At 39.8% G+C, this 252,294-nt stretch overlaps 1 protein-coding gene across 1 annotated transcript; it reads left to right on the top strand.

Moving 5' to 3' along the window:
• Positions 1–28,006: 28,006 nt before the first annotated feature.
• Positions 28,007–236,124, top strand: PHEX (phosphate regulating endopeptidase X-linked). The gene is made up of 22 exons (XM_057718360.1): positions 28,007–28,332; positions 33,846–33,914; positions 39,476–39,637; positions 72,873–72,959; positions 74,019–74,245; positions 81,330–81,398; positions 83,912–84,028; positions 86,784–86,867; positions 87,499–87,644; positions 94,017–94,110; positions 96,239–96,367; positions 120,617–120,718; positions 156,049–156,126; positions 165,469–165,572; positions 180,011–180,069; positions 203,518–203,572; positions 210,632–210,699; positions 212,836–212,966; positions 227,102–227,167; positions 228,197–228,301; positions 232,762–232,838; positions 235,598–236,124. The coding sequence occupies exons 1-22, from the start codon at positions 28,215–28,217 to the stop codon at positions 235,698–235,700; spliced, it is 2,250 nt and encodes a 749-aa protein (XP_057574343.1). The 5' UTR covers positions 28,007–28,214; the 3' UTR covers positions 235,701–236,124.
• Positions 236,125–252,294: the final 16,170 nt, after the last annotated feature.

Here is a 252,294-nt window from a genome sequence, read left to right as displayed (position 1 = left end):
TGATGAATTTCATGACACACAGGTCCTGCCAAGAGCTGAGAGTTGGGAATGAGATGGATCGGGTTGGACCAGGCCACGGAAGACATATTCAGGAGAGACTAAGGGATGTGGTATGGGAGGAAGAAGGGAATGGAAAGAAATTTTTTATTTTGGGTGATAATGGTGCATTCTGAGCACAATTGTTTCTTTGTAAGTAGTGAAAGAATGTCTGTTTTTGAACATCTTTGTAACAGTTAAAAGCACACAAACTGAACTCTTGATAACTACTTTTGCTGCATTTTAAGAAAATGTTATAAGATCTAAGCACTTTACATTACTTTAATGGCTGCAGTGTTATTTACTGTTTGTCATCTCCTTTATAATCTAAAATAGAGTATACTGTAATATATAGCTGCTGTTTAATTAAAGACAAGACAAATGTGGCTGTAGTTTAGATTCTGTTCAACACATCAGCAGATATCAAGAATCCATTTATTAAAAAAAGAAATGCTGCCTTTTCCTGAAAATGTGATTGGATATTTTAAAGACTTCATTAATGGTCATCTGACGGGCTGGAGGAAGGCTGGGTTGACAGTGTTTCTACTGCGCAAAAGAAAAATGTGCTGCTCCTTTCTGTGCAGTTGAATAGACGCCTTCTTGCTTAACTATTGCTGACATACGAGTTTGCATTTGTCTCAATGAATTGATCAGTTTCATTCTGTTCCCATGACTCCTGGGATAGGGAGAAGAGTGTGTGTGTGTGCGCGTGTGTGTGTGTGTGAGATGTGATATGATATGATGTATCATTGGCCTGTGCCCAAGACTCTAGAGCAGCATTACTCAAAGTGTGGTCCTTCAAACAGCTCTTTGTGTTCTAAGCACATAGTTTTGTTTGCTTTAGCTGAAGTTTTTTGTTCCCAGCAAGACTTCCTCAGTGACCAAAGCAGTATGTTGGTCTCCACCGCAGGGCAGTCTTGGAAGAGCACTGTGAGTAGCCCTGTTCTCAGGGCCAGTTGGGCAGCATTAGTTGATTCGAGCTGCTACATGGCCTTGAGATAACACTTAACCTTCTTCTGTATCACCCTGTTGCTGAGCGTCTTTGTATCACGTAGTTTTTCATGGGGCCGTGCTTTGGGTTAATACACAACTTTCCTTTACATTCTCTTGCTCAGTCTTAAAATAGCTTTGTGAATTGTGAGTATCAGTGAGTAGGCCAGTAGTCAAAATTTGAAATGTGCCTGGGGTCCCATGGCTGGTAACAATCTGAATTTAGCTTCCAGCATTCTGAATTTGTTGTCGGAAAGCTCACATCAGGGGTTTTTAACCTTTTTGGTACCGTGGACTTCAGCGGCCTGGTGAAACCTGTGAGCCCCTCCTCAGAAACATGTTTTGTTATACATAAAGTAGATAGGATTACAAGGAAACAGGTTACAATGATTTTCAAAGACATCTGATTTAACATTTGTGCTTTAATAACTTGTTACATAGGTAGATCTAGTTGTGGGTCAAATATTGTAATTTTGAAGCATAATGAGCATAAATAGATCTGTAGCAACTGAAATGTGCTAAGAACGCACCTGACTTCTCTTGTTGACAAAGTCATAGGTACTGTCAGTGCTAACATGGGTTGTCACCTATGCTCATGCTTAAAAGAAATGCTAGATTTCAGTTAGAGGTTAGTGAAAATAAAGATAGAAAGGTTTTCCCATCCACGTTTAGAGCCACAGAGAATTCTGTCCATAGATGCCAGGTTAAGAACCCCTGACCCACAGTTTTTGCTTCCATCGTTTCATTGGGTTTAGGTGGCGGGGAAGGGTAGCTGGGTCCCTTCACCCTGCTGTCACAACCTCAAATCGATACTGGCAGATCATTTCTCCTCGGCCAGAACCATTTAAAATCTCAATTACCTAGTGCAGTCATTCCACTGATTTCTGCTTTACTCAGTATTTCAAAAATGAGAAATAGAACACGGGCAAGAAATAGCCCAGTGCTTTTGGAAGGCTATTTGAATACTCTTGGATGTGATTTCCCTGGGAAATCAGATGATAAATGTGACTGGACAGGTATGCTTATCTCCAGTATCTGGGGTTCCCAGTGATGCCCTGGCCGGTTCATTAATGCAGACGGAATCCCCGGGCAACAACCGGTCACGTGGTGGTCATTTCAATTAATGATTGCTTTCAGATGAAGTATTAGGGAACAGGTCCCTCTCTGCAACTTTCCAGGGAAGGTAACAGAATAAATGAGTCAGGGGCTCCCCTGGGTAAAGCAAGCTTAACAAGCCAGATCTGTTTTGATAGGAGCCTGCAATATCCAGAGGGAGGACTGAGGGGTTGCCCCACCCCGTGGCCTAGAGATGAAGGCCAAAGATTGTAAAGATGGGCACGGGCAGTTCTCTGTAGATGTGGCTTTGACACGAGTTGACTTATTAGAGATCATTCCTGGTTCTGCCTATTAGGAAATCCTTCGTTTTAGGGCGAAAACAGTCTTACATAATGGTTAATGATTATGTTGGTAACTTACGTTCTCAGTAAGTGATTCTGACAGCTCTAAGTTCATTGCAGAGGGATGGAAATGCGTCTTGAGTGACATTCCTTGTCCTCTACTTTCTAGACACCTTTGCCTTTGCCTGCTTTCGGTTGTCTGAGTTAATTTTGATACATGAAATTACCCCTCTGTCCTTCCTCCCAGGGCCAAGGGGGAGCTTCTGTCAACATATCCTGCACCTTCATTGCGTGGTCCCTTCACACTCAGTGTTTCTGTTTTTTCTCCTCAGTCTTATCTATTGTCCACATACATATAAATGTTTAATGTCTGAAGAAATGGTGGTAGTCCTGGTGGGAGAGAACACACCTGAGTGTGGTTTCTGACTCTGCCGAGTTACAGCTGGAGGCATTTAACTGAAGTGCAGTGGGGGCAGGGGACGCAAGGCCTTCAGCCCAAGTCCAGTTGACAGGTGGCTAGAAAATAAGCTCCAAAGGCCGTCAGCAGGTGCCTCTTGCCTCATGCTTTGTGCACATAATTAAAGTGCACTGTAAAAGGGAACTCTTAAAACTGCATTTTCCAAGTGGAACATAGAAGAAAAGACTGGTGTGAAGAAGCTAGACAGGGTTGGGCATGTTTAAGAAGAAAAGCAGCCTGTGACGAGGAAGGGAGAGGTCCCTGCACCTTCGCGCGGAGCAGGAATGTCCAGGCTGCTCTAGCAGGGTGTAGTGACAGTGTGGGTGACATTGCTCTGCTGGTGGAGGGTCCTTTCACCGGGGCTTGTGGCTTTTGGGTTCCTTCTGGGAAAGAAGACTTGCAGAGGAGCAGAAACTCAGGAAGGTGTAGCGCTCTCAGACCTGAAAACCGGAACGACGCCTAGGATCTGCGGCCATTTGGGTGTGAGCCATTGCTGTGAGTCTCTCTTTCTTGTTTGTTTGCTCTCCACCGTCAACTCTGTCACTCTTGAATGTCTCTGCCCTTGGTGACTCCGTACCCATTGCATGGAATTCTTACACCAGGCCTCCGCTTTGCTCCAAGTCAGCCTACGGGGGACTGTGGCTCGGGTTTCGGTGCCAGTCTGTGGAGGCCAGGCAGCAAAGCCACGAGACTGATCCTGGCTGCTTGTGCTTAGTTTGAGCCTGACCCTTGGCTCCCACTGGATAAATCCAGAAGGGTTTGTGCCCTAAAGTAATTAAGCAGAATAATAAATTATAAACCATCAGAAAAAATTGGAAGTCATGAGGGTGTATAGAAAATAAATATACAAATATACCATGCGTCATAGATGAGGCACTTGCTATAGAAAGCTGAGTGTCAGCCCGTTAAGGGGGAGGGAGTGCTGGAGGTGAAAACACCATTGTGATTAGTTGAAAACCTAATTACCACAGTTAAGACTGAATTAAGCAAGAATCATCCCCTGATGTAAAATCTGGGGGGAAATTTTGACAAGGAGCGTATTTATGTGGCTTTAAAGTGTTTCCCACAGACTGCTTATGAGTTGTGTATCAGTTTCCTATTACCCCTTGAACAAATCACTGACAACTTAGTTCCTTAAAATAGCACAAACGTATCAGGTCAGAAGTCTGAAATGAGTCTTACAGGGCTCAGATCTGGGCATTGGCAGGGCTGGTTCCCTCTGGAGGCTGTAGAGGACAATCCTCCCTTTTCTAGTTTCTAGAGGCCACCTGCATTCTTTGGCTTCTGGGCCCTTCAGTCTCAAAGTCAGCAGCACAGCAGCGTCACATCTACTTCCGTTGTCACATGGCCATCTCTTTGTGACTCCTGCTGCATCCCTGTGGTAAGGCCCTGTTGGGATTACATTGGGCCCATCTGCATGATCCGCAATACTCTTCCCCAATTCAAGCTCAACCACAGCTGCAAAGTCCCTTTTGCACATAAGGTAACGTATAAATTTCTTGGATTACGATGTTGACACCCATAGGGGGTCATTCTTCAGGTTACCACACACTGCTAGAGAAAATGACTTTTCAGCGGAGAAACTGAACAACACTTTGGGTGATCAAAATCAACAAGGGGCAGGTGGACATCACCACCTATGCAGCATTAGGCTAAGAATGCGTTACCTGACTAATCATGAGAAAACATTAGATCTCAAATGAGAAATGTTCTGTTTTCAGAAGGCCCATATTCTTTAAAGGTATCAATGTCAAAAAAAAAAAAAAAAGGCTGTGAAAAGGTTTCCAGATTAAAGGAGGCTAAAGAAACAAGGCAACTAAATGCAATATTTGACCTGACACTGGATCCTGTATTGGAGGAAAAATCCTATAAAGGGCATTATTGCATCAATTGAAAAATTGTATACGAATGGTAGTTTTGATAAAGTATTCTATCAGTATTAAACTGACAAGTTCTGATTGCAACTTTCCTCTAAGTTTGAAATTATTTCCAAGTAAAACATTAAACATTAAGGAAAAAAAAAGGAATTCTCTCGACACAGTTGGTCTTCTGTCTGCCTGAGTGACATGACTGCAAGATATTTGGACGCAGAATCAGAAACCTAAGAGAAATGAGGCTCAAGGGGCCTGTGTAGCACCCAAATAAACATGTGCTGCTTTTTAAAAAATTAATTTATTTTATTGGCTGTGTTGGGTCTTTTTTTGCTGTGCGTGGGCTTTCTTTTAGTTGCAGTGAGAGGGGGCTACTCTTCATTGTGGTGCACAGGCTACTCTTCATTGTGGTGGGCAGGCTCTTCACCACGGTGGCTTCTCTTGTTGCGGAGCATGGGCTCTAGGCACGTGGGCTTCAGTAGCTGCAGCACATGGGCTCAATAGTTGTGGCTCACGGGCTCTAAAGTGCAGACTCAATAGTTGTGGCGCACGTGCTTAATTGCTCCGCAGCATGTGGGATCTTCCTGGAGCAGGGATTGAACCCGTGTCCCCTGCATTGGCAGGCGGGTTCTTAACCACTGTGCCACCTAGGAAGCCCAACATGTGCTGCTTTTAAGATCTAGCACAGGAAGTGGTAAAATGTGATGTTCCGTGAGGCAGCAGAAGCTCTAGTGGCTAAATTATGTCTTTGAGGCTTTCTGACTACTACACAAAGAAGAAACTGTACCTGCGAGGGCTCTCGCAGGTGATCATGGAGACCGAGGGGAGCAGAGCTGTGCCTGGGGTGTGTGCTGCAGTAGAGCTAAATGCAGACACCAGCAAGACTCAGAGGAGGGCGGCCAGTGGGCACCCTGTCCGCACTTGGGTTCTTGGGGTTCCTACTGTCTTAGAGACAAAAGCCCCCGGCAAAGATCTTGCTTCAAAGACCCCACTGTTTCTTTGCTGTTAGATGTTTGTTCCTGAGCTTCTGCTAAGACACTGCAGGGCATGAGGGTTTTACTTTTTTTTCTTTCCCCGTGTATGTGGCAGAAGAGGAATGGAGAGCGAGAGTAGGACTGAAGCCTTTTTTTTTTTTTTTTTACTTAAGGCAAAAAGCCCCGTTTTTTATTTTACTTTATTTACTTTTAATTTTTTTGGCCCTGTTTTTAAAATTTTTAAATTTGAAAATATGGTCACATTAAAAAGCTATTCAGGGAAATCCCTGGCAGTCCAGTGGTTAGGACCTCGTGCTTCCATTGCAGGGGGCACAGTTCCTATCCCTGGGCGGGGAAAAAAAAATCCCACAAGCCACGTGACCAAAAAGGAAAAAAAAAAAAGCTATTCAATTACGAGAACACTGATTGAGGACTTTAAAAGGTTCAGCTGGAACTGTAGTTGCCCTGCTATTTAGAAACAGGAATAGAAAAATGAGGGCAGTGCTTCGCAAACTGGACTGTGGGTGAGTACCTGAGGATCTCCTTAAAATAACAGTTTGGTTCTGGAGGTCTGGGGCAGGGCCCAGGAACGTGCATTTCTCACAGTCCAATCAGCTGATGCTGCTGGTCTGTGGACCACACTCTACCAAACTAGAGTGCTGGTAAGTGGAAAATCAGGTGGGTGGCCTGGCAGAAAAACTCTCAGAAAGCTGTGTGAACCACTGCTGATTCAAAATATTTTAAATTTCAACATTGTTACATGTGGCCTCCAAAGCAATAGATGTTGCCACAGTAGTTGCTAAAATGAGTTCCTGTTTGATTTCCAAGGGTTAGGAATGTTCTCATGGACTGTGTTAAAAAGGCAATTGGATAAACCATTAATCTGGGGCTGGAGTTTAACCTCCCAGTACTCCCCAAAGGGCATTTACACCCCCAGCATTTGAAAAATTACAAAACTGGTGGTGGATGGAGGCCAATTAGTGGAAACTTTGAAGCAATGATCAGTGCAGATAATTTCAAGTTCTCTCTGCAGTTTTGAAAGGATGTGGAGACCCTGTTCAGTATGCAGACATTGCCCTGACAGCTAAGGTTCTAAACACAAGCATAAGGGATTATATTTTTTATTCAACTAAACATGCAACTGACTGAAGCCTGTATTGTGTTTTGATTTCATGGGTTTAGGGTAAATTTGTTTATTTCTGTGGAGAGTAAAACCAGAACAAATTTTAATTCGTGCTTGGGTCTTTTGCAAGTTTATTCAAAATACAACGAAGAATAAGGGGAAGGATTAGAGGTTACACGATTCAGTCCTGACGTTGTTCTAGAACAGCTTTCAGGAGCACTTATTGGCCACTTTTGCCACAGCCTCCGTGGAGGGAGTCCTAGAAGACAATGTTTGGGATGTATTCAGGGCAATGTGTGGAGGAAAGAACATGTGGGCATCCTCTTAAGCAACAAAGAAAAATAAGCAGGAAACACCAGCCCAAAGCAACAGGGTACTATGAGGGCTGCTAGAGATAGAAGCATGAAGGAGTAAGTGTAGACTAAATAAGGTGAAGGCTATAAAGAAAGCACACGTGTTTCAGGTAAGGGATGAGTAGGGATGGAGGTGATTTACTGCAAGTGCTTTATAAAGCGCAAACCTTTACAAGAAGATAGCAAAACCTAATACAGTTGACCCTTGAATAATGTGGGGGCTAGTGGCGCTGATCCCCCACACAGCTGAAAACCCAAGTATGACTTTACAGTCAGCCCTCGGTATCTGCAGTTCTGCATCCTCAGATTCAACCAACCCTGGTGTAGTACTGTAGTATTTACCATTGAAAAATCTGCGTATAAGTGGGCCCATGCAGTTGAAAGGTGTTGTTCAAGGGTCAGCTGTACTATTTATCTCTTCTACAGCTCTACAAAAAGATAAACTGTTAGATTTTGCATTAACCAAAAGGCCATCAGGCCCTTCCAATCTTTTTTTTTTAATTGGAATATAATTGCATTACACTTTTGTACCAGTTTTTGAGGTACACCAAGTTCAATCATCTGTTTTTATACACATATCCCCATATTCCCTCCCTCTCTTGACTCCCCCCCACCCTCCCCGTCCCCGTCCTCTAAGGCATCATCCATCCTCGAGTTGAACTCCCTTTGTCATACAGCAACTTCCCACTGGCTATTTTACAGTTGGTAGTATATATATGTCTATGCTACTCTCTCGCTTCATCTCAGCTTCCCCTTCACCCCCCGCCCCCTCCCAAACCTCGAGTTCTCCAGTCCATTCTCTGCATCTGCGTCCTTGTTCTTGTCACTGAGTTCATCAGTACCATTTTTAGATTCTGTATATATGAGTTAGCATACAATATTTGTCTTTCTCTTTCTGACTTACTTCACTCTGTATGACAGACTCTAGGTCTATCCACCTCATTACATATAGCTCCATCTCATTCCTTCTTGTAGCTGAGTAATATTCCATTGTGTATATATGCCACATCTTTATCCATTCATTTGCTGATGGGCATTTAGGTTGCTTCCATGTCCTGGCTATTGTAAATAGTGCTGCAATAAACATGATGGTACATGTTTCTTTTGGGATTATGGTTTTCTCTGGGTACATGCCCAGTAGTGGCATTACTGGATCATATGGAAGTTCTATTTGTAGTTTTTTAAGGAACCTCCAAACTGTTTTCCATAGTGGCTGTACCAACTTACAGTCCCACCAACAGTGCAGGAGAGTTCCCTTTTCTCCACACCCTCTTCAACATTTGTTGTTTCCAGATTTTGTGATGATGGCCATTCTGATGGGTGTGAGGTGATCCCTCATTGTGGCTTTGACTTGCATTTCTCTGATGATTCGTGATGTTGAACATCTTTTCATGTGTTTGTTGGCCTTCTGTATGTCTTCTTTGGAGAAATGTCTATTTAGGTCTTCTGCCCATTTGTGGATTGGGTTATTTGCTTTCTTAGTATTAAGCTGCATGAGCCGCTTGTATATTTTGGAGGTTAATCCTTTGTCCTTTGTTTCGTTGGCAACTATTTTTTCCCATTCTGAGGGTTGCCTTTTAGTCTTGTTTATGGTTTCTTTCGCTGTGCAAAAGCTTTTAAGTTTCATGAGGTCCCATGTGTTTATTCTTGATTTTATTTCCATGATTCTAGGAGGTGGGTCAAAAAGGATCTTGCTTTGATGGATGTCATAGAGTGTTCTGCCTATGTTTTCCTCTAGGAGTTTTATAGTGTCTGGCCTTACATGTAGGTCTTTAATCCATTTGGAGTTTATTTTTGTGTATGGTGTTAGGAATTGTTCTAATTTCATTCTTTGACATGTAGCTGTCCAATTTTCCCAGCACCACTTATTGAAGAGGCTGTCTTTTTTCCATTGTATATTCATGCCTCCTTTGTCAAAGATAAGGTGCCCATATGTGTTTGGGCTTACCTGTGAATTCTCTATTCTATTCCACTGATCTTCCTTTCTAATTCTGTGCCATTACCATACTGTCTTGATCACTATGACCTTGTAGTATAGTTTGAAGTCAGGAAGCCTGATTCCACCAACTCCATTTTTCCTTCTCAAGATTGCTTTGGCTATTCGGGGTCGTTTGCATTTCCATACAAATCGTAAGATTTCTTGCTCTAGTTCTGTGAAAAATGCCATTGGTCATTTGATCGGGATTGCATTGAATCTGTAAATTGCTTTGGGTAGTACAGTCATTTTCACGATGTTGATTCTTCCAATCCAGGAACATGGTATGTCCCTCCATCTGTTTGTGTCGTCTTTGATTTCTTTCATCAATGTCTTAAAGTTTTCTGCATACAGATCTTTTGCCTCCTTAGGCAGGTTTATTCCTAGGTATTTTATTCTTTTGGTTGCAATGGTGAATGGGAGAGTTTCCTTAATTTCTCTTTCTGCTCTTCCGTTGTTCGTGTATAGGAATGCAAGAGATTTCTGTGCATTAATTTTGTATCCTGCTATTTTACTAAACTCATCCATTAGTGATAGCAGTTTTCTGGTAGAGTCTTTAGGGTTTTCTATATATAATATCATGTCATCTGCAAAGAGTGACAATTTTACTTCTTCTTTTCCAGTTTGGATTCCTTTGATTTCTTTTTCTTCTCTGATTGCTATGGCTAAAACTTCCAAAACTATGTTGAATAATAGTGGTGAGAGTGGACACCCTTGTCTTGTTCCTGTTCTTAGAGGGAATTCTTTCAGTTTTTCCCCATTGAGAACGATGTTGGCTTTTGGTTTTTCATATATGGCTTTTATTATGTTGAGGTAATTTCCTTCTATGCCCATTTTCTGGAGACCTTTTATCATAAATGGATGTTGAACTTTGTCAAAAGCTTTTTCTGCATCTATTGAGATGATCATATGGTTTTTATCCTTCAATGTGTTGATATGATGTATCACGTTGATTTGCATATATTGAAGAATCCTTGCATCCCAGGGATAAACCCCACTTGATCATGTTGTATGATTTTTTTAATGCCTTCCAATCTTATTTCTCCCCCACCAGAAAGATATGGATGAGTTGTGTCCCTCCAGACTATGTTGAAGTCCTAACCTCCAATACCTATGAATGTGACCTTATTTGGAAATAGGGTCTTTGCAGATGATCAAGTTAAGATGAGGTCATTAGGATGGGCCCTTATCCAATGACTGGTATCCTTATAAAAAGGGGAAATTTGGATGAAGAAACACATATGATATGAAAAGACAGGGAGAACATCATTCTACAAGCCAAGGAATGCCTAAGGAGAAAAGCATGGAACTGATTCCACCACACAGCCCTCAGAAGGAACCAACCCTGCCAATACCTTGATTTCTTTTCTTTTTTTAAATTGAAGTACACTTGCTGTACAATCTTATATGTTACAGGTGTACAATATAGTGATTCACAATTTTTAAAGGTTATGCTCCATTTATAGTTATTATAATATATTGGCTATATTCCTCATGTTGTACAGTATATCTTTTTTTATATAAATTTACTTTATTGGCTGTTGGGTCTTTTTTGCTGTGTGCGGGCTTTTAGTTGCGGTGAGCGGGGGCTACTCTTCGTTGTGGTGCACGGGCTCCTCATTGCCGTGGCTTCTCTTGTTGCGGAGCACAGGCTCTAGGCGCGTGGGCTTCAGTAGTGGCAGCACATGGGCTCAATAGTTGTGGCGCACGGGCTTAGTTGCTCCACGGCATGTGGGATCTTCCTGGAGCAGGGATCAAACCCGTGTCCCCTGCACTGGCAGGAGGATTCTTAACCACTGTACAACCTAGGGAGCCCTGTACAGCATATCCTTAAAGCTTACTTTATACCTGTTTGTAGCTCTTACTCCCCTCCCCCTGCCTTGCCCCTCTCCCATCCCTCTCCCCGCTGGTAACCACTAGTTTGTTCTCCATATCTGAGTCAGTTTCTGTTTTGTTATATACATTCATTTGTTGTCTGTTTCTTTTTTTATTATTATATTCACTAGTTTTATTTTTTAGATTCTAGATATAAGTGATATATAGTTATTGTCTTTCTCTGTCTGACTTATTTGGCTTAGCATAAAGCCCTCCAAGTCCATCTACATTGCTGCAAATGGCAAAGTTTCCTTCTTTCTTATGGCTGAGTAATATTCCATTGTATATATGTACCACATCTTCTTATCGATTTATCTGTTGAGGGACACAGGTTGCTTCCATATCTTGGCAATTGTATATAGTGCTGCTATAATATTGGGGTGCATGTATCTTTTTGAATTAGTGTTTTTATTTTTTTGGATATATAGCCGGGAGTGGAATTGCTGGATCGTATGGTAATTCTATTTTTAGTTTTTTGAGGAACCTCTATACTGTTTTCCACAGGGGCTGCACAAATTTACATTCCCACCAACAGTGTACAAGGGTTCCCTTTTCTCCACATGCTCACTAACATTTGTTATTTCTGACACCTTGTTTTCTTTTTTTAAAAATTTTATTGAAGTATAGTTGATTTATTATGTGTTAATTTCTTCTGTACAGCAAAGTGACTCAGTTATACATATGCATATTTTTTCATATTCTTTTCCATTATGGTTTGTCACAGAATATTGAGAACAATTCCCTGTGCTATACAGTATGATCTTGTTGTTTATCCTATATATGATACTTTGCCTCTGCTAATCCCAAGCTCCGAGTCCTGCCCTCCCCTACCCACCCCCCCACCCCCCACCCCCCAGCAACCACAAGTCTGCTCTCTATATCTGTGAGTCTGTTTTTGTTTTGTAGATAGGTTGATTTGTATCATATTTCAGATTCCACATATGTGATATCATATGATATTTGTCTTTCTCTGTCTGACTTACTTCACTTAGTGTGATAATCTCTAGGTCCATCCATGTTACTGCAAATGGCATTATTTCATTTTTTTATGGGTGATTAGTATTCCGTTGTGTCTATATACCACACCTTCTTTATCCATTCCTCTGTCGATAGACATTTAGATTGCTTCCATGTCTTGGCTATTGTGAATAGTGCCTTTATGAACATAAGGGTGCATGTATCTTTTTGAATTATGGTTTTGTCTCAGTATATGCCCAGGAGTGGGATGGGATTGCTGGATCATATGGCAACTCTATTTTTAGTTTTTTGAGGAACCCCCATACTGTTTTCTATAGTTGCTGCACCAATCTGACACCTTGATTTCTGACTTCTGGCCTCTAGAAATGTGAGATAAAACATTTCTCTTGTTTAAATCACCCAGTTTGTGGTACTTTGTTACATTAGCCCTGGGAAAGTATTACAGATGGTCTTCAAAATAGTTGGCAGAAGGAGGAGGGTTTATGTATTAGTCAGCTATTACTGCAGTAATACTGCATAACAAGCAAACTTGAAATTTTGACAGCTTATATACAGCAGCGTTGATTTCTCTCTCACCCATCTATGGTTGGCTGGGATTCAGCTGATCCAGGCTGGGCTCTGCTCTAAGCTGTTAAGTTGGGTCAAGGTCTGCTTCACATGTCTCTTCTCCTTGGACCGGTGGCTACTTGAGACATGTTCTCCTGGTGAAAGATGGGAGTGCAGGAGGGCAAGCACCATGACGTGGGCATATTTTTAGCCTCTGTCTTTGCCATGTCTGTCACTGTCCCATTGGTCAAAGCACATTGCATGGCCAAGCCCAAGGCTGAGAGGCAAAGAAGTATGCTCTGTCAGCCACGAAGCTATGGCAGGATGTGGATGCCAGGAGAGTGAAGAACTGAGGACAGTAATATAGTCTACCACATTTGACTTCAGAATTTAATGTAAAACCCAAGGAGTGCCTTATGCCTCCTGTTCAGAATTCATGGTGTTTAAGGAAAGAAGAAAATGTCTTGAGAGAGAGCACAGATTATTCCCCTTAACTCTGACAAATGTGTGAAGACTGAATCTTATAGCCCTGTATAGCACTTTGAGTGAAGCAGTCAAGAGATGACCTCTTATTAGCAAAGAGATACTAACGTCTTTGAAGCAAATAACCAACAGCACTAATAGGCACCTCATATGTAAAATAATACTGTGAATTTCACATCCTGCATTGGTATGAGATGTCAAAGTCTGTGGCTTCCTGAAAGGAACATTGTTCTGGAAACTTAGGAAAGGTGCCATTTAGAGAACATACTCTCCTGGTAATTAGGGAGCCTGAAACACAACAGTGTATTGTCTTTTCTCCTTGGACATGGAAGTCAAGAGTTACAAGTATTCTTCCTTCTCTCCACTCCTTGCTTTTATAGTAGTATCAAGACTGGCTTGAGAAGCCATCCTAATTTTGCAGACATGAAGTCAGTGGTGCTTCACACATGCTCAGTGATGGTGCAATGTACTCATCACATGGAGGACAAGCCATGCCAGCTCCCGAAAGTACTATTTACCCACGGGAGGCAGGGTGTAAAAGTGGGCCCAGGCCACTGGATTCACATCCTGGCTCTGGCATTTCCTGGCTCTGGGACATTGGCCCTCTGTACATCTGTAAAATAGGGATAATAACGTCTCCTTTGTCTTATTCTGTTTGTGCTGCTGTAATAATACCATAGACTGGGTGGCTTATAAACAACAGATATTTATTTCTCATACTTCTAGAGTCTGGGAAGTCCAAGGTGTTGCACCAGCAGATTTGGCATCTGGTGAAGACCCACTTCCTTATTGATGGCTGTCTTCTTTCTGTGCCCTCACGTGGCAGATGGGTCATGGGAGCTCTTGGGAGTCTGTCTTTCTTTTTTTTTTTTTTGGCTGCATTGGGTCTTCATTGCTGCGCACAGGCTTTCTCTAGTTGTGGCGAGTGGAGGCTAGCTACTCTTCATTGTGGGGCTTCTCAGTGCCGTGGCTAATCTTGTTGTGGAGCATGGGCTCTAGGCACACGGGCTTCAGTAGTTGCAGCATGTGGGCTCAGTAGTTGTGGTGCACGGGCCAAGTTGCTCTGTGGCATGTGGGATCTTCCTGGACCATGGATCGAACCTGTGTCCCCTGCATTGGCAGGCGGATTCTTAACCACTGCGCTACCAGGGAAGTCCCTAGAGTCTCTTTTATGAGGGCACTAATCCTATTCATGTGGGCTTTACCCTTGTGACCTAGTCAACTGCCAAGGGCATCACCTCCTAATACCATCTCATTGGGGGTTAAGATTTTAACATATGAACTTGGAGAACACGTAAACATTCAATCTGTAGCAACCTTCCTCTGGATCATTATGGAGATCAAACGAAAGAATCTATGCTTAGAGTGGTGCCTGGCACAGACTAAGTGCTCAAATGTTAGCTTTTATTATTTACCAGCATGTATCAGGTTTCAAAAATGAGTTATACAAAATCAGAATTTATACTAATACTGCCTAACTGCCCGCTATGTTAAGCTGCTGCTGCTTTTAAAAGAAATCAGGTGATGGAACATTCCCACCTTTGCTTCTCCAGCCTTCAACTTTATTAGATGTTGCCAAATTGCTTTCCAAACTGGGGTACAAATTTACACACTTATGATCAGGGCATGAGAGTTGAACTCGTTCCATTGCCAACACTTGGCATCATTAGACTTTTAAGTTTTTGTCAGTCTGGAGGTGTGAAATGGTAATTTATTGTGGTTTAAATTTTCATTCATCTGATTATGAATGAGGTTGGGCACATTATAAGTTAATTGGCCAGCCAATGTTCCTCTTTGGAAAAATGCCTGTCCTCTCTCCATTGGATATTGGGTTTTTATTTTCTTATTGATCTATTGTGTTTACATCTTTGGGATAATAATCTTGTGTTGCTTATATTGTTACAAGTATCTACTCCAATTTGCCCTTGTCAAATCTTTTTAAGATGCCCTTTGTTTTAATTACATTTTATAATCATCAGGAGACTAGCTTTGGCTATGCTTGGTCTTTTTATTTCTTAATGGTATTTTCTGATGCACATGAGTTTTTTATTTGAGTGTAGTCAAATTTGTCTGTCTGTTTCCTGTATGGTTTCTGTTTAGTGTGTGTGTGTATGTGTGTGTGTGTGTGTGTGTGTTTTAAGAAACATTTCCCCAACCTGATTTTCTCATGTGTGTGTGTGTATATATATATATGTATATATATTTCAGTATTTTAAACTTTTGGTTTTCATAATTAGATCTTTCATTTAGCTGACATTCCCCACCCCCTTTTTTGGTAGGATGTGAGGAGGGTTTTTGTTTTTGTTTTATGTTTGTGGAATGCTATGAATTGTGAGGCTATTTTTTTCCATTGTGATCACCACTTGTCCCAATACCCTTGATTAAACTGTCTATTCATTCCCCAATGATATGAAATGCATTTGTTGTCCTACATTAAGTTATTCATTTATTCATGGGCCTGTTTCTGGGTCCAACAGCTTTTTTGGACTTTGAGAAAGTGATAGTTGGTGGGGCTATGCCAGAAATGTACTTTAAAAAGATATGCAGATGGCTGCAGAATGCCAGTGGATTGTATTTCATCTAGAATATTACAAAAGGAAAAATATGTTGAGCACAGTCTAGATGAAACTTTTTTATGATGGCCCACTGTACAATTTATTTTTAAACATTAAACATTTAAATGAATAGCTAAGTTATGCAGGCTAAAAAACTGCATTATAACATTACCGAAGATGCTTGGAATAAAATATTTTATCAAATGTGGTAGTTATACCTGAGATTATTAAGTTTGCGGACAGAACACTTTGGCATATGAAATCTACCAAAAAGAAGCTGTATCTTGGGAACAATTCAAATGCTAGTAAATGTGTTAAGCCAGGCCCCATGCACCACCTTAAAAAAGAAACATTACTTGGTTAATAATGATCCAAAATTGTGCTTAGCTAAGCAACAAAATCCATGTGGCTATCTGTCTTTATGCATACTTTATAACCCATCTATTCCCAAAAGTGATCAGAGGCCGCTCACAGTGTTAAAAACACATTTAAACGAGGAGATGAAAGGCATCAGCTGCCATATTGTGTTGGCCGCTCAGAATGGTTCCCTGTTAAGTATTTCCAGGGTCTGAGGTCTTTTCAATTTCACCTCTGAAAAATAACCTTGGATTAAATGCAGTGTTGTACAGTTTCTCAAAGCATAGCCAAAGCTACTCTCCTGATGATTATAAAATGTAATTAAAACAAAGCACATCTTAAAAAAGATTTCACAAGGGCATGCCTCATCGATCTTGTCTTTGCCACTAAGTTCTGGGAGTTCTCTGTATGCCATTCCCTACCTGGTGGGATTTGAATGAAATCATCCAGGAGCTTATATCTAGACTCTAATTTTTAGATTCTAAACTTTGTAGTGCTAATGCACTGGGTTAACTCACTTCTGTGGGGAGCTGATTCTGATATTCTTTATGCCAGAAGAACTCTCAATACTGTGTAATTCATGAGGGCAACAAGGTGATCATTTGTTTATTCAATAACATGGGTACTTCCATGGGTTTGGCCCTGGTGGGGTACTGAGCAAATCGAGGTGATTGAACGCCCTCAAAAATGTCCCCCAATCTACCTGGGGAGACTAACTCACAGACAGAAAATACTGGGCTGGTGTCTCATGATCCTGCATCGTGTGCCCTGTGGACATTTGAAACAACGCAAGTAACAATCTAAAATGGCCAAAAAGGGACACAGGAAGGAGGGAGGGAGTGTTTTTTAGCGCTGGAACGGAAACTCTGATGGTTAGGTGGACGATACAGTGACGGGACAGCTGTATGTTTTCCAGGTTTCTTTTTTTTCTTTTTTTCTTCATCAGCATTTCAGATAGAAATGTTTAAGGGCAACAGCAGGGCAGGGCTGCCAGGAACATAGCAATTTGGTTTACCAAGATCATTATATTTAGTACTTTAATGTCTAGCTTTTGAGGTGGGGGTGAGGGGTGTTGAATTTAAGAGAAAGTAAACAGTTGTTCTTAATTATACCATACCACGGGACTTGGTGTGCTAGCTTCAAACAAAAATAATCCTGCCTTTTCACCATTACAGGAACATCAGTGATTAAACAGAATTGATCGTCTGAGTGGTTACAATTGGGAGTTATTACAGTTAAATAATGCTAAGCCTTTGAGATGAGCAGTAAACTCCAAATGGAATTCATGGCTAATAATATCAGCGAGGCAGTCTATTGTGTAATGTCATATTTATCACCTCCTTAGGAAGACAAATGATCTTTCCTGTTGGTATAATGTATTACATTTTTGAAATTCATATATCACCTGATGAATTTTATACAATACTGACGCAATAAAATGTTCCTGGAATTTGACACGTTGAAAAACACTGTCTCCTTAAACAAATGAACTTGCATAAATTATTTAAGAACGCCTAACTGAGGTCTGAGGTCTTTTCCTTTTGGCTTTAGCTGTCAAGACCCTTGGTTGCAGTCAGTAGATCATCCCTAATACCAGAGGTCTATATTTTTCTTCTTTAAAAGAAATTCTTGTAGTTTAAATGTATTTGGGTAGGTTGGATGTGAAAGGACTTAAATTGTAAGCTGTGTGATAAGGGCTACAGTTTTGCCCTGAGAACTGGTCAAGAGGGGACTTTCTCTGGGTGCTGGTTTCAAGAGGGCTTCACTCTGGCTCTCCTCCAGCTGTGCCCCTCACCACCAGGGATGGGTCCGAAGTGCCAAGTGGTCATGCCTCTGTCCCCTTCTAGTACAGAATTTGTATCCCCAAGACTTGAAATGTCCTGTCCAAACTGCTCAGCACCCACTTCCAGGGCACATGGGGGTCTCCTTAATTTATTATCCTACAGCCTGATGGATGATGAAAAATTCTGCCTGCTCTCGGGGTGGCGGGGTCCGCTGATGGGGGTGTGTGAGCAGAGAAAAAGGGGTGCCAACATGTTTTTGCATGAAACTTCACAGAGTCTGTGAATTTTGAATTGGAGTGTGGCTTTTCAGGTGGGTAAGAGGTATATTTACAAGTTTGGAGGAGAGAATGTACTTGATTTAACAATTCGTAGCCTGATTTCCAGCTTTAAATGATATGTGGAGGGGCCTGCATTTGTACTCTTGTCTCACAATGTAGAAATGAGCTTGAGGAACTGTATTATAATTTTTAAAAAATATGGACAGTGAGTACTCATTATGTTTGGAAGAATAATGGCAAATATATTGTGTCAAACAGGCTCTTTTTAGAGTAAGAAACTTTCAAATGCATTACAAAACTGAAAATAATCATTTGAAATGTCAAAATCTTGGTTCCCTTCCTCCATTTGTAGAAGATACCCTATTTAATGTGCACCCATCTTTTTTTTTTCTTTTCCACTGAGAATTTCATTGGCGAAAGTTCTAGAGAATAGGGACATGTCTTCATTTGATAAAAACCAGGCTCGCTGCACCCAGAGAGCACCTGACATTAAGGAATCCAATGGTGAGTTATAGTAGAGAAGATGTGAACAAGATGCCTCAGCCACTATCTTGAAAGAAATAATTTCCCTTTTGTCCTTTTTGTTGCGGGGGGTGGGGGGGGCTCACCACGTGGCATGGGGATCTTAGTTCCCGGACCAGGGATGGAACCCGTGCCCCCTGCAGTGGAAGTGTGGCGTCTCAACCGCTGGACCACCAGGAAAGTCCCTCCCTCTTGTCCATGATGATGTCTAGTAACTAAAGAGAAAGGCTCCATTACTTCTCCTCTCTAGTCCTTTCTCTTCATCTGGCTGCAAAGTCACATTCTGAAACTAGCCTTTTCAGGCTGACTTTTGTCTTCTCATTGGGATTTCAGCTGCGCTCACCCTGCAATGTTAATTGCCTTCTCCCTCCTGTCCCAGGGGCGAAAAGCTGTCCAGATTATGACCCCAGCCCTCAAGCGACTCAAAGACGAGAGGAAGCAGACAGGTGTATGTTGACACCTGGATGTTCCTACTACCGATGGGAACACAATCAACTAGCATTGGAGGACCACAGGGGTCTGTGGTGAAGAGAAGAGACCAGAGAATAGAGACATTGTTGTGGTTTTCATTTGCATTTCCTTAATGACTAATGAAGTTGAACCCTTTTCATATGTTTATTGGTCCCTTGGATAACCTCCTTTTGAAGTGTCTGTTCAAGTCTTTGGTCCACTTTTTCTCTTGGGTGATCTGTGTTTTCTTACTGCTTCGTGCACGTTCTATATGTATCTGTATATGAAGGGCAGGCACCATTTTGACATACTTTCCAGGCGGAGAGAAAATCATTAGCAGTACCTTTGACAGTTTTAATTTGTGTATCTTGTGTTGGGGAAAGAGTGAGAGTTGGTGTGAGTTCGAGATCATGAATGAGGAAGGGAACCAGGCTGATGTTCTGCTGGTATACAAATATGTGGCTAGGCTGAGTCTTAAAATAGTGAAATAATTCTATGCCTCTTGGAAAGTAGCTGCTACCCTGAGCCCTCAATGCCTTCCACTGCATTGGCCCTCTCCCTTTCTTCCCCTCTCTTCCTCTTCTCTCCCCTCCCTCCCCTCTCCTTCTGTCCCCTTCCCTTTCCCTTCCTTTGTTTCCCATTCCATTCTTTTGTCCTTCCGTCCTCCTTCCCTCCTCTAACAGATCTGCACTGGGTACCTCCCATAGGCATAGACAGCCCTGAATAAGAATCAAAAAAAGAAACAATAGGAAGCATCTATGGGTATATCTATGGGTGACAAAACATATGAAATACTAAGCACAGTAATAATAATGCCTAACATTTCTTCAGGCACCATTTTAAGCACTTAATCTTACAATGACTCTGTGAGATAGAGACTATTGTTATCTTCATTTGTCAGATGGCAAAATTGAGACCCTGAGATAAGAGGCACTTTTCTCAAGGTCACAATACAAGTAAGTGGCAGTGAGTGCTAGGAATCCAACCCAAGGAGTTTCATCTCCGATACCATGCACTTAACCATGGTCACTGCCTGGAAGCATAGAAACATGCATCACCCTGAATGGTGCCATGAGAGTTACAGAAGAAGGAAGGAGAAGGGAACTGTAGCTGTCAGTGTTCAGTCAGGAAAGCAGGAACCACTCTAGGTATTTCAAAAAGAGTGTATTTAATGCGGGGAATTGGTTCCAAAGATATCGGAACCAATTGGCAGAAGGAGCAAAGAGGGGATGATGTTACCCAGAGTTCAGTAACTGCAGAAAGCTGCTGCTGCTACTGCCATAAAAGGGGGGGAAAAGTTGACCCTGAGGCTGCAGCACACTCACCCCTGTGGTGACTGCTGCTGAGTGGGACTCCAGGAGCCACAGTCCCACTGATGCTCCCGGAGTCTGCGGTCATCGGCAGCCATCCGCCTCTGCTGCTGTCACCTCTGGCCCCGCTCTAGTAGGAGCCCTCTAGTGCCTGCTGGAGCCGCGGGCAGAACCAGGAGCAGTAAACAAAAACCAAAGGAGGCTTCTACCTGCCTCCTGCCTTCCAGTGGCCCATGAATGCCTCCCATTGACAGAATCTAACAGGAACTCAGCTGGCAAGGGAGCCTGGAAAATAGCTGGTGGGCTTGACGTTAAACATGTCAGAAGGTCAGAGTGGGGCTGAGAGTCAAAGCACATCCTCCATGCACAGTATTGTACAAGATGTGGATACAGGGAAGAAAAAAGCTTATTTTGTTGAATGTGAGGTACAGTTGATTGTGTGATGTACCACAATACTATGTACCATTAAGAAAGAAAAACGCTGTCAAATTATGCCACACCACCAGTTGTGAGGTACACCCTACCTCTAAAGACATTAAAGCTCGAAAAAAGCTCCTCTTAAAATTGATGCAATATGGTAAATGGCTGCATTCATCTTACCCGTAGTCTAAAGGGGTGAATTCCTCTAGAGACAATCGTAGTAGAATCTATGTGATATGCCAGGTTGCCCCGTGACCTTGAGAGTAAGAGGGGTCTAGGAGGACTTCCCTGAGGAGGCAAAATCTGAGCTGAGTCTTAGACGATGAATCTGAGTTTCCTGAGGAAATGATTTCCCAGGCAAAAGGAGAAATCTTTTCTAAGGGCACAAAGGCTGGGTGAAGTTTGGTGTATTTGGGAACTTGAAGAGATTTAGAATGACTGGTGTGTGGGGTGCAAACTGAGGAGCCGTCCAATGAGGACTGCATGGGTTCAAGCATGCAGGGCCTCCACGTGAAGCATTTTGACATTTTCCTAAAAGCTGATGGCAGCCGCTGAAGGGTTTTAAGCATCATCAAAAGTCCACTTGAAATTTGGCTCAGGACTACAGTTCGGTTGGTTCACACCCTTGTGGCTGCAACTGTTGTTAAATATTGAAACACCTCCTTACTTAGCTGCTCTGGGCCCCCTGCAGCCTAATCTACCCCACCCCGTCTCCTGGGACCCTCCGGAATCAGCAACTAGACGCGCATTTAGCTAAGCTACTCCCTGGGTTGCTGCCTCAGCATCCATTTTGTTTGGCCAGGCGACCTGTGGGAGCCTTAAACTGACACTCGCCCCTCCTACAAGTGCATGCCCTAGCTAACAGCCCGCAGAGGCACAAGCAAAGGGAAGCTCCTGGTACGACTCCCCCAGCAGCCCTTGTGATTAATAGTCTCCCCACCGCTCAGGGCCCGCCCCCTCGTGTGCCTCTTAGATAAGACCCCCGTGTGCAGCTTACCACAACCCTGCTCTTTTTGGTTTGAATTGATCAAATTGGCCTTCCTCAGGAACCCCAAAGCACTCTCCCTGAGGACCGTAAGAGAGGCACGCACTCCTGGTCCTGCCTCTTTCTGTCTGCGCTCTGCCCTCACCTCCCAGTGCGGCCCCTTGAGGTGTGCCGTGTTCTTCCTCCTGTGGTCTTTTGTTGAACCAGGATCACCGCCTGGCATCCTGTGTTCCACTTCACAATTGTTAACTCAACAAAGTCATAACAGCCCACCACTGGTCGGTGCCACGCTGTACTGGTTGTCAAACATTTTGAATGTCATGCTTGGTTTCAATACATAAGTTTCATGTTTAGTTTTGTTAGTTCTTGAGTTTACCTTATTATTGATACATTGTAAAGAGATTCAGTAGTTTCTCTAAGCCAGTGGTTCTCAAAATGTGGTCCTCAGACCAGTAGTATTATCACCACCTGGGAACTTGTTAGAAACACACATTTCCAACCATCCTAGACCTACTGGATCAGACACCCTAGGGATAGAGCCTAGCGGTCTGCATTTTAACCAGCCCTCTAGAAGATTCTGGTGCCTGACCATTCACATTTGAGAATTGCTTCTCTATGTGCCTCTTGCCTTCATAAACATCAGAGTAAGCCATCCTTGAACAGTTGGCTGTAAATAATCAAAGACATTCAAACTTCTACAGGTTAGTAGTCTAACTGAGGGGTCAGGGTGGGTCTGATCAATTTGAGGGTGTAGTATGTAAGCACTAGTTGGATGAATAGTTATTACATTTTTAATATAACTGTTATGCAGTAGAGTGCTTTGGAAAAAATCTCAGGAGTTTTGTAGCTATTAGTCATGTGTTTTGTTTTCTATATCTTATGATTTTTTGACAGAGGCCTTTTAGACCCAGGGAGGGACTGCCTCTCCAAGGGTTAGCTAATTCCTAGACATAGTGAATGACTTGCCTTCCACCCTGCCTCTGAAACGCAAACCAACCAATTCCAAGTCCATGCCCCCACCTGCCTCCTTTTATCAGGCTTGTGCAGTATCCAGGACACTATCTCCCTGCCCTAATCACCCCAGGGCCACATACTGGATAACTACAGACCACTCCTATAGATCAGAGCCTGTGGAAGTTTTTCCAGTTCTAAACCTGCTCAGTTGCTTACCCTGCCTCACCCATTTCTTCCCTTGAAAACCACAATAAAGGCTTTTGCTCATACTTGCCCCTCACCCCTTCTGCTGTCTGACCAACCCTGGTGCTTCCCGTTGTGGCCCTCTGTGACATGGCATGCCACTTCCTCTTGAAAATTGTGAGTAATACTCTTCTTTCGAAGCCTGTCTCCGTGTCTGTCATCTTATCATACCTGTTTAGAAAAAATTCCAGGTACCTCTCAAAACAGGAGTCAGATAGATTTGAGTTCCAACTGGGCTCTGTCATTTACCCATCAGGTGACCATGGGAATATTACTTATCTTCTGCCAGCTTCAGTGGCCTTATCTGTAAAACCAGGAAAAGATTCCTATATCATAGAACTGCTGTAAGGACAGATGATTGTACACATAAAGTGAGGGCATACTGAAGAAATAGTAGCTGTTTGGCCCAGAAGGTGAGAAAATCAGGGAATAAACCTCCCCTTTACGCTCAGAAGTAAACAAGTGCAATTCATGGATAGATACCTTTCAAATGCATACATCTTTCTTAATGTTCAGTTACTAGCAGCACGAGATCAGGAGATATTTTTTAAATTATTTTATTTTTATTTATTGGCTGCATTTGGTCTTCATTGCTGCACGCAGGCTTTCTGTAGTTGCAGAGAGCGGGGACTAAACTACTCTTTGTCATGGTGTGTGGGCTTCTCACTGCAGTGGCTCCTCTTGTTGTGGAGCACGGGCTTTAGGCACGTGGGCTTCAATAGTTGCGGAGCGTGGGCTCATTACTTGTGGCTCATGGGCTCTAGAGTGCAGGCTCAGTAGTTGTGGCGCTCGGGCTTAGTTGCTCTGTGGCATGTGGGATCTTCCTGGACCAGGGATCAAAGCTGTGTCCCCTGCATTGGCAGGCAGATTCTTAACCACTGTGCTACCAGGGAAGCCCCAGGAGATATTTTATGTATTGCTATTTTTGTTCCCCAACTCAAAAACTCTTTTTTCCCCCATATTAAGTTATGGCTGCTGTTCCTGTTAAGGAAGTAAAACCTGAAAATTAGTCTTTTAAACAAGAGAATTAGAGGAAGCATAGTTTATCGCTTTTCCTCAGCTCAAGTGTCATTTCGACATGCTATACCTACCTCTGCTAATTACCTGAGGTAGATAAACAAATTTATCAAGTAACATGGCACAGAGAAAAAAGATTGGAATTTGAAACTCCTCAGGCCTTAAGACAAATACCTGCTATGTGACCTTGGGCAAATCACTTACTAGCTCCAAACTTCAGCTTCTTCATCTGTAAAAGAAGACAGAACACCTAGCGAAGAAAGATGTTTAGAAAGATCAGATATAATGTAAGTAATGAGTCTCATTAGTGGAAGTCCTGGGACTCGAACCATCCCTAGTCTGATGGACCTGCCAACAAATAACAGCCCCACCACAGCTCCCAGCTCTGAGTTTCCAGCATTTAGCTTCTCTCTCCCTCTTTTCCCTTCACCCTCCCCCCCCCTCCTTCCAGGAGATGGGTGAGTAAATTTTTCAGGATTTGAATCATTTCCTTCTTTCTCACTGAAAATTGTGGCCCACATGGGATTTTAATGCCGGAAACAGAAGACCCTGAACATCCAAGTAATGACCAGATGCACTCGTGTCTAGCATAAAGACTCACCTTCAGTTGTCCTCCCCGCCACTGGAGTTGGGTTGAGATCGCGGGAATTACTTATCTCTGGATAAATAATCTCACCTGTGAGTCCTGCAGGCAGACGGAAATGCCCAGGCAGGTCCCTCTTGGGATGGGGTTTGGCCTATCTGGAAGCCCTCCTTTTTTTCCCTTAAGCTGTCCATTCTTGCAGGTCCTCTGTCTGGAAGTCTTCCCAACAAGTCTACCGCCCAGAGATTTCTATTTCTCTGGACACTTTCTGGCCTTTAGTGTTCTGTAACTACGTTGCTGAGGGTTTTGCATATTTTCCTGCCCAATCCCAGTTTCCCAGTCTGGAATCTCTGGCATGGCTTCTTTGTCTTCCCTCACAGGCCTTGCGCGGGGCCAGGTACCTGAGAAAAGTTCAAGAAACTTATGTTGATTCATTAATTGATTCCAGTTAAGACTCCTGATAGTCCTGTAGCTTCTTAACTGAAACAACCAGACTATTAGCAGACTTACCTGCATAGTGGCTTTTCAGTTAACTCATTTTTATAGCTATTGAGAAATTATAAAAAGTTTTTTCACAATGCCCACCCCTTTTTATACCAGAATAATGACTTTTTACCTCAAAACACACTAAATAATATGCTGTAGTTTCAATAGTACAGTTCCAGTCAAAGACACATGGACCAATTTCCTTGACACAACAACTTGTATTGAGAGAACATCAAACAGAACAACTCTGAGAAGCAGGTCAAGTGTGGATGACCATTTTGCTTTTTGTATGTGTGCCATCTGAAGAGGCAGCATCTTCTACTACACATTAGTCCAGGGATTGCTAAACTTTTCTGTAAAGGGCCAGAGAGTAAATATGCTAAGCTTCACATAATACCTGTGTCACAAAACTACTCAACGTTGACTTTGTAGCATGAAAGCAATCATAGATGATACATCAACAAATGGACATAACTTTGTTCCAATAAAATTTTATTTGCAAAAACGGGCAGTGGGCCCCATGCCCTCGTTTGCAGTTCCCTGCTTTTGTCTCTTGTGAACACTCATCATTTCTCTGTGCTTTGAACTTCTTTATTTTGCTCTAAAGGGTTTTTTCTGTGCCACAACTTTATTTTTGAGTGCAGAATAATCATCATCTCTGAAAAGGTTGAGAAATGAATGCAGAAAATGGCACAGAATGAGGAATGCCCCTGATGGTGAATGATTCACCTGCACCCTTTCTTCTGCCAATCCCCACCCACTCTCAAGTCTTCCTTTAGTCCTTTGGTGAGTAAAACAAACCTTCATTACATTAGGTGAACAAATTGTATTTACTTTTGACATTTTGAAATAGACTTATTTTCATTGTTCAATTAATACATTTTTCTACCTGCATTTGCATATGTTCGTTTGGGATGGAATGCATCATAATTTTCCTATTACAACTAATGGAAGTATTTTTTTGGTTTGATGGCGTTTCACTTAGCAGTTGAGTGTTCAGGAATGAATTCATGTGGTTAAGTGATGGATAGATGTGCTGCAGGGTAAGTCCCAATTGCCCTCATCTCTGGGGAAACCACCAGTTCAAAGTTTCCAGCTGGCAACCCACAATGCATGTCAGTCTGGACCTGGAAAAGTGTGAGGAGATTTGAAGCAGGAAGGAAAGAGGGTGGGTCATGGTGTCATACTTCTGTGGATGTCCTCTCCCCTGTGCACAGGGGATGGCAGTGATCCCCTTCGCTATCTTTCCATTTCCTTCTTTTCCTATGTCACCCGAGGCCCGTCCTTGGGCCTTAGTGTTTGTAGGGGCAAAACAGAGATAAAAATACCTTTTCTAGCAAGCATATAGGTTTACCATCAGGTTAAAATGGGATATGAAAGTACTATACCCATGTGAAATATCATTATCATCTGAGCATTTAGAAGGAATTAGGAGGCTGAAAGACCCTCAGACACTACCATTTTGGGGTTCCTGAAGCAGCTTTTTAAGAGTAAGTGGCTGGGGCTAACTAGTATAGTTTTCATTGCTCGTATTTCTCCCTTCACTGTTGCGGGCCACTAACTGTGGATGTTGGGCCTGCAGCATTGAACTTGACAGATATGATTCCTGACCTCATGGAGCTCACAGTCTAAGAAGTATTATGGAGTCAAGTCCAAAAACTCTTGGGAGGATCCCATCCTAGAAGCCAAAGGCCTGCTAGGATGTGTTATTGGAACAACAATAAGAAAGTAATATCAACAGCTAATGAGCACATAATGTCTACAGCGTACCCATGTCATAATTTGGACAAAGGCTTATGCTTTTCTGGTTTGGGGGCAACATGAAATGAGCAGAAAGTAAGGTAGGATGTGTTACAGGACTATGCGCGTGAACTCATACTATATTGGATTCCTCAGTGTCTCCTGAGCCCTAGTGTGACCCCCAGGGCCACGGGCAGAAGTTTTGCATGAGAAAAATGCCCTCCTGGTTTCTAGATGTAGCTGAATTCTCCAGCTCCGCTCCCACTGTCCTATGACCTCCAGCAAAACAGATACAGGTATGTGGTAATTGTGTTGTGAATTAATGGTATCTATATCATTGGAAACTAAAATCTATATCATTTTAATAACATTGAAATATCAGTTGCTCTGCCCCATGAAGAAAGCAGATTTTTATAATTTAAATTGTTAGTATCAATATAATCCAAAAAATCAAAGACCCAGTCATTAATCAGTCTTTCAAGCCAATCACCTCTGAATTCATCCTGGGGAATCTGCTGAGACAGGGGCTTGATGAAAAACACGAAAACGTACTAACCAGTGCTGGGGCTGGAGGACACAATACACGGGTGCACTTTTCATCAAAACATGCAGGGAAAAACCCTTTTGCCATATCTTTTGTGCTGGTTAATAAGCTTAATTCGAACAATTACTCGCCTTTTGTACAATTCTTAGCACCACGGAAAGGAAGTGCTTTTCCTTCTTCCTTAAAAAAAGTTCCAGTCCAAACCATCAGCCTCTGTAGGTTGTCTTAATTGCTACTTTGCACTGCACGGGGCTATGACTCTGATTTTTGGCACATGCTGTCATACACAAGGTTCCTAAAATAAAATGCTCCAGGATATCCCAGGAACTCTTAGAAGGCTTTAAAAAGGGACTCACACACTGAAAGGATATCTTTGATGAGGACAATTCAGGCGAGCAGAATGATTACTGCAAAAGAATGATGTGATTCTTTGAGATCTTGAAGTGGGTCCCAAGAATCCTTGCCACCTAACTTATCATGGTTTGGGGGAGTTTGACGAGAATCCAGTTTTGATAAAGACAATTGTTTTCTCCTCCCCAAGTGACTATACATTTAAATAGCTAAAACATCTGTTCAGCAACATAGTAAAACATGTACACTCAGAATGCCTGAGAGAAGAGCCTGCCAAACAATCGGTTAAGAGGGACTTTGCTGGGGGGAGAGCACCAAGATAAAGCAACCACTGTTTGTTTTGTCTGGTTAGAGGGAAAGCCAAGGCAACCAATATTTGGGGTTTCTTTTATTTCATTTGTGAAGAACTATTTGAGAAAGGGTGGCGAGAGGACATTTCCTGACGGGATTCTTTTTAACCTGTTCATTAGTAGAAGAGCATGGGAACCTTGGATGTCAACGCCTAACAGACTCTTGAGACCAGCCACCAAACCACAAAAAGCGTCTTTCTTCTTGCCTGGCCTCTACGTCTCTCCCGATGGAGGCAGAAACAGGGAACAGCATGGAGAGTGGAAAGACAGCCAACAGAGGCACTCGAATCGCCCTGGCCGTGTTCGTTGGTGGCACCCTGGTGCTGGGCACGGTCCTCTTTCTAGGTAAGTGGGGGCGCTGGAGGCCAGGGAACTGGGCAAGTGCAGTGGTTTCCTTGTGCTTTATTCTGGCAAACCTTGTCAGGATGCAGGTAGAGGGCTGTTTGCTTGTGTTAGTCGGTGGTGTACCCTTAGTTTCTAATAAATATGCAAATGAAAGGAAGCTTTTTCTTTAGGAGGGTAAATAAATAAAAACTCCCAAGTACCAAATGCATAGTTTAGAATGTGAAGTGGGTATAAAGTGGCTTCGAGTAGCTGGAGGATGTGGCTACATCGGGCAAACATTTTTTATGCATCACATTTAGCAAAATGTGTGTTTATGAATTCATAGTCAGATACCTTCATTTATTTTGTGAGGAAAAGACTTTACATTGTGATCAAATCATGCTGGAATTTCTTTCCATTTGACTTTTGTCAATATTTGCCTGAATGAATCATGAAATTTAACTGACAAAATACAAATCAGTCTTTAAAAATGTACTGTTAATGGTATTCTTCAATTCATTTCTAATCCAGTGACTCTGGTGGAATAAAAAATTTGTCTGCCTTTCTATTAGATTTAAAAATTAATATGAAGGAAAACAGAGGTTTTCCTCCCAAGATTTGAAGGGTATTGTGATTCATGGATTTTAATGACTTTTGGTGAGAATAATGTACCCAGAGAGTATACATGGTGATAAAAGCATATTCTTATGAGAAAGAATGAAATAGAAAGGGGAGAGGTATGTTCTAAAATTTTAGGCATTTTCAATCTTTGAGTATTCTCCTTTGTATTTTTCTCATACGGCCCATACTATTTCATTAGCTTGAAATTTATGTAGGACCAAGCCTTATATTTAGGAGAGTCTAGGTGCAGTTTGAAATGTAGCAAGCCTGGAAACATACCTTGGCATATGCAGGATGCAGGAGGCCATGTTTATCTTGGCAGGAGAAAACCAGTAATTAAACTTTAAAAGAGTTAGGGTTGGGTGGTTGAAAACTCTGCTAAAATGAGCAAACCATCTTTCCATGTTTTTTGTGGCTGAAGATTTAGGAACTTAGATGGGCTTATTGCTTTCTGATACAGCTAAACCCCCTACTCTTGCAACTGAACTTGAGACTCTCGAAAACTGCTGTGAGATTTCTTGGCACTGGGGGTTTAGGCAATTGTCCTATCCTGAAATTCAAAACTGGAGGAAAAATGATGTGGGCATGTCAAGGGACTATGTACTATGTGAGAACTGACTACGAAGTTAGACTATTTGTGTTTTGCAAACAGTCCTAAACTTAAAAATCCAAATGACTATTGTTTATGTAAAAATATGTGCTCTTTTTAATGATGTTACTGCTGCTTGAAGCTTTTTTTTTTACTTTTTTTTTTTTGCTTGAAGCTTTTTAGAAATTCCACTCTTATGATTATATTCTGAGGCTGTAGCATATTATCAGAATATTCTTGATGGCACCAAATCTTTTTTTTTTTTTTTTTTGGCTGCACTAATCTTAGTTCCCTGACCAGGGATTGAACCCAGGCCCTCTGCCCTGAAAGTGTGGAGTCCTAACCACTAGACCGCCAGGGAACTCCAAATCTTTGTTCCTTGAGAGAAGATGATTCTTTGGGATCAGCTCTAAAGTTTTTAGAGCACAGTAAAATTCATCAAGCCAGGCGATGCTATTATGGGTAAGGAGGCCTGCATAAAACAAAACAAAAAAATAACTTTCCAATGTACCCAATAACTTGGCTCTCTCTCACTTAGAGTCTTTATGAAAAGCTGTAATGGTGTTAGAGAATAAGGGTGTGGCCTCCCTCAGCCTTCGCTACTCAAAGTGTGGTCCTTAGACCAGCAGCATTAGCATTACTTGGGAGCCTAAGCTCCACCCCAGACCTACTGATTCAGAATCTGCATTTTCACAAGATCCCTCAGTGATTCATTTGCAAATTAAAGTTTGAGAAGTATTGCTTCAGGTGCCATGTCCTTTTGGGTGTATACATTCAGAGACATTTGCTTTGAAATAAATGCACACTCTCAAATGAAAAGATAAACGATATTTTTGTCAAATGTCTCTGCACTATTTCTGACTCCCTCCCTTCCCTCCACCCCCTTTCACTGCCTAGTCCCACAGGTTCTGCCACACACCTGCACCCTGCACGTAGCAAAGTCCTTGTCTGAAAATCTCCTGGGGCCTGCCAGAGAGTGCTCTTTATGACGATATTCTGGTTCAGGTCCTCTTCTCTTCAAGGCACTTCCGGGTAAACTATGATATATTTTTCTGCCTATACAAGTTCAGTCACATGTCTGCAATTTCTAGCATTCCTCCTTCCCTCTTATTTGTATTTTAGGCTCTGGGGTAGTGCTTCTACAGTAAGAGAGACAGCCACTGGCCTTGGGGTGGTTTCAGAGAACCTAGAGCACTAGGATTTAAGACCTTAAATGCCTATACCCAGTTTATTTTATTGTATTTTATTTTTTCTTTTAGATTTATTCTTTATTGAGGTAACACTGGTTTATAACATTATATAAGTTTCATGTGTACAATATTTTCAGCTTTCCGGGCCATGCTGTCTCTGTTGTGGCTACTCGACTCTGTTGTAACACAGAAGCAACCATAAACAATGTGTACACAAATGGGCATGGCTGTATTCCAGTACAATGTGATTTCTGGACATTGAAATTTAAATTTCAGATCAATTTCTCATGTCACGAAATATTATTCTTCTTGTGATTTTTTCCATCCATTAAAAAATGTAAAAACCATTCTTAGCTCACAGACCATTCAGAAACAGGCAGTGGACTGGACTCGGCCCACGGGTCATAGTTTACTGACCCCACTTGGTGGTCATGCTCATGCGGTTGACTCCACTGCACTCTGAAGTCATTTCTGCTGGTTATAGACTAATCTAAAATGAGTAACCAAACTGCTCTTTAAGTTTTTTAAAAAGCTCCTAACCAGCAAAAAAGTAACATTTTCCATTTTTTATATTAAATATTTTTTTTGTTGTCTCTATTTTATTCACCTAAACCTTCACATTATCTGGGCTTGTTGACCCTTCTTTATTTGCAGGGTCTTAAGATAACCACTCCCCCCCCATTGGAAATAATGCTCTTCCTTCAGGGACTGGGTTTGTCTGCATCCCAATTAATTTAATTTAAACTTTTCTTGTACTCATCATCAGGCAAAGGTATTTGATTTTAGTTTTGCTTCCTTAGAGGTTTTCGGTCAACAGTTATTTTCCATGAAAGAAATAACTCCTTAAAACTTAAAAAAAATGAGATATAATTTACAGATAACATTATTATATTGGTTTCAGGCGTATAGCATAATGATTCAATAGTTGTATGTACTGTGACATGATCACCATGATAAGTCTAGTTAATATCTATCACCTTACAGTTATGTATTTTTTTCTTGTGATGAGAACTTTTAAGATCTACTCTCTTATCAACTTCGAAATATACAATAGAGTATTACTAACCATAGTCACCAGGCTGTATGTTACATCCCTGTGACCTATTTATTTTATAACTGGCACTCTGTATCTTGAAAGGAATAAGTCTCTAAATTAACTATTTTATTATCTTTTTTCTAAAATAAAATAATCCTAGTATCAAGAAGGTATTGCCCAGAATCATAAAATATTATTATTTACAATAAAATTTGTTTTTCCACTATAAAAAAAAGACATGCTCATTAAAGAACATTTGGTAAACATATAGAAGTAGACTGAAGGGAAAATTTACTTCATGGTTCTACCGCCAAGGCATATTGAAATATTCCATACTAATCTTTATGTTCCACATATATATCTTTACCTTTTTTTTGTTTGTTTCTAAAGAAATCAAAATATAACTTTATAAGATACTTCTTTTCTTAAAAATAGGCCTGAGATGTTTGTTCCATACACAGTTTTCTTGAATCTCTAATGTAACACAGGTAAAAAGACTGTTTGGAGGATGGCAGGAGAGAAAAGAACAAAGAAGAAGCAGGCTCCTCTTAGAATGTGGGTTAATAAATAATACAGGGACTTCCCTGGTGGCGCAGTGGTTAAGAATCCACACGCCAATGCAGGGGACAGGGGCTCCATCCCTGGTCCAGGAAGATCCCACATGCCATGGAGCAACTAAGCCCAAGCGCCACAACTACTGAGCCCGAGTGGTACAACTACTGAAGCCTGCGTGCCTAGAGTCTGTGCTCTGCAACAAGAGAAGCCACCACAATGAGAAGTCTGTGCACTGCAATGATGAGTAGCCCCTGCTCACCACAACTAGAGAAAGCCCGCACATAGCCACAAAGACCCAGCACAGCAATAAATAAATAAATAAATGAATAAATAAATAAATAAAGTTAAATAAATAATACAAATTGCCACACTGGCAAGTGATGTACAGGTCTTCCATCTCTAGCAGAAATATAGATACTGCCATACTTTTTGATCCTGTTTCTCTATTGAGGATGCCACGAAAGGCCTTGGCCCCCTCTTCACCCCCCACCATCCATCTCCCCACTGCCACATGGCCAAATGATTCCTTATTTCAGCTAACGGAGCACAGCAATAATGAATTCTCCACAATTTCCTTGGCTACCACAAATATTTTTGACATCTGAACTCACATCTGCTAATGCCCAGGTGCTACCTGAAGTTTACAAATAGGGCACCCTTTTATACTTCCGCATAAATTCATTTAAATGATGTTACCAGTCAGATGGGGGAAATTAAGCCATTGGTGAAAAGCTACTTCTGTCTTGCAGGGGTTTTGTTTGGTTTTGTTTTGGTGGAAGTAGTTGGAAGCCTGGTCCACCAAGCTGCACCTCTCTGGTAGCTAGGCTGGGCCTGGTGGGAGGAGGGTGTGTGGAGTACCGGGCAGGCAGATAATGACTCTCTTGATAGATGACTGAGTTATATACAATATATTTTTACTCCTTCCCCCTTTTATGGGCTGTATCTGTATGGATGGTTTAGATAAGATGCAGAACTTTAAATGCCACATAGGCTAGCTTTCTCCTTCCACTCTGGATCTGGTCCAAATGACACAGTCTATAAGTTTCAATTTTCCTATCACTAAAATGAGAATGTAGTTGTAAACAAAAAGTGAAATTATGAGACTTAAACCACAGATAATCGGAGCTAGAAGAGACTTTAGAGGTCATTTAACCCAGTGGTTCTCAAACTTAAGCATGCATCAGAATCACCTGGAGGGCTTGGTAAAATGCAGGTGGACCCCAGAGTTTCTGAGTCAGAAGGTCTGGGTGGGGCTCAGTCATTTGCACTCCTAATTAGCTCCCAGGAGATGATGCTGCGCTGCCCCTGCCCCGGGGACCCTACCCTAAGAAGCACTGGTCTAGTTGTGCCCACTTGTCTTATGTTCAAGAGAACCAAGTTTGAGAGCAACCAAGGTTACTTAGCTAGTGACCAGAGTCTGGTTCTGTGACACTGAGCCAAGTGGATTTTTGAATTCGGTGTCAACACAGGGCCTGACGGTGGGTTACCTGTTGGTGGTCTGCTGCAAGCCAGTCATTTCTTTATTTTTGTCTGTTTTTTTCAGTGAGTCAAGGTTTCTTAAGTCTCCAAGCTAAACCGGAGTACTGCCTGAAGCCAGAATGCATCGAAGCTGGTAAGTCAGTTTCCATCCTGTGTCAAGTTATAATTATGGTACCTTGGTGAGTGAAAGAGAAAACAGGTGGTATTTTTAGTCTTTTGTTTGCTTGAGGTTTACCAAGTATGAAATGCAATTCTGATGAAATTTTAAGTTTTCTTTCAAGTCTTGGTGTGAAGTTATGGAACGTAAGTTTCCTATTTTCTTTTCCCTTGCAATAAAACAGCTATGCGGTATTGCAGATCATTATAAGGAAATCAGGAAGGGGTGTGGAAGGCTGAATGGCCTCTCTTAAGACATGAAGATCTTGACTTTCATATCCCCTTAGCTAGATATAGATTCCTATTTATCTTAGGCAGTCTTTCTGTATCTTCTGGTCAGTAAGTCTGGCCTGTCTGTGTCTAAGCAGGGACCCTATGTAAACCAATACTTTTACTGTCAGCTGGAATCCCTTTGGGTCCTGTTATTCCATGTTACAAGTCAAATTTTTCTTGAGGTGACAGGTTGTGTATCAGTGGGTACCCCAAAGTGAAGATGAGTGGTTAAAGTTTTGCCACATCTATCAGTTTTGCCCTCCATAAACCAGTGTTAGGGCCTAGAGTTGCAGGACCTGGATACCAGCCACACTCCCATTTTTAAGTGACTAGGGACACTAGGGTGTTTTACAAGGGAAAGTGATGGGATAAGTTAAGCACATGGCCCTTTCACCTTCCTCTTGGTCTTAAGAAAAGAAATTAATGAATCATTTCGCCAAATATTTATTGCAGTCCAGGCACTCAGCTAGGTTTAGGAATATAGCAGTGAGGCGGAATGACCAGGTAAGGGAAGAAAGACAACAAACACCCAAGGCAATTAATGCACAAGAAAAATATCAGCTGGTGGTACATGTTATGTAGAAAATTTAAAAAAAAAGAATAATGTGGTGGCAAGTGACAGGATGGCTAGACTGCAAATTCTGAGGAAATGATGTTGAAGGGGCCCTTTGAATAATGAAAAGGGAGTGCTGCGTGAAGATGGAGGAAAGGGCTTTCCAGGTAGGGGGAACAGCTGGGGCAAAGGTCCTGTAGAGGAAAGAGCCTGGGGGACTTGAAGAACGGGAAGAATCACTGGGCAAGGGGCGGAGTGCCGGCGATGAGGGTCAGTGGGGAACCCAGGTGCCAGCGAGTTTGAAGTTTTCCCTGAGTGTGCTCAGAAGCCTCTGGAGGGTTTTAAGAGAGAGACATTATCTTATTAGCATTCAAAAAAATCTCATCCCAGGAAGGGTGAGAAAGATGTGGGAATTCCCAGGTCCTTTACTGTTCCCAGCTGAGCAGCTGACCTAGGGTTTTCTCCAGTGGAGCAAGGGTGACCTGGAGTACGGAGGGGCACCAGGTGGGACTATCAGAGGACAGGTTTCAGACGACGTCACCTTGTGCTTTGGCTGTGGAACGTTTCTCGCAGATTTGTGAAATTTAAATTTTTGAACTCAAAGTTTCAATTTGAGTTTAGTCAACTTTTTGTATGGAGGGTCACTTATTTCATGAGTTTCGTCTCTTTATTACGAATCATAATAACTCAAAAGTAAAGCTTGAAAAATAACACTGATCACGACACCTCCTGCCAGCTAGTGTTTTCCCTTGCTGTCCTGTTTTTAGTTTTTACCTTGGCCACTGGCTTTCTAACATTGAAACATATACTTTTGCTGTTTCTATAGCGAAAGGGTCACCAAGGTTACAGTCCTCTTCCCTGCAACGAGGGGCGCCGCGCGCGTGCGTGGGCGCCGCGCGTGTGCGTGCGTAAGATACAGTTCAGGAGAGTGACGTTCTGGACCTTTTGCGAGCAGGTGCCAATCTTTTCCGAGATGCCTTTTCTCCTTAACTTTCCTTTTCTTCTTTTCTCTATATCCATCTATCCTAATCTCTCTTTCAGAATAAGAGGTGGAGAAAGAATGCAAAGAAACGAGGAAACAAGGAAAGGGCGTGCTAATGACAGTGGATAAGGGCAGAGAGGCTGACATGAGTTCGAAGTATGATCTGGCCACGTACAGGCCTTGTGATCTGGGCTAAATACACAAACCATCCTAAGGCTCAGTTTCACCATCTGTAAAATGGGAATAAGAACTTTTATTTATCATACTGGTGTGAGAATGAAGAAAATGATGTGGTAGTACTGGTAATCCAGGTCCACAATGCCCCATCTTTTACCCCATACCCAGAGAGCATTGTAACGCTCAGTTGGCAGGACTGGACCCGACCTCAATTCTTGTAATGGATCTTAACTCATGTGAGGCTGTTTTAGACTTTGTTCATCTCATTTAAGAGAATATGCATTTACTCCCTATAGAATTATTAATGTGCTTGCTTCAGGAGTGCTGCTCCAGACATTGCTGGAGGTATTATATAATCTGTGGTTTATGCGTTGCATTACCTCTTTAGAATCTATGAGCTCTGAAACATCTGGCCTTAATAGTTTCGAATAAGTGTTGGTGGAATTGTAATAGCAAATTTGTATGTATGGTTGCCAGATTTAGCTATATGCATACATTCAGGATGCTCAGTTAAATTTGAATTGCAGATATACAATGACAATTTTTTTTTGGTATGAGTGTGTCCCATGCAATATTTGGTGGTACTTACGCTGTAAAAGTAGTCATTTATCCGAAATGCAAATTTCACTAGGCATTCTGTATTTTATCTAGCAACCGCATTTATTTGTCAGTGTACCTCACGCTGTTCTAAGCACTTTACACATATTTACTCATTTAATTCTCATGAAAATCCTATGTGGTGCTATTATTATCTCCATTTTACAGATGAGGAAACTAAGATACAGAGAGGCTATGTAATCTGCCTAAACGTTATAGTTATTGCATGGTGTTGTTGGCATTCAAAACCAGGTAGTCTGGCTCCAGAGTCTCTGATGAGGCTATACTGCCTGAAAAGGGCTTAGCATAGTTCCTGGCACAGAGGAAATACTCAATATTAGTGATTTTATTGTTCCCCCCCCCCCCAGCTCTGATTAAACTTAAAAAGTCAGGCTGGTATAAGGAGTGGTGCCTCCACATCTACTACATAAACGCTAGCTGGAGGCCGAATAACAATTTACCTTATGTGCAATGTTGTGAGGGAATACATAGCCTGGCCTTTCACATATTTCCTTCATCACCATATTTCTTTTATTAAAGCAAGACTTTCTGGATTTCCTCCATGGAGCTGAGTAGGGGGAAAGGAGTTTTGGTGTCTTGACAGCTATGGTCCCTTGCAATTTGAAGTCACAGTTCCCCTGCAGAAAATGCAGCCGTGTGCCCAGCTATGAATTGTGAATGATGAATTGAGAGGTTGAAGCTGGAGTTTTTCCACTTAGTGGGCTTAGTTCCAAATTCAGTGTGAGTGATGTATTCCCCCACTTTATATCAGGGCTGAGGTCAGCGCTGATCTTGCAGTTTATGTACCTGCAAGAATACTGAGGAGATGCGGTTGGAGGCAGGGGGAGGCTTGGGAAGGTAGCCAGAAAAAAATGTGCTTATGTGAATAAAAATGTGTGTGAGGGTTCCTCTGTGTGACTCTAAATATTGTGTGGGACTAAACTTGTATGATCCATGTCCCTGAGGTGTCACATAGCAGATTCATTCTGTGGCTGCAGAGCCAGAGTAACCACAAATATAAACTAAAATGAAGATTTTATGTGTCCTAGTATAGTTGCATATTAAATATTAATGATAAATGTGCAAGAGTGAAAAAAAATTAATGATAAAATAGTAAGTAAGTAAAATTGTAATTGGAGACAATGTAATTAACTCTGAAAGATGAAAATATTAAGATAATTTAAAATTTATCAAACTTAGATTCAAAACCAGTTTTTTGCTTTTTTTTCCCTTTTTGGGTGTGGAAGGATTGAGAATGGTGGGAATTTTGAAGTTCTATAGAGATTAAGATGTTTGTATGTTATTCACTTCATCAAAGACAAAAAGCTGTTTGAAATTTTCATAGAAAGTCTAGGCTAGAGAAATATGTAGCCTTACTTTTAAACCTGGAGGAACCACACATATAATCAAATTGTGATACGTGTATCTAAATTTATGCAGGTTTTACTTTTTTGGCAAGTCATTCATGTTTAGCTGAAAACTCATTGAGTTTTCATTACTTTAAACATAAATGTATTCTGGCATTAATTAAGTATGAAAATCACCCAGGATGTCATCTTTCCAATATCATTAAAATATTGGCTACCTTTTAAAAAAAAAATCATTTGTTACATATCTTTATGCTAGAGTGGTAGCCAGCAGTTGGAAGAGAGTTGGAGTTCAATATTAGGAATTTTGGGACCTTCTCATTTTGTAATGAAAGAGTTTTTTACAGCTGATGGATATGTATTTACGTACGTACAAACTTCCTACCGATGGACTTACCTTCCATATGTAATCGAGTGTGGCCTTAAGAAAGAGGGTGGCAGATCAGTCTATTGTGTCTTTCTGTGAACTTATACAAATACCCAGTTCTGCCCCTAGACTTCGGCAAGAGGGACCCCTGCCCTGGGCCCCTCATTTAGAGTGTTCTGTTTTGCCCTGGTCTGGCCATGCCTCTCCCCTCCTCAAGGAGTCTGTGGGGCCAAGGCAGCAGCCTTCTCCTTCTGCAACCCAGAATTCCCTGGGAGATGGCTCCAATCCTCCTTTCGGGGCCTCTTTGGGTCTCTTCCAGGATTCATTCTTCTGAGAGCCTCACCGAATGTCAAGGGGCTCAAGAATCCTTACCTGGCCCTCCAGGCTTTTATGAAGGTATATTGTAAATAGGTATTTTCAACATGTAGATATTACATTACATATAAACAGATAACTGTTTCAGTTAGCCTTTGTTGAGGAACAAACCAACCCAAACCTTAAAGGCCTGAAACAAGAGTGATTTAATATTTCTTATGATGCCTTGGGTTTGGTGGGTTTCCTCTGCTGAGATTGCCTAGGCTCATTCATACAGCTGCATTCAGCTGGAGGGTCGCCTGGCCTAGAAGGTCCATGATAATTTCAGTCACATGTCTGGCAGTTGGTGGTGGCTTAGTTCTTCTTCATGTGGCCTTACCTTCTCCAGGAGACTTCTTCAAAGGGCAGTCTCAGGCCTCCATTCAAATGTATTTAACATGGAAGGTGAAAGGCCTCTTAAGGCCTAGTTTAGAAACTCATGAAAAGTTACTGTGCTACTTTTTGTTAGTCAAAGCGAGTCACAAGGCCAACCCAGATTCAAGGCAGGGGAAATAGATCCTGGTGGCAGTGGCGAAGCACCTTGCAGAAGGATGAAAGGAATGGAAGGAAATGTCACATGCATTCTGGCTAACAATTTACCGTACACTCCATTTGTATTCCTGTTCTAGGTCCCACAGATATTAGGAATGGTCCTGCAAAAACCAATAACAATAACATCAAACTTTTCTCCTCTCACTCTGAGTATAATAGTTTAATATAGTGAAGTTGATTCAGGGAGTCATTTGAGGGGAAATGTAAAAGTCAAGGCTTGGGAACTGGTTGATATGAAATCGTTGTTTAATTTGGAGGAGACCAGTACACAATGTTCAGTGCTTGTCATTAATCCTATGATTTTCTTTTTAAATAGCTGCTTCCATCTTGAGTAAAGTAAATCTGTCTGTGGACCCTTGTGATAATTTCTTCCGGTTCGCTTGTGATGGCTGGATAAACAGTAATCCAATTCCTGAAGATATGCCAAGCTATGGGATTTATCCTTGGCTGAGACGTAATGTTGACCTCAAGTTGAAGGGTAAGTTTCTACTGGGGTTTGGTGATGCACTTTACAGAGAGCAGTATTTGACAAGAAAAACAAAGTTTTGGATTTGAAGCATGACTGCTCACTTTTAAACTATACGAAATTCATTTCCAAGATTTTTTAAAATGGACGATTGAAAGGAAAGTTGTGGAATTCCAATCTCTCAGATCTCAATGCAAGCCTAGTGTAGTTTATTATGTTCACATTTGATAATAGTAAGTTCTGCTGCTGAAGGATAAATAGCATTTGATTGAGGTTGGGAGCAAAGGAATAGTTAAAGAAAATTAGGTTATATTGGTATACTTATCTGTCTTATGTTCAGAGCAAACTTCATCACTTGTTCATTGTGTCCTGGATTTTCATGGTTTACAAAATGTACTTAACACTTCATTGTCTTTTGACATCACTTTTGAGAACTCTGGATGACCTTGTGTTTGTCATATTGTTCCTGTTAATTTCTGAGTTGGCTCTGGGGAGACTGTCCTTTCTCCCATGGCCTCTCAAGCAATGGCAAGCTCACACACACCTACTCACATCTGCGTGCATGCACACATACTCTTCAGAAGTTGGAAATGTCTTTTGCTAGAGGATCTTCTGCTCACAATTGATCTAGTTTTTATGCTGAGCTGTTGGAGAAAACCACTTCAGATTGGAAGCAGGGAGATTTTAAGGTCAGGTAAGGTCATTATTTTGAGAAGGCAGAGATAGTATATATATTTTTTGCTTTCTTATAACTGAATTATGCCATATAACTTGCATTCAGTAACACACCTAAAAGAATTTCTGAAAATTTTTGAGAATCATCATTTTTCTTCTCCATATCCTTTTCCCCAAGATTTTAAGAATTAAGTTCATTAACTTTAATGAAAATTAACTATGTATCAATTTATATATATGTTATAACATCTGAAACGATTGGCAAAATGATTAGATACCTATTATCAATTGTAAGGAAAAATGTGCTTAAATTTCACAACTGGATATAAATCATATGGACTTACATTTTCTACTAGAAGGCTTAAACGTAGTCTTCATAAGTTATAAATGAGAATTTGCAAGAATGTTAAGTGTTTTCCCATAACCCAACAGGTGGGATTCCTGTACTATGGAACCCTAAATAGGACCTTGAGGAATGAGTTTACTGTAGGATATTAACTCATGTCGGTCCTTTACCTACCATTCTTGCCAGTTTCCTGTTTGCCTTCTCTGGCTTCTTTTCTTCCTAGACAGAGAGATGTGTGCATGTGTGCACATGTGTACACACACACAATAGCACAAGCAGAAATACCACTGAAGGGTAAGAAAAAGTCAATATTTCCAGATAGATGACCCTTTTATATTAGTTATAGCCTAAAGATTTCTATCTTCAGGGCATGAAGCAGTTATAATAATTTAAAGAATTTCTGGGAATGTCTTATTGTAAAAACTAAAATCACTATTAATGGGCTTTGTTTGAGGAGGATACTGTATATAGGCTAAAATTCATAGACGTAAGAGCAAATTGTTCAGAGCAGCACAAGTTTTTTTTTTTCTACTTTTAAAAACGAAAAAATTTTATTTCCAAGCTCAGTTGTGAAAATAAAAAGGAGCAAAAATAACATGCAAAAAGTAAAAAGAAAGTCACACATAAATCCACCCGTAGAAATAACTGCTAATAAAGCAATAGGGTATGTATCTTTCCAGGTTTTTTCTTCCCCGTGTGTGGGTGCATATGCATAATCTCATATGCACAGCCATATATTTTAACAAATAAAAGAAAACTGATATTATGCATGCTGCTCTGCCACCTGCTTTAACAAATAATGTGTTCCTCACAGACATGGATTATGTCAGTAGATGTCTTTCCTTATTATAAATAACACTATAATAAATACCTAAGTTTACACATCTTTATAGCCTTATCTAAATGTATCCTTAGGATAAATTCCCAGAAATGAAATTGTTGTATTGAAATACTATTTACCATTTCATTTTTGTTGCATATAATAGAATCGCCCTTTAGAATGTTATTTTTAGGTCTTCATGTATTTTCTTGCTGGTCTAAATGGTAACTTCTGTCAATCATCAATTTTTTTGTGGTATAAAGTAGGAGTCAGCAAACTGTGGCCCGTGGGCCAAATCCAGCCCACTGCCTGTTTTTGTAAATAAAGTTTTATTGAAAGACAGCCACATCCATTCATTTATGCAATATCACTGGCTGCTTTTGCACCACAAACGGCAGAGTTGAGTAGTTGTTATGGAGACCATGTGACTGTGAAGCCCATATGACTCGCAAAGCCTAAAATATTTACTCTCTGACCTCATGGAAAAAGTTTGCTAACTCCTGATGCCTGTTGTAAAGCTTTGGTATATCTATCTTGGATCTAATTAGAACTATTTTATTAACTGATAGCTTTTTGGCTGATTTTTGGGGTTTTTTTGATAGAGAATCATAAAATTAAGAAATAATTATAATTTTTGTCTCTCTTTCCTTTTACTATATTGATTAGAGCCTCAGCATGATGTTGAATTATAGCAATGGTGATGGGTAGAATTTTCTTATTCCTAGCTTGGGTGGTAATGCCTCTAGCATGCTCCCCAATATATATTTTCTTCGTTTCTAATATTTTTTATTGTGTTCTGTTATTCTTAGTTTGCAGAAGGTGTTGCTCAAGAAAAATCTCTTCACTATTTATCAAGAGATTCACATCGAGTATCTCTTTTAACTTCTCTAGATTTTCTCATTCTGAAATAACCTTATAATCTTGAAATAAATCTTGCTTATGAAGGGTTTATTATTTTAAGACATTGCTAGAGTTGAATAAGCTAGTGTTTTCTTATATTTGTGTCTATATTTATGATTCATATTGGTCCATGGGTTTTGTGTGCTAGGTTTGTCAAATTCTGTTATTAAGATTGTGCTGGCCTTGTGAAATGAAATGGGGGGAGGCTCCCATATATTTCTATGCTCTGGGAAAGACACAGACAAATAAATCTCAAGTTATTCTGTGACAAGCACTGTAAAGGATGAATTAAAAAAGTCATAGGGCTCTTGCTTCAAGTGCCAAGAAGGAGAGGAAATGGTGGAGTAGGGTCTCTTTTTAAATTAGTATCATCTTGTACCAGATGTATGTGCTTGAAATATAAAATATGTATTCTTTAAACTTTTAAATTTTGAGGTAATTCACACTTAAAAGTTGGAAAGAATAGCACAAGGAACTCCCATATACCCTTTACCCAGATTTCCTGATTGTTACTGTTTTGCTGTACTGTATTTGCTTTATCATATTATTCTTTCATTCTATCTATAAATGTATAGCTATTATCTCATTCTGTCTATATCTGTATATTTATACATATAGATAGAAATATGTAAATGTATAAGATGATACTGATACACAGATTTATAGATACATATCTTTCTAAACTCTGCAAGTATGTGTATGTTGCAGATAATTAGATATTCTTAAAGTACATAAGTAGAGCTTTTCAAATATCAGATGTGCTGCCAATCTTATTTTTTAAACACTAGATATTTATTTATTTATTTAGCATGCAAGTTGTTTATTTTGGGAAATGATCTCAGGAAATAGAGGTGGGGACTGGGAAGAGTGAAAGCTGGAAGGGAGGAAAAGCCAATCCAAGAATTAAACACTAGGTCTTTAAATTCTATCTATGTGTCTTTATTCTTTTTTTTAAATTAATTAATTAATTTATTTTATTGGCTGTGTTGGGTCTTCGTTGCTGCACACGGGCTTTCTCTAGTTGTGGCGAGCGGGGGCTACTCTTCATTGTGGTGCACGGGCTTCTCATTGTGGTGACCTCTCTTGTTGCAGGGCACGGGCTCTAGGCACGTGGGCTTCAGTAGTTGTGGCACATGGGCTCAATTGTTGTGGCTCACGGGCTCTAGAGTGCATGCTCAATTGTTGTGGCACATGGGTTTAGTTGCTCCGCGGCACGTGGTATCTTCCTGGGGCAGGGATCGAACCCATGTCTCCTGCATTGGCAGGTGGATTCTTACCCACTGCGCCACCTAGGAAGTCCTATATGTCTTTATTCTATATCTGTGTATCTCTCAGTCTATCTACTTATCTATCTAACCATCCAGGTGATACAAGCTCATTGTAGATCAGCTATAAATGACTACCGAGAAGAAACATACTTCAGATCCCAATACTCAGTGATAACTTTTTAAATGCAAATATACATGTAAAATTATGTATATATCTCAAAAGGGATCATATATTCTATTTTTATAATCTGTTATTTTTACTTGACATGTTAACATCTTTTCAGGTCAGTAAGAACAGATCTATACCATCATTTGCCATGACTGCTTTGTATGGATATACTACAGTTTGTTTAATCAGTTCATGTATTGCCATTTAGGTGGTTTCCAGATTTTTTCCTCATTGTAAGCCACTCAGAGCCTGAGTTTTGATGCCACAGAGTTGGAATTGAATCCTGGTTCTCTTTCATTTCTCCTCTGTGTCACTTTTGGTCAATTACTTAGCTCACCTAGCTCAGCTTTTTTATCTTTTAAATGGAGATAAGAATACCCATTTCATAGGATTTGTGAGGGCTAAAGGAGGTGACCTATGTAAATTACCCAGTCTAGTTCCTGGCATATAGCAGGCCCTCAAGCAATATTTGTCCTTTGCTCCTCCATTTTGTCTCAAAGATAGTTCTAAGGCTCATGAAGCAGTGTCCATCAAATGCTTTAAGTTTTATTCTGGTCTTATCCTCTGTAAATATCGTGTGCTTTCAAAAATATTGAATACTGTCTAGATATTTTTCCTCACCCTTGATAAAAAGAACATCCAAAAATAAAACCCAATATGACCAATCAAAAGAACACCGTTTTCTTACGGCTGATAGAGAACACATAGAAACGGCTGTCCAGTTTGTGAAATAAAGTGGATTTGACAGACCTGGCTGATGAAAAATTGCCCTGTATTGAAGTCAGCAACCTGACTTCATGAATTTTTTTCTTTAAATGGCATATAAGACTCATATTTCTACTTGGAAAATACAATTATTTCTTGTTCTCTCCAAGAATTAGGATTTTTTTTTTTAAAAAAAGGCTGAATGTAGTCATGTTTGAATGTCTTAAAATTTCCTTCCTACAAAACCTCCCAAATTTGTTTTCATGTGACCATGAAGATGACATAGCATGCATTGCTTATGAATGAACAGATGAAAATTTTGCAAATGAGCACTTATGAAACATGAGGCAATGAGTGAGATAGAACACTTGTGTCAAACAGAAGACAGATGACTCAGGGTAGGGCCAGCTCATCTCTGTTATGGAATAGCAATCTTTGCCAATATTTTATAAAGAAATGCAGTATATTATTATGTTCAAGCATAGATAGCACCAGCAGAACAATAAGATGAAGTAGGGTCTATGCGTTAATGGGCAGAGAAAGATGATTGTGACTCATAGATTGGTTGTTTATTTGTAAATACCTGCTGGCTGAGGTTTAAATGATTCTCATAATTAAACAAACCCCCTATGATCTTGTTTTTCCTATTAGTGATCCTAGCCAAATCACTTTTTACAGATATTAAAAAGCTGGAAACTTCCGTTCAGCTCCTGTGAAGTCATTTGATAATAAGAAAGTTTAGATCATTGAAGACATAGTGAATTGTGTCATTTTCCTCATACCATGAACATAGTATAATGATGTACCAAATTAAGCCTTGACATCATTAAGCTCTTTGAAACAAATGATGTCAGACTAGAAAAAACAAAACGGGGATGTGGTGGGGAAGTGCTGAGGAGCAGCCAGGCACTGTGGTGCACTTTTTATTCCTGGTGAAAACTCAGTGCCTGTAAGTCTCATTGAATCTGCTATATAGACTGAGTGCGCCCACTCAGGGCAGATTCCTGCTTTTCTGACCATGCTGGCTCTTTTTCATGTGGCTGCAGAGGAAGCAACAAATTGCCAAGTTATATATACATTGGTATTGGTCCTGTGTGCACAGAGGGGAGCTGTGTAAAGATGGGCCCTTATCTAAGACTTTTAGAATGTGAAATGAAATGATTTTACCTGAAAAGTTTGTTGTTGTTGTTGTTGTTCCTATTTTTCTGAATTGCATTACCCCATTTGAGCATGGGTGGGATGGGAGTGTGGGTGCGTGGATTGTGAGGAAGAGGAAAGAAGTTGTCAAATTTTTAAAAATTTAGCAATTTCCTGTTAGGAGACATTCACTTCAAATACAAAAATGAATTTCTTCCTGAAGTCTCTGTGAAAAATGTACATTTAGCTCTTCGACATGACCTCTTTCTAAATAGCTTAAGGAAGTAAAGAGGCCATGAGGATGGACACCATGTGTAAAAGCTTGTATTCTGGTAGTTCTGACAGTCAGCATTTTAGATTTTCTTCTTGTGTATCCATTTCCACCCCCAGTACATGTCCTTGTCTTACTTTTTGACATCTACCTGTTCCAAGCTTTTTATTTTAAGATCTGATCTTTTCCCCTGTGGCTTTAATGTAGTTTTTTTTTGTAGTGGTTAATATTACAAAAATGTTAGGTACACTTGATACAAACCAGACCTGTTCATTCCATTCATTCTGATTTGTATGCTCTTTAATTTGGGGGAAATGTGCTCACTTCAAATAGATTGAAATATGCAGCATTTTGATTGTATTCATCTGTGAACACAAGACTGTCTTCTGAGCTTTTGCTTTTTTCCTGTCACCAGTGGCTTTTAGTCACAAGTAACAGAAACATCAACTCAGACTGGCCTAAACAATAAAGGAAATTTGTTGGCTCATGTAACCAAAATATCTAGTAATCATGTGGGCTTCAGGTAAGGGTTGATCTAGCAGCTGAACCATACCATTAAGGATCACATTTCTTTCTTTGTCTCTACTCTGACATCCAGTGTCTCATGCTTTCTCAGTCTGCTTGGTCATGAGATTGTTGCCAGTAGCAATCAGAATTTAGACTTCCTCAGTGCCATTGAGCAAGAGGTATTGTGTTAGGCATAGGAGGATGCAGAAGTTAATGAGGCCCCCAAGACTACCACATGGAAATTAAAAATCTGCACATCACAAAATATTTCAATAGGTACTGTAATCAAGACCCTAGAGGGAATTCCCTGGAGATCCAATGGTTAGGACTTGGCTCTTTCACTGCCGGAACCTGGGTTCAACCCCTGGTCAGGGAACTAAGATTCCCTGACCTAAGCCTCATAGCAGGGCCAAAAAAATAAATAAGTAAAAGACTCTAGAATTACACTGTTCAATATGGTAGCCACTAGTCACATGTGGCTTTTGAGCACTTGAAATATGGCTAGTTGGACTTTAGATGTGCTGTAAGTGTAAAATACACACCAAATTTCAGAGACTTCATTTAGAAAGCATGTAAAATATCTCACTAATAAATTTTTTTTTAATTTTTTAATTTTTTTAATTTTATATATTTATTTTTTTTGGGGGGTACACCAAGTTCAATCATCTGTTTTTTTTGTTTGTTTTTTAAATTTTATTTTATTTTATTTTTTGGGGGATACACCAAGTTCAATCATCTGTTTTTATACACATATCCCTGTATTCCCTCCCTTCCTTGACTCCCCCCCCTCGAGTCCCCCCCACTCTCCCCGCCCCAGTCCTCTAAGGCATCTTCCATCCTCGAGTTGGACTCCCTTTCAACAACTTCCCACTGGCTATCTATTTTACACTTGGTAGTATATATATGTCTGTGCTACTCTCTCGCTTTGTCTCAGCTTCCCCTTCACCCCCCGCCCCCTCCCAAACCTCGAGTTCTCCAGTCCATTCTCTGCACCTGCGTCCTTGTTCTTGTCACTGAGTTCATCAGTACCATTTTTAGATTCCGTATATGTGAGTTAGCATACAATATTTGTCTTTCTCTTTCTGACTTACTTCACTCTGTATGACAGATTGTAGTTCTATCCACCTCATTACATATAGCTCCATCTCATCCCTTTTAATAGCTGAGTAATATAACATTGTGTATATATGCCACATCTTCTTTATCCATTTGTTTGTTGATGGGCATTTAGGTTGCTTCCATGTCCTGGCTATTGTAAATAGTGCTGCAATAAACATTATGGTACATGTTTCTTTTGGGATTATGGTTTTCTCTGGGTATATGCCCAGGAGTGGGATTACTGGATCATATGGGAGTTCTATTTGTAGTTTTTTAAGGAACCTCCAAACTGTTTTCCATAGTGGCTGTACCAACTTACATTCCCACCAACAGTGCAGGAGAGTTCCCTTTTCTCCACACCCTCTCCAACATATGTTGTTTCCAGATTTTGTGATGATGGCCATTCTGATTGGTGTGAGGTGATACCTCATTGTGGCTTTGACGTGCATTTCTCTGATGATGAGTGATGTTGAGCATCTTTTCATGTATTTGTTGGCCATCTGTATGTCTTCTTTGGAGAAATGTCTATTTAGGTCTTCCGCCCATTTGTGGATTGGGTTATTTGCTTTTTTGGTATGAAGCTGCATGAGCTGCTTGTATATTTTGGAGGTTAATCCTTTGTCCGTTGCTTCATTGGCAACTATTTTTTCCCATTTTGAGGGTTGCCTTCTAGTCTTGTTTATGGTTTCTTTTGCTGTGCAAAAGCTTTTAAGTTTCATGAGGTCCCATTTGTTTATTCTTGATTTTAATTCCATGATTCTAGGAGGTGGGTCAAAAAGGATCTTGCTTTGATGGATGTCATAGAGTGTTCTGCCTATGTTTTCCTCTAGGAGTTTTATAGTGTCTGGCCTTACATGTAGGTCTTTAATCCATTTGGAGTTTATTTTTGTGTATGGTGTTAGGAAGTGTTCTAATTTCATTCTTTGACATGTAGCTGTCCAATTTTCCCAGCACCACTTATTGAAGAGGCTGTCTTTTTTCCATTGTATATTCTTGCCTCCTTTGTCAAAGATAAGGTGCCCATATGTGTTTGGGCTTACTTCTGAGTTCTCTATTCTATTCCATTGATCTTCCTTTCTATTTTTGTGCCAGTACCATACTGTCTTGATCACTGTGGCCTTGTAGTATAGTTTGAAGTCAGGAAGCCTGATTCCACCAACTCCATTTTTCCTTCTCAAGATTGCTTTGGCTATTCGGGGTCGTTTGTGTTTCCATACAAATCGTAAGATTTCTGCTCTAGTTCTGTGAAAAATGCCATTGGTCATTTGATCGGGATTGCATTGAATCTGTAAATTGCTTTGGGTAGTACAGTCATTTTCACGATGTTGATTCTTCCAATCCAGGAACATGGTATGTCCCTCCATCTGTTTGTGTTGTCTTTGATTTCTTTCATCAATGTCTTAAAGTTTTCTGCATACAGATCTTTTGCCTCCTTAGGCAGGTTTATTCCTAGGTATTTTATTCTTTTGGTTGCAATGGTGAATGGGAGAGTTTCCTTAATTTCTCTTTCTGCTCTTCCGTTGTTCGTGTATAGGAATGCAAGAGATTTCTGTGCATTAATTTTGTATCCTGCTATTTTACTAAACTCATCAATGAGTGCTAGCAGTTTTCTGGTAGAGTCTTTAGGGTTTTCTATATATAATATCATGTCATCTGCAAAGAGTGACAATTTTACTTCTTCTTTTCCAGTTTGGATTCCTTTGATTTCTTTTTCTTCTCTGATTGCTGTGGCTAAAACTTCCAAAACTATGTTGAATAATAATGGTGAGAGTGGACACTCTTGTCTTGTTCCTGTTCTTTGAGGGAATTCTTTCAGTTTTTCCCCATTGAGAACAATGTTGGCTTTTGGTTTTTCATATATGGCTTTTATTATGTTGAGGTAATTTCCTTCTATGCCCATTTTCTGGAGACCTTTTATCATAAATGGATGTTGAACTTTGTCAAAAGCTTTTTCTGCATCTATTGAGATGATCATATGGTTTTTATCCTTCAATTTGTTGATATGATGTATCACGTTGATTGATTTGCATATACTGAAGAATCCTTGCATCCCAGGGATAAACCCCACTTGATCATGGTGTATGATTTTTTTAATGTGCTGTTGGAGTCTGTTAGCTAGTATTTTGTTGAGGATTTTTGCATCTATATTCATCAGTGATATTGGTCTGTAATTTTCTTTTTTTGTGACATCTTTGCCTGGTTTTGGTATCAGGGTGATGGTGGCCTCGTGGAATGAGTTTGGGAGTGTTCCGCCTTCTGCGATATTTTGGAAGAGTTTGAGAAGGATAGGTGTTAGCTCTTCTCTAAATGTTTGATAGAATTCGCCCGTGAACCCATCTGGCCCTGGGCTTTTGTGTGTTGGGAGATTTTTAATCACTGCCTCAATTTCCGTACTTGTGATTGGTCTGTTCATGGTTTCTATTTCTTCCTGGTTCAGTCTTGGAAGATTGTATTTTTCTAAGAATGTATCCATTTCTTCCAGGTTATGCAATGTATTGGCATATAGTTGCTTGTAGTAGTCTCTCATGATCTTTTGTATTTCTGTGGTGTCCGTTGTTACTTCTCCTTTTTCATTTCTAATTCTGTTGATTTGCATCTTCTCCCTTTTTTTCTTGATGAGTCTGGCTTATGGTTTATCAATTTTGTTAATCTTCTCAAAGAACCAGCTTTTAGTTTTATTAATTTTTGCTATTGCTTCCTTCCTTTCTTTTTCATTTATTTCTGCTCTGATCTTTATGATTTCTTTCCTTCCACTCACTTTGGGGTTTCTTTGTTCTTCTTTTTCTAATTGTTTGAGGTGTAAGGTTAGGTTGTTTATTCGATAATTTTCTTGTTTCTTAAGGTAGGACTGTATTGCTATAAATTTCCCTCTTAGAACTGCTTTTGCTGCATCCCATAGGTTTGGGGTTGTTGTGTTTTCGTTGTTGTTCGTTTCTAGATATTTTTTGATTTCCTCTTTGATTTCTGTAGTGATTTCTTGGTTGTTTAAGAGTGAATTGTTTAGCCTCCATGTGTTTGTATTTTTTGCAGTTTTTTTTCTGTAATTGATATCTAGTCTCCTGGCGTTGTGGTCTGAGAAGATGCTTGATATGATTTCAAGTTTCTTGAATTTGCTGAGGTTTGATTTGTGACCCAAGATGTGATCTATCCTGGAAAATGTTCTGTGTGCACTTGAGAAGAAAGTGTATTCCGTCGTTTTTGGATGAAATGTCCTATAAATATCAATTAAGTCGAGATGGTCTAATGTGTCATTTAAAGCTTGTGTGTCTTTATTTATTTTCTGTTTGGATGATCTGTCCATTGATATAAGTGGGATGTTCAAGTCTCCCACTATTATTGTGTTATGGTCGATGTCCCCTTTTATAGCTGTTAGCATTTGCCTTATGTATTGAGGTGCTCCTATGTTGGGGGCATAGATATTTACCATTGTGATCTGTTCTTCTTGAATGGATCCCTTGATCATTATGTAGTGTCCTTCCTTGTCTCTTTTAATAGTCTTTACTTTAAGGTCTAATTTGTCTGATATGAGTATTGCTACTCTAGCTTTCTTTTGACTTCTATTTGCATGGAATATCTTTTGCATCCCTTTACTTTCAGTCTATATGTATCCCTTGGTCTGAAGTGGGTTTCTTGTAGGCAGCATGTAGAAGGGTCTTGTTTTTGTATCCATTCAGCCAGTCTGTGTCTTTTGGTTGGAGCATTTAATCCATTTACATTTAAGGTGAGTATTGACATGTGTGTTCCAATTACCATTTTCTGAATTGTTTGGGGTTTGTATTTGTAGGTGTTTTCCTTTTCTTGTGTTTCCTACTTAGAGAAGTTCCTTTAGCACTTGTTGTAAGGCTGGTTTGGTGGTGCTGAATTCTCTTAACTTTTGCTTGTCTGGAAAGCTTTTGATTTCTCCATCGAATCTGAATGAGATTCTTGCTGGGTAGAGTATCCTTTGCTGTAGGTTTCTCTCTTTCAGGACTTTCAGTATATCCTGCCATCCCTTCTGGCCTGCAGAGTTTCTGTAGAGAGGTCGGCTGTTATCCTTATGGGTTTTCCCTTATATGTTATTTGTTGCTTTTCTCTTGCTGCTTTTAATATTTTTTCTTTATGTTTAATTGTTGTTAGTTTGATTAATATGTGCCTTGGTGTATTTCTCCTTGTGTTTATTCTGTTTGGGACTCTCTGTGCTTCTTGGACTTGGTGAATTATTTCCTTTGCCATGTTGGGGAAGTTTTCCACTATAACCTCTTCAAATATTTTCTCAGACCCTTTCTTGTTTTCTTCTTCTTCTGGGATGCATATAATTCGAATGTTAGTATGCTTAATGTTATCACTGAGGTCTCTGAGACTGTCTTCTATTCTTTTTATTCTTTTTTCTTTTTCCTGCTCTGTGGCAGTTATTTCCCCCATTCTATCTTCCAACTCACTTATTCGTTCTTCTGCCTCAGTCATTCTGCTGGTTATAGCATCTAGAGTATTTTTAATTTCAGTTATTTTGTTGTCCATTGCTGTTTGTTTTTCTGAGTTCTTATGAACTGTTTCTTGTACTTTCTCTATTTTGTTATCGAAATTTTGTATCATTTTTACTATCATTACTCTAAATTCTTTTTCAGGCATTTTTCCTATTTCCTCCTCATTTATTTGGTCTTGTGGGTTTTTTTCCTGCTCCTTTGCCTGCATGGTGTTTCTTTGTTTCCTCATGGTTGTCCAGACTTTTGGGGTTGCTTGTCCTGGCGATAGATGTGTTTGTAGAAGACTGTCCAAGCCTCAGACTAATGTCCAAGTATTGGATTAAGCAAATACTAAGTCTAGGAAACACATACATGTATAAGACACACAATTACTGAATCCATTAGGACATAAGGCTCTGGAAAGACCTGACAGAACCCCAGTATGCTACCAGATATTCAAAGAGAAACCCAACAGAAATTGACAACTGAAACAGAACAAATCAGAGACCAAAGCAAAAGCAAACTAACAAACAAATAACACCTTACACATACAAACACTAATCCAGGGAGATTTTGTAAGCTAGGATCAAATATAGAAAAGAGCTAGAGTACCACCAGACAGAATGGAGATTCTCAGAACGAAATTAGACAGTTGTACTAAGAACTAAGATAAAGACAAAAGCCTAATATTAAATACCAAGGCGGTGCGTCATCTGGAGAATAGAGCAAGGATTCTGAGCAGATCGATAGTGTTGCTTATAAGTATGTTAAGATAAAATATACTTAAAATGGCTGGAAGAAAGGGGAACAGAAGAGCATAATGTGGTTGGAAACATGGAAATAAAAAGAAAGGCATAGAAATGTATAAAAGATAGGGATGAAAGGAAAGTATGAGAGATATATTGTCCGTACTACCAAAAACTTAGCTAGATATAGAAGTATATAAAAAGGCAAAAAAATGAAAATAGAATAAAAATATCATTAAAAAATTATGTTATAAAACTTGTAGATCCCTTAGGACTAAGATCGTAATTAATAAAGGAAAAAAAAAAAGAGAGAGAAAAAAAATCCAGAACTGATCCCAGAATGGACCAGTTCAATAGGATCGATACTAATATTTCTGTTTCCATAGAGTCTCAGCTCTAAGTGTCTACTCGCCTTGGGTTTTTTTGCATTATTCTGTGACCAGCAGAGCTTCCTTTATTGTTCGTCTTTAATGTTGGTGTGTGGGGAGGGAGAGGGTACAATAGTGGCTCCCTCTCCTGGGAGTGAGTGAGCAGTGGTGCACTGTTGTTTCATTCGGGCTTGGAGGTGCCTGTTGCAGAGGGATGCTGGTGGCTCAGGCGTAAACAGAAAGTCTTAGAGTTGCGCCTCTCTTGGGTTTTTTTTTGTTGTTGTTGTGTTTTTTTTTTTTCTTGGCAGCCTCCCTGCTGCCCGTGTTGCAAGGGGTTTTAATCTAGCCCCACCCGAGTGCCTGAGGGTGCTTGTTATCCCTGAGCGCCTTAGGTGGCCCACAGGCGTCTCTCCACTGCCTGTTGCAGAGGTGCTGAAAGAGAGAGAGAGGCTATGCGCGCGGCTCCTCCCCCCCGCCCGTGAGCCTGCAGCCTCCAGCCGCCATCATGGCCGGGCTGCTCTCAGGGACGGGCACTCCTCTCCGCGGACCTCCTCCCTCCTGTCCTCTCGGTCCGTCACCCTACCGGCAACAATGTTTCTCCCCCTGAACCAGCTCTCCGGTTCCCACGCTCCCGCTCCTGGACCCTCTGTTCAGCCGCGGATCGATGTCTCGGTCCGGGAATGCTGAGCTGCGCTGCGGACCCTCCGTATGTTTCTCACTCCCTCCCGTCTGCCACAGCTCCGCCGCTTCACCCTCTTTGAGCCGTCGTAGATGCCTCCCTACCGGTTATGTCGGGCTCCTTGTGGTCCTTTCTGGTGTCCGAGGCCATCTGCTGGTGTTCAGCAGGTTCTCTGTGGGAATTATTGTGTCCTTCCGTGCATTCCCAATGCATCTGTGGAGAGGGATGCACTCCACGTCTCTCTACTTCGCCGCCATCTTTTTCCTCCTCTCACTAATAAATTGATGATTTATTTCATCAATTACACATTGAAATGATATTTTAAGATACATTGGGTTAAATAAAATATATTATTAAACATAATCTCACATGTTGTGTTTTACTTGCTCAAATATAGCTACATGGAAATTAACAATTATGTATTTGGCTCAGATGATATTTCTATCAGACAATGCTGTTCTGGAGTCCTGAATAGGCCATTAGAAAGGTGAGCTATCTGTGAATAAATTCAAATTTATTTCAGTGATAGAGAAGGATCAGAGAAACCTTTATTAAAAATAGTTTTCTACTCCCACCTCCAGTCCCTCTCTATCCTGTTACCCTGTTAGTGTCCTCTGTGGTACTTCTAACCATCAGAAATTATCTCGTTTGTATACTTGCTTATTTGTTTTTCTCATCTGTGCTTGCTTGCTCCCCTCCCTTCCCCCTCACCCCATGGTAAATTACCTGAGAGCCAGAATCTCGTCCATTTGGGGCTTCACTGTAACCCAGCACCCAGCACAGTGCCTGGCACATAGTCATTGCTCAGTAAATACTTGTTGAAGAAAAAGATCATGCTCTCTGTGTGTGACTGGGTGCAGCGTGGGCATGGCTGGCTGGCTGGGTGGGGTGGGGTGGCTTTGTCTTCTCCTCTTTCTCCCCTCCTCCTGGGCCTAGAGCCCTGCATGCTGTCCCAGAAGAGCCCTGAGTTGCAACCAGAGCTTGCCCCTGACAGGAAAGGAAGGGTAAGTGTCAGTTCTTCATTTGTGTCCTAGGCCTCAGAAAGGCAGGACAGGGGAATGGACAGTGTGGCAGGCTAGGGCCCTCCTTGGGTCTCCAAGACTCCCTGGTGGTGTGATCTTGTGTCAGTTAAAACAAGGAAAATAAGAATTTACAGGATGGCAGTCAAGTTTGGGCTCTGAAAAGAAATTGGGACTCTGCCACTTATTGGCTATATGACCACAGGCAAACCACTTCCTTCTGAGTCTCAGTTTCTTATCTGGCAATATGTTGGATGAATTCATTGAGATGCATCGAAAGTCTTCTCACAGGGTTTGATAAGTGGCATCTCTTATTACTGCTAATTTCATGAGGACTAAATGAACATTTTAAAAGCACTTGGCCCATAGTAATAGATGGTTAAGAAATGTTAGTTTCCTAGTCAAATAAAAATTAGAACTTTAATAAGAAAACTTTAACAGTATTATTAAAGTAAAATATTGTGATCTAGTTTTTCCCAAAAGTCTCATCATTCCTGCAAATGAGGCAGCTGGTCCTGCAAGAAGCAAACCTAGGAGTGAAAACGATAGATTAGGATATTTGTGTATTCCCAGCTTTTATTGCCAGACCTTGGTCATGACCTGAAACCCTGGAAGGTCTTGATAATCTAATTGGTCAGACAAAACACTCATTGGTGTATGTGAGTTTTAAATCTCTCTTATAGGGAAAGAGAGACGAGGAAAGGGAAGTTGATGAAAATAAGAAAAGGGGTCATCTTAGGCTGCTTTAGATCTTCTTTAGATACCACTGTTGTTTGTTTGTTCTTGTTGTTTGTACCAATTTCCCTTCTCTATTTTCTTTTCCTCATCCCTAGGGGATCTTTACCTTAGACCCACGTCCCCTCAAGAGAGCCATTGATAGAATTCAGGGACTTGAATAGGAAAAAAAAATGCATCTTTATTTTCACTAACCTCTGATGGAACTTTAGTATTTTCTTTAATTGTGACTGAAGGCTACAAACTCTGGTATTATTAGCTGTGATGTTGTTACCAATGGGAATCATCATTTTTTAAAAATCTTAATACAGATGTTGCAGGTATCTTGAAATATTATCTACATACATCACTGCTTCAAAATTATAGTAGTGACTAGACTCGATGCTAAATTGTATTTAATGAGTTAATGAAGTAGCACATATATCACGATGTCAAACAGTAAACTGTTTTGTTAATTGTTTTGAAATAACTGGTTTCCGTTGTAAACCTGTGTTTCTTATGTTCTTATAGACAGTATTCTGAGAATAGCCCATAGGTTTTAAAAACCTGCCCAGGAGTTGTATGGCACAAAAAGGATTAGGAACCCCTGCTTATGTAAAGATTGTTGGGGCACACCTCAAGAGGTATAGTTTTATTTCACTTTAGCCTTTCAGTGCATCCTAATTCAGGTGTTTTGAATGGAGATGGCTATTACATGGCCCTGTGGGTCCACTCATACCCAAATATTTGAACAGTGCACTGTCTAGAATCCCTGGGTAATGAGCACAGTACTGACAGTTAATAGGTGTTTATAATGATATTAGATGAAACGAGATATGTGTTTGGAGATTTGTGCCGGTGCCAAGCCTTGAACTGATTAAGTGCAAGCTTTATGGAATTACCTATGCCACAGAACAAATATATTTATGGATGAAATTACTGTCTATTACTACATACCTACTATGAAAGCAGAGATTAAAAGGTCAGTGCTCAACTAGAGATGATACAGCCTTTGCCATAGTGTAGTTAATATTTATAAACAGTGCAAATGATTGAAAGTAGTAATATACAAAGTAGTGTCTTCATTCATAAGTACATATTATGTGGTGTTTGAAAGAGCTTGTTTGTTGTCTGATCTTGAAGACAGGGACTCTTGTTTGAACTTGGAATGGCAGAGGGTGGAGGGGGGCTGTAAGTCTGGAGGTTCTGGAGTGAAGTTCCAAGGAGAAGACTAAATCAGTATAACTTGGCTCTGATAGAAGGAAGGAATGAGCAAGGCTGTTGGTGAGAGATGACAGGAGTGAGATGGGTGGATGAAGGATGTCAGAATCCATTTGTGAGATTTTTGACTTGGGCAAGAAAGCTGAGGTTTCTGAAAAGTGGAGTGACAGCCTGGAAATGCTATGCATGGGACTCTAGACTGAAAAAAAGGAGTGGAAAAACAGATGAGGGGGCATGTTTGTAGTATAAATATTGTAACACATTATGAAAAGATTTCCTGCTAGTTAGCTTGAATGTTGTAGGAAGATAGAAGCATTTTACTTTAGAAGATTGTCAACTAAATTTGGAATCTTTTGACTAAATATAAATTTTTTGGCGCAACTAATGACACAGGATATTCGCATCCTGAGAAAGACATATATACACCTACCACGACGCTTCTCAACCTGCCCACACCCAGGCCCTATTTTTCATGGTTGGTGTGTGTAACATATTTTACTTTGTAGTTGTTCAGAAGGGTTGCATATTTTTGAAAAGCCACTTCCTGAAAGAGGATGACTGGAAAGGGAAGAAAAATCCTAGCTGGCTTTGGTGGTAACAATTAGGAGGCTTACCCACGTGAGCTTTGGTGGTAACAATTCCTGAAGCTCCTCCAAGTCCCCAAGTGTTCCTGATGTTGGTTGCCAGAAGCTGGAATAATAATGGAGCTGAGACTACGGGATTTTTGCAGGAACTTCCAAGGGTCATCCAGATTTCACAGCAGAAGCAGATGACTCAGATTTCCTGGGCCTTGAAAACTGTGTCTTAGGGAAATGGGACAATCACTTACCTTTACTATACTACTGATTGGTCAGTGGCAAGACTCAGGCACCAGGAAAATTCAAAAGTTGGTTGCACACATGTGCATGGCCAGAGTTGAAAATTTCATTCTTGCATTTCCAAATTCCCTGATGAGATGGTTTCACCCGTGCTCTCATCCTCAGTTCTGAGACCTTTTCAACTGCAGTGTGAAGGTGTGGATGGGTCGAGCATCTTTACAATGTGGAAAAATCCCCATTTCTCCCCTGACTTACTGCTGATGGGGGTATTTCTACTCATTACTGTGAGGTGAGCCATTAACAGATAACCCCCAAAATTCTTGAGTACATCACACAGAGAAGGGCCTAACAGTCTAGGCACTTAATAGAGGTGACCTTACTTAATAGTACCCTTGTTACCATTTGTTGAACTCTCTAAACTGAACTCCCAACAAGCCTGTAAGTTGGAAGATTTATCTGCATTTTGGGAATGAGGAAATAGAAGTAGCCGAGGAGTACAATCAATAACCAGCCCAAGATCACACAACTAATAGGTGGTGGAGCTAGGATTAGAATTCAGATTTACCAGGTACGCTTAGCACCTGGTAAAACTCCTGAAAACCAAGAAGGTGGAATTATCCCATTTTACAGTTGTGAATGTTGAGGCTTGGAGAGGTTAAGTAATTCACTCATTCACACAGCTAGTGACCTATAGAGACATCTTCTAGAGCAGTGACATCCAAAAGAAATGTAATGTGAGTCACAGATGCAACTCACGTGTAATTTTACATTTTCTAACAGCTACATTAAAGTAAAAAGGAAACAGGTGAAATTATGTATTTTATCTAACTCAGCGTATCCCAAATATTGTCATTTCATGGAATCAATATAAAAAACTTATTCCCGAGACATTCTACATTTTTCCTTGCCTATTAAGTCCTTGAAATCCAGTACACATCTTACACTTGCAACATGTCTCCTTGTGGACTGGTCATATTTCGGGCACTCAGTAGCCCCTTGTGACTACCTGGTTCTGAATTGGGCAAGACAGGTCTAGACCAGTGCTTCTCAACCCCAGCTGCACACTGAAATCACTGGAGAGCTTAAAAGACACAGATGCCTGGGTCTCATCCTCAGAGGTTCAGATGTAATTGGTCTGGGATGCAGCCTGGGCTTCCGGTTTTTTAACCACCCTTCCCCTGCAGGTGGTTCTAATGTGCAGCCAAGTTTGAAAACCTACTCAAGAGTGATGTCCAATCTAACTGAGTAGAGAACTGTAGCCACTGTCTATTGGAGAAGGTTCTGTGAGTTTTCTGAAATGGGAACCATTCAGAATAACCACTCTGGCAGTATGCTTTGCTGGTGCACATTAAAGAATGTTGGGCCATGCCCTAATGTCCTAGAATAATGTAAGAAAAGAGATTCCTTCCCCCCCCTTAATCTACACACTCGTCTGGATACATACCAGTGTGAGTAAATTAAGACATAAAAATTCCATTATTTTAATTGAGGTCAAAGGTGTTGGTGTCCGTCTGGAATCTCTGAGCTGTGGAGAAGAGGAAGTTGGGGTTTGAAAGCTGCCAGAATGAAACATGTCTAGTGGGGACCGCATGGGAAGTGCTGGGTGAGGAAAGGAGGCAATTGTGGCTCCAGCTGAGGTCTGAAGGCTGCACAGCCCACGGTGTGGCAGGATGCCCACGAAGCTGCTCTTGCCAGAGGCCTCACGCCTGCCTTTCCACTCAGCCAAACTTGTATTCTTGCCCCTGAGACCTGGATGTAAAACCCAATATTCAGGAATTAAAATGTCTCATCTTACCCAGAGGTTCAGTTGTCCTTAAAATGCTTTTGCAGTCATTTGGAATAATTTTTCTCTTGCCTTTGCCTTCTTTTATTTAAATCAAAACACAGCTTGAATATTCTGGGCATATTTATTATTTCCTGGGGGAAAATACTGGGTCTTCTGTAGTGGTAATGCTATAGTGACATGCAGTTTTGTTGATTATATTTATTTGACTTAAAATTAAGCAAGGGAACACACAAACACTGCTGAGTCTTTCATAGCCTCAAGTAAATTAATACCATATTTCATTGAATTAAAAAGACTGTCAACTGTAAGGTGCACCATTATTTCATGTATGCCAAGTAAGACTACGCTATTACACAATGGTTTCTTAGCACTTGGGATTTTTATTTTATGTTCATTGAAAGTTCTTTTAGACTAGGACATTAATTTTTATCACATATTAGTCTTTTGCATTAATTAAAAAGGATAATGCAAGCAGAAGAGATGGGTAAGGTATTCCTAAAACTTCCTCACTGTCTTTTTGATTTCAAACCATTAGTACTTCTGTTTCCTCACAAAATATTGTCCTCTTTCCATCAATAACAGCAGTGATTCAGCATTTCTTTAAAATGTGCTCCCAATCATCACAGGGATTTTCCTCCAAGACTGCTGTTTTGGATATACAGTAAGTTTTAATTTCATAGCCAAACTGTAGTGAAATCTTTCTGAAGGTGTATTAACTGACAGTTTCCTAACCAGGCAGCCAACTCATTTGAAGTGCCAACAATAAGAACTGCTAGACCAAGGTCACACATGGGCAGGCAATGGCATCCACATCGTGACTGTGCCTAGCTGACAGTTTTAAGATGGATTCCAATTTCAGAGATGTTAAGATGTTAAAAAAAATGTGCTTCTTAGATTTTATGAAATATGGTATGTAAATTGCATTTCTGATAATCCAGATTCCCCAGCTGCTTGTCATATCCACCTTGTTTATGTACTTTTGAACAATTTCAACAAGATTTGCCTGCTGTTCTATCCTCAGCACACCTAGGCTTTAATGTACAATGGTGTATAAGCAAAACTCCCCCACTTCCTTCTTCTACTCTGGTTTGCAGCTACAAAGCTGTACTTTGATACCGTTCTTCTCAACCTCAAATGTGTACATGGATCACCTGGGAATCTTGTTAAAATGCAGATTCTGTTTCAGTAGGTCTGAGAAGGGACATGAGAGTCTGTATTTCTGGCAAGTTCTCAGGTGATGACCACACTGCTGTTCCAGGGACCGTATGTTGAACAGCCAGGCTTTGCTACATCTGAGGACATGGTATGTCATTAAAGAAATTCAGCACCTCTCCAGGGTGCATGGGTGGTTTGTTTTTCCTTTATTTATATTATTATTTTGATGAAAACCTGTATATTGCAAGTGTCATTGTATTGAGTAAGAACAAAGATTTCTTAGGTTGAAAAGAAAATAGGAATTTTGTATGTCCTCTCTTATGGTACAGGGAGAGGTATTTATTCCCCTTAATTTGTTTTACGAAAGATTTGTTCATTTGGTTTTCCCTTGCCTTTCTCCTCAGAAAACTTAGGCAACTTGAATTTATTAGGAAATCTGCATGTAATTGCAGATTAATAACCTACCCACTAATACCACATTAGTTCATTGTGATTAATAGCATCTGTGTGAATACTTAATGAATTAGTAATGACGGACTATTTGCTTTAAAGTGTCAAGAGAACATTCCATGTAAAAAGGCATTACCCATAACAGGAAAATTAATTATAGGCTGATTGGATAATAACTTGTCACAAACAAGATATGTTTGTTTGGAAACCCTCATCGGTGTTGGTATTTGCACAGTGAGAGATACTTTTTAAAACATGCATGGACTTTTTAATTTATAAAATGAGAGGGGAATTTTATTTTCAACAGCAGTTAAGATAGGTATGGGAACTTATATTTATGAGAGAGAAACACACACTCACAAATATGTGCTAGTACACTCACAAGTTTGCCTGTGTCACTAACCAGAGACTTCCTGTAGTGACCTTTTAGACTGAGTTCCAAATGGAACTGCTTCTCCTACCTGCTGTCTATTCTGAATTCATAAATTCACTTCCCCAAGGCTCAAGCATTTCTTGTTACTAATTTTATTCCTTTAGCAAATCATTTGTTTTCTCTATGGTTCCTCATTCTAATTCTGTGATGTTGCCATCATTGTTTATTTCTGTCTTTGCCCTACATCTGAGGACGCGAAGGTCAAGAAAATTATGTGACTTGCCCAAACCAATCCAGCCATATAATTTGTCCCCCACAGATTATGGGTCTAACATTTCAAATGTCTCCAGTTTTAACCCAGGCAGAAAGAGCTACATGAGCAGAGGCTCTGTCCAGCTGGTACCTTTGAGGAAACCCAAGAAGCCTAGTGTGATTGGAGCTCAGAGTTGGAAGGGAAAGGGGACACAAGACAAAACTGAAGAGAGAGGAGGGACCAGAGCATGCAGGCCTTCTAGGCCATTTAAAGATTTTAGCTTCTGTCCTTGAGCAGTGGGAAACCATTTGTAAATGTCATGTCAGGGGTGTTGATGAGCGATGCGTTTTGCCAGAGCCCACTGGCTGCATGGCTCAGAGGAGGGAGTTGATGTATGAAGATCAGTTCTGAATGCCCCAGCATGCTGTTCTAGCTTGGGATCCAGATGAGGGTAGTTTGTCTTCCTTGTTACAGAAAACCTCTACCATTATTGGGTATCCTTTCCCCTCTTTTCTCCTCATTCAGCATGAAGGGTCATTGTGTCTTCTCTGTAGCCCCCCTCCTCTTTTTTTGAAACACCCCCAGGCACCTGGAAGAATCAGCCAGGGTAGCCGCAGCCACAGCCAGTGGGCGCGGAAGTTAACTCTCATCCCACCAGCCCTTTTGCCCTTTTGGGTCCTCTGCTTGTGCCAAGGATGCTATTGCTTCCTTTCTTTTGCAGGAGAGGATTCTGGATAGAGAAAGGAAAGAGAGCCCAGCTCCAAATCCCTCACTGTCAGAAACCCAATTTTAGAGGGACAGCCTCTCTTAACCACACACTGTGGTTTGAACAGCCAAGAATAGAACCTCTATTGCTCTCACCTCCTCGTGGAAGGTGGGAGTGAAAACGGGTTAGTTGGGAAGTGGCTTTTTAAACCTGTGTTTACAGTGTTTTTTTGCCGCTGTCATAGACGAGAGAGGAATCGTGAAGTCTGGAGCTCAGATTTTTTAGGCTTTCAAGGGTGCAGTATTTATCTTACTCTTCCTCTCCGTAGGGTGTGGTATAAGCAGGAGTTGAAAATAGCTATCCTGTGTTGTTTTTTTCATTTTGGAAGTCTTTCTGTCATAATGCTGATTTTTTTTTCCCCTTAAACCAGTGGATTGACTCTCACCTCAAACCCATGTTGTATTTCATCTTTAAGAAAGGAACTTTTCAAAGCTGGGTTTTGCAGAACTGAGGACTAACTTAGACCTAAATGGACTAATGCAAGGAGAGTGTTTCCAGGACAAAACAAAGCAATGCCCTCCTTGAGGAATGTTGATGTTGAAGAGTGAGGAAATCAGCAAAGAAAGGGTAAAGTTCCTGATCTGACTTTGGGTCAGGTTGGGAATGGGAGAGGAAGACATCTGGGGTGGTGATGTCCTGGGGTCACAGGCATCAGGAAGGACTGCTGATAATTTTCAACTATACTTTAATAAAGTTGTGGGGTGGAGGGCTGATGAGTGTTATTGGTTGAAAGTAGTGATTCTCAAAGTATGTTCTTCCACCTGCAGCATCAGTGTTACATGGGAATTTGTTTAAAAGGCAAATTCCTGGGCCCCAACCCCAGACCTATTGAATCAGACACTCTGGCTGAAGGCCCAACACTCTGTGTGTGTGTGTGTGTGTGTGTGTGTGTGTACTTTTTAGATTCTTATTTTGCATTTTTATTTTGTTTTTGGAATTGTTCTTTGTTTCTGCTTTTTGTTCAGTTTCCTTACTATTAGATTTATTTATTTATTTATTTAATTTATTTACTTTTAGCTCTTTATTGGAATATAATTGCTTTACATTATTGTGCCAGCTTTTGCTGTACAACAAAGTGAATTAGCTGTATTTATACATATATCCCCATATCCCCTCCCTCCTGCTACTCCCTCCCACCCTCCCTATCCCACCCCTTTAAGTCATCACCCATCATCGAGTTGATCTCCCTGTGTTATGCAACAGCTTCCCACTTGCTATCTATTTTACATTTGGTGGTGTATATATGTCAGTGCTACTCTCTCACTTCGTCCCAGCTTCCCCTTCACCCCCCACCCTGTGTCCTCAAGTCTGTTCTCTACATCTGCATCTTTATTCTTGCCCTGTCACTGGGTTCATCGGTACCATTTTTTTAGATTCCATATATATGAGTTAGCATACAGTATTTGTTTTTCTCCTTCTGGCTTACTTCACTCTGTATGACAGACTCTAGGTCCATCCACCTCTCTACAAATAACTCAATTTCATTCCTTCTTATGGCTGAATAATATTCCATTGTATATATGTGCCACATCTTCTTTATCCATTCATCTGTTACTGGGCCTTTAGGTTGCTTCCATGTCCTGGGTGTTGTAAATAGTGCTTCAGTGAACATTGTGGTACATGTTTCTTTTTGGATTATGATTTTCTCAGGGTATATGCCCAGTAACACTGTGTTTTAACAAGCCCCTCTGACAAAACCACAGCCAACATAATAATGGTGAAAAGCTGAAAGACTTCTCGTTAAAATCTGGAATAAGACAAGGGTGCCAGTGCCCACTCTCACCACTTCTACTCAGCATGGTATTGGAGGTCCTAGCCACAGCAATCAGAGAAGAAAAAGGAATAAAGTGTATCCAAATTGGAAGAGAAGAGGTAAAATTGTCATTATATGCATATGACATATTATATATAGAAGACCCTAAATACTCCACACAAAACTACTAAACTGATAAATGAATTTGGCAAGGTAGAAGGATACAAGATTGACATACAGAAATCTGTTACATCTTTTTACACTAACAATGAAATATCATAAAGGGAAAGTTAAAAACCTTTTAAAATCACATAAAAAATTACTTAGGAATAAACCTGACCAAGGAGGTGAAAGACTTATGCTGAGAACTATAAAACATCGATAAAGGAAATTAAAGATGATTCAAAGAAATGGAAAGATATCCAATGCTCTTGGATTGGAAAAATTAATACTGTTAAAATGGCCATACTACTCAAAACAATCTATGCATTTAATGTGATCTCCATCAAATTACCAATGACATTTTTCACAGAACTATAACAATCCTGAAATGTGTATGGAACCATAAAAGACCCAGATTTGCCAAAGCAGTCCTGAGGAAAAAGAACAAAGCTAGAGGCATAACCCTCCCATACGTCAAACAATACTACAAAGTTCTGGTAACCAAAACAGTGTGGTATTGGCACAAAAACAGACATATGGATCAATGGAACAGAATAGAGAGCCTAGAAGTAAACCCACACATCCACAGTCAATAAATCTTCAACAAAGAAGCCAAGAATAAACAATGGAGAAAAGACAGTCTCTTCAGCAAGTGGTGCTGGCAAAGCTGAAAAGGTGAAGTTAGAACACACCCTCTCACCATACACAAAAATAAATTCAAAATGGTTTAAAGATTTAAATATAAGGCATAACACCATAAAACTCCTAGAAGAGAATATAGGCAAAATATTCTCTGACATAAATCATACCAATGTTTCTTAGGTCAGTCTCCCAAGGCAATAGAAATAAAACAAAAACAAATGGGACCTAATCAAACTTATAAGCTTTTGTGGAGCAAAGGAAACCATAAGCAAAATGAAAAGACAACCTACTGGGAGAAAATATTTGCAAATGATGTGACTGACAAGGGCTTAACTCCCAAAATATACAAACAGCTCATACAACTCAGTAACAAAAAAAACCCCAATCCAAAAAATGGGCAGAAGACCTAAATAGACATTCCTCAAAAGAAGACATACACATGGCCAATAGGCACATGAAAAGCTGCTAAACATCACTAATTATTAGAGAAATGCAAGTCCAAACTACAATGAAGTACCACCTCACACCAGTTGGAATGGTGATCATTAAAAAGCCTACAAATAACAAATGCTGGAGAGGGTGTGGAGAAAAGGGTACCCTCCTATGCTGTTAATGGGAGTGTAAATTGGTGCAGACACTATGGAAAACAGCATGGAGACTCCTTCAGCAACTAAAAATAGAGTTGCCATATGATCCAGCAGTCCCGCTCCTGGGCATATATCTGGAGAAAACTCTAATTTAAAAATATACATGGGACTTCCCTGGTGGCACAGTGGTTAAGAATCTGCCTGCCAATGCAGGGGACACAGGTTTGATCCCTGGTCTGGGAAGATCTCACATCCCGTGGAGCAACTAAGCCCGTGTGCTACAACTACTGAGCCTGTGCTCTAGAGCCCGCAAGCCACAACTACTGAGCCCACGTGCTGCAACGACTGAAGCCTGCATGCCTAGAGCCCATGCTCCACAACAAGAGAAGCCACTGCAATGAGAAGCCTGTGCACCACAGCGAAGAGTAGCCCCCGCTCACCACAATTAGAGAAAGCCTGTGCGCAGAAACGAAGACCCAAGCAGCCAATTAAAAAGAAAAAGATACATGCACCCTAATGTTCATAGAGGCACTATTGATAAGAGCCAAGACATGGTAACAACCTAAATGTCCATTGACAGATGAATGAATAAGTATGTGGTATGTATACACGATGGAATACTACTCAGCCATAAAAAGAATGAAATAATGCCGTTTGCAGCAACATGGGTGGACCTAGAGATTATCATACCAAGTGAAGTAAGTCAGAAAGGGAAAGACAAATACCATATGGTATCTATATGATATATGTGGAATCTAAAATGTGACACAAATGAACTTATTTACAAAACAGAAACACACTCACAGACCTAGAAAACAATCTTATGGTTATCAAAGGGGAAAGGGCAGGGGGGAGGGATAAATTAGGAGTTTAGGATTAGCAGATACAAACTACTACATATAAAATAGATAAAAAGCTAGGTCCAAGTGTATAGCACAAGGAACTATATTCAATATCCTATAATAAACCACAATGGGAAAGAATATATCTATATATTGATGTATGTATAACTGAATCACTTTGCTGTACACCAGAAACTAATACAACACTGTAAATCAACTGTACTTCCATTAAAACAAAAATAAGCCCCTCTAATGATACTGATGCATGCTCAAGTTTGGAAACCACTGGTTTAGACTAGGATATAATGTGAAGCCAAACTTTGGGGACCAGCTCATTTTGTTTTAACCTAACCTCACCAGGCCTCCTACCTAAGACTAGAAGCCTCAGGAGTGTGTGTCCCTGGTCACAAATAGGGTTACAGGGCAAAGGGGGTCGATGGCTCAGTGCAGGGTCACTCCACGCTGCAAAAACAAGTCTCAGTATAACCAGGGAAGGCATTTCTTCCAGTTAAGATGGAGAGCTCTGTCAAGAAAGTCCATGAGGACTGCCTCTGGTTTAGCCTCCCGGGGGCCTTCTTCTCACACAGGAAAGTGACTTGCAGAATTTTACTGGGTACCTGATGGTCAAATGAGCAGGAGTCAGGGACTTGGGTCCAAATCCAAGCTCTAACCTTTACTAGCTGAGCTTCCTTGCAGGTTATTATAGTTTTCTTGCCTGTAGACTAGGGTTAATGATACATGCTGTTTAGGGTTGGTGGGGGTTTCATTGAGGTCATGTACAATATATCTGGCACATAGCAGGTGCTTAATAAATGAATGCTGTCACCAGGGTCCTTGGATGTCTCAGGACTCCTCAGGAAGGACCACTGCGGCACGTAAGTAACCATACATGGTCTTTTCCCTGTAAGGTTAGGATGGTAGAAATAGGCAGGAAAAATGTAATTAAGATTTGTACTATAGGAAAGAAACTGAAGATGAATTTTAATGACTCTAAGTTCAGCACAAGCCTTACATTGAATTATCTGCTAAGATACAAATTATCTAAATAGGAAAGCTATTTTTATGAGTTAAAATATCATATTGGTGCAGATTCATTGTAATGCTATGCTATCAAAGAGTGATGTTAAAATTTAATTTAGATTATTTTGGAGTGTGACCCTGATAAGTGTAATCCTTAAAAATTCACTTATAAGTGAGCATAATAAAAGAGTTAGCCTCTGTTAGACTTCTGTAGTGTCTGGCAGTTATATAAAATTGATTTCATTATGGACAAAGAGGCCTTTTGTGTTAAAAGGGGAATATTTTTATGTTATTTGGTAACCCATGATTTTGATTGATGAGTTAGAGATTTTTAATGCCCCTCAAATAATCTCTGCCCCTTTTTCTTAAGCTAATGCCAACCAACAATTATCATTTATGAGATGGTCATAAAAAATGAACAGGGAAAAGCATTCTGACAGCTTCTCTCCCTATGTTTGGGTGGGAGTTTTCCAGAAGAATGAGAAATATCAGCTCTTATTGTCTTTTCAGTATGTCAAACAGACTCAGTTAATCCCATGCTTGATCGGCTATGGGGCTGAGGAACTGCAAAGTTGAGTGTCACACAGTTCGTGTGAAAACGTGAGGGTTATGGGATCCACAGACCATGACTTAGTTAACTTGAATTTTATTTTTTAATGAGAATAGCAACAGGCGTTGCAAGTTGATTTAGAGTCTCCACGTCTAACTGCATAAGAATTTAATACCCATGAAGTGTGAGTTAGAAAAATGAAATTTTTCAGTATGGTAAAGAAACTGAGGAGCCTGGAAACCAAATTGAAGTCTGTAGCCTGGAAAATCAACAGAGACTAAAAATAGTAAGATTAGAGGTGACATTCAACCATGGACCAGCCAAAGATGGTTTTTAAGTACCACCAAAGGAGAAACCAGGCAATCATATGATAGGTTTAAAAAAATATATGTGTCTAGAGAACATTCTGTTTCTTATGTAGGTATGGAAGGGCACACCTTCCCTTAAAATGTAGATTTCGTTTTCCCAGGTTTTGATTTTTCATGTTCTTTCTCTCGTTAGAATTGAGGACACTCCCACTGATTTCTATGGGAAATGCTGGCATAATCTACATGAAATTGAGAATTCATCTTGATGACATTTAACTGAAGGTTTTAGAATGCGGTTGCTGTTTCTATTAAGCAAATCAGGCAAACAGCTCCAGTGAGCTCTTAGCAAGTAGCCAGAGGATCCCCTTCAGAATAGGCACATGGAAGGATTACAGAGTCCAGAGAAAGAACACAAAGGAGCGTGTTTTGAAAGAATCCGTGTGCTCTGGAAGCCATCTCATTTAAATGGCGTTAGCTTAACACTGAGGTTCTTGCCAGGTGTTTGCTCACAGGCCTAAAACTTTGTGCGTATGGAGTTCTTGAAAACAATATTAGTTGGGAAAGTCCTAAATATTGCAAAAACTCCAAATGACTGACCTGAGATGCATGTGACTGTTGTGAGCTCTTGACTTACCAGGGAACTGCCAGGCCCTCAGGAGTATAGTTTTTCATCGTTTGGAATTCCCTCTTATTCCAGAGCTCTCAACAAAGGCCCTGTCTGAGCAGAAGTGGACTGAGTGGGTAGAATCGCTAGTCCTATCTGGGTTCTGCGCTTAAAGGTTGAAAGCCAACTAAGTATCCTGCCCCGCCCCCCCAACAGAAGAGCAGGGAAGTGGAAGTGAATGGTTCACCCGAGACCACTAGTGAAACAAAACTTAGGTAGCTTAAAAACCAGTATTTGCAAAAAGAGATGAAATCTTGAATCTCATTGTATGATATAGGGACTAGAATGTGAGAAAAGGAGATTATGGATGTTAGTATAATCAGGACATTGCTTATTATAAAAAGAAATAATAAAAGAAGTCCAGTCTCTCACATTTCCTTTTCATTTGGGTGAAAAACTCTCTCAGACTTTCCTTGACAGAAATTCAGCTCAGCAAATATTGAACACCAACCATGCCACGCGCTAAGCCCTGGGTGTTCAAAAATGAATGTGACTCAGCCTCTGCCCCAGAGAACACTTGATCTAATGGAGAATAGCCATTGTTAATGCCAATTTTATGCACTAAAAGTATTTTTTGTGATAATATTTGAGGCCCAGTGACCAAAAATACCTTCTTCATTAAGATTCTCACATGATTTGTCCACTGTGAGGCCAAGGCTGTGTTACAAAGGCATGGGCAAAACCAATTTCTATATGGACTGTAGATCTAAATGTGAAACAGTAAAGATTCTAGAGGAAAACATTAGACACTGTCTTCATGACCTCAGGGTAGGCAAAGATTTCTTAACTAGGACACAAAATATGCTTACCAAAGGTGGAAAAAATGGTCACATTAGATTATGTTAGAACAATTTCAGTTCATTACATGATACCATCAAGAAAATGAAGTCTGTGGAATGGAAGAACACTTTACAAATATATACAAATATTCAACAAAGGACTTCTATGTAGAATATATAAAGAACTTCTATAAATTAATGAAAAAAAGGTAGATTGCCAATAGAAATTATGTAGGAAACAGAATTGAGTAAGCACTTCACAAAAGAGGGTATTTGTTGTCTTGATCAGAGATAGTGACTGTAGGGGAGCACAAGGGGCTCTAGGGGTTCTGGTCATAATGTTGGTTATGTGGGTGTGTTTACTCTGTGAAAATCCTTCACGTGATAATCGGTACACTTTTCTGCAGGTATAATTTCATTGAAAAAGTTTACATAAAGAAAAGGCCTTGTTGTCTACGATGAGGAATGTGGCAAAGTATTTTTAGATGTTATCTCTTGGAGCATTGCCTCTACTATGGAAGCAGAGGAAATGTTGAGAACAGGGGCTTTTGCTTGGTTGTTAGGGCAGGTCCAGTTTGTGCAAGAGTACTACACAAGGAGTGCCGATGTCTTGGCTTAGCAGAAAGCCTTTGGCTACCAATATCTTGAGAAGGGAGGAGGAAAAAGCATTTATGGGGGAAGCACCAGAAACAAGCTTGATTACTTTACAACCCTGTGTATGGCTAACTCAGCCTGGAAGCTTGTTTAAGCCACCATTGATTGATCACTTACCATGTGTTGTGGCATTGAGATAGGGACTTTCTGTGCATTAAAATGTTTGATCCTCACCACAACCCTGGGAGGTAGGCATTAGTATTTGTCCAAATTTATAGGTGAAGAAACTGGGGCTTAGAGAGATTAAGTAACTTGCTCAAGTTCCAGCTAGAAAGTAGCAGCTAGCTGCAACTGGAATCCACATCTTTGTGATTAAAAGCTCACTCCCTTGACTCTGTCTATTATTTTGCCTTTTTTGAGGGCAAAACCAATTTTATTTGACTGAGCATAGTGAGAAGAAAAAAATGCCCTGTATACACACACACACACACACATATACACACACACACAGATATATCAAATTTTGATGATCATAGGCACTTTGAAACTAATTTTAAAGTTTGAGGTTTGTTGTACTATAGGTTATTTTGAACTGGAATTTTCCTCTTCTGTTGTGACATGGTTAGGAATACTTGGATGGGGGTGAGAGGAGTCTGAGAAATCTTCCAAGAAACAATGCAGATTATGATGGGAATACCCTTATTTGGGTGACCCATGAGCCCTTCTCAGTGCTTTAGGGACATTTTAATAACACAAGTAATTGCTTTTGATAGGCTTTGTTTTCTGCTCATTAATGACTCTCCAGGCTAGATTTTATACTTCTTACCACTAATTGAAATACAGAGATACATAAAATGGATGCTGCCAGCTGATTGTCACAACACTGTCTGCATATCAATGTTCTCCTGCCTGCTTGGGTTTGAAGAAAAGGAGAGGAGAATGGAGGGGGTATGACAAGGAACCTGTGTTAGCTGAATTTGTTGCAAAAGCCAAATTCTGCTACAGAAACCAGAATTTTGACACGTGAAAATTAATAGATATTTGTGCACAGTTAGGGCTTGGGGATCGCCCTACTTAGCATATACATATCCTCTTTTCCCCTTCTCATGATACACACTCAGGTACATATTTAATATTTTGAGTTCTTTTGTTCCATGGCTTGTTTTTGGTCCTCAGGGTATTCATGTTTACAGCCTGTGGAGTGTTTATAGCATCAGGATAACATTACATCCCCAAATGAAATTTGGACTATTTACTTTCAAATGTGTCTCCCCAGCAAGCCAGTGACTGTGGAAGCAGTATGGTGGAAAGGCTCGTGATCTGATTTGAATAGAAATATATGTGGGTATGGTTTAGAGATTTCTGTTTATTAAAAAAAGAAATGTCCTTCCTTCATCCTTGGGGCTAGTTATCCTACTTTTATTGCTATGATAATACACAAGAAAGAAACAAGTTTAAATAATTGAAAGTGCTCAACTTTATTTTATTTGAACCTATCTGGTTATATGGACTTGTTTGATGTGCAGGTGCTTATAGAAAACTGGACAGAAGCTCTGGGTTGCATTTTTTTTGAAATGTAGAACTTACAGTTTAGAAGTAGATTCTGCTTTAGGGAATATGTAATTATTAATTTGATTAGCGCTGTACATTGTATCTTGAAGCTATTCAAAGTTTTGTAGCAGCATCTGCTATACCATCATTTGGAGGCTGCTAGGTTGTTTCAGAAATAAATACCAAGTGCCTTGACAACTGCAGTTTGACATAGCTCGATGTAGGCAGCGCCATGGTGCTGCATGGAAATTCTTTGTCTTGGCTTCATGTTGGTAAGTTGATACTCTCAATTACATCTAAGTTGTTATTTTGGGGGGAGGGTAGTTTTTATTGACTCTTGGCTTTCCTATTGCCTTATTTAATGAAATAGTGACAGCTGTCATTTTCTACCTTCAAACAATAGCATCAGTGATTTTATAAATAGAAAATCATTTTCCAGGTGAGTTTGTGTCCATGCTGGCAACCATTTTATATACATGGCCTCATTTTAAATGGCTAGGACTTTGAATGTGTAAATGGGCAAGTTTTCAGGCAATTTGGGTAGGCTTTCCGTTCTTGCTTCTCCATTTCTTGTCTAAACAATGTCTTCCATATCTGCGGCATGTTTATGCAACATTGAATAAAACTTCTCATGGGAAATTTCTTCCAGGTGACCTCCCTGAGAGGTTGGGCTGTGAAGAAATCTTAAGAAACCCCACCCCGATGAAATTGCCTCTGTTGAGAATATTACACAGTGCAGAAACAAGGAATAGAATTCAGTTATTTTTGGTTCTTGAAAAAATGAATTCTGGTTTTTGTGTGTGTGTGTGTGTGTAGGTGGCAGAAAACATTAACCCCTGAAGAAGGTCCGGTCTCAGTTGGAAATTGAAGTTTTGCCTTCTTTGAATTAGAAGAACCTTGGAGAAGAGAATGTTAAATATTTTTTATTTGAACCTCAAGCAACTTGGAATCGGTTCTGCTGTCTGCATATCTCTTATAGATGTATCTTTTCCAGGGTTGTCTGTCTTTACATTTAATTTTCTGGAGGCTGGGACTGTGATTATCAAATGACCTCCAACTCAGCATCACCTATGGGTGGATACTAATGAATCCTTTTTTAACCTTCCTAGCACTTTTGGAGAAATCAATCAGTAGAAGGCGGGACACCGAAGCCATACAGAAAGCCAAAGTCCTTTATTCATCTTGCATGAATGAGAGTGAGTAATAAATAATAATCAATAAAATAATTCACCACCCTTATTTTTCAGAGTCCTATTAATGTTTAAAGATATTGTTTGAGGAAAAAGAGAACTACTAAGAATTCTACTAATGTTTAAAGGTGTTGCTTAAAGAAAGGAGCTATTTTCCAAGACTGGATTTTGACTATTCCTGTCTTAATGTTCTGTTGCTACCTTGATGGAGAAACTAAGAAAATTTTATTCCTATGGGTGGCCTGGATTCTTCGAGCACCAGTTACTCCATGAGAAGTGAGTGGTGTCAGAAGGGCAAACCTTACTGCATGTGGTACAGAAACCAGAATCTGAAGGCTAGGAGGTCTAGTTTGAGAAGGAGCCTAGGAGGGAGGGCACTTGGGAGTGTTACTGTGTCTTTTGGAACCTCCTGGGGCCTAGGGAAATCCAGATTCCCAGGTGGACCAGGCTCTCTCTGCTTCTCCATCAGCCTAACAGGCATCTTTGTTGGCACCTTAGGCCTGTCTCAGCATCTTGGGTCTGACTGGAGTTAAAAGAGACACTTGACACTTGGTCTGCTTTCTCAAGGCTATTGCAAGAAGAAGCCAGTGCCTCTGGGAAGTGTGTTAACTTGTTTAGGTTTGGGGGTGTTATTTGGTGAGCTAGAAGAGGGCAGTAAAAGATGATGAAAGAGTCTGAAGCAATCATTCATTTTTATTGGGGAGTGATTAGTTTTATTGAGCAGTTTCCTTTAGTTAGGGTTGTTCCCTAGTCTTGCAGAGTGTTCTCAGCTTCATATCGCTCATTGGCTTGGATTGATATAGTGAGCCCATCTTTTATTGTTCGGAATATCAGGCAGGTTTCTAGTCAGCTCTCCTGGCAAGAACATCAGATTTTGACAGTCACATTGAAGTGTGAGTCATAGGAAGTTCTGTCTCTGTGGTTATGCCCAATCCACTGCACCTCCCCCTAAAAAGTTAGGTTGGGGCCTTACTGGAATTTTTTCTTGAGAAGAGACACTTGGCTTTCTAGTTTGGTGATCCAGTTTGCAATTCTAACTCTCCCTTCATATTTACTCCCTTTCAGAAGCGATCGAAAAAGCAGATGCCAAGCCATTGCTGCATATCTTGCGGCACTCACCTTTCCGCTGGCCTGTGCTTGAGTCTAATATCGGTCCTGAAGGGGTTTGGTCAGAGAGGAAGTTCAGCCTTCTGCAGACGCTTGCGACGTTTCGTGGCCAATACAGCAATTCTGTGTTCATCCGTTTGTATGTGTCCTCTAATGACAAGGTGTCCAACGAACACATCTTGAAGGTATAGTGAGGACTTGTTCATCATGCTTGTTTAGTCCACGGTTAGCCTTTTAACCCAAAAGAGACTCATGCCACCTTAGTGAAATGATAAGGTTAAAAATTCTGTTAAATGTTAGGATCTAGACTATTCCCTGCCTATCTCCCCCTCCCCCCAGATCTGCAGATTGTAAATCATGAACAAACTGGTTTTGTCACCCTTTCAAGAAGCCGATGAGTGAGTTTCAAGTGATCTGTGATCTGGCTCTCAAATACCTACCCTGAGCACGTGTAGGGCCCCTTAATTCTAGTGGGGAGAGATGAGAAAAGACTTTCTGAACTCTGCTCTTCCTCTCCCCTTGTTCCCGTGACAAAGGAGTGAACACGTGCTGTGGTTTCTTGTTTCCCTTCACTAACGTCTTGTATATATGCCTAACATTTCATTGTCAAGTTCAGTCTTGAATCCCTTGTCCTTCCTTTCAAAAGATAAGGCAAAACTTGTTCTAAGTGCTTGGTTGCATTTTCTGTTGGGAGAGTAAACATCTCTTCCATAAAGGAATGGGACCTGAGGACATACCCTGAGGTATTACACTGGTAAAAGCAGGAGACTGTCAGAAAACTGCCAACAGTGGAAGAGTCATCAATCAAAGAACTTGGCAAGAATGTAAATAGCACTTCTCAAATTGTTTTGTCTTTTGCTTCCACAGTTACTTTAGTAATGAAAATGTTGTTGAATCACTGATTCCCACCCCCCAATTCTATTCTTTGTTAAACCAGAAAATATTAAAACCTTTAGAGTGTATTATCCTCTCCTGATAAAAATCTATACCCTGGAGTTTATTTTTTGATTTATACCAAGGGGCTGGGAGAATTTTTTTCTGTAAAGGACCAGATAGGAAATATTTTAGGCTGTGTGGGCCACATGATCTCTGTCTCAACTACTCAGCTCTGCTGTTATACCTGGTAAAGCAGCTGTAGACAATATGTACATAAATGGGTGTGGCTGTATGATGGGTTGGCCTGCAGGCTGTAGTTTAGTCACTGAAAGAATTCCCATCTCCTCAAGAGGAAATTCTTGGTTACGGAGACAGCTGTATTTCTGTGTTGGGTGATGGAACAACAACATGGCACTGAGACATTTTCTAAGGCCCTCAGGATAAGACATGCTCTTCAGTGCTCTACGATGATGGTGATGGTCCAGCTGACTCCTGTCCCATGTTGATAGATCACTCATTTAAAAAAACACAGACCAGGTTTTAAGACTATCATTCTAATTTTGGAACTTTTATGATATCCTTTCCAAACACCTTAAGTGGGGTTTTGAAGTAAGTTGGAGACTGTCTTTCAAACGTAACTTTAAGTTTATGCACTGTATTGCATGATAGAGCTTGATTTCCACACAGGTTAAGTAATTGCAAATGGCAACCATTTCATTTTTCACCAATTTCTGGATCTAGTCTAAGAATTGAATTTATTTAAACATTTTATTATAGAAAATAATACAAATAAAAGTAAAAAAGAATAGTACTACAAACTCTCATGTACTCATCAACCCAACTTCAACAGCCAGCAACTTTTGGCTGATACCCCTCCTTTTGGAGAGGAGGCTGGGCCATTTTATAGCAAATCCAAGGTATAATATCATTGCACTGGTCAATACAGCAGTCGTTATCTATTGGAAAGGACTGTTATCAAAACCAAAAAAGTAATCGTAATTCCATAATTAACATCTAATACCTGGTTAATTTCAGTGTTCCTGATTGTCTCAAACATGTCCTTAAAAACAATTAAACAGTTGGCCTTTGATTCAGGTTCTAAATAAGAATCACATGCGCATTTGGTGGATCCATCTACTTTATAGCATACTACATTTGACTGATTTCAGGGTAACCTAATAGCTAACGAGAGAAAATTCTTGTTTACAGGAGAATCACAGCTTTAAAAATGCAGAAGAAATACTAGAACTTAAAAGTTACCATTTTTTAAAATCCCTAATGAAGAAAAGAATTAAGGCAACTGTCATCAATAGCTGCTTAAACTATTAGATGAATGGTTGACAGGGATATTCAGGATAGGGAGATCAGACTGACATCAGATGAACCCAGATATCCATGGTAGCATTGCTGAAAGTGGGACAACCAGATTTTGTGTGCCTCCTGATACCATGCAGTGGGAAGCATATGCTATCACCGATGATGCCAAAAGAAAAGGGAAAAAAATGGACTTGGATCTAATCAAGCCTGTAGTTTTAATACCAGCTTACAGGAAACGTGGGGAATAGAGGATCACAGTAATCAATTTTTAACAGCTTGCCTTGCACACTTGATATTCAATTAAACTGATCCTAGAAACACTGAACTGTCAATAATAGAACACTTTCCAAATGTAAGAAGGCACTCATGTGCTTACTACCCCTCTCCTCTGCCAAGATGGCAGCTACCAAATGGATGTGTTTGAGCATGGCCTGGCATTTGAGTGCAGTGTGCGTTTGCTTGAGTTATAGCCCTGTTTGTACCATTTTATATGAGTGGATAGTCACACACCTGAATTAACAAAATAGAGCTACAGTCTTCCTAATCATGACACAGCTGCTAGAAGTTCAAGCACGTGTCTAGACACTGGTAGGAAAAGCTTTCTTCTGAGATCTGCATAAAACCCAGTGAACCTGATAACAGAAACTAGTGTATGGATGGCTGCCAATGTTGTAGAATTTGAGTGTTGCTTTTGTTAGAAATAGTTAAAACTATAAAAAATCTGAGTATTTGGAGTCCCTGAAGCACCTTTTAAGTTTTATGGAACATAATTTGAAAACCACTGCCATAGTGGAAAAAAGAGTAGGTTTTGGTGTTAAAGAGATTGAGGTTTGTGGTCTGGCTTTGTGATTTACTCACTGAATGTCTTTGTACAGCTTGTTTCACCTCTCACAGTTTCATTTTCCCCATGTGGATTGAAGGGTGAATTAGAATTTACTTTTCACTGTGGCTGTGAAATTTAAATGGGATAAATTTGGTGACAATCTATAGGATAGACACTGGTACACAGTAGCACATGCCAAAAGGTACCTTTCTTTTAAAGCATGACCAGGCAACTGATCAGAACCATTTGGGGAATGTTTCTCTTCAATTTTTGTGCCAAACACGCGTCTCAGATCTCAGGTTCAGGTGTGCAAGAAATAAGCATTTTCTTTAGTTAGTCTCATCTCTGACTCTGAGCTCCCACCCCACCTTTCAGTTGGAAACTGAACCAGTCTAGGCTCTTCCCTACTTTCCAGCTACTCCATTTCTCAGCCTTCTCCTAGGGTATTGGGAGACCTTCCAAACATCAGTTATGTGTTTCTGAAAAGAAAACTGTCATCCCAGCCCATGTGGCCCCTACAAGTGTGCCTCCCTGCTACTGGGGCCCTGGGCTTCCCAACTCCTTCTCAGATCCTGCCATTTCTAGGGGCATTGATTGGTCCTTCTGCTCATGAGAACCTTTGACTTCTTTGGCTGCCTAGAAGATCCTCTTTTTGCTCTGGGAGAACTCTGTCTTACGCCCCAAACTGTTCTCCCTCAATGTATTTAGACATCGTTTTCCATCCCATTCTATTTTCCTCAGTGTTCTTGGCTTTTCTAATCCCACAAACCCATGGGGATAAGAAAAAGGGCTTCTTTGGGAAGGCACGGCACTGCGGGCCTACTGTTAGGTGAGCAGGTGGCGCCTTTGGGTGAAGAAAAAAGGCACCTTTCCAATGGCCAGATGTATTCCCAGGCCAAGGACATGCAGGGTGGCAAGCAGGGGTTGCTCAGACCCACACAGTGGTCCTCTGTCAAGTTCCCCTGTGCAGGATGGCACAGGATTTGCCACAGACTTAAAGGGGAGAAAGGAAATACCAAAATACAGGCAATGACAGATGAATGCCTCAGAACGTATCTTGCTACGTGTGTTTGGGTTTATTTTGTGTAAGGAAAGAGCAGGAATGAGGATTTAAGGGACAATAAAAGACTTGAATGTACGTGGTCCTGAAAGAGTGTTGGGAAGGTCAAGGTTGTCTCAGTATGTGTTACCAGAACAGTGACTTGAAGTGATCATTACCCAGTGCCTGCGTTTGTCTGACTCTTAACAAAATCCATAAGGATAAGGAGAGAATCTCTTGGAAAAGAAGTTTTTCTAACTTTTTTGTCCTTTTCCTACCTCATAATGTGTGGCATGTTTCTTTTTGTATTACTGTTTTGTTTCCTAACCTGTGGTTTATTGCAGTCAGAGAGAAATTCATATTTCAATTCAGTGAATCAGATTTCCTAAACGTATATTTTATTTTCTACTTGCAATATGAAGATCAGTTATAAATGCAAGGATTAAAAAAACCTCAGATAACATAGTGTCCTAATATTGGCCTCTTGAGAAAACCTTTTGCCTCAAGAGTTTGTCCATTTCTAATGAGATTTAGTTGACTGATCTTATTCATTCTGTTTGGTATATTTAAGATATTCCCCTAGGAACCGCTGTAGCAATCTGAAGGTTTAAAGCAGGTCCGGTAACTTCACTTGAATCATCTAAACTTTTACAATAAGTGGATTTAACTTCATTTCATCAGAGAGAAGCTCTGGCTTTCTTGATATTGTCTACAGTTTCCTTTCCTTTGAGACTGAAGCTTAAAAAAGTCTCCAAGTGGTCCAAATCTAATTGAAAGCCAAAGCATCTTAATCATAATATTATGTTTCATATTCCTGGCTTACTTAATTTCTGGAAGAAATGGTGCTATATTGGGAATTGGAATAGGATGAAGCCAGGCTAGCTTGTGAATTGGTTGTTTGGGGCCAATTAGAGAAGAAGGTTGAACACAATAATTTGAGATTTTTAGCAATACACCCAGACAAGATGGATGTTATGAAAACATCTTTTCCCCCCAATTGACTTAACTTTTTAAATGTGTGAATAAGATTTAAGTTAGAAAACCTATTGTTGGGTTCAGGTTTATTCAGTCTTTGGGCAGTTGCTGATACTCAAGAAAGAACAGCCATAGATTTAGAGAAGGTTATGGAATTAAAAAAAATTTTTATTTATTTAAAAATTTATATACAGTTGAATTCACTTTTTGTGAAGCACAAGTCTATAAGTTTTTACAAATGCATGCAGTCATGTAATCACCACCATAATCAAGAAAGAGAATAGTCCTATCACTCCCCCCAAATTTACCTCGTGTTGCCCCTTTGTAGTCATCTACTCTTCCCATCCCCAATCCCTGTTCTCCATCCCTGTAGTTTCGCCTTTTTTTGGGATTAAAATTTGCCCTTGTTGCTGCATGTATCAGTAGTTCATTCCTTTTTATGAGTGAGTAGTAGTACATTGTATATCACAGTTCATCCACTTGCCAGTTGAAGAACATTTGGGTTGTTTCCAATTTTGGGCAATAATGAATGAAGTTACATGCAGGTTTTTGTGTGAACGTAAGTTTTCATTTCTCTTGGGTAAATAGCTAGGAATTGAGATTGCTGGGTCATATGTAGGTGTATGTTCAATTTTATAAGAAACTGTCAAACTGATTTCCAAAGTGGCTCTGTCATGTTGCATTCCCACCAACAGTGTATGAGTGATCTAGTTTTTCCACATCCTCACTAGCAGATGACATTATCAGGTTTTGTTTTTTTTTGTCATCCTAGTAGATGTATAGTGGTGTTTTATTGTGGGTTTAGTTTACATTTTGCTAATGACTAGTGATGTTCAGCATCTTTTCATGAATTTATTTTCCTTTTGAATATTTTCTTTGGTGAAGTGTCTGTTCACATCTTTTGTCCACTTTTTAAAAATATTTATTTACTTATTTATTTAGGTTGCATTGGGTCTTAGTTGTGGCATGTGGACTCTTTGTTGTGACATGCATGCGGGATCTAGTTCCCCGACCAGGGATCAAACCTGGGTCTCCTGCATTGGGAGTGCAGAGTCCCACCCACTGGGCCACCAGGGAAATCCCTTGTCCACTTTTAAATTGGGGTTGTTTGTTCTTATTGAGTTGTGAGTGCTCTTTATATATCCTGAATACAAGTCCTTTGTCATATATGTGATTTTCAAATATTTTCTCCCTGTCTGTAGCTTGTCTTTTTCATTCTCTTAACAATGTTTCACAGGGCAAAAATGTTTAATGATGATGGAGTCCAATTTATTTTTTCTTTTATGGATCTGATTTTGGTGTCATATCTAAGAGCTCTTTGTCTAACCCCAGGTCAAAGATTTTCCCCTATGGTTTCTCCTAGAAGTTTTGTAGTGTGAGGTTTTACATGTACGTCTATGATCCATTTTGAATTAAAATTTTTGTACAAGTTGTGAGGAGTGTGTTGAGATTCATTTTTTTTTTTTTGGAAATAGATATCTGATTGTTCTAGCTCATTTTTTGAGAAGACTATATTCTTCCCTTTGATTGCCTTTAAGGTGCTGAAAGTTTTAATTCAAGAAATTATGCTATACTTTTCTATAATAATAATTCTAGATATTTAGTTGTCTGATTATTGTTTGTATTTTTATCACCTATCCTAAACTTTCCCGAGAGGGTGCTAAAGTGTGCAAAAATTTTTCAAAACAAGATTATTATTTGATTCCTTTCAAATAAAAAAAAATGGATGCAATACAGTATTCTAGGGACAGGAAGGTGGACCATCTGATTAATCAGCTTTATCCAGATTGGCGTTTTGCAAAATACTGCGATGAGAAGAATAATGGATCTGGCAATGGGAGACAATGTTTCTTCTCTGAGTGCTGCCCAACTGTGTTACCTTGGGGAAGTCACATCACTTTTCTGAATTTTGTTTCTCCACCCACCAAATAAGGGGGGAAATCAGATAATCTCTAAGACCTATTCCAACTCAAATATTATAGCTTTGATGCTATTCAGTATTGTTAGAAACTCGAAAGGGTTAGAAACCATGAATCAGGGAAGCAGGGGCAGGTCTCTGATACTTTATAACTGTCATTGCTCAAGTGCCTATTTGCATGTAGCTCTGATTGCATTGAATTGTTTTTGTAATGGTGACACATGCTCAAAAATGGCTGGGATACAGATCTCATGACTCTTGTTAACATGGTGCTTAAGAATTTATAGTGCAAACAGAATGCTTTGTTTTTTGTTTCAACAGCTGGACCAAGCAGCGCTCTCCCTAGCTGTGAGGGAAGACTACCTTGATAATAGCACAGAAGCCAAGTCTGTAAGTTTTACTCATTCAACTTTGCACCTCGTGAAGCATTGCTGGGTTCATAAGTTGTTCTAAAATTTCCAACTTTTTACTAGAACTGAGCAGTGTGAGTGTTTGATGACCATATTCCCAATGTAGGAAGCAAAAGCCTTTTACTCAGGCAGGTAAAAGACACTTCCTGTTTTCTAGAAGTCTGGAAATGAAGTCTGTATGAGTCTCTGTGCTTAGGGCCCTCATGGTCAAGCTGAGAAGACAGCACACCCAAATGGAGTAAACAAGGAATGAGCTTACAGCCATTCCTCAGAAGTGCAAAGAGCTCACAGTATATTGCAGAAGCATGGGCATGGACACCCAGTCAACCAGTGGTTCCCAGGTTGTACTGCTTAAGAATCACCTGGGAGGCTTCTATTAAATGTCGATTCTTGGGCCTCAGCCATGGAAAGTCTGATTTAGTAGACTTGAAGTGAGGCCCAGGAATCTTTTCTTAACTGGTGTCCCAGGTTAATGTAAGGTTAATGAGAACCAGATGGGATCAATCTGGTGCGATTTCTTGGGTTGGCTTGGAAACCTAGTCGTTTCCTGGAGATTGGATTAGAGCTGGCTCATTCCTGACACTTTCAACTCATTTTGGAACCTTTGTTGAACTTCCAAAGGAGCCTCAGACCCAGGGGACCCTTGACCAGGGAGCGTTTGGGTTTCTGGCCTAGCCTGAGAATGCAGGGACTTCGCCTGGGAAGTGCTGGCTCGCAGTGGAAGTCCCTGCTCCTTTGCTGTTAGGAAAGCCTATATCTAGAAGATTCTGGAGGGTAGGAAGCTACCCAAGATCCTAGGCAACTTTCTGGCCAAGGACACTCATGAAAGAAGGTTGGCAAGTTTTCCTTTTTGAAAGTGAACAGAATGAACTTTTGCCAGTCTGGGGGCACCTCTGTTTCTACTGGGGTCACTACCCTATAAGCAGCCGTGCTTGAAATCTTGTCCCCGTCCTGTAACCAATCAATCCTGTAGACTCTGCCTTCAAAATATCTCTTCCCCCTGGTCCCTTTTTCTGTCCTTACTGCCCTAGGGCAGATCCTTGTTGTCTCCTTTTAACGGCTGCCTCCTCCCCCTCATTGCATTGCCTCCTTAGCACCACTACTTGAAGAGTTCTCAGTTCCCAGTGAGCTTTTGCTCACAAGCTAGACTCTAAATTCCTTAGAGGGAGTTCAAGGCCTCTTCATGACCTGGTCCCAAACCACCTTTGCTGTCTCACCTATTTTTATTCTTCCCCCAACAAAGGCAGCTTGCACACCTCACAGGAGGATTCCTCCCTGCTCCTGAACCTGTCTCTTTTAAATGCAGTGTCCCCAGTTTCTCGAGGCTGGACTTCTCCAGTTCTTGAGTTTCTAAGCACTTAGCAGCTTTACTAAGGACCTGATTTGGGTCTTGCTAGTGTTATAGTTAGTAATGACATGTTTGTCTCCCTTACAGGATCACACACTGAGAACCAGATCAAGCATTATTTGATTTTTCGTCTGTACCTGCCATGTGCATAGAAGGCCTAGCAAGACATTGTGCATATGTATTGACTGAATAAATATTTTTGGAATTGAACTGGGAATTGCAAAACATTTCTAATTAAGACTACTTGTGTAGCTTGCTTACTGATTCAACAAATATATATTAAGGGTCTGCTGTATGCCAAGCACTGTGCAGGTCTCGAGGTCATAAACGTTGTAAGAAAAGCTATGCAAAATCAAGGTTACGTTAGGAAATCTTATTCCCATGGCATAACCATGAAACAGTTTAATACCTGGTGTATTGAGTTCTCACAAATATATCTGAAAGGATAGGTGACCCCCAACAAGATTCCTAAGTTCCCACAAAGTGAGGTCCCCCTCTCCAATAATATGTGAATAGCCTGAAAATGGGTTTATGAACATGCAGGGAGGAGATTCTGTATTTGCTAGGTTTCTCTTTATCATTCTTCTTTTCTTTCCCTTTTTTCCCTGAGCTAGTGAGAACTCTGTAAAAACCATACAAAACTGAAAAGACATAGGGCTTGATTGCTGGTCTTTTGTTTTTAGTGTGGAGGTGGGTAAATTGAGCTGGAAGAGAATAAATCACAGTCCCCACTAGTCTTCATGGATCATGCCTCCTGATTTTAGCAACAGTTCTTTCCCATTATTTTATTAAAATGTCACTTGCCTGGAAAGAAGAGTCTGACCTTTAACTTTCTATTCTGTGCTCATTTGTAGATGTTTCATGTATTCCTAATATTGCTGGTTGCCAGCAAACTAGTTCTCTTGATCCTCGGTGGCCGGACATTTCTGTCTCTCATGGAAACAGTACCCAAGTAACCATCATTCTTCTTTGTCCAAAGTGGTAGGTGGCTGGTTGGTACTGCACAATGCCTGTACCATACTTTCAGTACAGAATGGAAAATGAAGGGCATTTATCTCCACCTGATGTTTCTGCTCTTCTGTGTCCCTGACACATACTTCCTAATAGGCTGTTGTCATGGTCACTTGCTTCTTTATCTCTTACAGTATCGGGATGCCCTTTACAAGTTCATGGTGGATACTGCCGTGCTTTTGGGAGCTAATCGCTCCCGAGCAGAGCATGACATGAAGTCAGTGCTTAGATTGGAAATTAAGATAGCTGAGGTAAGTCTTAATCTAAAATCTCTTTTTCTTCTTGTCTTTATTTTAAAGGCAGTAGATCTTGAATGAAAATGTGTATAAAAATCATTCTGTGGCATTGTCCTTTGGAGTCAAGGTAGAACTTATAGCATCCCCCTCTGGGAAGTAACAGGAAGAAAAACCATGACAGAAAGACGAGCTCTTCATTCCCTCTACCTCTCTATTTGAAGCCCATTCAGTGTCCACATGCTGCTCAGCTGTGGCCAGAGAACAGCAGCAGGGAGAGACTCTATGTTTTCTTAGAGAAACTTCTGTTTGGCCTCAACTGAGGAATATATATTTGATAAATTGTTACTCAAATATGGTGAAATCTGCTTGTGGAGATACATTGTAGTGAAAAAAACAGATGCTTTTGTCAAGAAGTGGTTGCATATAGGTTGGTAATCTTTTATAACAGAAGTTGGTAAAAATCCTGAAGTGCATGGGAGTCCAAGCGTTGCTTGGTTTTGTGTTTGGTGAGGTGTGGTAGGGTGTTGAGGTGAGGAGTAGCCTGATGGATAGGGTCAGGAGGAATCAGCCTGTCGACTGCCGTGATGTACATGTGTATTTTCTCCAGACCCCTAGTTGCAGCGCAAAAAGTTCATTCCTGCATATCACCTTTGAAGACTGCAAAGACTGCTGCAGGTGTTCTGGAGTCAAAGACTGTGCCTCTAAACCGTGTCTAGAGGCCATCTGGATTCCCTTCCCAGGCAAATAGGAGACCCAGAGATCTAATTTGGACTGAAGCTCTGATACAGCGGGAAAGGTCTTGACTTGAGTCAGGGATCTGGACCAAAAAGGGAACTAAAAACAGCTGGACTGAGGCAAGACTGGGAATTGTCAAGAGGCTAAATGAAGTGACAGATCCATGGGGTGGGGGAAGTAGCTGGCAGAGAGCTGAAAGCAGCTCTGAGACCAGAGGGCTCCAACCTGGGCCAGCAAGGCTGAGTAGAGGGAAGAGGAGTGTGGACATCCTTTGAGGCAATGAGTTATTAATAAATAGAGCCAGGAGGCTGCTTGTAAGTTACAGGAAGTCTCTCCTGTGGAGGGTGAGGAAGGAGAAGCTGAGGGCACTAAAGCATTTAGAAACGAGGGGGTAGGTGTCTGCCACTCAGCCTTCTGTGATTTTGTCTTGACAGATCCACGGTGTGTGGGTTTTTGGCCAGCCAGTAATGCTTACCTCTGTCTCTTACATCCCAGGTCACTAGGGACCTTCAAAATTAGTGGGGCACATCATCCTAGAGAAACTTCTAAAGCTGGGGAGACAGGACAATGTAGTCAGGGCCCCCAAAAGTTCTTGTAAACACAGCCGTGGAAGTGTGCATTCAGCCAGTCCCAGCTAGAGAGCTGTATGCTTAAGGGGGGGTCTTGTTGATGGTGTGGCCCTTGGGATTGAAGCCAAGTGGAGTTTAATTGGAAAGACTTGAAAGAGAAAATGAATCAATCATAGGCAAAGTGTTGAATTATGGTTCAATCCATGAGGGTGGTGATGATGGATAGGGATGCAAGGGTAGGAGAGTCCTTTGTGAGTTGGAAGGTGGCAAGTTTTTTTTTTAAATAAATTTATTTATTTATTTATTGGCTGCATTGGGTCTTCATTGCTGTGTGCGGGCTTTCTCTAGTTGCGGTGAGCGGGGGCTACTCTTTGTTGCTGTGCACAGGCTTTTCGTTGCAGTGGCTTCTCTTGTTACAGAGCACAGGCTCTAGGCATGCAGGCTTCGATAGTTGTGGCACATGGGCTCAGTAGTTGTGGCTCGTGGGCTCTAGAGCACAGACTCAGTAGTTTTGGCGCACGGGCTTAGTTCCTCCACGGCACGTGGGATCTTCCCGGACCAGGGATCGAATCCATGTCCCCTGCACTGGCAGGCGGATCCTTAACCACTGCACCATTAGGGAAGTCCAGAAGGTGGCAAGTTTAATGTAAGGGAATCGGATGATGGACGGCCTTAAGGCAAAATCATGATGTGTTCAGAGGCACGGGGAGCTACTGCCTGTCCACGGAAGTGATTAAGATGGCCCTTGACGAAGCTGATTGTTGTTGCTTCTCTCAGACCAAACATGGCAGAGACTATAAGCTTAGATTTGGTGTTGCCAAAATGGCCAAGAGCATAAGTATTGGGAATGGAGGAGTGTGAAGAGTCAGGGCTGGAGATGCAGACTTGGCAGTATGTCTAGGTGGTAACTGACCCCATACCCCTAGCACTGGGGCCAGGGGAATCTCAAGGCCAGAGAAGCCAGAGGGAAGAGGGGAAGTGAGGGAATGAGCTGTTGACAGAATGATCACAGGTGGCAGTGGTGTCCAGATAGTCTAGTACTCCTCAGCGAGAATGTTCCACTAGAGATGAAGGGGTGGTCTGTAGTCCATGAACTATGCAGGTTGTTACCTGGACACCACAGGTGAAGGTGGGATGCTTGTCTCAATTGCCCAACCTTAGTTTGGCTGTCAAACCTGAGTCAATACTAGATTTTGTCCGTCCACGTTGTACATTAGGGAGGGATCTGAGTAGTTATTTTTGTACTGAGGACAATGTTTCACTCTGAACAGGACAGGAAAGTTTCTTTTTATTTTCTTAATCTTGCCTAAAGTGATATCTTTTTTGTCTCTCTCCCAGCTTCTGCACCACACCAAAATCTTGAAAAAGTTTATGATACTATGCAGATGTTTTGGCACATGTAGAAAGTAGTCATGCACTAAGAAATGGTTCATTTGAAAAAAATAACCAAAGTCTCTTTCCAACAGATAATGATTCCACATGAAAACCGAACCAGTGAGGCTATGTACAACAAAATGAACATTTCCCAACTGAGTGCTATGATTCCCCAGGTTGGTGAAAATGACCCAGGAAATTGTATCTTAACTGGTCGTTTGACAAGTGATTCTATTTCACCTGTGTGTAAAATTTTTCCTCGTAAAACCTACCATTGGTCATCTTGCTCATCATCGTCTTTGTCAGACATCACATAAAATATCCCTTGTCTGTGCATCAGGATGCTTTCTGCTATAGGGAACAGAAAACTTCTCCAAGAGTGGCTTAAAAACTTAAAACCCGTTTTCTTACATGACAAAAGTCTAGACATAGGTGGCTGTTGGTGGGAGAGCACAGGAGAGAAGGGGGAGGAAGGAAGAGAGGGAGGAGGAGAGTGGAGGAGGGAAGGAGCGTGCTGGAGGGGCCAGGGGAGTGACTGCGCACATTACCGGGTGGGTATGTGTGCGCATGTGTGGTCCACACACAGACGGTACAGGACACATGTTCCATTTATAATTCAGCCAGTAGGTCTGGTCTGGGTGGCAGTGATCAGGAATTTATTTTCTAGATTTGAGCAGTTGCATGTTTAATTATTTGGTCTGAAATCACCAAGCAATGGGTTGCATTCAACTGACTCTATTTGCCTTTCTCCTTGATTGTTGCCCAGCAGAGGTTCTCTCAGTATGTTTTCTCTCTCTTTCTCCTCAGTTTGACTGGCTGAGCTACATCAAGAAGGTCATCGATGTCAGACTCTACCCTGAACTGAAAGACATTGGCCCTTCAGAGAACGTGGTGGTCCGTGTCCCTCAGTACTTTAAGGATTTGTTTAGGATATTAGGCTCTGAGAGGAAGAAGTAAGAACTTTCTCATGCATTTTACTGTGACTTTTCTTTTTCCATTTAAATTATAAGGTCTTCCCTCTCATGTCCTTTGAAAACTGTTTTTAAAGAAAGTTACATCAAAAGAGTCTTAGGGAAAGCCGTGGTGCCCTTTGTGACAAATGGTCTGAGACCATCATCTGGTGTAAGTTATTTGCTATCATGACAACAAACACACAATGTTTTTGCCCCTTATTCCTGATCTTTCTCCATATTTTCTCTCTGAAAGCCTAAATTGTTTATTAGTTTTCAGAACTAGTTATATAATGATGTTATTTTCTGAGATTTCTATATGAACATCTTTGTTTTCCCCCAGTTCATTCTTGGTCTTTTGCTGTTTTTTTTTTCTAGTTTCTTTTAAGCCAGTAAGTCACTTTGTGGCAATAAACCAAAGTACCAGTATTGAAAAAATATAAGATCACTCTGAGAGCTGTAGAAAAATTGGACTGATGAAACAACATCAGGAACTGTCAGGTTTTTCTTATTTAAAGAATATTTTAGAATTTGTTGCTTTGTTCTTTTAGCACTACAAAACAAGGAAATGCTAAAAACATCCAGGAAAGAGAATTTTTTTCTGTGGAAGTATAGTTGATTTACAATGTTGTGTTAATTACTGCTGTACAGCAAAGTGATTCAGTTATACATATATATATATATATTCTTTTTTTATATTCTTTCCTATTATGGTTTATCATAGGATATTGAATATAGTTCTGTGCTATACAGTAGGACCATGTTGTTTATCCATTTCATATATAAAAGCTTACATCTGCTAACCCCAACCTCCCCCTCCATCCCTCCCCCAACTCCTTCCCTCTTGGTAACCACCAGTTTGTTCTCTGTGTCCATGATTCTGTTTCTGTTTCATAAATAGGTTCATTTGTGTCATATTTTAGATCAGGAAAGAGAATTTTACATCCTCATGAAGCCATTCAGATTTGACTACAGAAAATGAAGCACAGGAAGGTCAAATAGTTCACAAAGACAGTTTAATAGGCTAATTGCCGGGCCATGATTAAAAATCATACTTTGTTATTTGGACTTAGACAAGGCTATGTTGCCAGGAATTATGCTGAAAAAAAAGGCACCTGCAAAAGTCCTAGGAATAAATTTAGCATCCATCCCCACCTACGAAAACACTTAAGAGACTTTTGAAGAGCTGTTCTAAGATGCTATTTTCTTATGATAAAAATAATGTGTTCACTGAAGAAAGCATACAGAAAAGTAAACATGCAAAAAAGGAAGAATAGAAATAATAAACTTACTTCAGATTCCATGTGGAGTAGAGCCTTGCTATTCCAAGTGTGATCTGTGGACCAGTAATGCTAGCAGCCTCAACTTGAGCCCTTGGTAAAAATACAGATTCCAAGGGCCCTCCTGCATAGAGGCCTATGCAGTAGATCTGGGGTGAGGCCCAGAAATCTATATTTTAACAAGCACCCCAGGAATCCCATGATTAGTTTTTTGGGAGACTCACTGCTTTAGAAAACTTTTTCGTATGTACTTCCTGGCTCTGAAATACTATAAAATATGACCCAAATGATTTTGTCCTTCTATGCTATTGAGTTACTCAGCACGTTTTAAATTGTAGTGGTAATTTCTGTAGAAAGATGGAATTTGCCATGCTATATATGCATGCTTCAGCACCTAGTAAGTTGGTTTTTTCTAGTGTCATTGTTATCTTCAGTTGTAAATTAGTAGGTACTTGTGGAAATTGTGTTAATTTTATTTCCACAAAAGCCTAATTTACAACCAGGGGATAGACTGGGCCTTGGTTTACTGTATTAGGTAATCTCTGTGGTGGTGATTACACTTTACAACTGTAGGACCTGTCATGACAGAAGGGACCAAGAAAGATCATGATTGGAGGGAGATTTTAATCTGGTTCTTGTCATAATGATATTTTAGACAGATGTAAACATAGTGAACTACAGAAGAAAATAGATAGAAAAATTAACTGTAGACATACTTACATAACATAAAATGACCTGCAGATATTATGAAACTTCATTTTTAAAGACAAAAACCAAATCTCTGTCACATAGTTTACTCTTCAGCAACTAATTTATCAAAAACAACTTGTATTCTGTGGGTGTTTATGAGATTTCAATACACTATATCCTTCTTGAGAATTTTGATAGCACTTTATTTGCATGGCACAATAAGTTTTTAGGCTGCTAATAATCTTTGATCCTCACTTGTGTTGTTGCACAAGAGTGGTCAAGGAAATGTGCTCTTGGGTTTCCATAGTTACTGTGTTAGGACATACCAGTCACTGTAATAAGCACCTCTAAATTCTTATTGGCTTGTACAATGAAAATTGTACTCTGTGCTCCTGGAATGTCCAACATTGGTGTCCCTGTAAGGCAGCTTTCCTTCAAGTAGGGACTCGGGAACCTGGGCTCCTTCCTTCTTGTGGTTCTGCCTTCCTCTGGCTTTTTGGAAGTCTCCATTCAGCTGGTGGATGGAGAAAGAGAGAGAGTGGGGGATTGCACAGGAGGTTTTGGGGGAAGGCCTAGAAGTGGTATGTGTCACTTCTGCGCATATTCCATTGACCAGAACTCAGCCATATGACCCATTTAACTGCAAGAGAAGCTGGGAAATATAGTCTAGCTTTGTGGCCAGGAGCAAAATATCAAAGAAATTATCTAATTTTTCTGGTTTGCTCCTCTCCCTCACGTCCATGACACAGTGAGCATCTGATGGTGGGCACTCCTGTAGTTGCTTTTATAACTTTAAGGCATAGCATGGTACTTCTCACATAGAAGATACTTCCTAAAAATTTTTAGAAGTTAACCAGATGGCCTGATGACCACTGTGCAGAAGGTGACATAGGAGCAGAAACTCAAAGGATGAGGAATTTTCCAGGTAGGGGAGAGTGGAAAAGGGGGATGTTGAGCATGTTGGGTGATGGGACTAGCATTAACCTGGATGTTGCCTTCGAGGCAACAGTTTCCGGACTGCCCCAGTGCTCCAGTGGTTAAGACTGCACTTCCACTACAGGGGGCGTGGGTTTGATCCCTGGTCAGGGGAACTAAGATCCCACATGCCGTGCGGTGTGGCCAAAAAAAGAAAAAAAGAAAAGAGGCAACAGTTTCTGATTCAGTAGATCTTGGGGGGGTAAGCAGGAATTTTCTAACAAATTCTCAGGTGATGCTGAAGCCGCATACCTCTGGGCAACCTCTAGGATTTAGGAAGATCTCTTCGGCTTTGAGAACCTTCAAGAGGTACCTGTTTGGCATACCTCAGGTGGTTTGACTCAGAGGAGCAAATGCAAGCTGTGGAATCTGAAGACCCAAATGTTAATCCTGGATTTGACACATACTTAGAAGTCCTTTGACCTCTGATCTTTGTTTTATTTGTCTGAAAATTGGAATAATAATAACAGCCACCCTATAGCATCGTCATGAGGATCAAAAAAGGTCTTTATGATCTCTTAAATGCAACACAAATGTAAGCGGTCACTAATTGACAACGAGGGGCAGGAAAATCTTCTTTAAAAAAACATCTTCCTAGTTCAGAGGCTCTGGGAAATGATTTCATGTTACTCTCTTAGTGGTGGATTCTCTCCTGAGATGCTTTGCTTTCCTCTACGTTGTTTATTGCCATTTGGGGAAATTACCATACTGCTGAAAATGCTTTTTGGAAAAAAAAGATGTGTGTTATTTTCAAGGACTATCGCTGAGTCTTATTTTTGTTTTGTTTTCTGATGCATCTGAGCGTTAAGTGGCAGTAATTCTGTCATTACGGTCAGATCTGTTCGTGGCGTGGTAATATTAGCACTCCAAAGCTGTGCTCCCCAGCGTTCTGTCAGTGTATTTATAACACGCTGGAGCAGCTCATCAGCGCCATTGTCTCACTGTGTGAGCTTCCCTGATTCCGTCTTCTAGATCTCAGAGGTCTTGTGCTATCGTCTTGGTAATGCCTTGCTTATGAAGGCCTCACATACTCTTCTTTCTTCACACCCACAGATTTCTGTGACGTGCCTTTGTTGGAGTGTTTTGGGGTCTCTGTGACTGGCCAGAAAGTCTTTGTGGAACTAGAGGTGTTAATCCATCACTGTGTGGCATGGGGAAAAGCACAGAGGTTTTAAAAGTCAGACATGCCTTGGTCTGGTCTAGCCTCCATTGTTTATTACACCTGTTCTTCAACTTGGTTGCACATTGGACTTAGCTGGGGGAGGATTTAAAAACAATATTTATTGTGCGTCTCACCCTAGAGATACTGATTTAATTGGTCTCGAGTGGCCTGGGCATCTGGACTTTTAAAACTCCCTTGGTGATTCTACTAAGTTGGAGACCGGCTGACTATGTGATTGTGAGCTGTTACTTAATGGTTCTAGGCCTTAAGTTTCCTTTTATGTAAAATGCATACAATAACATCTGTCCTGTAACAGGGCTGTGGGAGTTATAGATAAAATGAGATGCCGTAAGCAGTATGACTTTAAGGGAGCAGGAAATGCTGAAAAATCTAAAACCGCAACATACTTGCATCACGCTGCCTCTTTTACCGCCAGCATTAGGCCCCATCCTAACAACTACCCCAGTTAATCTGGCTCATCATACGCACCTTGAGGGAATAGCTTTTGAATCCATCTGAGCATATCTGCTGGCCATGGACCTCCTTTGAATCTGTACCTATGGATCCAGCACAGCTCTCGCACCCCAAAAGCAGTATTTTAAGGTTGAAGAACATACAGACCTTGTATTAGGGTTGGGCTCTGCCTATTTATTTTTTAATTTTTTTAAAGTGTTCTTTTTTAATTTTTATTAATGTTTGCCATATGAGGATAATATTATATGTACTTTTATTTAGTTATTTATTTTTGGCTGCACCAGGTCTTAGTTACGGAACATGGGATCTTCCTTGCGGCATGTGGGATCTTTCATGCCATGCACAGGCTTCTCTCTAGTTGTGGCCTGCAGGTTTTCTCTTCTCTAGTTGTGGCGCGCAAGCTCCCAAGCGTGTGGGCTCTGTAGTTTGCAGCACGCAGGCTCTTTAGTTGAGGTGTGTGAGCTCAGTAGTTGTGGCGTGCAGAGTTAGTTGCCCCACAGCATGTAGGATCCTAGTTTCCTGACCAGGGGTTGAACCTGCATCCCCTGCATTGGAAGGCGGATTCTTTACCGCTGGACCACCAGGGAAGTCCCCATATGAGATGTTGATTTACATTGACTGTCATTGTATTAACCTAATCCTATATGGATAATGTGTCTTGAAGAATTAACTAAAAGTGTTTGAAGGATTCATTAAGGACTTTGGAAAATACCTTTTTTCATCTTTCAAAATTTGTTTCTGTATTTGTTAAAAACATTCCTGATATGTTAGTCCATTAGTATATCTTTACATAAATTAAAATGACTATACATATATTGAGTGTATATGCTGAAATAAATTTAATTGCTAAGAGTGCATGTCCACTGGGTTAGGATGCCATGCAAATGAGAGTGTGGGTTGTTCTTGATGGGCCAGTTACCATCATCATGTCACACTGCTCTCACATGGCTGGCTGACCTGAGAGCCATCTCAGGAATGTGTGTTATGAGTCACCATGGTAATGGCACAGCTGGGAGGGAATGGGTCATTAAAAATGCATCATCACTGTTGAGTTAGAAATTAACTCAGATCACACAGCCTTCTGAGGTCAGGGCGTCTTTTGCTTACAGAAAAAGGCAACACTTAAAATGTAACGGATTTTTAAAAATATGTATTATGGACATTACATGAGTATATGGGGTTGTTCATATGTTTGGAAGTGAACAGCAATGAAAAAAAATCTGGAATTTACTCTGTCAAACATTTTGTTACTTATTTTAGCTTCACGATAGCCCTGTAAGGTAGGGATCATCCTCATTATATGACAAAAAAAGATAAAATCAACGCGCTTAAGTGACTTGCCCAAACTCCCACATCTAGTAGGTATGTAACCGGGGTGCATATCTGGATAATTGGTATTAGCCAGTATAGTGCATTTTGTTTGCAAAAGGTAAAAATTCATCTGCATTTTATCAAGTCATCTAATAATTGAAAGGTATTGACAATTTCTAGATGTGAAAGGCTGCTTGACAGTGGACTCCATGTCCTGAGTGGGAAAGCAAAATGTTCACGCTGAGGCCTGGGGCTGGAATTTTCATATCGTCCATCTGTGTTAGGTGGTGAAAAGCAAGCCGATTTTGGTTGAGCTTATTGACATTGTATCATCTTATATCATTTCTAAAGTGAAAGTTCCGCAGTTTTATATGAGCAAGAGGTCCCTCCATGGAACTTTGCCAACGAATTTTCCCAAGGTGTTCTGCAGAGCATCAGATATCAACTTCAATACAATAAATGTGCTTCTCTTTCTGTTAACAGGACCATCGCCAACTATTTGGTGTGGAGGATGGTTTATTCCAGAATTCCAAACCTAAGCAGACGCTTTCAGTATAGGTGGCTGGAATTCTCACGCGTAAGTTTTAAGAAGATTGCAATGTTATATCACTGAATAACTTTACATGCTGGAACAGCCTGTATATTAACTAATCCAATAATAATCATCTTTGGGGATTGGACACAGGGAGTTTTGCAGCTCAAATTCTTTTTTTTTTTTTTTTTGCTTTATTTCTTTTTATTGAGGTAAACCTTACATACAGTAAGGTACACTCAAGCTCTTCTTTGATGAGGCTATATAGAGATATTTAAGGCAAGACTTCGGGCCATCATGTTGTTTTGACTCTCCCCTTCTTACCAATTTATTCCGCTTTCCCACATTGTTTTTTAAGTGGGTCACTGTAATTATAATTTTGATATTTCTTAGTGATATATTTGTATCTTTCATTTTCAGTATCCTGAATATTCAAAATACGCATGATATATATGTATTAGAAGGTAAAGCTTCATCTTTAATTTAGGGGTAGAGTTTTGTCTAACTCTACCTTGATCTTCAGCCTTTTAATTTATCGTAATTCTGCTCGGCCAAAGAAGCCTAAATTTAGTCTTCTCTGAGATGTGGCTCAACTGCCTGAAACACTTTTCTTCTCCCCTCCTTACCTGGCTCTCTGATTTTAGCTCCTCTCCTACTCTTGTTCTCCTCTTAATTTACATAGGCATTACTCTTTGTTACAGAGGCTTTTTTTCTGAGTAATTCTGTTACTAATACAGGACTTAAGAATTTTGTGGCTTTTTTTACATTTTAAGAATTTTGTGACTGAAAAATATTTTAAGTTAATTTTCTCTCAATTTGGAGTTAATGGCAAATTTTGTAAGCTATAATTTCATTTAACAGACATTTTAGTTACTAGAGAAAGTGATAAGTCGGCAAGTTCTTAATAAGTCATTTCTCTTGAGTAGTAGCACAGTTATTTTGGATACATTTTGGCCCTTAAAGTCACTAGTGTATTGAGCTTTATAGAGAACATCATAAAACAACTATATATATTGAGGTCACATCAAAGGGTTAGACTACAAAACAAGTAGATTATATATATGTGTCTGTGTGTGTTTTTAACTCCCATGGATCACATAAAAGATGGTACCCAGCTGTTTTCCATCCCCACTGTGAAGAGAATAAGAGAGAGAGGTGTAAGAAGTAGTGTGTGAAAATTTGAGGTTAGGTATGAAGGGATGTTTTTTGAATGTAAAGTGCTAAATATAATACTGAATTGCCAAAGAAAGTTGTAGGATCTCTTTCTCTAGAAGTTTTAAATAGATTCATTCCTTACCTCTGAGAGTGGTTGTGTTATCAGAAAGTAGAGGAAGAATAGATGAACTTGAGTGTTAATCCCATTTGCTCCGTACTAACAACCTGGGTCTAACATCGTTCAAGGGATGCGTCCAGCCACCATTCTCAGAGCCTCCCTGCCTTGCTGTCTGCCTTCACTTTGCATTTTGAGAGCTCCAAACTCCCAACCTGCAAGGGCAACTTAAACGATATTTATTTCTTTGCTTCCATCCCCCAAGAGTAAACCTTTGAGCCTTCCAAGTCCTGCTTTGGAACTTCCTTCCTTGTTTGTAGATGTTTTCTTATAATGGTTTAATTGGGACAGATGAGAAGAACATTTACATCTGTTTTTTACTTGGTTACCGGTATGTTCTGTTATGACACAATGTAAATACGCTTCCTGGGTTGTTCATGGTGGGCATATTTTTCTGGTCTGTCTTGTGAGTGTACTTTCCAGAGCAAGGAAACCCTCACTGGGTAGGAGCTTTGATCACCTATTGATTTGAGACCTTTCTTGGTGGAACTTTAGTTCTCAGTTAACTACCATCTGGGCACGGGACAGCATTCTGTCACATCCCTGCTAACTGCAGAAAAGCTATGCTATTGTTCAAATCCTTTGTTTAATGGGGAAAATTGGAAAGAAAGGAGGAATATATTGTTATCCACTCTTAACATATTTTCACTTAGTTTTAAATATAATATGACAAGCAGAATATTCTTCTTCATCAACTTTTACTTTTGGTTTACTATCTGACACATGTATATGGGTTGGGGTGTGCAGTGTTTTGTACACTGTTTCCTTCAGATTGTTTGAACTTTTTTTCAGCCATTGGTTTCATCCAAGTGAAGCTCAGTCTGGATCGATTATCTCCCACAGGTAATCCAAGGCACGACAACTTTGTTGCCTCAGTGGGACAAATGTGTAAACTTTATTGAAAGTACCCTCCCTTATGTTGTTGGAAAAATGTTTGTGGATGTACACTTCCAGGAAGACAAGAAGGAGATGGTAAGTGCTGCTCCCCAGCTGATAAAAACAATGGCAGTTAACCAGATCTGACATGGATATGGTCAATAGGCCAATATCAGCCTTCTAGCTCCTCAAGTGACAAATCTAGATAACAGTTTTGCTTCAAAGAGCAATTCCTGCAGTACCGTATTAACTAAAAACGCAAACGCAAATGTAGAATGTTATGAAAATTAAGAAAATATAGAAGTGAGAGAACAGCATGAAATCATGCAATATAGAGTCAGAATTTCTCCTATAGAGATTAAATGTGTTAGGTCAATGCTTAGGAAAAAAGAGGGCCTGAATAATTTTAGCATTGGATATTTGAACTATTGTAATTATGAAAGGTAGAGATTTTCTAGTCAGATTTCTTTGTTTTAGAGATGAGGAAGCTGGAGACCCAGTGGTGAAGTGATTTGTAATATATTTAACAACTTTTTTTTGCCAATTTTACTTACTTATTTTTTGTTCTTCAAAATAAACAACTTTTTAAAAAATTGAAGTATAGTTGATTTACAATGTAGTGTTAGTTTCTGGTGTACAGCAAAGTGATTCAGTTATGTATATAATAGTTATATATATAATATATATAGTATAATGTAATAATTAGTGATGTTGAGCATCTTTTCATGTGCCTATTGGCCACCTGTGGAGAAATGTCTATTAAGTCTTCTGCCCATTTTTTGATTGGGTTGAAAACAAACAATTTTTTATTGAAGTATAGTTGATTTACAATATATTAGTTTCAGGTGTACAGCAAAGCGATTCAGTTACACATACGTATATATCTATTCTTCAGATTCTTTTCCATCATAAGTTATTACAAGATATTGAGTATAATTCCCTGTGCTATACAGTAGGACCTTATTGTTTATTTTATATATATTAGTGTGTATCTGTTAATCCCAAACTCCTAATTTATCCCTCCCCTCCTTTCCCCCTTGGTAAACATAAGTTTGTTTTCTATATCTATGTCTGTTTCTTTTTTATAAATAAGTTGTATTTGTATCATTTTTTTAGATTCTACACATAAGTGATATCCTATGGTATTTGTCTTTCTCTGTCTTACTTCACTTAGTATGATAATCTCTAGGTCCATCCATGTTGCTGCAAATGGCATTATTTCATTCTTTTTTGTGGCTGAGTAGTATTCCGTTGTGTATATATATACACCACATCTTCTTTATTCATTCACCTGTCAATGGACACTAGGGTTGCTTCCATGTCTTGGCTATTGCAAATAGTGCTGCAGTGAACATTGGGGTACATGTATCTTTTTGAATTAGAGTTTTCTCTGGATATATGCCCAGGAGTGGGATTGTTGGATCATATGGTAGTTCTATTTTTAGTTTTTTAAGGAACCTCCATAGTGTTCTCCATAGTGGCTGCACTAATTTACATTCCCACCAACAGTGTAAGAGGGTTCCCTTTTCTCCACACCCTCTCATATTTAACAACTATTAAGTGGCTTAGAAATAGAAATAAAATGCAGGGAATTTTCCCTCTCTCCTTATGCTGTCTTCTAAAAACTAAAGAGATGTGACATTTATTTCACAGAAAACACTGTCAATTTTTTTTCATAGACGTAAAAAGAAATCCTTTTATTTTGTAAATTTCTAAACATATATGGAAAGAGCATTGTAATCAACTTCCATGTACCCATGATCTGTGGCTATTTGTAATTGTTGTAGTGGTGTTAATGGTCCAACCAGATAAATCCACTAACAAAAGCTAAGGTTTAATTTTATTCATTTACTCAACAAATATTTGTTGAATATCTGTCATATACCAGGCACTGTTCTAGGCACTTGCGATACAGCAGAGAACAAAGATCCCTGACCTCATTGAGATGACATTCTGATGGTGGGGATAGACAAAAAAATCAATACAGTGCATACATGAGCAAGTGTATTAGAAGGTGATAAGGACTATGGAAAAGAGAAGAATGAGATCAGGGTGAAGACAAATCAGGAGTGCTGGAAGTTATGAATGTGTGGGGTGGGTCATAGGATTAAATAGGATGGTCAAGGAAAGCCTCACTGTGAAGGTGACATTTGACAAAGATTTGAAGGAGGTGAGAGAATTAGATATGGCATCTATCTAGGGGAAGAGTGTTCTAAGCAGATGGAACAGTTGGTGCAAAATCCCTGAGGCAGGAATGTGACTGGAGTGCTCAAGGAAGAGCAGGAAGGTCCACGTAACTGGAGCAGGGTGAGTGAGGCACTGAGGTCAGAACAATAACAAGGATGGTGTGGCATTTTATAAGACTTGTAGGACATTGTAAGAATGTTGGCTTTTATGGGAGGTAATGCAGCCTTTTTAGCAGAGGCCTGATGTGACTGGACTTATGTTGAGAGGATCACCCTGGCTGCTGTGTTGAGAAGGGATTGTAGCAGGTCAAGAATAGAAGCAGGGGGCTTCCTAGGTGGCGCAGTGGTTAAGAATCTGCCTGCCAGTGCAGGGGACACAGGTTCAATGCCTGCCCTAGGAAGATCCCACATGCCGAGGAGCAACTAAGCCCGTGTGCCACAACTATTGAGCCTGCGCTCTAGAGCCCATGAGCCACAACAATTGAGCCCATGTGCCACAACTACTGAAGCCCATGCGCCTAGAGCCCGTGCTCCACAACAAGGGAAGCCACGGCAATGAGGAGCCCGCGCACCACAATGAAGAGTAACCCCCACTCGCGGCAACTAAAGAGACCCTGTGTGCAGCAACGAAGACCCAACACAGCCAATAAATAAATAAATTTATTTATTTTTTAAAAAAAGAATAGAAGCAGGGAGGCCAATTAGGAGACTATCAGAGGGACCAGGCCAGAGATGATGGTGGCTTGGACCAGGTGGTAGCAGTGGAAGTTGTGAGAAAGGGTTGTATTCTGAATGCATTCTGAAGGATAGAACCAGCAGAGTTTGCTGACAGATTTGTTGAGGGATCTGACAGTAAGAGCTCTGAATGAGTAAATGGAAATACGGAGTTGCTGTTAACTGAGAAGAGGGATACTGTGGGGAGGACCAGGTTTAGAAGGGAAGATCAGGAGTTCAGTTTTGGCCATGTTGCGTTTGAGATGTCATGAGACTTCCAGGTGGAGATGTCAAGCAGGCAATAGGGTACGTGGAGTCTCGAGTTTAGGACAGAGGTTGGGGTTGAAGGTTGGAGGAGGGAGCAAAAGGAGTGAAATGGTTGTCCAGGGGAATGGGAGACTGAGTAAACTGAGGAAATGTAGTATGGCTACCTGGAGGCAGTAATGGTCTAGGTGAGGTTGGAGGTCATGAATTTTAAAAAGTCTCCTCATTTTGGCTTGGGTTCTTCTCCATCTGTTTCAGCTACATTGGAGGACAGGGTCTATTTCGAGTTAGAAATTTCAGTTTAGCTAGGTTTTGTTTTGTTGGGTTTTTTTTTTTTTTTTGGTGTGCCATTTCTTTGTGAAGAATTACATTTTACAAATGGCATGAAGCAGAATATCTAGGTATGATTAACTAATGTAGGGGAGGAAAAATAATTTTTTCTCTACTCGTCTATATTCTTGGCTGAGATCCTCCTATAATAACAGATTAATAGGAGAAAAACAAACAAGTTTAATAACATGTGTACCTCTTCTTACTCAGAAAAACTGAGTAACTCCCAGAAATGGCTCAAGCTACCACCTTAAATTCCAAGTCTAGCTAAAGACGAAATAAAATGTTGAGCACTGGGGAGAAGCCAGTTGTGGGTTACCAGACAAAATGCAGTAAATAAGGGTATGGTTGTTATGTGGATTTAAGTCCTTGCCTTCTCCATTGATAAGAGTTTCTAGAGATTTAGTCATCTTCCTCTTCTTGGTACAGAGAGGGAGACACTCTTACAATGGAGATTACCCTTATAAATGTTAATTTCTCTCACAAAAGGGTGATTTCTACTCTGTTTTCAGGACAATTCCTGTGTCTGCAGCCTCTCAAAAATAATCAGCCCCAAATAATCAATATGCCAACGGGGCATATTTTGGGCTGGTATATTTTGCTTCCCTTCACTAATAACAATCCATTGTAGTCAGTCAGATATGAATATGTAAGCACCTTGGACACAGGTGGTCATTAAATATTGAATTTAAAGGCAAAGAAATAAAGAAGTCTGTTAAGTCATGATAATTCCACTGGTTGGTATTATGTGTTGATATGTATTACAACTGTGTATTATGTGCTGAAGTTTGCTTTGGAATGTTGTACATCTAAGTACATTCACTTGGATTTTTTTCTGTCTTTTGATACTTTGGAGAATTTTATGCCAAGTTCAAGACTTTATATTTGAACCTGAAAGTACTCTTTTTGCAAATAATTTCACTGAAGAATTAATGTCTTATTTCAAAATACTCAATATTCCCATTGTGTTTTCTTTCACTCCTTGGTCGGAGTAAATGGATTGAGAATTTATCAAATAATCACAGTGGTAACATTATAAGCCCTGGGAAGGATATAAAAACAATTAAGGGATAATGGAGGTGTTTTTTATATAGCAGGATTTTTTTTGGCAGTAGAAGAATTTTAATATGAAAGGTATGTGGATTAATTTTTCTCAGTTTTGGTGTGAAAGTCCTTTTTTCATGTGTCAGCATGTGACATTCTAAAATAAAGTTGATTTTGGCACTTTCCCCCCTTATTTTGATGTACATGGGACGTGGAGGTAGTGTGATAGTTACACAGATACTCATTTATTTTACATAAAATTATTTGCCTCCCTTAAGCAGAAGCTATTTGCCTCAGGGAATACTTAAGTTGGAAACTTATAAGAGAATTATCTGGCTTTTTATAGCCGTATTACAGGGCTCTCATCCAAGAACCACCTGGAACCACTGATTTACTTGAAAAACATTCTTTATTATTAGCTACAATTCAAAGAGAAAAACAGAAAGATCCCCAACGGGATAAATTCCAGAGACACTAACTCAGAGAGATGGCTGCCATTGTTTTATTTTCAAAAACAGTTGTTAAGCAAATGAATACAGTCAGAAGGTTAAACTTTCAGGTACTTCTCAAACTTTAATGTGTACAGGAATCACTGGAGGATCTTGTGGTTAAAATGCAAAATCTCATTGCATTTTAACTGGGTCTGGGGTAGGACCCAAGAATTTGCATGACAAGCTCCCAAGTGATACTGATGCTGCTGGTGTAGGGACCACATTTGGAGGATCAAGGCCTTTGCATCATTCATCTGTTTGCAAACAGTTACCACCAAAAAACCGGCCTTGGCAATTCATGTGAGCAGGGCAGGCATTTGACTCAGGACAGTACATCAAGTAACTGCTTCAATTTTTAGATCGTAGACAATTTCCCTGATTCAAATTGGTTTAAGTAGATTGTGCCAAACCTTGTGTGAGGGCCTTCAGGCTACTTTTTAGTTTTGCTTTTTTTGTTGTTGTTTTTCTCCTCTGAGCTATTTAGTTTTCCTTTGAAAACTGGTACCTTGGTTCCTCTAAGAGATTTTGTGCTTCTGCTTAGTACCTCTGTTTCTACAGCCTCTTAATGGCAAGTTGGCCCAGCTGCCTCTGGTTGGCACCCTTTGTTGTAGAGAGGGTGCGAGGAGCAGTTCACTTTGAGGTTTCCTTTGTAGAGCAGAAAGCATCCTCCCTCATTCCCCCAACCTACCTCTCTTCCTTTTCATTGAAAACACACAGTTTTACGTTACTATTTCTTTGTGACTTCCCATATGCAAGTCTGTGTGTGCACACAGCCACACACATATACACTCATATTCATTCACTCACACATAACTATGGGAGTTTTACAAATTTAACTAGAAACGGGAAGAGTAGCATGTAGAAAAAGGAGAATCCTTCCACAGAAAGCCACCAAAAGAGACCACACGTAACAATCTCCTGCCTTTCAGATAGTGAGACAGGGCCTTAATCCATGTGGGACTGGCTGCAAACTTTAGTTGTACCAGAGGAACAGGCCAGTGGAGTGAGAGTAGGGAGTTGCAGAACTCTTTAGACAGTGGTTATCTTTGTTACCTAAAGTAACACTAGCCAGTAGAACTTGGTATGAGCCATGTATGTAATTTTACATTTTCTACTAGCCTTATTTAAAAAGTAAAAGGAAACAGGTGAAATTAATTTTAATAATATATTTTGTTGAACCAAATATATCCAAAATATTGTCATCTCAACAAGTAATTAATATAAAAGTATTAATGCAATAGTTTATATAGTTTAATATTAAGTCTTTGAAACCCCATGCATAGTTTATATTTATAGCACATCTCAGTTCAGACTAACTCCGTTTCAAGTGTTCAGTTGCCATGGGTGGCTACCATACTGGACAGTGCCTGTCTAAAGAACTGAAGAGGGATCCCTAGAGTTCAGCATGGCAGGGCTCAGTCCATGGGTGAGTGGGTGCTAGTAGCCAGGACTGGGAACGTGGAGTTGGTGGTGTCTGACCAACTGCGTTTCTCAGAGTGCTCTATATGAGAGGGGAAGGACTCAAGCAACCCTGCATGGAATTCATGGTCTGGGAACAGTGGTGGGAGTTGGAGTCCAGCTGCAACTTGGTAAGGATGTTTCAGGTTCTCTGGGATACCAGCTTAGAGGAAGAAACAAATTCCAGACTCTGCTCTGAAGTAAATACCTTGGAGGCTTGTTTCTCATTGGCTTAGGGACCGGCTGGTGTGGAGTCTGCAAGTCAAAGATGTTCAGTGCCTGAAAGGTGCAAAGGACTCAGTTTAGGTGAAAGTCAGGGGTTTCAAGCTCAAATACCCTCACAGCCAGTGAGGAACATTAAATAATGTACAGGAGTAAAGCTGGCTGGGTGTCAGCAAAAGCCAGGGCAAGTGCAGTGATGAGTGGCAGTTGCCCCTGGGCCTCAGTGTCTGAGACACAGTAGTGATGAATAGGAATAGATGCGATATTCAGGATTCAGTTCAGACTTTTCATGCAGGATGCCTGCCGAGGGTTGCTTAGTTTCTGGTTTTTTGTTTTTTGAGAGAAATAAGTTAGAAATACGGATTTTTATGTGAAATATCCCACATTTTAAATCTTGGTCAATGCTTTGGAGGCCAAACTGAACATGTCCTTAGGATACCTTTTTGTGCCTTTTATACTAACATTTTCTCTCCACTTTTCAGAACCAAAGTCGTGACCTTGTCTGTCAGAGAACTTCTTTAATTTTTAAATCTTATTTAGAAGATCACACATAGTTTAAAAATACAGCATATTAGCTACACATTTAACAAGTTGCTTTTGTGGAAAGTTATATGCAGGATATGAAAGTGGAACTCTCAGAGAATCCATGATGTATTGTCACTGCAAATAGATGATGCTTTCATCGTACTGTGACAAACCCTGATCTGTAGGCTCATGACCTAAATGACAGAAGAGAGATTTAAGGGTATGTGTGTATGTGGGGAGGGAGGTCTAAAGTTGTTACTTGTTTTTCTCATACATTTTTTTTTTACTGTTAATGATCATTTATATCTGTTACATATGAGTAAATGCCTCAGATAGATATCATTGTCCATGGCGGGCACATGAAGATCCCGATGATGGCTATATAATGTTTTTAAAATCTGATGATAACAAAGTAGCTAAATGCATATACATGGAATCTAAAAATAATGGTACTGATGAACCTAGTGGCAGGGCAAGAATAAAGACGCAGATGTAGAGAACGGACTTGAGGACACGGGGTGTGTGGGGGTGGGGTGGTAGGGGAACCTGGGATGAAGTGAGAGAGTAGCATTGACATATATACACTACCAAATGCAAAACAGATAGCTAGTGGGAAGCTGCTGCATAACACAGGGAGATCAACTCTATGATTGGTGATGACCTAGAGGGATGGGATAGGGAGAGTGGGTGGGAGGCTCAAGAGGAAGGGGATATGGGGATATATGTATAAACACAGCTGATTCACTTTGTTGTACAGCAGAAACTGGCACAACAGTGGAAAGCAATTATACTCCAATAAAGACCTGAAAAAAATGATAAATTGTGGGATTAACTAAAAAGAAAAGGCAATAGTAGGGATACTTTTGATGGTGGAACTATTCTATATCTTGACTGTATTAATATTGATATCCTGGTCATGGTATGATGTTACTATGGTTTTGTATGAGGTTACCATTGGGGAAAACTAGTAAAGGGTACATGGGATCTCTCTATTATTTCTTACAACTGCATACAAGTCTACAATTTGCTCAAAATAAAATGTCTAATAAAATATATGACATATGAATACAGTATATAATTAACATACAACTAATGTTATTTCTTAAAAATGTAGCCTTCACCCTAATCTTTAGAACACATTATGTGGTAATTTCTGAACAGAAAGTTAGTTGCCAATCAAAATGAAATGTCCACACAAACTATTGCTTGTAAGATAGGCTTAAGAATGTATTGTATAACACAGGCAATATAGCCAATATTTTGTAATAACTATAAATGGAAAGAAACCTTTAAAAATTGTATTAAAAAGTTTTAAAAATTAAAGAAACAACGAAATGAAGCATCCAAAAAAAAAGTAGCTGACTTTTACTCAGATTCAGTTGGTTGTGTGGTATGTGTTGTGTAAGAGCTTTTGATGCATTAACTCATTTAATCTTCACAATGGCCCTATAATTGCTAGTACTGTCCTCATTTTCCAGATGAGGACGCTGAGGCTCAAAGAGTTGAAGTAAATTCCCCAAGGTCATCCAGCCTGAAAATGGTTTAGGTGGGGTTCAAGTCCAAACAATCTAGCGTTGTCAGTGTTTATTCCCTTGCTTCCCTCTGAAAAACACTTGAATCTTCACCATTTTTATGACTGGAATGAGGAGACCAGTCGTAATGAAGAGACTTCTTCATGGCTTGTCTTATAACTGATACACCCTTATCAGGAAATTATTTATTCATGTATTAAGATCTTATACAAATAAAAGGCACATAATTTCCTATTGCTTAACATTTTAGAGGTAGGAAATAGTTGGAATAGATTTTGCTTCTGGTAGTATTTCAATATTTTAAAGACAAATAGAGTGAAAGCTTAATCAATTCAAGTCTAACCAGGTGACGTTGCATTTTTTTGTGTTCATATAGTTTTCAGAAAAAAAGAGGGAGACAGTAAGAAACAAGCTGATTCATCTAAGAGCAACATCTGAGGTACATCTTTGGCTCACTCCACACACTGAGCTTAATTTCCAGTATTTTCTGCATATATCACTCTGAGGAGTGATCCCTGATGTTTGGAATGATGACCTAAGGCTCTGTAAGATTTCTCATCATAACAGTCTTTAAGGTGTTTACCATTTTTTGGGTTACTAAGGCAGAAATGTAAACATATATGTCAAAGAACAATTTTTTATCATGTGGATGCAAAGGGAAAAAAAAAAAGATCTAGGGACTTCCCTGGCAGTCCTGTGGTTAAGTCTTTGCCTTCCAATGCAGGGGGTGAGGGTTCAATCCCTGGTCAGGGAGCTAAGATCCCACATGCCTTACAGCCAAAGAACCAAAACATAAAACAACAGCAATATTGTAACAAATTCAATAGAGACTTTAAAAATGGTCCACATCAGAAAAATTCTTTAAAAAAAACTTTCTGCTTTCTGCTTTAAATCGTAGTTTCTAGAAAATTCAAGGAAATTGGAGTCCCCATTTGAACATTTTGGCTGAGCTAAGTTATTAAACCACATAATTTTATTTCATTATAGACACTATGTCCCCAAATTACTTATCTTTATTCATATATCTCAGTCTGCCAATAGGCATTTTATTGCTGTTCTCTCAAGTTTTCTGTTTTTGTTATAGGGGGAACCCTATTAAAGAAAAAATATTCTGATACTTGTTAAAATGATAAGGGGGACTTTACTCAGGACTATTGCAAAGGGTGTCAAGACTTTCCAAGTAAGAGACAAAGATCAGGCTCAACTCTGAATATGGCGGAAACACCTGGGCTCCTTATGGCCAAGGAGCAGGGTGAAGGAGTCGGTGGATGCAAAACTACTAAGAGGAAACATTCAAAGGTCAGGGGACTTTTGCTGAAGACAGGCCAGGGTGCTCAGATATCGAGGGTGGGGGATAAGGAATTTGACCAGATTTGGAGGGTGCTCAGATATTAAAGGTGGAAGGGATTTTCTCCGAACTGACTTATCAGGATTCTTACTAAAACTGAGCTGTGCAGGCCTGGCAAGGACAGAATGGGGCCATCATCGAGGCCTAGTCAAGAAGAGGGCTTAGAGGAACCTGACTAAAGTTTGGTCAAGGAGAAAGTTTTTGTCAACACTCAAAGATAAAGTCACTGGTCTCTCATTATACATTAAAACATTCTGTATGCAGAAGGTTAATTTAGTTAAAGAGGAACGAATCTTTTATTATACTTTAGATTGAGACTTTATTAAGTGAAGAATTAAAACTTTACTTACTGTGTAAAACAATTCACTGATTTCTCCTGTACTCTAGTAGCGTATTCTTTTTTCTCTTTATGGTAAGGACATTGTTCATGTCCCCAAGTTATGCCATAGATGACCTACAGTATCTTCCAATTTTCTGAGTGCTCTGCATGAGCAATTCTGGTAGTAATTCTTATCCCAAGAACAGGTTTCTCCTCCCACCCCATACTGCTGCAGCTGGTGCCGAAGACTTAAGTACCCACATGGGTCCAATTGCAGTGGTGGAGTTTGAACTTGCAACCTCCATACACTAGGAGTTCACCTCATTAGTTAGCCAAGATAATTGAATTGATGTACTGCCATTAATATTCAAGTTCTCCAATTCCCCTGCTTACCGTTTTTCTCAGTGGTTGAGTAAATGAGATGTAACTCTAACGTTAGTGGCAGAAGTCACATGAAAGTCAGTGTCATGCATTATAGTGATGCCCTTATACTGAAGGGTTCTTCATTCCTTCCAGATGCTGCTACTCACAAGAGTTGCTCTCAGTATAGCCATTGTACCGATAAAGATAAAACTCCCTTCAACACAGGTCATGCAAAAAAAGGAATATTCTATCTGGCTATCAAGTGTCCCTGTTTCTGTTTGCCTAGTCAATGGTGTCAGCTATTATATCAATCAGTTTCTCTGGGTCTTTGCAGAAGATCTGTCTGCATTAAGGCAGAACAAAGTGATTTGTGTTTTAAAGAGCTTTTAAAATATAGTTATAAAATATTGACCTTATTAAGAAGTTACATCTGATTTTCTGAAAACTTGCATTAGCATCTCATAGCCTAGTTGTGCTCTTATCATTTTGGGCAAATTAACCTCCTTGTTTCTCTGTCTTCCTGTTTATGAATGGTACACAAGGTTGTGCTGCTATAGTAATGCTTTGTAATACTCAGCCACAAAACTTGAGTGGCCTTCACCAATAAACAGTTAATGTTGATGCATCTGGAGTTAGTTGGTGGTTCCCTGGGCAGCTCTGCTTATTTTGGCTTGGTTTGTCTAATGTCTAGGGGTTGGCTGGTCTAGGCTGGCTTCGGCAGAAGTGATCAGGATGACTTGGCACTGCTCCAAGTGTTTTACTCCCTTCAGCTGGCTAGCCTGAGCATATTCTCATAGCAATGGCAGAGGTGCAAGTGAGCAGGCGGAGACACGTGAGGCTTCCTGAGGCCCAGGCTCAGGACTGGCATAATGTCATGTCTGCATTCTGTTCGCCAAAGCAATCCACAAGGGCAGTCCAGATTGACAGCACAGGGAAATAGACTCTGCATGTTTAATGTAAGGTCCCACAGCAAAGGGCATGGATAGAGGAGTAGGGGTATAGAGTTAAAAGCCATCATTGCAGTGAATCATAGATAGGGATGCAAACAGTACCTACCTCGCTGGTTTGTGATGAGGACCGAGTGAGATAATCCACATAGAAGGCTCAGCACAATGCCTGGTGTGTAGTGGGTGCTCAGTGAATGTCACCTACTGTAATTACTGTGTGCCATGCCCAAGATTAATCATGAAGAAAGAATGTATATCATCAAAGAACTGTGGCAACTCTCCTGCATTGAGATCCCTTCTTTCTAATTTCTCTTCGAAAGAGCGAGCGAGAGGGAGGTGCCTGGGGGTTTTGCTGTTCCTAGTCCTCCATACTTGCCCAGTGTAGTAGCTTTCAGTTGGGATAAAGATCCTTTGAAGGCTAGTGCCCTGGCCACATCCCAGAACCTGACCTATCATTTGATGTGAAATCTGGCTCATAGGAGAGTCTCATGCAACCACTCAAGGAGCCAAATATAATTTCTATAACAGATCCAGGTTTCACAACTCTCTATGGGCTAAATCTTATTACAACAAATGTCATCAGACCCCACTCCTGACAGCTCTTTTTAAGCAACCTTTTGTAAAATGACATCCAGCAAAACAAGTAATTTAGAAAGCTCATTGGGAGTTCTTTTGAAATAAGTGTGGACACTACTTTTGCCCTTGTCCTTGAATGTGCTGCCACGATGATGACACATTTGGCCCACCTTTCTTGTCTGTTGACTCTGTCTCTGGATAACATTGGACACGGTTGCCTTTGCCACGTATCATCGGCCACAGTCTTGTTAAGCAGATCTGATCAGACCTGTGGGCTGCGAAGACCCTGTACTGGAAATTCATTCACTGAAAGAAAACACCTAGGCCCTCCAACAGAGCTAAGTTTTGGAAGTGACCAGGCAGAATTCTTTGCTGCGGGAGTTTACCCACAGCCAACAGCTAGACCATTATGAGACTGGTTTGACGTCTAAATATTATTCTGGTTTCTGGTCCGTTCCTTGAAGAGTAGGAAAGTGGAAAACAGAAAAAGATGAGTTAGAAAATTAGAACACAGTCTCTCTATTCATGTCCAGTAAGTATGATTTTACTCTTATTAACTCCATCCAGCCTTATGCTTTTTGATAAGAGGACATGTTAAACTCCTTCACTACCAAATTAACATGCTTTATATAGCATGTCTGGGGCCCAAATAACTTGACATTTTTTCTTTTGCCAACATTTTGAATAGCTATGCAAGTGTGTTAATCCTGACAAACTGGTATGATTTGTTTTATTAGCTTGCTTGACTGCCAGAAACTGAGAGTTTTCTAACTCTCCTTAGTTTTTCTGGGTTTACCAATTCTCCTGCCTTAATATGGGTCTTTTCTTTACTTTTTATTTCAATGCCTTTATTTCAGGAGGCAATTCAAAGTCGTTTTCATAAATACAGTATAAATAATGAGTCAGTGGGTAGTTAACATTTATTATTGTATCGATCTATTTAATGTCTGTGTTTCTAGTGAAGTGACAGTCGCCAGAAAGAAGTTTTAGGAATTTCCCTTAGATTGCAGCCTATTTCTTCCAGTTTAACTACATGAATTATTGATAATAATCTTATTTTTCACAGTCACTAGTCAAGTGGTTACAACTTAAGGAAACATGTCCTGCTCTAGACCAATGGGGAGACTGGAAACTTTTTCATCTTTGTTTTGTTAAGGTATTACTTATAATTTCAGAATATATAAAAGCAGAAAATCTCTTCAACTTTATGCTTTTATTTAAGAATTTCATTACGGTTACATTATTTTAAGATTAATGCACAATCAACCTTGAAGATATTTTTTTTCTCCTTTAAGAACTCTATTAGCCTATGGCTATTTCTATCAGAAATATATATACACATATACATATGTATATATACATATAATATATATATGTATATATATATTTAAACCATTCTTAGCCCTCTGTTCTGTACCACATTGCCATCATTAACCTCAGAATGGACTGGGCTTACTGACTCATTTGAGTTCCACTGAAGTTTATATTTGGAATAACTGCTGAAATAACTGTTATACATTAGCATGTATAAAAGATATTTGATTAAATTTCATTTCTTTGCTAGATACCCACTGGAGGTTTTGAGAAACATAAATCAACTTCTATTTATTGAATATCTACTATATGTATCACATGAGATGCAAAATCATATGTAAAAAACCATATCATGTAAGATGTGAAATCATAAAACCAGTAAACAGTGTGAGATATGAAATTATAAAACTAAAAACTTTAAATTTGCAGGACACTGTAGGGGAAGAAAAATTATTTTTCCCTTTACCCTCCTAAGTTATTGGCGAAGACCCCTCTGTAATAAAAAGACAGATTAAAAGAAGAACAGAAGTTTTATAACATGTATACCTCCTGTATACATGAGAAAGACTCAGGAAAACTGAGTAATTCCCAAATGGCCCACTTCATCATCTTAAATACCATCTCCAGCTAAAGTCAAAAGATGTTGTTGTGGGGGAGGGAAGCCAGTTATGGGAGATTACCAGGCAAAGCATGGTAAACAAGGGTAAGGTTGTTATACAAATTTAAGTTTTAGCTTCTCCATTCATAAGAGTACCTAGAGATTTAGTCATGACCTCTTTCTGGTACAGAGAGGGAGACATCCTTTCAAATGGAAGTTTCTGTTATAAATGTAAATGTCTCTTACAAAAGGGTAACTTCTTTGTTTTATGAGCTTTTTCTAGTCTGCTTTTCCTTAAAAATAATCAGCCTAAAATATAAAATAATCCTCATGTCAAAGAGGTATGTTTTGGGGTGGCAAATTCTGCTACTCTTCAGCATTTTTTAGTTGGCTTACATATCCATGATCTCATTTGATCTAAATCATGATTCCTGTTTTCAAAGCTTATGGAATTTTGGGGGAGATCAAATAAATATAAATGGCAATTAAACACATGCCTCTATTGTTCTGATTATAGGCCTAATAGAACTCAGAGAAGGGCCTGAAAGTGTGGGTTTAAGTGTTTGGGATTCATTGGTATGAGGTGGGATCTGAATTGGCCATGTCGGATTTCTTTGTCGCCAGAGACAAAGCTTTGAAGGAAACTACAACTGACAGTGGGGTGAACTGACCCCTTCTGTTATTGAGCTGAATTTGCTGTGCAGTAAAGTCAATCTACAGACTCTGGGTTGTGGTGAAGGGAAGTATAGCATTTATTTGCAGGATGCCAAGCAGGCAGAATGGGCAGCTGATGCCCAAAAGACCTAACTCCTTGATGGCTTTTGGGCAAGGGTTTTTATTTTTTTATTTTTTATTTTTATTTTTTTTATTTTTTTGGGGGGGGTACACCAGGTTCAATCAACTGTTTTTATACACATATCCCCATATTCCCTCCCTTCCTTGACGCCCCCCCCTCGAGTCACCCCCACCCTCCCTGCCCCAGTCCTCTAAGGCATCTTCCATCCTTGAGTTGGACTCCCTTTGTTATACAACAACTTCCCACTGACTATTTTACAGTTGGTAGTATATATATGTCTGTGCTACTCTCTCGCTTCTTCTCAGTTTCCCCTTCACCCCCCGCCTCCTCCCATACCTCGAGTTCTCCAGTCCATTCTCTGTATCTGCGTCCTTGTTCTTGTCACTGAGTTCATCAGTACCATTTTTAGATTCCGTATATGTGAGTTAGCATACAATAGTTGTCCTTCTCTTTCTGACTTACTTCACTCTGTATGACAGATTGTAGTTCTATCCACCTCATTACATATAGCTCCATCTCATCCCTTTTTATAGCTGAGTAATATTCCATTGTATATATATGGGCAAGGGTTTTTAAATGCAGCATTAGGGGTAAGGGTTGCAAGGTGCGCAATCAGCTTGTAGACATTCTTTTGATTGGTTGTTGATGAGATAACAGGGTGATATTTTGAGAATCTTAAGCATCAGTCTTCTGGTTCCAGCCAGTCTGGGGTCTACATGCTTGTGGTCAGCAGTTTCCTTCCAGTGGGGTCCTGGTTTCTGTAAACCAACTCAAAGATATGTGTCAGATTGTGATCTGTATCCCTTGAGGAGGAACTAGAAGTCCTTTGACTCTGTTTTATGGCTGAACTATTGTGTAAACTATCATTACTTTTTGCTTGATCGCTTTGCCTTTGTTTCTGCATTCCCTCACTTCTCTAATTATTAACTGCTTGAATCTGCTCTTTGGAACTCAGGAAAGGCTGGCGAGACTAAAGCTTTTTTTTCCAAACAAGAAGTGGGGGACACAGAGGGATCTGTCACCAGGAAGGCCATGTAGGATCCTGCTTGGTTTCACATCTTCTCAAAGCAGTATTAGCATATGTCCCTTTAAATGCATTAATAGAACTATCTTGACCCATTTATATAGAACACAAAGTTCCTATGTCCATGTGAGGGGAGAGAGGATAAGGAGAGGTCAAAAGAAGAACAGGTGAGACAATTTCAATGTATTAAGATAGGAGAATCTCATTTAAAAAAAAAACTTTGCTGGAAGGGTAACAGGTGTATGCATATGTGTAATGTGAGTCACCAGTGTCTGGTGTCTGATGTAGAATGCTATGGGCAAAACCCTGGAGTGCAAAGAATGAAAAGGGGAACCCACTTTTAAATAGCATTGGTTGAGGGGAAGAACTAAAAGCTGCCCATATACTGACCAAATAAACTTTATTTTCTCAGTGTGGGTCCATAAAATTTGAAATAAGTAGATGCTTAGTAAAATGTTGCTTTACCTGGAGGGCTCTTATCCTGAATGTGGCAGATTTTATCATAATAATGTTGATATGTTATATTTTGATTTTTAACTCTAAATAAATATTTTCTATGGATAACTCCACCTTATGACTTCTACTTTAAGTGATTTCTATTAATGTTATATGCTGACTTGTTGGGGCATTAGGTCAAGGTTTGGTGAAGAAATACTATTTATGTCTTTCTTCTTATTTAAAAATTACATCAGGTTTTTGCTGCCTCAGGGAACATGACTTGACTGAAGGCAATGTTATTATATGATGCTGTAGAGTAGTCTAAAGATAAAAATCAGAATTGTTCAGTGATTTATCTTCCTAGTTTCAGCATACTAAAATCATTATTTCTCTTATTTGCATTGACATGCCAACCAATGACATTAAAAACCTTCAAAGATTTCCCTTGTTCTTAAAGTCTGCTGGGGTAGTTCACCATTTCACAGAAAATGTTATATAATAAATCTGTAGAGTGTGCAAAAAGAAAGAATTGAGAACCTGTGTTGAGGCCTGGGAGGGGAATGATGGTCTCAGAGAACTAGGGCGGAGACCAACTGAGGCTCACAGGGAAAGTGATTACAGTCATCTCTTGGCATCCGCGGGCAATTGGTTCCAGGACTCCCTGCAGATAACCAAAATCTGCAGATGCTCAAGTCCCGTATATAAAATGGTGTAGTATTTGCATATAACCTATACACACCCTCCCATATACTTTAAATCATCTCTAGATTACTTGTAATACCTAATACGTTATAAATGCTATATAAATAGTTGTTGGCAGGCTGCAAATTCAAGTTTTGCTTCTTGGAACTTTGTGGAATTTTTTTTTCCCGAATATTTTCAATCTGTGCTTGGTTGAATCCATGGATGCAGAACCTGCAGATATAGAGGGTGGACTGTACTTGGGTTTTTACATCTGTAAGAGGGCCACAAGGAGATTGAGTTATCAAAGCGTGGCTTTAGGGAAGATAGAGGTGGTAAGGGGAGGGGTGGGGTGCAAGAAGGAAAGGAAGAGGAAGAAGGAGGCTGTGTATGTGTCAGCTGTTTGTCATTCTTCATCCCGGCAATAGGCTGAAATCTTTCTGGCACTTTATTTCCATTTGGAATGCCAATCAGCAAGGTGCAGAGAGCTCTGAAAACCTATGCAGAATGCTTAAAACGTTAATGAATTTGAAAGCCATGGTTAACACCCAGGAATGGCCAGGGAGGGTCCCAAGAAACCAAGGTGCTTAGAGAGAAGTATCTGGAAGCACTTAGCCTATTTTAATAATTTATACATATTTTGTAAAAATGTTCCGAGGAGAAGAGAGGCAAAATGACTTTAAGATTCACCATCGAAATCCAAAAATTCCAAAATATATACATTTGCCAACATATATATTTGCCAAGATCTCTTTGTCTTGGAGAGTGCTTGTTTTGTTTTATTTGATTAATTTATTTTCAACGGTAATGAAAGCAGATTAGCTTTTGTACTCCTTACTCCAAATAAGGATATATTCAGCTTTTTACATATTCTTTAGGGGCTTTCTACCATGGCTGCATGTTGGATAGGGTGTTGAGAGGAAACCTTTCATTGCCCTCTTTGATCTCATCTGTGAATATTCCTCTTCCTTCCAGTATGTTCGTGCTGCCAGGATGCATATAGCCATGTGTGAAGAAATCTAATTTTTTAGAGAAACCTCCCTTTTAGCAGAAGATCTTGTTCCTATTTCATGGAGAAAAGACATGCCATTTTAATAGGACTCTCAACCTTCCACTGTCTCATCTATAGATTATTTTGCATTTGTCTATCATTTTATCCTCCTTGCCTCTCATAATACTGTCTCACGTTTAAGGTGAATCCTTCCATATATTCGCCGGATCGCATCCCCCTTTGCCCTCTCAGGGACCATACATGTCTTTTTTCTGTCCCGTATTTTCAACCTTTTTCGCTTCACTGGATCCTTTCCATTGGCGACAGGGGTGGGGTGGGGTGGGGGTGGTGGTTGTGTGTGTGTGTGTGTGTGTGTGTGTGTGTATTTTTTGCATTTTAAAAAGGATTTAATTTTTTTAGAGCAGTTCTAAGTTTATAGCATGGGGAGGGAAAAAAATTTCCTCTATCCTTCTAAGGTTCTTGGCTGAGATTTCCCTATCTTAAAAAGACAGAGTAACAGAAGAAAAACAGAAGTTGAATAACATGTATACCTCCTGCATACATGAGAGCAAGCCAGGGAGACCGAGTAACTCTCCAAAATGGCCCAAACCATCACCTTAAATACCACCTCCAGCAGAATACAAAAGAAGATATTGGGGGATGGGGGGACAGTTAAGGGAGGTTATCAGGAAAAGCACAGAAAACAAAGGTCTGGTTGATATGCAGACTTAAGTTCTTGCCTTCTCCATTGATAAGTGTTTCTAGAGATTTAGGCAGCTTGCTCTTCCTGATACAGAAATGGAGACACCCTTACAAATGGAGGTTTCTCTTATAAATGTAAAGGGTAACCTCTTGGTTTTTAGAGCTTATTTTGTGTGCTGTTTCTTAAAAATAATCAGTTCTAGAAAATCCTTAAGCCAAAGAGACATATTTTGGGATGGCATATTCTCTCCTTCAACAACAAAATTGAGAGGAAGGTGTAGAGATTTCGCAGAACGACGATTTCCTCGGTCCTTGCCCTTCTCAAGGGAAAGAACTCAGTCGAGAGGCACAGAGCAGTTTTAAGTAGCAAGAATTTTATTAAGCAGAGCAAAAGTACACTCCTGAGAAAGGATGAGAGTGGGCTACCTGGAAACCAGAAGCAGCCCTGCAGTGGGGAAGATTGGGTGTGTCCTGTGTCATTTGATTGACAAGTTGATTGACAGATTTAGGTTATATGACTTTCCTGCTAATGTGCAGGTGCTTACCCATAAGCACCCAAGCGGAACGCATGGGGTGGGGTGCGCAAAAACTGCAACACTAATTTATTACAAATACGCACAATAAACCCTAGGTTACCTTGAGTCCCCTTTTAAGTCTTGGTGCACCTATGCCAACCTATGCTGGCGGTTTTGTCTTGCTTGGTCCTGATATGGCTGGAAGCGAGGGAGGATCTTTGGGTGTGCTCTGACCACCAGTGTCCTGGTGGGGGAGGGAAAGACAAACTGTTCAGGATGGAGTGGGACCCTCTCGTGTCTGACTAGCTACCTAACATCCCTGCCCCTGACACATGCACAGTTTCTCTCATTAACATCACTTCCTTTTTTTTTTTTAAACTGAAGGTAAACCTACATTGACACATCATTTTCACCCAAAATATATAGTTTACTTAGAGTTCACTCTTGTGCATTCTGTGGGTTTGAACAAATGTGTGATGACATGAATCTATCACTATAATATCATACAGAGTGTTTTCACTGCCCTAAAAATTCTCTGTGCTCTGCCTATTTATCTCTCCCCACCCCCACCCCATGACCACTGATCTTTTTATTGTCCATAGTTTTGCCTTTTCTGGAATGTGGTATTGTTGGAATCTTACAGTATGTAGCTTTTTCAGATTGGTTTCTTTCACTTAGTAATATGCTGTTAAGTTTTCTCCATGTCTTCTCATGGCTTGGTAGCTTATTTCTTTTTAGCAGTGAATAATATTCTGTTGTCTGGATGTACCATAGTTTGTTTACCCAGTCACCTACTGAAGGACACCTTAGTTGCTTCCAAGATTTGGCAAGTGTGAATAAAGTTGCTGTAAACATCTGGGTGCAGGTTTTTGGGTGGCCGTGTTTCCATCTCCTTTGGGTAAATACCAGCGAATGTGATTGCTGGATTGTATGGTGAAAGTATGTTTAGTTTTGTAAAAAAGCTATCAAACTCTCTTCCAAAATGGCTCTACTGTTTTGCATTCCTACCAGCAATGAGTGAGCTCCTGTTGCTCCACATCCTCGTCAGCACTTGGTATTGTCAGTGTTGTGGATTTGGGCGTTTCTAATAGGTGTGTAGTGGTATCTTGTTGTTTTAGTTTGCATTTCCCTCATGATGTGATATGAAGCATCTTTTCATCTGTTTATTTGCCATCTGTATGTCTTCTTTAGTGAGATGTCTGTTAAGGTCTTTGGCTCATGTTTTAATCAGGTTGTTTGTTTTCTTGTTGAATGTCCATCAGTATATAAACACAGTCAATCTCTCACATGGTCAACAACCACAGCAGCAGCAACAACAAACAAATGCACACAACCCAAACCCAGAACCCTCAGAACCCTTTCTTAAGCCTATTTCCACTTGTACCCTGTCTTTGCTTTCTCTTTTTCGTAGATAGACTTCTCGACTGGGTTGTGCAGACCTGATGTCTCCACTTCCCAGTGAGGTCTGGCCTTTGTCTTTAGCCGTCTTTCTCTTCTAACATTCTAAGTCTTAGAAAATGGCGACTATAGTTTGTAATGCTGTAGTTCTCATCTCAAGGGAAAAAAAAATACTGTAACTATGTGTGGTTGAAACGAAGAAAGACTCTGTGGGGCCCTCCCTGGTACAAATCTTTTCCATGTTCCCTGTTTCTTATTTACAGGAAAAAGGCTTCAGCCTCCTTGACGTTCCCTGAGTTCCCAAGGGAAGCTTCAAACAGTTGCTAATCAGGGAAGGGAGGGATGCAGAAACAAAGGAGGAGCAGTCAAGAAACAGCAGCGCAGCAGGGTCCTGGTTTCTCCTCAGGGAATAGACATAACAATATCTCTGAGCTCTTCTGCAGGAACTAAGGCCCCCACCCAGGTGGAGGATGGTAGCTCCAAGCTGAGCACAGGATTCCTGGAGCACCGCCCGGTTACCTCACCACCAACCAATCAGAAGAAAGTCACACACCCTGCAGCCGTCACCCCAAATTTTGCCTAAAAGTACTTCTCCCTGAGAACTGCTGGGGAGTTCCGGGTTTTGAGCATGAGCCACCTGTCTCCTTGCTTGGCCCTGCAACAAACCTCTCTCTGCTCCAGGCTTCCATGTTTTGGATTGTTTGGCCTCACTGTGCGTTGGGCACGTGAACTTGTGTTTGGTAACATGGTGATGGATGTTAACTAGACTTATTGTGGTGATCATTTATTAATAGATACAAATATCAAATCATTATGTTGTACACCTGAAACGAATATATGTCAGTAATAACTCAATTTTTAAAAATGCAAGAAAAAAAAAAAAGAAGGAAAAGAAAATGGTGGCAGTATCCATCTAGTTGCCTGTGCCTGAAGCCTGGGAATTAATCTAACTATTCTCACCCTTTCCTCACCTCCCCACATAAAATTAATCACCTGGTTCCATTGATTTGGTTGCTGAATCTCTCGCAAATTAATGCACCCATTTCTTTCCATCCTATTGCCTCTCCCTAGTTTGGGAAGATACTCTTCTCTTTTTATGTGAAGATGACAGGCTGGCTGATCTGTGTTGCTGCATGATGATGTTGGGGAGGAAGAAATATTCTTCTACCCTTCTAAGTTCTTCTGGCTGATCTAAGAATTAAATTGATGTGATAGACAGTAACAGGAGAGAGTCAAAGTTACATAACATACATACATGGGAGAGACCTGGGAAAATTGAGCGACTTGCCAAAACGGCCAAAGCCCTCACCTTGTAGACTATCTTCAGCTAAAGACAAAAGAAGATGTTGGGGTGAGGAGAGTCAGCTGTGGGAGAATGCTAGGAGAAGTGCAGTAAAGGAGGGTGATTGTGATGTAGATTTAAGTTGATGACTTCTCCATTGATAAGAGTTTCTGGAGATTTAGTCATCCTCCTCTGCCAGGTACAAAGAGGGAGACACCCTTACAAATGGAGATATTTCGTACAAAAGGACAACTGCTGTGTGGTTTCCAGATCCCTTCCTTTGTCTGTTGTTCCTCAGAAAATAACCAGCTTAAAACAATTGATATGGCAAAGAGACATATGTTAGAGTGGCAAATTTTGTTCCCCTACAGTGATGTCATAAAGACTTAGGGGTGCTGGTGACTGCAGAGGCAAAATCTGAAGATTTCCTTGTTGTTTTAGCACCCTCCTCACTGCTGCATCTCTCTTGGTTTTCTTCTACTTTCCTGGCATTTTCCTCTGATTTCTGAGACACCTCTGTTGCTCATGGAAGCTCTGACCTGATAACTGTCATTTACCTCTGTTGTGAAGTCTTGGCTCTTACCCTTCTTAGCTGTAAGAGCTGGAAGAGATCATGGACTCTCTCTTTTTTAAAAAAAATATTTATTTATTTGGCTGCGCCAGGTCTTAGTTGCGGCATGCGGGATCTTCATTGCGGCATACGGGATCTTTAGTTGTGGCATGTGGGATTTCGGTCCCTGACCAGGGATTGAACCCTGGCCCCCTGCATTGGGAGCACAGAGTCTTAGCCACTGGACCAGTCCAGATCATGGACTCTCCTGATTCAAATTTCCTTATCTGTAAAATAAGTGGCTTCCCCTACACCAGTGAATCTTCATTCTGGCTGTATGTTAGAATCGCCTGCGGGGCGGGCGGCTTTGAAACCTCCCAGTGCTCAGGCCTCACTCTGTAACGATGAAGTCAGCATTGTTTTAAGCTCACCCTCTCCAAAGACTCCAGAGTACAGGTAATGTTGAGAACCAGTGACTTAATGATTTTAAAGGACCTTTGCTCTTCTGTCATTTCATGTCTCTATCATGGCCCGATCTCAAGTTGAGATTTCTTTGAACGTTTTTACTAAGTTGGGAAGAAATAGCTGTGAAGTACCCCCCTCCATCTGCTGTTTGTCCTTATTTACATACGATGGAACCCAGCCCACTGATTTCCAGCTCTTGTTCCCTTACAACTGTTATTGAACTGAAAACATAGCTGAAAACTTATTAAACAGAAAAAAATTATTTTGAGCTTCGTGCTGACAATTCATTATAGAACCGAGGAAACATCTAAACTTCTCTCCTTCTAGAATTAATGCTAAAAATGGATTTACAACTCCGTAATCCGAAATGAAAATTTTCATTCTGGTGCCAAACCTAGTATTTTGTTCTTTCTTGAGTGTCCTATTAGGAAAACTGAAGCATCTGTGTAGGCGAATGGAATTTTGATTGATTTGCACCCATAGACGGGCAGGGCCTCCCCAAACTGCTCCATGTGGGCCACTGAAGTTAAGTGTTAGCATCTCTCTCTTCTAGTCCTCTCTGCTGACCCACAAATGCTGGAAGAAAAGTCAGGGCAAACACATCATCACTGTAGGTGTGGTCTCACTCTTGGAACACTTTGAAACAGATCTTTTGGAAGACAGCGTTTCTGTAGCAGCCCCCTGTAGACCTACCATTTTAGACTTGAAATAACGTAAGACTTTTTTGACCTGTCGTTAACCACTGGCACTAATTTGGAGAGAACTGGGATCCTGACATAAGTCTGATTCGTGTTGAGACGTGTCCCCTGGGGTGCTGGCGTTCCCTGCCTGTTTTTCTGTTAGCAGTATCTCTTTCGACTATTCGCTCACTTTCTTCTGCAATACCTGTCTGAGGTGCACAGCCCGTGCCTTTGCTTGTTTCTCTCAAATGCCTATTAACCTATTGAAATTAGTTGCTACCTTGATATGGGTAGACTAATTTAGTAGCTACAGGTAAGTTATTAGTCATAATCTATGGCGAATTCCTTTCCCCACAGAATCCTTTTACAAATGGGCTATCACGTTGTTCTCAAGGAAAGAAATGGTTAGTTTTCTTCTAGCAATGGGGAAAAAAGGCATTTTCCTTGGAAAAGAAATGCTGCGAGAGCATGGAGTCAAGCTGAAAGGAGCCTCTTTCCCACTCTGTTTAGCATTGGACTATTTATCGTGGCCCAGAAAACCTTGTCTGAAGCTTCTTGGTTTTGACCTGCTTCTTTGGATATTTCCTTATAGATGGAAGAATTGATTGAGGGTGTTCGATGGGCCTTTATTGACATGCTGGAGAAAGAAAATGAGTGGATGGATGCAGGGACAAAAAGGAAAGCCAAAGAAAAGGTAAGGATTCCTTTTGATGAAAAAAATATGACTTTTGGTTTAATGGATTTTCATGCTCCCCGTTGACTGTGTAGTGGATTTTATATTGACTGAGCTGTTGACTCTGGACGACCCCAGAGTTAGGTGTCTGTTTTGGGATGGATACAGAGATTTTATTACCAGGAGGTAAGAGAAAATAAGATCTGACTTTTTCAAACTGCGTTTTCAAACACCTTGTAATTCAGCCTTTCCTTCTCTCCTAATTGCCGTCTGTAAGAGCCACATGGCTTGCTGCCCAGCGAATTTTGCCATTAAACCATCATTGGCTATGGCAGAATGCAGAGCAGTGGGGAGCCGGGGGAGCAGCTGGCAGAAGAGCCCTCAAGGCACAAAGAAGAAAAACCCATATTGGCTGTGTGTCCTTCTGCTCCGTGCACGATGTGTGCTAATGTCCTCGGGCAAATCCTTTACTGTAACCAAGCAGATCTACTTCCTAAGCCATCATTTTGTGCAAATGACCCAAATAGCATTGGATTATAAACTGTAGATCAATAGTAGACCATTGTGTAGGAATACAAAAATAGTTCCTAATAGAAGCAGACATTGCTAGGCCTTGTAAAACTTTCTGGTACTGTGCAACAAGATAAGGGAATAAGTGAGAAAAGTATTAGCAGCCATGCTGTTTAGAAATAAAGAACGGGGCCAGTCTTGAATTCTAGGTATTCTGATGACGCTCACAAAGGTAGGAAACACCTGCTACGTTCTTAACGGATGCTGCTCTTCAACTGGGAGACAACTCAGGAGCATTTCTTCTTTAGGGAGGTGTTTTTGAAACTTACTGATGATAGCAGTCACCTGGGGTGCCTGGACCGTCTGTAGCTTTCTGGGCCTCTCCCTGGCATGGTCCGGTTTAGTGCGTTGAGGGTGCAGTCTGAACACTTGTGATTTTAACCAGTCTCCTTGGTGATTCTTATTCTTAGGCAGGCCTCGGGAACAATGCCTAGAGTCATACTGAGTCATGCTGAGCACAAAGTTTTTTGCATTAAGGTCAAGGAACAAAGAGGGAGAGGGTTTTCACAGCAGGGAAACTACTCTGTATGATACTATAATGGTGGATACATATTATACGTTTGTCCAAACCTATAGAACATGCAGCACCGATAGTGAACTGTAATGTAAACTATGGACTCTGGATGATAATGAGTTGTCAATGCACGTTCATCGATTGTAACAAATGTCCCACTATGGTGGGGGATGTTGATAATGGGGGAGGTTGCGCATGCATGGAGACCAGGGTTATATAGGAACTTTGTACTTCCTGCTCAATTTTGCTGTGACCCTAAAACTGCTCTAAACGATAAAGGCTATTAAAGGAAAAAAGAGGGCAACATTCTGGAAATGCTTAGCCTTGTTGAAATGAGAATATGCAGAGGTTTAGCACAGATATTTTATAGAGCTTTCATACTCCCAAGATGGATAAACATTGCCACAGATATTTTTGTCAATGGACATGAAAAGGCTGTTCAGTGTTTATAACAAAGAACGAACTTGGGTGGCGGGGGCGGGGGGTGTGTGTGGCAGGAAGACAGAGGGTAAGTTTGATTCGTTTTCACCTTTGAGAATCTGTCAGAGCTGTCTTAAGTCATTTAAGGCACAAGCTGACAAATGCAGGAGCATACGGGCTGTGATGAGAAGCTCTCCAGATGGTAGATGAAACTTTTTGCCCCAACACGTTGTTGTTGTCATTGCCGTCGTCATCATCGTCGTCGTCGTTGTTGTTTGAAGGCTTCATTTATTTGTCGGGCTATAAATGATATCTGGAACAGAGCGCGTCTTGCACTGGGCAGTTGAGAGCCCAGCACACTGGGGGCTCTTGATCCTAGCCTGACCCCTTGTGGACTGAGGGCCACCAGTGTGGAGGGTGGGGTGGAGTGTTTAGTGGTGTGTGTGTGTGTTATGAATGGATGGATACCAGGGGAATGTTCTGGGGACTGCAGTCAGTTTTTTGAAAAGTATGGCTGGTGATTGCCTTAGGGGGATCTTCTGGATTGCATAGGGAGTGGGTGCCTTACAGTTGGGCCTTCTAGCCAAGTAGCCATGGATTCTTCTTGAAGGAGGATTATTCTCAGTCCTTCTAATATTAGACACATTCTTGTTTGCCCCCTGAGTTGCTCTCCAGTCTTATATTTTATTTCAATGGGAGCCCTCACTTTTTCTTTTAAAAGTACTCTTTGAACATTCTCCTGTCTTTGAGCTGAGTTCAACCTGCCAGGAACTCAAACTAGTTCCTTGGCAGGTACGAATATCAAAGGTAGCTGTCCTGCTGGGTGTCACCGGGTTCCCTGAGTAGATCTTGAATTTCAGAGCTCAGAGCAGTTCCTTTAATGAAAGGTAAGAAAGGGGAGACGTTGTCTAAGAATTTCCAGCAGTTCTCTCGGTAAGTCAGGCTGTGGACCCCAAAAGATGCAGGTTTTCTTTTTCCAAATTAAATGAACATGCAGATCTGGAAATGACCTCTGGGTGGAGCTCGTAACACTCACAAAGGCAACGTTTAGGGAGCTAAAGGCTTTTATGCAGCTTTCTGCTATGGGGTTGTTTTTGAAAAATTATTTTTTTCTTGCCCTTTTTCTATGCTGTCCTCCATTTGATTGCCTTTTAATAGTCAACAAGAAAGGAGAGGCTCTGCCTAATAATTCCTTGAATCTTAGATGGAAATCTCTGACTATCTTAGGGCCTTGTCTTTCTGATACTGAGTAGCCCCTGCATTAAGACAGGATTTGCCTGCATTCGATGTGGAGGTGAATAATTCGCCTTCTCTTCCTGGTATGACTTGGCACTGCTCTTTGGGCATGTGTTGTATGCAGTATATCACCCAGGCGGAAGATTTCTCATCAATAATAGTGCCCACACTGGGCCAATGCTGAGTCACTTGGCAACCCACTGGGAAAGCTGGAAAAATGTTCCGATGTGTGAGGGGGAGAAGCTTTTCTTTCCCTCACAGTCAGGCTCTGGACTGCAGCTAATTACAGTGCCTCCTAAGGGGTGTTGACCTCAGCGTTCCCTAGTGACCTGCCTCCTGAACGGGAAGGGTCCAGATGCCCGCAGTGAACTGAGGCCTAACACCTTGGCTTTTGTGGTGGTTACTCCAGTCTCAGAATGGAAGCGTGGGGATGTGGCTTTGTCGTGCTCTTTGCTAAGGGTGATCATTTAAAAGATAAACAAGGATGCCTCTGCTTCCATGAATGAGGGGTAGATTTGTTATCTCTATCTCCCTGCCTTTCCCCTCTCATTTCTCAGGAGGTCATGAGAGGTTTTGTGTTGTGAAACCGCAGTGTAGGTTTCGAACTGGAAATTTAGTATGGTCAAATAAGCACCAATTTTTGTTTTGGATTCTGTGTTCTCTGCAAGCATGTGCTCTTATTATAAACAAGCAGCCAAGGATAGGAGGCCTGTTAATTTTTTTCCAGCTATCATAGCTGTTGAATGAGTGTATTTTGAGGGGTGTCTTTTAGAAGATTTGCCTTTTCCAGAACAGAATAGGATCTCAAGGTCGCTACACGACGTAATGATTGTGAGGCCTGGCAGGAAGGGATGCAGCACTGCCTTTGGCTGCCCTGGTGGCAGGAGCCAGGCTTGTGCTGGTAAGCTCTGTGTCAGATCAGGAGGAACACGGCTGGTGCCCAGCTGGATTCGATTCTGTAGCCAAAAGCTGGATTCTTTCTAAAATATGTGTTTGTGCTCTTTGCCCCTGCAATCTTTGTTTGCCAGGCCACCCCTAGAGAAAAAGACCCTCATGGAACTCGTAGGAAGGCAGCATCCTCAGGATGCTGTGAGTGGCCTTAACCTTAGCCATAGCAGGTACAGAGGGTTCCCAAGAAGTGTGTCTCATGGTCCCATCAACACGAGCGTGTGACTCCCAGGCACATGCTTTGGGTGAGGTGGGAAGAGTTTTCCTCCAGGGGGCCAAACAGAAGTTTAGCTCACCTCTTTGGCTTTGTCTCTTTTGGGGCGGGAAAATAACCTTTCCTTCCATCCTTCTGAGTTCTTAACTGGGGTCCATGTAACAAGAGATAGATTAGCAAGAGAAAAACAAACAAGTTCATTAACATGTATATCTCATACACATGTGAGAGAAACTCAGAGAGATGAGTAACTCAGAGAAGTGGCTTAGAACTCCAGTTTATATGTCATCTAAAACAAAGGAGAATGAATTTGTAGAGAAATAGGAAGAAAATGGGAAAGTAGTTTTAGACTTCCAAAAGTGGCAGATGGTGGGAATGTAAATATATGGGAGACTAATGGTGGATACAGGCTACTTAGTTGTTATGTAGATTCCTCTGCTGCTGCCTCCAGGCCTATAGGGCTTAAAGTTGTCGCAGTGATTCACTTTTGTCCTCCCTCATAGAGAGGGGAGGAGGGACAACTTTGAAAATTTATGTCCTTTTAGGCAAATTGGGGGAGGGCGGGAGCTTTTCTTGTATCTGCTGCTTCTCAGTTGCCTTCAGCTCAGAATAATTTTTATGTCAAAGAGGCATACTTGGGGGTATAATTCTGGTTTCCTTTATCTTTAAGCTCTGCCCAGCCCTAGATATTGGATTTGTCCCAGGTATCCAGTCTGTACCAACCCTGCTGGTGTCCTGCCCACATCTGAGCCTGGTGGTTCTCAGGGTATGCTTCTAGACCACCAGCAGCAGCAGCAGCAGCAGCAGCAGCAGCAGCCTCCCTGGGGACTCATTAGAGATGCAGATTTTCAGGACCACCCCAGACCTGGTGAGCCGGGGGTGGGGCACCCACTGCCCTTGCCATTACGATTTCACTGCACCTGTCTGACTTCAGCTGCCAGCACCTGCCTTTTCCCCAACAGCTTTCTCTTCCCGCTGGAGCATGCTAGGCCACTCACACAGAGGGCCCAAAATTCTGGGGAATGAGCACAACCCAGTGATGGATGGGAGTTGCCCCAGGCCCCTCCTCCCTCGAGTGTGTTCTACACAGGCTCCCGGAGTTTCCCCAGTGGGGTAAGCTCTAGTTGCTCACACTGACAGCTGGCTCCGTAAGATACCCTTTATTGACTGCCTGTCTTTCTCTGCTCACTCCCCCAGTCCCCACCAGTGTTTGGTGTCTCTTTCACATCCCAGACGAACTGTTTGCACTGCAATCCTTGTCTCGGGATCTGCACCTGGGGGCTCCCCAACTAGGACACAGCCTCTGGGGTGTGACTTTTCCCATCTTTCCTCTCCATATGGTGACAGTGAATTTCACTGCAGCTGGATGCTAGCATCGCTTCAGCAAGTTCAATTCCACAAACATTTCCAGAACCGACATTGTGCCAGGTGTTGGACTAGGAGCTGCAGATTCAGAGATGATCAGTTGCAGACTCTTTTCTGCAGGGGTTTTCACACTTCTAGGAGAGCACCACAGTGATATGGATTCCGAGAAGATGGGGAGAAGTGTTAATGTGATGGAGACACATAGTGGTCCCAGGGGTCTAGAGGAGGAAGCCGCTAAGGAGCCCAAACACCCTGTGTGAGGGCACCAGACTTGGGATGCCCACTCTGCCACCTCTCTCTTCCTTGTCACAGCCCTTGTCCCTGTAGCCTGTGAGCATGGCTTCTTCTGGCTCTTACTTCATCCCAACAACTTTGTATCCAGCTGTCACTTTCCCTTGTTACCTTTACTCCTGCTTCATCTCACGTATTCCTTTTAAATTGCTTTGTAGAAGAAAAGAAAGGGAAGGACTTTTGTCAAGCTGTCTCCTGCCCGTGCCTGTGACAGATTCAAGCCTGTTTGTGTAGGTGCTTAAGAATGCAGCCACCTCAGTTCCTGCATCCACTCCAGTGCTCACGCAGGAACACACAGGGACTGACAAAAAAGCACGTGAACCATCTTTCGGGATCCCCCCCATTCCCTCTGGATCTCTGGCTCACACTTGCCACCATCTTGAGCTTGCTGGCACTCTCTGGCTCCATGTCTCTCTGTCTCTCTCTGTCTCTCTCACACGCAGAGACAGGCTGGGGTAGTGGCCTCCTCCCTCTCACTGACCCCAACAGGAAGTACAGTACAGAAGCTTGCAGATTGGAGAAAGACTTCCTAGGTTCAGAGCCAATGTCTACCACTTATTAGTTGTATAACCCTTTGGAAATTACTTAACCTTTCTGACCCTCAGTTTTCACATCTATAAAATGGTGAGATTAGTACCTACCTCAGAGATTTGTTATGAGGAGTTAACATACATAAAGTATTTAGAAGAGCACCTGGAGGGTGAGAAAGTTTCTCCAAGTGTGTTCAGCTGTTTCTTCCAAACTGTTGTCCTGTGCAGGAGTAGAGACTTTGGCCCCACTGGCTGGTGAGAGATGGGAAGTGAGGTTCCGTGTGTCCAGGTCTTTGTGTTTTCCCCTGGGTTCGGAAGGTAGATGACATAAGACCACAGTCTCTGAGGTCCCCCTTAGCCTTTAGGTGCTTTGATGCTTTTTGTCCGAAAACTATCTTTCTCCTTATATATCCCTCCCGCAACCCCTGCAGGGCAGTTAATAGTGAGCAAGCCCTCTTGAGAGGGTGATGGGAGGGGGGTACCTTGCTTTTCTCTGTGAATTTTGGCTTTTCTTGTTTTGAACAAATTCAGTGCTATCTTTGTGATATACCTTTGAAATACAAAAACAAATATTTGGTGTAAGTAGGAGTTTGCTGCACGTAGTTATCAGATAAATTGTTAAAGTTATACCTTGTTGGAGTGAGGTTACTGCAATCGAGTTTCGGTGTTCTAGATAGAACCTCAAGGAAATGTTTTGGGCAATGTTATTGGTCATTGATTCTCATACTCAAGGTGCATTGGCACCATCTGGAGGGCTTGTTAAAACATAGATTGCCAGGCCTCACTCCCAGAGTTTCTGAGTCAGTACCTCTGAGGTGGGGCCTAGGAATTTACATATCTGACAAGTTCTTGGTGATGCTGTTGGTCTGAGGTCAGCACTTTGAGAGCTCCAGGTTATTACAGGTGAAAGCTCTGTTACACCAAGGCTGTATTGCTTGAACTAGCTAATGTTTATTAAGTGACTACTTTCCCTTACCCTTTACAGGAATCCCTGTTCACCATCTCTCATGGCAGGTCGGGGTGGGGGGGGGGGTGAGGTGCGGGGTGTGGCAGGAAGGGATGGGAGTGCCCTGAGTGACTACTGTGACACTCAGAACCCAACCAGGCCATCCACTCCATTGTTGCTCCAGCTGCTAAAGAGCCCTTCTTGCTCAAGGATGGAAGACGCCTTGGAGGACTGGGATGGGGAGGGTGGGGGGGACTCGGGGGAGGGTGGGGGGGGAGTCAGGGGAGGGAGGGAATACGGGGATATGTGTATAAAAACAGATGATTGTAAAAACATATGATTGAACCTGGTGTACCCCCCAAAAAATAAAAATAAATAAATAAATAAATAAAAAACCAAAAAAAAAAAAAAAAACAGATGATTGAACTTGGTGTACCCCCCCCCAAAAAAAAAAAGAACCCTTCTTGTTATAGATCCAAAGGCTCATTCTTGGTCACTTCCACCCCTTGACTCCATGTCTGTCCCCAGGAACAATGCAGAATATATATCTTCCACATAAAAGCCCTTCCAGTATTTGAAGATGTTTAAATGTTTTTCTATGTCAGACAAAATGTCTCTAGTATTCCTCATTCAGTTAAGAAGCATCATATGCCAGGCTAGATGTTCTAAATGCTTTACAAATATTTACTATGTCAATGCCATGATATCTGTATGAGGTCAGTCAAATTGTTTTATTTTACAGATGAGAAAACTGTCACACAGAGAGGGCAAGCAAGCTTGCGCAAGGTTACACAGCCAATAGGTGGAAAAGCTGGGACTCAATCCCTGGCAGTCTGGTTTCAGAGTCTTTGCTTTTATCCACAGTGCCAGTGGGTCTCTAAGTGTGGTCCTCAGACCAGCAGCATCAGCATCACTTAGGAACTAGCTAAAAATACAGATTCTTGGCCCCACCCCAGATCTATAGAATCAGAAACTCTGGGAGGAGACCCAAGAATCTGCATTTTAATAAGCCCTCTGGGTGATTCTGATGCAGCCAAAGTGTGGGAATCACTGCTCTCTGCTGTGGTTCTGATGCCTCATCCTGCTGGCTGCTCTCCAGGTTTTCAACGTCTTTTTTTAAAGCTCAAGTTCAAAGCTGAACACAATATTCTAGATATAGTCCAACTCACACAGCACAATGGGAATATTATTACCGCCTTTGTTTTGCATACAAATTATATTAGAAATCTGAAGTTTATATTATGGCTATCTTTTCCCCTCAGCCATGTCACTGTTGGCTCATAACAAATTTACAGTCAGTTAATTTCTAGGTCTTCTTTTTTTTTTAATCCCACAGGAAATGTCGTTAAGCCCTGTTGCTCCAGTTGTAAACTTGGCATTTTATTTAAACCCTCATCCCAGAACTTCATATTAATTCTTATTAAAAATCCATTTAGCTTTGGTCATGGCTCTGATTTTTACAAAGTATATGTTTCTGAATCTCCTGTATGTTTATTATTTTTGCTACAAAAATCTATGCTCATTAAAGAAAATCTCGAAGGTAGAGTATAAAAGTAGAAAGAAAAAAATCATTACTAGTCCCATCACCCAAACAAAACCATTGCTAACATTGATGTATTACTTTGTTTTTTTCCCTATGCATAGGCTTGAATAATGCTGTATATGTAAATTTGGTTCCTTCTTTTTTCTCTTTTATATTTTGAACATTTCTCCTGTTGCTACATAGTTTTTATAAAAGAATTTTTACTGTTATTGCATAGTCTTCCAGTGGTTATACAGAAGATTACTTAAACATTTCTCCACAGTTGGGTATTTAGGTTGTGCTATTACTGATGTTACTAAGATAAACATCTTGTGCATAATGCTTTCCCCCCAAATATCAGACTAATTCCATAGAACGGCATCTCAAAAGACATTTAAAAATCTCGAGTGTCATTCAGTGTCTCCATCTTTATATCATTCATAATTTGATAAGTCCACTTTTTTTTTTTTGGTCCACGTCGTGCGGCTTAATTCTTAGTTCCCCAACCAGGGACTGAACCTATGGCCACGGCAGTGAAAGCACCAAGTCCTAACCACTGGACCTCCAGGGAAGTCCCAGATAAATCCACTTTTTGGTTTGATTGTTTTTCTGGGTTATTAATGAGCATGGTCACATGGTCGAACTGGAATCTCCCTATTTGCTCGCCCTTTGGAGATTCCTTCCAGATTTATCTATTGAGCAGATTCATGGAGAACCTGCTCAATAGATAGATCCCTATCAGTTCACTAACCAATGGATTTTTAGTCCAGTTGTTCATTCTACTTTGAACAACTTCATGGAACTGTCATCCAATTTATCCATTTTGCCTGCAAGGATATCATGAGACATTTAGCAATGCCTTGATATGATCTAGTTACACAATATTTAGGGTATTCCTTGATTTCCTAATGTATTGTTCTATTTAAAAAGTGGGAACTTGAGGAAATTGAACATTCATTGGGCTCCCATTCTTTCTAAGGTCCTGTGTTATCCTCAGTGGAGATTACATGATTCCATGGGTTACAGCCAGCTTTTCAGACTCCCAACCAGAAATCTCAATTTTACTTCCCAGCCAACTGGAAGTACTCAAATCCTGTTGAGTCTTTCTTCCAAACAGCTTTCAAATCTTTACCATTCCTTTTTAATAGTTCTTTCCTCCTCTAGCTTCTCTTCCTTTTTTCCTTTTTTTGTTGAGGTAAAATTCACATAACATAAAATTAGGCATTTTAAAGTGTACAATCCATTGGCATTGACTACTTTTACAATGTTGTGTCTAGTTCCAGGACATTGTCATCATCCTAAAAGGAAACTTCATACCCATTAAGCAGTAACTCCTCTTTCCTTCCCCCAGCCTCAGGCAACCACCAATCTCCCTTCTGTCTGTGGATTCACCTATTCTGGCTATTTCATATAAATGAAATCATACACTATGTGACCTTTTGTGTCTGGCTTCTTTCACTTGGCATAATGTCTTCTAGATTAATCCATGTTGTAATATATATTCTCTCATGCTTTTTAGTCCATTTCCCCACTTATAGTCTTGGAAAGAGAAAAACAAACCATTTTAGAATTTCTGATAATGAGGTCTTTCCTGTCTTCTCTGAACTTTTGAAATAGCATCATAGTGTTTACTTATAACTGAAAAACTCTACCCCCAAAATACAGATTACTGCATTGAAGTGACCCCTGTGAGGGAAGAGCTTTGGTCGCTGGTTCATTCTTATGTGCCCAGAAACCAACATGGCTTCCCTTCTTTGGCCACTAGGCAGACCTTAGTAAGAATCACAGCTCCACCAAGCACATAGGCAAGGTGCACATTTTGGGGGGCCTCAGTTCCTTCACCATGAACTGAGAATAAATATACAACTGTTTTCACAGAGTGTTTGGGGGGATTTAAACAAGTAATGTATGTCCAGTGACTAGCAAAGAGCAAATGTTCAGTATTAGTAAGATAACATTCATTTTTCCCCAAGTTTCCTCTTATTTCTTCTCACCAAATAACGTAATGCTCCATGAAAGTCTCCCTAAAATTGGGAAAGAAAAGCTGATGTCAGTTACTTTGGTTTCTTTGGGGTGGAGGTACAAAATGGACTTTTATTAATGTTCACTTTGTTCAGTATTTTAAAACATTTTGTTATGGAAATTTTTAAATGTGCACAAAAGTACATAACAAACCCCCAGATTCTTATCACCCAGCCTCACCCGTGAGCAGTCTTTGCCATTTTGATTTCATCTTCTTCCCACCCCACCTGTTTTTATGCTTGAGAATTCTCAAGCTCATGTCAGATATCATTTTACTATAAGCATTTCATTATGTATCTTCAACAGTTAAGGATTAAAAAAAAGCTGACCACAGTACCCTTAACATACCCAGCAGTATTAACAGCAATACCTGTACCCTGCCTGCTTTCTGTAATTATCTCAAAAATGTTTCTTTTTTTGTAAACAGTTGGTTCAAAGTGGTATCCAAACAAGGTGTATATATTGCAATTAATAGGTCTGTCTTTTAAGGCTTTAAAAGTTTTAAGAGCTCCTCTTCCCTTTTATCAATGAAATTTATTTGTTGAAGAAATTGTGCCATTTGTCTGGTAGGAGTTTCAGCACTGTTGATTTGGCTGATGATATACCATTGTTGTCTTTTAACATTCTTCTGTCCCTCGCATTTCCTGTATGTTGGTAGTTCAATCTAGGGGTTTGATTAGATTCAGGGTCAATTTTCTTTTGGCACAAAGACTTCATGGGTAGTGCTGTGTGCTTCCTATACAGCCCAAGAGGCACATGGTGCAGTGTTGTCCCACTTCCACTGAAAAAGTTAATTAGTGGTTTCAGGTGTTGTTAGTCTGATCCTTTTTTTTTAAAGAACTTTTATTGAGATACAGTTGATATACAATAAACTGCATATATTTAAAGTGTACAATTTGATATTTTTTCTTATTAGTAATGTATATATGGCAATCCCAATCTCCCAATTCATTCCTCCCCTGCAACCCCTCCTGCTTTCGCCACTTGGTGTCCATATGTTTGTTCTCTACATCTGTGTCTCTAGTTCTGCCTTGCAAACTGGGTGGTTTGTACCATTTTTCTTTATTCCGCATATATGTGTTAATATACGATATTTGTTTTCCTCTTTCTGACTCACTTCACTCTGTGTGACAGTCTCTAGGTCCATCCATGTCTCTACAAATGTCCCAGTTTCGTTCCTTTTTACAGCTGAGCAATATTCCATTGTATATATGTGCTACATCTTCTTTATCCATTTGTCTGTTGATGGACATTTAGGTTGCTTCCATGTCCTGGCTATTGTAAATAGTGCTGCGGTGAACATTGGAGTGCATGTGTCTGCTTGAATTATGGTGTTCTCTGGGTATATGCCCAGTAGTGGCATTGCTGGGTCATATGGTAACTCTATATTCAGTTTTTCAAGGAACCTCCATGCTGTTCTGAGTAGTGACTGTATCAATTTACATTCCCACCAGCAGTGCAAGAGGGTTCCCTTTTCTCCACACCCTCTCCAGCATTTACTGTTTGTAGATTTTCTGATGATGCCCATTCTGACTGGTGTGAGGTGATACCTCATTGTCGTTTTGATTTGCATTTCTCTGATAATTAGTGATGTTGAGCAGCTTTTCATGTGCCTCTTGGCCATCCGTATGTCTTCTTTGGAGAAATGCCTATTTAGGTCTTCTGCCCATTTTCTGATTGGGTTGTTTGTTTTTTTTTATATTGAGCTGCATGAACTGTTTATATATTTTGGAGATTAATCCTTTGTTGATTCGTTTGCAAATATTTTCTCCCATTCTGAGGGTTGTCTTTTCGTCTTGCTTATAGTTTCCTTTGCTGTGCAGAAGCTTTGAAGTTTCATTAGGTCCCACTGATTTATTTTTGTTTTTATTTCCATTACTCTAGGGGGTGGATCAAAAAAGATCTTGCTGTGATTTATGTCACAGAGTGTTCTTCCTATGTTTTCCTCTAGGAGTTTTATAGTGTCTGGCCTTACATTTAGGTCTTTAATCCATTTTGGGTTTGTTTTTGTGTATGGTGTTAAGGAGTGTTCTCATTTCATTCTTTTACATGTAACTGTCCAGTTTTCCCAGCACCACTTATTGAAGAGGCTGCCTTTTCTCCATTGTATATCCCTGCCTCCTTTGTCATAGATTAGTTGACCATAGTTTATCTCTGGGCTTTCTATCCTGTTCCACTGATCTATGTTTCTGTTTTTGTGCCAGTACCATACTGTGTTGATCACTGTAGCCTTGTAGTATAGTTGGAAGTCAAGAAGCCTGATTCCACCAACTCTGTCTTTCCTTCTTAAGATTGCTTTGGCTCTTTGGGGTCTTTTGTGTTTCCATACAAATTGTAAAATTTCTTGTTCTAGTTCTGTGAAAAATGCCATTGGTAATTTGATCGGGATTGCATTGAATCTGTAAATTGCTTTGGGTAGTATAGTCATTTTCACAATGTTGATTCTTCCAATCCAAGAACATGGTATCTCTCTCCATCTGTTTGTGTCATCTTTGATTTCTTTCATTAGTGTCTTATAGTTTTCACTTACCTATCAACTTTCACCATAGGCAGTGGTCCTCTTTGTTGACTGTGCCTTCAGATCACCCCCGGGGAGCTTAAAAAATCCTAATGTTCAGGCCACACCCCAGACTGATGACATCAGACTTTCTGTGGATGTGCCCCAGGCATCAGTATTTAAAGTTCCCCAGGAGATACAAATATGCAGCCAGGGTTGAAAACTACTCTTTTAATCATTTAAGTGGTCATTGATAATATATTGCATATATACATGAGTTCATTAGGGATTGGAATGGGTGATTTTCCCGTTCTATCATTCTTTCTGCATTTATTAACTGGACTATTTCTATAGAAAAAGATTTTCTCTCATAAACCGCTTGATTATACTGACATACAGTCTATACTGATATAAACTGCTGAAAGGCAGAATAAATGTCTTTTTATTTATTGATTTTTCACAATGAGTTGGTACCCTAGTACTTCCAAAGGTACGAAAGCAGTTTGGTTTTTAAATATCATGATAAACTCAGGGAATTTTTTGTATTTGATTTGTTTAGATTCATTACAGTCATGATTATTTTTTAGCTAAAAATGTCCCATGTTGGCCAACTTGAGGCTCTTCCTTTAGGGAATTTTGACATGATTCCAGTTGTTTCTGACAGCATTTTTGCTCCTTGGTACAACAAGATATCCTCTTTAATGTTTTACTTCTATTTAATCACAGACTGTTTTGAACAATTTATAAATCATTGCCTTAATTAGTTCTTCTACCATTGAGCAATATATTAATTTTTGTTGTTGTTGTTATGGGGGAGGAGAGAGACTCATTACTAACTTGAAATACAGAGTTTTAGTAATAATGAAATTTGCAGAAGTTTGAATGAGAGGTTTATATGAATTATCATTTGTAAGGGGCACTAGCTCATGTCATTGGACATACATGTAATATATTCTATAGTTTTTGAAAATTTTTGCAGTGTTGTATTCTCATCAAGAATATAAAGAAGCATATAACTAGTGTATGACCATGCCATACATTAAAAAATTTAATGCTAGTATCAAGAAATAGAACTAATTTGAACAACGTGGAACAATGGAACTATGTTAGATGAAACTTGCAATAGTAAATATTCAAAAAATTTAACAATATCAACAAGCAGTAATAATTTAAATGTGGTACTGTAAAAGTATTTAATGTTTAAGTGTATATTAAGGATTATTTTGGCTTGTGGGATTTGTTGATTGTAGGACTTTGAAAGAAATTGGGAAATGCTATGATAGCCTCAGAGTGAAATTCCAGAGGTCCAGGGGAGAGAGCTGCTTTTTAAACATTATGGAGACTATTACTTTTATTAATGGCATTGGGGGGAGAGGTTTAATGCCTGTCTTTATTCTTTTTTGGTCCAAATCCAAATTGAGTATGTGAGGAATTCACTTACAAATACATGTTTAGTTTGGTTTGATAATAAGAATCAGTTTTGATATATTGATTTTTAATTTCATGGGAAAAGAGTCCATTAGGGATGTTTGAGTTCTCTGTGTATATTTTGTGATGCTGCTTCTCTTTGGCCCAAGATGAAACTAATAGCCACGATGTGTCTGCTTATCTGCTATCTCTGGGGTTGTGTCTGCTGCTGTCAGCGGCTCCCTTCTTATCTGGCTGCTGGGCCTGCTCCGTCAGTTGTATGGGAATGTCAGTTCCATTAATAATCCAAGGGCCGGACAGGCAGATAGTGGAAAATGGCTGCAGAGATAGAAATTGTATTTAACCTGGTGTTCTGAATTGTCATTTTCTAGACCCTAGCATAGCTGGGTAAAGGCAGGCTTGAGGACGTGATAGCAAATCCACTTCTGACAGAATCTCACATATGAGCTAAAGAAACAACCTGATACCAAGAGAAGAAAGAGTAAAAGAAACTGGGAAAAAGATAAAGATTTTGAGTGGGAAGAGTTGGAGGAAGCAGTGCTAGGAAGAAATGGCATGACCAGAGTATTCTGATAGAGGTGCTGATAGCTTTGCAAAATGAATTTCATTTTGATTTTTAAAAAAATTTTAATTGACTTATTATTTTTTTTAATTTTTTTTTTTTTTTAGCTGTGTTGCACAGCTTGCAGAATCTAGTTCCCTGACCAGGGACTGAACCAGGCCCATGGCAGTGAAAGCACTGAGTCCTAACCATTGGAACACCAGGGAATTCCCTTATTTTGATTTTAAATATTATCATTCCCGGCATTTCAAATGAACGAAACTCCTTAAAAGAAGGATTTTATGGACATATTGATTCCTCGTAGAGGATTTTGGGGTTTTGTGTTGTTTTGGTTCTGAATCTGTCAATTGCCAGAGGGAAGAGAGCAGATTTTAATTTTCTTCATGCAGGGAGAATGACTCACCTACTGCAGTTGTCTATATTTGGGTTATTTATTGCTGTGTAACAAACCACCCCAAAACCTGCTGGCTTAACACAGCAAGTATTTTATTATTTCTCATGATTCTCTGGGTTGGCTGGGGCTCAGATGGGTGGCCCTTCTGCTAGTCTCATCTGGAGCGTCTCAAGCAGTTGCAGTCAAATGGTGGATGTGGCTGAACATCTGAAGTGGCTTCTTTGCTCGTGTCTGACACCTCAGTGTTCCTTATGTGGCATCTTTCTCCAGCAGGGTAGTGTGGTACTCTTACAGGGTAGTTAAGGGCTCCAAGGCAGAGGAAGCAGAAGCTGCCAGTCTTCTTAAGGGCTGAGCTTGGAAGCCCCAGAATGTTTCTTGTGTTACATTCTTTTGGTCAGAGCCAGGGACAAGGCCTGTCCATATTTGAGGGCAGGAGAAAGACTCCATCGTTTGATGTGAAGAACAGTGAGCACACAGGGAGGGGGAAGGCATTGTTGGCAGCCATCTTTGGAAACTACCTACCTACAATCTATATCCTTTCTCTCATCTGTGTTCAGTTTTTCATTGTTTACAATAGAGAATTTTTAACTATTTTTACCCCCTCTTTAACACCTGACCACTAAATGTCATTAAATTTTCCCCGTTTTCCTGTTAGATTGGTTAAGTTGTTTTATATTATTGACTTTATTTTTTCTTTTTCTTAGCTTAAAACCAGTATATACATTGACTTAGAGAACTATGTGAGTAAACCTAATTATTGTTGAACTGTGATGGAGAAAGCACTCAGCCTCAGTCTGAGACCTTCCTGCGTGGGTATAAGAAATACCTTCTAGGTATTAGGGCCCAGGACTGGGCTAAGCCATAAGGGACCCAACCCCATCCTAGTAGGCAGATCATTTTTTTCCAGTTTTACATTTGAGTTCCTTAGTAAATAAACTTAATTTTCAGTATAGACACCCCTGACACTGACTTCCTATACGTTTTTTTAAAAAAACTTGAAGTATAGTTGATTTATAATATTGTGTTAGTTTCAGGTGTACAGCAAAATGGTTGTTACACATATATTTTTTTCTTTCCAGATTCTTTTTCATTATAGGTTATTATAAGATAATGATTATAGTTCCCTGTGCTCTACAGTAAATCCTTTTTGTTTATTTTACATGCAGTAGTGTGTATCTGTTAATCTCACACTCCTAATTTAACCTTCCCCCTCCCATTTTCCCTTTTGATAACCATGTTTGTTCTCTATGGCTGTGAGTCTATTTCTGTTTTGTAAATAAATTCATTTGTATTATTTTTTAGATTTCACATATAAGTGATATCACATATTTGTCTTTCTCTGTGTTACTTCACTTAGTATGATAATCTCTAGGTCCATCTATATTGCTGCAAATGGCAGTATTTCTTTTTTATGGCTGAGTAATGTCCCATTGTGTGTGTGTATGTGTGTGTACACCACATCTTTTTTTACCTGAATTTTTTATTGAGATAATTTTAGATTCACAGTTGTAAGAAATAACATAGATCCCACGTACATTTTACCCAGTTTCCTCCAATGGAAAGATTTTGAGAAACTACAATATAAATTATAACTGGGAAATTGACATTAATGTAATCCACAGATCTTCACATTTTCCCAGTTTTACTCGGTGTACATTTTACAGTTTTGTCACGTTTAAGTTTATGTACCCACCACCGTAGTCAAGACACTAAACAGTCCAGCACCTTGTGCTACCCTTTTATAATATACCCACCTCCCATCCCCACCCCTGAATCACTAAGCTGTTCTCAATTTCTGAAGTTTATCATTTCAAAATATTACATAAAGGAGTCACTACTGCCTTTACCCTTTTGGGATTAGCTTTTTTTCCTCCATGTGGTTTTCTGGAGATCCATCCCCAGGTTGTGGCATGTATTAATAATTTGTTCCTTTTTATTGTTGAGTGGTATCCCATGATATGAATGTATGACAGTTTGCTTAAACCATTCAGCTGTTGAAGGACATCTGAGCAGTTTCCAGTTTGTGGCTGTTACAAGTAAAGCTGCCATGAACATTCATGTAGAGGTTTTTTTTTGTTTTTAAAATAAATTTGTTGATTGATTTATTTATTGGCTGTGTTGGGTCTTCATTGCTGTGCGGGGGCTTTCTCTGGTTGTGGTGAGCAGGGGCTGCTCTTCGTTGCGGTGCTTCTCTTGTTGCAGAGCATGGGCTCTAGGCGCATGGGCTTCAGCAGTTGTGCACAGGCTTAGTTGCTCCACGGCATGTGGGATCTTCCCAGAGCAGTGCTCGAACCCATGTCCCCTGCATTGGCAAGCAGATTCTTAACCACTGCGCCACCAGGGAAGTCCCTCATGTAGAGGTTTTTGTATGAATGTAAATTTTCATTTCTTTAGAATAAATACCCAAGAGTGTAATTGCTGGGTTGAATGGTACTTGCATGTTTGGTTTTATAAAAAAACTGCCAAACTGCTTACCAGGGTGGCAGTACCATTTCACATTCCCACCAGCAATGTCTGATGAAACACTTTTTCTGCATCCTCACCAGTATTTAGTATTATCACTATTTTTTTATTTCAGCCATTCTGATAGGTGTATGGTAATATCTCATTGTGTGTTTTTAATTGTGTAAGTAAATATATTTTGTTTTTTAAATTTATTTTAATTTTTATTGTAGTTGCTTTACAATGTTGTGTTAGTTTCTACTGTACAGCAAAATGAATCAACTATACATATACATATATCATTGTGTTTTTTAAAATTGAAGTATAGTTGATTTATAGTGTTGTGTTTCCAGTGTACAGCAAAGTGATTCATATATATATATATATTCCTTTTCAGATTCTTTTCCATTATAGTTATTACAGGATATTGAATATATCCCCTGTGCTATACAGTAGATCCTTGTTTATTTTATATATATTAGTGTGTATCTGTTAATCCCAAACTCCTAATTTATCTCCCTCCCCTTTCCCCCTTGGTAACCATAAGTTTTTTTTGCTATGTCTATGAGTTTATTTCTGTTTTGTATTTCATTTGTATCATTTTTTTAGATTCCACATGCAAGTGATATCATATGATATTTGTCTTTCTCTGTGTGCCTTACTTCACTTAGTGTAGTAATCTCTAGGTCTATCCATGTTGCTGCAAATGGCAGGATTTCATTCTTTTTTATGGCTGAGTAATATTCCATTGTATATATGTACCACATCTTCTTTATCCATTCATTTGTTAATGGACATTTAGTTTGCTTCCATGTATTGGCTATTATAAATAGTGCTGCTATGAACATTGGGGTGCATATATCTTTTTGAATTGGAGTTTTCTCTAGATATATGCCCACGAATGGGATTGCTGGGTCATATGGTAGTTCTATTTTTAGTTTTTTAAGGAACCACCATACTGTTCTCCATAGTGGCTGCACCAGTTTACATTCCCACCAACAGTGTAGGAGGGTTCCCTTTTCTCCATGCCCTCTCCAGGATTTATCATTTGTAGACTTTTTTATTATTATATATATATATATATATATATATATATATATATATATATTTTATATTTTATTGGCTGTGTTGGGTCTTTTTTGCTGTGCATGGGCTTTCTTTTTTTTTTTTTAGTTGCGGTGAGTGGGGGCTACTCTTCATTGTGGTGCGCGGGCTCCTCATTGCCGTGGCTTCTCTTGTTGTGGAGCACGGGCTGTAGGTGTGTGGGCTTCAGTAGTTGCAGCACATGGGCTCAGTAGTTGTGGCACATGGGCTTAGTTGCTCCGCGGCATGTGGGATCTTCCTGGAGCAGGGATCAAACCCGTGTCCCCTGCATTGGCAGGCGGATTCTCAACCACTGCGCCACCCTAGGAAGCCCATCATTTGTAGACTTTTTGATGGTAGCCATTTTGACTGGTGATAAGTGATACCTCATTGTAGTTTTGATTTGCGTTTCTCTAATAATTAGCAATGTTGAGCATCTTTTCATGTGCCTGTTGGCCATCTGTATGTCTTCTTTGGAGAAATGTCTATTTAGGTCTTTTGCCCATTTTTTGATTGGTTTTTTTTTTTTTTGATATTGAGTTGTATGAGTTGTTTGTATATTTTGGATATTAACTCCTTGTCAGTTAGATTGTTTGGAGATATTTCCCCCCATTCCATAGATTGTCTTTTTGTTTTGTTGATAGTTTTCCATGCAAAAGCTTTTAAGTTTGGTTAGGTCCCAATTATGTATATTATATATTTTTGCTTTTATTTCTTTTGCCTTGGGAGACTGATCTAGGAAAACACTGCTGTGATTGATGTTAGAGAATGTTTTGCCTGTGTTCTCTTCTACAAGTTTTATGGTGTCATGTCTTGTATTTAGGTCTTTAAACCATTTTGAGTTTATTTTTATATAAGGTGTAAGGGAGCGTTTTAACCTCGTGAGGTTCTGATTTCCTGTACTTTATAGCCAAAGACTCTTGGCATTGGAAAGAGCTGTGCTTCACTCTGTGTCCTTGCTGACCTAAGATAAAGGGGACAGATCTGCTGCCTTTGGTATATTCTGGTGTTGCCAGCACTGAAGTCACTGTGCAGGCTAACAAGAGCCTCCTTGCAGGGGTTTGTAAGGATTAAACTAATGAGCCAAATGGACCTGTCCCAAAGCAGAGTAGAGTCAAGGACAGCACTGAGGTCGTGTCTTTTAGGGCTGCAGAAGAGAGCCTTTGTTTAATTCTCATATTAAGTTATAAAATGAATTTACAGGTGTATGGAATAATTCGGCTTGTTCTTCCAGGCTTTTGAAAATGAAAGTTAAGGTTTCGCAAAGTGGTTTGTATAGATCTATAAAAGGTTGTGTTCTAAAGAGGCCCTATGAATTATCCTAAGTAATTTCTGATTTCCATTAGAAATTATTCACAAAAAAGGAGCTTGTTGGAGAGAGCAATTTCAAAATGAGAAAACTTGACAGAAAAGGAGAAAATCCTTCCCCTCTGCTCTTCTCTTCCCATTCCCAAATCCTCCCTGATCGTGGGATGCTCATTTGAGTGTCCTCTATCAGCATCTAATGAGAATGAGAGCTCTGTGGGGGTGCCACATGACCTTGTGAGGAGGAGCTGGAAGCTCTTGCAAACTTTTCAGCCTGGAGTTACCTCAGACCCAGGCTATCAGTATTAAAAACAAAACCAAACAAAATAAAACTCCTCAGGCAATTCCAATAAGCGGCCAAGTTTGAGAAGCAGAGCCCTATTAGAGCACTGCAGCTCAAACTTGAATGTGCACACCACTCTCCCAGGGGCCTTGTTAAAATGCAGATCCTTATTAAGTTTGGAGTAAGGCCTAAGATTCTGCATTTCTAGCAAGCTCCTAGGTGATATTTATGACCATGGACCACACATTGAGTAGTGAGAGTGTAGAGCAGGAGTTAGCAAACTTCTCAAAGGACCAGATAGTAAGTATTTTGGGCTTTGCAGGCCATGTGGTCTCTGCTGCAGCTATTCAAACCTACTATTGTCCCACGAATGCAGCCATAGACATTATGCGAACAAATGGGCGTGACTGTGTCATTAAAACTTTATTTACACAATCAGGCAGCAGCTGGAATTTGGCTTGCAGGCCATGGCTGGCCAACATGGTCTAGAGCTTTCCTAGTCTCACGTTTTTGACCAACACCTTGCTGCTTTCCTTTCTTGTTGGGTTAAAGTCTGAGTAAGAATTAAGTGGTTTTGTATAGAGTTTACTCATTGGCTTTGTTGAATGGTGAATAATTGACGATGACATTTAGGCTGCTGTTTACAGACAGCCCACATTGTCCCTTGGCTGTGGCTCATTGCTTTGCCTTGAGTATAGGTAGCCTTTCTGATTTCCTTCCTTAGATTGCTTTTTCAGAAGTGAAGCAAAAAAAAAGCTAAGGTGGGATGAATTGGGAGATTGGGATTGCCATATATACATTAATATGTATAAAATACATGACAATAAGAAAAAAATATCAAATTGTACACTTTAAATATATGCAGTTTATTGTATGTCAGTTATATCTCAATAAAACTCTTTTTAAAAGAAAAAAAAAAGCTAAGATTTGTTCCAAAATGTAGCCCATGGGCATCCCAGAATAAATAACCAGGTCTGAACTGTGAAGGCAGAGGGTGGCTTTGGGTTGCATTTCTTTTATCTGTCTCCCACCACTCACCTCTGGAGTTTAGTCTGAACGAATGGAGGCTGGTACTCTGGCTCAGAGGTAGAGAGCAGCAAGGTACCTGGACCTGTGCATGTTGACCTATGCCATACCCATATGTATGGCTGTTATGGTAGTGGAAAGTTACGTGTTGCTGATAATATATTCTTACAAGCAGATAATGCATGACCAAGTTGCCAGAGTTTTGGGAGACCGAAAGGTGGAACCAAAAACTCATTGTTCAGAAGGCCCATATTCCATTTCATGGGCTTCTGGGGTAAGGTACAAGGTTCCTGGTCTGCTGCTTTTGGTATGTTCTTGCATTTCTAACCTCAAAACCAGTCAGGTTAAGCTTAATTGATTGAAACTGGCTCTCCTTTGTATTTATAACTGTGCTAAGATCCCTAGGGGAGAGACCTTATTCCTCTTTTGAAATGGGAAGATAAGGGCCTGAAATCCTTGGGCCAGGGAAGCTCATGCTAGACCACATTTCTCAGGATAGTTTTTGCTGGTGGATCTCCTCCATGAGGTTGTTAACCTTTTCTTCATGGAGCCCCATTCCCTGGAACTTTTCTCCTATTGGTGAGATCTCATTTACTTCATTACCTTGACTGGTCTGAAAAATAGATGTTCTTATATTTCCAGAATAGAAATACTTTGTCTCTCCTTTTCCATTTTGACCTCCCCTCTTGGCCAAGTCTTGGTCTTCTATGGGCTCTCAGTCAAAGTTTAGTCCCACTGGTGTCCAGAGTCAGAAGCTAAATGGTATGATTTTTAGGGAGGGATGGACAGTTTCTTAAAAGTATTCTTACAGCTGAAAATATTATTTTTCTTAGCATATTGAATATGGTTACTGATGCAGAGGTGGTTGGTGCATTACACATTAATCAATTCATTTGGATTTATGAAAATGAATAATATTTATGTAATAGGATATTACTTTTAATCTCTCAAAAGTTGGTGTATATTGGAAAAACATGGGCTTTTTGAAGTCAGATTAAGGCCAAATTAATTAATCTGGGTTACAGATTAATTAAGGGCTAGTTTTGGCCCTTATTGCCTGCGGGACTTGGGGAGAGTTATTTCCCTGTTTTGAGTCTCAGCTCCATTAGCTGTGAAATGGGGATGATCTGTACTCACCTGATAGCATTGAGGTAAAATAAATTTGGATCCGATGAGGAAGTGAAGCACTTAGCCCAGTACCTGATCCATAGTTAAAGTTCAACAAAGAATATTACTTTTGTTATTATTAAAAATGTTATTTCTGTTGTTACTGATTGTATTTAGCTCTGAGATCTCCTCTTTGAAGATGACCTTTTCACAAGGTCCTTCCCTTTTTCTCCATCCCATCTGAACCCATGCCATCCCATCCTATCCTCTACATTCTCCTGGTCTTGTTTTGTTTTGTTTTTTGTTTTTGTTTTTGCCTACCCTTCCCCACATGTGTCTGACTGTGAACTCTTAGAGGACAGGAATGCAGTATGTTAAACTATGTATCTCAACTCCTGGTGTACACAAAACACAGGTCAATTTCACACATGTAATGTTGGGATGAAAGAAGCCAGACACAAAAGGTACACAGTTTTTTTTGAAGTTCAAGAGCAGGCAAAACTAATCTATGCAGATAGAGGTCAGAATAGTGGTTATCTTGAGGGTTGATGGCTTATTAACTGGAAAGGAACCCAAGGAGCCTTCTATGTACTAGAAATAGTTTAAATCTTGTCTCAGAGCTGCTAGGACAGGTTTGTGTGTGTGTGTGTGTGTGTGTGTGTGTTTAAAAACAAATCTTTGATTTATACACTTATTATTTGTGTACTTTGTGTATGTTCCAACAAAAAAACTTAAGGTATTTTCAAGTCTGTGGTGCTTATTTGGCAGTTAGTAATCATTCAGTAAAAGATTGAATATTGAACAGATATTATGATGAAGAAAGTGGTCAACTTAATCACTATGTGACTAAAGCCACATTTTTTTAAATAAATGTATTTATTTATTTATTTATTGGCTGCATTGGGTCTTCATTGCTGCACATGGGCTTTCTCTAGCTGCGGCGAGCAGGGGGCTACTCTTCGTTGCCGTGTGCAGGCTTCTTATTGCGGTAGCTTCTCTTGTTGCAGAGCACGGGCTTAATAGTTGTGGCACACAGGCTTAGTTGCTCCATGAAAGCCACATTTTAAGGAAGATGTAGGATACATTTGAAAATCATGGTGGACACATAGTTCATAATCAGAGTTCACACTATTCACAACACTGCTTGAATCTTCACCTGGCTCTTTCAGAAAATACTGTAAATGGGGATGACAGGACTTGTTATTTAGGACTGTTTGTGCAGGTGGCATGGCAGGGAACGAAGTGGAGGAGTACAGTTCCATCAGATTGGTGGAAAACCTCATTTTTAAATTGAGTTTCTACTGCTTCTGTCTCCCCCTTTTCCGCCTCTCCCCTTGTCCTTTTGTCAATTCCACTTTGAAATAGAACCTGCAACTCAAATAGATGTTACTGAAGCCTGTGTGGCAATTCTACCAGATGGTATTTGAATCTCAGGTGTTGTGTGAAAAATGAAAATACCAAACACATGCACAAATAAATGAAGGTTGAATTAATCTTTATAATTAAATGGAATATTACCCTGCTATGACTGATTTTAGCTTTCAAAGTAGATTGCATGCTAATTTTTCAGTGAACTGTAATTGTATTAACGTGGCTTTTTAGATGCTTCAAAGTACTTAAAAATAGATTTTACCGAGCTACTCAGAGAAAAGTTATTAGAACTTTCAATGTAAACATCTCTGAGATTTGGGGTATATTTCTATCATGACTTATAGCTGCAAAGCACTTTCCAGTTGTTAATTCTTTGCATCTGTCATCCTGGGATTTAGGTGGCATTGACCAGAAATTACATTGAACTGCGGTTGCCTGAGGCACACTAAAAAATTGATGGGAGAGAAGATCATGGTGTTTTCTCCATAAAGTGCTCCTAATGGCATAATAGTGGTGACCATTAATGAAATGCGTAAGGAATATTGAAGGAGTGGATGAGCCCCCTTCTTATGAATGGGTAATATTGATACAGTGTCAGGAGTTCTCCCAGGTGGGTCCGGATGCCTTGACAAGTACCACAGTCTAGATCAGATTTTGTCTCACACCTGAGCATGCATGAGAATCCCCTGTAGCAGTAGTTCTTAACCCAGGGTGACATTGTACCCCCAGGGGACATTTGGCAAGGTCTGGAGACATTTTTGATCACAACTGGGAAGGGGGGAGAGTCGACTGGCATCTAGTAGGTAGAGGTCAAGGATGCTGCTAAACATCCCACAAAGCACAGGACAGACCCCCACAACTGAGAATAATTTGGCCTAAATGTTAGTAGTGCCAAGGTTGAGAAACTCTGCGTTAAGGTAAGGTTTGTTACAATGCAGTTTCCTGTGTTGCAACCCAGAGACATTTGACTTAGTAGGTCTGAGGTGGGTCCACAAATTTTCATTTTAACAAGCTCCCAAGTGATGCTGATGCTGTTGGTTCAAGGATAGAGGTTTGAGAAGCCCTGAACTAGAAGACTCCAGTGTCAAAGGAACAAGCATTATATATGGGCATTGGCCTTATGGCATCCCTCTTTTAGGAAAACTGTGTGACAGTTTACATTTACCTAATTTAATAATTCAGAAAATACCTTATTTGACCTCTCCCCTGTGTTCTGAGGGAGGTAGTTTGACGTTTTTTTCAGGCTAGTAAAGAATTGTTCACGTCAGAGGTAAACCTCAATGGAAAAAATGAGGACAATTCCCGTTCAGGTGGACTGTTGATGAGAGAACAGGATATGTTATTTCAGTTAATCTCCAACTTGCCACTTGTTTAAGTAAGTAATTTAACAATTGGAGGAGGATTAAGTAGCTGATTAAATTTATCTGAGAAATGTTAGGTGTTAGGGACTAGGTGTTCAATGTGCATTTCTAAGCCCTTTGAATCTTGACATTTGAAAATAGTTTTTAGTAATTTGTATACATTTTTTCTTTTCCTCAAAAAGTGCATTGATTTTTCTATGGTATTCCCATTTCTGGTTAATATTTGTCTGCTGGCTCTGTTTTAAAATTCAGGTATTTACCTCAACAAAACATGAAGCATTATAAGTTTAATCACATGTTTATATCTTGATGAACCTGTCTGAAAAGATTAACCTTTGTCCCTTATTTTTCCCTTGCTATCTTTACTATTAGTTTTGAAAAATTTGGGAACTTTTTATGTAGAGGAGGTGTTGGCATAATTTTTCTGCAAAGAGCCAGATAGTAAATATTTTAGGCTTTGGGGGCCCTACGGTCTCTCTTGCAACTATTCAACTCTGCAGCTGTAGCATGAAAGTGGCTGTAGACAATCCATGAACAAATGAGCGTGGCTGTTGTTGGAGAGGAAAAACTTCCTTTCTACTACCTTTTAAGGTTCAGTGTTTGGGGGTCTGCAAATCAAACTGACAAAAGATGGATTAGCTGGAGAAAAGACAAAGTTTATTCCCTTAGGTAGGTGGGAGCTCACAGAAAATGTAGCTCAAAGAAGCAGTGAGAATTTGGGCCTTATATACCATCCTTTTTTTTTTTTAAAGCCACTTTAACTCGAGGATGGAAGATGCCTTAGAGGACTGGGGCAGGGAGGGTGGGGGGGACTCGAGGGGGGGGAGTCAAGGAAGGGAGGGAATATGGGGATATGTGTATAAAAACAGATGATTGAACCTGGTGTACCCCCCCCAAAAAAAATAAAAAAATAAAAAATAAAAAATAATAAAAAAGCCACTTTATTATTTTTTTATTGAGGTACAGATGATTCACAGTATTATATAAGTTTTGGGTGTACAACATAGTGCTTCACAATTTTTAAAGGTTATACTCCATTTATAGTTATTATAAAACATTGTCTCTATTCCCTGTGCTGTACAATATATCTTTGTAGCTTATTTATTTTATACATAGTACTTATATACCATCTTAAAAAGGGGATGAGGGAGTTAGGATTTCAAGGAACAACAAATGTTGGAAAATGACTGAGAAATATATGGGGGAAACTGATGGAAGATAAGGTTTGATTTAGTAAGGTCTCTTTATGTAATTTCTCATCCTGGCTCTGCCTTCTCATCTCTGGTGATAGGAGTCACTCTTTCCCCCTGGTATGAGAAGCCTCCCTTTACAGGGATTTATGACAGTGGAATTGTTTTAGAAGGTCTGTTTTTAAGCAGATAAGGGGAATGCAGAGAAGGCCCCTTCCTATATCTGTTGATTCTCAAATGCCTTCAGCTCAAAATAATTCTTATGCTGCAGTGGCATATTTTGGACCCCTTTACCATGTTCCAAAACACAGTGTTTTTTTACAAAAATAGCTGGTGGGCTTGTTTTGGCCTGCTGGCTTTTGTTTGCTGACCTGTGACGTAGAGCCCTGTGTGTGGGGCAGAGAAAAATACTGTTTACTTTGGCTCATCTAAAAGCCTAACTATAATATAGGATTGTTCCGGCTCTTGGGCTTCTATCATCTTGGCTATGTCTGGACAAATGGATTTGGTTAATTGAAGCTTAGGATATTCATTTGAGCAGGTCTAGCAGCTGTTCTATTTTTGAAAACTTTGTGAGCAGTTTACCACATGTAATTGAAGGTAATAAAAAGACATTGATTTTTAAAAATTCTATGATCTGGCCAGTCTCCTATTCAGCTTTAAAGGGAATACTAATACGTGAGAGCTGCCACTGTTTTTAAGGTAATATTGTCCCTACCATCAGGGAGATGTGTTATTTTATGGATTAATCATAGGATGGTCTTGGGTTCTTAACTCTGTTGTTACTCCCTGCTCCATTATTTGCAAAGAAAACCTAAATGTTCTTTTTCAGAATATTCTGTTGGGTACAGGGTTCACCCAAGTGAGAGGACTATCACAATGATACCAGGAAACTGTTTAGTGCCAGTGTGGCTAAATTGTGATTTACCTGTACCAGTAGTTTCCTTTTCTGGACTGGAAAAACTTCCCACCTTCAAGATACATGGAGTAGGTATTTTCAAGGGAGAGGATGGATGGATGGAGCCGCTTTATAATTTGGAACATACCTTCTTAGAATGTTGTCCACATCAGAGAGAAATGGGGATTGTCTGCTACACTGGAATATTATTAAGGCAGGGTTAAGGGTGGAAGACCTGAACTCTGAGCATTCCTGTCTTCCAGCTCTTGCAAAATCAGAACTATGACTTGCGCTTAAAAAGCCCTGTGATTCCTGGGGGCACTTATCTATCCTCCCCCCAGCATGATGCATGAGCCTGGGAACCACACCTGAAAGCAATTTGCAGAATTAAAGTTTTTGAAGACTCATAATAAATCATTGCCATTCTTATCAAGAAGATAAAATTTGATTTGTCAGATGACTGTGTTGTTATTATTTGTGGAATCCAGAAAGCCCCAAAGGATATTAAAGCCTGTTCTCCAGGCTAATTTTCATCAATACCATTAGCTCTGCTTAGGATAATATCTTCAGCTAAGGCATCTACTCTAGTCAATCATTTGTTTGGCATTATGAAAATTGCTATTGTTTTGAAGGGTAGTGTAATTCATGTACAGTCTCCTGAACTTCTGGTGCTTAAAGCTTAGAGTTTTGATTGATATTTAATAGTTTTTATAGAACTCATCAGAGAAAACGAGACCTTGGCGTGGTTAAGCCTGACTGAAGCTTTCACAGCCATTGCAAGCTTAAGAAAGTTATGCTGTAAGTTGTTTGTAAAAGGGAAGTTGATCATCAATTGTTCCTTTTTTTTTCTTAAGTTAGTTAAATTAATAAAAAAGAAAAAATATGCTAAACAACTTAACTATGTAGAGGAAACACAAAGCTGTTTAATTAAGTGATTAAAGCAATGCCTTTGATGTAGTACATGCAAGACATTTGAGAATTTTCCTGACTCTGCTAAATAGCCAAGTCAGTGGGGATTAAAACAAATGAGCTTTCCATCTTGATTTCTGCCAATCAGCTTAATGCTAAGTAGCTTGAAAATTCTGGATAAAGCAGTCAAGCTAACCAATCTTTAAATCAGTTTGGTCATCTGTGTAAAAAATTACATGTTGTTTCAGAGCTCACAGCCAAATAAAGCAGCATTATGTTTGGTTCTGTTCTTCCCACCAGTACTATCAAGTTGTAGTATACTTTGTGGAAAATTCTGGGAAGGAGGGGTGACTTGAGGGTTCAAAATCATATTGTGTTTTAAGTTTTCAGTGTTCCTTGCTTTTCTGAGTTCATTTGTGATAGCTTCTCTCTCTCTCTCTCTCTCTAAATAATAATTCTTGTCTCCACAGAAATTAATTGTGATTTTTAAGGCTCTAGGCCTAAGACTTTAGGGCAAGGAATAAACCCCCAAGCAACTAATATTTGTTGTGTGTACATGTTAGTAATAGCAAAGAGCAAAACAAAAACAAATAAAAAAAATGACTAAGCCATGCACACATGCACACACCCTACCCTGTTCAGCATAGATCACGTTAGCAAGCACTGTTGAGCATTGTTTACTAAACCCAGTGCCATTAATTGAGGTAACTCAATGAACAATCTATCCTCACTGAATTCTGTGTCAGCCCAGCAGACTGTAGCTCTTGAGCCATATTCAGCATGCTTGCTGCCTGTTTTTGTATGGCGCTCAAGCTAAGCAAGGATTTTACGTTTTGAAAGGTTTTAAAAAGTCAAAAGAAGAATATATCATGGTACATAAAAGTGACATGAGATTCAAGTTTCAGTAGTGTCTATAAATAAAGTTTTATTGGCACACAGCCACAGCCATTTATTTACATGGTGTCCACGGCTGCTTTCCCAGGTACAATGCAGAGTTGAACAGTTGTGACAGAGACCGTATGGCCCGTAAAGCTGAAAATATTTACCATCTGGCCCTTTACAGAGAAAGGGTATTAACCCCTGATCTAGGTAATCCAGGTTATCCTTTCCCAATTCCTTTGTTATCCAAATACTTCTTTCAACTCTCAATTTCACTGCATTGGTATTAGAAGTAATTTTATCCTCATTTTAGAGATGAGAAAACTAAGGAACAGAGGGGTTCAGATAAAGATACTGCTCATACTTTGTAGTAATGATTATGACAGGTTGTCATAGAATGTTTTTCTTCAGTCTTTTAATATAAATACAGTGAAGCCCTGGATCGTCTTATACATATTTTTATATTCCTTTAGCACTGAGGAGAGTCCTGAGCCTCGAGGGCATTCTCAATAAGTATTTATTGTTTGATTGAAATAGCTTATATTAAAAGATACAGTTTTGGTTGCCATCAAGAGTCAGTCGCAATGGATTTTAAACATTGCTCCATTTTCCAGAAAGTTCCCTAGGTTCTCAGAAAGTCTCTTTTTTCCCTCATTTTGTATCTCTTTTGGTAAGATCAGTTTATATGGAAATGTGCCTTGATGGGAGCAGCACTGGATGATGCGCTTGATCATGTGTTAGACTATAACCTTTTATATTTTCTGATACTATTGTTGACATTGATCAGAATGGGTTTATCAACTAAATTACTCATCACATGAATCAATATTTATTGAGCATTGATCACTTGCTACATGCCCGACACTGTGTTCCATGTGGGGAACACAATGGGGATTAAGTGGAATAGGCCATTAGCTTGATTTGAGTAGTATCAGAAAGAAGGTTCTCTCAGCTACAGACACCCCCCTTATAATTTGATTTATCCCTTTAGTTAATGAACTACTCTTTTAAATACAGATATTTCTCCAGAGTTAATACATGAGATTGCTATTAGTCACTCACATCTTATTATAAGTTAGTTTGAGGCCCCAATGACAGCGAATGGGTTAGCTGCCTTGAGGGAATAACAGTTTTGATGGATGAGGAAGGAACGGGGAGATGACTTTGGAACACAGTGTGTTGCCAAGGAAAGGCCAATTTTGAGTATGATCAGAGAGCAAGTGGTATGAACGCACAGGGCCTGCTAGGTACTGGGAGGAATGGATACAGGAAAGACAAAGGAGGAGTAAACAGAAACCAAGATGGTGAATGCTAAAGGCAACCTTTTCTTTGATGTTTGCTGAAATTAGCTTTCATAGTGTTTCTTGTGTCCATTTTCAGAGGTGTGCAAATAGTGGCCCTCAAAAGAGTCCTCAGACTTTTAGGGGCATGTGAATAGCCTGGATTCTCCTGGGTCGTGCTTAGAGTCTAGCTTTGCTCAGGAAATCTTCCACCATGCTCGAAGAGTGTCATGGGCACATCTGTCTCCCCATTGATCACAGGGTTGCTTCAACAGCCTTTCTCTCTCACTACGTTGTGTGGTCCTCTGAAACTTGGCCCATGACAAAAAAGAGTGACATTACTCCCCAGGGGAGTTCAGGTATTTGCTTAAGGTTGTAATTTGGCCTGGGTTCCCCTAAAAGATCCTCCAAACAGGTACACAACAGTGTTATCCCAGATCCTTGGAAGAAGTCATGTTTCTACTTTTTCTGCATAATCTGCAGCCAACATTTATTCGTCATGTACTCTGGGCCAAGGCATAAAAAAGTGTTTTGCATGCAATGTCATTATGAATCCTTGCAGACAACCCAATGAAGTATAGGTACTATTTTTTTCCCTCAGGCTACGTCTGATGAAAAGATCATGTTAGGATTACATTCAGCTACAGCTAGTAGAAAACATGGTATATAATGCCTCAGACAAATAGAGGTTTATTTTCCTCATGTCATAGAGGGGGAAGGGAGGCAGTTCATGCCTGATATGGTAGGCTGCAGGTGGCACCAACTCTTGATTCCACCATCTTTAGCATGTAGATTTTTTCCTCGCGTTTGTTGCCCTGTGATTACGAGATGGCTGCCGTGTCTCTGCCATTGCATCAGCATTGCAAGAAGGAAGAAGAGGAAAGGCTAAAGAAGTGGTTCTTACCCAGCAAGCAGTTTTGTCCCTAGGGGACATTTGGCAATGTCTGAAGACATTTTTGGTTGTCACAACTTACGAGGTGATGTTGCTACTAGCATCTAGTATGTAGAAGCCAAAGATGCTTGTAAACATCCTAAAATCTACAGGACAGCTCCCACAACAAGAATTACCTGGCTCAAAATGTCCATATTGCTAACGTTGAGAAACCCTGGACTGCAGGCAGAGAGCGCATGACAGCTGAGTCTTCGTCCTTTAAAACAGATTCCTGGGAGTGCAACAAGGAATTTTAGTTATATGTCATTGGCCAGAATTTCATCCCGGAGCCAACTCTAACTGCAAAGGAAGCTGGGTGATGCAGCTATTTTTTGTTGGGTCTGTTCTCATCCTGAGAAGAACTGGGGTCTGATAGTAAGGAAGGGAAAAGAATGTGGATATTGGATAGATAATAGGCAGTATTTGCTTCAGAAAAGTTAAGTACTTTGCTCAGGGTCACACAGGTAATGAAGATCATTTGAGCCTCTTTTATTGAGGAAGGAGGTCCAGTTGTCATGTGCAGCCCTTTCTAGAGGTCTTTGTGAATAAGGGATAGAAATGCATGCACTGGTTATGGAAAACTCTGGAGTTTTTGATCAGCCATAAGCAGACTGGGAAATATTTCTTGCAGGAAATAACATGCAGTCTGTTATCTATTATTGATCCCTCTGTTCTCTCAGTATTTGCAGTGGGACTTGCCTTTCCTTCTTGTCCATATAACCCATGGACGAATTGATGTCAGGCTTGCCTCACTAATGCTTTTCCCTTCACAAGCCATCAAACTCTTGGTACTTCATTTCTTCCATTCTGAAAAAATTAAAAAGTGATGTGATCATTATCTGCTTTAAAGGGCATATCAGAGTTTATTCAGGAAAATGGGTGCTCTTCTAAGTGTGTCAAGGAGAAGGATGTTTAATATGGGGATTTGGAGGCTTATGCAATCATCAGGTGGGCTAGGGAGTGAGGGGCAGAGCTTGCCAATGGTCTCCGCTGCCTACACACAAAAGGGGTCTTCTCAGGAGAATGCTTGGAAGCTGCTGTCAAAGCGCTTCATCTGCTGTCTGCAGATGCCCCTGTGCCTGCCTGTAGCTACCAGCAGCGAGTGAATAAATGGTGTCTCCTCCTCTATTTTTCCAATCTCCTGAGTGCTTCTCATTCACAGAGTCTAACCTGGAGTCACGTCCCATGGGGTTTGGGGAGATGTAGTTCTGAGACTTCTCAGGGGAGAATGTAGAATGGGGTGGGGTGGGATGATGTGCAAGTGGCAACAGACTGTCTGGCAGAAGGAGCATTAGGGTTTGAATAGAAGCATAGCAACACAGCACATTTTGGGGGAAGAAGGGTATTCTTTTCAGATGTTGGCACTGTTGCTACTAGTATTATTACTTTATCTTTGTGTTCTTAGGAATTGAATAAAGATGGTGTTGCTATATAAATAATAAAAAAAAAGGATTCAATGACCTGCAAATACAGTGCCGAAGGAAATATATTCTGTGAAGCTCTGTAGTGCAGTGGGGGTCCCAGAGCGTGAGGTTTGAAAAACAATGCATAATTCACCAGCATGCTCTGGAAAGACCAGTGTTCAGAAAACAATTGTGGATGACTCAGCTTGTATATTTCTTTCTTTTTTTTTTCTTTTTGTGAGACTATCTGGAGCTCTTTATTTGTTATAGTTATGTATATGACTTGTGGTGAGCTGATAAAGTATAGTAAGGAATTAAATACAAGGGAAATAATAGAACAATCTGGGAACAAGGTAACCTATAGACGTATGATGTATTGTTTGGTGTTGAGGGAGAGTTGTAACCTCTGGTTATCTGCTATCTGGGTCGCATCAGGCTTTCAGTGTAACTCACAGGGTTTTGAAGGCAAAATTTGATCTGTGCTATATTTGAGTCTCTGGAACAGCAAAACCCATTATGACTGTGTCCTGCGGCACTTGTAAAATCCTCTCTGAGTCTTGAGTTTCAAGTTTCTGCTGATATTTAATATTTGAATTATCTCAAGGCAGATAAGGAAAACATACTATCTTATTCTGTTTATTTCTTGAGTGAGGAGAATTGTAAGGGACTGAAGGAAAAAACTCATTACTAAGAGCAGTGGGCAAAGGTCACTGGTTTTTGCTTTACTGGAATAAAACCAATGTGTTTGGGGTTACCTGGTGTCTTATGTTGGGTCTTCTCGAGGCAGAGCTGGAGATGACGATTCATGTGCTAGTGATTTCTGATTTATTCAGCAAGTGCTCCCAGGAGAAACCAGCAAGGGAATGAGGGAAGCCAGACTGGGAAGGGTGAGAGACGGACCAGGGTACCATTTCAGGGGAAGTCTCGGATAGCCTGATCCTGCGGGAAACTCTGGAGTGCAAATTGAACCTCACGCTTTGTCCTGAATTGAAACAAAGGAGCTGGACTTTCATATTCCTGCTACAGTCAGTCATTGGCTGAGGGTTGCTGGGACGGCAGCGGAGATGGGGGCCCATAGCAGAGAAACTCCCAGGAGGTAACTGTTTTGAGTGCACTCAAGATGTCCTAGTAGCCCTAGGGGAGGCCTTCAGAATCTCAGGTGCTGGCCATTAGAAAGGAAAAAGAACATAGATGCTGGGGAGGGATATGCTGAAGTGATAAAAGGGATCCCAAGGGATCTGGGCAGAACCCTGACACTGTACTTACTCTTTGAATAAGCTGTTCTTTTGTTTTTGTGAAACTCTGAATCTTGGGAGAGGAGAGAGACGAAATTTCTTGAGAGCAAGGGTTGGCAAACCTTTTCTTTAAAGTGCTAGAGAGTAAACATTAAGGCTTTGTGGGCCACAGGGTTTCTGTCCCAGCGATTCAACTTTGCCATAGTAGTGCAAAAGCAGCCATAGATTACATGCAAATGAGTGGGCGTGGCTGTGTTCCAATGAAACTTTATTTATAGAAACAGATTTGGGGGGAGGGGGCAGAGAGTTGACTTGGCCCATAGGCCATAGTTTGCCAGTCCCTGCTTGTGGAGGCTCCTTGTATGTGTCTAGGGTGATTTTTTTCCTTTATCCATTCCCTATAAACTGAAAAACAGGGAATAAATAGTATGTCTATCAAAAGGATGGTTATGATGCATCTTAAATTAGTCTGGACCCCCTACCTCCAATTTTTCTGGCATCCTGGCTACCATTCACCGAGTTGCACAGATAATCTTCCTGAAGGGTGGCTCATTTTATTCCTGCTAAAAATACTTAGTTCTTTCTTGTCTGTAAAATAAAACATAGACTCTTAGCATGTCATTTGGGAATCCCTATGATCTGGACAAAGCTGGTTTTTCTGCATTGTTTTCTGCTGTCTACCCCTTGTGCTTTCTAGTCGAGCTACAGGAAGCTACTTGCCATCTCTCCCATGTGCTCTTTGTTTTTTGTCTCCCTGACTTTGCCCATGTTCTTTGCTCTCTTGGAGCGTCCTTCCTCTTAGCTCTGCATTTTGAAATCCCAACCATTCTCTAAGACTCAGTTTGGTTACCTTCTCCATTAAGCATTTTCCCAGTGAGGAAATAGTCTCTGCTCTGGACTTCGATAACAATAGTATCTATAAATAAAATTATTTATAGGCAATATTATCTATATCTAAACCTTTATCTTGTATTATATAGTTATTTGCTACATTCACGATACTTTTAGTATGTTGAGGGCAGGGACCAACTTAGATTTTTTTTTTCTTTTTTGCCCTTCACCGTCTGTTACATATGGTAGATATTCAGTAAATGGAGTTTTCAGATGAAGGTTGTATTCCTTTGTCCTGTGATTATTAATGACTGAAGTGCTGAAACTCTGACATCATTTTTATTTTTCCTTTTTATAGGCAAGAGCTGTTTTGGCAAAAGTTGGCTATCCTGAGTTTGTAATGAATGATACTCATGTTAATGAAGACCTCAAGGCAGTAAGTGCAAAATTTACTGTATTTTTTTTTTCTGGCAAGTTTTATTGGCCTCATGCCTTCCAGCTAACCCAAGTCCAGGCAATTAAACCTGGTGGTGCCAAAAAGCACCAACTTTTGATTCATTCCTTGGCTGGATATGAGCTTCATTATGCCAGGGCATATCACAAGATTTACCTCAGATTCAAAATAAAGCAAGTGGCAGAAAGAATGTGTAACTGAGTGGGTACCATAAAGCAAATGGACTTGGATTTGGTCAACTTTGATCATAAAGGAAAGAATTAAGCAAATTGAGTATTTTACAATTAGTGAGCGTGTTCTAATGGTGAATGTATGATGTTTGTTGTTAAACAATCTTTATGGGCTTCATTCGTATTAATAGTAATAAATCTTGCCTGTTAGAAGTTAACTTCATTAAACTTTATGAGTGTTTTGGCAAAACACTAAGTGCATATACATATGACTCTATAATTTATTGTGAGTTGGACTGTATATTTGCAGTAAGTTACTGATGGAGGAATAATACTTCTTCTCTATTCCAATATTTTGGGACATATATTTTCCAGTAGATACATTCATTACAGGCCTTTCTAATCATAACCACTGTTATTTTCTTTCCTACAAATAGTTCTGGTAAAGAACTTTTCTTCCACACAAAAACTCCTGTTTTTACCATGAGACTAGATTTTTCTTGAAAAAGTAGTTTTTTGGAATTCATTAAATAACTATGGTTATGAGGTGTAGCTCTTTCCTGAAATTGTGCTTTAATAAGTTGCATATCTGAAAGCAATCCTAGCTTTATAGATGAACATTGGAATTTTATAAGATTATTCAAAAGTGAGTGAAAATTTTAATTAGAAAGTTTCTCCATTGGTCTCCAAGATATGGCCTTCCAAAGAATTGATCCAGTTGCTATGGAGGAAAATAATTGTGCTTCACAGTATCACGAAGCTCAGACAGCCCATCTTATTATACATTGTTTTGATCCTGAAAAATCTCACTATTAGTATGATAATTAAAGATACTAACACATTTGCCACATTTCATGTACATTATCTTTTAAGCCGCATGCTGATCCCGTGAAATAAATGATGTTTATCCCCATCTTGCAGAAAAGGACAAAGAGACTCAAAGAAATTAAGTGATTTCCTCAATGACATGCCAGGTGTCAGAGTCAGGACTGAAATCTGGGCCCAGGAAGCTCTACTTGTAATCAGAGAAGGGGTTTGGCAGGGTTCTTGTCAGGCAGCTATGCTGGAGGAACAGAGGAGTGAGTTGAAGAGTGGGTAGGAACTGCTTTCCCAGAGCTGGTTGGGATGGGATGAGTGAAGAGAGAGGAGGTCATACTGTTAAGTCACTAAGAACACAAGCTTTGGAGTGATTCTGCTTCTTCCACTTGCTAGTTGTTTGATCTTGCGCAGGTTATTTAACTTCAGTTAGCTTCCCTTTAGTTATCTGGATACTGGAGATAATAATAACCAATTCTTAGTATTGTTGGAAAGATTAAATGAGATTGTATAAATGTAAAAGCACCTAGCATAATGTCTGGCACATAAGTTGTCTCCCCATAAATGATAGCTAGAACTTTGTGGATCAGTATGAGAACTGTTGTTGCTGAGAAGAACAGCACCAGGGCACAGAGTACCTCAGCAGGAGAACCTGGATAATTACAAGTTTGTGATTGGGAAATATTTCAAGTCAAGAATGCAGACGAGAAGATTTGAGAGGCAGTTTTGTGTAGTGGTTATGAACCTGGACTCTGGAAAAAAAGTGTCTGGAGTTAAATCCCCATTCTGCCATTTCCTAGCTGTGTGACTTAGTGTAGGTTATGCCACCTCTCTGTGCCTCAGTTTCTTCATCTCAGTTTCCTCATATCAAAATGGAGATAATAATAATCCCTCCCTTATAGGGCTGCTGTGAGGATCAGATAAGTTAACATATTTAAATATGTAGAACTGACCCTGACTCTGGCACACAGTAAGCACAATATAAATGTTAGTTATGACTTCTTCAATTTTCACTTATGATGGTAAATTATTTTGGTTTGGAAAAGTCATTATGAATGAACACAGGCAGTATCCATGTGCCTGAAATTGATTTAAGAGGCTATACAGATGAAACAGTCTCAAACCTTAATCAAGTAAGATAGCATTCAGGGCTCACTCACAGTGTTTAGTTGACCAAGTTTTGTTGGCAGTCTGCTGCTGTTTAAAGTGAATGACCCAAATTTAAGGATTCAATAAATGTAGTATCTTTTGTGGAAAAAAACAAAACAAACAAACAAACAAAAAGATGCCAAACAGGATGCAGTGTTAGGTATATTTCCCGGTGTCTCCAGGGGCCTGAACTGAAGCCATTATATACCAAGGTTTTAAAGTACTTTTGTGAAGAAATGGCTTTCATTCAACTCATTGCTAAAGCAGACAACATTACACCCAAGAGTTTCTAACGGTTTAAAAAAGACAGTGAAAAAAAAATCCAAATACATGAAGTAGAAATACATTTGTGTTCAGAAACTGATAGAGAAAGTGAATAAAACCCAACCTGAAAATAGGTAAAGGATGCTTGATATGGTAGATAGTAATAGTGTCACCGAGGTTAATAGCAAAAGGACAAAAGTATTGCTGATACACAATGGGACTGTGTTTTCAGTTTTGAGAAGTATGTAGAGAAGGACTACTATAGTGCCTATGAGAAATTTCTGGTAATACAAGCTCTGAGCATGAGAGGCTGTTACAAATGAAAAACAGCTTACTTTATTTGATGCAAGTGAAGATGTGATTCATCAGGCACAAACACAAAAGGAAAGAGGATAAAGATTGGTGAATGGATTACATGAAGGTCAAGGAGAAAGGCTGAAAACTGAAGTTGGGCTCATGTGGAGATAAGAGCAAATGGATAAGAACTTAAAGGAAATTGTAAAGAATTAGAAAAAAGTTTTTTTTCTCTTCTGAGGATGGCAGGGTAAACTGAGATACCCAGCAAAGTATTTCTGAACAACAGTCTTTCCCTAGTCTTTGTAAAAGAACAAGAAGAAAGGAAATGCCCTTTATCTGAACCCTCAGTAGAATGCAGGAAAGCCTACTAGTTAGTCTAAAAAGATAGGCATCAGTCCGCGTTCAAATAAACCTTATAAGGTGTACTTTCACTGCTCCTTGATGGAGATAGAGGCAAGAGTGAGTTGATATCAGTTTTGGGAAGATTTCTTTATCAGCCAGGAAAGCCAAACCACACTAGGTATTTCGAAGAGAGGAGATTTAATATAGGAAATAGGTTGGAAGGTGAAAATCAGGAAGGTGAGGTAAACCAGAGATTAATAATTGTTTTAGAAAGCAGTTACCACCCCTGTGTCTAGGGACACAAAAGGGAGAAGATGGTGGTACCATTGCTTTCGAGAGAAGAGGAGGAACTGCCACTCCAGAGCAGAGCTGGGGCTGTGGAAGAGGGACTGAAGATTCTTCCAGAGTCATTGTCAGAAGAAGAAAGAGGAGAGACAGGGAAAGAAAGAGAATAAACACAGCATCCTTTCCTCTCCTGCCACCTGCTGATTTCCCCCAGTGCTTCCTATTGGCAGGAAGCCAACTGGCAGTGGTGCCTGGGAAATATGATTTTCAGATTCACAGCCCAGCATTATAGAACAAAGTAGAAGGGTGGGCATGTATCTGAGAGACAATAGGTAAATACTTGACTCTGTTAGGCACGTCACGCATTGTTGTGAAAACCAGTGGAGAATTGCAATAGGAGCTAAAGTCAGAATCACAGCTGGCCTCCATTTACTTAGGAGAACTGGATGTGGGTAATGTTTCAGAGAAGATCAGTGTTTCCGGTGAGCGATATCTACATAAACATAAATATGCCTATAGAAATATGTAGATAATATGTGAACCCACCTAGTATTCTCTGGGGTGGATCTTAGTCTGCTCTTGCTAGTGAAACACTTGTGTGTTTATGTGTGTAAATGTTTTGTGTATGCATAAATGACAGAGAGTGCTGCTGCCACTATGCAAGAGTGGAATGCTATTTAGGTGGAATGCTCCAGAAAAACAGGTTGTTAAAGTATTGAAATAATTCTGGACTACTTGGTGAAAAACAAATTGAAACATTGCTGCCAGCACTCTCAAGTGATCTCTGACCCCCGTGACCATGTAGAGGCAAGAGTGGGCACTGGAGAGAGGTGCACTGATGCCCACCAGCCTTCCAGCCAGTCCTCCGTAACTCCCGCGCACTGGCCTCCATCTTCATGTTCCCCTGGCCTCGGCAGACCAAGACCTCCCCTCATGCCTGGTGGTGGCAGCAAGGCATCTGGTATCATCTGGTTCCTTGTTGGTGCTGCCTCAGAGTCACCCTTATGTGAATGCTTGTGGGAATTGTATCTTCCACAATGTTCTGTATACGTAGATTGTTAAACATTTTGAACACCACCTCTGTATGTAGGTGTGTATATGTGTATACATACATACTACTTACAACAAAGCCATCTAAACACAGCAATCTTGCATATTACTTTGCTATTTAAATAAGGGAAAACATAATTCTAAAATCTGGATTCCATTAAGTATTCAAAGTTCTTTGGGTGCCTAAAATAAAATCAATCTTAGAGGTATTTGGGTATATCGCTGAGTATGTTTAAATGGGTTGAACTTAAAAAGTGTTCTAGAATCTATACTTCCTGTTGGCTTAAGTAGTATCTTATCAACTTGTATTTACTGATCCTACAGAGAAGCTGAACACATTTCCTTGTTCTGCCCTTATTATGTGTTCATCACCTTTGGGGAGGGTAATAGCTTTATTCTTCCATTTAGTCTATTGCATTTGGTGCTAGGTATCCAGGATAGGATTTCCATGAAGAGAAAGTCAGAATCCCCTAAATTTTATGATCTGGACAGCTATTCTTAGGAAATGACACGAGAGCCCCAGTTAATTCCCCAAAGGTCACTCAATTGAAAAGTCAGAAGATGGAATTGATTGAAAGTCATTATCAACTTGATCTAGGTTTTCACCAGTAACTGAAGGACGAGAGACTTTTGAGCCAATTATTGTCACATTCAGGGTTTAAACCTTTTTTTTGAAGATTACAAGTGGTTCTAAAATATTCATGCACATTCATTCTTGTTGCTATCTCTACAACAAGCAGAACTTTCCCAGTGGTTGCTAGGTTTTGTATTTTTTTCTCACTCAAGGCCCTATTGAAATATTTGAAATTATCAAAGTATTATCACATGGTGGAAAATTTGAGAAATAGAGAAAAGGAACAAAAAAGCCCCTGAATATTGGTACTCGAACATAATAATACGTACTTCTGTTTTAGTGTGTTATTTTGTCTTTCTATTTTTGTATAGCTGTAATTGATGCTTATACATAATTTTGTGTACTGACCTTTACAGTTAATATATTGTTTTGTCCTTGTCTTCCATAGCCTTAATTACCATTATTTTAATAGCTGTCTGATATTAAGTAAACTGTACCCTGATTTAATCACTGCTTCTCCTCCCACTCGTAATTCTTACCTTCTCCTCCTCCTTCCCTGTACTCTTTCTGTTGAATTACCAGTTTTCTTATTAGGACCAATGAAAATAACATTGAAGTAGGGGCCTAATGATTTGGGCTGTATGACTTGGCCACGTTCCATAATCTCTCCATCTCTGTTTCCAACCTGTCATATGGGAATAACAGCGGCTGGCCCTTCCCTACACCCAGGCACTTAACCTGTCTTACAGGAAAAAGTAAAAATTGTCCTCTGTTACCTGTGATTTCCATTAAATAAATGGACTAGATCAATTAAACCAGGCTAAGAAATAGAAAATATGCTCAGTTTAATGATTAAAATAATTTAAAATTTTTCCTTCTGTAAATGCTACAAGGTGGATTGAACTTTGAAAACGTTATGCTAAGTGAAAGAAATAAGATACAAAGGCCACATACTGTATCATTACATTTATGTAAATTGTCAAAAATAAGTAAATCCATAAAGACAGAAAATAGATTAGTGGTTGCCAGAGATTGGGGGAAGGTGGAAATAAGGAATTGGGGCACTATGAATTGGTATGAAGTTTCTTTGGGAGGTGATGAAGAGGTTTTGGTATTAGATACTGGTGATGTTTGCACAACTTTGTGAATATGATTTTTTAAAGCCCATGAATAGTCATTTTTAAAAAGTAAATCTTATGGCATGTGAATTATATCTCACAAAAGCTGTTATTTAAAAATTAAATAATGAAAATGAGTTTTTGAAAAAGAATTAGAAAGGTAAGAGTTAATGAGAAAAAAAAATTATCCTTCTATACATGGGCAAGATGTTGGCAAATTGTAATTATTTGCCTCTGAGTTTTACTCCCCGTGATCATTTTCATGGCTATAGTAGGACCATATTTATTTAAAGTATTTTTAGACTTGAAACTCTTCTTCTTTAGGAACTTTTTGGATGGTTCTCCATTTAATGTCTGTAGAACAACATGAATGTCAAGTTTTTGTTTGTTTTTGAATGGAACGGGAAAGTACCACTATTAGCAAACTCTTCTGAAAGTAACAACTGACCCCAGTGACAGTACAAAAAAAAAAGGCTAATATTTTTGAAGGAAATTCCTTTGGGAGAATTTTCCAGAATACGCTCTGAACCCAAGAACGTATCTAAATTTTCTATCAGTTACAGTAATATTCTGAAAATTCTGACAGAGCTGTCTTGGGAACAAAAACTGGAAAAGGGTTAAACACTGGACACATCTTTAAACTGTGTGACCCGGGAATGTGTTAGGATTGCTAGTTAAGGTTGCTTCGTAAAACAAGGAGCTTACTCTGTTTGTTCTGAGGCTGAGTGTAAACATCTATCTAAAATACAATCGATTATAAGGTTTCTTTTTATTATGAAGTATCTCCAACATAGGAAAAGTATATAAAATCATATTGTGAACACCTCTAGCTTTAATAAATATTAAACATATTAGCTGTTTACATGCACACACACATTTTAAATGAATAAAGCAGATACATTGGAAATTCTTTGTGTAATCCTCCTTGACCTAATGTCCTTCCTCCCTGCCTATACGCTTCCCTAGATACACTCTCTTGAATTCATCGTTTCTCATTCCCATGCATTTCTTTATGCTTCTGCTACGTAGGTATGTGCCCATAAACAGCATATAGTATTGTTTTATAAGTTTTAAAAATTTAAATTCTCCAGTACATACAACTTGTCTTATTTACTTAGCATTGCTTTTGAGATTATATCATTTTCACACATACAGACCATTTGTGTGGTTTTTCCATTATATGACTATAACACAATTATTTTATCAGCCACCTCTTCTAAGAGGATTGAGGGAGGGACAGTTTGAAGTCTCATTTCTGTAACTCATTGGCCAAGTAGAATACTAAAGATGCCAGGAATTGATACTTTCATTCCTGCTTTTCTCTCTGTGCTTTAGTTATTTTATTCTTTTTTTGTTTGTTTTTTAAATTTTATTTATTTATTTATTTATTTATTTATTTTATTGGCTGTGTTGAGTCTTCGTTGCTGCACACGGGCTCTCTCTAGTTGCCGCGAGTGGGGGCCACTCTTCGTTGTCGTGCACAGGCTCCTCATTGTGGTGGCCTCTCTTGTTGTAGAGCACGGGCTCTAGGCACATGGGCTTCAGTAGTTGCGGCACACGGGCTCAATAGTTGTGGCTCATGGGCTCTAGAGCGCAGGCTCAATAGTTGCGGTGCATGAGCTTAGTTGCTCCGTGGCATGTGGTATCTTCCTGGGGCAGGGATCGAACCTGTGTCCCCTGCATTGACAGGTGAATTCTTACCCACTGTGCCACCTAGGGAATCCTATTTCTTTATATTTTGGCCTGGTCCCCTGGAAAGATTACTAAGATGAGTCATTAACAAAAGTTACTCTCCAGACAAAATGAGTATCCATGATATGTTCGGGAAGAGATAAACCTGAGCCAGACATTGGCCAACAAATAGGCTGCTGTCATGTCTATAGTGGTCAAGTTGTATATATTCATTCATACATTATGTGATGTCTGTGAGTCTCATATACCTTCATGTGCTGTACTTTAATTTTTGCTGAGACGAAGCGAGAGAGTAGCACAGACATATATATACTACCAACTGTAAAATAGATAGTCAGTGGGAAGTTGTTGTATAACAAAGGGAGTCCAACTCGAGGATGGAAGATGCCTTAGAGGACTGGGGCGGGGAGGGTGGGGGGGAGTCGAGGGGGGGAGTCAAGGAAGGGAGGGAATACGGGGATATGTGTATAAAAACAGATGACTGAACTTGGTGTACCCCCCAAAAAATAATAAATAAATAAATTAAATTAAAAAAAAAAAGAGTATCATGGCTTATATTTACAAAAATGTTACAGCTGATAAGAATATGATTACTCTTGGTTTTTTGCTTATTCAGATGTGTATTTTATTTACCACAAATCTTATTTTATTTGCCACAATAACATATTTTAAAATCAAAGCATTAGGGATCACCACAAACCACTGCTTTTACTGTTAATGGATATTATTTACAATATTTAGATTAAGTACTGCTAGTTTTGTAGATAGAGTGCCTATAGAATTAAAACTGTCTGCCATTATCCTTCCAAAAAAAGAAAAAGGAACTCAAGATTTAATTATCTTTTCCCCTATTTTAATAGACAACATTGTTGTGAGCCATCAACTTCCTGTTTTTCCATGCGCGCTATAATCTATAATTTGCCTCTGTAATTTCATGAATTTTTAGTGACCAGAGCATTTTTGAGTGTTGATAGATAATTTCAATCAATAATTAAATTATTCTAGTGACTCCATTGTGCTTAGGGTAGAAAATAAGTCTGAATTACTTTCTTTTTTTTTTCTTCATGAACAAATCCTGATAATAGTAAATTGGATTTTAACATTTGACTAAATCATCATCTATGAACTAAACGAGGTTTCAGCTGACTAAACTGAATGTTATTAGAAGAGCCTATGTGACAAAGTACATTTTTAGAAAAGATCAAGGACTCATGTGGGCAAAGAAATTTCAAAGCTAAGATAATATGTTCTGTAAAGGTTAAAGTAGATTTTTCAGTTATAAAGCAAATGAAATGCATTGTAAATTACTGCAGCTTCTCTTGTTTTTTTACTGTGATCCAGAAATGATCATATTGATTTTTGAGCTTTTTATTTTAAAAGAAAATCACTGAGAGTAAATTTCACGGCTTTGTGAAGACTGGGTTAACCGGTGTTGGCTGAGAGATGATGTGAGGAGTGCAGCGTCTCCACTGCTCACTCATTTGTGCGCTGAAGTCTTTTTTTTTTTTTTCAGAGCCATCTCTTACCTGCACTTAGAACAGTGATGGTTGTGGTTTGTTTTATTCAGATCAAGTTTTCAGAATCTGACTACTTTGGCAACGTCCTGCAAACCCGCAAGTATTTAGCACAGACTGATTTCTTCTGGCTGCGAAAAGCTGTTCCAAAAACAGAGTGAGTAAAAAAAAAAGAAAGAAAGAAAGAAAGGAAGAAAGAGAGAGAGAGAGAAATATGTTGGTGGGAAGTGGAGTCTCTTTAGGTCAAACTTTGTAATTCCCCTCAAGCCAGAGTAGATAGCTTACTAGTTATTTTGGTTTGGCAAAATCTGTGTTATGTTTTGGCAACTCTGATTTCTGATATTATATAAATCAGTTGTTCAGTCTATAATTATGACTCCCCTACTCCTAGCACCAACACATATCAAAAGAAGGCTTATTAAGATGCAAATGTTCAAATCATTTCTAGATCTTGTTTTGAGTGTGTATATATATATAAACAAATTTCTCTAGAATTTCATACTCAGGCAGACACTTTTGAAGATCTTGAAAAAAATATTTAAAAAATAAAGTATGATTACAAATGTAGAGGTAATTGAAAATCGGCACACCTCATTTTACTGCACTTGGCTTTATTGAACTTTGCAGACAGTGCGTTTTTTACAAATTGAAAGTTTGTGGCAACCCTTTGTTGTCAGATGATGGTTAGCATTTTTTAGTGATAAAATATTTTTAAATTAAGGCATAGACATTTTTTAGACATAATGCCATTGCACACAATAGACTACAGTATAGTATAAATGTAACTTTTGTATGCACTGGGAAACCAAAAAAGTTTGTGATATTTGCTTTATTATGGTGGTCTGGAACTGCACCCACAATCTCTGAAGTATGCCTGTGATTATCAAGTAACTATAGGATCTTTGTTGAGGTAATGCATGTCAAAGAACTGATAGATAGCTCTATTATTTTCCTTCAGTAGCGGTTATTTCCTTCCAGCTACCGGTTGAAACTTTTCCTACAGGTAGGGAAGTTTCACTAGGAACTATTGGGATCAGGGCCAGTCATGATTTTCTTCTCTAGCAAAATGTGGATGATGATGATGATGATAGCATCTAAAAGTTGTGTTTATAATGTTCCAGGAAGTGACTTACATATTTTAATTCATTTTATCCTCCAGTCAATTTTGTGAGGTGTAGTTACTGTTTATTATCCCCATTTTACAAAATGAACGAGAGGCTTACAACTGAGAAATTCTTCAGCTCAGGTTTAGGTTACTTTCTCTTCTGCCTGCTGGTATTTTTACTCTATTCTGCTATGACCCAATTCTCCAAGGTTGTTTTCTCTCTCTTCTCCAGATTGGATAATTTCTATTGATCCATCTTCAAATTCACCAGTTCTTTCTTCTGCATTCTCAAATTTGCTGTTGACTCATCAACACATTTCTCATTTTGATTATTGCACTTTTCAGCTCCTGAAGTTCCATTTTTAAAAAAAAAATAGTTTCTATTTCTTTGTTAACGATTCTTTGTTGCCGTTGTCACCATATTTTCCATTAATTGTTTGAATAGTTTATTTTAATTCTTTGAACTAATTTATAATGGCTGCTTTCAAGTCTTTGCTAAATCCAACATCTGGGCTCACTCAGAGTCAATTTTTGTTGATTGGGTTTTTCTACACTTTTTCTTTTAACATGATTTTTTGTCATTGTTGAAAATGACATTTTAGATAATATATTGTAGCAACTGTGGATTCTGATTTATTTTTCTGAGGCTTTTTATTTTTATTTTTATTTATTTATTTTTATTATTTTTTGGGGGGGGGTACACCAGGTCCAATCATCTGTTTTTATACACATATCCCCGTATTCCCTCCCTTCCTTGACTCCCCCCCCTCGAGTCCCCCCCACCCTCCCCGCCCCAGTCCTCTAAGGCATCTTCCATCCTCGAGTTGGACTCCCTTTGTTATACAACAACTTCCCACTGACTATCTATTTTACAGTTGGTAGTATATATATGTCTGTGCTACTCTCTCGCTTCGTCTCAGTTTCCCCTTCACCCCCCGCCCCCTCCCATACCTCGAGTTCTCCAGTCCATTCTCTGTATCTGCATCCTTGTTCTTGTCACTGAGTTCATCAGTACCATTTTTAGATTCCGTATATGTGAGTTAGCATACAATATTTGTCTTTCTCTTTCTGACTTACTTCACTCTGTATGACAGATTGTAGTTCTATCCACCTCATTACATATAGCTCCATCTCATCCCTTTTTATAGCTGAGTAATATTCCATTGTGTATATATGCCACATCTTCTGTATCCATTCATTTGTGGATGGGCATTTAGGTTGCTTCCATGTCCTGGCTATTGTAAATAGTGCTGCAATAAACATTATGGTACACGTTTCTTTTGGGATTATGGTTTTCTTTGGGTATATGCCCAGGAGTGGGATTACTGGATCATATGGGAGTTCTATTTGTAGTTTTTTAAGGAACCTCCAAACTGTTTTCCATAGTGGCTGTACCAACTTACAGTCCCACCACCAGTGCAGGAGAGTTCCCTTTTCTCCACACCCTCTCCAACATTTGTGGTTTCCAGATTTTGTGATGATGGCCATTCTGATTGGTGTGAGGTGATACCTCATTGTGGCTTTGACTTGCATTTCTCTGATGATGAGTGATGTTGAGCATCTTTTCATGTGTGTGTTGGCCATCTGTATGTCTTCTTTGGAGAAATGTCTATTTAGGTCTTCTGCCCATTTGTGGATTGGGTTATTTGCTTTTTTGGTATTAAGCTTCATGAGCTGCTTGTATATTTTGGAGGTTAATCCTTTGTCCGTTGTTTCATAGGCAACTATTTTTTCCCATTCTGAGGGTTGCCTTTTAGTCTTGTTTATGGTTTCTTTTACTGTGCAAAAACTTTTAAGTTTCATGAGGTCCCATTTGTTTATTCTTGATTTTATTTCCATGATTCTAGGAGGTGGGTCCAAAAGGATCCTGCTTTGATGGATGTCATAGAGTGTTCTGCCTATGTTTTCCTCTAGGAGTTTTATAGTGTCTGGCCTTACATGTAGGTCTTTAATCCATTTTGAGTTTAATTTTGTGTATGGTGTTAGGAAGTGTTCTAATTTCATTCTTTACATGTTGCTGTCCAATTTTCCCAGCACCACTTATTGAAGAGGCTGTCTTTTTTCCATTGTGTATTCGTGCCTCCTTTGTCAAAGATAAGGTGCCCATATGTGTTTGGGCTTACTTCTGAGTTCTCTATTCTATTCCATTGATCTTCCTTTCTATTTTTGTGCCAGTACCATACTGTCTTGATCACTATGGCCTTGTAGTATAGTTTGAAGTCAGGAAGCCTGATTCCACCAACTCCATTTTTCCTTCTCAAGATTGCTTTGGCTATTCGGGGTCTTTTGCATTTCCATACAAATCGTAAGATTTCTTGCTCTAGTTCTGTGAAAAATGCCATTGGTCATTTGATCGGGATTGCATTGAATCTGTAAATTGCTTTGGGTAGTACAGTCATTTTCACGATGTTGATTCTTCCAATCCAGGAACATGGTATGTCCCTCCATATGTTTGTGTCGTCTTTGATTTCTTTCATCAGTGTCTTAAAGTTTTCTGCATACAGATCTTTTGCCTCCTTAGGCAGGTTTATTCCTAGGTATTTTATTCTTTTTGTTGCAATGGTGAATGGGAGAGTTTCCTTAATTTCTCTTTCTGCTCTTCCGTTGTTAGTGTATAGGAATGCAAGAGATTTCTGTGCATTAATTTTGTATCCTGCTACTTTACTAAACTCATCCATTAGTGCTAGCAGTTTTCCGGTAGAGTCTTTAGGGTTTTCTATATATAATATCATGTCATCTGCAAAGAGTGACAATTTTACTTCTTCTTTTCCAATTTGGATTCCTTTGATTTCTTTTTCTTCTCTGATTGCTGTGGCTAAAACTTCCAAAACTATGTTGAATATTAGTGGTGAGAGTGGTCACCCTTGTCTTGTTCCTGTTCTTAGAGGGAATTCTTCCAGTTTTTCCCCATTGAGAACGATGTTGGCTTTTGGTTTTGCATATATGGCTTTTATTATATTGAGGTAATTTCCTTCTATGCCCATTTTCTGGAGAGCTTTTATCATAAATGGATGTTGAACTTTGTCAAAAGCTTTTTCTGCATCTATTGAGATGATCATATGGTTTTTATCCTTCAAGTTGTTGATATGATGTATCACGTTGATTGATTTGCGTATATTGAAGAATCCTTGCATCCCAGGGATAAACCCCACTTGATCATGGTGTATGATTTTTTTAATGTGCTGTTGCAGTCTGTTAGCTAGTATTTTGTTGAGGATTTTTGCATCTATATTCATCAGTGATATTGGTCTGTAGTTTTCTTTTTTTGTGACATCTTTGCCTGGTTTTGGTATCAGGGTGATGGTAGCCTCGTAGAATGAGTTTGGGAGTGCTCCGCCTTCTGCAATATTTTGGAAGAGTTTGAGAAGGATAGGTGTTAACTCTTCTCTAAATGTTTGATAGAATTCGCCTGTGAACCCATCTGGTCCTGGGCTTTTGTGTGTTGGGAGATTTTTAATCACTGCCTCAATTTCCGTACTTGTGATTGGTCTGTTCATGGTTTCTATTTCTTCCTGGTTCAGTCTAGGAAGATTGTATTTTTCTAAGAATGTATCCATTTCTTCCAGGTTATCCAATTGATTGGCATCTAGTTGCTTGTAGTAGTCTCTCATGATGTTTTATATTTCTGAGGTGTCCGTTGTTACTTCTCCTTTTTCATTTCTAATTCTGTTGATTTGCATCTTCTCCCTTTTTTTCTTGATGAGTCTGGCTAATGGTTTATCAATTTTGTTAATCTTCTCAAAGAACCAGCTTTTAGTTTTATTTATTTTTCTTATGGTTTCTCTCCTTTCTTTTTCATTTATTTCTGCTCTGATCTTTATGATTTCTTTCCTTCTGCTCACTTTGGGGTTTCTTTGTTCTTCTTTCTCTAGTTGTTTTAGGTGTAAGGTTAGGTTGTTTATTTGATAATTTTGTTGTTTCTCAAGGTAGGACTGTATTGCTATAAACTTCCCTCTTAGAACTGCTTTTGCTGTGTCCCATAGGTTTTGGGTTGTTGTGTTTTCGTTGTCATTTGTTTCTAGATATTTTTTGATTTCCTCTTTGATTTCTGTAGTGATTCCTTGGTTGTTTAGGAGTGAATTGTTTAGCCTCCATGTGTTTGTATTTTTTGCATTTTTTTTCCTGTAATTGATATCTAGTCTCATGGTGTTGTGGTCTGAGAAGATGCTTGATATGATTTCAATTTTCTTGAATTTGCTGAGGTTTGATTTGTGACCCAAGATGTGATCTATCCTGGAGAATGTTCCGTGTGCACTTGAGAAGAAAGTGTAGTCTGTCGTTTTTGGATGGAATGTCCTATAAATATCAATGAAGTCGAGATGGTCTAATGTGTCATTTAAAGCTTGTGTGTCTTTGTTTATTTTTTGTTTGGATGATCTGTCCATTGATGTAAGTGGGGTGTTCAAGTCTCCCACTATTATTGTGTTCCTGTCGATGTCCCCTTTTATAGCTGTTAGCATTTGCCTTGTGTATTGAGGTGCTCCTATATTGGGGGCATAGATATTTACCATTGTGATCTGTTCTTCTTGAATGGATCCCTTGATCATTATGGAGTGTCCTTCCTTGTCTCTTTTAATAGTCTTTACTTTAAGGTCTAATTTGTCTGACATGAGTATTGCTACTCCAGCTTTCTTTTGACTTCCGTGTGCATGGAATATCTTTTTCCATCCCTTTCCTTTCAGCCTATATGTATCCCTTGGTCTGAAGTGGGTTTCTTGTAGGCAACATATAGAAGGGTCTTGTTTTTGTATTCATTCAGCCAGTCTGTGTCTTTTGGTTGGAGCATTTAATCCATTTACATTTAAAGTGATTATTGACATGTGTGTTCCAATTACCATTTTCTGAATTGTTTTGGGTTTGTATTTGTAGGTGTTTTCCTTTTCTTGTGTTTCCTACTTAGAGAAGTTCCTTTAGCACTTGTTGTAAGGCTGGTTTGGTGGTGCTGAAGTCTCTTAACTTTTGCTTGTCTGGAAAGCTTTTGATTTCTCCCTGAAATCTGAATGAGATTCTTGCTGGGTAGAGTATCCTTGGCTGTAGGTTTCTCTCTTTCAGGACTTTCAGTATATCCTGCCATTCCCTTCTGGCCTGCAGAGTTTCTGTAGAAAGGTCAGCTGTTATCCTTATGGGTTTTCCCTTATGTGTTGTTTGTTGCTTTTCTCTTGCTGCTTTTAATATTTTTTCTTTGTGTTTAATTGTCGTTCGTTTGATTAATATGTGTCTTGGTGTATTCCTCCTTGGGTTTATTCTGTATGGGACTCTCTGTGCTTCTTGGACTTGGTGAATTATTTCCTTTCCCATGTTGGGGAAGTTTTCCACTATAACCTCTTCAAATATTTTCTCAGACCCTTTCTTGTTGTCTTCTTCTTCTGGGATGCCTATAATTCGAATGTTGGTACATTTAAGGTTATCACTGAGGTCTCTGAGACTGTCTTCTAATCTTTTTATTCTTTTTTCTTTTTCCTGCTCTGTGGTGTTTATTTCCCCCATTCTATCTTCCAACTCACTTATTCGTTCTTCTGCCTCAGTCGTTCTGCTGGTTATAGCATCTAGAGTATTTTTAATTTCCGTTATTTTGTTGTCCATTGCTGTTTGTTTTTCTGAGTTCTTATGAACTGTTTCTTGTACTTTCTCTATTTTGTTATCGAGATTTTGTATCATTTTTACTATCATTACTCTAAATTCTTTTTCAGGCATTTTTCCTCTTTCCTCCTCATTTATTTGGTCTTGTGGGTTTTTTTCCTGCTCCTTTGCCTGCATGGTGTTTCTTTGTTTCCTCATGTTTGTCCAGACTTTTGGGGTTGCTTGTCCTGGTGATAGAGGTGTTTATAGAAGACTGTCCAAGCCTCACACTAATGTCCGAGTATTAGATTAAATGAATATTAAGTCTAGGAAACACATACATGTATAAGACACACAATTACTGAATCCGTTAGGACATAAGGCTCTAGAAAGACCTGACAGAACCCCAGTGTGCTATCAGATATTCAAAGAGAAACCCAACAGAAATTGACAACTGAAACAGAACAAATCAGAGACAAAAGCAAAAGCAAACAAACAAACAAATAACACCTTACACATACAAACATTAATCCAGAGAGATTTTGTAAGCTAGGATCAAATATAGAAAAGAGCCAGAGTACCACCAGAGAGAATGGAGATTCTCAGAATGTAATTAGACAACTGTACTAAGAACTAAGATAAAGACAAAAGCCTAATATTAAATACCAAGGCGGTGCGTCATCTGGAGAATAGAGCAAGGAGTCTGAGCAGACTGATAGTGTTGCTTATAGGTATGTTAAGATAAAATAAACTTAAAATGGCTGGAAGAAAGGGGAACAGAAGAGCGTAATGTGGTTGGAAATATGCAAATAAAAAGAAAGGAATAGGAATGTATAAAAGATAGGGATGAAAGGAAAGTATGAGAGATATATTATCCGTACTACCAAAAACTTAGCGGCTATGTTGGGCTCCCTGCAGTCCTTTCTGGTGTCCGAGGCCATCTGCTGGTGTTCAGCTGGTTCTCTGTGGGAATTACTGCGTCCTTTCGTGCATTCCCAATGCATCTGTGGAGAGGGATGCACTCCACGTCTCTCTACTTCGCCGCCATCTTTTCTCTCTCCTTTCTGAGGCTTTTTAAAAAGTAACTTTAAAAGTAACTTTCCTGGACTTACACTGTACAGTACTTACACTGTACACTTACTCTGCTACAGTATGTGGCCATGGATGTCTCTACTCATTTTTTAAATTCTTATTTTTATTTTTTAGCCTCACTTCATGGAGGTTGTCCTTGTTTCTGCAAAGCTTAGTCCTCAGCTGGGGATGAGGGCAGATCTTGTGCTCAAACACCTTGAACCTGTAGGGCTTCTGCCCTCTGCCAGTTGATCTGTGTGGGGGTTGGGAGTGCATTCAAAGTCACAAGCTGTTCTCAGTCACCCTTGGAGTTTACTTTCCACTGGGCTCTCTTGGGTCTCCCATGTACACATGCCTAGTTTCCCAGGCAGTCAGGCATGTATGGAGAACTTATCTCACCCTTCTATGACTCTTTCAGTTCAGCTATCTCCCTTTTAAATTTCTGGCTGATCTATCACTTTCCCAATGGGAACTGTAACTTAGGTTAGCAAAGCTGTGAGCTTTCCTCATTTGTTTTCTACCAAGTTTATCAGTTTTTGCTGGCATAGATGCAAGTTTTTACCCCTACCCCAAGTGAGTTCACCCCCTGTGGCAACAAAGCTGCTGATTTTCCAGCCAGGCCTATCCTAAGAAAATAAGTTCTCACTGATCGAGCTGGGAGGGATGGGAGCAGTCCCAGGCAAGAAGACCACAGGCTCCTGTTTTACTTTCTCTTAAGTTCTAGCAGTTTTTCAAAATTAAATGTTTTTCAGTGTGTTGTTTGCCTTTGATCAATTCCCAGGGCCCTAAAATGGTTGTTTGTTGACAGTTTTGTCCATTTTTATACTTGGTTTTTGTGGAAAGAATATGTTGACCTTTTTATAGTGTCATAGCTGGAAGCCTGACTTCCATGGCCCAATTTTTTTTTTCAAGGCCTGTGTTTTAACCTTGGCTGATATTCTGGTCTTCAGATGTTTGGCTGGCTCTTTTTATGCTCTCTGAGTCTCTCGGTACTCTCTCTTCCAACTCCCTCCTCTGTTCTGGCCTCTAGAAAAACTCTGGGCCCTTTACCCTCCCTCGTCTTAAGCCGTGATTACGCCTCTCCCTCTTAGCCATGGTTCCCATCTAGCCATCCCGCTCTCTGTCCTTCAGATCTTCTTACAACATGCACCTATAACGTAAGTTAAAAGTGTTTGACTTTAAGGAGTAGGCCTAAAGCTGAACCATTCCCCTTACCTATCCCTGACTCTACTCGAAAGCACAAAGGAAGAAAGCAGAAGGCTTTAGAACTTCTTTGGAAATGACATATAGCTGATGTGAAGCCATCTGCTCCACTGTCCTTGATTTTCTCCTCTCATCACAGTATCTCTCAGTCCATCTCGCCTGTTTCATTTCTGACCTAAATTATTCAACAGAAATTTTAGACTTAGGGTTCTAAAACTAGCTTTTCAAATCTCACGACTTCAGATAGTTTCCAGTATCTCAATGAGCATCTATCTACATGTAATGTGTAAATCTTCCTGCCCTTTCAGGTCTACTTCAGATAAGTTCAAACTCTTGTTTTTGCAACTTATGAAAAATTCAAACTTCTCATCAGTGTTTTTGTGAACTTTCAGGGTCTTCTCAGGGATTCTTCTATATTGGAGATGCTGTCAAGTTAATTCTTTAATTTCAGAATGTCATTATTCATTTGGGTGTGTAGCAAGGCTTGGGTTTCTAATTGAAAAACTCCTAAATGTGTCATTTTTAACATCATCCTAAAATACTGATGAGCTGTAAGATTCTAATGGCCTTGACTATTTCTAATATTTACGCCTTGGAAAAGTGCTGGCTGACTGTGGGCTTAAGCAAACTGTGTGATTTGTGTCTTTTTCTTCTCTGTCAATGAAAACAAATACCTCTTTCACAAGGACATTAAATTGGTTAATGTTTCTGGAAAAGTTCTCCTGGAATGAAAATCAGTGCAGTGATAGTAATTTCTCAGACCATATGTCTATTTCAGGGAAAGCAACTTTAGGAAATTTAAGATTCCCTTTGCAGGGTAAAGTGATATGATAGTCATTTTTAAAGAAATTTCGAGTGGGTCTTTTTCAGGCATTGTGGTGATACCCATCGACTTTAATTGACATCTTTTAGGTCTGAAAATTCATTAGTTAATCGAATGAGGATGATTCTGGAGTAGCTCCACTACACTAGTTTACTTCAAATAGCACATCATGGTTATAGTTTCACGAAGCCCTGAAATAACATTTGCTTCTTTGTGGGTATAGGAGATAAACACCCTTTATCTTTCATTCTCATGGAATCCATTTTAGCTGCACTAATGTGCATTAAGAAGTTTCTAACGCGATGGGAAATGTCAGCAAGAATGAAATTAATTGGGTGGTCATCCCTGAAGGTACATATTTAGGGGTTGGTTCTCAGAATTGTCACTTCATCAGCTTGCTTAAAAATAGAGGATTTACTTCACTGCTCAGCTTGAGTCAAAAGTAATTTCTTTCCCTCAGGATCCTCTTTCTTTGACAGAAATGATTTTAAGCCAGCCTCCCTATTAACTCACTCTCGTTCTACTGTGACCAAACATGTCTGGATTTTTTTCTCTATCTTCTGAAAAATGTGTAAAAATACATCAAATGTCTATACAAATTATGGCCCTGCCCAGAATTATCTACAGCATGGAATGGGATGGATACAATCTACAGGATATGTGAAATAAAGCAATAAATACTCTATGATTTTTCCGTTCCATGTGCCCTAGACTATCTTTAAGAGTTAATAGGTAAAATGTAAAACTTTAGCCTGATGTATATCTATTTTATATGGTCCAAAGAAATCAGGGTATCAACGTCTTTTTCTTTAGATTATCGTATTTCATCATCACACTGTTTTTATGTACCCCATTGTCTAGTATAATTTCATCTCCATATATTTTTGAAATTTATACAAGACCTCTTCCTACCTTATCTACTAAATCCTTCCCCAGACACAGACTGCAGGAACTTCCTAAAGACATAATAAAAAGAATTAAAGCACGTGAATGACACTGTTTATGTAAGTAGATGTGTACATAGCAATACATTCATTTAAATAGATTTAATGAATTTTTGCTCAGCATATACTACTGGGCAATAGTCTTAGCCCATAAGGAACTTAAAATCTTGTTGGGAGGTAAGTTGTGCAAACTTATATGCCTTCAGGGCCCAATCAGTTAACAAATGTTGACGTAGACAGGTGTAAATATTAGGAAGTGGTGGAGACCATTGAGAACTAGTGATTGCACGCTTTATTTAAAAGGAATTCCAGTTCGGTACTTTAAACAGCCATCGTGTTGGGCAAATAAAACATTTTTCTGGGAAAATTCAACCCACTGGGTAGGACTTAATCTGTGGACAGCCAGCTTTTCAGTGTTTCAGTTATCTATTGCTATGTAATGAACCACCCCCAAAGTTAGAGGATTAAAGCAACAGTAATTATTCATTCTTCTCACATGGTTCTGGTAGTCACTAGGCCCAGGTGGGTGGTTCTTGCTCATGGTGTTGCATGTAGTTGCAGTCAGATAGTGGCTGGGGCTGGAGTCACATGTGACGCTCCCTCTCCTAGTCTAGTGGTTGATGCTGGCTGTTGCCTGGAAGGCCTGCTATGGCCTCTTCATGTTTCCTGGGCTTCTTTGTGGCGTGCTGATTGAACAAGAAAGTTTGAAGAGCAAGTTTCCTGAAAAAGGAGGAGGGAGAGTGCACATGTGTTTACCAGAGGGAGCTTCTATTGCCTTTAATTGCCTAGCATCGGAAATTGTGTGGTGTCATTTCCACTGCATTGTATGCTTTAGAACTGAGTCACCAAGACTAGTTCATAATCAAGAGGAGAGGGATTTAGAGTCCACTTCTTAATGGGAGGAGTGTAAAAACAAATTACAAACATATTTAAACCAGCACAGGTAGCCTTACATTAGAGAATAGTAAAACTAAATATATAATAAACTCAGATATATTCAGGGAGATATACAAAATATTTAACAGCTGGCTTGGTGTGGATACTGTCCAATCAGAAGAAATAATAGCACCCACAGCTGGTAGGCTCTGTTAGTGCAGCTACGTAGTATCAACTCGGGGTATAATCAGGGCTCCAAACATGTCCTATAGTCAGCAGGAGCTCTGGGAAGTCAGGAAAGGTGAGATCATGCCTCTCACAAGATGTTTTAGGAATTCTTGCTGAAGCTTCAGAGGCCCCATCAGGCTCCATCTGGTTGTTTGACTTCTTTGTTTTGTCTGCCTTTGTCCATGGGAAGTTAGAAACATTGTTCCTACATGGCTCTTACCTAATGATTTGAAAGTTTATTCTTTGCTAAAGGGAGGGGAGTTGGGAGGGATGGGAAGAGGAGAGCTGAGCTCTAGGAATACACATTATCTTTGGTACATATTGTGGTTCAGTCCAGTGTCATTTAGAAGCCAAGTTGAGAGGCACTTGGATTCTCCCTTCTTGACCCAAAGAGCAGACATACAAATGCTGGGTTCTTTGTGTATTAGTTTTCTGTTGCTGCTGTAACGAATCACCACAATCTTATCGGCAACTCAGAACAACACAAATGTACTCCCTCACAGGTCTGTAGGTCAGAAATGTGGGATGGCTTGGCTGGTTTCTCAGCTCCAGTTTTCATAAGGTCGAAATCACGGCTGGGCTCTTAGCAGGAGCCTCTGAGAAGAATCCTCTTCCAGTCTCATTCAGGTGTTGGCAGATCCAGTTCCTTGTGGTTGTAGAACTGAGGTTCCTACTTCTTTGCTGGCTGTCAGCTGGGAGCCACTCTTAGCTCCTAGAGGACTCTCTCCACTCCTTGCACGTGGTCCCTGCATCTCACAGCCAGCCACAGCATGTTGAATCCTTCTCATCCTTGGAGTCTCTCTGACTTCCCATTCTGCAGTGTCTCTTCTGACTTTCTTCCCTGTTGCACCTCTAGGATTCCAGCCAGAGAAGGTTCCCCATGTTTAAGGACTCATGTGATTAGGTTGGGCCAACCTGGGAATCTAGGATAATTGCCTTATGTTAAGCTCCTTGACCTTATTTACATCTGCAAAGTCTTTTTTGCCATGAAATGTAATATATTCACAGGTTCCGGGGATTAGGGCACGGACATCTTTTGGGGGGGCCATAATTGTACCTACTAGAGGTAGTGACATTAGATCAATAAAAGTGCTTTCCCCTGTACTTTTCTCCTCAGAAAAGTAACCCAGCCAGTAAATTTGTGTCAAATGTGAAGGTTTATTAATCCTAGATTTGAAGGAAAAGAATATACATTTTATGGACTTGAGTATAGGTTTCAGCTTTGACAAGAGGAGGCACTCTTTCTTGACTTCGAGTGATGTCTCCAGTGTAACATAATACTTAAGAGAACTGGTTTGAAGTCAGACTAGACCTTCTGCAAGTATATAAAGCTTGTAAGTCTCATTGTCCTTTCCTGTAAGATAGACTAATAATTCCTATAGTTTCTATAAGGAAAACCTATGACTAGAAAATATGTAGGACATAGTAAGTGCTCAGTGAATGTTAGCTGCTGCTGCTACCACTAATGATAATAATAGGATGACAGTCATGGACTTCTTTGTAAGGGGAGAAGGTATGGCTGGACCAACTAGAATCAACACTTGGATTTCCTACCGGTTTCATGTTAGTCTGACATGACTTATTAGTCTGACGTAATTATTCTTAGACATAAATTGGTAAAATGATTGTTCTGAAAAGGGATTTATATGAGTTTATTTTGAGCAGTTTAGCTTAAGACAAATGCTTGGTTTTAATCATAAAGGGCAGTGCCTGAAACTCACAGGCACCTAAGTTGGGGTCAGCAAACTATGGCTTGAGGCCTAAATCTTGCCTGCTGCCTGGTTTTGTACAGCCCATGAGCTAAGAATGATCTTTAGAGATAAATGTCCGTCGTCGATTTGATGTTAGGAAGCACTGATTTTGAACCTCAAAGCATAATGTTCTCCTGCCCCTAAAGAATTTCATTCTTCTCATTAAAAGGCCTGTATTACCAAAATTTGTACTCGATTATTATATTTTGACTTTCATCAGTGGAACGTTATAGAAAGTTTTCTCTCACGAAAGAAGTACCTGTATAACATCCTTGATTTTGCCTCTTGGTCCACGAAATGCCTAAATGTTTACGATCTGTTTACAGAAAAAATTTGCTGAGTCTGATCTAAGTAACCTCCTGTGCATTTAAAATGCAGTGTAGACTCTTCATAGCTGGAAGGTACCCCCCAAAATCTCTTAGTGCAGTAGCTTAGTTTCATAGCTGAAACTGAACCCCAGGAAGATAGGCGAGTTTTCCACCACAACCTGGCTACTTAATGATAGAGCCAGGATGAGCCATTAGATCTTTTGGTGCTTAAATCAGTAAAGTTTATACTGGACCAGGCATACCCTCTGGGTAGCGTGGTTGTGCTTTATTATCTCTTTACATGGACTTCTATGTTGTCACCAGTCTCAAACCTTTAATGGACAGGTCAGAGGTGATGCAGCATAGAAAACTCAGCTGTCCCTTGGACGCATTGAACAGGGCCTGCCAAACAGCAGCTTGTTGCTGTTTCCATCTGTAGGGAGATCTCTTTAGATTCTACAATTTTTCATTAAAGCTGTTTCAGAAGCACTGGTGCTTTTTTCCATGAGTTAGTAACAGCGAATAACCAGGCATGTTCAGTTTAGGATGAGATTGTTCATTGAGCAGAGCTATAGCCCTAAACTGAGGTGATAATTTCCCCAAGTGTCCCACTTCCCCATTGTTCCCTGGTTATTTGCTAATAAATCCCGCCACATTGTATTTGTTTCACTGCCCTCCTGCCTGGATAATGATGATCCCTTGGTGTTGTCTGTTTCTCTTTCTACAGGTGGTTTACAAATCCAACCACTGTCAATGCCTTCTACAGTGCATCCACCAACCAGATCCGTGAGTACCAGCTCCTTGTCTCCTTGTTAATGTGCTACAAAGTGGACAGAACTTTTCCATGACTGTGATTTAAGAGTAGAGTGTTTTTTTCCCCCCCCCACCCCCGAGAGGTGTCCAGGTATGTTGGTGAAGGAAGTTTGTTTCCCTACCCATGTGTCCAATTTTCCTCATTCTCTTTACCTCATAAGTTTTTTTTAAAGAACTTTTATTGAGATACAATTGACATACAATAAACTGCATATATTTAAAGTGTACAATTTGATATTTTTTTTCTTATTAGTAATGTATATATGGCAATCCCAATCACCCAGTTCATTCCCCCCAACCGTCCCCGCTTTCCCCACTTGGTGTCCATATGTTTGTTCTCTACATCTGGGTCTCTGTTTCTGCCTTGCAAACCGATTGATTTGTACCATTTTTCTATATTCTGCATATATGTGTTAATATATGGTATTTGTTTTTCTCTTTCTGACTCACTTCACTCTGTATGACAGTCTCTAGGTCCATCCATGTCTCTACAACTGTCCCAATTTCGTTCCTTTTTACAGCTGTACCTCATAAGTTTTTTTCTTTTTTTAAAAAAAGCTTTATGTAACCATTGTTAACAAAAAAACCAACTATAGTAAATAAAACTGCATTGATGTTGGCCATGAAAAGGAACAAGCTTCCACTTTTCTTTCATAATGGTCTTACTGATTTTTGTTTTTTTATTTCTAGAATTGATGGGAAAAACAATCAGGTAACTGGGCAGATTTTAGAAGCTGTTAGAAAAGCTTTGAAATGCTCTCATTAATACTGGGATGTAAAGTCTTGACTTTCTTTTATTTACATGTATTAGGTACATAAATGTAAATACCATTATAAGTTAAAAACATATTAAAGCTCAGATTGGCACAAATTAAAAGTCTGGCAGCACCAAGTGTTGGTGACAGCAGCACATACTGCTGATGGAAAGGTACATTGGTTAACCCACTTTGCTGCGCAATTGGGCAATGCCTAGAAAAGCCAAAGATGGGCCAGCATGTCTGTGAATGTCATTTGAGTTCTTGGCATGTGCCCTGATTCTGTTATTCAAAGTGTGGTCCCCTGATTATCAGCAACAGAGTCCCAGGGGAACTTGCTAGAAATGCAAATTCTTGGGCCCCACCTTAGACCTATTGTTCACAAACCCTGCACATGGGGTTCAGAAATCTGTTTTATCGAGCCCTCCAGGTGAATCTTACATAGTTGGGGAAGCAGTACCCTAGAGAAGTCTCACATGAGGAGATGCAGTATTGTTTATAATAGCAGCAAAAGGGGAATAGCCTGTGTGGCCTTCCAAAGGAGAATGACTCAAATGTGTCATGTTCACACCAGGGCATGCCATACAGTGGTGAACAGTGAGTGACCAGAGTGACACGTATTAACATGGTTGAAGTTCACAAATAATAGGTTGTGTGTGCAGAAAAAAAAAAAAACAACTTGGAAAAATATATGGAGTATGATATCATATAAAGAGATTTGAAAAGCTTGCAGAACAGGTCTATGTATTGTCTAGAGGTACATCCATCTGTAGTAAGAGTATGAAGACATTGATGAGAGTGACAGACACCGAGTGCAGGTTGGCAGGTGACCTGTTGTGGGAGGGCGGGCTGCTCCTGCTGAAGCCCTTGCTGGTTTCTCATCCCGCTGCACCTCTTCTGGTCTCTACCTTCACTGTCTTGCATGGTGAGCACATCTAATCTCATGGTTTTAAGCATGTCTCTAAGCTCTTTGTTGAATGCGGGAGATGGAATTTATAAGGAGTTGCTATCCTTGACCGTGTCCCCATCATCTGCCCCCTGAATCCTTGTAATAGCCTCCTCACTTGCCTCCCTGCTTCTGAACTTTCCCCCTTCAGTCTATCCTAAATATAATATTGCAGTCATTTTAAGATGTTTTAAAGTCATCTCATGTCCCTCCTTTGCTCAGAACCCGTTATCAGCATCCCATATCACACAGAATAAAAGCCAAATTACTTGAAATGGCCCCGAAGCCTCTTATCATGCTGTCTTCATCTCCCCTCTGGTCCAGCCATGCTGGCCTCTTTCCTGTTCGTAGAGCACGAGACATTCTTCCTTCCAGGCATTTGTACTCAGGATTTTCTTTGCCTTGGAAAACTTCCCCAAGTGATCTGCATGGTTTGCACTCCCACTTCCTTCAAATCTTTGCTTGAATGCCACCTTCTCAGTGAGGCTTCCTGTCTACCCACTCACGGTAGGTCCTCAGTGCTGGCCAGGGCTCCCTGGCCAGAGGGGCAGCCCACTCCCAGAAGGCACATCTCCTTAGAGTCAGCCTCATGTGACCACTTTGGGGAATGGCAGTCTGTGCAGGACTGGTCTGGGAGAGTAGTGAACAGGAGAACAATCAGCTGGCGGTGTATTATTATTATTTTTAAAAATATTTATTATTTATTTGGTTGTGCTGGGTCTTAGTTGTGGCTTGACAGCTCCTTAGTTGTGGCATGTGAACTCTTAGTTGTGGCATGCATGTGGGATCTGGTTCCCTGACCAGGGATGGAACCTGGGCTCCCTGCATTGGGAGCGCAGAGTCTTAACCACTGTGCCACCAGGGAAGTCGCTTGGCAGTGTGTTATCATCATGAAAATACCATTGCCTTCTCTGCCACCCCCCCCCCAGCTTTATTGAGGTATAATTGACAAATAAAAATTTTATATATTTAAAATATACAACATGATGCTTTGCTGTAGCTCTGAGTTGAGAAGTGAGCTGCATGTGTTACATGGGAAATTTTGATATTTTAGATAATAATTGTAACTACTATTTATAATAATATAGGTTATATTTATATAATATGAATTATATAAATCATTTGGAATAACTTATTGGGTGATAGAAAATTCTTTAGATTATCTATTTTAAAAGAAAATGTGTTACTGTGTACATGCAAAAGAATATATGTAACATGCTAGAACACAGTTATAAAGTATAGAAGAAAACATGATAAAATAAATATACGTTTATGAACCTACCACCCATCCAAGAACCAGAACATTCCTGATGTCATTGTATGTGTCTGTGCTCCTCCTCATCCCTTTCCTCTTCCTCACCACTGAGGTAACCACTATTCTGATTTTTGTGTTTATCATTTTCTGTTTTTTTTAAGTAAATTTTAAACCATTTATGTATCCCTAAGCAATATATTGTTTATTTTTACTTATTTTTAGCATAGTAAAAATGGTATTATATTGCATGCAATCTTAAGCAACTGCTGTCATTCGACATGTTTTTAAGATTGATCCAGGTAGCATGTGGCAGTAGGTTTTTCATTTTCCCTGCTGTGTAACATTCCATGTGTGACTGTACCCCAGATTGCTTATCTGTTCTACAGACCTGTGTTCCCTTTTTCTCAGGTTTTTGCTATTATGAACAATGTTGCTCTGAATATTCTCGTACATGTCTGCTGAAACAAGTGTTTGGGGTATATACTAGGTGTGGAATTACTGGCTTGTAGAGTATGCAGATACTCAAGTTTACTAGATGACACCAAATGTTTTCCAGAGTGAGTGTTTCAAAGTACAGAAGTGTTTTCACCAACTCTCATTTTCATCACTTCTTGGCATTGGTAGACAAAATTTTCACCAGTCTAGCAAATGTAATAGATCAGTTCTTATGAGGTAGACTCTTTCACCAGTGTTTCCACACTCACTTTCCAATGTCCGTGAATGCTTACTGCCCTTTGAAGGATTTAAGTATGTCTAAATTCTCCAGGATCCACCCCTGCTCAGCCTTTTTCTTATCTGGGAAGAGCTGATCTTATTAGAGGTTTGCTGAAGAAGCAGCCATCTCAGGTAGCCTAGTGGTTTCTCGAAAGCTCATGAGCAGAGGGGGTTTGGAATGAGCAATTTGAAGCAGTATTGTAATTAAGAGATTCAAGCTGTTTCTATTTTCCTAATGACCAGTGCTTGCTCTCATTGTAAATTACATTCCCAGGCAAGATGACAAGGAGTCCTGTGGGTGACTTTTTTTCTCTCTCCTCTTTCTGATTTTCTGGACTAAAAATTAAGACAGGTGGAGTTCCCTCTTATACATTTCCCCACTGGATTTCCTGGGACTCCCTCTAGCCCCCAACTGCCTTTTGTTTGCTTCACTGAAGAAGTGAAAAATTAAGGTGATTTCCTAAAATGAACATCTTTATTGATTAGGGGCTGATTCTGACAGCATGTGGCCATCTGTTTAATTGAGTTTCACATCTAAGATGTAACTATACTTAGTAACGTGATTTATGAGAATTTCATTCAGTTCCCATTATCATTTTCTGATTTATGCCATTTAAGTCAGCTTCTGCATGCAGTAGAGACTTGAGTAGAAAATAGAAAAACCTGTAGGGTTTTTGTTTATTTGCTTGTTTGTTTGTTTTTGCAAATCTATGCCTGTATGTGAAATCCTATGATTTGAGGTAATCTTTCAGTGTTAGATTTTGCAGGGTGGTTATAGCTTCTTATTTTTCTGCCCTTGTCAAGCCGGGTAGCAATGTCTTCAGACATAGAGTGTAGTGTGAAATAATGATTTAAGTCTGCTGTATGGGGAGTTATACTCAGGAACTGTTGTAGAATTTAATTATATTTTAGCTGATAAAGTAAACAGGAAAATAAGGAGCTGAGGTTATTGGTGTCTAAGCTTGTGCTTCCCTAACTCTAATGCAGAGCTGGTCTTCCTGTTTTTAGTAGGAAGACAGAACCTCAATGGGAGACCTTGAGTGCCACTGATTTAGTTGCATGACCTTGGTCAAGGTGTTTCTCCTTCCTGAGCCCTTTTGTCTTCATTTGCCGCATGTTGAGGTTACCTAGTCCACAGAGTTTTTGGTAGGATTTCACAAGATCAATTTGAAAAGTGGCAGCATATTGTCAAGGTCAGGGTTTTGTAAGTCAGAAACTGACGCAGCCATCACTAATGCCTGGGATAGCCAGTCCGTCACAAGATACACAGCATAATATGAAGATTGTGTGTGTGTGTGGTGGGGGAGGGGGGCGTATTTGAATCTCAGGAGGTTTTATACATTACAACAATATTTTTGTACATTAAAAAATTACAACTGATTTGGAAAAATAGTTGGCAGTTTGTTGATGTCTCCTATTACCCAGAAATTCCACTCTTGATAAGATGAATGGATCCTTATGCCCACTGAGAGACATGTACACAAATGTTCATGGCGGCTTTATTCATAATAGCAAAAACCTGGAAAGAACCTAATCTCCATCAACAGAAGAGTAGGTAAATGAATTGTGGTGTATTCATACAATTGAGTATTGCACAGCGCTGAAGAAGAACATACCACTCCATGCTGCAGTATGTAAGAATGCTGCTGACTTCATGCTCAGTGAAACACTGCATGGTTCCATGCGTATGAAGTTCAGGGATAGGCAAACAAATCTGTGTTCTAAGTGATAAAAGTTAAAATAATGACTACCTTTGTTTTGGGGAATATTGACTGAGAGGGGGCATAGGAAACATTATCTTGATCTGGGAGGTGGTTACACAGGTGACACTTGTGTAAAAACCCACTGTGTTCTACCATTAAAATTTGTGCCTTTACTGAATGTATTAATGCCTCAACATAAACAGTAATACCCCCATTTTCCCTTTAAAGTTTTTAGAGTAGCATGTAACATGCATAGACATTTGGGCTTATGACAGGTTACCTCAGGCCAAGCCGCCAGAGGTATAGGGATCGGCAAGTGCTTTCTGTAAAGGGCCAGATGATAGTAAATATTTTTGGCTTTACAAGCCATATGGTCTCTGTTGCAAATTCTCAACTTTGCCGTTGCAGCCATAGACAATTCATAAACAAAGGAGAGTGATTGTGCTCCAGTAAAACTCTTTACATGGCTGTAGTTTGCCAATCTGTGGTGTAGAGCACTGTGAGAGGATGGGATCTAGGGAGCCTCGTAGGGTGTTTCTGATCCAGCTTCCAAAGTACTTTGAATCTAATCAGGTGGTGGTATGGGAGGCGAGAGGGTGAGTGTGAGGGGGGAGCTGCTAACATTTGGTTCTCATTTCTGCTAATATGGACTGGTCTTTAGAATAAAATTCTTTTCATGTATTCAGTATCAATGTGTATCCACATAGTGCCTCATTTCAATATTAGTTTTTTATCTTCATAGGTCTCAAATCATATTAAGGAATTATTTGAAGCAAATAAAACCTTGGCTTGAAAACAAGCAAGGCCTAAGGGCTAAAACCAATGATTTTTATTATCTTTGCTCTTATACACAAGGGATTTAGTTGCCTCAGTTTAATCACAGATACTCTGCTAAAGAAGATAAGCCTTTGTCCAGAGGCTGGGCTTACTCTGGCATGGAACTATAGAATTAATCCTAAAATCAAACATAGATTTGTTTTGCTGTTAAGGAAATAACTGTGTTTCAGACTGGTAGAATTTCTCATACTTTGCTGACTCTGCCTAAAACCATAAAGTGGAAGCCAAGTTAGCAAATACTCACCTGCGGCCTCTACTGGACTTGAATGAAATTAAATCCCTGAATCCACTTGACAATCTATTTGGGGAGAATTTGAAAATAATCTCCCATAGTTTTGAAGCTAGAAGGAAGGAAACTTAAGTGGTCACCTAATCCAGACTTCTCGTTATCTAGAAGAGATCCTGACAGAGCAGTTCTTAGTAATTTTTTCTACTCATTCACTTAGTATTTATAGAGCTCCCAAGGATGCTCACTTCCTGGTATTCACACCCCTGTGTAGTCCCTCCAGCACTGGATAAGGCTGACCTCTGTAACTAATAGGACACTGTGGGAATGAAAGAGTGGGACTTTTGAGGCTAGGTCATAAAAGACATATGGCTTCTGTGTTGCTCTCTTGGATTGACCACCCTGGGGGAAGCCAGCAACCATGTGATGAGGGCCCTCAGGCGGCTGGTGGAGAGGTCCACATGTGAAGGACCTGAGGCCTCCTGCCCATGACCGGCACCATGCGCACTTGCCATCTTGGAAGCGTATCCTCCAGTCCAGCCAAGCCTTCAGGTGATTGCAGCCCATGCTGACATCTTGACAGCAGTTGCATGAGAGACCCTGAGACAGACCATCCAGATAAGCTCTTTCCGAATTCCTGACCCAGAGAAACTGTGAGATAGTAAATGTTTATTGTTTTGAACCACTCTATTTTGGGTTACTTTGTTATATAGCAAGAGATAAGTAACACAGACATCACAACTTACCAGGTACTGAGTTCCATGCTAGGTTTATGATATGGTATGGTGTAGTGGTTAAGAGTGTGGGCTTTGATTTTGAATCCTGGCTTGGCCACTGATAGCTTGCACCCTTGGGCAGATTACTTAACATCTTTAAGCCTCAGTTTAATTATCTATAAAATGGAGATAATAGTAGTGAGTATCCTATAGGGTTGTCATGAAGATTAAAGGTGATAATATATATAAAATGCTTGGAAGAGAAACTGGTTTGTAGTAGGTAGTCAGTAAATCTTAGCTGTTAGGAGTCCTTCCTTTTGAGGAGTAGGGAGAGACAGACTTGTTACCAGTCATTTGTAAGACATCATGGTGAGTGTGCAGCAGAAGGGTGTGCAATGCATCCTGGGAGCCACAGGGCAGTGGTAATTATCTAGGGGAGTGAAGATTGGCTTCACAGTGAAAATGGCATTTGAGTGGGCTTTGAAAGGAAAAACAAAATCTGTAGGCAAAGAAAGTAGGTTGGGACATGCAGAAGTACTGGCTGGTGCAAAGACAACACAAGCAGAGTGTGGAGCAGGAATGGGTGGTGAAATGGCCATAATTGCTGGGGCACATACTGTATGCGGTAGATGGGGGGAAGGAGGCATGATGAGAAATGAAATGTAGAAGAAATAGATGAGGACATTGTAAGCCATATTGAGGAACAGGCCGTAGGGAACTGGTGTAGTTTTCTTTGGGAGGCAAGAAACTTCAGTTTCGGTTCCTTGCTTTTAGTCTTAAAGATCATGGCTTGGAGAGGGGAAAGATTGAGGCCCCCTAGGCCAGCTAGAAGTTTGGCAGGTAGTTCAAGAGAAGGATGGGGAGGGTCTAAACCTAGGCAGTGGCAGTGGTGAAGAGAAGTAGGGAGTGGATAAGTTAAACCTCGAAAGATTATTTTCAAGTAACTGTGTAGCGATAATACAGGTAGTTTCCCAACTTTTCCACTGGTGCTTTGAAGGACTCCCATAAAATGGAGAATATAATTGTTCTGTGTAGCTACTCTTCACTGAGAACCATTAATGTGCCAAGCATTGTGCTGGATACTTTACCATATATTATCTCTAATCTTCACAGTAGGTCTGTAAGCTTGGCATTGTGGACCATTTTACAGAAGAGGAAACTGAAGCTCAGGGAGGCCAAGTAACATGTGAAAGAGCATACAACTAGTAAGTTGCAGAGCTGGGAGTATAACCCAGCTTCTCTGATTACATGCTCTTAATCTTCACCGTACACTGTTCAATGCTGGATAAGAAACGTGAGAATTACATGAAATGATACATGTGAACACACTCTGAAAAAGTTGGAAGCATGATATAATTGTATGTGAGAGCAATCATTGTATTCTGCCCTCACCCATGTTATGGGGGATTGTTTCTTTTTGGTATGGAAACAAGATATTGTAGGATGTGGGGACAGCCAGGAGGTGACGATCAGAAGGTCAGGTGGTCTCCAGGTCGTGCTGATTTCATGTCTTAAAGGGATGTGGCATCAAGCAGCAGTTGATTATTGTGTCTCTAAGAGTGCTGTTCTCTGCAAGCCCTTTGGCTATACCTGTGATCTCCTTCCAAGCTTGGATTCCAGTAGAGTGGAGGGAGAGGTTATTTGAGAGATTTCAGAAGCTATCTTAAAAAGAATATTTGAACTACTCTCACAAAATACTTTCCTTCACAAAATTTACTACAAAATGTAAAAAATTTTAAGTGAGTTGAAGTTAAGTCATGAGCAAACTTCAAGTAGTTTGCAAAATTGCCACGTGATGCACTTAACAAGGTTGTGGGACACCCACTACAGGTATTTTCAGATGTTCTTGTCCTGGTCTAGTCAAGGACTCTGGAGGTCCTAATATAGCCCCCTGTCTCTGAGCCTGACCAAGGAGGCGGCTGAGAATGACAGTCAGGGTAGTGCCACCGAGGGACAAGGTGCCTTTAAGTGGGAAGCCCTGCAATCTCATGGAATTCCTGTAACTGGTGAGCCCGAGGACCTATGTCTGGAGGGACACATTTACAACCTGCCGTGCACTTCTGAAAACACACTCGTGGCGCACATGCTGTTTCCAGACCGAGGACTGGGCAGGTTCGCTGCAGGGCTTGTAGCAGACAGCACAGAATGGTTTTCAGGGTCAATCTGATTCAAGAGGTGGGATGTGAGTGGGACATGCACTGGGAGCGACCTGGATGTGAGCCAGAGTGGGGAGAGCATCAGGAAACTGGAAAAGAGCCATGATGATGGGAGACAGGGAGTCAGGGAACAGTCTCGCTAGTTTGTCTTGATGGTTGCAATCTCACTTGTCTTACCTTGAAAAAAATCAGTTTTTGACCCTTATTACAAAAGTAGTTAATATTTATTGTGAAAAATCTAGAAAATTTTAGATAAGCTCAAAACATTTTTAAAGTTAATCATAATTTAAAAATAGCTAAAGTTAATTTTGTTGAATCTCAAACTTATGTTTATCTATATATTTAAAAATTGAAATTAAATATGGATTCATCCAACTACACTGTTTTTTCCCACTGAAAGTTGTAACAAATATTTTTTTCATTTGTTACATATTCTTCTAAGTCAAAATGCATAGTATTGCATCAAATAAAAGCAACTTAATTTCTTTAATTTCCTACCTATAGACGTTTAGGCCGTTACACTATTGTAAAAACAGAACAAAACTCTGTGATGAATTTTGTGGCTAAGTCTTTGTGCAAATCTGAGACTTTAGGGTAAATTCCTAAATTTGGAGGAATTGCTGAGTCAAATGGTATGCTCAGTTTAAGAGGTTTTAAAATACGTATTATCCTACTTCTCTTGAGAAAAGTGGTACCAATATATATTTTCACGAACAATAGGTGAGATGGTTTTCCTTTACCGAGTTAGGCATCATAAAGATACTGTTGGAGGAGATGAATAAAGGGACTCAGACTCAGTTGTTGTTGTTGTTTTGTATTTTGTTTTGTCTAATTGATAAGCGGAAAATGTTAGTCACATTTTCATTCTTGAGACCATTATCTCACACCCAGATATGGCTCAGTGACTCCACACAGGCATTTGTTGAACATCTACTGTTCTCCCAGGCCTGGGCATCACTACCTCTAGTATCAGTTTTGAATACCTAGGTGAGCAGTTGTGTGTATGAAAGGACTTGTTGGTACATGAGTAGAATATGAGATACTGAGCTGCACAGTGGGAGGCAATCTGTGTTTTCTCTGCCAGATGTTAAACTACAGCAGTGGTTCTCAAAGTGTGGCCTCTGGGTCAGCAGCATCAGCATTGCTTGTGAAAAATGGGCTTGGCCTAGTCCCATCCCTGACCTACCAAGTCAGAAACTCTGGGGGTGGGCCCAGCAATGTATGTTTTAAGAAGATTTTAACCATCAAACCTCTGCTAGATGCTGACGTTTGAGAACTGCTGCGCTATAAAATTGCAGCAAATGCAAAAGAGGTCAGACTTGGTTGGGTGAAGGTAAGGAGGATGACTTGTCCTGGTTTGCCTAGGACTGTCCCAGTTTTAGCACTGAAAGCTCCACACCCCAGGAGCCCCTTCAGACCTGGGCAGACAGGGATGGTTGGTCACCTTGGTAAAGAAAAGGAGGTTCTCATTGCTGCAGCATGGAGATAATTATGGCAAGAAAGGAATAGAAGAGCCAGAAAAGAAGGTTTCAAGATGGAGGGCAGATTTTAGAAGCTGCTTTCTGCTTGTCAGTTCTAGGCTGATAGATATGGTGGCAGGAGGTTACCTGCAGGAAGCCAGCAGATGGCTAAGGCATCTTGCTGAATCCCTTGACATGAGTCACAGCTGTTAGAACTTGATATTTTCTGGAAAGGGGAGGGTTGGCATTCACCAAACTACTGCAAGATGCCAAATTGAAAAAAAAAAAGCCACTATTAATCTTAGCAGTGATGACAATGAAATCCCTTTACAGCAAAAAGCATAACCAAAAGTGCTTTGTAATTGCAGCAATTTCCATGTCCCTACTGATGGCCCCCTAGATTCTAGAAGAATGGTATCTGGCTTATCTGATTATAAGAACTAATCCTGAATAAGATGTAACACTCATTCTCTCTTAGAGTGAGCATTCATCCTGGGTTTTCCAAAGCAGTTGCAATTAAAACTATTTTTGTCCTTTTGTACAATCATAACTTATAAGTCATGTAAAGTTTCAGTTTTGAAAGAATAGTCTGCAAAATTATAATAAAAGTATCTAATCATATGTTATAAGACAGTGTTGAGGAGCAATAAAGAGAGGAGAATGAGACAGGAGGGCTCATTTATACACATCAGTTATTTTCCCTAAACCAAGATTTCAGAACTTGTTTGTATATTAGAATCATCTGGGGAACTTTTTTTTTTTTTTTTTTTTATTATTTTATTTTATTTTTTTGGGGGGGGAAACCAGGTTCAATCAACTGTTTTTATACACATATCCCCATATTCCCTCCCTTCCTTGACGCCCCCCCCCTCGATTCCCCCCCACCCTCCCTGCCCCAGTCCTCTAAGGCATCTTCCATCCTCGAGCTGCACTCCCTTTGTTATACAACAACTTCCCACTGACTATTTTACAGTTGGTAGTATATATATGTCTGTACTACTCTCCATCTGGGGAACTTTTAAAACATACTGATGCTCAGGTTTCCATCCCAGACATTGTGACCTGATAGGTCTGGGGCAGGGCCTTGGACTGGGTATATTTTTTAAAATCTCCCCAAAGGATTCTAATGTACAGTTGGGGTTGAGAATCCTTATTCTGATCTAAGCCAGTGGGTCTCAACTAGGATGCACCAAAATAACTGGGGGCCTGTTGAAAACTCTGGACCCTACTGATCTTACAGATTTTTTACCCATTAGTGTACACATAACCCCTTTCCCAAAACATGCCTATGTATCTACTCCTATGTATCCAGTATTTCTTTACTGACTTTAAAAGACATTTCAATTAAAAATACGCTTTTTTTAAATTTCTTTTTTTAAGCTCTTTATTGGAGTATAATTGCTTTACACTGTCGTGCCAGTTTCTGCTGTACAACAAAGTGAATCAGCTGTATTTATACATACATCACCATATCCCCTCCCTCCCGTGACTCCCTCCTACCCTCCGTATCCCACCCCTTTAAGTTATCACCCATCATCGAGTTGATCTCCTTGTGTTATGCAGCAGCTTCCCACTAGCTATCTATTTTACAGTTGGTGGTGTATATATGTCAGTGCTACTCTCTCACTTTGTCCCAGCTTCCCCTTCGCCCCCCACCCCATGTCCTCAAGTCTTTTCTCTACATCTGCATCTTTATTCTTGCCCTGTCACTGGGTTCATCAGTACCATTACTTTAGATTCCATATATATATATATGAGTTAGCATACGTTATTTGTTTTTCTCTTTCTGGCTTACTTCACTCTGTATGACAGACTCTAGGTCCATCCACCTCACTACAAATAACTCAATTTCATTCCTTTTTATGGCTGAGTAATATTCCATTGTATATATGTGCCACATCTTCTTTATCCATTCATCTGTGGATGGGCATGTAGGTTGCTTCCATGTCCTGGATATTGTAAATAGTGCTTCAGTGAACATTGTGGTACGTGTTTCTTTTCAGATTATGGTTTTCTCAGGGTATGCTGGGTCATGTGGTAGTTCAATTTTTAGCTTTTTAAGGAACCTCCATACTGCTTTCCATAGTGGCTGCACCAATTTACATTCCCACCAACAGTGCAGAAGAGTTCCCTTTTCTCCACACCCTCTCCATCATTTATTGTTTCTAGATTTTTTGATGATGGCCATTCTGACCAGTGTGAGGTGATACCTCCTTGTGGCTTTGACTTGCATTTCTTTAATGATTAGTGATGCTGAGCATCTTCTCATGTGTTTGTTGGCTATCTGCATGTCTTCTTTGGAGAAATGTCTATTTAGGTCTTCCGCCCATTTGTGGATTGGGTTATTTGCTTTTTTGATATTGAGCTGCATGAGCTGCTTGTATATTTTGGAGATTAATCCTTTGTCCGTTGCTTCATTGGCAAATATTTTCTCCCATTCTGAGGGTTGTCTTCCTGTCTTGTTTATGGTTTCTTTCGCTGTGTAAAAGCTTTTGTTTCATTAGGTCCCATTTGTTTATGCTTGATTTTATTTCCATTATTGTAGGAGGTGGGTCAAAAAGGATCTTGCTTTGTTGTATGTCATAGAGTGTTCTCCCTGTGTTTTCCTCTAAGAGTTTTATAGTGTCTGGCCTTACATGTAGGTCTTTAATCCATTTGGAGTTTATTTTTGTGTATGGTGTTAGGAAGTGTTCTAATTTCATTCTTTGACATGTTGCTGTCCAATTTTCCCAGCACCACTTATTGAAGAGGCTGTCTTTTTTCCATTGTATATTCTTGCCTCCTTTGTCAAAGATAAGGTGCCCATATGTGCTTGGGTTTATCTCTGAGCTCTCTATTCTCTTCCATTGATCTATATTTCTGTTATTTGTCAGTACCATACTGTCTTGATCACTATGGCCTTGTAGTATAGTTTGAAGTCAAGGAGCCCGATTCCTCCAGCTCTGTCTTTCCTTCTCAAGATTACTTTGGCTATTTGGGGTCTTTTGTGTTTCCATGCAAATTGTAAGATTTCTTGTTCTAGTTCTGTAAAAAATGCCGTTGGTAATTTGATAGGGATTGCATTGAATCTGTAAATTGCTTTGGGTAATATAGTCATTTTCACAATGTTGATTCTTCCAATCCAAGAACATGGTATGTCCCTCTGTCTGTTTATATCGTCTTTGATTTCTTTCATCAGTGTCTTATAGTTTTCTGCATACAGGTCTTTTGCCTCCTTGGTTAACTTTGTTCCTAGCTATTTTATTCTTTTTGTCGCAGTGGTAAATGGGAGTGTTAACTTCATTTCTCTTTCTGCTCTTTTGTTGTTAGTGTATATGAATGCAAGAGATTTCTGTGCATTAATTTTGTATCCTGCTACTTTACTAAATTCATCGATTAGTGCTAGCAGTTTTCTGGTAGCACCTTTAGGGTATCATAAATGGATGTGGAGTTTTGTCAAAAGCTTTTTCTGCATCTATTAACATATGGTTTTTATCCTTCAATTTGTTGATATGATGTATCACATTGATTTGTGTATATTGAAGAGTTCTTGCATTCCAGGGATAAACCCCGCTTGATCATGGTGTATGATCTTTTTAATGTGCTATTGGATTCTGTTTGCTAGTATTTTGTTGAGGATTTTTGCATCTATATTCATCAGTGATATTGGCCTGTAATTTTCTTTTTTTGTGACATCTTTGTCTGGTTCTGGTATCAGGGTGATGGTGGCCTCGTAGAATGAGTTTGGGAGTGTTCCTCCTTCTGCTATATGTTGGAAGAGTTTGAGAAGGATAGATGTTAGCTGTTCTCTAAATGTTTGATAGAATTCGCCTGTGAATCCATCTGGCCCTGGGCTTTTGTTCGTTGGGAGATTTTTAATCACAGTATCAATTTCAGTGCTTGTGCTTGGTCTGTTCATATTTTCTATTTCTTCCTGGTTTAGTCTTGGAAGATTGTACTTTTCTAAGAATTTATCCATTTCTTCCAGGTTATCCAATTTATTGGCATATAGTTGCTTGCAGTAGTCTCTCATGATCTTTTGTATTTCTGTGGTGTCAGTTGTTACTTCTCCTTTTTCATTTCTAATTGTGTTGATGTGCATCTTCTCCCTTTTTTTCCTGATGAGTCTGGCTAATGGTTTATCAATTTTGTTTATCTTCACAAAGAACCGGCTTTTAGTTTCATTCATCTTTGCTGTTGTTTCCTTCCTTTCTTTTTCATTTATTTCTGATCTGATCTTTATGATTTCTTTCCTTATGGTCACTCTGGGATTTTTTTGGTTCTTCTTTCTCTAATTGTTTTAGGTGTAAGGTTAGGTTGTTTATTGGAGATTTTTCTTGTTTCTTGAGGTAGGACTGTGTTGCTATAAACTTCCCTCTTAGAACTGCTTTTGCTGTATCCCATAGGTTTTGGGTTGTTTTGTTTTCATTGTCATTTGTTTCTAGATATTTTTTGATTTCCTCTTTGATTTCTTTAGTGATTTCTTGGTTGTGTAATAGCATATTGTTTAACATCCATGTGTTTGTATTTTTTACAGTTTTTTCCCTGTAATTGATATCTAGTCTTATGGCATTGTGGTTGGAGAAGATGCTTGATACGATTTCAGTTTTCTTGAATTTACCAAGGCTTGATTTGTGACCCAAGATGTGATCTATCCTGGAGAATGTTCCATGTGCATTTGAGAAGAAAGTGTATTCTGTCGTTTTTGGATGGAATGTCCTATAAATATCAATTAAGTCGAGACGGTCTAATGTGTTGTTTAAAGCTTGTGTTTCCTTATTTATTTTCTGTTTGGATGATCTGTCCATTGATGTAAGTGGGGTATTAAAGTCTCCTATTATTGTTACTGTTGATAAAATACACTTTAAAGAGCTTTGGTATCAGTTCACCTTCCTCTTTAGATTTGGGAAGATGGAATTTTTTTTCTAGTTATGTCCTTTTCCCTTCACTGGATTGTACATTAAGGACATTTGTATGTCCGAAACTTACCTGTGTGGCTTAGAACATCATAGGTGCTCAGTAAATGTTAGCAGTCGCTGGTTATATATGGAAGTTGCATCATCATAACCAAGTCAAACTATTCACAGTAGGTTTTATAATGGTATTTAAATATATTAACATCTCCAAAATTAGAGGCATAAAATATGTTCATTTAGTGAACTATAGAACTTGGGGCTATTGTGCAGGACAAGTAAAATAATCAAAGAAGTCAGCAGAATTAACTACAAGTGAATCTCACCAAGAAGTATAATAATGTTGCTAAGATGATACATCAGCAGTAAGCCCTGGAATGTAGATTGATACATGGATTAGTTCAGTAATATAAGCATATGCTTAAGGCTTTTGAAAACAATTGTCATGACATGTACTAGAATAAAGTCACATTAATTCATTAATAAATCCACGCAAAAGACAAAACATTATGTTATTTGACAAAGCGAATGATATAATACAATATAGTGATATAGTCAGCCCCTCAATAAAGTTATCAAAACACCCATAGTGATACATACTCAATAGAAAACCCAAGTATCTCTCTGGAGAAAGCACCTACAGCAAATACGGAAATAGATTTAATTAAACAGTTGAGTGTACACTTTGGCCTACACATTCTCAAGCCCATTGGATTCTCCTTTAGAATTTCCCCTCCGTCACCTTCTTTTGAACTGAATTTATTTTGTCATTGGCCCCTGGCTGTGCCGCTTCTGCCCCAGAGGCTGCCGGAGGGATCCTAACTGAACACATTCAAATAATGCTAATTCCTTCAAAGGAGTCAAAAGAGAGACTGAATTTAAGAATGAACTGCTTCCATATTTAGATGGAGTTTGAGTTGCCTTGCACCATACAGTTAGCCCTCCACATCTACAGGTTTCCTCTGAAGGTTCGACCAAGCGAGGATTGAATTCCACCCTTGGATATGGAGAGTGTTAGTAAATTTTCAAAAGTTTGATAGCGAGAAAGGGAAGAAGCAGGTGCTCTGGGTTTTGAAGACTGGTATTGAAATTTGGAGGCCTCCCATCTTATTAAATCTGACCAAACGTGGAAACAACAGGAAATGATGCACCAGTCTGACTACAGTGGTCTTAAAATAATCACCATTTGTAAGTGTCAATATAAAAAGAAAAAAAACCTTACAAATAACAAAACTTTGGAAGAAAATGCTTTCAAGATACTTGCCATGTGATAACTTTCTTGAACCACACATACACTTATGGATATGGAACTTAAAATGAATGTGGCAATTATATGAAAGCATACAAAGAATGTAGGGAAAAGAGATCATGTCCATTCAATATTGTTAGGACCACAGGCCTCTAACCTAAATCAGTATTTTGTCTGATTTTCTCTTTGTAGCATATGCCATAACCATAAAAAGGAAAATATCCTACTTTTATTCCTTGGTGGTACGGAGGGCTAAGAGGACATAGGGGTGATGGAATTTGCATGGAGCTGGGCAGAGCTTTTCATCTTGTTAATATCTGCATTCTGATAAAGAGTTTATTGAAAACAAAATGTGCAGACTTCAAAACTACACTAGCCTGGCCATGAATGCAAGGGAATGGAACCAACAGAGTCCCTAATCTAGAAGGTAAATGAAACCAGAACTTGAGTAATGGAACATATCCCCATTCTGGTACAGAAAATGGAAACTTCAAGAAGTAGCACATTGGTAGTACTAATAGTATTGTGTAATGTTTTAGACTTTGGCTAACATGCACTTATAATTGTAGGTAATGTTTAACCCCAGTCACCCTTTAGAGTTTTACAAAGTGCAGATTCCTTTCACTCAACAAATATTTGTTGAGTGCTTACCAGTGCCAGGCATTGTTCTAGAGATATGGCAGTGAAAGAATGGTAAAAATAAATAGAAATCCTTTTGTTGTGGAGTTTGCATTCCAGTTGGGGAAAGACAGACAGTACTTTATAAAGAGTAAGTAAAATGTAGAGTATCACAGGTGATGGTATTGTGATGTGTATCATAGATGTGTATCATATGATGGTGTATCATAGATGGTGGTATTATAAAGCAAGAAAGGGGGGTAGGATAATACTTCTCGTCTTTAAAAAGCACTAGGGAAGGCCTTAATGAGAAGGTGACATTTGAGTAAGCATCTGAAGCTCATTTTGCACATAGTAGTGGGAAATTCTGGGTTGGGGGGAGAGGGGTGGGAAAAAAGGGAAATTATTAATTTTTTTCATGTCTCTCCATACAGATTGAATTTGCTATCTGTGAGGATATATGTCTGTTTTCTTAGGTCTGAGCTGTGGGACAATGGGCTAATTTTTTTCTTCCTCTATATTTGTCTATACTAAAAAACCTAATTAATGTGATTTTATACTAATAAAATGGATAATGAAACCCAGACACACTGAGGCATTTAACTTTTCCTGGAAAGATATAACTACAGTTAGGATATAACTTTATGACTTTAAAGGCCAACTAGTTGAACCTGACCCAGTGAATGTGATCAGTTGTTTGGCAGCTGTGTCCTAAACAAAAGCACTCCATGCCTTTTATAGTCTTTTTGCTAAGATTCCAGCTAGGTTAGTCAATATTCATTGATAGAGTTGTGAGAAACTCCAGTAAAAATGAAAGCTGACTCAAGTAGAAAGCCTAAAGCAGGCCTTGTGATTTTCCTACATGCAGATTTGAGAAAGAGAATTTTTTTGCTACCAAATAATGAGGTTGTTACAACCTGTAGATACCAATATTTTCTTTTGTCAGAATTTTAGTGTTTGGAATTATGTAACCACAATCTGTATTTTTGCTTGAAATAGAAATTTGCTGGTGTTGACAAATGTATGAGCCAAAAACTACTATGTAAGCTTAGTTAACTATAAACTGTTTTGGGATAACCTTTAGAAGAATTTTCTGTAGTACACACACATGTTTATTTCTAAAGGAGTACATTTTAATTACGCAAGTTGATTACCTTTGATTAATCAATATTTAAAACATTACATTTATGTCTAAATCCCCTTTAACCAACCACCACCCCAAATCCCAATCATCTCTAAGAGGTAAGTAACCACTGTGACCACTTTGATATGTATTTTATAGACCTTTTCTGTGAATTTTCATATATATACTCAAACTGATAAGATAGTTTAAATATGTAAATGGCATTTATATAGCTATACCTATGGCTTGCTTTATTCCAACAGCATTTCTTAGAGTTTCCCATGCTAGAATATGGAGACCTAGTTCTTCTTTTCATTTGCTGCACAGCAGTCCATAATATGGTTATACCATCGTTAAGTCATTCCCCTCCTGTTGAACATCTAGATTGTTGCACACTTTTCACAGTTACAGCAAAAATGCATCAATAAACATATTTAGCCATGACTCCACAGTGCATGTGAGCCAGTGATTGGGCAGTGGTTCTTGAAGTGTGGTTCCCAAACCATCAGCATCACATCACAGGGGAACTTGTTAGAGATGCAAATTCCTAGCCACCTCTCTGGACCTCCTGACTCAGAAACTCTGAGGGTGAGGCCCAGCAATCTGTATTTCGTAAGCCCTCCAGGTGATTCTGATGCATGACAAAATTTGAGAACCACTGGTGGGAATATAAGTGTGTACATATACACATAAGTGCGTACGTGTACATATGTAGTCAGTTCTGCTATAATGTGACACATGTGGTCCTAAACATCACTGTACTATGCAAAACTGTGCCATAAAAGCCACAAGGCTTATGGGAAAAATGGTGTCAGGAGCACAACAATCAAAAACTATTGGTGACACATGAAAACAAAAACTAGGAGCCTAATGAAAACTATAGCATGGTTTTACGCATGTTAAATGGGTAAATACATAAATGCTACAGTAAATATGATGCTTTCCTTTAAAAATAGACCTGAAGTTTGCTTGGGGAAGTTGGCATTGGAGAGCTTGCAGCTTGTGAGTTATTGTGTAGTGGTGGAAGGAGTTTTTTGTTTTTTTTATAAATTTATTTATTTACTTATTGGCTGTGTTGGGTCTTTGTTGCTGCACGTGGGCTTTCTTTACTTGCGGTGAGTGGGGGCTACTCTTCATTGTGGTGCGTGGGCTCCTCATTGCTGTGGCTTCTCTTGTTGTGGAGCATGAACTCTAGGTGCGTGGGCTTCAGTAGTTGCGGCACATGGGCTCAATAGTTGTGGCTTACAGGCTCTAAAGCGCAGACTCAATAGTTGTGGCGCACAGGCTTAGTTGCTCTGCGGCATGTGGGATCTTCCTGGAGCAGGGATCGAACCTGTTTGCCCTGCATTGGCAGGTGGATTCCTAACCACTGCGCAACCTAGGAAGTCCGGAAGGAGGTTTATCTGAAAAGTTTTAACACCAGATGTGGATGGGTAGAGCTTCTAACACATGGGGGACAGAGGTAGCTGGTCCACGTTGGGATATATGTGTTTTGTGTACTCTTATGCAGCTCAGTCCATTTGGGTGCAATTTTCTGCTTTCATCTAGCATTTCTCGTGGACAAAATTGCACATAAGAAAATGTGAAATTGGAGTTATGTCCCGGTCTTTTCCCTAATATTTCAATCATGTTGGAACAAATTTACCTTTTCAATACAAATGTTATAGCAGACCTGACTCTATATACCTGTACATATATTTACACATGTAGTACACATAAAAGGACTCATACACGACCAAATGCTATATTTACAAGTAATATTTTTTGCTTAATAATATCTCTTAGAATCTTTTCCCTATCAGAATGCAGTTACTTATTTTTTTAAATGGCATTTAAAGCATTAAGAGATAACTACATTGCTTTCCAAAATGCTTGCAACAATTTATACTCCCACCAACCTGCTTCCTACACCCTGGCCAATATTACCTATTATTAAATTTATTAATTTTTTCCAGTCCAATAGTTACATTCCTCTTTCCTCCCTCTCCTTTCCTCTCTCCTATCTCCTATCTCATATTCATATCTCATATCATATCTCATATTCATACACACACACACACACACACACACACACACATTGTGAGGAATGTCTCCCATTAGTATACTGATAGAAAAGGGAGCTTGAAAAGTGTGAAACAGGTGGTGAGGCAGTGCTGAAATGGGAAGAAGAGGAGGTAAAATGGATATGCAAGAAAAGATAAGAAAAGCCTATTTAAAAGAGAGAGAAAAAGAAAAAGAATTACCTTTCCATTTATTTAATTATTTTTTGCTTCTACCTTTGCTAAATAGAACTCATTCGCTTTATGAGATAAGATACTGAGTTGGCCCTGTTGGGATTTGATCTATCACTCTCGCCAGTTGACGCCTGCAAAAATGCAGCTTAAACTGTTAATCCATTCACTTCAGCAAAATGGTCCTAAGGGCATCAGATTCTTCTGTTGATCAGTGTTGGGTTCCATGGCCCTGACAAGCTGTGAAGATACAGCTGATCAGGGGAGTGTGATGGCTGTGGCAGTCTGGGGCCTTTAACAGCAACAGCGGCAAAAAGGAGGCTCATGCAGGTGTCAGATGTTTTCCTGTAAAGAGGTTGGCAGTGGACATAAATGCTTCCAGCTGGGCACATTACCAAGCAGGCAAGCCATATTGATTTAATAATTAAATCACATTGGTCTATGATCATTGTTCTTATTAGGAAATATTGCTTTTTGATGATATATTATGTGAGACAGAATTTTCATATAAACATTGTGATTTGCATATATATATAATATGTATTTGCATGTATATATCCAAATCAGAATGACTTACTAAAAGTAATCACCAAAAAGAGGATGGAATATTGATGTAAAGATGCCAAAGATATTTAAGAAAATGTGGAAATTATGAAGATTAATATGACATTGCCCCCCCAGAGTCAGATGCATTTTCCTTTACGTGAAAGCACCACGAGGAGAGGACTACTAGCCAGATCCAGTTCTGTTTTACAGTTAGGTTTTTGCACCCTGAAGTCTCAAACTATGATATTATTAAGAAAATATAAATAATATATACATATGAATTACATAGAATTAATATATCACTTCTAAATTAAGAATGTGCTTTCCTATCCTCACTTCTCGTAGTGTCCTGTCTTGGAGGGGAGGTAGACAGATTGTTGAGAGGGAGAGAGGGAAGAGAAAACATTTGAACTCATAGAAGAGCTTTCAGTCTCGAGGCACTTGGAGCAGTGGCTCTGAAGCAGGCAAGGATGTTGCAGAAGGCATCTCTCTCTCTTTCATTTTTTTTTGTTACTATTCTTTACATTCCCAGTTGTGATGACTTGTAAGTGCAGCTCCTAGGGTCCACTCCAGGGTACAAAATATAGTGGTGAGTTGCAATGGCAAAGCAAAGCAAGGCATATCTCCCACTCATCTGCACCCAGGGCCAGCTACATAATTTGTGGGGCCTGGTACAAAATGAAAATATGGAGGCTTCCTTTTCAGAAAGCAGGAAAAAGTGCTGTAAAGCTTTGTCTTGTTTTCTGCAGTCTCTCTTTTCTAGACTTGTCACAGTATTTTTCATTTGCTATTGAATGCCATTGGAAGTTGTAAGAAAAATTAAAAATTTAAATCATCAGCATAATTTTATCGTTCATCTTTATATTGTGCGATGCCAAAACAAATACAGATACAAGAACTTTTAACTGAGATATGGAAACGCCAGAATTATAGTTTGTATTTTCTAGCTTGTACGTGGATATGTATTTTCTTCTTGCCAGAACAGTGGAAACACTGCATAAAACTAACTCAGCTGGTTTTATTTCATTTCTTAGTACATCTACATTCTACCAACACTCTCTACCTTTGGCTTACTGATGACTAAGGAAGGATTGAAAGGAAAAGAAACTGTGGGTCATCCTATCTTTCTCTTTCCTTCTATGTCATCATTTCGGTATATGTGGTTGACTAATACAGAGAAGTAACAGGAGTAAGAAAGTATGTCAGAGTTCCTTGGCCATTCATGTTTCTTAGAATGACTTTGCTGCCTTTTGGTGATCAAAGCAAATTCTGGTTCCAAAAGAAAGAGCCCTCTTGGGACTGTCAGAGCCCCCATCTACTCAGTCCAAGATGTAACGTGTTTACCTTGTACTCGTTTCGAGTCTTGCTGAACTCGCATGTATTGTGGGTCTACCGGAGTTCTGCACTCCTGGGGAGCATCTTGGATGCTGTGTGTAAATGGGTCATAATAGGAACTGTGGACAGGAATATTGTGCATGGCTCCTTTGCTCACATGGCATGTTTTCTTGTCCCCTCGGTCTCTACTTCCAAAATCACATTCAAACATAAAATTGTTAAGCATTTCAGACAGTGACAACACAGCATTAAATCCAGTGCAGGGCCCCTCTGCATGGGGGCCCTGTGTGACTGCACTGGTTGTATGCCCATAAAGCTGGCCTTTTCTGCATCACACGGGAAGCTGCAGAATAGCTAGAAGCCTCTTACATGTGCTGTGTATGAAGGAACCCAGTTCACAGCAGCCTGGACACTGCCAAAAGTGTATCCATGCAAAATGGTTTCCTCGAAACTGATGGAATGCACTGATTTCAAACTCAGTTGAATTAATACCATCTTAAGGACAGCTGAATCTCTTAGAGGGCTCCCAGCTCCATGAGGAGTACCTTTCAGGTGGGCCTTTGAAACTTCAAAGCTAAAGCTAAAACCAGAACCAGGTACACATCATTAAATCAATCTCTATATCCCTGACAATTTTTGTTTGTTTTTCTTTCTCCCAGGATTTCCAGCAGGAGAGCTCCAGAAGCCTTTCTTTTGGGGAACAGAATATCCTCGGTAAGTAAAATCAGTTTCTGACGAGTAAGGAAGAACATGATGTTTTGGCTGAGCACAGAATGTAAAGTTAAAAAAAACAAAGCAAATGGTCGTTCAGGAAAAAGAAGACATGGAACCTGGCATGGATTGGCCCCACTCTCACTATGTTAGGTATTTGTTTTCTGATTCTTGTTACCGGGGTATATAACTGGGTAGGAAAGCCAACCTATACACAGGTAGCTTTCATTTTTTATGCATTTGTTCACTTGTGCATTGAGTTATACCAGAAATATTTGGACCTTGAAGGATTGTTGGGATTTGAGTTAATGGTGACGGATCTAAAACAATTCCAGATGAAAGAAACAACGTGAGAAGAGGAAAGAAAATTGCTTTTAGAATAGCAAAGAGTCTAGTTTGGCTGGTCCAAGCGTTATTCGATGGGAAATAGTAGAAAAGCAGTCTGGAAAAGGAGGTTGATGTTTGATATTGGAGTGCTCTGAATGCCACTAAGGAGCCTGGACATCAGGCAATAGAAAATATTGAAGTTTTTAGACTTCCAAGGTGGCGCAGTGGTTAAGAATCCACCTGCCAATGCAGGGGACACGGGTTCGATCCCTGCTCCAGGAAGATCCCACATGACGCAGAGCAACTAAGCCCATGAGCCACAACTACTGAGCCTGTGCTCTAGAACCCGTGAACCACAACTGTTGAGCCTGTGTGCCACAACTACTGAAACCCACGCACCTAGAGCCTATGCTCTGCAACAAGAGAAGCCACCGCAATGAGAAGCACGCGCACCACAAAGAAGGGTAGCCCCCGCTCGCCACAACTAGAGAAAGCCCATGTGCAGCAGTGAAGACCCAATGCAGCCAATAAATTAATTAATTAATTAAAAAAGAAGAAAGAAAATATTGAAGTTTTTGAGCAAGTAGAGATAAATTTGTCTTAGAAGTTTAACCTGGGTAGCTATACAGTAGGTTAGAAATGGACAGTGTCTGGAGTTAGGGATTTCAGTTTAAAGGCTGTCAATACCAACACATTATGGACTCGTAATTCAGAATTTCCATATATAGTGGGAATTCTGATAATATACATTGTCGGTAATATCACCACTTTTATTATGTGCCTTTGCTTGCTCTGGTGCTTTAATGCGCAGAAAATTTAGTCTTGATTTTAGTTGTCTCTTGTATTTTGGTTTGGATAAATGACAATTTGAATATGATTATACAAGTTAAAAAGATATGGGATCACATACATGTATAAATGAGAGAAATACAGGGGCAATGTTTTGATTTGGGCTTTCCCAGAAGCAGATTCTGTGACATGGATCCAAGTACAAGTAGTTTTTTTTGTTTGTTTTTTTAATAGCCAATTTTAAACTTTATTATGAAAATAGTGGTGAAAGACTCTTTAGAGGGATATCTTTTTTAAATTAATTAATTAACCTATTTATTGGCTAAGTTGGGTCTTCGTTGCTGCACGCAGGTTTTCTCTAGTTGCGGCAAGTGGAGGCTACTCTTCATTGTGGTGCATGGGCTCCTCATTGTGGTGGCTTCTCTTGTTGCTGAGCACAGACCCTAGGTGCACAGGCTTCAGTAACTGCAGCACACAGACTCAACAGTTGTGGTGCACGGGCTTAGTTGCTCCGCAGCATGTGGGATCTTCCTGGGGCAGGGATTGAACCCATGTCCCCTGCATTGGCAGGCAGTTTCTTTCTTTTTTTTTTTTTAGAACTTTTATTGAGATACAGTTAACATACGATAAACTGCATATATTTAGAGCGTACAATTTGGTATCTCAGTCTCCCAATTCATTCCCCCCCAACCCTCCCCGTTTATCCCCACAAGTAGTTCTTTTGAAAGGTGACATCAGGAAGCACCAGCAGGGGAGTGGGGAAGTGGGACAGGGAGGGAAGGAAACCAATAAATTGTGTCACATGAGTTTTCTATGGCTGTCATAATGAATTGTCACAAATATAGTGGCTTAAAACAATGTAAATTTACTAGCTTATAGTTCTGTAGTTCAGAAGTGCAACCTAGGTCTCACTGGGCTAAACACAAGATGTTGGCAGAGCTGCGTTTGTTTCTGGAAGCTATAGGGAAGAATCTATTTCTTTGCCTTTTCTAGTTTCTAGAGGTGGTCCACATTCCTTGGCTCATGGTCCTCTTCCTCCATCTTCCAAACTGGCAGAGTTGCAATTCTCTGATCATTCATCCATAGTCACATCTCCTTCTGACTCTCCTCTCCCTCCTTCTCCTCTACTTTTTAAAAAAAAATACATTTATTTAATTTTTTGGCTTCATTGGGTCTTTGTTGCTGCACATGGGCTTTCTCTAGTTGTGGCGAGCGGGGGCTACTCTTCGTTGTGGTGCGCAGGCTTCTTATTGCAGTGACTTCTCTTGTTGCGGAGCACAGGCTCTAGGCGCATGGGATTCAGTAGTTGTGGCACACAGGCTCAGTAGTTGTGGCTCTCAGGCTTAGTTGCTCCGCGGCATGTGGGATCTTCCTGGACCAGGGCTCAAACCTGTGTCCACTGCATTGTCAGGTGGATTTGTAACCACTGCACCACCAGGGAAGTCCCTCCTCCACTTTTTTTTTTTAAAGCCAGTTATTACTGTGGGCAACTGGGGCTCAACTCTGCTGGGGAATTATAGAGTATGCTTCAGCATGGTTCTGTCTCAGGGGCAAGGGAGCTGGGGTATTTGTCTTCCAACTCACTTTCCATCATTGATTGAGGACTGCCACCAGGTGTATTAACTCCCTGGCATTGCCTAGCATAGGCCTAGAGGGCTCTGGTGGCCAGAGAAAGCCCTCAGGTTTCAGGTGCTGGCAGCTGGAAGCTGTAGGATTGGTGTGCTTGAAAATGATGAGTGCCGGGGAACAGGAGCAGGCATCGATAAAGCCTACTATAGGGAAGCACTATCATTAGCATAAATGAAAATTATCAGTATGTATAGACCAAATCTATTAATATCATCCCAGGTCTCAGCTGCATAGTTTTTATCAGTGTTCGGATATTTGGAATCAATTTTCTCTGTTGTTAAGATTAGAAATTTATATATATATTTCCATAAAATTGAAGGATTAGGCTAAATACTCTCTAAGCTTGCTTCTAACTAAAAAAGTCCTAGAATTCTTTGATCCTGCTTACCATTAGCAGTTTAACCGATCTTCTGTTATTATGGTTATATATCTGCACACTTGGACATAGTCTGTTGGGTTTTGAATTTATTGGTCAATGTATTTGTTTATTGGGTCCATGAGATGATTTTCTGATATAACAGTCAAAATCATAGAAACTTAGGAAATGTTAGTGTTCAACCTTATGCTGAATGGGAGAGAGATTTTTATTTTTTTCCTAAGTGTTCTATGTTTGCATTGAAGCCATTGATCCTCTGTTAAGATACCCATTCAATGAATGTAATTATTTAGCATCTTTTGGGCACTCAACATTGGAAATATGGAGATGCTGGAGAGATGGGAATCACAGTCTAGTGAGATGGGTTCCCATACATCCATCTGTTCTTGATGAATCTCCTCCAGAACCAACGAGTGGGTATTCTTTCTGCTCACACTGGTCAGCTTAGACCTCCCATGAGTGTTGGGTCTAATTGTGGCAACATCAACAAGCTGAATTATTTCCAGAGGAAAGAATCAGGAATGTAAACAGCCTGAGACAACATATCACAAAGTGTGTGTTCCATGAAGTAGTAATAGAGGTGAGTCATCCTCCCCTTCCCTTTGTTTTGGAGAATCACAATACTTGGCAGCATAAAAATTCCCAAGAAGTTTTGCAAGAAGTTCCTAAACTCCCCTTTTTTCCCTATATTTTGGGAACTGCTGGTCTAGAACTCGACTGAAGAAAGAGTTGAAAGAACTTGAGAAGAGAACACTTGAGGGATAACCTTGTAACTGTCTTCACATTTTTGAAGGAAAGTTAAAGTAGCAGAATCATTTACTAAATTTGGGGAGGTCAGAGGGTGTTCAGCTAGAATACCTTAGACCACTATGCTAGACCAATAGATAGGAGAGAAATTCCAGATCAACATTAGGGAGCACTGTTTTATTTAGAATTACTCGAAGAGGGAATGGGCCGCCTCAGAAGGGGATGAGCTCCTGGTTATTGGACATACCTAAGGGGAGAAGTCTTAGGACCATTTGAATGGGTTTTTGTAGATCTCTGCTAAGGAATTGAACTAAATGACCTTAAAGCTGCTTGTAACTCTGAGATTTTTATGAATTTCCACTTCAGGCATAGAGTAACCTTTACTTGATGACAGCATGAGCTCATGGTTGCTCCAGACAGCAGTACGGTTGTTTTGTTGTCGACAGCAAATCCTATGCATATGTTAAACCTATTGGGTAGTAAGAACAAAAGAGAAACTGAGTAGGTGGAAAAATTGTCATCTTCCCCATTTTATTTTTGGAAGGCTAGATTTTCTCCGCAGGAGTCTTCTTGTTTGTGGCCAGCAAGTCACATTTTAAAAGGCATACGAGTTTATTTATTTATTTTTATGACATGCTAATTTAAATAATGTCCATTGATAAAATGGAAGATGTGAATTTAGTATTATGAAACATTATCATTGTCAGGCTGTCATCTAAAATTACTTTTTCCTTGTCTCTTGCCCAAAGGATTGTGATTATGTAACTGAGAATTGGAACTTGCAATGATTCAATCATTTTCTGAATTCTCTATTACCCTTTGCAAATAGGAGGCTCGTTGGAGCAGTCCCTCTTAAGGGACATTTATTGCAGAGCAGTTGCTGTAAGCTTCCATTGTTCATCCCTTAAATTCATCCAGTCAACAGCCTTGACAGAGGCTTGTAGAGGACCGAGTTCTATTCTCAGAGAGCTGAGAGTCCTGGAAAAAACAAAATGTTACAGGCTGCATAGTGATAGCTACTGCTGCAAAAATTAGCACTATGTAAAATTACAAGTTTGTCCCACACTGCTTGATAGATCTATGATTGAAATGCATAATTTTACTCTTCTTTAATGAAGGTTTGCAATGATGGAAAAACAGTAGGAAAGCATTTTTTCAAATGCAAATTACCTTGCAGGAAAGAAATAACAAAGGAAGGAATTGCTACCAAGGGGAAAAATTAAATCTTACAGCACTTCCTTGGGTATAGTTGAGACAAACAATTAAGATGTTAAGGATCAGTATGTCCTGTAATAACATGTTGCTTCAAAAATTTTTGTTCCTTCCACATATAGGTCCTGTCTATTTGCTGGGTGACTTTGATGTTGCATGTCAGGAACCAACTGTGAAATATTTTTAGTATAATTACAAATCTCAGGAAGAATCCTTATAACAAGGATTTTAAGTTGTCTGTAATCCTCATGTACACGTTAAATGACTAAAATAAGGTACATATTGATCTGTCACTTGCAGAAGAAATGGTAAAGTTAATTAGTTAAATCATTATTACTTTCTTACTGGGTATTAGGTACAGAGAATTTAGCAGCAATCAAGTAGATAAGGGTTTGGCCTTCAGGGAACTTTTAGTTGAGAGAGAAGATCCCAGACACACACATAGGGAAGCCCACCTGTTGATTTTCTAATATATCATTTATATGTTCTCTTTCAGTTACCTATTGCTACGTAACAAAGTGCCACCACTGTTGGCTCATGATTCTACAATTTGGGCAGTACTCAGCTAAGACAGCTTGTTTCTCTTTTTCTTTCTTTTTTTTTTTAAAGATTTATTTTATTATTTATTTATTTATTTTGGCTGCGTTGGGTCTTTGTTGCTGCACACGGGCCTTCTCTAGTTGTGGCAAGCGGGGGTTAATCTTCGTTGTGGTGTGCAGGCTTCTCATTATGGTGGCTTCTCTTGTGGAGCACGGGCTCTAGGCGCATGGGCTTCAGTAGTTGCGGCACATGGGCTCAGTAGTTGTGGCACACGGGCTTAGTTGCTCTGTGGCATGTGGGATCTTCCCAGCCCAGGGATCTAACCCATGTCTCCTGCATTGGCAGGTGGATTTTTAACCACTGTGCCACCAAGGAAGCCCAAGACAGCTTGTTTCTGCTCCATGTAGTATTGGCTGGAGCAGCTCGATTAGGGCCATAGGATCTAAGATGATTTTGCTCACGTGTCTGTTGCCTTGGTTGGGCTGGCTTGAATGACTGAGGCCTGGCTGGGCCTCTCTCTTCCTTTAAAGGTCTCTCAACGTTTGGCTTCTCTCACTTGCTTCACTTGGACTCTCTTTCTCCAGCTCATTACTCCAACTTCTTTACATTGCAGCTGACTTCCAAGGGAGCACAAAAATGGAAGCTATAAGGCCTCTGCCCAGAAGTCACACCTGGCCCCTTCCATTGCATTCTGTTGGCCACAGCAAGTCCCGAGGCCCATCCAGATTCAAGGGGAAGGAAATAGATTTCCTCTTGGTGGGAGGAGGGGCACATGCATTCAGGGTGGGTGGAATTGTCAATGGTTACCTTTGTAGGTGATCTACCACCTGCTTCTTTAGAGGTGAAGAGAAATAATGTAACGCCTTTCCCATATCTGGTTCAGGCTTCACAGTCTGTTCAGTTGTGACTTTGTCGAAGAAGCAGAGGAACGTGACTACCTTTGAAAGCAGAGTGATCCCTTTTAATCTCTGCTCTGTTCCTGTTTTATGACTACATTTGGAAAACAATTTAACTTCTAAGTCTATAGTGATTTTTCAACAGGTTCTCAGATAAAAAATAAGTGGTATGTTTACTGACAGGATCTTTTCAAACCCTGCTGCTGCTTTGGGTGTTTATAAATATAAACTACAGCTAGAGCGAATATAGAATCATAGAAGCCCTAGAGCTGGAAGGGACTTTAAAAACCATCTCTTTCACATCCCTAATTTCACAGGGTAGGAACTAAGGCCCATACATGCTCATAATGACAATGTTAGAAATTATATTTTCTTTGTCTATTTTAATGAGAAGGATGTGTTTACTTTTATTATTTTTACAATTTTGTGGGCGTGGTTAGTAGAAAACCGATTATCTTGGCTTTTCGTTGAGAAAAAATTAAAGGATTATGCTCTGACGAACATTCATGCTTGTAATTTTCTCCCAATTATATATTTATGCTGTAGATCTCTGAGTTATGGTGCTATAGGAGTAATTGTTGGACATGAATTTACACATGGATTTGATAATAATGGTAAGTACTGGTTCAGTGTATAAGCTGATGCTTTTATGGTTGACGATATGTTGACGATATGGATGTTAATCGTTGCTATTACCTTTGCATAGTGGCATCATCATAGATTGAGGATTATCCAAAGCAGTGTAATTGCTGATTGAAAACTTTCCCCTGTGTCTTGCTGTGATAGTGTGCAATAAATAAATAATTGTTCCCATTGGAGATGGGGTAGAATGAAAAAAAAAGACCTTGTAATTTCAATGAAATTAGCTTTGCATTTAGCTGCCACAAGAGTTAAAGGAATTACTTTATAGCTTCTCTTCCTTTCATTTCTTTATTCACCATTTTGAGATGCTCTCCCTGAAGGTGTGAGCTCTGCTCTGAAGATGATTATACATGCTGCCAAGTTAGGACTCAGCGAGTTAGGACTCTGAAGCTTGGCTGACTGGTTCTTTTATACTATTTCAAGGATTATGCAATGCTTAATCTCTATTTTTCTCTATGCTGTCATATATTCAGAATTTTTTTAGAAAGGCTATGCTTTCCTAATAATGAATAATATAGAGTATGCTGTGTATCTTGATGACATTTAAACAAAGAGCAGAATATGGCATAAACTAAAGAAGTGATTGCCCTTTGAGAGTCACCATTTTAAATCAGAACTCCTTTCTCCTTTAACTTTGGAGTATTATTGGAAAGCCACATGAAATCTGTGAAACTTAGGAATTAGCAGCAAATTGCAATCACATCCACATGTACACAGTGATTTGCAGGACAGACTCAAGAACCACCTGGCCCAAGGCAACACTGTATAGAGCGACCTCTTTCTTCCATGTCTGTGATGTCTCCAACATCCTTTCCTGGATGCCTACCCCAGGGCCAGAGACTCTTTTGGTTCCTCTCCTTCGGGATGATTCTTGTACTCCCACCAGCCTTTCCTTAATCACCTAAATTTTTTGCCCGCCCTGGCCTCCCCTCCCTGTTAAAATGTAGCTGCCTTGTAGTCATCTGAATCCCCACAGCTACACTTTCTGAACTGTATGTTTGGGTTATCTGAGAGGAGAGTCTCAGGTAAGAAACAAAAGCCAGTAGTGGTCTCTTGGTTCTGGGCCTTTCTTCCTGGGAAACTTAAGTATAGTTCTCCCTCAGAGTTTTCTGGAAGCCTTTTGGATTCTCTCTCAAAGGACAGAATCTGAAGATGGCGTTTCACTCTGTAACCAATACTTAGAACAGTGCCTTGCACAGTAACTATTTAATGATCGCTTGTTTAGTGGGTCGAGGACAGTGACTCTTTGCTCTCCCAGGGTGTGGTGGTAGTGGCATCCAGCCTTGCTGAAGAACTTTGGATTGTTTCAGTTAACACCTTTGCTTAGGGGACTTTCTTGTAAGCCCAGTGAAGAGTTCTCTGCATAATTAACTTTAAACCAATATTAACTTTGAGTATAGAAGATAGTCCAGATACACTCAGACCTTTTTTTTTAGGAATGTAGAGAAAATGAAGAGTGAGCCTGTAGCAAAAAAGCGTGTATAACTAATCTTTTTTTCTATTATGTTTTGGAGATTTCCATTCTTGTTCCAAGTTCTCTTTTTAGAGCAACCTTCCTTGTCAAAGCAGGACAGATGGGCCTTCCATCTACACTGATGGCTGTGGAATGATTCATAACAGAGGTTTTATGTGTCTCTGGGCTCCTGGCAACTTGGAGGAAACATGATCCTTTAGAGCTGAGTCAGGGGCTGTGGTCACAGGGTGTGAGTGACTCACCAAGGCTGTTCCTATGGATCGTTTGGAATTTCACTGGTAGTGGCGCTTCGACTCCTTCCATGGGCTTTCTGAAAACCATTTCGTTTCATATTGTAGAGAATACTTTGGGTTAGAGCCCATGAAAAAAAGAATCTAAGATTGGTCAAGAATGGTACATGCTATAAGTTGATAAGTCTTGAAAAGTATTCTTTGTTGCTTAGAGGGAAAGAACTTCCTCAGACCTCTTTCTCCTTTCCTTGCTTTTTACAATTAACCTGTGTCACTGGAGAGAAGGCAGGAACTTCTTCCAGGAGTGGTCCCTGCTGCTTGTTGAAGTGAGGGAAAGGGAAGATGAAGAAATGAACTTGTTTCCATAAATAATACCAGTATCTTTTAACTTTCCTTTTTTCCAGGTAGAAAATATGATAAAAATGGAAACCTGGATCCTTGGTGGTCTATTGACTCAGAAGAAAAGTTTAAGGAAAAAACAAAGTGCATGATTAACCAGTATAGCAACTATTATTGGAAGAAAGCTGGTTTAAATGTGAGTACAGCTATGGTGAAGGGGGCATCTTGAGAGTCATTTTTCCTCCTGTAGGCACTAGCTTGCTTTAGACCATCGGTTTTGAAAGTGTGGTTCCCAGGCCAATAGCATCAGCTTCCCTGGGGAACTTGTCAGGAATGTAAATTCTTTAGTCCTAATCCAGACTTACTGACTCAGAGGGGTGGGGAATATGGAGTGGGGGAGGTGGGAGTGTGGGGTAAGGTAGTTCCACAGTCTGTCTTTTCATAAGCCCTCAGGTGATTATGGTATAAGCAAAAGTTTGAATTTCTAATTCTGTTGATTTGCATCTTCTCCCTTTTTTTCTTGATGAGTCTGCCTAATGGTTTATCAATTTTGTTTATCTTTTCAAAGAACCAGCTTTTAGTTTCATTAATTTTTGCTATTGCTTCCTTTCTTTCTTTTTCATTTACTTCTGATCTGATCTTTATGATTTCTTTCCTTCTGCTCACTTTGGGGTTTCTTTGTTCTTCTTTCTCTAATTGTTTTAACTGTAAGTTTAGGTTGTTTATTCGATATTTTTCTTGTTTCTCAAGGTAGGACTGTATTGCTATAAACTTCTCTCTTAGAACTGCTTTTGCTGCATCCCATAGGTTTGGGGTTGTTGTGTTTTCATTGTCATTTGTTTCTAGATATTTTTTTATTTCCTTTTTGATTTCTTTAATGATTTCTTGGTTGTTTAATAGTGAATTGTTTAGCCTCCATGTGTTTGTATTTTTTGCAGTTTTTTTCCTGTAATTGATATGTAGTCTCATGGCGTTGTGGTCAGAGAAGATGCTTGATGTGATTTCAATTTTCTTGAATTTACCAAGGCTTGATTTGTGACCCAAGATGTGATCTATCCTGGAAAATGTTCCGTGTGCACTTGAGAAGAAAGTGTATTCTGTCGTTTTTGGATGGAATGTCCTATAAATATCAATTAAGTTGAGATGGTCTAATGTGTCCTTTAAAGCTTGTGTGTCCTTATTTATTTTCTGTTTGGATGATCTGTCCATTGATGTAAGTGGGGTGTTCAAGTCTCCTACTATTATTGTGTTACTGTCAATTTCCCCTTTTATGGCTGTTAGCATTTGCCTTATGTATTGAGGTGCTCCTATGTTGGGGGCATAGATATTTACCATTGTGATCTGTTCTTCTTGGATGGATCCCTTGATCATTATGGAGTGTCCTTCCTTGTCTCTTGGAATAGTCTTTACTTTCAAGTCTAATTTGTCTGATATGAGTATTGCTACTCCAGCTTTCTTTTGACTTCCGTGTGCATGGAATATCTTTTTCCATCCCTTTCGTTTCAGTCTATATGTGTCCCTTGGTCTGAAGTGGGTTTCTTGTAGGCAGCATATAGAAGGGTCTTGTTTTTGTATTCATTCAGCCAATCTGTGTCTTTTGGTTGGAGCATTTAATCCATTTACATTTAAGGTGAGTATTGACATGTGTGTTCCAATTACCATTTTCTTAATTGTTTTGGGTTTGTATTTGTAGGTGTTTTCCTTTTCTTGTGTTTCCTACTTAGAGAAGTTCCTTTAGCACTTGTTGTAAGGCTGGTTTGGTGGTGCTGAATTCTCTTAACTTTTGCTTGTCTCTAAAGCTTTTGATTTCTCCATCGAATCTGAATGAGATTCTTGCTGGGTAGAGTATTCTTGGCTGTAGGTTTCTCTCTTTCAGGACTTTCAGTATATCCTGCCATTCCCTTCTGGCCTGCAGAGTTTCTGTAGGAAGGTCAGCTGTTATCCATATGGGTTTTCCCTTATATGTTATTTGTTGCTCTTCTCTTGCTGCTTTTAATATTTTTTCTTTGTGTTTAATTGTTGTTAGTTTGATTAATATGTGCCTTGGTGTATTTCTCCTTGGGTTTGTTCTGTATGCAACTCTCTGTGCTTCTTGGACTTGGTTAATTATTTCCTTTCCCATGTTGGGGAAGTTTTCCACTATAACCTCTTCAAAGATTTTCTCAGACCCTTTTTTTTCCTTCTTCTTCTGGGATGCCTATGATTCAAATATTGGTACGCTTAATGTTATCACTGAGGTCTCTGAGACTGTCTTCTATTCTTTTTATTCTTTTTTCTTTTTCCTGCTCTGTGGCAGTTATTTCCCCCATTTGATCTTCCAGCTCACTTATTCATTCTTCTGCCTCAGTCATTCTGCTGGTTAGAGCATCTAGAGTATTTTTAATTTCAGTTATTTTGTTATCCATTGCTGTTTGTTTGTTCTTTAGTTCTTCTGAGTTCTTATGAACTGTTTCTTGTACTTCCTGTATTTTGTTATCGAGATTCTGTATCATTTTTACTATCGTTACTCTGAATTCTTTTTCAGGCATTTTTCCTATTTCCTCTTCATTTATGTGGTATTGTGGGTTTTTTTCCTGCTCCTTTGCCTGCATGGTGTTTCTTTGTTTCCTCATGGTAGTCCAAACTTCAGGGGTTGCTTGTCCTGGCAATAGAGGGGTTTATAGAAGACTGTCCAAGCCCCCGACTAATGGCAGACTGTTGGGTCAAACAAATACTAAGTCTAGGAAACACATACATGTATAAGACACACAATTACTGAATCCAACAGAACATAAGGCACTAGAAAGACCTGACAGAAGAACCCCAGTATGATATCAGATATTCAAAGAGAAAACCAACAGAAATTGAAAACCAAAACAGAAGAAAACAAAAACAAAAGCAAAAACAAACAAACAAACAAATAACACCTTACACACACAAACACAAATCCAGGGAGATATTGAAAGCTAGGATCAAATATAAAAAAGAGCTAGAGTACCACCAGACAGAATGGAGAGTCTCAGAATGAAATTAGGCAATTATACTAAGAACTAAGATAAAGACAAAAACCTAATATTAAATACCAAGGTGGTGTGTCATCTGGAGAATAGAGCAAGGAGTCTGAGCAGATCGATAGTGTTGCTTATAAGTATTTTAAGATAAAATAAACTAAAAAAGGATAGAAGACAGGACAACAGAAGAGCGTAGTGTGACTGGAAATATGCAAATAAAAAGAAAGGAATAGAAATGTATAAAAGATAGAGATAAAGAAGGTAGGAGAGATATATAGTCCGCACTACAAAAAACTTAGCTAGAAATAGAAGTATATAAAAAGGCTAAAAATAAAAATAGAAAAAAAATAGAATAAAAAATATGTTATAAAACTTGTAGATTCCTTAGGACTAAGATCGTAATTAATAAAAAAAAAAAAAACTTGAACTGATCCCAGAATGGACCATTTCAATAAAATTGATACTAATATTTCTGTTTCCTTAGAGTCTCAACTGTAAGTGTCCTTCTACTTGCCTTGGGTTTTTTGTGTTATTCTGTGACCAGCAGGGCTTCCTTTATTGTTCGTCTGTAAGCACTTGTGTGTGGTGAGGGAGAGGGTACAATAGTGGCTCCTTCCCCTGGGAGTGAGTGAGCAGTAGTGCACTGTTGTTTCAGTCAGGCTTGGAGGTGCCTGTTGCAGAGGGACGCGGGTGGCTCAGGTGTAAACAGAATGTCTCAGAGTTGGGCCTCTCTCTGGGTTTTTTTTGTTCTCAGCTGCCTCCCTGCTGCTGGTGCTCTAAGCCTGCTCTCGGCTGCCTGCCGGGGCTTTAAGCTAGCCCTACCTGAGGGCCTGGGGGTCCTTGTTATCCCTGAGTGCCTTAGATGGCCCACAGGGGTTCCTCCTCTGCCCGTTGCAGGTGCCGAAAGAGAGAGGCTATGCCCGCAGCTCCTCCCCCCTGCCCGTGAGCCTGCAGCATCCAGCTGCCATCATGGCCGGGCAGCTCTCAGGGGCAGGAACTCCTCGCCACAGACCTCTTCCCTCCTGTCCTCTCGGTCTGTCTCCTTACTGGCAACAATGTTTCTCACCCTGAACCAGCTCTCCAGTTCCCACACTCCCGCTCCCGGACCCTCTGTTCAGCTGTGAATCGACGTCTCAGTCCGGGAACGCTGAGCTGTGGTGCAGACCTTCTGTATGTTTCTCACTCCCTCCCATCTGCCACAGGTCCGCCACTTCACCTTCTTTTAGCCATTGTAGATGCCTCCCTACCTGTTATGTCAGGATCCTTGCAGTCCTTTCTGGTGTCCGAAGTCGTCTGCTGATGTTCAGTTGGTTCTCTGTGGGAATTATTGCATCTTTTGGTGCATTCCCGATACATTTGTGGAGAGGGATGCATTCCACGTCCCTCTACTTCGCCGCCCCTAAAGTTTGAAAATCACAGGCCTAAACATTAGTCTGTTCTCCTGGATTCAGATTAGTATAGAAAACTCTGTAGCAAAGATAAACAATAAAATTCTCACAATTCTACACTCTGTATCATTAAAAAGATTTCCTTCCAAACTACTGCTTAGGTTTAATTCATTGAAATAAAACCTCAGTAATTTGAATTAGTGACTTTGAATTGGTTAAGAGTTCTTAGATAAAGAAGTTTGAGCAAAAGAAATGACTTTTTAAAATAATTTTTTTACAAATTTATTCATTTTATTTTTGCCTGCATTGGGTCTTCGTTGCTGTGTGCTGGCTTTCTCTAGTTGTGGTGAGCAGGGGCTACTCTTTGTTGCAGTCCACAGGCGTCTCATTGCGGTGGCTTCTCTTGTTGAGGAGCACGGGCTCTAGGCATGTAGGCTTCAGTAGTTGCGGCACACAGGCCCAGTAGTTGTGGCTCACGGGCTTAGTTGCTCCAAAGCATGTGGGATCTTCCATGAACTCATGTCCCCTGCATTGTCAGACGGATTATTAACCACTGTGCCACCAGGGAAGTCCAAGAAATTACTTTTAAAATGTTAATTTTCTACTATATATACATATATACATTCTTATAAAGGCACAAGTGTAATTTTATACATGCTTTTTCTGTGTGAAATGTTGTTCCTTTCCTTTTTTGTCTTCACCTCTACCTCCTTCTCCTTTCCCTCTCATCACTTTTATCTTCTCCACCGGTAATCCATCTCGTTAACCTGGTACACTTTTTCCCATGATCACGTAGAGATACACAGACACACAGACACACATGCACGTGCATGTGTGCTTCTACTCCATTGTTTTCAATGGCTGTCTAAAAGTCCACGATGTGAATGTACTCTAACACAGCCGACTAATGTCTTGTTGAGGGTTACACTATGTCTCCAATTATTTCTCCACGATAAATGCTGCTGTACTAAATACTCTTATTATGTATATATTCTTTTTTTCCCTATAGGATAGATTCCTACTGTTACTAAGAAGTTATAATAGTTCATATTCCCAGCAGTGACATATGGAGGAGCATTTATGTATTGTTATTTTCTTGTCAACTTATGAGACCTTTAAAAAATATTATAGAACTTAAAATTTTATGTCATTCTATTATACTATTTTCCCCTCAATATATTTCTCTCCATTATACTTTGTATATGGTATCTTTTGACAAACAACACTTAAATATTTCCAAATAGTCAGATACCTATCTTTCTTAAAAAATAGTTTCTGCAATCCCATTCTATATAATATATGTAGTCTCCTTGCTTTTTGGGGAAGCTTTTTATTGTTTTGTTATTTTACATTTAAATATTGATGCCTGTGAAACTTATTTTGCTATGGAGTTTAATACAAGAGTTCCAAATAACCCAATCCACAAATGGGTGGAAGACCTAAATAGACATTTCTCCAAAGAAGACATGCACATGGCCAACAAACACATGAAAAGATGCTCAACATCACTAATCATTAAAGAAATGCAAGTCAAAGCCACAATGAGGTATCACTTCACACCGGTCAGAATGGCCATCATCAAAAAATCTAGAAACAATAAATGCTGGAGAAGGTGCAGAGAAAAGGGGACTCTTCTGCACTGTTGGTGGGAATGTAAATTGGTGCAGCCACTATGGAAAGCAGTATGGAAGTTCCTTAAAAAGCTAAAAATTGAACTACCATATGACCCAGCAATCCCACTACTGAGCATATACCCTGAGAAAACCATAATCCGAAAAGAAACATGTACCACAATGTTCACTGAAGCACTATTTACAATATCCAGGACATGGAAGCAACCTACATGCCCATCCACAGATGAATGGATAAAGATGTGGCACATATATACAATGGAATATTACTCACCCATAAAAAGGAACGAAATTGAGTTATTTGTAGTGAGGTGGATGGACCTAGAGTCTGTCATACAGAGTGAAGTAAGCCAGAAAGAGAAAAACAAATACCATATGCTAACTCATATATATGGAATCTAAAAAAATGGTACCGATGAACCCAGTGACAGGGCAAGAATAAAGATGCAGATGCAGAGAATGGACTTGAGGACATGGGGTGGGGGATGAAGGGGAAGCTGGGATGAAGTGAGGGAGTAACACTGACATATATACACTACCAACTGTAAAATAGGTAGCTAGTGGGAAGCTGCTGCATAACATAGGGAGGTCAACTTGATGATGGGTGATGACTTAAAGGGGTGGGATAGGGAGGGTGGGAAGGAGTCGTGGGATGGAGGGGATATGGGGATATATGTATAAATACAGCCGATTCACTTTGTTGTACAGCAAAAACTGGCACAACAGTGTAAAGCAATTATATTCCAATAAAGAGATTAAAAAAAAAAACTAAAAAAAAAAAGAGTTCACTTTTATCTTCTTCCAAAATGATAGTCAATTGATCCAGCATCACTGACTAAAAGACGTTTTTTTCTTACTGAATTGAATGTTTATCAAATATTAGTCTCATATGTACTGAGATAAATTTCTGGATTATGTATTCTATTCTGCTGATCTATCTGTTGATTTCTATACCAGTGTGTTATTACCATGGCTCTATGCATTGTTCTGGTATCTGTTAATACAAACTCTCCCTCACTGTTCTTTTATATGCTTGGCCATTATCAGGCAAATATACACTCCTGTATACACTCCAGGATCACTTTACCCATCCTCCACCCACTCCCCAAGAATATCCCGTTGAGATTCTAAGTTAATACACATTAAACGCATGGAATTGATATTTTTGTCATAGTCTTCTTGTTCAAGAATGTAGTATGCCTTCCTATCTCTTTGGTTATTGTTTTAGTTTTTCATATACGATTTTATAGTTTTCTCTATGTAGTTTATCTCCTGTATATTGTTTTTTACTTTTTTTTCCTTTTCTTATTTTGATGGTTTGATCAGGTTAGCTTTCACTCCCTTCCCCCACTATTAGTTTTTTCTTGTACTCTTCCATTGCATTTTCTGTCCTTGCTTTCATAATTAGAAGACAGATTTCTCTCACTGTATTTGACAGTTTGACCAATAATGAAGAGTTGTTGGTAGGTTATGGATCTGCATGAAGATCTTCCTCTAAAACACACATGCAAACTGTATCTCTTAATTCATCTAGTTAAGGGCACAGCACATAAGAGAAGCAGGGGACCACACAGAACTGGAGTAGATCAGTGTATTTACACGTGGTTTCCCCAGAGTCTCTTGGTCTGTCAGTCAGGCATGTGCTCCATCCTGACAACTCACTGGGGCTGGGAAAGTGCCTGAAACCTTGATATGCCTCCAGTCTATTATACTGAGGTTTAGTTCATCATTCCAGAAGAATTCAGGTAAAAATCCATGCACTTTTAAAGGGAATGTTTATAAACAGTGAGTTGGTTCTCCTGGTTCTTAAATCACTTACAGCACAAGGGAGACCACTCCTTATCGAGGAGGAGAATCCAGAGTCTATATCCTTGAATAGTATCTCTAGCTCCTCTGTCAGTGTCCTGGAAAGCCATTTCTCTGCCCATATATTTTTAAAACATCTACAACTGTGTCATGGGAAGACTTAAAAAAGGTACTTCTGTGTATGTTTTCAATTCAGGGGTTATCACATTGTGAAAATCCATCTAGAATATATGTTGCTTCAAGAAAAGCATAGAGTTCTTCCCAGATGATAATTGAGAGCTAATTAAGAAAATGGTGCCAGGTACCACAGTGGTAACAGAACTGTTCTTTTCTGGGGTTTTGTTTTTTACCTTTCTTTCTTTTTTAATGGCATGTGCTGGATGTCTCTATAATTTTATTCAGATGACTACAGAGCCTGGAAAAGCTGTTGCTGCTATTGATGCATAATACACTGCTATTGGTCTTTTATATAAATAAATCTGTCTGTATCTCTTCATACATATACACACGTATATAATTTGGATTTTTGGAAAATTTGGCTGTGCTGTCAACTTTGGAGAAAGTATCCTGGTTGTACTGTGTTGGGTTGGCATTGTATAGAAATTAACGGTCATATTGGTCTAGAAACGTTGAACATAATTTTTCCATTTGGACAGGGGCAACGGCCTGTATTAAATATGTAAGGTCTTATCTACATGGGTTTGATATCAGAAACTAGCAAAGTATTCTCTAAATTAAAAAAAAAACCATAGGGGAGGGATTCTAAAGTCAGACACAGCTCCAAATTTTGGTTCAACCAATTGCAGGTTGTAAGTTTTTTTGAACTGGGGTGAATTATTTAACATTCCTGTGTCTCAGAGTCTTCATCTGTGAAACAGGTAACTATTTTTGAACTCATTAGTTTGTTGAAAGAATTAAACGACTGAGATAATGTAAAGCACCGGCATAATGCCTGCTATGCAATGTGTTCAATAAATTATAGTTGATATCCCTGATGCTTTATGACATACTCATAGGTACATCATCCCAGGGGAGAAAAAAACAATAGGGGCTGAAAAAACAAAAAACAATAGAAGAGCAGCTTTCCTGGAGGAAGGGAATGCATATTTCCTGGTGATTATTATATGCATGCATGGGAGTTAGACTTTACACTTAATTGTAACAAATGTAATCCTCAGACTGGTTCTGAGAGGTGTACATATTACTAGTCTATTTTCTATCTGAGGCTCAGAGATTAAAACCCATGGTAGAATCTACATTAGAGCTTAGATTGGTATGACTCCAACATCCCTACTCTTCCCTCTATATCATGCTTGTGTTCTCCTATTTTAAGTTCATTTTAAACCTCGGTGATGTGTTGGGTGGAGACTATTCTACAACATCCATTTTGGCACAAGTGTCAGGTATTGAAACTGAATTCTGACAAATGTGTACCTTTGCAACAAGGACGATAGAAAGGGCATGCCTGTCTCAGCATAAATCCATTCAACCATCAGAAAACAGCTTCAGTCTCATTCGCCAAGGAGAAGGGGTGGCTTCCTTTGTGGATATAAAGGGCCATGCTTTATTTTTCTGGCTCCATTTGTGGAAGCCAGCCCCCTGTGCCCGAATCATTCTTTGCTGTGGACTGGCTGGAGCTCTGATGGAGCTTCAGAGAAACAGGCTGTTAGCAGCTGTTGAGTCCTGAGAGGCAAACCTAGGGCCGTATAGTCTACTGAGGGCATCCAGAGTGCGAGGGGCCTGAGGGGTAAAGCTACTCCTCAAACCTCTGAAGGAAAAGCTTAGAGGAACAAGGAAGGAGATTAAATTTGAGCATGCGTGGGTATAAACAGAAGCACGAGAGTCAAGAGGAGTTAGGACTCGAGAAAGTAACATATTATGGAGCCCAGGCTCTGACCAAAGACTGCTTGCGCTTGAATCCCTGTGAAATGTGGGCAGTTCACTTAATCATTCTTAGGTCCATTAGAAGCAGAGCACAAGAAGGGGTTTCTTAGATAAAAGATTCATTGCAGAAGTAGTTTCGGGAGAAACCTGCAAGGTGGTGAGGCAAACATGTTGGTTTCAGAAGTTTAGCTTCAGTCGGATCCCATAGAGGATTCTGGAGCATGAATTGCATTGCAGACATTGTTCAGCCTGGGGTGAGGGGCTGGGCTGTTCTAACTGCATTATCAGTCAGTTACTGAGAGGTGGGGTGTCAACTCCCAGCAAGCTCCAGGCGAGGGGATTCCCCTAAGCTAACCTTAATCTTCCTGAGCCAGTAGCAGTTGTAGGACAGGGTTCACAGTAGAAAAGGGGATCTGGTGCAGCACCAATGACATCTACAACACACACTCTCAGCTTTAGAGTCCCCATTTGTTAAGCAAGGATGGTGATAATAGCACTTACCTCATAGGACTGTAGTAAAAGAAAGAAGGTATGTAGGTAGAGGATCAAGATGGAGGAGTAGGAGGACGTGCACTCACTCCCTCTTGCAAGAGCACCAGAATTACAACTAAATGCTGAACACTCATCGACAGAAAGACACTGGAACTCACCAAAAAAGACACCCCACATCCGGAGACAAAGGAGAAGCCGCAATGAGATGGTAGGAAGGGTGCAATCGCGTTAAAATCAAGTCCCATAAATGCTGGGTGGGTGACTCACAAGCTGGAGAACAGTTATACTGCAGAAGTCCACCCACTAAAGTGAGAGTTCTAAGCCCCGTGTTATGCTTCCCAACCTGGGAGTCCAGCAACAGGAGGAGGAATCTCCAGAGAATCAGACTTTGAAAGCCAGCGGGATTTAGTTGCAGGACCTCCACAGGACTGGTGGAAACAGAGACTCCACTCTTGGAGGGCACACAAAAAAATGTGCTCACCAAGACCCAGGGGGAAGGAGCAGTGACCCCATAGGAGACTGAACCAGACCTACCTGCTGGTGTTGGAGGGTTGCCTGCAGAGGTGGGGGGAAGCTGTGGCTCACCAAGGAGACAGGGGCACGGGCAGCAGGGGTTCTGGGAAGTGCTCATTGGTGTGAACTCTTGCAGAGTCCACCATTAGCCCCACCAAAGAGCCTGTAAGCTCCAGTGCTAAGTAGCCTCAGGCCAAACAACCAACAAGGTGTGAACACAGCCCCACCCATTAACAGACAAGCAGATTAAAGTTTTACTGAGCTCCGCCCACCAAATTGGATTAAAGTCTTACTGAGCTCTGCCCACCCAGCCCTACCCACCATCAGTCCCTCCCATCAGGAAGCACGCATGAGTCTCCTAGACAGCTTCCTCTACAAGAGGGCAGACAGTAGTATCAAGCAGTATCAGCAGTATTTCGTCTTGTGGAACTGAAAACCACAGCTACAGAAAGAGAAAATGAAAAAGCAGAGGACTTTGTACCAAATGAAGGGACAGGATAAAGCCCCAGAAAAACAACTCAATGAAGAGGAGATAGGCACCCTTCCAGAAAAAGAATTCAGAATAATGATGGTGAAGATGATCCAGGACTTTGAAAAAAGACTGGATGCAAAGATCCAAAAGTTTACCAAAGACCTAGAAGAATTAAAGAGCAAACAAACAGAGATATGCAACACAATAACTGAAATGAACAATACACTAGAAGGAACCAATAACAGATTAACTGAGGCAGAAGGGCGAATAAGTGACCTGGAAGACAGAAGGGTGAAAATCACTGATGCAGAAAAGAATAAGGAAAAAAGAATGAAAAGAACTGAAGACAGCCTGAGAGACCTCTGGGACAATGTTAAACGCACCAACATTCGCATTATAGGGGTCCCAGGAGGAGAAGAGAGAGAGAAAGGACCCGAGCAAATATTGGAAGAGATTCTAGTCAAAAACTTCCCTAACATGGGAAAGGAAATAGCTACCCAAGTCCAGGAAGTGCAGAGAGTCCCAGGCAGGACAAACCCAAGGAGAAACACACCAAGACATATGGTAGTCAAATTGACAAAAATTAAACACAGAGAAAAGTTTTTAAAAGCAACAAGGGAAAAATGACAAACAACATACAAGGGAACCCCCATAAGGTTAACAGCTGATTTCTCAGCAGAAACTCTGCAAGCCAGAAGGGAGTGGCACCATATATTTCAAGTGATGAAAGGGAAGAACCTACAACCAAGAATACTCTACCCAGCAAGGATCTCATTCAGATTCGATGGAGAAATCAAAAGCTTTACAGACAAGCAACAGCTAAGAGAATTCGGCACCATCAAACCAGCCCTACAACAAATGCTAAAGGAACTTCTCTAAGTGGGAAACATAAGAGAAGAGAAGGACCTACAAAAACAAAAGCAAAACAATTAAGAAAATGGTAATAGGAACATACATATCAATAATTACCTTGAATGTAAATGGACTACATGCCCCAACCAAAAGACACAGACTGGCTGAATGGATACAAAAACAAGACTCATATATATGCTGTCTACAAGAGACCCACTTCAGACCTAGGGACACATACAGACGGAAAGTGAGGGGATGGAAGAAGATATTCCATGCAAATGAAAATGAAAAGAAAGCTAGAGTAGCAATAGTCATATCAGATAAAATAGACTTTAAAATAAAAAATGTTACAAGAGACAAGAAAGGACATTACATAAAGATCAAGGGATCCATCCAAGAAGAGGAGATAATTATAAATATCTATGCACCCAATATAGGAGCACCTCCATACATAAGGCAAATGCTAACAACTATGAAAGAGGAAATGCAAGGCAGAAATAGAGACACAGATGTAGAGAACAAACACATGGACACCAAGTGAGGAAAGCAGGGAGGGTTGGGGGGGAATGAATTGGGAGATTGGGATACCAAATTGTACACTCTCAATATATGCTGTTTATTGTCTGTTAACTGTATCTCAATAAAAGTACTTAAAAAAAAAAGAAGGTATGTAAAGCAAGAGTGGTGACTCTTGGGGACTGAAGCTAGGAGGATCCTGGCTGATTACAGAGATTAATGTTTTCCGAAGATTTGTTTTTATTCATTGGTGTTGCTTGATACCTGGGTGATTGGGCTAGCTTAAAAATAGTTGATAGGATCTGTGGCTTGAAAGTTTAGAACAATGCATATGTTTCCTGTTGCTGCTATAACAAATCACCACAAACTTAGTGACTTGAAACAACACAAATTTATTATTTTACAGTTCTGTAGTTCTGAGTCAGGTCTCAGTGGGCTAAAGTCAAGGTGTCAGCAGGGCTGCTTTCCTTTCTAGCCGCTCTAGGAGAGAATCTCTTTCCTTGCCTTTTGTAGCTTTTAGAGGCTGCCCACATTCCTTGACTCCTGGCCTGTTTCTTCTTCAAAGCTAGCAGTGACTGGTCAAGTCTTCTCACGTTGCATCACTCTGATACAATCACACTCCTAACTACCTTTTCCTCTATTTATACAGACTGTTGTAATTACATTGGACTCGCCTAGATAATGTAGGCTAATATCTCTATCTCAGGATCCTTAATTTAATCATATTTTAAGTGTCCCTTTGCCACATAGAGTAATATTTTCCCAGGTTCCAGGGGTTAGGACATAGACATCTTTATTATTATGGGGCATTATTTTGTCTCTGCTGCAGGGATTGGCAAACTTTTTCTGTAAAGGGCCAGATAGTAAATAATTTAGGCTTTGTGAGTTGTAAGGTCTCTGTTGCAACTACTCAACTCTGCCACCGTAGGAAGAAAACAGCCACAGACAGTATGTACTTGAATGAATGTGCCTGTGTTCCAGTAAAGCTTGAATTATGGACACTGAAATTTGAACTTTGTATAATTTTCACATGCCACATGATATTATCCTTCTTTCTGTTTTCACCCCAGTCACTGAAAAATGTAAAATCCAGGCTTACCTTGCAGCCTGTACAAAAACAAGTGGGAGGCTGGATTTTGGCTTGTGGGCCGTCTTGGTTTAGAATATTTTTTGTCCTAGCTTATTTAAGGGTTTTAGAAACAATCTTCAAATGTTTGGAAGAATTTCTTCACTGTGGTTGGCTGGTTGTCATACATATTGCAAACCTTGACCTTGTGGTCTGCACTACTTCTGTTGGATTTTTGTTCCTCGTGAGAACTATCCTCGTTTTAATTTTTCATGGAAATTGCTGAAGGTAAAATGGTAATGGTTGGTCTTAAAACCTTGTTCCTGTGTGGATGGTAGATTTTTGGAAACCTAAGCACACTGAAATTTAATACTCAAATTATGTGAGTTAATCAGAGAAAGTAATCTGTATGTTGACATTTCTATTTTTTCCCCATTAAACCAGAGTCACTCAGAATATGTTAACATTTCTATTGGAGCTAGATAAATTGGTGAGAATAGAGAGGTGGGTGAGAAAGAAATGTGTAGCATAATAAAACAGAAATTATATTCAGGAGCACCTTGCTGGGGTTAGTTTGCCATCTTACAATATGTTATGACTACCTCTGATTTATTGCATGCAATTTTCTCTTTAAAATATGGCACTTTTTCTTGCTATCATATTTATGCCTCTTGCTGAATGGTAGTTGGCTGTGAAACACTTTTTTTTTCTTTTTTGTTAGGTGAAGGGAAAGAGGACCCTGGGAGAAAATATTGCTGATAATGGAGGTCTGCGACAAGCTTTTAGGGTATGCACTGCAACATTTGCTGTGATTTTAAAAATTAAACTATAAAATACCATGTGGGTGTACCTCAGTTTACACCACAGACATTTTCTTGAGGAGTTAGATTTCTTAAATTCTGTGAATTTCTGTAAATTGAATTATATTTCCCCATTGACCCTATTATGTTCTATTATATGAATAGAGCTGCATGTCTTTCTTTTTTGGGGGAGTAAAGTCACCCTAAAAGCAATATTTGTTATTAAGAATCATATATTTAAAAGATAGTTTTCAGAAGATACATTCAGTGTAATATTAAAACATGCTACAGAAATCTCCTCAGGGCTAGTTAGGTTCATAGGTGTTTTCTTTGAGCACACTCTCTATAGCTCTTCTTATAATTTTATCTTAAAATACCAAACTTCTAAATTACAGTCAGAGGCTAGGGGTCCTCATGTACTGGGCCAGGTAAGAGTCCATAATAATGTTTTCATAATCCATTGGTCCATGGTTAAACAAGACACATAAGGATAATGTAGAACAACATTCATAAAGCTAAATGCATTCAGGGTAAAGATTAAGCTGTTATTCTAAGGTTATATCCTTCCTCTATTCTAGTTAAAATATACTTTATTTTATATAATGATGGTGACTGAAGATTATAGTTTTCCCTTTTACCTGGCAAAATAGAAAAATTGCCAATACATTGGCCCCAAAATTTATTTCCATAGGGCTTGCCATTGTGTTAAGTTTGTTTGTTCCCTGGTGGGAATAGAAAGAACAGCTTTTTGGGGGGAGGAGGTGTTATTTAACATGTGCCCACTTGGTCCAGCTGCTTTGGTATCTATTGAGTGAAAGGTCTTTTTACAGGTGAACCTACCTCACTGTTAAACAATATAACATTGACTTGCATTTCCAGGTGTTTGTTTTCTTAAAGGAAAACTTGACAAGATACATTTTGCACATGGCGGAGGGTATATTTAATATCTCTGCACTGAATGAGAAAAGAGAAAAGCCATTATTGCAGAGGATCATCTCTTCTACTTCTCTCCCCAGGCTTATAGGAAGTGGATAGATGACAAGAAGCAGGGGGTTGAGGAGCCTCTCCTACCTGGCATCGAATTCACCAACAACCAGCTTTTCTTCCTGAGTTATGCTCACGTGAGTTAAGACCAAGGAAGGGATTTCAAAGATGAAATGTGGGACTTTGGCTTGCTCCCTAGATCAAAGGTTTGGAACCAAAGTTTAATGGCATAACTTTGATTTCAGCTGAAATTTTATCTTGCTGCTTATTTTCTGGGTAAATTTCACCTTCTTCATGTTATATGGGACATGATTAATTAACTGATTGAATCAAGGTGTATCGGTATTTTTAATCAAGTGGGTTACCAGCCCTGTGGTAACTCACTTGATATTTCTTTAGTATATGCTGACATCTTAATATATTTGATACTATTGTAACCATTTCTAGTGACTCGTTCTTTGGCTTTCTTGGCCCTGTCGTTTCCTACATTTCTCCTCCTTCACCTCATTTGCTGACTTTATCCCACCACTCTCCACCTGTGGGGGACCCTCAAGGCTATGTCCTCAAGTGCCAAATGAACATGTGATGACTATTAGAACTGAAAACAACAACAAAGGGGAGGAGAGTCATGTCACCCTTTTGCGACTTTAATGGGCTTTCTGAGCAGCAATTGAAGGAAGATGTGCCCTAAATAAGGCACAATTCTGAGTTCGAGTATCTGGCCAATGAGGCAAGTGCCAGTTGTTCTTTGTTATTCGGTAATTGCACTGGTTTATGTCACAAATATGTAGGCCTCATTTTCAAACAAGTCTGGGATGGGTTGATGAAGGTTCTGATGCATGGCCCCGCAGTGGGCAAATCTGTATCTGTATGCTCAAAACTAGGCAAAAGTTTTCATCAGTACAACCTTTTGTTCCTAAGTCTTTTCATTCACTCCTCAGTAAGCTCATTCGTTTCCATGTCTTCTTCATTTGACTCTGGTTAAAGGATTCTCAACTGTCTGGGGTCTTTTATTTCTTAAAGCTGACAGGACAACACTAAATAAATGATCATTTATCAGCCTGACATCAGCGAAAGTGGAGTCAACAACAAAGTGACTTTTCTTTTTCGTTCTCTTCTATCAACATAGCCTCACTCTCTGCCTTTGGGTCTTCCTGGTTAGAAAACTTGGATTCTTTGCTCTTATTCATCTACCCTCATTTTTATGACATGTGTTCCAAAAGCTGATGTTTCATCCTTTTAACTGCTTTTCTGATTCAGCCTCTCTTTCTCCCCGTTACCCTATCTTGTCATCTATAGGCCTCATCTAGTCTGGATTATCCCAACAGCCTTATGGCATGTTTTCCTGACTTTGGCATCTTTCCACCACTGTCTGTCTTACATGCCACTGAGATACCATTTTTATTTCATTACTGACCTGCTGAAGGAACTGCAGTGGCTCCCAAGTGCCTACCACATTGAGACCAAACGCCTTTCAAAGTTCTCCTCGGTCTTATCCAGCTCCACCCAACCAGCTCTAAACTCCCTCCGCTCCACCAGCTCACCCTTCGCCAGGCAGGTGTCCTCACTTTCAGCCCACAGTGTTAGGGTCATTATTGTCTCTGTGGTTTTGCTGTTGATTTTCCTTCTATAGAATGACCCCTTTCGTACTCCTCCCCTCAGATTATTCAATTCCACCTTTACCCTTCAGGATCCATGTCAAGTTCCACCTCCTCTACATTTTCCACAAACTTCCCCGAGGACTCCGGTCCTCATTTAAAAAAATCTCCAACTCCTTTGCACTTATCTTCATTAACATGCAGTTGCATACTTAATTGTTATCAAAATGTTGAAGACTTTTACTTTTATCTTCATAGCTAGTATATCTTCATACACTTCTTATTTATCTCCATAGCATCCAGCAAAGATGCTGGGTGTATTGAAGATGCTTGACATTTTTAGATGAATTGCTTGAAAAGGATGAGATTAACATGGTTCAGTTATGGAGACTTTCTTTTGGGTCAGTACTAGGTCAGATATCTAAAATGAGCACATAAAAATAGTTAGAACTTTCCAGAGCAGGCATTGGCAAACTAGAACCCATGGGACGTATGTTGCCTGCTGTCTGTTTTTGTAAATAATGTTTTATTGGAAAACAGCCATGCTTTTTACTTTACACATTGTCTATGGCTGTTTTTGTGCTACAGTGGCTGAGTTGAGTAGTTAAAACAGAGACGTATGGTCTGCAAAGCTTAAAATATTGATTATGTCCCTTTACAGAAAATGTTTGCTGTCTTCTGCTCTAGAGGACAAAGTACAAGGTCCATCAGTTCTTATTTAGATTCTTACTTGCTTAAGGTCCATCTTAGTAGATGAAGTAAATTAACTGATATCAACATTAGTCATAATTTTGAAATGTCTCCAAATAAAATTTCAAACTATAAACTATATATGACTTACTTTAATGAGATTAAGAAAAAACTGGCAAGCTATTTTATACTACTAATGAGAAATTTATCTTGGAGCTTTTCCTACTGGTGGATTGAGGAGATTTTCAACCTTTTGTACATTGAAATAAGTCTGCTTATAAGGAGTAAAATTATTTTCTCTCCTGAGAAGGTACTGGGAAAACAGAACAAAAATGTGTTTTTAGAAATCTCTTAAATGATATATGAAGCAAAGACAAATACTATATAATAATGTAAGAATGTAAGAGGAAATAACATAAGAAAAAGTGGGGTAAAATTGATTGTGAGAAACAACTTCACCTTAGCTAGCTTCTGAGGAAGGTAAGTACTCCCATTACAAAAACATCTTCAAAGTCGAAATCTGAACCACAGTGACGGATGGTTTATCTTCATCAAAAGCAATAGCATCATGTCACCTTTTCTGCATCTTGTATCTCTGTAGTTTCTGTGACCTGTCAGTTTTTCCTCAGATGTTCTTCTTATCCTTCTTCTTCTCTCCCTTCTCATTGCTACTTATTTAGTGGACATTCATTGGGAACCTTCCTGGGACCCATAAATAATCTTCGAACTTGTCTCTCATTTCCTCCTACTACTATACCCTTGCAAGATAAGTCTTTCTTTCTTTCTTTCTTTCTTTCTTTCTTTCTTTCTTTCTTTCTTTCTTTCTTTCTTTCTTTCTTTCTTTCTTGGCTGTGTTGGGTCTTCGTTGCTGTGCGCAGGCTTTCGCTAGTTGCAGCAAGTGGGGGCTACTCTGTTGCCGTGCACAGGCGTATTGCTGTGGCTTCTCTTGTGAAGCACGGGCTCTAGGCACATGGGCTCAGTAGTTGTGGCACATGGGCTCAGTAGTTGTGGCACATGGGCTCAGTAGTTGTGGCACATGGGCTCTAGAGCACAGGCTCAGTAGTTGTGGTGCACAGGCTTAGTTGCTCTGCGGCATATGGGATCTTCCCAGACCAGGGATCGAACCCATGTCCCCTGCATGGGCAGGCAGATTCTTCACCACTGCACCACCAGGGAAGTCCCAAGATAAATCTTTAAAAAAATTTTTTTTTATCACCTTTGTGCTCAAAACCAGTGTTTAAATATAGTCTAAACACTGTAGCCTCTTACTCAGGACTTCAGAAATCTGGCCCCATCCCCACCCTCCCCTGGTCTCCCATTGCTGCCCACTATGCACCACACAGTCCAGCCAAGCTGAATGTTTTTCTTTTTTTTTTCTCTCAGATATGTCTTTGTTTCTGTTTTCTCCTTGGAGTGCCCTCCATCATATTCATGTGTCCTAATTCTAGTCATAATTCAAGCTATATCATATTTCAAGACACACTTCAAATCAGGATTAAGTAGGTTATGGTAGACAAACAGTGCAAGGAAAAGTTTTTTCTTGTTCATGTTCCATGCCCAACATGGGTCAGCAGTGGAGCTCTGCTTATAGTTACAACTCAAGGATCTGGGTTTTGGAGTCTTTATCTCGACAAGTGCTTCCATGGTCACCACAGGAGTAGGGAAGAAATATGAGGAAATGTGCACTGCCCTTTGATGTAGCATCTTAAATTGTTCTTAATACCCTTAAAACTTCTGCCAGATTTTTAAAGCTTCTGCCAGGAAGTGACTTGTATCACTTCTGCTCACATTTCATTGGTCAGAGCAAGTCATATAGCCATGCCTAACTTCAGAGGAGATGGAGCAGTGTCCTCCTATCCAAGGCCTAAACTAGGATGAAGGAAATAGGGCACCCAGGGTGCAAAACACTTACTCCTCATGACCATATTCAATAATGGATGATTGATTCATTTTATTGGTTCAAACGAATATGGTTAAATTTGATAAGGGCTATTCCAAGCATTATGTTAATTGAATGAACACATTGGTTGATTCCTGGGCACATATGCTGTTCTCTTGATTTAAAACATTTGTCTCGAAACCTCTCTTAATTTACGCAAATAGTGGAAGTATTCACAATGATAAAACCTTCTACTCTGGGAATTGGAATAATAGATGTTACTACTGATGAAGGTTTTACCTGATCTACTAAAACTGCTTGTCATCCATTGAGTCTAAAATTACTCTTCAGTATAATTTGAAGCAGCTAAGGCAATAGAAAGTGTGTAATTGAAATGGAAACATAATTATTGGGATGTTTTCTCTTCTAGGTGAGATGCAACTCCTACAGAGCAGAAGCTGCCCGAGAACAAATCCAAGTTGGTGCTCACAGCCCTCCTCAGTTTAGGTAAATAGGCAATTGGGTGACACTAGTTTTTAACTGTGCATCTCCACCTCTTCCCCTACCCAGCCATCCCAGGGCTCTAAAATAGATGATCTGAACAGAAGCCTGCATTGTGACCAGTGATAGCTCCATTTCACAGACACACAAAAATATCTGGCCAAACAGAAACTAAGCATCTTTTCTTTAATTAGCAGGAAGCTGGTTTAGTTGGCATTCTCTCACCTCAATTTCTGTAGTAGGCTTTTGTACACACCTTGAGTATCAAGAGATCTATGAGATTGTATAAGACTCCAAAGGCAATTTAGAATCCAAATCATAGCTTTAGTATTAATCCCCATTTATTATCTTCCAGTTTGTGAAAGGCAGCAATCCATGGGTGCCATGAGCACACCATGGGTGCTCAGTAAACTGGCATGTTTGATTTATCCAGACGCCTACTTTTTTAAAATATGGGCCAAAAAAGTCTCTTTTCTTAGATAAGGATGAGATCTTATGTACTGTGCCTTAAAGCACCTAGAACTCTGGTTTAATTTGTGTTGTAGAATATCCTATTTAATGCCTCTTGTTCTTTCATGCAGCCAACCAACAGGCACTTTCTGAATAGCTCTGAACACAAAAGAGGAAATATGGTGATATTTAGCTATTGTAATTCATATCTAGAGGCAAAAGCTCTACATTGTGGCTTTTAGTTTTGAGTCATATTTTGAAACAATTGCTTATATATGAAGGGAAAAGAATTATGAATTACAATCTTATTTAATTGTCAGAATGTATAAAATATTAAGTAAAAATAAAATTAAGGTTAATATTACTTACCCTATGCTAGGTTTCTAAGATAGTTTGAGGGAAATTTTCTATAGTAGGGGGCAGAGTTATAGTAGTAAATCCAAGAAGCCATAATAATTTGTATTTATTTGTTCTTTGCTTAGGACATATTATATCTGGACATCTTTATATTTAATGTTTAAATGAATCCATTAGCATATTGCAGGAAAGTCATCTAAAATTTCTCCTATATTTTAAAATCTTATTCACAAAGCCTTGCCTTAGAAATGCTTGAGAAGTTGACTATAAATTACCCAATAGCATAAAAATCTAATCACTGTGTTAGAAATTCTCCCCCACTGGGCTAAACTGTCAAGAATGCTGACAGTCTCTAATGGACTAAAATTTGCTTCCACTGACAAATGGTGCGGATGAAACCACACAGCAGATTAATTACTTAACAGAGAAGATTTTAGAAACTAATTTCCTTGTACTAACTAGTTGCCTATAATGTTGGATTTTAGCTGATAATTTGCAGAGTATACTTATTAATTGTCAGCTAAATTCTATCCTTAACACTTGCCCAGGGTGAATCATACTATGAAACGTGCATCCCTCCCCATATATCCCAGCTAAAACATGAAAGGTTAAGGGGATTTGGGGATACAGGCCATTATATTCATTCAAATGCCCATAGGGAACAAAGTCATTAGGGAAAAAACAGTCAGTGACCGAGAATGCTGTCTCTAGTCAGCCTTTTGAACATGCAGTTGAGTAAGAAATAGATGAGGAGGGAGGTTTTTTGCTGGCTTGTTAGTGGTGTCTGCAGTAACTGTAGATTTTGAGTGCAGCAGAAAGCACACAATGGAAATACCACTTCCAAAAGGCAGTTATAATCAAAGTGCTGAGTAGGAATCCGCAGTCTTTACTGCAGTCAGGGAACTTGCAAGAACACCAGATTTTGGAGCTAACTCCAGTAAAGCGTTACTCATCAATAACAACTGGACACCATTCATTAGTTTACTGTTGCATGAACCAAATTCTCGGTAAACATGAGCCTTCAAACATAATAGGAATTTATAGAAAGTGTTTTTGTGGATTGAAAGAGTTCTGTAAAGATAATTTAGGGACTTCCCTGATGGTCCAGTGGCTAAGACTCTGTGCTCCCAATGCAGGGGGCCTGGGTTCCAACCCTGGTCAGGGAACTAGAATCCCACGTGCCACAACTAAGAGTTTGCATGCAGCAACTAAAGATCCTGCGTGCCACAACAAAGACCCCATGCAGCTAAATAAATAAATAAATAAATAAATAAAATATTTTTAAAAAGATAATTTAAAAATAGCAACAACATGGATGAATCTACGGACATAATACTGAATGAAAGAAGTCAGAGACAATAGAGTGCATACTGTGTCATCCACTCATGTGAAGTTAAAAAACAGGCAGAACTAATCTATGGCCATAGACGTCAGACTAGTAGTTGTGCTTGGAGGAGCTACTGTTAGGGCACACCTAGCCTTCTAGGTGCTGAAAATATCCCATGTCTTGATCAGGGTGGTAGTAACATGGGGTGTATACATGTGAACTCAACGAGCTTTACATTTAAAATGTGTGTACTCTATATCAGTTATATCTTCCATAAAAAATTAAATAAAAAAATAGTTAGAAAAGGTGAGTGTTGGTGAATCTTATAGTTTGTAGGAATTTGTAAATTTATAGGAATGTACAACCCTATATACAATTTATAGTAATTGTAAATCCTACAGTTTATAGGAATTTGAAGATATTTGGAAGATTAATAGCATTTGTATGGTTCTGTTCTCAGCTCTGCTAATTTCTTTGGAAATTTAGGTAACCATTTTGGGCTACAGTTATCTCCCTGTAAACAGATTAAATGAATGCAACATCGTATCAAGCAATATGTTGCTACAGTTTTATCCAGAACCTGTTGATTTACAAGAATTAAATGACATGGACTTTGACATATCTTTTTCAGAGTCAATGGTGCAGTTAGCAACTTTGAAGAATTCCAGAAGGCTTTTAATTGTCCATCCAATTCCACGATGAACAGAGGTGCGGACTCCTGCCGACTCTGGTAGCTGGACTGTTGGTTTATACCATTCTGAGAGAGCTGCACAGTACTCATCACTTACTGCTTTAGGCCTGCGTTTCCCTGAGGATGTTTGTTTTTGATGCATTTTCATTATTTGGGTATTGCTTAAATCAAAGTTGTAAGGCTTAAAAAAAACGGAATACAAAAAATCCAATCAGGTATGTTTCTTTAGAAAACTAAACCAACAAAAATAAGTCCCTAGGCTGCTTTTGTTAAAATGCTGTCTGCTGAATTGTTGCTATTGTCCATTTTAATGTGTAGGCCACAGCTAAGTGGTATGTACCATTTTAATCTACAGCTTTGCAGGTGCCCTAAGTAGAATGTATCGGAAGAAAATTCAACCTATTACACTTGCAGCCGTCAGTGATGTGGACATGTGCGAGGATACCTGGGAGGTCTTCCTGCACTGTGGAGTGCACTGTTAGATTTCATACATCGTTGTTACATAGAATGGATTAACTCTAAGGTAGTTAAGATAGAAATATATTGAATTCTCATTTTATGATATTTGATGAAGTTCTTGCCTTCAGCTTTGGAGTCTATTGGGATGAAAACATACCTCACAGCTTGTATCTGGTGTAGCCCATTGCCCTGTTCAAGTCAGCATGAGCAAAGCTGGCAGAAAGGCTGCTTTACTGGGTTTGAGTTTATCAAATAGAAAGACAAGGCTGTAAGTCCCAGAAGAAGCCAAAACTCCTAGTCATGCAACAGCGGAGACACTAGGAAATGAAATCTCCAAAGTTTGATCTAGTCTGCCCAAACCTTGGCGATTATGTTGTCTGCTGGATACTTCTCTTCAGTCCAATTCCTGATGGTCTTGTTATCCTCATATATGTGCATTCTCCTGTTTCTGAAATGAGTAGGCATCGAGAAGATGATTTTCTAATTCCCCATTAGGAACGTATGGCTTTCCTTCCCCTGTAGTGCAGAGGGACAGACCCCACGTTGAGGAGGGTGCAAAGTGGCTTAAAGTTACCTTTCTTTTAAAAACCGTTTTTGAAAAATTTCTTGATTGAAGGCATTTTAGAATCTATTGATTGAATTTAAAATTCCCTGCATAGTCCAAAGAAACATAATTTTTGCTCTTCAAGTCTTCTAAAGCGTCTGTAAGAAAGAGCAGTACTACATTTTTGATCCTGAGAGCTCTGTCTTTTCAAGTGAGCTGCTCCATCTCTTATTAGAGAGTGTGTGTGTAGGATAAAATTGTAGCGGCCTTAAAGTGGTTACCTGGCATTTTTGGTTTCTTAAAGTAGCCATCCCCCCTTCACATTATTCCTTGTACATGTGGTTCTAGGTTGAGTAGGCCAGTAGGAAAATCTCAAAAGCAAAATGACAAATTCAGGCTAACCATAGGAAGCTATTTTACATCCCTGGGATTTGTCATTTAAAAAAATATATATGTGTGTGTGTGTGCCATGTCCTTTTGTAACCATGAGAACTTAAGACGGGAGAAAAGTGCGGGGCACCATCATGGGGAAGACAATTACACTGCATTAGAGGGAGTGATTTTCCCCTTGACTTCCTCCTCTCTGAATGGATACACTCCTGAAGGCCAGCTACCTTTTCCTCCTTAACCATGACTTAATGTGACCTTAGTGTGTATGATAAAAACAAGCAGTTAAGGGTGCTGGAAACTTCCGTGCCTTTTCTCTAGAGGAATCATTCTGATTTGGTTTAGACTTAGAAGATTCTCTTTGTTTTCTTCCTGTATCTGGACATTTAAAATCAGCTGAGGTTTTTAAGGCTTAGATAAATAGCATTTTCCTTCTAGATTTCTCTCTTTAAACTCCAAATAAACACATTCCTGCAGGTCAGAGAAAGTGTTTGATAAAAGCATAGAATTATGACTTTGGAAATGGGACTCGTTCAGTCACTTAATGGTTTAGAAAAACTGGTTGGTGAACAGCTGGGGCCCTCACAGTTTCTAAATGATGTGGCTACTTTGTCCTGACTAACTTTATTTGATGTACCTCAACTATATTGAAAGCTGTAGATAGGATGGCCGTTATTAAAACAAACTTAGAGCAGCCCAAATCATCACTACTAGCCGGAACAATTTTCTAGTAGATTGAATTTCCAAATACATGCTCATGTTTAAATTTTCAGAGTACATTCTTGTTGTCCCTTCTCTTCAGTACAGATTAATATAAAAGAATCAGACACTGATTAAGTGGTAGAGGGAGGAAGGTAAAATGCAACTGAAAGGGAGGGGTAAAAAGTAGGCAGAAGCTGGCCTAAGAATGTGACTCTGAATAGGACACAGGATTCTGGCAGTCCTTGCTAAGCACATCCACTGGAGTAGAGCCACCAAGTTTTACAAAAATAATTATGCTAAATTAAAAAGAAATTAGATATTGGATCTCAGACTAGGACTGCCATAACACACCTTGCTGATTCATATACCAGATGTTCTGCCAGTGAACTATTGTCTGGGCAATGGAAGGAGTTAGATTTTTTTGTGATATTCTCCTGGATTACTCAAGGATCTTATGTATATAAAATAGTCTTGTTTGGGCTTATCATCATTGCCCAAAGTTTGTTGAGCTTTTTACCAACCACACGGCATTGGCCTCCTATTTCCATTTTCTCCCCCTTTTATGAGATGGACTTGGAAGTGACTTCAGGATTCATAAATTATAGTTAAGTCTATTCAGTGCCTTTCTTCAATGGAGCTTAAAGCACAGCACATAAATTTTATCTTATTTAGCCCTGGAGCATCACTAAGAAGCAACCAGGAACTATGGCTTGCCACACAGGTTATGCTTGTGCCAGAGCAGTGGAGAGGTTTGAAATTGTTTCTCAAGTATCCCAGAGTCAGGAAAGGCAGAGCCTTTGTTCTTTGGGCTGCTGACCTTTGCATTAATCTTCATTCCTTAGGTTATCCCATTTCTGAATACATTTATTCCACCAGTATTTCTATAATCATAGCATTTGATAGGCTTCTTCCTTGATATTTTTAACATAATGTCTCAGTTGCATATTAAATTATGGAAGAATATATGATTATTTCAAGCAACAACATTCTCATTGCCAGTGGCAGTACCCCAGTGGCAGTGCCCCACTGGCTTGAAAAAGTGTTCTTGGATCATGCATTTCATATCTAAATGGTCATTGTATTTTCTTCCCCTACTTGCGAAACACTGTGAGCAATCATTTTAAGGACAATAAAAAGTTGAAGATATTCTGTTTCCTCTCTTTTTAAAAATAATATTAAAATCGATTATATCTATTAACATAGTTCTATTTTAGACAATATTTGCCTAAAAAGTACACAAAGTACTGTAGAGGACTAAGTTTCTTGGTTTAGGAAAGTGGGATTTGAATGCAGTAACTTTCTCTGTAGACAATGAGCGATTTACAATGTGGTCATTGTATTTTCTTCCAGGATATAAGCAGATGTGGTTTATTGCTTATGCAATAACATTCTTATTGAGGAAAAGAGAGGTTTCTGAGGGAATTATCAACCATGGTACGGCTGGTCTTGCAAACGTGACAATGAACATTACAGTTCCTGTAAAACCGAAGAATCTCTATGTGCTACTGCCTTTCTTTAACCAGCGAGTTAATTTTTGGTCACTTATTCAGTACATAGTAACTGCACCATTATATTTAAATCACTGAACTAGCTGTATTTAGGCAGACCATATGCAGTCTCAGGGCCTCAATGAACAGTCTGATCTAACATGGGAAACAGATATGTAAACTGCTACAGTCGCCCTATTTCATGACAAGTGTGATGAAATGCAAGGACATCAGGTTTGGTGCACAGAGAAGGAATTATTCATTTCTCCTCCAGTGGATGCTGTCAGAGTTCTCTCTGCCCAGATCCCAGCCCTTTTACCAGGCACCCTAACCTCACCTTCTGTGTGCTTTTCTTTCTCATTGGCTATAGATCTCTAGGATGGCGCCCTCATGCTACTGGAGCCTCTGTGCCCTGTATACTTCCAGAGAACTGAAAGTGCCTGGAGTTTATATCCCCTGGCGACTTTCAGAAAATGCGTGAGTGGTACAGGACAATGAAAGCCTGACTGCCTTGCCGGAGTCCAGACAAATCCGGAGGCATACCATAGAATTCATACTAAGTTCTCTGGGGGCATTTTGGGATTAGGCTGGCAGTGCAAGTAGAGTCCCCTGTTGATTATTTTAAACATCTTTCTGACACTGATATGTTCTGAGATGTGGAAAAGTACTGGTTTGTAGTAGGTGAGCTGTAGCGTCCGTGTACAGGAGATAGACATCAGGCAAACTGTAGAGCCGGTAGGTAATAAGTGTCTGAGTATGGCCTGTTAAGTGCCCCCCTTAGAAAGTCTACTCTAGTTTCGGAGCTGATCCTTGAAATAAGAATTTTTGTCTGTAGGGTAGTGGCAGGATGAAGGATGTAGAGAAATGACAGAGTTTATCAGTGATCTCTGGGGCATGGACAGGAAGGAGAGGCTTTGGGGAAATGGAGGCAAGAAGTCTAGAATCTGTCTTGCTATGGTCTGTTTGATAGACTTTATGAGGTATTCAGTCTGCTTTAATTTTTAGATATATATCTTAGTGGACCTGATCATAATTTGAAGGAGGCTAATGTTTCCAATTAGATGTAAGGTTTTTGAATGTCCCTCAAGTTCAGTTGCTTTCTTTGTTAATTAAGATCACATTAGATGTTGAAGCAGATCATCTCAATGGTTTAACCTAATTTAATTTATTGTTTTCATTACATACAAAATGGGTATTAATGATCAGTGAGCTTCTCTCCTACAATTGGTGATTTAGGGACCGAGGTTCCTTCCATATTGTGATTCTGCCATTTTCAACGCTATTGAATACATGCACACCTATAAAAAGCTGGTGGAGGGGAAGAGGCTATGGAAGATATTGAGTGGTAGGTTAGGTCTAGTCCAAGAAGTGATCTACGTCGCTTCTTCTCCTATTTCATTGGCTAGAGCTCAGTCATAGGGCCAAATCTAACTGCAGGGGAGGCTGGGATATATAATCTAGCTGTGTGCCCAGAAAGAAGAGGACATAATGGATTTGACTATTACCTAGCAATACCAGCCACACCTTCTAAAGTGAAATACTGGCCAGTAACTTGGAGCTTTTCTAAATTTAGGAAATTGCTTTTGAGCACAGCACAATGAAAATTTTAAATGCCATTGGTAGCCTGCAGTTTATTCTGTAGGAGTCTTTTTAATTAACAGTTTAATTGGATAATTTAATCCCCTTTAGAACTGGAGATATGAAAATGAAAATGAAATATTCCCTGTGATCTGACAATACTGTGCTTTAATAAACATACCAAAGTGAGCCTGGAAATAAGCACCACAAAAGCATTACCATAATTTGTGATCAGTGAAAGAAAACCTGATCTATAATTATTTATAAATAGTTTAGCTATGTGTTTCATTTGAATGTATATTTTGTTTTGTTAATTGTCTCAATTAGGAAGATAACTTAATATAAGGTTCTGTGGCTTTACCATGGATTTACAATATGTTCTAAGCTTTTAAAATATATCCATTGAGACAATAAATAAAATAGTCTATGAAATAACGTGTTATGTCGTCTAGGATCTTTAGAGAATTTATATGAAAATTATGGGAATTACCTGGTGGTCCAGTGGTTAGGATTCCACGCTTTCACTTCTGAGGGCCCGGGTTCAATCCCTGGTTGGGGAACTAAGATCCCGCAAGCCATGTGGGGCAGCCCCCCAAAACAAGAGACCTTTAAAAAACAAAATTATTTTTATTTCTCCATTGATTAGCGCTCATAAATGCTATTCTTTTTTTTAATTTTTATTTATTTATTTATTTATTTATTTATTTATTTATTTATTTATTTATTTATTTATTTATTTATTTTGGCTGCATCCAGTCTTAGTTGCAGCATGCGGGATCATCATTGAGCCATGTGGGCTCTTTGCTGCAGCACATGGGCTTCTCTCTAGTTGTGGTGTGTGGGTTTTCTCTTCTCTAGTTGTGATATGCAGGCTCCAGGGCGCATGGGCTCTGTAGTTTACAGGCTCTCTAGTTGAGGTGCACAAGCTCTGTAGTTGTGGTGCTTGGGCTTTGTTGTCCTGCAGCATGTGGGATCTTAGTTTCCTGACCAGGGATCGAACCCGCATGCCCTGCATTGGAAGGCAGATTCTTTACCACTGAACCACCAGGGACGTCCCAAGAAATGCTATTCATTTTTTTTTTAATTTTATTTATTTATTGGCTGCATTGGGTCTTTGTTCTTGCACGCGGGCTTTTTCTCTAGTTGTGACGAGCAGGGGCTACTCTTTGTTGTGGTGCGCAGGCTTCTCATTGCAGTGGCTTCTCTTGTTGTGGAGCACAGGCTCTAGATGTGCAGGCTTCAGTAGTTGTGGCACACGGGCTCGGTAGTTGTGGCTTGTGGGCTGTAAAGCACAGGCTCAATAACTGTGGCACATGGGCTTAGTTGCTCTGCAGTATGTGGGATCCTCCCAGACCAGGTCTCGAACCCATGTCCCCTGCATTGGCAGGTGGATTCTTAACCACTCTGCCACCAGGGAAGTCCCAGTGCTATTCTCCATATTCATGTTTTATGCTTTCTCGACTTAAAAGAGAAATTGAGGCGCAGAGTCCAAGAAACAAAGATGAGTGTCCACGTACATGCCACAAAAGTACTGTTCGAATTAATTCTGGCTTGAGATGCCACTTTACAGAGGAAGAAGCACTAAGTGATTAAGTTAAAATCCCCAATGTAAAAGCTACCTAAAATATTAGGTATCATTTACGCTGCCAGTTAGGCTGAAATGTCTGCATATGTCCTGAGCAAAAAGAACAGTATAGTTTACCATTTAGAAGTGAACTCCATCAATTTCCAAACTGATTTAGAAGAGAAATCAGTGGAATCTATACCCTGGTAACAGTCACACGACCTTCCAACCCCAGCGACATTTGATGAATGAAGAAAATAACCCAGAGAAAATTTGTTCCAAGATTGACCAGGCATGTATAAATGATTGGGTTTTGCCTAAAAAAAGGATCATCATGAAAACAGCTAGCATTTCTTGACAGCTACCATGTCCTAGGCGCTCTGCTGGGGTCTTGCATGCACTATAGCCAGACCTCACAACAGTCTTGCAAATACTTGTTACTGTTTCCACTTCACAGCTGAGGAATACTTGTGTGACTTGCCAAGTACCACATTAGTGATTGGAGGAGCCAGGAATAAAGTCACTTTTTGTCTGATTTCAAAGCCCATTCTGTAATGCTCTACTGGGCAATTGGAACCGTGTTCCAAACCTGCTTTTGACCTGTGAATTATTGAAGATTTCAAGCTATGTCCCATAGTCATCTGTTAGAAAAAAGAGGAGTCAGTTCACAGGTATTTGTACCTGACGATAGTTCCATCTGGAGTCCTTCAGAAAGCTTTCCAGAAGCTGCTCTTCATCGATGATGCTAGCTACCATTTAGTGAGCATGTACCATGTGCCTGATATCCACTAGATGTTTTGTGTGTATGGTCTAATCTAATCATTAGGATAACTGACACCTATCGTTATCCCCATTTTATAGGTAAGGGAACCAAGGTTTGGGGAGATGAGCAACAGAGCCAGATTTGAATCCAGTTTTATCCACATGCTCCCTTAGGCAAACATATAGCTGTGGGGATCCCGAGTCCTAGATTTCTGGGCTGAGATATCCCAGTTTAGTTGGCAGACTTCCCCTCAGTTTCTCTGCGTTCAGCCCTGTGATTGCCTGTGCCCTCTCTGTTTGGTCTTCTGAAGCCATATTGTCTCTAGGTCACTTTCTCCAGGGAAAATCTTTGTGACTCCGCCTGTGGGTCGTTGAGGACCTGTGAAAGTTAAAGACTTTCAAGCAATCACCCTGTTGGTAACCCCAGCATGCATGCTGACATTCACTGTTACCTACAGCTTCCAAGGCCTGAGGCCTTCTGGTGGTCTGCAGGGCACTTCAGCTTGCTTCTAGCAGGGGGTCTATTATTTTTGCCCATGTGGCCTTTTTTATATTTTTAGTTCCCTTTTTGTGAGAGGGAAAGTAGATCCATATCTGAGTAACTGGAAGTGTACATTTAGTTTTCTAATGGGAAAATATAGCAAAAATTTATTTTGAAAGAAATGCTGCTGTAGATACCAATCGACTGAATTATTGCCTTCACCTAGCAGTATCTGTAACTAGAGAGTCTAAAGCTTCCTTTAAACTGCTGAATATTGGGAGGTTTCATTTTATGCAGAAGCCAATCCTATTTTTTCTTAGTTATTTTAGTGAAACAAGCATGCATGAGCATTTGGTATTTTCCATTTCTCCTAAAGTCATATAACTTAGTCTTTGGAGAATTCAGTTGAGATGAAAGGAATGTATCTCTGTCCACCTTCCAGAGTTGCCTGAGAATGTATCTAGGAGAATGTGTATTTGTTACAAAAGCTCCAGAAGAAATTTTTACTTATCAACAAGGGCCAAGCACAGTCCTTGGAGATTCACATTTCAGCTTTCATTTGCCCACACACAACAGTCTCCGGCGCAGATTGAGTTTGAGTTAGTGCACATAGCTTGTTGGGAGGGAATCAATCAAACGCCTTTCTAAGCATAAATGATTCTTTAGGACCTGAAAGCTAAGTGCCTCAATTTTATTGTAAGCATTGAATAAAAACCATTTTAAAGCATTCAGCATATTAAAACTACTCTACAAACATGAGTAATAATGAAGGTACTCCCTCACCTAGGTATGTTGGTGATATGTATGAAGTAATATTTACTATAGAATAAGAAGAAAAATCGACTGTCATTTAAGATCTGCCTACAACACGTGAGGCAAAGTGCTAGCTGTCATACTGCATTTTGATTAATCCAGGACTTTGGTGACTTTAACCCCAGAGTTCACAAACAATATTATAATAACAGCATTGTCACTCCTCTGTTTTAAAACCCTGCAGCGATCTTTCCATTGCATTTACAATAAATCCCAACAACTTACCCTGACCCAGAGGCCCTGCATGACCTGGCGCTCCACTTTTCTGTTGCCACGTCTCCATTGTTTTTTTGTTTTTTTGTTTGTTTGTTTGTTTTAAATTTTATTTATTTATTATTTTTTGGGGGGTACACCAAGTTCAATCATCTGTTTTTATACACATATCCCCGTATTCCCTCCCTCCCTTGACTCCCCCCCCACCCTCCCTTGAGTCCCTCCCACCCCCCCCCCACCCCCGTCCCAGTCTTCTAAGGCATCTTCCATCCTCGAGTTGAACTCCCTTTGTTATACGACAACTTCCCACTGACTATCTATTTTACAGTTGGTAGTATACATATGTCTGTGCTACTCTCTCGCTTCATCTCAGCTTCCCCTTCACCCCCCACCCCCTCCCGTTTCTCCAATTTGCTAAGCTTTTTCCTATGTTCTCAGTCTCAGAGACTTTACTGCTTTACCTGAAATAGTTTTGCATGTCTTTTCATATAAGCCTGTTGAAGTTAGGGCTCTTTACTTTAGAGTCTGTCCCCTCGTCTAGCTTATACTTCCCTAGATCTAACCACAGTTAGCGGTGCTCTTTTCCCTCCTCTCCTTGTCTTTCTTGGCCCCTGTTGACAAGTAAACATTTCTTCTGGAGCATTCACGACAAATCCACCGTAGCCTTCTCCTAGATGCATTCCCAGGCAACTCTGGAAGGTGGACAGAGATACATTCCTTTTAACTGAATTCTCCAAAGACTAAGTTATATGGCTTTAGGAGAAATGGAAAATACCAAATGCTCATGCATGCGTGTTTTATTAAAATAAGAAAGGGACTTCCCTGGTGGCGCAGTGGTTAAGAATCCGCCTGCCAGTACAGAGGACACGGGTTCGAGCCCTGGTCCAGGAAGATCCCACATGCTGTGGAACAGCTAAGCCTGTGTGCCACAACTACTAAGCCTGTGCTCTAGAGCCCGTGAGCCACAGCTACTGAAGCCCGCGTGCCTAGAGCCCGTGCTACGCAACAAGAGAAGCCACCACAATAAGAAGCCTACACACAGCAATGAAGAGTAGCACTCCCTCTCTACAACTAGGGCAAGCCTGTGTGCAGCAATGTAGACCCAATGCAAAAATAAATAAAAAATAAATAAAAATAAAGTTAAAAAAATAAAATAAGAAAAAACTAGGATTGGCTTCAGCATAAAATAAAACTTTTCAGTATTCAGGTAGGAGTGTCCCTAGGATGTTGAGGAAGAGCAAGGAGGCTAGTGTGGCTGGAGCAGAGTGAGGCAAGGAAGAGTGCGGGACCAGGTGACATCAGAATACTAACTGGCATTCAGATGATCAGTGGTCATGTAGACCATTGTAAGAACTCTTCTTTTCACTCTGTGTGAGATCGGAAGCCGTTGGAGACTTTTGAGTGGAAAAGTGACAAGATCTGACTGATGATTTCCAGGATACTTCTGGCTGTGTTGAGACTAGACTGTGGATGAACAAGGGAAGAAGAAGGAAGACCAGTTAGAGGCTGTGGCACTCATCCAGGTGAGAGATTATAGTGGCTGTGTCTAGGAGAGTAGCTGGGGAGGCAATGAATGAATGCACAGTAACAACATTTAGGAAAGAAACTCTTTTATAGTCCAGAACCTTAAACTTTCCAATTATTTCTTTTTCATTTTTTTCCATGTTGCATTATATGATTTTGCATGCTTTTTTTTTCATTTAATAGTGTTGGCTTGCATCCATGGTATTTAATAATCTTTCATTTTAATGGCAGCATAATATTCTTTAGCATTTCTGTGACATTTTATTCAATCATTTCTTTATGGTTAGAAATTTATTACTGATTTCATTTGTAACTGTTGTAAATAGTACAGAGATAAATAGCTTAATGTATAGAGTTTTTTCCTTTCCTCTTGATTGTTTCCTTTAGGATAAATACTTGAGTGAATTTACTTGACCAAAGGGGGCATGTTTAAGCTTTTGAAATATACTGACACACTGCTTTTTAGCACGGTTGTATGTATGAGGGTACATACTTCATTTTACAACAGAAGTGGATCAGGAAGGGGTCCTGTCCATAAGAAAGTTACCGTATGCTGGGAGAAATAGATGTGTCAGCCAACAACTATAATAACAAGCATAATGAAGAACGATATAAGAAGGTGCCACATTTAGTAAGACCTGATAAATTCTAGGTGTTATTAATTTCAACTTTACTAATACTTTGCATCTATTAAATATATAAAAGTATGACTGGTTGTTTAATTTTAGTAATTAGCTTTTTGGTTTTTACTTCGCTTGATGTAAATTACCTGCATATCAATGCCTCTTGCCCTTTAAGCTATTAAGATCTTGGTTTTTTTCTTTTCAATTATATGAGATTTTTATTGCTTATTATTTTTAGTTATTAATGTAAATAGAAAAATTGTATTGCTATGCTCTGATCATTGTACTTTTGCAACTAGTATTGTTTTTTTTAATGATAGAAACTTTTTTTAAATTTTATTTAAAAAATTTTTATTGGCATATAGTTGATTTACCGGGTTGTGTTAGTTTCAGGTATACAACAATAGTGTTGTTCTTTTGTAAAGTAGCAGAGAAAGGGCAGAGTGCTCTACTTCACACAGTTTGCCTTGTTGGAATAAACTTTAGACAAAGGAGTATAAAGATAGCTGATACAAATTTAAGAAGAATACTATGTTAAATGCATATCAGTTAACTAAACAAATATTTATTGAACCACTTGCTAGGTATTATTCTAGGGCTGGAAGTACAATGATGAATAAGAGCTCTAACTCCTAATTATTTAGCAATTTAAAAATTACTTAACAAAATAAAATTAAAAAAATAAATAAAATAAAATAAAATACACACACACACACAAAATTACTTAACAATTCATAAGGAAAAGTAGATATGTAAATAACAATTTCAACAGTGTAGTATATCATAGAATAGAGTTGACCACAGGGTTTTTTGGGCATAGGACTGGATAGAAACATTTCTAGAGCTAAGCAATGAAAGAATTACAATGTCCTCAGCTGTGAAATCTAAATAATAGTAAATTAATAAGGCAGACAACTCAATAGGAAATTGGGCAGATGACTTGAACTTGTTCACAGAAGAGGATAACTGAATTGCCAACAAATATATGGAAAGGTGTTTAACTTTACTAATCATTGAAACCACAATGTGATTCATTTGTTTACCCCTCCCTGCAGAATGGCTAAAATAAAAATGGATTTAGACAAACAGAACTCTCATGTACTGCTGATGAGATTATAAATTGGTTTGGCCACTGTAGAAAACTGTTAGGTCATTATCTTCTAAAGGTAAATATACGTGTAACTTATGACCCAGCCATTCCACTTCAGGTAGTAATAAGTTGCCATCTTAGTAGGTCAAAAATGGCTGAATATTGGCATTTTCATATTGTTCAACCTAATGTTTACCCAACAGAAATGCACACATATGTTATCCAGAAAACATTGTAGAAGATGTTCATAGAAGCACTAATATTTGTAATAGTTCAAAACTGGAAACTACCCAGATGCCCATCAACAGTAGAGTAAGTAAATACTTGAATATTAGTCTACAATAACAATGAAGAAACCACAGGTACATACATACGAGTGTTTCTTACAAGCGTGATATTGAATGAAAGAAGCCAAATTTTATGATTCTATTTATATGAAACAAAAATATGCAACACTAATCTATGCTATTAGAAGTCAGGGGAATGGTTGCCCTTTGAGTGTTAGTGACCGGAAGATCCCACAAGGGGGCTTTTGAGCTACTGGTAATATTAGGTTTCTTGATCTGGAAGCTATTTACATTAACAATTTGTACACTTTTATATATGTATATTTCACTATAAAGTTTTTTAAATAACAGTAAAATACAAGAAAGTCTACGTAAGTTCTGATTTTTTCCCCCATGATAACTACTTTAATGCTTCTTGAGGGAAATAATGAATATCAAATTCCTTCAAAAACCTTTTCTCTGCTTGTTTTTTGAGCTCTTGTTTTGCTGGTACTCTTGGGCAATCCTGTAGTTGTCATAGGAATGTACGTGAGAGACGAGACTTGGGTGTGGGGTCTCTTGGAAAAGATGAAACTGAACCTGAGTTTTGTAGTGTCCATTGGAGACAGCCAGGGGAGCAAGCGGAGAGCACAGCGTTCCACGCAGAAAGGCCAGGCTGCTGGAAAACATGAAGATGTGGTGGGAAGAACCTGTTGGGAGGGGCTGGAAATGCCTTGCTAGAGCTGGAGTTTGAAGAGTGGCTGAGGAGGGCTTGGTGTTAGGCAAGATAGTTTGGCAGAGGCCAGATGGAGAAGGGCCTTGAAGGATTACGCTGCTGAGCCTGGGCTTGATCAGGTGGGCATCTGGAAGCCACTGAACCATTTAAATCAAACCACTGACACAATTAGATTTCTGTTTAATGAAGCTGGTGATGGTATGGAGAACACTTGGAAAGGATAAGACCGAAGCCTGTGGGACCAGTTAAGAGGCCATCGCAGTAATCCAAGGGAGATATGACATGCTGGTGGCATGGGATAGAGAGGTAGGGACAGATATGAGAGCTCTTGAGGAGACAGAATTGTTCCAACGGGACTTGGTAAATTGATGGGTTTGGAGTTGATATGTAGGCGTGGTGCTACATACATAAACAGGTAAAGCCTTTCGTTCAGTAAATGGTGAAATACATACAGCCTTCTTCCTGTCTTTCTTTCCCCCTTTAGTACCTTTCTATAGTTACATAGGTCAAAGGATGTTGCCGTGACAGAGAAGGCTCACCAGCTACTTACATTGCTTCTTAGAATGAAGACTCAAATGAAACATTTCATATTTTTTCAGTGGAGGATCAGGTAGGTCATCTTGTGCATTAGCACACAAACTTCTTGATTTTGCCAGATTAAGTCAATTGAGAGGGAAATTGTAATTTACCTGAGAAGCCCTGTGTTAACGCTGTTCTGGAAATAGAAAAAAAGTGGTACCTGTATACACTGTCATATACTATTGTAAACAAAAAACAATTTGGGCATGTGTTTATATGATTATATAGGTACAAAAATATGTATACACATATGAATAAACATACACATATGTATATATACACATGCGCACATATGTACACACTAGGAACTTATACAAATATGTAATACCCTTAAGATGTTAGATACAGAGATTCTCTAGGTATATAAAGAATAACAAAGTTTTATTTAATTTTCCCTGTGTTTTTAAGCATTATATTTGGGTGGGAGAAGATCTGGAGGATATTTTCCTTACTTTAATTACCTCATTGCAATTCCTTCCTTTCAATTTTGGTTTTTATAAATGGGAATGCTGTATTAATCCATTCTAATTAAAAAACAGCCATGCAGCCCTTCAGTTAAAAAAACAATTTTTAGTCTGCTTATGCTATCATGTAGTCAGAAATTGCCTATATGGCTTTTGGAATTATCACCACTACAGTGCTCTGGTGACCACTGGGGTAACAGCTCTACTTGCTGATTTTATTCTAAAAATATCAGGAGTTGGCAAGAGCCTTTGCTCTGAAGAAAAGTTCAGAGCTCTTCCACGGGTGCCTGTCAGAGTGCAGAAATTTCTATTCGTACAGTAAAAGAAGAGGGTGAGTTATGGAAGGGGTGGCAAGAAAAGACCTAAGTTCGCCTTCTGCTTGTCCACATAACACGTCTTCACCTTCCAGCTGCCAGAGGAGCTGTGCTATTCTTAGCCGTCTCCTGCGAAGGTAATTACGCAAAACCCCTCTGAAATCCATTTCCGCATTTGTCCAAGAAATTCTTTTATTTTCTGTAAATCCCCTGTGCTGTAACTAAGCCCTTGGTCTGCCCTTGGCTGGATGGGAGGACAGCCAGGTTTCCTTTCTCCAACAGAGCCCTTTCTGTACCTGAAGACGATTACCTCATCATCAGGCCATCCTCCTTCCCCTTCTCCAGGCTGAAAATGTTCATCTTTAGCTTTTTCCTTGTCCTTCTCCTTCTTGTTATTTCTACGATCCCTTTCCTTTTCACAATTGCTAAGCACTTGTCAGAACTGGACCTACTGCTAATGCAAAAAGCCCAAGTTGATCTTGATGGGGAAAAGGTAGAGTTAAACAGGGTCAGGGGGAACAACAGAGAAAGTCCAGGCAGGTGCCTCTTACCCACAGCTGTAGAGTAAAGCCAAGTACAGTTGAGTCATGGATCAGAAAGCCCAGATGTCAGTACAAAATCAAGGCCCCAACCCAAAGTAGCATCCTCAAAAAACAAAGCCAAGTCCAAAGGTATTGCTGATCCAAAAACCCAGGGAGAATCCAGCAGAATTGCTCAGTGAGGGGAGTAGCCTGGATGTAGGCTGGGGTAGTGAATGGGCAGCTACAGTCTTAAAATTCAAGTCTTACTGTCATGGGGTGGGATCGGGGGCAGGTATCTCCCAAACAGCTGAAGAATTGATGAGTAGTGAGTTCAGGAAATTGTTCTGATTACCTTTTCAGACCAAGACAAAATTCCTCCATGTCACTAAACATAGGCCTCAGACCCTCTGGTGGACCAGGGCCAAACTTATGAGGATATTGAGGAAGCAGATGTGCCCCAGGCCAAATGGTTCCTTCCTAACTGGATCATGTGATAGTCTTTTGAGCTTGCAAACTTGGAGTCATCTTTCCCTCCTCTCCACTGTCGGTTATTCCCATTGCGTTAGTCACCAAACTCTGGCCTTTCAGGGTTTCCCACATGTTCATTTCTTTTGGCCTCTATTTCCCACTAAGACCTGAACAGCCTCAGTCCTGAACTGCGAATTGCTTCCTCATAGGACTGTCTGATTCCTTTTCCAGTTCGCCAGTCTATACTATGCTCTGCTCCCTTTCTTTTATATCTTTATTTGATGATTTTGAATTGAGGGATGAGCTTATACTCCTCATTATTTCATCCAGACCCTTCAACATTTGGTCCTAAATGACCTTTCCCAACTGTATCTCCCATCTCTTCCTTATTTGAGCACTCAATTGAGTCAGGCCCTTGAATACACCTACTTTCCACATCTGCCTTTATCCATGTGGTTCCCTAGTCACTATCTTCCTTGCCCAATTAAATTCTATCTTTAAAGATGCATATCTAGTCTAAGTTCATCCAAGATCATCTTGGCCACAAGTTCTCTACTTCCCCAGAATTCTTATAGCACTTTGTGGCCGTTTCCCTCATCCAACCCTGTACAGTACCAGGTTGTTAGGTGGCCTTTCATATGTATGTATTGACTTCCCTGTCTAGAGTTTTAAATACTTTAATGGCAGAAGTGGGCTTTTAGTGGTAAGGATATCACTCTAAACAGCTTAGCATTGTCCTGAAGATTGTGATTTTGCTGTGAATTCAGTGTAGTTACAGTGCTACAGTGTAATGCTTCTCATTATTTTTCAAAGGCGAGGATCACTTTGTTCCCTTTTCATTGTTAGAAATTTTTTTATCTCCCACATTTGTGTCCTGATACGTTGATTGAAATTTTCTAAAAAACAATGATCAAAGCTTTTGTGAATTTGACAATGCTTTACAATGAAGTTTTAGGTATAGCAACACCCACATGTATTTGAAAATAAGTAGTGTGGTATCTGTAAGATGTTTTTATTTATTTGGTCCATAGATAATTCTTAGTGAGCATGTGGTTTTGCTGA

The sequence above is a fragment of the Hippopotamus amphibius genome, chromosome X (assembly GCF_030028045.1).
Source record: "Hippopotamus amphibius kiboko isolate mHipAmp2 chromosome X, mHipAmp2.hap2, whole genome shotgun sequence".
In the NCBI taxonomy this organism is placed as follows: Eukaryota; Metazoa; Chordata; class Mammalia; order Artiodactyla; family Hippopotamidae; genus Hippopotamus; species Hippopotamus amphibius.
Note: the sequence above shows the minus strand (reverse complement) of the source record. Positions and strands in the feature narration are given on the sequence as shown.

Bases quoted from the DNA above. Each gene is read 5' to 3' on its own strand.
- PHEX (XM_057718360.1), top strand. From the start codon at position 28,215: ATGGAGGCAGAAACAGGGAACAGCATGGAGAGTGGAAAGACAGCCAAC. The intron at 81,399-83,911 runs GTAAGTTTTACT...TATCTCTTACAG, and splicing joins ATAGCACAGAAGCCAAGTCT to TATCGGGATGCCCTTTACAA. The intron at 232,839-235,597 runs GTAAATAGGCAA...TATCTTTTTCAG, and splicing joins CACAGCCCTCCTCAGTTTAG to AGTCAATGGTGCAGTTAGCA.